Below are 226125 nucleotides of genomic sequence, written 5' to 3'. Positions count from 1 at the left end.
TTCAACGCGTTCTCACTTGAGTAAAAGTAAAAAGTGTCGTCCAGGAAATTACTTGAGGAAAGAAGTCTTTGGTAAAAAGTCTGATCAAAACTTCTTTTAATATTTAAACATTACATTGTCAAATGAAGCAAAATGTAAAGTTGTATGGACAATTTGGTATTTTATAGATGAAAATGAAAATAATTCATATAAATAATGACTACAAGATGTCTAAAAAGAAAGCAAAAGAAACATTTTTCCAAATAAATTTCTTTCAATATGAAACTGCAATATGAAGCTTTAACCAAAAAATGCAGGTGTGTGTTTGTGATTTTTTGGTTGTGATCAGCTTCTTCTTCTTTCTTCTTTCAGTACCCACAATTTATCCTCTAGAACGAGTAAAAATACTTCATAATAATAAAATTAGTGAAGTAAAAATGAAAAGTACAGCATAGTAAAAATAAGTTTTGGGTTTGTTTTTTTTTTCCAAAAAGTTACTCCAGGAAATGTATCTGAGTTTTGATCAGTTACTCAGTACTTTATCAGACTTTTCACCAAATACTCTTTTACTCTTAGTGGAGTAAAACCGTTTTTATTTTTACTTGAGTTGTAAGTCAAATTTCTTTTTCTCTAACTCGAAAAGTAAATTTTGAATCAGTGGCATCAGATTAGACAACTTTGTATTGACCTAAAACACAAATGGATTATTCAATATACAAGACTAAATAAAGAAAAATGTTTAGTGAGTGTAAAGGCTTTTGCAAGGCACTGTATTAATGACTGAAGGCCCAGGTTGTTTTCACCTCAGGAACAAAGTCTTGATTCCTGCAAGTCCTTCATTCATGAGGAGGTTATTCTTGTCTCACTGGGAACCTCCAGGACTCAGACTGGATCTACTTTGAGTCACAGCGCCCCGTCCCATACCTGTTAAGTGTTGGACATGAGAATACGGGAAATATTTATCTGTCTGAGGTGGATGGGTGGAGGACGGGGTATGTGGGGTATCATAAGCCATGAAGGAGGTGCGTGGGGATTATGGGAAGAAGACTACCTTAAGAAAGGATGGGGAGAAAACTACCAACTACCGTAAGAACGTGGGGTGGATTGTGACGTAATTACTCTACTACGGGACATTTAGGGGAGAAATCCAGTAGAGGGCAGAGAAGTAAAATACGGTAGTTTCCAAGCCAAAAGGGGAGACTTGTCAGGTGTCCTAATAACCAAATATATACAACTTGTGAAGCAGAATGATGTTGTTTCTCCTCTCTTACAACTTCTGCTCGATGTGCCCAGGAATTAATAAGGAAAAAGACCCTGAATCCTCGGATAAAGCCAGTGGCCATCCTGGACCCGGCCAGTGGAAAGTGCTGGCTTCACTGACACCTGAGTAGTGGGAGTGGACAGCGCCTTCACGAAGCCACAGCCAAAATAACATTCATCCTTAGCTGCACTTTAAGGGCTCAGTTGTAGTGCTTTGAACGCGGCGACGTCTGCAATACAAGCGGCCTCAGTGTTTCTCATGGCAGAGGAGAACAGATTGACTGCAAAATGAGATCGGAGATCAGGTGAAGTTCCACGAAAAAAAGCACCAGCGTTGGATTAAAAGTACATTCAAGTCTTTCTTGATTTCGCTTTTTCCCACATAAAGTAAATGACTCAAGCTTTAGACACTGTGGCCCAGTTATAGACTATAAACTCCTGTGATCTAATTATAACTAGCTGTTTTCAATTGCAGTCATTTCATAATGCTGTATATAAGACACCACAGTTGTAGGCTAAACAATGACTCCAAGAATAGCATGGGGTGAGGGGCGCGCTCATCAGTGCAACAAACGCAGGACGGATGGCTTGAATTAATGTGCTGTAGCTCTAAACCTGCTATGAGGAAAACAAAAACCCTCTCGCTGATTTTTGTCAAACAAAAGAGGAGGACAGAAAGTCAAATATCAAGTTTCTGGACTCGGTGTCACCTGCTGCTTGTGTGTTAGCATATAGCACGCGGCAAAAGGTCTGGGTCAATGCAGCCACGACAGGTCAAGACTGTATCCACGGAAACGTCCAATAACAAACAAGTGCGGACATGTGACTCTAAATTCAGCCAGAGCAAATGTGAAGAGCGCATTTGTTTAAAAATGTAATTCCTCCACTTTAGGAAGCGTTCACCAGTGAAGCCTCCGGCGCTGTTTGTTGGACACGAGTGTGCTGCTTCCTCTGTCATCGCATCGCATAAAGGATAATAGCGACGTGGAGGGATGAAGGGGGGACTGAGCCGTGTGGCAGAATGTCCTAATGAAGCCTGAGGGAGGCGCGGCTTCACGCTGGCAGGACGAGCGACTGCTGACAGTGAGGAACCTCCCATCGTTATTAATGGCCCAACCTGTGAAGGCAGGAGACCCCCTCTGGGATAAAATACTGTGAAGTCACTCATCTTGCATGTCATTTTCGTTGGCAAAGATAAACTACTAAAACAGCTACATAAAATGGAGACATTTTTTGCTGACTGGTGTTGTGGGATTTAGCATCATTAATCGGTTCTTCTTAAAATTAAAGGCGTCTTTGGCGTCTTGTCTTTGTCTTTTTCTCACCACCAGAGCCAGATGTACAAGGATGTGAGTCCCTGGGCTGAAGCAAGTCTTAGTGTCCCATCCACTAAGGAAAAGTTACTTTATTATGCAACTTTACTTTAATAGTCAGTCCGAACTTCAGCAGACTTGAACCGATGCATTGCAGGTTTAAGAGCCAACAATCCTCTGTTCATGTTGTTGCCCAAGAAATTGAGTTTATAGTCATAAAAATCCTAAAATATTGCAATTCACATGAATTGTTTGCAAAATGAAGAAGAGAAAAATCTTTGCCCGACCTATTGCCCCAGTACGACCCCAGCACACCGCCTTGTTTTTCAAAACTTTATCAACACAATACAATCTGATTTACTCAACAAACACAAAGTAGTGCATAGTTATATATAAACATCTGGAAGGTAGGGAATGAATTTGTGTACGTTTGTGATGTCAATGAACAAAAAATATCATTAAAATCAATATAAGGGATAAAAGTGAAGACGAAGGTTAAAGCAAGGTACCCGAATCCCAAACTTTGAACTTTTCATCCAACTCATGGAAATAAACAACGGTGAGAAATGATGACAAACTAAATAAAAAACAATGCTTAAAAACAAAAACCTGTTACCTTCCAGCAGCAGCTCAACCCTAAACACACTTTAGGATCTATTTTTATCTAAGCGATGAAGTAGTGGCACTGTGGCCTGGTTTGGATGAAAGGTTATTCATTTGCCACAAAAGGCCCAGTCAAAGTCCAGAAACCAAATTTAATTGAAAATTTGTGACCGCAGACGGACATTGCTGTCAACAAACCCTCCCCATCTCACCTGATTGAACCTGAATTTATCTGAAACGAAAAATGATCCAAAATAATTAGTCTCTGCATGCAAAGCTATTTGGGATGTAGAGCAAATGAAATATTGCACAACTTCTGGGAAATAAAATCTGAGTAAATTACCATTAAACACTGCAGTCATAAAGTAACAAAATATGAAAAAGAAATAGGCAGTACAAATACTTTTGCAAGGCTACACAGTATTATTTATTAGCACAGCATTATTCATTATGCCGTCTTTTAAAGCTTCTCTTTGTCTAAATATACTGAGGATGGGTTTCCTTTCAAAGCCATGACAGACGTGAGGTAATCACAGTAGCTGCTTGTGTCAGCGGCTCTTCTTAGCTTCCTGAACCCGAGGCCAACTATTTGAACTGAGTGTCTGCATGGACGCATGAGTGGTAAGTGAATACAGGTGCATATCATGTTTGACTGTGAAAGACTCTAATAAATTGAAAGAGAAGTTTTTAGATGGGCGGTAGTAGCACTCAAAATGTTTTAGGGTAATCCACTCTGCTCAAATTAAAATAAAGAAACAGTTGCCTGTGTGTGTGTGATGACAATGTCTGTTCAGGCTTTATGGCAGTCAGAGAACAAATAATTGTTAGCATTTCAATCCATATTGCTTTCACGTAGCAAATTTCAGATACGTTTTTAATAACTGCCATTCGTTGAAACGTGGAATAAATATATCAGTTTTGTTAAAGGAGACACATTTTTGAAATTGTTGAAATGGTGCACAGCAACAGAGTCAGTAAAAATACAGGTTGCTTATTTATTCATTTTCAACTTTCAGTTTTACTGGTTTCTTAGTTGAAAGTTACTTGTCCATTGTCTAAACTGTGCAGACCACGTTATGCAACTTTCTTGCACTTTAGATGTTCCTTTTCTAGAAATGACCCAATAGCTGTGAAAACTTTAGCCTTATTTTTCTACACCTTCCAGAGCGTCTTACAGAACTTGTTTTGCAGTTTGCAGAACTTTACCAGACCTTTCAGATTACATTCCTAGAACTCAAGGTACTAAAAAATACTCTCAGAAATTTTGACTTTACTGTATGTGGACCGACTGTGTAACTGCCTGGACTCTTTTGGACGTTACTAGGTCCTTTCCTGCAAGCCACTGTTTTCTTTCCATGAAGTTACAGGGTGCTTTCATAAAACTATGAGTATTTTTCAGAACTTGCTGCTTCAAAAACTTTGCCTGACTTCATAGATTTCCCAAATTCTTGAGTTGTTGTAGATGGTAATGGCTGTAGCAGTCTGTCGCACAGCGAATCTGAAGGAGCCTCTGACTGAAGACAGTCTGCTGTTTTGTGAATCTGGTATGATTAAGATCCCTTATTGGCACAATCATCTTCAGTGCTTCCAGAACAATTCCCAGAACCAAACCAGAACTTTTCAAGCCACAGCTGATGGTGGAAAAGATTCAGCTCTCCAGATTATACATCTTGCTGCAAAGTGAAGCATAATTTTTTCTGTCTGTTCTTGCAGACAACCAGTTGGGTCTCCTGTCCTATTCTGTTGTCCAGGTGAACAACAAGGTCCATTTCACCACCATCTCCATTTCTTCTAGTGCTACCAAGTAAATAAACGTTATTACTTTAACAATCTGTGTTGGAAAGCAATACAATAATGAGCTACATCACAGTTTTCCAAATAGTGAAAGACTCATTTTCATTTTTCATTTTACATTGATGGGAAAAAAAAAAAACTTCCCTTCACATTGTATGTGAGGAGTTGCATCATGATTGGAAACAAATTGCAATTACAACCACAATCTTATGCAAAAGACGTTTTAAGTCAATATGCCACTGATGTAACTCTGTGGGAAGTAGAAACACTTCTTTCTACGCATTGAATGTCCAGAAATGTCTTTTTTTTAGTGTTTCAGGTTTTCAAGTTCTTGTCTTCAGTTATCCGAAATACTGTGGGAAATTGGGTATTTTGTAGCCAAAGCTTCCTGTATAGATATTATCCAAAGTAGCTAAAAGTCCAGTAGTTTCATGTCTTTTGTGTCATACAGTGAATCCGTAAGGTAAGACGGTACTGGTACCTCAAAAAACATCAGTCTTACCAGAGAGGTAACATAGATCAAATAAATATCGGTCCATCTTCGGTCTAAGAGAAGTGAAAGGAACGAAGGTAGCTAAGTGAGTTGGTCTTTTTGCCACTAAAATAGTGCAAACAGTCAATGAAAGGGTCACCAGTCTGACGGCTCCAACGAAACAGAAACATTGATCTCAGTTTATGACACAAAGTGACCGATAAAGGGAACTGTCTGTAAGAAATGTTTCTCAATGCCCCCCCACATATTCCCACCAACGTTCATCGTTGGACCAAGGATTGATATTTTATTTGCATGGCATATTTCAGCAGTGAGGCTGTTCAGAATGCAACACAAAAATACAAAGCCAAATAAGACACCACCCAGAAAACAAGTCAAAGTTGCGTTTTGTCAAGTGCCACCATTACGCATTAGTGTCGGTCAATGTTTCATTTATTATGGTTCGGACTTTTGTTAATTAAAGAGAAGTTATGCGTTTTCTCCCTCCGTGTTGCCCAGTTCTGATGAAGTTACGCTATTATTAGTCAGAACGTGATAGGGCGTCAATGATGCAAAGTTGTGGATACTACATGTTATCCAGACTCATCAGCCTGATCACCTGGCAACGATCTGAGGGCAGCACAGCTGCCTCTAATTATTAGTGTGTAAGTTTCGGCCCCAGTGAGCCTCCGCTATGTTTATACTGTCCTCATTACCCATACTTCAACTTAGATCCATCAAAGTAAAGTGCTCAAACCAAGGGCTTCCACAAGGGAAAGTGGACACCCTGGCCAAGCTCCTTGCCAGTCCCTGTGTTTTGATAGCCACCAAATTTAGCCCGGTGTCATCTGAAGTTGATGTTCATGTTTTTTGCTGATCGGCGATGAGGCACGCAGCAAGACATGACACCAGATATCTCGGATCCGGAGGGATGGGCTCCTTTGAGTTACCTTGGCATGGGCGGGTCTCACTCCTCGCTTAGATTATTGTTTCACTCCTTGATCAAATTTTTCCCTTTTTTAGCAGACCGAGCTGCCCAGCATTCAGGCGCGGATCAGTTCACAGGAGGACCACACATGGGTTGTTAATCAAGGGGACTTCAAAGGTCTCTCAGGAAAATTTTTATTGGTGACTTTGTTTTGCTATCGCTTTACTCTAAGACTCCTCTGACTTTAGCAGACAGAGTCTTCTGCTTGAGCTCCTGTTGACTTCCTTAGACATTAAATATTTCTGTCTGACTGATGAATATTCCCTTTGGAGAAAAAAAGTATCATACACTGCAGTTTTGCTCAGATTTGATTTTTCTAGGTAATTCTAGTAGGCAAAACAAGAACTTATTACCCAGAGATGCTCTCCAGCTTTTATTTTCCAGCACAAGTCTTGAGTCAATCAGCAGACGGATCCCTTCTGGTATCCTCCACTGTATTTCTGCTGGTCACTCCTTTAGCAGCTATTTTATAGTGAATTCTAATTTGACACAAAATTATTTGGCATTTCTCTCTCAAAAGGAATACAACAGCCTAAAAAACAAACATGTTTCCTACATGCACAATAATTAGAGTTAGCATTGTCATAGAGGACAACAGATAAAGAGTTTTCCTTTGGTGCTAAGATGTGTCTCCACCATTAGCATAGCTGCAGCATGTACACAAGCATTACTCGCATTCCCCAATCTGATGTGTTTGTTTTGAAAGTACACTGAAATGACAATGAAATTTGGTACAACCTTACTGAATTGAACAATGCAGACAGCAACTTGCCCTTTAAATTTTATTCTCAGAAATCCACAAGAAAACATAAGACGCTCCAGCAGCAGTTGCTACATATTTCTTGTCATTTGGGCAGTAAAATGCAGTGAATGTTGCATGGTTTCCTCTGCAAGGCCGGTGGGACGTTGACCCCCACGCAAAGTTGCTTCTAGTTTATTTATTGTGGCAACAAAAACAATCCACTGGATGCTGAACAGAAGTGTGTTCAGAAACAAATCTTAGCCTAAAGCTGTTTTTAATCATCAAATGATTAAAACTTTCTGCCTGTACAAATAATTGCAGGAGCTATGTGAAGCAAGCGCAGATTTTTCTCCTCCTGATTATTTATTTTGTAGGAAGTGCCACATTTACGCTGGCGCTTACAAGGCCTCACTTGTTCTGAAGTCCAGTTTGCTCAGTGTTAACTCCAGCGTTTTCCATTTTTTGCACTTCACCTGTCATGTACCTACATATTACAGCAAGCCTTACAATGTCAACAAACGCCTGGACTGCAGCGTTGGGTCACGCTGGTCCTGCGGGCTTCAGGTTAAAGCCCTGTGATTGAACACACTGCAAGGAAATCCTTTAGCTTTGAAATAAGCCTTAAGAATCCATATGGATCAGTTAAAGTGAAGAGCTTTTTTTTCCACTCGGTTTCATAGCGCATAAATTCTACTGTTGGATTTGCTTCTGAGGAAACTTGCTGCCTGGTTTTGGGACGATAGAAGCATCTGGAGAGTTGTTCACTCAGCGGAAACGCAGTATTTCTGCTCGCAGTGTCTTGGAGGAAAGGTTCAAATATCATAAACCTTTCTACGTTTCGCCACATGACAACTAAAAGTATCTTCTTATTGTCACTGTATGTGATTGGAATACACAAAATAGTGCGTGATACCAATGTAAACGCAATAAAGATGTTCCTTTCGTAGCCTATGATGAGGGGTTTTTTGGGATTGCCCTGCATTTACCGACTTATTTAAGAAAAAAACAAAACTGTGATTTTATTTCTACTCCACAATCAAACAGTACTTTGTGTTGGCCTTGTGTTAATCTTCCAAAATCTCAATAAAACACGGACGTCTGTAATTTCAACGCTCTGCATCACAGCTCCGTCGCAGTGTAAATCCATATGAAGTATTACATGTTCTCAGAACCATCTCCCTGTAGCTTCGTATCAATAATTTAAAGCCCAGCTTGTGTCAGTATAGATGCAGTATTTTTGTCGCTCGCCAGAGCTGTAACTGAATCTATCTCTAAAGTGCAAGCCCTGTGGTGGAACCTTAGAGACGCCTATAAATAAACAGCCAGCTCTCCTTCAACACTCGCCTGTTCGCCACATGGAATGATTAGCTCATGGCAGGAGCTATCTGATCTTACAGTGTGTTGCCGCAACTATTTTCTGTCAGCTATGTACGTTGGTTAACTCATGGAGCGTGTTGAGAATGCAGTCTCTCAGGAATTCAAATGATGTGGTCGGGCTGCAGCATCTTTTGGCCTTTAGTGTCTCTTCCAGTGAATCTTGGTTTATGATCATGTTGGTGAAGTAATTTTCATCTCTTTGCAAGGGAAGCAGCAGCTCATCAATGCAGTGGTGTAGAAGTTATTTATAGGCTGCTGTTGGTGGTGAAGACTCAACCAGAGTTAATAGATTTTTTTTTTTAAATGCCGATGAACTGGAGATTTAGATTTGCCTGCTCGTTAAACATATATGTTGATCAAGGTAATTCTAGATAGTGTTTCCATTAACACTGAATAAGAAGATTCCCTTCTCACACAACTATCATTTATTGATCGAGTGTAAAGATGTGAATTATTTTTCTGTTTTGATTTTATTGTTTTTTGAATCAATCCAAAAAAACAGATCCTCAAATTTAAATGGCTTTCAGCAAAATCAGTAAAGAGTGTTGCAAAAATAGATCTTTAAACTTAAATTTGGGGGGGTTGATGTTTGTGGGGTTTTGCTATATTATATAGTGGTTCTACATAATAAAAGAACTGTTTTCTATTGCTATATTATATGGTGCTTCTGTATAATATAGCAACACTTGACCGTGTGGAGTCGAGCACAGAAATAAAAACCAAACAAACAAAATCCCGTGAAAATTGTACTTGAAAATTGTCAAAGTCTAAAGACAAACTGTTGTCTCAAAGACAGTACAACAACCTAAGTTATCAAGACAACTTAGATGTCAAGAACCTTTGGCTGATTGTAATCACTACTTTCCAAATGTGGGTTGACCTGCAGGTTTTTTGTTCAACTGAATGTCCAACACCAAGAGTCACAGCTGGTGCTCAAAATGTTTGGTGAGGACAAGACATTGGTTACTGAGGATTAAACATGATAACAGCATTAGTCATAGGGGGAGTCCAACTGCGTTACTTCAAACTTGGAAAAAAGACTTTGCTGTGAGAACACAAAATCCAAATTACATGTTGAGAAGGAGAATTCAATCCATGTCACAAAACAAATTTGACTAAAATACTGGGAAATGGTGGTAGGAGTCTGTCCTGTAACCAGTGGGCAGCCAGTTCAAACGCTATTCATCTGCACTATTGTGTCTTTGGATAAGACAATTCACCCGCCTCGACTGCTGGTGATGTCCAGACTGACCCCTCTAGCAGAGTTTTCTTACAAACCTTTGTCGCTATTCTGCTTATGTCAAAAAAACTAACAAAAAAACACAATTTCGCAATTGCTGTGATTTGAAATAAAATTAAAATCACATGTGAATAAGCGTGTTCACGTGATAAGTCATTCAAAATCCTGACAGTGACAGATGTAAATACTCAAATAGTTATATTCATAGTTTAGCTGCGACGCTAACGTCCCTCATCTCTCAGCCAACAGAGGAGACGCCCGCGTCTCATTCAGGCATCGAAGCAAAAGAGCCTTCTACTTGGGAGCGATTTGGGGAAATTGCAGTCGGCTATTTTACAGAAAAGCTCTGGATTCAACACTTTCAAATGACACACAACTTCTGGTGAAGTGTGAGATGCTGTGGGAGCTCCAGCGGAGCCGGCGGCACGTTGTCTGAAAACAAAATGAAAACCAACCATCGTCCTCCTACTACTGTCGTCTTCTTCATTGTTTCCGGATGCAGATCACGTAACTCATGTGATGCAAAAAAAACCTCTCTCCATTGCAGTTTCAATGCGGCCGATCGATAAACCTCAAAAATGTTTTATCAAGTAACATGAGAATTTCCGAAATTGACTTGTTTCCATTAACCAAATTTATTTTTGCATGTTTAACTCTCCCCGTTCAGTGGTCAATGAAACTACCACAATGCTACTGGGAGAGTGACTGAACGCTCTGGACTCGATGAAATGCTTTACAAGGACAAGTCGTTTTTCAAAGAAAGTTTCAAAATAAGCTTGGAGCACATCTGCAGCATTCAATTGTAGCATTTAAAATTCAAAAACACCATCAATGTTAAGAAATCTCCTAAATTTGTTGGGTGTGGCATCAAGTCGTAGGGTGTTGAAAATAGCTCGTGTGATGACTCTATTAAAACAGAGAGGCTGCAGCCCAGCCTGCGGTTTTACCTTTCTCTTTTTGTAGCCTCACACTTCAGGATCATGAGGCTCACATTTAATGGCCGTCCTTTACAGAGGCAGCAGATCCCACTGAGTGATTTATTGCCGTTTGGTAGAATAGCTGTCGTGTGAACAGATATCGGCATCACTGCTGGGGGTAAATTTATCAGTTTGTCCTGGTATGTATTACCGTTTGATAGCAAGCAGGCAGAAATAGCTCCCATTCTCTGCCTGAACAGGGTTGTAATGTAACTGTCTTAATTAAAACAGTCATCAAGATTATTGTATTTACATATGGCCTAAAGAGGACAATTATTTTAAAGTGAACATCAGATATAGAGTCTGACACATTGCTTGGCTACTCAATAAATGCCTTTAATTACAGTAGGACAACATTACACTGAAGAAAAAAGAAAAAGCCAAACCTTAATTTATTCAGTGGGAGAAAAGTCCCAAAGGAAATAACAAATTCCTGGTGCCACAATAATTGTCACTTTTAACGTGTTTAAGATAAATTTCTCTGATGATTTAATTTTTGACTGATCAAAGTTTGTTGGAATTTCATAAGTTACAACTTTCTGTTATAAATATGCAAATATCTCCAAATCTTGTTTTGGAGGCACGTCAGGTAAACACCTTTTTCTGTCCTACCACCACAAACATAAACACGTAGAGTTTGATAAATTCTACTAGCGCTTTTACAAGCTCCACACTTCAGGATCGTGAGGCTCACATTTACTGGCTGTCCTTTACAGAGGCAGCAGATCCCACTGAGGAATTTATTGCCGTTTGGTAGAATAGTTGTCGTGTGAACAGATATCGGCTTGTCTTGTCTCAACAAAGAGCTCCGTGCTCTTTGTTGTATTTTCAGCAACTAAACCTGCAGGCCGGGTTGGTGTGAAATTCATACTTGACTGAGAAGACCTCATCTTCTCAGTCAAGTATGGTGGAGGGTCTGTGATGCTGTGGGCCTGTTTTTTATGCAAACGTCCTGGGAAATTTGCTAGAATGAGTTGCATCATGAACATTTAGAAATACCAGGACAGTTTAAGCTAAATCTGGTGACAGAAAACTGAAAATGGGTCTCAACTGGGTCCTTTTAACAGAATAATGTACTAAAGCACAGACATGTTTCATCTGACACTGAACAAAGACCTGAATAAAAAAATAAATAAATAAAAAAAGACCTGCAGATTTAGCTGAAGAGAAGAGCGTGCAGGAGAAGACCCAGGACTCTGGACTACTATTAAGAATTGTTGTGAAATGTTGAAGCAAAAAGCTGAGTGTCGTCCTGTTGACAAAAGGGAGAAATGCAAAGTGTTGACAATAATATCAAATTAAGCCACTCTAATAAAAGATGAACAGGGATGCCTATAAAAGGAACCAGCAATATATTTTCCCTGTCATAGGCATCGTAAGATTCAGCAATAAGAGCTGATTCAGAAAATAAGAGCAAGGCATCATAATGCATGCCATGTTGTTGAAAACTCAGGGCAGAGCACTGTTTATAAAAAGCAAAATGGAACAACATTCACTAAGGAGTTATGAGAAGTCATCTGATGTGAAACAAATGTAACTCGATGTCCATCATTGTCCTCCTATCTTTACCCAAAGCTTCACATCCAAAACTTTAGGAGTTTTTTTTTTGCACCACATCCAGTCTTCAAACCACCCTCTCGTTGTTGATTTATTTTTAAAAAAATTTCTGATAATAATAGCAGCTTCTGAAACCATATTACAAACCAGAAAACATGAACATGAACACAACCCTGGAGCGACACGTGTCTGCCATCAGAAGCTGTCCGTGGTGACGCTGGTGACCTGCGGCTGCACTCTGTTCCTGCTGCAGCTGAAGAGCCAGGCTGCCCTCCTGTGGTGGTAGCGTTTGGACAGCAGCACGTAGAGCACCGGGTTGATGCTGGGGTGCAGGTACTGCAGCATGGTGCAAATGAAGTAGAACGTCTCCCAAGCCTGTCCGTGGCGGTACAGTCCCAGGTACACACACAGCTCCAGCACATATCCAGGCAGCCAGCATACGGAGAAAGTAGCAGCGGCCAAAAACACCAAGACAGAGGCTCTACGGGTGTTCCTGGCACTGGACACCGACATTACGGGGCTCTTGTGGAGAAAGAGCGCCAGGCGAACGTAGTTGAAGGCGATGACCAGCATTGGAATAAAGTAATAAAGCACGAACTGGCTTAGGACCACTTGGTAGTGGTGCTCATGAATGGTTGGAAGACAGAAGCTGAAGTTTGCCAGGCTCGGGTTCAGACTTTCCTTGGTGGCAAACATTCGCAGAGGCAGGCTGATGAAGAAACTCAGGGCCCAGACCAAGACAAACATGAGGATAACCAGGTCCATGGTGGGAGGCTGGTACGGGTTGGTGATGATCATGGCTCGAGTCATGGAAACGGCACACAGAGAGTATGTGCTCGCCGCCAGGCTGAACGCCAGCAGGAACTGGTAGACCTTGCAAGAGATGTCGCCCAGAGGCCAAGAGTGACTTACAGCGGAGTGCAGAGTGAAGGGGATGAGGAGGAGGGTTAGGAAATCAGCCAGAGTCATGCTGAGAAGAAGGATGTCCAGGCGATTCTTACGCAGTGTGTTTTTCTTGGCAAACAGGGAGAAAGCCAGCAGGTTGGCACAGAAACCAATGCCCAGGATGACTCCGCAGACACAAGCAAAGATCACCCCATACGTGTTGGGATAGGCCATGTTAGCACTTGTTGGTCACCTGAAAAAAGAAAAAAAAATGTCTTCTGTTACTTTCCAAACTTCTGCGTTTTGTTTCTCAAGCTTTATATCATGTTCTTCCTCTAAATGAGTCAGCGTGCTGCGGAAGTTTTTGTACGTTTAGAGCTTTCCATACATGTCGTTGCATTACAACCACCTATTACACCTATTGCATACATTGTGTGAAATCCAGTAAAAACAATGTTTGAATTTGTCAAAGGGAAAATTAAATGTTACTGTCATTCTGTTGGCAGCATCCCTGAAAACATTCATATGCTTCCTGATGATGCTCATTTGTCAAAAGTACCTTTTGAAAATAACAACCTGTAACAAGGTACTAAACAAGTTTTTCATCAGCCCAGATTTTATTGGTCTGTTTGATATTCAAGATGTCACATCAGACCACTAATAGCTGTCAGCAAAAATCATCACAATTAGCAAAAACAATGGCTTGAAAACATCAATCTGTCTGTAATTAATCAAAATAATTAGTTTCACTTAGTTTAAGTGAGTTACTTAAATAAATGTACTTCACAGATATACTGATCTGGTCTGTAGTTTTTGCACATAGAACTAATGCTTTGTAAAGATCTGTATAAAGATAACTATTAATTTAAGTGTTTATTTCCACAACAATTTTATAGCAAAAGCCAAAAAAACATTCAGAAATATTCTGAAAACAAACTAACTCTTGTTTTTTAACTTGTGTCATTGTTCTTGGTGATATCTTCATGTATAAGAAAATTCATAAACATGAGCAAAGCGAGCCTGTTTGAAATTCACTAATACCAATAACAGCACAATAAAGGAGGAATAATCACAGTTGCACCCACCATTGTTGTTCCTCAGCTGGCTCTTCTCTGCTGCATCTGTAAATGAAAGTGCCGCATGCCACGTGGGGAATAACTTGTTTGTGTTGCTGATTTTTGTCTCGTTGAAACGGTCCAACCGGGACAGACCGTCAGCCTCTTTGGACTCATGACAAAATGTGGCAGCGAGAGGTGAGCGCGTGAACGGCAAACATCACTTGAACCAAATTGATTCTAGTCGACTGGGTTTAAAGAGAAACGCTCTCCGCTGCTGAGAGAGAGAGCAGTAACATGTTCCATATGCCTGGCAGGTTGGCGGTGAAACGTCCACACTTAATCACTTTTATGTGCTCAGCTGCAGCTGCAAACAAATATATGGAGCATTTCAAAGGCTTTTTAATGTTTACAAGCGGCAATAACATCCATGTCGTGTTGTTTCACTGTAGAAGACGTCTGAGGTTGCTTAGCTTGATACATGACAAATGTTCCCAGAGCTTTTCCAGGCTTCTGCTCAATTTCAGTTTGTTTTTTAATGCTGCAGATGCATTGATCCAGCTATAGTCTTGATTAAAAATGACCCAATTATGCAAAGTGTTTTCTTTTTTAAATGTCAGTCACACTATGATACTTTGAGCCACTTCAGCGCAGAGATATCAATGTTTCTCCGTGTTGCTCTGATTGATTTCTCCTGTGCGACCTGCAGGCCTTTAACAGTGGCTTTATCAGGCTTTCCACAGCATTTATGGCTCCGTGTCAGCTAATGGCCTGCGGTGTACGCTGCTGCTGTTAGCACAGGATATAGCTGACATTGATGCATTCGGTTACCACACCATTACCAGTATCTGTGTCTTTTCTATCGGTGGTTGTTAAAAAAAAAAAAAAAAAAATCCACAGGTTCCTCCAGTGGGACATTAACAGCTTGGTTGTGTGCTGCATGAGCCAAAAAGTCAACATAAGCATCGATATGTTTTTTGCATTTCCACACCAACCTCTAAGGTAAGTTTTAACTCATAAATTACTCTGAATCGCAGCCTAATTACACTCCGTCACACACGCATGATGTCATTGTGTTAGGAAAAAATGCCTAACCTGCAGTTTAATTCGCTCTACATTGCAGCAGTGTTCACATTTAGTCGGCGGAATATACATATATACTTTTTTTTAAAAAAGAAGTTGAAAATACTTCCTAATTTAGATCAATATTTATTTTTAGTCTTTCCAGGGAGCTGCAGCATCATAAAAATACTAACTTCTGCTGGATTTGCCTTGTTGTTTAAGATCAACTAATGAATTTATTTTGATGACATGCAAAGATGAACAGAACTACAAAGTGGCTTTTTTAAATGGAAATGTCATCTATTAAGGGAAAGGAGTTGTCCCGTTTTAGGCCGTGAATTAACTGTGACTAACCACGTCTTTTAAAAAAGCTGACGTCAGCTTTATCAAGCCACACCCGAGCCTGACCAAGAACTTCTAAAATCACTTGAACAGACCCTGTCTGGCAACATGAATCGGTGCATATCTGGCAACGAGGTCAATAAAGACAACGCGAATCGAAAGGTACCTAAAAGCTACTTTTTTAATGTTTGATTAACTGGAAACATGTACAGCATTCCCTCAGTGCAAGTCCAGAACAACGAAACTGGGTTGAGCTTTGGCTTATTCATTCTAAGCAAAACAAACAAACTGCAACGTAATTCAACAGAAGCGTTTTTCTGACGATGCCTCTGATAAGTCATGAGTCCATAAGGGATTTGAGGTGAGGAAGGAAAGCAGTACCATCAACAACAGTCGCTACGCTAACATTCGACCACAATGTATGTAACTAAAGTGCATAATGGAATCAAATCAGCAGCACCGTGATACATTCACAAAATAAATATAGACTTTCAACGTGAAATAAATTATGGCTGAACCATTTGAACAGAGGTACAGTCAGGCAAAAAGAAAGTTAACCCTCTGCTTGATTGAATGACCGTCGGCAGGTGTAAGATCTTTGTTACCGTAGCATCAGGGAGAAAAACCTGCAGGTGATGCCTCTTGGTCTACGTTGAGTTGTTTATTTCTCAGTGAACAATATTTAAGACAGTTGACAATCTTCCCAGGAGAGGACCTCCCGCCAATGTGCAATGCTCAAATAAATGGCAAAGAATCCATAAAGATGCATCTCATACACTACACGCCTGCAAATGTAGAAGTTTATGACAGTACAAGCAGAAAAGGACATAGAAGTGTGAGCTTGTTAATGAGGTTTGCCGGAAGAGCGCTCTTACGTCACAAAACGCTCTCAAGGTTTGCAATGACGCATCTGTGTGAACCTCGAGACTTAAAACTTGACTTGACCAGGTCTGGTGAGAGACAAAACCATCGCCTCAACGCATCAGCCCCACTTCCAGACACGGCGGTGGAGGACTGATGATCTGGGCTTGCTTGGCAACCAGAGGACCCGGACTCACCTTTGAGTCAAGCATGAGCTGGTCTAAATGTTTTCATGAGGCTGTTCTGAAGCCATATGACTGACGTTGAACAAATCTAGAATCACATTGAAACAACGAAACAACGCTGCACAGAAGGGAGAAAAGCGATCCACACTGATGTGCGTGACTCCGTCCAGCTAATGGTGGCTCAGCAAATTATTGAGTCACAGGCTGTAATGACTTTCAGCCATATTGACTTCACCTTTGTTTAATGATTAATGACATGCTGAAATCTGTTGAGGGTTTTTATGCACCTGAGGCTGGAGAGAAGTACTTTTAACAGCCTATTAAGCTCAGAGCGTTACTTTACGACATTGGAAGAGGGTGTACTTTCTTTTTACCGTGACCGTATGACCTGAGCAGTTTGTCAGACTTTTTGTTCCTTTTAGGTTCTCACGCGAAAGGAAAATAAGTATTTCCTCGTCTGCTCGGCCTGTGTACACGTTTGGTTATAGATTATAATGTATACAAAAAAAGACGTCCCAGGGACGACCAAGTTACAGAGGTGGGACGATCTTCCTAATAAATATGAACCTAAGATTTCATGTTGAAACTCCAGGAAGTATGCAAAGTACAAACAGTTTATCATATAAGCACAACCCTGACTCCAGAAACAGTCTGTCAGGGGTCAGTCTGTGTCAGTGTCTTAGTGCAGCACCATTAAATAGATGGGGTCCTTTGTCTCTTCACGGCCCCTTCCCAATGGCGGAGCGGGCTCTTCTCCTCTTCTTTTCGTTCTCTCTGCGTCGCCCTAACCGGACCTTTTTTTTCCTCTTGGTGGCAACTTTAAGGTCGTGCTCCTTATAGGCCGCGGCTTTGTTGGTCTCCTGGGTGAGGTGGGGAACCGCCCCGTCCAGGTTCACCCTCTCTAGGAGATCCTTGCTGGCCCCCTGGGGCTTCTGCTGTAGGCTGCTCCCACTGAACACTTGGCTCTGGGTCCGGCTCTGCACAGGTGGAGCGTGCTCCCCGGCCGTGTGCACCTCCTCCAGCAGCTCCTGCAGCCACGTGCGGCGCCTGTACTCCTGGATGGAGCGGCTCTTGTCGTGCAACAGCTGGGCGTGGCTCACTGACCTTCTCCTGACAGAAGCAGAAAAGAGGGTTTGTTAAAAACTGAGAGAAAGTGTTCATTCTGATGATTGAGGCTTCAGTATAATCTACTGACAATATGTGCTATATATATATATATTTTTAGTCTTTTTTGACATTCTTATGAATATCAAATGTTTTTTTTTTGCTACATCTCAAATATTTAGAACAACAATTCTTAGATTTTCTTGTGGGTTTTTTCACTCCGCAGCGTTGAGTTTATGCGAGGCAGCTAAAATTTATGGTCAGGATTCAGGAAACCTCAGTACAGTAGGTGGCAGCACAAACATGCCTGAGACCTGTCACTACTCTGACTTTAAGACCAGCCTAAGAGAAAGAACCCCCCTCACACACACACACACACACACACACACACCACACACACACACACACACACACACACACATATGTTTCTTACTTTATCATGTCCATGTCAAACAGTTCTGCACTTTCTAAATAGAATTAGTTGACTTTTTTTAATGTATTTCAGCACAAGGGCATTTTTATCTAAATCCTAAAGTTCATGCATTCAGTCGTAAACTGTAAAATATAACTTACGTTCTGTTAATGAGCACATCAGCTGTTCTCCCTTCGAAAGTCACTGGGAAGCTGAGCAAAAACACGGCCAGAGTCCACTGGTGAAGCAGCACTAAAGCAAACATGCTGGATCCAAAAAGATCTGAAGAACAAAATCACATTATGAGTAACTGCGTAAATACATAAAACAGATTTTATTGCGCATATTTCGTTTTTAGATTTTAAGATTTACTGCTATCTACCGATTTCTGATGTTTAATAAAACAAATAAATGAATAGATTTAAAAAAAAAAAACTGAACTTACACAACCTTTCCAGTTAGATTCCACAAAAAAAAAAAAAAAAAAAACGCCAAAGGTTAAGAAATTAAACTCCAGAGAAAAATATGTTGGAAAACATTTGAAATGATCCTGCCATATGCATTTTTTGGTCCATCTAGAATCTCTTAAGGTGTAACGTCAGCCTCGGGAAATTCCCCACGAGTCTCCTCCATTCATTTGCCTCCCAACAGTGTGTGTGGAGCTATTTATTTCTCCCCAGTGTCCAAATTAAAAGAGGGACAAAGATAGAAAGAGCAGCAGCAGCAGCAGCCCCATTAGCTGCGGCGTTGCAACGCTACCCTGTTCTCCAGCAAGCTCTATGAAGAGTTACTCTGAAGCAGCAGCAGCATCATCATCTCTGGTGGCCCGAGCCGAGAAAGCAAACATCTCAGTCCTGCGCAGTGAGGGAGCCTGTGTGTGTGAGAGGAGCTGAGTGAAAGTTAAACTCTGCTTTAGGTGAAGATGCAGCCACCTCAGCCTCGATCCAGTCTGTGCACCCTCCCCAACCTTCCAACCCCTCACCTCTGTCCCTCCCCCCTTACCCTCCACACACACACACACACACACACACACACACACACACAAACACACCACACACACACACCTGCTGTGACATGGAAAGACGCCCGAAGGACCACCACACACAGAGAAAGAAAGAGAAACTCTTTGGCAAATGTTATTTTAATAATATCAGACACTTTTACACGCACCCAAACAAGAAAAGGCCACAAATAAAGCATGCAGCGGTGAATCTTTTGCAGAAAAACATTAGTGTATAGGGGTAACCATACGCTAACCAAGTGGAGAGTGAACGGTTGAAGGCGAGGGGCAGGGTTCCTCCAAGGTAAACACCTCGGCCTAACCACTCTCCCAGGGGAGAATGACCATAACCTCAAAGAAATCCAACCCACAGCCTCTCGCTGCAGACCGTTCAGTTCACCGCCGTCCTGCCTCGGCAAACCATCTCACCACCGAATGGTCACAGTGGCTTCTGATGGGGGGGTTCACACATTCACCTAATGCAGAGAGAAGAGTGCCTCGTTTTACGGCGGCTCTGTTTACTCCCAGATTTGCTGTTTGGATAGGGAATCAAGTCTTGTAAAAATAATGAACTCTGTGACAAAGTGAGGTGAAAATGCTACAAAGGTTAGAGTTGGAGCTGCCCATGGGAAGAAATGTTCAAGTGCTGCAGTGCAATGTGAGATGTTACACGGCTTTACATTCATTAAACTTTTTAGGAAAAACTACAGCGTGGATCAAAAAATGAGGGACTTTCCACTGATGTTTGCAAGGTCAGTGGCACAGTTGTGTCATGAGCTGTTGCTCATTTTGTGCGTGGTTATAATTCTTGGTCTAAAATGTGTAACCCTTAAAGGCTTAAATGAAAATCTCCACTGGTCTCCTCTAGCGTTGTAGACGTGTTGTTTTCTTTTTCCGTTGGTTCCTTTCAGTGACTAATTGTTACTGCTGTTTATTGGTAGGGTTAGAATGATTGATTTTAAGTCTTACAGGTTAATCTCAACCTCAGTCTCATGCCATAAAGTCAAGTCAGGACACCTTCCCCACAGCATGATGGTGATACCACCATGCGTCGCCATGGGGATGGTACTTTTAGGGTGGTTTGAAGTGTCCTTTCTGAGTTTTTTTTTTTTCTTTTTCTGTTGGAACATGTATCATCTTGTATAGATATAAATGATGTCCTAAACTGAACAAAGCCTTTTCCTTTTTGTTAGCTTTGTCCTCTTTGTGGTCAACTGTAAACTGGATGTTTTACATTTTTCTTTTGACGATGGCTTTTTTTTGGTCACATTTCCATAAAACCTGGACTTTCGGACAAGCCGACGTACATTTGTTTTTGTTTTTTGGGGAGTTTTCCCACCTTGGCTTGTGACAATCTGCAGCTTGAAATCACCACGAACCTCTGCGCTGTTTCTCTTGTCTGATTCTCACCGCGCCCCGCCTGTCTGATTCTGTGATCGGTCTTCGTAAGTTTGCAGTTGTGCCTTACTATTTCTATTTTCAGATGACGGATTGAAGAGAGCTCCAGGAGATACTCAAAGCTTTGGATATTGTTTTACAACCTAACCCTGCTTCATACTTCTAGATATATTTATGCCTGACCTTTTGGTGTGTTTCTAGGCCTTCGTGATGCTGTTTGCTCACCACTGTTCCCAAAAAAACCTTCTGAGGACGTCAAAGAACGGCTGTAATTGTTCTGAGATTAAGTTAGACACACCTGGTGATTTCTGAAGGCAACTGTAGTTGCAATGGGGTCAAAACACTTTTCAAGACAGTGTTTCAAAAAGAGCAAAATGAAGAGTTGAACAACAGTTGTCTACTTCTTGTTTTGCATTTCCTGGACAAAACAGAGCTATAGATACCACAAAATTACATTTTCACAAAGATTTTACTGCATTCCTATGTTCTTTTTCTTCATCATCACGCAGCTGGCAGGCTTGGTCCCATAAATTCTTATTTGGTACAGTTTGTTCTGCAGTTTCTTCAAGCTTTCAAAGTAATTATTGCATACTGTAATTGGAAACAAATGAAAGTTAACAGTGAAGATCGGCTTTAGTGTGGGTGTGCGCAGAATTACCAGGAGTCCTTCGCTGTTGCTTCGATTCAGTTTATGTCTGGTGCAATCCGTTTAAACGTTGCCATGAATCTTTCCTGGGTTTTGACCAGTTCTCCTTGGGCAACAGAACGTACCGTGTTAAAACCTAGAGATTTCAGTGATCCTTTTATGTTTCCGTTAACGTCTCTATGGTTCATAAAGATGTTGCAAGGATTACATGGTTTTTATGTGACTGTTCCTTCGTCGGTGGAAACCTGCGTTCTTGGTGAACTGAGATAACGTTGGTGGTCCGTTTTCCTTTCATCACACTTTGACTAAAATGATTATTTTAGTCAATATTTTGACTTAAGAAGATGGTTTAAAACCACATTTAAAAAAAAGAAAAGAACGTTTGGGACCAAATCTCAATTTAATAAAATAGTTATGTGAAAAAAAGGTTGAAATTTGCAGAATAACGTTGTTTGAAACACTTTTTGTCGAAGGGTAATGAAGCAAGCTGAGAGATGGCCAAGGCTGAGGCACGAGGCGTGACACGGTTCGTGCCTCACCTATGACAAATTACTCAAGCAGGGACCAAGATCTGGTTCATAAAGGCGACCAAGCGTGACGTTTCCCAGATAATAAAACTGGGTGTCTTATTTTGCTTTTATACGAACTCTGTCAGTACAATATGATCGTGCATGTCCACAAATGACTTTATCTTTTTTAAATTCAATAAATTACTACTCTTTCGAAGCACTTCTTTAAGCCCACAATATTTCGCTGCAGTGGGGATTTATTTTTCACCATGTCTGTGTGAAATAGTCGGCAATCTGAGCACCACTGGGGTGACTTCCAAAGTCTAGCTCTGCATTATATAAGCTCGAAGGAGACTGCCATGATTAATGAACAGATAAGGAAACATAAGGCCAATATATGCTCCTCAGGAACACTGACTTTGTTTCTTTATCTGAGAGTTAAAGAACAAAATTACATAATTTTGCCTTGGTTGGTTTGGACTTTGCAGCTGGTTCTTGATTTTTTTTTTTTTTTCGTGTTTTATCCAACAAATTTGCAATTAGTAAGAAATTTTGATTGCATGGTTGCCAGAAAGAAAAACTTTCTAGCAAACTCAAGCGAAAGAGGAACTTTTGGCAACCCATCTCATGTGTTCAGCCGTTAAAGCTGCGGTAACTTTTATTACTTTTTTTTTTTTTCAAATTTGTTGAAATCATACTATATTTTGACAGTATGAGACATCTGTGAAAAAACTCTAACTCCTCCGCCTTATCCCAGAGCTAACTAGAAACAACCAATCAGAGACAGGAGGCGGGCCTTAGCGCTGTCAGTCACTCTCTGTGTGGTTCTGGTTATTCCTCCCTCGCACTTTCCCTCTTTGCTCTATACGCTGCAGCTAGCACTGCCTGTTTTGAACACTCAGGCTAGTTAGCACGGCCACTAACAAATGGTTTTCCAGTAACACTAAGTCGGTTCTCCACCATTAGCACATTGCGTGCATGAGGATGATTGACAGCGCCAAGACCCTCCTCCTTGGCTATGATTGGTTGTTTTTGGTGCATTTCTTTAGATGGAAATTATAATTCAGGGAGAAGATGGAAGAGAGGAAGAGACTAATCCTGTCACAAATGATCTATCTCATATTACAATGTCTTCACATAATATCAAGTTTAAGCAAACATGTAAAAAAAGAAACTTTTTTTTTTTTGTAAAAGTTGATAATTGCTGCTTTAACCACAGATTGGCAAAAACTTGTTTTTCTTAAGCTTTTCATTTTTGTGAACTTGTCAATATTTTGTAACAACTTTACTTTTGCAATATCCTGCATAGGTTCTGTGATGTCCGCTCTCAGTACTTTTTATTTTGTGATTTTTTAAACTTTTTTTTATGCCCAGAACAGGACTGATGCCCACATTCCTGCTACATTTTTTGAAGCCTCATGATTAAAACAGGCACTGATTATGTGTAGAAAACTTTCAACTGTTTTAATCAACCACTGCACCGATCACAAATACATTTCATTCGTGGGTGGAAATTTTATGCAGAGTTTGTCCTTATTTTTCACCTTATGAGGCAACAATAGATGTGGAGATTTGAAAAATTGGGGGGAAAAAGTTGGAGAAAGTTATGATATATGTCCTTTAATGTATACGATGTAACTCTGGCAAACAGAAGAAATAATTAAATTTAGTTTTTTAGTTATTACTTTTATGATGTAACGACTATGAACCCAATCAATCTAGTTCAAATCCTGTTGTGTGCAGAAACTGTTGGGATTTATTTACCTTCCTGACTAGAATCTGTAAAATATCTCTTTGTGTGGCGATGATTAGTTGCATAGTTGGGGAAGTCGGGTTGGTGGTATTTAATAGAAAACTGAATGTTTTACAAGCAGTAATCATTCAGTTCAGCCCTAAGTCCAGGAAGGTTTTGGAGCTGTGGGACCCCCACAGCTCTCTCCAAAATCAAACTTTCTTCTGTTTCCAGAGAGTCAGCCCCAACACTTTACCATTTCGTGGGGGGAAAAAAATACCTCATCTGATTCCTTTCTGCAAAGACTTTACCTGCAAGAAAAAAAAATAAAAAATCCCATTTCCTGGCAGACTGAAGCCTGTGGAAAAGGAGCCAGGAAAGCTGCTTTTGATTCATGCTAAATTGCACTCTCAACACAGAACAGTATTCCTGTTCGTTTTTCATCCCTCTCTTGCGCCGCACCGACTCCACGTTCACACGTCCAACACTCGAAGCACGCCCACCCACCCAGGTAGGTTTCTAAGCATTTGCGCCCTTGTTCTCCAAACAACAGGCCCATGCACTCGGCATCAAGAGAAACATTTATTTCATGTAGAGCGTTTCAAACCTATTTTTAGAGGTGTTGTCCTCGTTCCCTGAAAAGACCCACCCTATTATGTCATAAACTCTGGCTTAGGCAACTGCAACAGTTCCTACTTCTGTTACATTTATTCACCATGTGATTTATGTATGCATGATGTATTGGTAAAAAAAAATTCTCTTTCCTAGTGACGTTATTACACAACAACAATAAGCGCTAGGTTTTCACTTTAACCTAATCCGAGACATCTTAAAGCAGGTAGAGTGTGGTAGCATTTCAAACTGAGACAACTAAATGTCTTGCTTCTTTCTTTTTTTCAAATATTTGAGGTTTTAAAGTATATTTTGTCCCTTTTATGGTGCGCTCATGGCTTTGAATTGCTCATATGAGAACCTAAAGTTTGTTATCCTGGAAAACCTCACTTGAAACATTACATTTGCAGAGCTGCTTTTCCCTCTTAATGGCTTCTTAACACGCGTTACTGTACGGACCATTTCAGATAGTTCATTTGAAGCACGCTTTGAAATGTTTTATTGTGAGCATTTTTTTTGGAGAGTCTTCTGCAGCTCATTCACGCCTACTAATCATAACTGTCATGTGAGGAAAGCTCTTTAGCCTCCCTCACCTCTTCCAGGTTTGGCTGTTTTCAGCAGCTCTGCTTCTGAGACTGGGCTTCTTTCAAATAAATGTTCACCAGACCAGAGCGTTGAATTGATCCAACTGGTTTTCTTTTGAGTCAGTGGTTTCTTGGTCATTTTTTATGGCCAGGTTTCATGCAGTCCATAAAAAGACAGTTTTACATTTTAAGGCTGGGGTTAGGTTTGTGGGTGGTTTTCAACCACAGCATAATAACTTACGGTTGCTTTTAAGTGACAGAAAAATGACAAAGTTTGTTAATCCTACCCTCGAGTGAAGAGGTCAAAATGAGGTCATCGATCATTGTTCAGCTCAGCAGGATTATGTTGTTTAAGCAATGCAAATTTCTAACTAATATGAGATTAAACTTTTTTTTCTATTTCAAGCCAGTTGGCTTAAAAACTAATGTGGAAACTGGAACTGCTTTAAAACAGTAAAAGTCCACTCAGACGAGCTGTTCGCTTCAGCTTCAGGAACCATTTAGTCTGGATTCAAATAAAGTGACGACAAGACTGCACATGAGATATGAACTCCTGGTTACTTCTTCATACAAACTCACTGAAAATTTTCTGAAAATGTTCTGATCCATCCCTTTCATTTTTTTGTTTTTTTTTTCTTAGGCCTGCAAATGAGCTGCAAACCTCATAGGAAATCACATGGGTGGCAGTGAAATCTAAATTAATATAGTTTCCATAGAAACTAATTGAGTAATTAAGATTAAAAATGCCATTGTGCCAATAAAACCGAAGAAATATTGCTGGTACTCCTCTGAAAATACAATCAAATAAAACATTTTGTCCTAAAAAGAGAATTTTGACCCAAACCATGACTTCAACAACGTTACACGTTAAACTACTGCACAGTCGTTGCTTGCATTGCACACTTCGGTGTAAAAACTCCAACTCGAAATGCACATTTTTAGGTTTTGTCCGACAATGCACAATGGAGTGTTTAGTCAGAGTGTCAGAGAAGGGTTGCCACTTCACCACTTAAAGAGGCATACATCCTGAACATTACCTAACTCCTGCTCAGGGTTAACCAAACATGGCCTCCCGTGCCGCACATTTATTTGATCCGAACGGAGCTGTAAGATTTGTCTGTTTCTGTTTCAGCTGCTTGATATATGGTAATCCTCCTCAGGTAGTGCTTAGCAGGGCTGATTTCATATTTACAACTACATATTGTTTTTATGTTCGCCATAAATGTCAGGCTCCTGGAGACAGCGAGTCGGGGAGGTCCTGCAAGGACAAAAGCGTGTTGTCCGGACTCAGTCTAGAGTGCAGGTACATTAAATCATTATTTTTCAGACAGGAAATATTTGCCACTGGACGGTTTGCCTGTAAAATGTATTTCTAAGATGAAATGATTCCTCCCTGGCACAGCGAGGCTCATCTGACCTGTGGTGCTTTTTACACTTGAGCTTTTCCAAGTAAAAGCTGAATAGTTTTTGTGCTTGTAATTTTAAAAAAGGAAAGAAAAAATAAGGTGTCCTAGAAAGTATTTCTGATTGATTCCAAATGCACAAAATAAGTCAACAGCTTCAGTCTTTGACCTGGCCTCGGAAGGTGCCCAGCGCATTAGCATTTCTCTCTTGGCAGCTGCAGTGGTGCAGGCGGGGGTGACGGGTTGGAGGGGTGCAGGTCTTGACTCTCTGCAGTGGGCCCTGTGCTCCAGGCTTAATGGAAGAAGGGAGCGGGAGGTAGGACTCTTACCCCACACTTGTCCCGCAAACCTAAACCACAAGCTGCCCAATGTCTAAGCCCCCCTCAACCCTCCAGCCTCGCACAAACACACTGACCTCAGAAGCGACTCGTAGGCCAGCTGGACGCGGCCTGACACCCCACACAGCCATCAACAGTGACCACCACCCTCATGCCCCTGACCTATCACCCAAACCATTACCATAAACTTCGGCCCGGCTGCCAAGCAACATACAGGGCAACGCTCACAGTCAGAGCTCGTCCATGTAAAGATAGCTCTGTCTCGGGGCAGAAAACGGAGCCGGCGGAGAGGGGGCGAACGCCCTAAGTTATGATGGCGTTTTACACACAACATAAAACGCACTGTGGTGTTTTATGTTTTGTGGCTTTGAGTGATGCGGTGGGGCCGGCTGTGGCGCTGCAGCGGCTACTGCAACCGGTGTAAAATCTGAATACGATGCCCACTGCTGTTTGAAACGCTTTGTGGCGACCGTTGGAGACTTTCCTGTCCTTTCCTCGGCTGACAAATCGTGTTAATTTACGCAAAAGCAAAACAAAAAAAAAAACAAACAAAAAAAACTAAACTGAATAATCAATAGAGGTCTGACTGAGAAGACCACACGCATGTGGCATTACAGTAATGATGGCTGACTCTGTTTGTTTGCATAAGTGAAGAGCGGGCTCAAATCGTTAATGAGTGCTTTGCGTCCAGCGTGTAACCACAGCTAAGCTAGTGGGTCAACAAGTTTGGCCAGGCAAACCACTGGGTGTGTGTGTGTGAGGGTAAGAGAGAGATTACCCATGTAAGAATCCTGATGTCAGAATTTGTCATCCTTTCAAGCACGTGTGTATGTCACTTTGTTCCCCATCATTTATAAGAGTCTTTTCTTTTTCCTTATTATTGACAGCAAGCTATATTTACCTGCTCTGGCATACCCAGGCAGTCAGGATTTGGTTGTGAAAAAATACAAGCCATCTCAGTGTGAATATTTCAATGCGAGAAACTATGCTTCACTTGAAAATTTCCAAATCGTTATAATGCACAGCCGCGGCCAAGTGCACTTCTCAGACTCTAAGCTGATCCATTTACAGTAAATGAGCTTGTCTCTGTTGGTTTCCTGGCCAATTACGGCACAGTGAACTTTGGTCTTGTATTTATTTATCCGTAGGTTATTTTAAATGGACCGCACTCAATGCAGAGGCCTTGTTGAGCAGTCTTGTCCTCCCGGCCAGCCCTGGGACACGCTAACAGTGGTTGGCAGACAGACGCGGATGCTGAAGGCAGCCTCTGGACAGCTTTATCCTGTGTCGAACGAGGCCACCCGCTTCGTTCTCACCAGGGCACAGTGACTGGCACGGCACTCCCAGGCCTCAGTTTTCACCTCTCAGTTTTCTGCCTCTCCGAGAGAACTGGAGAACGTGGCACTCATTTTAGAGTTTGGACAACCCAAGAGGACATTAATGTAGAAACCAGAGAGTAGGAAGTCTCAAAGTACTAGAAAATATAACTGGAGAAATTTCAGTGGATGAATTTTTAGATTTTTATTTTAAGGTTTGATGCCGTGCCTCGCAAAAGTATTTCTAGTATTTCCCTTGAATCTTGTCTCAGTCTAAACTTGTTTAACGAAGAGCATCTGTGAACGGTCACTTTAAATTCTCCCCCCAGATTTTCACTTAGTTTTAAGTCTGAACTTTGATAAAATAATTTCAAATTATGGATATCCTTCAGCCTGACTGCATGTTTACGGTTGTTTTCCTGCTGGAATGTGAGCAATAAGGAATAGCAATGATCTGAGCTTCAAATTTTATTAAGACATTTTAAGGATTTTATTGCCATAAAGGTGACAAGTGATGATAAAATGTATTTAAAGAAAAAAAAACAACTCATTGCTTCCTTTTTCAATAGATCAACCCCTGTATAAACTGAAACGTACCCAAAATCAGAAGAGTTTCTCCCTTTGGCAATCTGTGTTAAGCAGCAAGTACTGCCAAACAAAAACATTTAAAAACTTTAAATATTTTTATTTTTATCAAGGTTCATCTGAAACCAATAATGAAAAAAAACCCAAGCTAACACAATACCCATCAAAAACGAACATGCAACGACCCAGCTGTAACTAAAACTAAACGTCGTTTGCTTTTTTTCTGATCTGCCATTTATTTAATCAAGAACTGTTTGAAAACATCACAACATAAATATGGATATATTACAAATATGTTGTAAATTGTGACAACTGTTGTGACTGTTTGATCTTGCTGAGGTCTTGCTTTCGTCTTTTTTTTTTTTTTTTTTTTTTTTTACAGAAGATTTGTACAATTTCCCAGTGGCCACCCAGTGTGCGGAAACCTCAAAAATAGCATTTTCTTATGTTACAACAAGGTTCTGATTATGTAAATGCACAGAAATGTAAATCTGCTAATGAACAGTGAGTCTATTAAACATTCAATTGCACTCTCTGGGCAGGAGATAAATCAACACCAAGTGTAATTCAAACACGGACCCTGGCCAGACATCTTGTTTTCTGTCGGAATGTGGTTTTCCAGCAGTCTAAATCCATGAGGCGAATTTGCTCACAACAGCCAATGCGTCTCTTCAATCTGCATCCCCTTGTAAAGCAAGGAAGGAAGTCAGAGCTCACAACTGTTTATTTAATGCTGCCAATGCTCTCCCAGCCCTTGTAACATAACGCCCGGCTTTCATTGCGTCTCCGCTGCATGAGTAAAAGGGAATTAGCTTTTTAAAGTTTGTTTTGTAAGAATCGTAAATAAAGCAGCACTTATTCAGACTGAGATCCTCTTTCTCTCTCTCAGATGGGGTATGGCTTGCATGGGTGGCATTGGAAATACTGAGGCAAGCTGAACATGTTTATATTACCGTGCCCCCAGGGAGAGCACAGCTTTGTGGTGCAGATGGATTACAGGGGAAAGGAGCTGTTGTAGCTGCTTAAAGTTTGGTGTTAATGGTGGGAGAGAAGTGGCTGTGTAGGTGTGATATGTTCGTTTTGCAGGTCAGTCATTTCTGTTCACGTCAGCGGGGGACTGGGGAATTCCCATGCCAGCTACCGAGCATAAAGACCACTTTGACACTTTAAATAATGCTCTATTGTCAAGGAAGTGGTTATAAGTTAAGCGATTCTGTAGAAAATCAGGGACGGAAAAAAATACTAAAACGTTTTTTTATTTTATTTTTTTATTAAGATTAGAGTTGAACCATATCTATAGTTTTGCATAGAGTACTTCTAAATCAAAATATATGAATATGAATGTTTTTCACAATTCCAAAAAAAGATCCAGTAAAACTTTAGTTGCTTTTTCTGTTTCCTATATTGACATGTATGTTGAAGATTTAAAAAATCCAATGAGAGTCAGTGAAATTTTGTAGAACATTAAAGGGGCAGTATGAAACTTTCACAGAAATCAGTTTATTTATATAGATATATAAATATATATATCGTTTATCTGCCGTCATTGATGGCCTGAGCGTTCATTCAGGCTATGTTGTGGTGAACTAGCTGCAGCATAGCACAGAGTAAGGTGGAACAACATGAGTAATACATGCTTATGCATGATTGTCAGCGCTAAAACCCTCCTCCTGGCTACGATTGGTCATTTCTGATCAGGAGTGGGGCATTTCTGCAGATGGCAGTAGGACCACTGAGAGGAGCCATATGAGCTTACTTTTTTTCCTAGATTATCTGTCTCAAGTTATACTGTCTGGATGTCGTGACAATAATGCTTTGGATCTGAACAAAGTAAAAACTGCTGTGTGGTCGACACAGACACTTTGCTGACATCTAAGCACAACTGAATAAGTAACACGTAATACCACACAGTCACAGCCAACGCACTGTAAAAGTCATCGTAAGGGCTTTAAGCAACATCTAGAATTTTAGGGAAAATCCACATTTATTAGATCATCAAAATATTGCTCAAAAGCAGTGATGCAGTTTTTCCAGATGTGTATTTAAGAAACATAGCTGCGCAAAACTGGGCTGTACGGCTCGCCAGCTAACACTGTGGATGAAACTGACGTCAAATCCATAAATCTGAGTTTAGTTTGGATAGGACACTCTGGTGTATAAGAGGACAACCCTTACTCTATTTGTTCAATAGTCCCACCAGTGCCAAGTGGGTAAAAATATAAAAATTTTAAATATCTTACTGCAATAAAATCTAAGAAAAAAAAAAATCACCTAGGAGAAACGCCCCAGATGTTTTTAGATTTATTTTAACACCTTTGCAGCTGTTCATCTCGGGACCCAATCAGGCCTCTTCATGTAACGGCACACCAGCTCTCCCGTTCGGTAACGAACCACAGTGAGAGCAGGCGTGTGCTGTTTGGATGGGATCCTGTTTGTGTGTGTGCGGGTGCGCGAGCAGGCATAACTGAGGTTGCTGAGCCCTGGCCTTCTCAAAATTAATAAGGACTTCCTTCCTGCCAGACAGTCAAACACCTGATCATTTACCAAGGAGAACGAAGCCCACGCATCCGTCAGAGCTGGCAGCCTCGAGCCTTCAATAAGGATCGGCCTGTGTTCTGCAGCTGCCCATCAATCAAAGTGTTCACATGCCGGACATCCATGCACAAATCATGTTTTCTCTTTATGCTCCACCCCGACTGTGGGAGAGAATGTTTGTGTGTAAATTTACACTCGGAGAATCCTGGGTGGCGACTGCGTCCAGCACAAATTCAAAATAGTTTCTCCACTAAGCTTGCTTTAAAAATGTTTGAGCCAAAATAAACCAGGTGAAATGTGCATTTTATGATGTGCCTAACCTCTTACTTCTCCTACTTGAATATCAGGTTATGACATTTTTTTTTCTTTTTTCCAAAAATGAATTAGAATGGTTGGACATAAGTACAAAACAAACCCCAAATTGTTAGCTTGCTGCCAAGATCTTGAGTTTATGTCTGAAAACAACTCAAGGCTCCAGAGGTAAAATCCCCTTTTCACAGCATCAAGTGTCGTCCTTTCTCAGCAACAACTTCATGCTGTTCACTTTTTAAGGACCAATATTCTCTTAATTACTAATCAACCATGTTTATTTGTGTTTTGCCCATTAAGGATGACGTCTCTCTACAGAATCCAATTCCATCGGAGCATAAATATTCCGTTTCTTCAAAGTTGGTATCTGACATGAACTAAATAGTTTAACACCAAAACTCCAACTTAGGTTTTCCACTTCATAGGTCATATTTGTTTTAGTTTTTGACCAACAAACAGAGATACGTTGGTAACAAAAATGTGACGCATTTTTGTTCTGCAATTATACGTTTATCTAATAGCATAAAATTACAGCCTGATATGGCAACAACGGGTTCCACTCACCAGCAATGTTTTTGTTACCTGACTCACGAAGGAAGTAAAATGATAGGATCTATTAAGACGAAATGAACCAAGACATTTTTCACTAAAAACAGAGCCGCTGTTGCTCTGGGCAGCGGCAACAAAAAGCAAAAAAACAAAAAACATGGGAAAGGTCTGGAAATCTCCTCAAACAGTTTGGAATGCAAAACTTTATTAAAGATCATTTATCTAAAAGGGGCTGTACCTTCACTCTGCTTTTTTAAAATGGACTGGCATTTTATTTGTAATTCTCTCTCTGCTTATTCGGCTCTCCGAAAGCGACACGGTGATTCTGTGCTTACTTGCGTCTCTTTCCGGGTCAAAGCTATTGACAGAACTGCTCCTGTAGTTGATTTGTTAATCTGTTCCATGGCAATTATTATTGACTCTGATAGAAACATTCCTTCCCATAAAAACTCACCCTGGACCAACACGTCTCTGTTTTTTCTGACTCCAGTCTGACCTCTCGACCCCCTGGTGAGTTGCAGCAGATGGCCGTAAATACGGAGAAGTAATTCCTCTCCACTGCCACCATGTGCTTTATTTAGAGTTTGTTTTAAAAGAAAGAGATGTCCATTAAAATGTACCCGGGGTATTGTACTTCTTGTACTCAGTCAATGACACATTTACTAGCAATAATCATGTTGAAAGTCGTTTTCAATAAATTACAAAACGTTGTTTATGTCAGCAACACATTATCTCGAGTAGATGAATTGCACACAGATGGTTGTTTTCAAGATTTTATTTCTGTTCATTTTGATGTTTTCTTGTTAAAAGCAGAATTTGACGTCTGACCAGTCGAGAATAAGACAGAAATGTGGCGTGTTTAATTAAAAGAATGCTTAATGAGGGTTGCTATTTTCAAAAGGTCATGTTAGTCTGACTAACAGGCCTCTTTGGAAGGCACTTTCTATTTTACCGAATATGACTCTATAGCCTCCGTAATGACATGAAAAGCCAGGTGATGGTTATTTGCTTGTGTGGCAAATTGCAGCCAGGTCACGTAGCAAAACATTGGGCAAATTCAACAGTTTTTCTCTGACTTGCAGACAAAAACATAGTTAAGGGTGTGAGGTCATTCCTAACGCTGAAGGTAAATGTGGTGCAACATTAAGCCTCCGTAATGAGAGTAATGGTCTCAGTCTGGCCATTTTGCGCTCGTACTACACAGTGTTTTTCTAGTTTTATAATCTTTTATCGTCTTTTTAGTCTGTGAAATACGATGCTATTTCTTTACTTGCACCCACGTCACTGTTTATCACACTGATGTGAATCTGATTTTCTTCTTTAGTTGTGGTAGTAAAAAGTCAAATTGTGTTGAAACATTGGACCCAGCGATGTTTTTACTAATGAGTACGCAGTCATAGTAACACCGGAGGATTTTGACTACAACTAAACCACACACCACAGATTCACACCGACTGATGTGTTTTTAATTAATGTACTTTAGTTTGTTTGAAGAGTTGATGAAACAAGCAAGGCATTTCAAGGACACGGGTATCAGGTAGGTAGGTGTTTCAAGACAAGAAGAAAATGTTTGGAGGAGATCAGAAGAGTGTCTTGAAATTTACTTTGTAGAGTCAAACATGGAGATGCAACATTTAGTTTGATCGGAACAAGAATGCAGAGAAACTCCTGCTTGTTTATCTACTGGTTTAGATTATTATCCAGAGAAACTCCTTGTAGCTTATGAATTATATAGTACTTAAAATTATATAGTAAACCAAAACAGGAGCATCTAGTTTATGCACTTCACTCAATCTGAAAAAGGAATTAGAACCAACTCAGGAGCCAGAGAAAATTCCTATTAGTTTTTCTAGAGAAACTACTCATTACCTTAGATCAACATTTAGCATTGAACTTTTAAGAGCTGGAGAAACTCCTGTTAGTTTACAAGTCTATAACAAACTCAGAAAGTACCAGAAAAACTCTTAAACATGGGGAACTAACTTGTAGTTTTATACTTTTTTGCTCTTTCCTTTGGTTTGTAGTTTTGCTGCATTTCCATCTAATTCATGTGAAGCACTTTGAACTTTTCACATCTTTGTTGGTGAAAATGTGCTGCATAAATAAAATGATCTTACCTTACCCCACCTGTTGGTAAGGATCACCGCACCAACGCGTTTGAAAAAAGATTGTCTTTTACCATAATATATATAGACGTATCCACGGAACCAGTTTGAGAACCGATTTAACTCTTGTAGGAGATGCGAATCTTGTTTTTCCATCCCAATAAGTCCAACTCAAGCCACAGGAACATCCAATCATACACAATCAGGCACAAGTGCTCACTGAGCTGTTGTTTTATTAATTCTCCTTGAATGCAGGTTTTCCACAGCAACAGCCTGGCCAAATTTAAGCCCAGCTATTCTACAGGGCCACGATCCTCGGCTCTGTTTGATTAGAGCGAAGTACTGGAGGTCCAGTGCTGGGCTGTTTTCTTTACCTGGGCCCATAACTCTGAAAAACACACAAACACTTGGGTTGTAAATGACCTGTTCATCACACAGCGACAGGAGAGGTGATTCTGGACCCTTGGTGGGCCAGGTGTGGAGATGAGGACAGCTGCGGCGTGCCAAGACCCGTTGGCGTGGCAACGCAGGTCGGTGGAAAGTTCTGGAATCTGTCGCCGCCGGCGGAGCCGAGCTCCTGAGTGCGACCGGTGTTGGCTTTGCCTCCAGCTGTTTCTTTACAGACATGCCGAACGCCAGCAGCAGCCAGGGGCCAAGATCAGCCCGTCGAGTCTGGCCACACACAAGCCACTTAAGCGCACACGCACACAGACAGACGGCCACAGTTACTGCGAGCTCACGCAGATGAAAACAGGCACGCTTCTGGCAACAGCAGCAACCAAACTCACCAAAGCAGTGAGAGGTTTTCTCACATTTGGTATAACTTCAACTTTATTAGTGTATTTGTGTCAGGATAGGTCAAGAATTATTTATTCATCAACATGGCCTCGATAAAACCTTACAGAAGGGCAATCTGTGGTAGACTTAGTATTTTATGTACTGTGTATTTCACAATGATGCTTTTTCTATTTTCAACATTTTTGTTTTCTTGACATTTACACTGAATAGACTAAATTTGCTTGGTTGTGCGTAAAGCTGTATTTTTTTGTGCAGAACTCTACAGTAAATGTTGCATTTTAGTTCTTAAAAACATACTTTCATTGTCTTCTTAAATATAACTAACTGTAGTTTCGGCTGATTATTGACTTTACTTGACTGTTTGCTTTATACATCATTTTAGTCAGTTTTCCTGCAATAACATTCTTCCAGCACTAATATTGAGCAAATGTAAGTTTTTCCTGTGTCAAAATATATAAAACATGCCTCCATTTTTTTTTTATTAATAATAATGTGACAATGCATTACAGAGTACTCTGTCTTTGATTGAAGAACCTTTGATGGTGGTGTCAGTGAATAATTGCTGTGTTGAAACGGCCCACCGCAGCAAAATAAACTCACCATCCTTTGTTTTTCTTGTGTGGTCGACAGTAATTCATTGAGCAAAGAGTAATGGGAGGGAATTCTTTTGAGGCCCTTGTTTGCTAATTCATTACCTTCTCAAGACCAGGAAAAGTGGCTGCGGAAATTAAAATTTATTGAAATCTATTTCAGTGGTAAAGCTGGCAGTGTTTCTTGGAGAGTCAATTCCTCTTTGAAACTTTCACAGTGAGTTTTGGTCAACGGAGGAGGTGAGCCGCCTCTGCGGTCGGACCCAGAAGAGGAATGTGTAGGTTTTGCGGCCGATGGAAGCCTGGACTTAGAGGAACTTGTAGATTGGCGTGCTGAAAACAAAATATAAGCTGATCAGCAGTCTTTTATGTTTAAACTGAAAACTGTTTTTGTTGTTTTTTTTTTTTTTACTTAGTTTCCTGCAGGTGAGTGGCCAGGAAAGTGTCATGTCAGCACTAATGTTTCAGCGTTCCTGCAGAAAGGGAACGGTCAGGAAAGGTTGCTGGCTGTTTGACTATCTACAAGCTTGGACAAAATGTGCAACGGTTCATAAACGTTGGTGAAGAATGTGAGAAAGGGCAGAGTATTATGTTCACCTTCCAGATATCTTTATTTTGGACTGATGATCAATGAATTTTATGAGTTTCATAGACCCACAAATCTGGAGCTCACCCTCTCTTGGCTGGAGAACAAAACAAAAATCCACCTCAGAAGTCAATCACAGACAGGAGGTTTACTGTAATACATGTCTGAAGTTGGGTTTTACCACCCCGGTGCTCTTTGAACTCATTAAAGTGTTGACTTTCTTAGAGTTGCCATTCTGTTTCCATCACTCGACAGCTCTTCAGCAGAAACCAACAGTGAAAATGGCAGTCGATGCAAGAAGGCACTTAAGGAAATGTCAGAAAATACTAAAACAAAGTCGACCAGACAGCTTAAAGGGTTTGCAGTTTGTCATCTGGCGGCCATAAGTGAATAAAGGTAAGTGTAGATGGTAGAGCCAAATTTTAGTGGTCTGATCTCAGTGAGTTTGTAAAAGGTTTAACATATTTGACCGGTTGCTTAAGCCCTTGGTATGGACAGGGAATATTCCTGCAGCACTGGCAATGTTATTGCCAAAAGCACCATCAAATCGTTTCACCAAAGGAAAAAAATGTCTTTAAATGATTTTTTTTATTTATGTTCTCACAGTGTAAAGCCCTTCGTACTCTGAAAGTTTTCAAAGTGACCCACAAACTTCAATGCATTTTATTAGGATATGTTACAGGCTAACACAAACTGGTACATTTAGCAAGTTTTTTTTTGTTTGTTTGTTGCATGTAGATTCAGAAGTTTAGTTTTAGTCTCACATTACCAGAGTTTTCTTTCTTCTACATGTTCACTGTATTTTCTGTCAAACTTTGAATGAGGCTTCTTAAAAACGACTCTCTTCTCCACACCTTTCTGTTGTTTTTAGTTAGCCTTCATAATACAGTTGAGTGTTTTTCTCAAAAACCAAATCTATGAGGCTCCGTCAAAGCTTTACAGATTCCTACAATGAATTAGAATATAATCGAAAACTGCATTTATTTCAGGAACTTTATCACTAAGTGAAACACTTTATATCACATATGTCAAACTCGAAGCCCGGGGGCCAAATCTGGCCCACCGTAGCTTTTTCTTTGGCCCTCTGGACTCTAAATGTAATCAATGAGTCCTTCCAGTTTTTTAGAAATGCAAAATTTATGTGCAAAATTTACACAAAATCAACAAATCTTTTTGTTCTTATTTTACTGCATATTTCTCTCAAAATTCTCTCAAAGACATTGAGATTAAGTGACTGCTTTCTCAGCTGTACTTGATGTTAAGTTATAGTCATGGTGAGTTATGGTGAGTTATTAAAAAACCACATTCAACATCAGACAGTTGAGCAAAAATTGCACAAATTATGCAATTTTGATTGCAAAAAACCACTAAACCCAGAACAAAATCCTGGAGGAAAAGCTATTTATGGATATTCTAACAGTTTAATTGGTTTCCTCAATACAGTCTGGCACAGCCAGCACTTAAAGAACATGTAGATTTTTGATGTGGCCCAAAATGAAAATGAGTTTGACTCCCCTGCTTTTTATGAATGAATTACACACATATGGATGTTTGAAAGTCTTCATTTCTGTCAATTGTGGTGATTTTTCACTTGCAGTTATTGAAACATATTTAAAATAAGAATATTACATCAGACCAATGAAAAAAATTTTTATATATGCAGAAACAAAGCTTTAAGTATATTTAATACCTGCTTAAATGTTGCTCTAAATTAGAATAGTCATATTCCAATTTGTTGAACTTTTATTTCTACTAACATTAAAATACACATATGGACTTCATAAATAGGTTGGACTGAATTTTTGGAGTTTTAATACAATAGTCACTCCATACTTTTCAGTTTATTATTTGTGAAATAATATCAAGTTTTATTTTCCTTTCACTTCTCAATTAAGCTCCAAGTTGTGCTGGCCTATTTTATAAAAGTCCCATTAAAATACATGGAATATTGTGGTTGCAGGCTGACATGTGAAACAGTTTAAGGAGCATAAATACTTTTGCAGGGCGCAATATGAAGTTTTTCCATTACTACTTGTCATCTTTGTACTGCATCACTCTGTCTGTTATTGGACAATTATTTCAAAGTCTCCTTGGATTAATTATGACGCGACTGACTGAAAGTCTTCCTCTCCTGCGTCCCCTCTCGCTGGGTGCAGAGTTGGTGGATACGGTTGGCTGCAGTCATAACAAGCATTTTTCAAAGTAAGCTTGATTTGATGACAAGCTCGAACATATTGAATGCCCTGCACTGTTTCCAGGCCAAGTCTGAACGCCGTCCAATGGGGACCAATGAAAGAGAGAGGAGAAACGGGACAAATAGAAGGAGATGCTCTTAGACAAAGCATTAATAAACATAAAAAGAAACAAAACTACTTTCTAAGAACCAACAGGGGAAGGTGTGGTTTCCTTTGGCTTTTACAACGATTTTTACTGAATTTGCCTCAAATTGTTATGTTAAATTTCAGTCTAGCAGATGGTTGTGTTTATTTGCGGTTGCTGTGCACTTACTGCTTTGCCAAAGTGTGTCCATCGCTAATAAACTTCTATTCTTTCTATTTATTTTATTTTCCTCTGCCCCTGCTGATGTTCTTAGAGGATCTTCTGTTTCCACACGCACGCCGGCTAGCAGCCCTCTCTCTCACTTCGACAGCCCAAGCTTCCACCTCATCTGCAGGGGTAAAAGCTGTAGGAAGGTGACAACAGTTTTCCTCCCTAGTTTGCCTCTCTGCACCACACTGAGCCTGACAAGCTGCTGAAAAATAGGGCCAGGTTGCATTTCAGCCTCAGAAGAATGTGCAGCGGCTGTGAGTAACCCTGTGGTCTGCCCTGGCATGTTTGGGCTGGCTCCTCGAAATTTCATGTAGAGTGCCACTGAAGACAGAGGGCATGAAACACCAAAGGAAAGTGTTGAGGGCGTTCCTACTTTTGACCATTATTAATGCCAAGGCCTAATAGTAGCACCTTAATTAGTCTCCCTAATATTAGCACTGAGTATTTTTCCCACTGGCTGGTACTTGGTAAGTTAGGATTAGTAAGTTGCCATGGCTGTGTAAAGAACTTCATCTGACCAACAGTGTCGTTCAAAAGTTTACTTACCCTTTGTGGAACCAACTTTTGCTGCAATTGTAGCTGCAAAGTCTATTGGGGGTTTTCTTTGCTATTTTTCCACCGTTCTTCTTCATCTCAGTCAGATTGATTGAATTAGATCTGAAAACATCTGTTTGAGGTGTCAAACCTAAATCACTGACACTAAGTGTCAGTGATTTAGGTTTGGACTTTGACTGACCCACTCTAAATACACTTTCCCATTACAGTTTTGGCTGCATGTTTAGGGTGGTGTCCTCCCCAAAATGGGAACTTCCGTCCCAGGCTTAATCACGTTTTCTGTCTGTGGTGAAGAAAAGAATCCCCTCACTGGCACAACTTTGTACTGCCCTTCTTAGTCTAATGCAGGAAATATATACAAAATGTATAGAAATTTGTGGTTATAATTTAACAAAATATGAACAATTTCAAGGGATGTGAAGGCACCATATGCGGTGCTTCTGTTAACCTGAGCATAACACACAAGAAAATCCCATAAACTACTCCCAAAACATTCTTATGTCGACTTTTATTCTTCTTAACAGGAAAGTTTGCACGGTTGAGTTATTTTTTTTCCTCTCCACATCAGATATATTAACATCTTGAGCTATTGAAGCCATGTGGTTTTCTCATTAAATAGTATTCAGGAAATTTCCCATAGCTGGTTCCTCTATTATCAGAACCAGAATCACTCAGGGCTTATGGGGGACTCAAATAAGTTGCAGCTGCATGGAGAAAGGATCTATTAGGAATGGATATCAACTAATAGATAACTTGGTCAATTTACCTGAAACAGTGGCCGATATTCAATAATGCCCCCACTGACTACATTTCTTCCAATGCACGGTTGCGCTCTCTTGTTACACCTGTGCTGACTCTGCAGGAAAACCTATATCCTCACTCAGAGGAGCGTGTAAGAGAAGCGTGTAAATTAGACCGGAAGCCGATCTCTGGTCAATCAAGCCACCCAGCATGTACGCTCACTGTAAATTAGGATTAAAGCTGATATCCCCAGCAAGGCCAATATTTTTTCTGCTTCACCACTAAATGTCGGCGATTTATCATTCAAACATCCTCAGGTTTTGTGTAGATACTTTTGGACCTCGGGTTCAGTGGGTTTGATCCTCAGCCAGACACAATATCAATTCCCGGCCAAATGTCCAAGCTGTGAACGCTTGTCTGAGAGTTACCGTAAATCCTTTTGCTCCCACCGCTAAGAAGCTCAGAAAGCCACAGCCCCCACTATTTGCCACCCCTGTGGTCCTCTCAGGTAGCCATTGATACTCCCTAAATTATGATCTTCGTGTATAGGAGAGCAATGCAAGAACAGAGCTGAATGGATAAAGGCTTACCTGTTGCCTCTTATTTTCCTCAGTGGACAAGGACTGGGGTGCTCAGTTGTCCTCTGTTTTGATTAATCTGAGTCTTTATTGGGAATGATAGTGATGATTAATGGCCCATTACCCTGCCTCTGTCATAGAAATGCTCAGATTTCATACATTTCCTGATCAGACTTGAGGTTTCTTTCATTACTCTCTCTCTCTCTCTCTCTCTCTCTCTCTCTCTCTCTCTCTCTGTATATATATATATATATATATATATATATATATATATATATATATATATATATATATATATATATATATATATATATATATATATATATATATATATGAGAAGTATAATAACCCATTTACAAATTTCTCTATGGATATCAAGTTGTTGTTCCCATGCTCTCTCGGTTAGCTTAAACCTAGCATAGAAAATTTAATACATTTATTCTGCCAAGGCTCCTTATTTGAAATCATTCCAAGAAGTACATTACGATGGTTGATAAAGTTTAACTTTCTTGTTAGACTTTAATAACCCTGCTACTCAAAATTAACAAACACTAATATATATATATAACATTTTCTTTAGATGTTTATTTAGAGGAGTCCAACACTCCCCCCACACCACCACCAGGTTCCCAGCAGGTTTCTGGGATCAAACATCAAGGTCTGTCTCTGGTCCTCGACCCCTGCCCAGGCCCCTGTGATGGGCAGGGCCGAGACTGAGAGGGCTAGCAGAGACGACACACCAAAGCTGTGTGTATCTGCACAGAGAGGCCTTTCGCTCGTTGCCATGTTGTTGCTCACCGCAGGACTGCAGTGTTTACTTTAGAGCCAGTGCATAAGAGAAAGGCGGACCACCGGCACTCGCCACCCGCTGGGCGCGGGGCTGGACCTGGGGCTCATCTTTGTTGAAAATGGCTCTGGAACATGTCGCCGCCCACCAGGTGGTCTATATTTAGCAACAAACTGAAAAACCTCTTCATTCTTAAAAAGCTGTTTAGATTTCCACAGAGAAGGTGGTTCAGAGGAGAACGGGTGCTGATGCTGAGCTGCTGTGGTTTGAGAAGCACTTGTCTTTATTCCTGGCTCATCTGGACAAGATATTTATGAATTAAAAACTGCTTTTTTAACCATTTTTTTGTTGTTGTTTTTTTGTTAGATTTTCTTTTTTTTTTTTTTTCTTTTTTCAATTAAAATCAATTGAGACACAACAGTGTCAAATGAATCCTCTCATCAATCCATGAGATGTTGGGCATCATGGGCATGGAGTAAAGATGGAGCCTTGCCTCTAATAGTTCAATGTAAAATCAACTTTTTTTAGATTTACATCATGTTTTGATATTATTCTCTTATCAAAAACATACCTGGGATGTTGCTTTAATTCTGTCATGCATGTTTGAGAAATCTGTGAAATCTCCCATGGCAATCATTGAGGTTGTTAAAACGCTTTGGGGAACTCTCCCACTCAGCTCCTGCAGACTAGCCAGCAGCAATTAGCAAACACTTGGTAGAATGCCATCTGCTGAGCTCATCATACGAGCCTTTGTTTCTATAGCTCAAGGCGTTAAATCGCAAAGTCACATTTTTTTTAAGTCATGTTTGATATATACAGCATTTTTATAGTTTTAGTTTCTAACAACTAAGGCGACAGAATTTCTTGATTGTGCTATAAAATGGTACTAATGCTGCCCCTTTCAGGATGTTTGTGAATGTTGAGAGGAAACATGAGTGCAGACAATCCTGACAAAAATTCTTCCCCTCAAACCAATGCAACAGCATAAAATACATTGTTTTGTGTTGAATCCTTACATCGAACAGAAGCAGCAGGAGTTTCGTGCAATTATATATTACAAACAATTTTAGAAAGACAATATTGCTGTATTTTGTTTTTCAGGGTAACTGTACTCAATCTGTAATCTAATCAACCAATAAAATGCTGATTTTTCTCTTTTTCTTCTAACACCTCTCAACATCTCATTGGAATTGAAAGGAAAGCAAATCCATGACAGAACGTGCATATTACTTTTTTGGCTCTCGTGTGCCTGAATGTGAAACAATCCCCCTTTTCATGACCATAGTCTCATTCAGTGGGTGGTGAGAGCCCCACTGTGATTGGGGATGAGGGGGCTTAGTGATTTTTTTTTTCTTCTTCGTCTTTTTCTTTCCAAGGTGAGCACCTCATAGGAGATGAATGTTTGCTGCCATTAGTAGAAGTGTAGGAGTGTCAGTTAACCCGACACTGGCACCAGCAATACTTAATACCAGATGGAGGGAGCTGTCCTTGAAGTCTTAACAAGCAGGCACTGAGAAACAAGCCTTTATTCAGTGCGAGAGAACATAGAAAAAAAACGATAACCTAGCAAGGTTACCACAAAGTGTACGTTAAATCCCACATAGGAAAGGGAGGAATAAAGGGAATTGGAAGGGGTGGGAAGGGGCAGAGGTCCAAAGTGGATAAAAACACAGTTTAGATGTTGCTGACTGTAATTTTTTTATTGCGTTCAAAATAGGCAGGAATATAAAACAAAGCAGCGGTTGTCACGCTAACGGGTCCAACTGCTTAAAAGGTGTCAAATTATTGTACCTCAGCTGGATACATCTGTGTTGGACGTCAGGGGGTGTGAAAAGAGCCAAACCCACCAGACTTGGCACATTTGTCCTTCACCGCTGGCACCGAGCTGTGAGGCTTCGGAGCACTGATAGAACCCTGAAATTTTACTACCGAAAACTATGAGCTGATACAACATTGTCGCCTTCAAGAGCCACTTCAAGAGTGGTAAACATGACAGCGAATGCTTTTTTTCCCCCCCAACATGCTGATGAGCTCTGCTGAATGGGGCCAGTCTGGGAGCAGTTCATACCAGCAGCGAGACACGGAGGCCCAAACGTTTCCATTTTCAAGATTAAACAGATAAGATTGTATCAGCTGAAGTACCAGGTTTGTCTTGGCTGTTGTAGATACAGAGTTGAGGGCTATTACTTAGAATAACTTGACACCGAAAAAACCCCCACATTGACCAGTGAGGAAATCACAAGCACATTTAACTTAGTCTACAGAGGCACCTCACACAAAGATCCCTAAAGAGGTAAGTTGTTGGCAGCTTTGATAAAATCCACTTCGTTTTCTTTTCAGGAACTTTATTGGAAATTGAGCTCTAAACCTGCCAACCTTTGCAGGAAAAAAAAAATTAAAAAAATGTTGGAACAACTGAGCTGCTGGCATGTTCGCTGATCTGGCACTTGCACCAACAAGTGCTGTTAAGTTTCAGATATTTATCCACTTCTCATTCACAAGTCTAGCTTAAAGATGAGATAAAACGACTCAATTAAGAAAGAGGTCACTGGACTTGAAACATCCACCAAGGATATAAAACAGTCAAAGGGAACAGCAGTGGGATGTCAAGCCTTCTCAGAGCACTTTGGCTCTTCCACAACTGGTCCAGTACCAGTGTTCAACCATGCAGACAGAAAAACTAACCAGAGGCGAGCCTGTTAAGAGTCAGCCAAGTTAAGCACGGAAATAGCTCTTTCCTGTCAACCCAAGAGTCTGGCAGTCACCTTTGTGAGGTCGCCCTCTCATTTCAGGCTTGAACCATCTGCCGAACTGTTCAGCCTCGTCAGGCATGTTTCAAAAAGGCTCACCTGCTGGTGGACCTTGATTCGTTTTTTTTAGACTTGAAGTTGCAATAAGATCTTTCGCAATAGTAAGAGAAAAGAATAGACTAATGTATTAATCAGCCAGTGCTGAGGACTCAAGTCTATAAATGATGAGATAAATTTGACCTTGCCTCAACAGTTCTGCTTACCTATTATAGGCCATTCACACATTTCTTACCCAACTTACCCACTAAGTAGAGGTATTCAAGTCTCTTGAACTGACTTTGTATTTTTCGTCATATTGCAACCACAAAGCAATAAACAGATCTCTACCACAGATGACTGTGCCTTTATTGGCACAAAGACACAACTTCAGTGGAGTAGTTACAATAGGTTGCATTGTTCAATAATTCAAATGCCTGCCTTATGAACAGATCAATCTGGCACCGTCAGCCATCGAGAAAGTATAGCAAAAGCTGAAAAGAACATGAGGAAGCCCAAACTGTCTTCCATGTATCTGGGTTGATTTAATTTCCCACCATGTCACACAAGTAGACAGCATGTTTAAGTTGTTGCTTTAAATTGCATTCACAAGTGTGCCTCTAATGAGCTCAAATGTTTTGAAATACATCATCGTCTGGGCTTGCCCAAATTGTTTGAAATAGTAATGTTGGGGTATGTAAACCTCTGAGCTGGCATTCCAGCTAATAGAAATAGTCGTGGTAATCCTAACTAAGTCACAACGGGGAAAATTTTGCTGTTTTATTGTTAGACAATAAGAAAAAACATTTTGTGTTTTTTTTCTCTAGTCTATATATCTAAGTTCAAATTGTACACATCTATTTGACATGAACAATAAGGTTTCCAACAAATGATCCGACGAGATGTCCCATGGCGTCCTCAGCGTGGCTGTCTTCACTCCCTTCACAACCAATGTTTGCCTTAAGTTCAGTGAGGACACGAGCAAGTGTGTCTTTGTATTAAAGTGCCAAATAAAATGGGAGAAGCCCAAAAAAATAATAGTAATACAAATAAATGGAGTAGTACCTTTGATAAAAACAGGCAGGCAGCCAACTGGGCATCAACAAGGCCAGAGAAGCAGTCTCATTTTTCCTTTTGACAGAAATGTAAGTAAGTAAGTGTGTGTCCTTAAAGTAGAGTTTAGATTGTCAACAGATGAAAATATACTGCGTTAGCATTTCTACATGGCTGTTCAGAGGCCAGGAGACACAAATCCCTACTCTGTTGAAATACACTGGCCCTGCGGCCCACATCCCACCCTCATTTTTGTTCAGGAAACTGCAAAGAAGCTAAACTTAATTGGTTTGGCATTTAGCTTTAGAATCATTTGGCGATACGAGATTGTGGTGACAGATTAGTCGAGACAAACAAAAAAGTTATGGTGGTGCATGATTATGCAAAATTTTGGGATTATTTAAATCAGTATGGTGTAAATTTGGAAACAAAAAATAAATCTGGACTGAGCAGCAGATGAGCAGCCATAGAAGAGCCATATTGTGTTATACACATGGGTGATATAAACAGTGTAGTGCAAACCAATGCTTTGTTGCGTCAGTGGAATTCAATCAGATATTCCCTGGATGGGAAGGGCTGACTTTTCCAACACTTCTGTTGTTGGCTTCTCTCATTGGAAACCCCATTTCTGAACTTGGGTTCAGAGATGGTCGTGAATCCATGGAGTCTGTGTTCAACATATTTCTCAACAATCAAAAATCCTCTATTAGAACATTTCCGATGGATGCTGGCCTTCACTTGACATGCACCATCGTTTCCAAATACCACACAGCATTTCATAATTAATTTTCCTATTTGGCTTTATGTGACTGCTGACTATTTTTTTTATTTCCAAATCAATTAGGAAAGTCTGTCTGTGACCAGTTGTTTCATTTGTTCATCGGGTTCAGTAAAGAATGATTTGTCAAGAAATGCTGTCAAATATTCTCTCTGGTTGACATCAGGTGGGGCGGTCCGTTTTAGATGATCTCATTCTGAAAATATGAATGTTGACGATTAAATAGTAGGCTTTGATAATTTCTCAGAGGCCATGACTGTTATGCTTTTAGAGTCTCTCTGTATGATTCTTGGCCACGGCCTTGTTTTCTGTGTAAATTACACACAAAGAAAGCTTAAGAGGTGTTTCTCAAGGACTCAACAGTTTTTATGCTTTCACTCCACTGGCAAATCTGCTGTGGAAAAGTTGAACTGTACTTGAAAAGCTGTGTTCTCTGTGGTTTGGGAGCTGAGGCGGGCATCGATCGCTCGAGTCCTGCAGCAGCATCCCAGAAAGTCCCCCAGAGGAGCAAGTAAGAAGGACAGGTGGGGAACCACTTCAATGTCACTTGCAAGCAATGCCCTCTAGGGCTAGTGGTGTTAAGAGACCCTTTCAAGACGGCTGGAACATATGTTCAAACAATGCCATATCCTTCTAGATAGGTCTCGTATTGAAACGAATGTGCTTTCGATCTATTCGGTTTGAGAAAATCCTGGAAAGATGTCCACATTCCAGGTCTCCTAAAAGCCAGCTTTATAATTCCTTTGAAGAATACCCTGTGAAGGGTCAGAGGTTAGTTGAAAAAATGTATCTCTTTTTTGTTCCTTTAATTCCAGGACTCTGCTTTTTTTAAGTTCAATGAAAGTGAACAGAAACGTTACAACGTTATTTTATTTTGCGTATTGACTTACAAAAAAAATCCCTCTTTATAATTCAGAAGTACATGGATACGCTGCCCCCTTGTGGTACATGAGGGATGGTTAAATCTAAACCGCTTAATATTTGCATTATGTAATGTTGTTATTATTAAAATTGGCTGATTATAGGCTGGGAAGCTGAAAAATCCTTGCTATAAGACGGCTAAAATTAGTTGGAAACGAATAAACTCATTAAATGGTCGGTGCTATTAAGTTAAAAGAAAATTTATTTACATTAATAACTTAAACTATCTTTCTAAGCTTTCCATGGTATCAAACCCCACATAGCACGTATATTCAAACCTAACATTACATTTAGTCGCCAGTATTGACGCAAAGCTATCGAGTATAACACAAACACAGACGGATAGTCCGGTTCCTTTGTGGCGGCTTCTTGCCACAGTGCCATTCATAGCGGGCCAATCAAATCAAAGCTCACAGCAGCGTGTCGTCCAATAGCGACACGGTTTCTTGTGTGGCCCTATTGCAGCCGCGGACAGACAGAAGCAAGTGGACCGGTTGGAAGCTAAGCTAACTATTTCAATTGAAAGCCCGTTAATGCCGGATTTTGAGTGGGTTTCTGTCCCAGTATAAGCGTAGATCCGTTTCCAAAAATTCCAAGCTACATGGGAGTATTTTTGTTCCTAGGCTAACAAGCAGAAGAGGACGTTTATTTTGATAAAGCGCTTTGGCGGTGCTAGTTGAGCAGGCAGCGGGTAGGCGCCACTTCTGTTTGACAACAGCGCTATTCGCTCACGTTTCTGCTGTTGTTGTTTTTGGAGCAGCTTACTGGAGTAGATAATTCCTCTCAGCTGCGAGCAGGAAAGGAAGAGACCTCGTTCTGAAGCGGTTCCAAGGCTACCCCTAAATATAAGTTAGTATGGCAGAATTTCTCGAAGATCCGTCGGTTCTCACGAAAGACAAGCTAAAGAACGAGCTCACGGCGCACAATGTCCCGCTTCCGAGCGGAGACCAGAAGAAGGAGGTTTATGTGCAGCTCTACCTAAAGAACTTGACCATACAGAACAACAAGAAGAGTCCTCCTTTAGACACGTTCTCCAGCGACGAAGAGCTGCCCACCCCGGTTGTTTCCAACAGGAGCCGCTCTGGAAGAGTGAGTTTGATTGTGAGGCTGTCTGCAAGGGCTGTCGTCTGATTTTTAAAAGTTGCGCTTTTGTTTGTGTTAGCTCCTTCCTGGCAATCCCCGTTGCTCTGATTGAAATGCTGCTCTTTGTGGATTCTTTTCTAACCAGAAAGCAACGAAAAAGACGGATAAGCCGCGCACAGAGGAGGTGGAGGTGACGGAGCTCACGGATGAAGATTTGAAACAACAGCTGGCAAAGCATGGCGTGGACACTGGACCTATTGTTGGTGAGTTTCCTCAGGTCCACGCACGTGTTGTCAAAATGTAAACTCTCCCTTTTGAATGTTTAATCGGGTTCATTTCTGAAGAACAAATCTGTTAGCATGCACATTGTACGTTATTTTAAATTAAATGAATTAATTTCACTTAAATGAGCCATAAAGCAGGTGAATAAATTCCAAAATTAAACCCTTGCAAGCTTCAGAACTTAAAATATGTTGTAGTATGTAAAATAAAGCTTGTTTATTTTACATATTTCATGTAAAATTGTACCTATTTTAGGTCAAATAGTCGTTTTTTTAACCTTAACGATCTGCATGGTTAGGGTTAGAGCTGTAGTGTGACTTAAGTTTAGGATTAGGAATGTATGTGTAAAGTTTACTAATTGAGTTTTAAAATGGAATGGAAGTCAATAAAAAGTACTACAACAAATAGAAATCCATCTGTCCACTTTTAAATTTAAAGACTTAAATTTAAAACAATGTAAAAGTCTTTAGAAGGATGTCAAGAGGTCTTTCAGGAATAAAAAAATCGATAAATGTACCAGTAGAGTTAAAATTATTTAATAAATAAAATAGGGTAATACAACTAAAATATAGGTGTAAAAAATACAAAACGCGTCAGTCATAATATCGTGTTAAGTTACAGTAATTTTGTGATAAGCTTCACTAAAATGATGCATAAAAATGTGATCTGTGTAAAATGAAAGCTGTTTACAATTGAAAAAATGTCCTTAGTTTGTCTTTAGAAATTTGAATAAAGTTGTCTCAATCTAACGGTTCTGGTTCAATAATAGAAGATTGTAAAAGCTATTTTACAATCCTACTATTGTCACATAAAATAGCTGTCTGCACTTCTTGCGTCTTTACAGTCAACCTGGATAGAGTTAATGACAGATACGTCTTCAAATTCTGTATTCAAATCTGACAGAAAATGAAAAAGAAACTGAAATTCAAAAGAATAGTGATGACGGATCAGCCGGTTTTGACGAAACACACTTGCAGCTGAAGCAGAACATCATGCGTCATTCCAATTGTCCGCTTTGGAGAAAAAGCATTTCTCCGTCTTCTCAGCTTCGACCCGTAAGGTGTACGAGAAGAAGCTGCAGAAGCTTCTGGATGAGCATGCGGCTGAACCTGCAGCTCCTACAGACGTCACAACTCTCCCCAAAGCAGACAGCAACCAGAACGGCAACACAAACTCTGACCACTACAGTGACAAAGAAGATGGTGAGCACTGATCACTTCCTTTGCAATATACATATGTATAGATATGAATAGGTTTGTTGGGGCAAAATAGCCAGTAGCACACATTTAGTAGTCTTTTATAGACCTTTTAATAAGTGTGTGGTTTGTTTCCTTCTTATTCAGAAGAGATCATTCCCCCTGAACCAGAACCGGTTCCGGTGGTTGACAAGCCTGTAAGGAGCAGAGGAAAAACTCCTGTCACAGTCAGAACCAGCAGCAGACGACAAACCAAGGCGAATTGCGCTTTTCCATTTAGCTAATGTGAATGGTCGCATGTTGGTGTGAGTTTGTTTGAGAATGTTTGATGCTACACCTGCAGGTTGTGGAAGAGGTCATCACTGAAGAGACTCCAAAGAAAGCCAGCAAGAGTGTGGTTGAAGATATCCTTGCCAATGAAATAAACACACCCACAGGCATCAGGTAACTACTGAGGTTACGTTTTATGTTATAGGTTTACTTTTGCTGTTCAGTTTCAGTTATATTTGTACAGCGTCGTCTCAAGACACTTTACCAATTCTATCACACATGCATTCCAGTTCATCCTAGTTGTGAAACTGTGCAGGAAATTCAGCTATTCATTCAAAGTAGTTGAAAAAGTTTTGAACCAAGGAAACCCAGCAGATTACAGTGAGCCGGTGATTTTCAGCTTTCAGTCCTCATGGACAAGCACGTGGCGACAATCGCTTGCGTTGTCTTTGACTTTATAGCAGTCCCTCATGCCGAGCACGTAGCAACAGCGGAAAGGAGAAAATTCCACTTTAACAGGAAGAAATGTGCAGCAGAACCAGAACCTGGCTGAGTACAACTGGGGACTTAAGAAGACAGAAAGAAATGGATGAACTGATGATGTAGGAGAACTTTCCATGTCCATGAAGATAAAAAGTAAATAGGAGGAGAGGAGAACAATTAGTTGATAGCAGTGTTATCTCAGCTGTTGCTCCTCTCCAGGAAGGAATCACAGCCAAACATAACGCCAGACCAGACGTAGCGTCTATGGAAAGAAAGACAACTAAGAGAAAACATAAAGTTAACTGTTGAAACAACAGCAAATTATGCAAATTGGAGAGTAGTAGTAGAAGTTCTGAAAACGTGGTCAGTAGTCTCAGAGCTGTCAGTTGCAGGTCACTCATCTTTTTTTGCCATTAAACCAACCAATTAGTATTTCAATTAATCAGATAATTAAAGGTTTTTTGGTGTATTTATTTTGGCTGCAGTGCAACCTGCAGGCGTCCAATCAGAGGGGCAGCCGGTCGGCCATTAAAACCCAGCGATTACTGGCTGGACGAGTCCCGTGTGCAGCGCACTGTTCTCACAGAGAGCCGCAGCTACACCGAGATGTATTCTCAACCAATCGGCTCCGCCTCCTCCAGCAAAGCTCCGCCCAGACGAGGTTTCCTCTCCCTGCTGATCAAACTCCTGCTCCTCGTTGTGGTGGTTGGTTCTCTATACTATGCGTACCAGAACCTCAGTTCGGATCAGATTGACGTCCTGAAAGGCCTCCTAGACGCCGTCGTCGTCCCGGTCCAAAGTGCTGTAGAGACAGCAGCCAACTACCTTGGCATCGGCGGCAGCACCGCCGCCGCCATCAGCAGCCCCGACAACTAAAGGACCGTCAGCAGCTCGCCACCATGCCCGGATCACCTCCCTTGCCACAGCGCGCCACAACTCCGCCAGCAGGCCACGCCTCCTTTTCCCATCACGTTTGGACAAAAAGGCAAAGTTTTAATTGGAACGACAGACTTCATTTTACCAGACTCTCAACTTTTCTCCCGCCACAGCAGGGAGGACGGTTCCTCAAAACAGTAGCTTCTGAATAACGCTGTTGCACAACAGTCAGAAGAGACGACTTAAATGTTTATTTTAATCTGTGAATCGTTTGTGTCTTTGTGTGCATCTAACCCGTATATGTGGAAACGAGTGTGGAGCGGAGCGGCCAGTTTTATCCGTGCATGATTGTAGGTTTTTTGTTTGTTTTTGTTTTGTTTGGGTTTTTTTTTTTTTTTTCCTTTGACTGTCATACTGTAGTTTTGATCCGACGCGTTGTGCCAGGTGTTTTTCTGACTGCGAAGTGCCTGGACACTTGTTAGCACTTAGTGCCCCTCCCCTTCTTTTATTACTTTCACTCCTCTTTTTCTTTTTTTTTGTTTTCCACACACAAAGCAGCGCTTCTATTGATACCATATTGTTCTCATGTTTCTGTACGAATTAAAACAGAATTGGCTTTGTAGCAGTAGAGGTGTAGATAGTTATTTTTATGTCTGTGGTGCTCAGGTTGGTTCATTTCAGACGTTTTGTTGTGGTGGTGGGAGGAGGAGAGACAGGCGGTGCCAGCAGGTCACCAAATAAGTAAAATCAGCCGGTTAATGTTTTCCTGTCTTTTCCAGGGGCTTTCAGTCGTGATGAGTAAAATCTAAACTCTATTGGAATCATGATTAACTGACTATGAACTGAATACTTTTTTTTTATTAGCATTGTGAATTTACAAAGAGAAAATCCAAATTTAGTGTATTTTTTATTTGTATTAACTGCCATATATTTGACTCAAAGGAGAACTCCAAAATGTCATTCTCATATTCCATCCTTACCTATAAGCCCATATGAGTTTATATCCGCCGAATCGTGTTCTCAGTTACGTCTCTTTTTATTTTAACCATTGTTTATGAGATTTTTGATCCTTCAGTCCATTATACAGGGCTGGCTGTTGCAGTGCACCCACATAGCCCGCCTCAAACGGCCGCAAAGACGACGCCTGGAGGACGGTTTAACCCAGACTTAAATTAGTCAGTGCTAAACTAAAAGCAAGGTTAAAAGCTTGGACTTTGGTTCGTTTTCTCAACAGAAGTGAGGACTCGTTCACTTTGAGGCGACGTTTGGAGTGGCACAGATTTTTGCAGGGGTTTTGTTTCTATTTTGATATTTTTCTAAAGTGGCATGCTTTTTATAGACATTTTAAGGTAACGATTTCAAGCAATATGTTAGCGACACGAGTGAAACTGTACAGTAAATCTGAACCTTGCTAAATTACAACAAATGATTCATCTTCAGGCAGCTCTCCAACAATGGACACCAACGACTGGGGTTATGTGGGTAAGGATTTTTAATCTTGTTTATTTATGATGATGTAGGCTGTGTGTCAAAAAAATAAATTCGGTTGTCACCACATTTTCTTTTTGTCCACTTTCAGCTTTTTATCAATGTAAAGTCCTTGCTTATACAGTTTTTTTTGTGTGTGTGTCAAATACAGTCTTTGATAATATGGACTTTGCTGTCTGTTTCTTTGGATAAGTATGGTGAAATGTTCAATAGCCTTATAATGCTGAATAAATGCAGTAGTTTTCCCATTGTTTTTTTATTTTATTTTTATTGACTTGCCACGTTTTGTCTTTGATTTACCTATCGGCAAATAGAGTTAGACGTAGTAACCACGCTGAAAGATAATCCATATAGAGCCGGTCTACTTTAGGTGGAACACGACCAACAATCCTTATGCTGGCTCCAAAATGCCAAGAAAGTAAAATAGAAAATTTTAAGAAACTGTTAGAAACACAACGAAGGACTCAAAATGCACAAGCTATTTTAAAGACCCAATATTTAGTCTATGAAACCAGTTCAAGAAAAGTGTTTAGATGCCACAAAAGTAGTAAAACAACAAGATACCGGAAGTTAACTTCAACATTGTTTCATTACTGGTTGGTCCAAAAGTTAATAGCGCTTTTTACTGTTCAAGAAGGCTAAAGGGTAACGCTGTGCATCTAACATCTCGAATGTCTTACAATATGAGGGTGAAAAAGCAGTATGTATGTAAAAGTGAGTTTTTGTAGTGGGACATGTGGACCAGAGATGCTTCATCTTGTAGTGCTGAATCAGTCTTGTGGCTGTGAAATCCTCCACGGATGTCAGCTACCAATATTGGCTGAAGTTCAAAGCTCAAACGAGACATAATGTCTACAATAAGCTGACTTTGGTTACAAGTACGCTACATTAATCATTTGTCTACAAGCTCTCTTGTGATCCCTGGCTGTTAAGATTTTTTTCATATGCAAATAAAAATGTCTAAGTACACCTCCCTAAAATGATTAGAATCTTTTTATGTGAACCATCTGGCTTGTAAATGCTGATAAAATCGGACCTGTGTTACAAACACAAAACTGGAATTGTGGGTTTGTAAATGAATTTCCTGAAAGTTTGCGTCAGTGAACCGTCAGTCTGTGCCACTGTTTTACATTGTAACCACAAGATCCGATGTAAAGCTTACTTTCCCAACCAGAGGAATTATTCTTATTATATATTTTTTTTCTATTTTCCAAACCTGTGCATCCACTATTAAGGCTCAACATCGCACAAATAAACAAAAAAGGCAACAGGTCCTCAATCTCCCCCAGAGGAAGTGACTCACAGTTAAGTTATGGAGTGAACATGACAAGCATCCACAAGTCATCAGTCATCAATGGTTGAACTGCAGAGAAGGAGAAGTCGTTCACTATTGTCTGAGTTCACCTTGTGAAGGCTCTCTTTTAGGGGCAATGAGGACAATTTGCACCCATAGTAACTAAGACACATTATAATAAAATTGAAAGTAGGGAGTTAAAAGTTTTCACTATGTCCAAAACCTCTGCTGCAAAGCAAATATCTGAATGGGAGATAAAGTAAAGAAACATTGTTTCCGTGCGTCTGGATGTTTATCTCTGCTCTCTTCAACTCCTTCAAGCAGAGCAAGCGGTAACAGTAACCCCAAAAATCGTGAAAAAATAAATGTACAATAATGTTTTTGACTGACCAAGAGTTGCCAATCACTTGTGATAACTGTTGTGAATTGTTTACATTTTCGACCTTGTTTCTTTGAAGTGTTTTTGGAGGAAGGACTCTGTGCATGTCGGTCTGTGTAGCCGAGGCGACCCGCTGGAGACAGAGAGGCTTAGTGAAATAAATCCAGGAGGTCGACAGCAGACGGGTAGAGCGGCACGTCTGCAGCGGATCCTCTGGTTCTGGAGAAAAGGCGAGCAGCTTCAGCTAACATACACAGTATCTCAAGGCAAAAGGTAAAAAATTATTATTTTCATGCTAAAGTGACTTGAACAATCCAGTCAACAACTGTAGCCTGATATTATTTGCTGCTTTTTATTTATTTGAAAGCAGAAAAAGATGGACTCTTTGATCTAGAAAGGCAACTTAAGTCCATTTGGACAATATTTCATGATGTCCATTTGGACATCATGAGGTTTTCAGGTAGTATTCATGTGTAGTTTTACTTCGCATAATTCCTTATCTGCAAAATGTCTTAATAGGTCCAAAAGTAGTGAAGAATGTTCTAAAAAAAATGCATTAAATTCTTAAAACAGCAGTTCAACACAATTTTGCATTATGATTCAGAATTTCTTTGCTTTCTGCCTTTAGTTTTACATCATTTGTAAGAAGATGCCTGCAGTATGTTTATTTTTTTTTCCATGCATGGTCTTTCAAGTTAATATATGAATATACCTAGTTAGCATTTCAAATCACATTTCCTCCATCACCACTGTATGACTGACCTTACACGTTTATGAGACAAATGTCTGATATTGTTGTAAATGAAAGCATGCTTTTATTGTGAAGACACAGAACTGCTGTCCCTTCTTCCTGACCTTGGTGCTAAGCCATGTAAATACCTCCTCATGTTTATATGCTTGGAGTGCACAGCACTCTTCCTAGGTGATCCAGTGTCACTCAGTTATATTGAATGGACAAATTCACATTTTTTACAGTAAGCGGTCAGAAACATCTGTCTGCGTTTAAAGATTTAACCAGATATTTGTATATAAAAGCATAATTTTTCTCTCAGTCTGACATAAAATCAGACTAAACTCTTCCTGTTGGTAGAGGTGTTATTACTGCCTAAATTAGGTTTGTCTGTTGATAGTTTTTAATATCACTTCTCCGAGGTCAATAAGCTTACTAGTTTTAATTGCTATGATTCATATGGGTTTACTCCTTTGCCAACTGGAAAAATTATTGTAACGTCAAAAATTATTTCAAATTATTTCTGACATTAAAAATTGACAAAAACAAAACATGAAAAACTAATCATTTAAAATAATGATCTCAAAGCTGCTGTTAAACTGTTAGAAAACTGTTGCTTTCTGCCACAGTTTTTTCTTCCACTGAACCTTCCATTTTAAAGCTTGGATACATCATTCTGTGAACAAAAATGTTGTAACTAGACCACTTACAAGCATCAACATAACCATTCTGAATGAAAAATAATGTTTTTATTAGTTATCAAATGGTTTGAAAGTAAAATTAGTGTTTTTATTTTGTTGTCAGTCCTTTCAAAGCTGGACTCCTGTTTATTTTTTCAGTTTTTCCTTCCACTCAACTTACCATGAATATGCAAAAGTTTAAAATTCTTTGTTTTAAGCTGTAAGCTATAATTATTGAAATTGCATTAAGATGTGAAATGTGTCACTCTGTAGATTTGCATGTAGAATTTTGCATGTAGAATTTTTGCCATTTTTCAGATTTATGTGCATAAAAGTTGCATTATTGAACTAAACTATGAATTCCTGAATAAAGCTGGCAGTGGGAAGTGTCAGCTACCTCTTTACCCCTTTGTGAGGTGGAATAAATTGTATGCGGCTAGTGGGTCAAAGTTCACCCATTAGCCATGAAACACAAAACTGTTAAATCCTACACTGCGCTGAACTGCAAGGGCCGCCTGACACCTGGTGGCTTTAATTCAGATTCTCATTTTCATACTATGTGTTAGACAATCAAAACTAAAACTATGTATATCTTTAAGAGCCAATGATGCAGGTAAATGTATTCCATAAATAAATGTTCTTAATGTACAAATTTCATTTAAAGCAAACAGGAAGAAGTTTCACTTCATGAGAGTATCACTCGAGGGAAGGTTGAGGTTCTTGGGTAGTGCAGGTGCAGCAGATGGAAGCAGTGTTAAGGGATTACAGTAACTCCTTTAGCAGTGTGCAGTCAGTGAGATTATAGTGTCCCGTCCTCCATGAGGGGAGGATGGCTCAGGGAGAGGAGGAGAGAGGAGATCTGTGCAGCTCGCAGCTCCTCCATCCGGTCCTGAGTCACATGTCCTCATCGCTGCTACCGCTGCTGCTACTGCTACTGCAGTCCAGATTTCCTGGACTGCACAGCCACCACTGTGGGAAGTGTCGTTGATGCAGCTCTAAGGGAAGTACACCTTAGGTATCCCCACCAGTCTGCCATGCTGATTACATGGTGGTATTTATACCTAGCAGCTCGGAGCGTCGCCGAACAAAGCAAGTATTGCTGCTCTTTCTGTGTCTGACTGTGTGTCGTTTCAAGGTGAACTCTGCTGACAAATCATGTGTGGGCCAGAGCTCAGGAAGTGTGGTTTCTAGTGGCGGATTAGGGGATTTGGATAAACAAAAAGAAAGGGGGAAATGATGCCGTGATAACTGCCACGTTTAATTCTTGATCCTGCTGCACTTTGACAGGCCGCAGTATTTATGAAGTGTAGACATGCGGGGCAGCTCGCAGAGCACGTTGCGTCTCTTCGAACGTTTGGCTATTGTTTGACCGTAAAATGTTTCATTAACACGTTTCAGCACTGAGGATGGCTTCAGTCCTGCAAAAGCTGATCACCCCACTGTTCACCGGTACTCCCGAGCCCCCCAGGAACAAAGTGACAGTCGTGGGTGTGGGTCAGGTCGGCATGGCCTGTGCTGTCAGTATCCTGCTGAGGGTAAGATTCCCACTGTTTCTGCCTTTCGCACAACATTCCTTCCCCACCTGCTTCGGCCAGGATAATTCCCTGGATTCTCCTGGATTGACAACAGATTACTGATCTCTTGGCCTCTGATCTTGATCTTATCCCCTCTGTTTCCAATTGTCATGAAAGGAGGTGGCTCACACGCACTTTCTACTCACACGCACTTTCTACCATGTCAGACTGTTTTTGCAATGTCTAAAATAGGACAGTTACATCCTATATATAGCGGGTAGAGCAATAACTGTGACCCCGAAATGAAATGTTTCAATATAATTGATTTCTCATGATAGTTTTGGAAGCTGAGTCTGAGGAAGCTTTGTCTAAAGCATCTAGATTCAAGGAAGTAGTTGAGTATTATATTTCTATTATCAAAAAATGCAGTGGTTTACCAAAGGATTCAAGCATGATTGAATCAAGCTTAATAAATCTCTCTCTGTCGCTCCACTTCCTTTCTCACTTTATTTCTAGCCTCTGACGGATTTTCTTCCAGAATTGCCCTCTATGTAGCTGCTCCTATCATCCCCTCAGTTTTGGTTATAATTTGGAGAAAAAGCATCTCCTCAGCATGACAGTTACACCACCATGCTTCACAGTGAACATGGTACATTCTGTGTTGTACCAGTTATAGCATAAAATAATGTAATTTTTCATCCAGGTTTTCTTTGGTTTTCTTTAAATACTAGCTTTCTTTATGTTACTCTTAAGTGGAGACTTAGAGTTTTGTTGGCTGTACTGAGTGTTTTAATTTGAGCTTTCAGAATAATGAGGGTCAAATACAAGTGCACAATACACTTCTGTTCCTGTTCCAAGTTATGCACTATTTTCTGTTTTTCTATCATAAAATCCAAATAAAACACGATGAACTTTGTGGCTGGAATGTGACAAAACCTGCGAGGGATACAGCATGAACAGTTGCATGTTGCTATCTATTCATGCTACAGGAGAACACTAAGTGTTGGAGCTTTGAAATAAATTGCTTGAACGCGGTGTGTCGCAGGAGCTGGCTGATGAGCTGGCCCTGGTGGATGTGGTGGAGGACAAGCTGAAGGGAGAGATGATGGACCTGCAGCACGGCAGCCTTTTCCTCAAGACCCCCAAAATAGTCGCAGACAAAGGTAAAGCTATTTTTCAAAACAGTTAGAAGATGTTCAACTTGCTGCTGCTGCTGATGTTGATGATGGTGACGGTTATTCTTAGCAATGAATTATTTCACATTAGTTGTGGGCACATACAAGTCAGCCTCCTACCTCTTGCACAAACTCTCCCCACCTTCACTTCAGTATTAAACTCGGTTTTAAACTGGGAAAAGGAGATCCTCAGGGATGTGTGCTCAGTCCTTTGCTCTTCACTCTGTTGACAGCAACATTTAGCCCAAAGCAGCTCATTAGGTTTGTTGATCATTTCCACAAGACTCATTAAGACAATTAAACATTTGAACAGTGGAGAGAGAGAGGTGAAGCAGTTACTGAACAGACGTGAGAAGTCACTGTTTGTTTTGTAACGTCAACAAGACTGCACTTCAGAGAAATTGCCACCTATTGTTTGTCTAAATGTAGACTGGCATCAAACTGCAAAGTTTTGTTTTTTTTTTCATCACAACTTATTGACTGCCCTTTTTTCTTTTCAGATTACTCAGTTACAGCAAACTCTCGCATCGTTGTCGTCACAGCCGGAGTCCGTCAGCAGGAGGGGGAGAGTAGGCTGAACCTCGTACAGAGAAACGTCAACATATTCAAGCACATCATCCCTCAGATTGTACGATACAGCCCCGACTGCATCATCATTGTTGTTTCCAACCCGGGCATGTCCAACCCTTCCTTTATATGAAACACTGCTTTTCCTCTTCCACATAAAGATTGCAATATTTATTTTAAATACCGCTGAAATGGTTTTAACAGTCGACGTTCTGACCTACGTGACCTGGAAACTGAGCGGCCTTCCGAAGCACCGCGTCATCGGCAGCGGCACCAACTTGGACTCGGCCCGCTTCCGCTTCCTGATGGCGGACAAGCTTGGTATCCACTCCAGTAGCTTCAACGGGTGGATCCTGGGAGAACACGGAGACACCAGTGGTGAGGAATTGGTTTGCTTTCACTTAGATACTGTACGTGTTGGCACTTTGAACTCGCTGCCTCGTAACCACCTCACAATGTGCATGATAGTGCCTGTATGGAGCGGGACGAATGTGGCCGGAGTCAACCTGCAGACACTGAACCCCAACATCGGCACAGACTTTGATGAAGAGAACTGGAAAGAAACTCATAAGATGGTGGTGGATAGGTAAGCGTCAGGTCAAATTGGGGAGTCTCTACCTTTTTTCTAGAGGCCCTTTGTTATGGTCGCTCCATCTGTCATTTGGTTTTACATTAAGATATTCTTAAGAGTAACATATTGTTCTGATGATTCACACAGGAGGGGGATAAATACAAATGTGTAGAGATTTTAGTCCATTACCTTATTTAGTTGTCGAAATGTGGCTGTTTTCTTTCTCAGTCTTACATAAAGACACATCTGAATCGCCAGAGTGCCATGTTCTCCCATCTTTCCAGTTTTTAAGAATACGCCTGTATTCCCCTGAAAAACAGAAAGTGTTATAATTTATTAAAGGATTGTAGACACAATCATGGCAGCAGTCATTTTGAGAGCATTAATATTTGTGTCATTGTTGCTTTTTAGCTGTTTAATCTTTGGGGCAACACCCAGAACCCAGAAATTGCCGCTTATGGAACCATTTTCTCTGTTTCACACTAAAAATGTGCTTTACATGGAGTTTGTTTTATAATTGGACATTCACTTTAGCTAAATTTAAAGTCTCAGCAGATTTAGGTCCAGCCATTATTTAGTGAAATCTTTAATTGCGTGTAAAGTTGTGTATTTCTGTGTCTTTAAGCGCGTATGAGGTGATCAAGCTGAAGGGTTACACCAACTGGGCCATCGGTCTGAGTGTGGCCGACTTGACCGAGAGCCTCATGAGGAACATGAACAGAATCCATCCGGTCTCCACCATGGTGCAGGTAAAGGATATATGCAGTCATTCTATCTATCTATCTATCTATCTATCTATCTATCTATCTATCTATCTATCTATCTATCTATCTATCTATCTATCTATCTATCTATCTATCTATCTATCTATCTATCTATCTATCTATCTATCTATCTATCTATCTATCTATCTATCTATCTATCTATCTATTTATCTATCTATCTATCTATCTATCTATCTATCTATCTATCTATCTATCTATCTATCTATCTATCTATCTATCTATCTATCTATCTATCTGTCTATCTGTCTATCTGTCTATCTGTCTTGTCTGTTTATTAATCCACCTATTAATCTAATCTATTTAGCTACCTAGTATTCTTATTTTGTGGTTGTAAAGTAAAACTTTTCTTTCATGTTCAAGTGATGTGAAAGCACCATATTAATCTGAATGTTTTTATTTTTTTGTTTTTGATTGATTGATTTTTCTAATTCTGAACATCACTGCAAGTGGATGGAGTCAGGAGTCCTTGCGACTTGGTTTTTGGCTTTAAAGTTTCTGCCTTCGCAGGGCATGTACGGGATCAGCGACGAGGTGTACCTGAGTCTGCCCTGCGTGCTGAACAGCGGCGGTGTGGCCAGTGTGGTCAACATGACCCTGACAGATGAAGAGGTGGCCCAGCTGCAGGCCAGCGCCAACACGCTGTGGGACATCCAGAGGGACCTGCGGGACATCTAACCCACCACGAGGGGGCGATGCAGAGACATCTCCTCGGTTGCTCTTCACTCTGCAGTCACTGAAAACCATTCAGTTCCACTCGCTGCGCCTCACTCACTGCTTTCCTGTAGATCCGTATCATATTTAGCCATAGGTGTCATTTTGAGCATTGTTAAATGTTCGTGCGGAGATCGAAGGTGGTAAAAACGCAGGGAAATGTTTTGACACACAAAGTGTTGCTTTGATACAAAATAAAGGTTTACTGGGGCGTGGCTTCACTTATTCACTGGCACACATTAAATATACTCTGTTATGGTCATAGTGCTGCAGAAACACATCACTGTGTCTTAATGTGAGCTAAAAGCATCATGTCTGACCCCCACATGGCACCTTCAGTGATGACAGGGTGGTGATGTTCGACTGCAAGCTGGTCTCAGCGTCCTAACAGCTGACGGCTTTAACTGACAGGATAGGAATGAAGGAAGGAAACAAAAAAGGAAGGAAGGACATGACATGAAAAGAATAAAGTTTGAAAAGCTAAATTTGTTTCAAATGTTCCTTTCCCAACTTAACCATAGCAAGAGCATCCTGAAAACTATTTCTAAACCTTTACAATAGGAACCCATTTGCTTAAAAAGCACAATGAAAGAGGAAACGAACTAAATGTTCTGCCAGCAAAACACATCACAGCACATGAGAATTTAGTCAGTCATAACCAGTTTACATTTTTAGAAGAATGAAGTTTATTTAAGAGTTCCTTGCTGCAGATTATCCAGTCATACCAACAACGACATTTTAGAGTTCAAATATCCAACAGCAGGTACGACGACCGGATCGGGCGAAAAGCAATCAGGGATGTTTCCAGCTCGAGTCTCGGTAAACATGTCCGCCCCCACCTGAAGAAGGACGAAGAGATTTTAACCTCTACGCAGGTCATAGGGCATGTAAATGAAGCGCAGGTTCACCTTCTTCTGCGGCTTGTTGCAGGAGCTCGATGGAAGCTGAAGACAATCCCAGCCCATCGTTGATCTGACTGAAGTTCACTTAAGAGGAACAAAACAGAAACGTTTGGAAAATTTGAAAAATCTTGAGCACAATAAATCGATGTTTTTCGATGCCCCTCTGGCCTTGGACGCATAATTTTTTTTTTTTTATGCACGAGTTTAGAAGTTTTGAAACATATTGATGAATCAAAACATTTATTAATGTATTTGTATTAGTATGTGAACTTGGTATGACCTTTGAGTCATACCAAGATCACATATTTCAATCAAGATTTTCAGTAATTTAACATTTCAAAGAGGTTAAAGGAGCCTGTTCTAACACACATCGAGTGCATTTGCAGCACTTGGAAATATGAATTTAAAGATCTCATTTTTTTATGATTATAAATTTAGCTTGGTTTCCAAACTAAATTTCAAGTAACGCGCCATACACACTGCCCTCCTGAAATACTTGCTTTTGGTGTCAGCGTAGAAATTGCAAGATTAACGGCGTAAAGAAAAAGATGAATGAATAAATAAATGTGAGACACACCTAATTGTGAAGCTTCCCCTTCGTCTCTGCTGCTGCGCTCCAGGGTTGAGCGGTGTCCCTCTGCAACGTGTCAACATTTTTTCCTCAGCCACAAAACAGCTTCAAACCGGCAACATTTCTCTCTCTCTTTTTTTTTTTTTTTTTTTTTCTGCTATAAATGTTTGCCTTACGTGCGCCTTTAAGATACAATATTGCCTGAGGAGTCCAGTTTCTCCTCTGGAAGAAAAAAAAAATCAAATAATTCAAAGATTTGATTTGATTTGATTTGCAATATTATGTCTAGACATAAAAATACCTCTATCAAAAATCAGCCTGTACTTACATAAGGAGAGGAGCAGCACTGAGAAACCAACGACATCACAAGGAAAGTGACCTTTAGAGACATTTTTGAAGCCTGCAAAGGAAAATAACTTATTGACCAGCAAACTGTCAGCTCCGCATCTGCAAATTGTTCCTCATATTTCTAATGCTGTACATGGTGTCTCTTACTTATGTGGTAACATGTGCACTGCGTACATCCTGTTACCAATTACCCCCAATGTTTTGCCAGAATTATGTAATTGACATAGCAGACTCTTAAGTGGAGTATCACGTTTCCTAACACTCAGTTAGCAAAGACACATAAATGGTCAATCTGAAAGTTATAAATCTTGTCATAAGATGGCATTAAATGGAAGCAAAGTTAAACCACTGGTAGATAGATGGCAGCATGAACACTGCTGCTTAAAATCTGACTTTGGAATTTCAGACATGTGAATAAATATTTAAAACATTTTGAAAGACGAGCATCCGACTCCATGCAATAAATTTGAATTCCATCCAAATGTACACCCTATGATATCACCAATGATAGCCATTTGTTGCAATAACAATAATAAGGCATTCTTACTGTTCTTGAGTTTTTTGTTCTGCAGGCTGTAGCTTGTGTAAGCGTTTGAATCGACGTTTCCTTCTGCCTTTCAAGACGCATATTAAGTAAACCAGCTCGTTATGTGACATCAGCGATGAGGCTGACAGGTAATTTAACGACGTCACACCTAACACTCCGGCTGGGATGGAGTGGAAGGTGCTGCTGAGGCTGTCTCTTCTTGTTACTAACATGCGCTGGGGAGAAGTTTGAACTTTGAGGCCTCCAATCAACAGAGGATCTGGTCGCACGACACGGAGTTTGACTTATGAATGAGCCGCATGAGATGACGGCGTGATCTCAGCATAGAGGGGGTGAAAGACCCCACCACCAGGAGGCCTGAAGCTGTAAATCAGTGTGAGCTTAATTTCATTAGAGCTGCACATTCAGGTTCAGAGACATGTCTTTGTACTTTTGCAGAAGATTTATTGTGTTCCCACAGGAGACTCCCCAACACTCAACATCAGAGTTCATATTTTAATACAGCCGGCTGGTCGCCCCAGAAATCAACTGCTATGTATTGAAAGATCCGTTCTGTAACATTCAGAAAGGATTGTTGAGTTCATATTGAGTTCATGTTGAGTTCATACTGGGACTACTGGGAGTAGTCCCAGCTGCTCAAGTGCACTGATGTTCGTTTTTATCAGAGACTTAAAGTGAAATCAGCGGAAAAAATGTCAACAGTCAATCAGTCCAAAGTCACACATTTGATCTGGGAATGAAAGAATAAATGTGTTTTATTCTTTTCTTTTTGCATACTTTTAAATATGTCAATCTGAAACATTAGTGTATTAATACAGCTTCTGTAATAAAATAAAAAATAATTTACTGTTAGAATTATTTTCACTCTGCTGTCAGTAGCAAAGTTGACATACTGTAATTATTTTTTTTTTCTGGAAAAAAGTAAGTAAAACATGTAGTTTAAAGTTTGACAATGACAATGGCACTCACTTATAAATAATACATACAAAAATAAAAACAAGATTTTTGTTTCTTGTCTTGAAACGTTAAATGTACATTAAATTATGGGAACATGTAAATATGTTCTTTAATAAAACGCCATCCAGAGGTGAACAGTAACATTTCCAAGGTGGAGTTTGTTCCATTCAATTTTGCCTCCTTGCCGAGAAAGTAAGATTTTATTTCTGACGTCCGAAACTTTTAAAAAGTTGTTTAACCGACCGAATAACTCAAACATTGTTTAATTCCATTATCCAATAAAAGCTATACAATTTTTTTTATTGCATCAGGGAATTTTCACAACTGTTAACATGAAAAATCTACTTGTGACAAATTATTAAATTCGCTCAAAGAAGTGGGTGCAGCTTCTTTTAATTGGCACCTTAAATATTTACTTCTGTGCACTGACCTTGTTTACAGTAATGTATTGGTGACTGCAGTTGTGTGGTGATTCACTTAACTGCAAATACTGAAGGATTTTACACTGGAGTTGAATCACATAAAAGCCAGTACAGCAGATATCTAAATGTTGACTGTGTTGCAGTTCTTTTGTTTTACGTTGTGTTAATACCATGATATTATAAAACTAAGATATTTCAGTTTGTCACATGGTCAAAACCTCAACCTGAACAGTGCTTAATGTACTTCAATTTAAAAAAAAATTAAAATACAGGGAAATTTCAGGGAACATAAAACTCATCTGTCATTTAGGAAAAAAAACAAACAAAAAAAAAAACATACACATTTTAAAAAAGGACTATTTATTCCAGGTATACATTTAGAAAAATTACTGTAAAAATTACAGTACAAACATCTCAAAACATCTTTTTACAGAAACGCACTTTTCTGTAACAATTACAACCATCTTTTTCATTCACAATCCATTATCAATAATCCATTTACATGTCATATAGGATTGCTTCCAGGCACTGACTTTCCTCTGAGATAGTCCAGTGTTGCCAAGTGTTTAGTCCATAAATATTCCAAGAAATGGTACAAAGAGTTAGAAAAAAAAGAAAAAAAAGACAACAAAGGCAAACATTTGCGCTGTTGTTCAGTCTCAGTCGGATAGTCCTGGTGTCCAGACGAGGGGAACGGAGGCTGTCAGAGGAATGTTTACAGACACATTTGTGTGTTTTCTGCACAAAAACGTGTGAATGAACTTTTCTGGAGCGGCGAGGACTGGAACGTAGAGTCACGATGAAAATCCATGATAAATAGTGGAAAAAGTCCCCCGCTGCGTCAACAGCACAATGTTATACCATAGCGTTGCTCTCGCCGATTTTGTCCACCAACTGAAAGACAACAAGCAATAAAATGACAGCTGAAAATCTCCACCAGCCTCGAGTCGTACCAGTTTCTCCCATGTGACACTTACCGGCCTAATTCCTGGTAAACTGAGCAAAGAGCCGAGGACAGGCACTCGCCTGATGAATCCGACCGCCACCGGGAAGAATCCCCTGCAAACGCGAAGCACGGGCAACGTTGAGCCGCGGAAAGGTTGTGTGCGAGCGCGAGGCGTTTTATCGCCCTCTGACCTGACCTGAACAAGAGGAAGAAACCGTAGATTTCCAGGACGACGCCGATGATCGGCCAGCCGGTCAGGACCACAAAAATGCCTCCCAGGAAGAAGCTGGTGGCTTTCGCTTTGTGTCTCTGGAAGAAGAACCTGAAGGTGCGCTCGAGGCCGATGACAAACGAAAGGCCTGCCACGAAGAGAATCTGCATGCAGATGCGAAACATTAGAAGGTTTAGAGGTACCGTACAGTGGTGCGTTTCTTTTTTTCTTATAAAAAAGAAAAAAAAAAAGGAGGAAGACGCTGTCCGTTTCCTCATATCGTGCTGAAAACATGCTCACTCAGACATTTGTTGTTGAAAACATTTTTTTTTCATGCTGTAGTCAATTTGCCAGAAGGAAATGCTAAATAAATTGGCAATCTAAAGCAAATTTGATTGATTTCACAGAAAATTCTGCAAAGCAGCAACTCAAATGCTCCAAAATGCTTCTGCCTATGCAACTAGTCTGCTGCAAGATGTAGCCTCCTACTGAGAGCTTTACTCCTGTGATGTCACTGACCAAAGCAACCAAACAGCATGAAAACTTTGAATATTGTGCAGTGGGTCTGGAAGTGTGTTTGAAGAACTCACATTTCCTATCGCCAACAGAGCTTTATCAAAAAACAGCATCATCCCAAAGAAGAGGAAAAACACGCCAAAGCCCGTCAGCCCCATCCCAATTTCTGCGGAGTTTAGGGAACAAGAGACTTGATCAGGATCAATCACTGCTGTTCACATGTGGGCAATAAAAGGAAGAGTGCGCCATGAAAACAGTTAGAATATAAGCATAAAGGAGGGCGTGGGTTTGATGAAGTAGCTGCTGATTTAAATGTTTGCACTTTCCCACATAATACAGTAAATTGTAAATGTCTAAATAAGAAATAAACCCTCCACAGTGACGTAATGATGCTCTCAACCAATCGTTTTTTTCGCTCTTAGCCTCGTACATTTGGCTAAACCCGGACAGTTACCGACAAAGAACGGCAAAGAAACACAACTCTTACTTTGTGAATCCGTGAGTGAAATCATTTTGAAAGCTTCCGGAGATTTAACCAAACCAAACGACGACCGCTGCTCCTAAAATCTGTCACTGTTAAAGACCAGAAGCTAATTCAATTGTCGCTACGACGGCTGCAGTGCCACAAACACGGGCAAAGCCAGCGGTATGTTACGCCACCACGTCAAATGGAGCCACGTACGCACTGACGCAATGTAACAGAGATCGTCTATATTGACATCACACACAAACATCAGACTCTTGAGCTTCTTTTGGGATTATAAGAGAACTTTTAATCAATTTGTAATTCTTGACAGATCTTCAAGTAAATAAAAAACGACAATAAACGAGAAATGTTCCTAATGAAAGATGAAAGAATATGTTGTTAGAATAGAATAGAATTATACTTTATTGTCCCACAGTGAGGAAATTCAGGTGCAGCAGGTTCACACAAAGATTTGCTTATTTAACTTGAATATGTATAAATTATAAATCGGTAAATTTTGAATATTTTTATTTTAATGTATAATATCAGAACTGATATACTGAAAAGGAAAACATTTCTACATAACAAATGAAACAGTCACATTTTAAAAAGAAAGCGTGTTCTCGAACACAGAAATTCAAGCAGAGTGATAGCTCTTTATATTTCAACTCATGCTGAGTTCAGTACGTTGTGGCGCCGCCCAGCTGCCACGCGGAAATGGGCGAAAATGGGTGTCCATTTCCGCCTTTTAAAATAAACGACAACTCCCATGAGTCTCCCGAACCGGAAGAGCGAAATGTCACATTTCGACGTGTTCAAATAGCACCGGAGTTTGCGGAGAAAGAAGACCTCCTCTGAAACACAACCAGCGGCTGATGTCAAAGCATGCTCCTCTCGCTTATTCGCACCAATAAGTGAGCCGTATTATTTATTTTTTCGTGCTTTTTTTTTTTTTTTTTTTTTTTTTTTTTTTTGCCATCATGGGGACCGCGTTAGCTGTGGTCCTTGTTTTTGTCGGCTGCTGCAGCAATGTGGTGTCTCTGGAGCTGCTGGTCAGGTCAGTCACAAACTTTCAGCCGAGAGCCTTTAAAGTTCAGGTTGACGAGCGGAAAACATTTCCGGCTGGAGTTCAGCGGAAGCGGGGATGTTCATTGTGTCACATCAGCAGACGACAGGGATTTATTTCCTTTGGGACTCCTCAGCAAAGTAGAAACGCGGTTGTAAGTGAATGTGTAGTTTCTATGTGTGCAGAAGTAGATAGTATTATACGACAAAAAAAAAAAAAAAAGAAAGAAACGTTTATTAGAATCAGACAAGAGAGAAGAGCAATAGTAAAACCTAACCTGAGCAGTAAATATCCATGAGTCGTTCATTTAGATCCAGACTTTGACTGGGCCGTTTTAACACAGGAGTGTGGTTTGATGCAGACCACTGCAGCTCTGCTTCTGTGTTTGCATCTGTTTTCTTCCAGCATCCTGTCCTCATTGTTGCTTTTTTATTCCTCTCTCTACCCATCTATTTTATGTATTTAGTTAACTATACGAATCAAATGTGAACTGGTTCTCATTTAGAACAAATGGCAAGAAAATTTGGTTTGTCTCAATGATGCTGTTTGCTCATCAGCAACACCTGAAGCCTTCAGAGAATTCATACTGAGATTTTATCACATATTTACTATTTACCAATTCAGGGTTTTTTGTTTGTTTTGGGGTTTTTGGGCCAATTGCTTCGATTAACAATACGGGATTTCACAGATTAAAATTTGATATAATACAAATCAAACTTTTGCAGATTTTTACTAGCAAAATCAATCTTGAAAACTTTTTCTGCTCATTCGTTTTCACAATTTTTCCCCACTTTACGTAGGTAGATCACAAAGGAATCTAATCACAATACATTGAAATTTATGGCTGTGACTATTCTAAATGTGGAAAGGTTGGAGGGGCTTCAATACTTTTGCGTGACACTGTATCCATAAACCTGCTCTTCTCTTACTCAAAATTCCTTTTTTTCTTTTATTCAGATGTTTTTTTGCCTCCGTTTAAAGCGGCGTTTCTGTTTTTCAGAGAGTTTCCAGGATGTGGCAACATAGTCACCTTTGCTCAGTTCCTCTTTATTGCCTTAGAAGGTTTCATTTTTGAAACTAAATTTGGGAGAAAAAAACCAGCTATTCCTATCAGGTAATAAACAGTTTATTAAACTTAAACGAGAGGCTGCAGGTACAACCAATTGCTGATACTGAAAGAAATTCTTTTTTTTTTTCAGTAACTATTTTATTATGGTGACTATGTTCTTCACTGTCAGTGTGATCAACAACTATGCTCTTAACTTTAACATCGCCATGCCATTACACATGATCTTCAGATCAGTAAGTGTCGCATTTTGTCATCTTTTAAGCTCCTCCTGTTCTCCTCCGTTGCTTTTGTTTAAGCTTCTCCTCTTTTCCACCCAGGGATCGCTAATAGCCAACATGATCCTGGGAATAATCATCCTGAAGAAGAGGTGATTCTTCCTCCGCTTTTCCTTCTGCTTTGTTCAATGTCTTCCCGCGGATTCAGTGCCTCTCACCTTCTCTACCTGCAGGTACTCAGCCAGCAAATACCTCTCTATTGTTCTAGTTTCCACCGGTATCTTCATATGCACCATCATGTCAGCCAAACAAGTGGTGAGTCCTCTGCAGACATCTTGTCTTTTCCAGTTCAACCACTGTCACGCCCCAGTAATACTCCAGAGCATCTACTGGTTTGTTTCAGCATGAGGTGTCCGGTGATGGATCGGAGGAGCAAGGGATTTATGCCTTTATGCACTGGCTTATTGGTGAGTGTTGGTTAAAAAAAGAGCAAGAAATACAGGAGAAAAATCTCTCAATTCTGTGGCAAAAAGTATTTGGGCCTTTACTGATTTCTCCGTTGTTTTATAATGATTTAATTGAGGATAACTGTGATATTTGGATAGTTAAGTTCAGTTTGACGAAACAAAAAAAAGAAAACAATCTCTCACACACAACCTGTGTATATGCAGGCTGCAGTTCGTTCATAAGCTAAAAGGGTTAAGCAGCAGGACATTATTAGCTTGCCTTTCCGTAGCTACCTTAACCCGCGTGGCTTTATCTTCAATCAGGCATCGCCATGTTGACCTTTGCCCTGCTGATGTCTGCGAGGATGGGCATTTTCCAGGAGACGCTCTACAAGCAGTACGGGAAGCACTCCAAGGAGGCGCTCTTCTATAACGTAAGACTCAAGACAGCCATAGAATGAAGGGAAAACGCCAGAGTTGGTTCATTTCGATTTAACGTCTCCTCGTGTCTTCAGCACTGCCTGCCTCTGCCCGGTTTCCTGCTTCTGGCCTCCAACATCTACAACCACTGCATCCTCTTTAATCAGAGCAGTGAGTTTGAACAGATTAATAATTCAATTCACAGAAGGGAAATTGACGTGCGAAGCTACAGTTATTCAGGAACACACACGTCTGCGTATGGGGTGAACTGATTCTTTTTACTGTTATTGTTTTGTTGCAGCTCCCGTTCTTGTTCCTGTGGTCGGCCTGACCATGCCGACAATGTGGCTCTACCTGCTGATCAATGTCGTCACACAGTATCCTGTTGTTTTTCAGTTTTTCTTCCCTACACCTACAATTTTTTTCCAGTAAAGAAACTAAAGTTAGAGTAATGTCGGAAATTTTCCTTTATTTTAGATTTGGTTTTGAGCTAATGCACACTAGAGTTAGTTTTCAGGTGCAGAGATTTTTTGTCCCGTTTTGCTTTTCTCCTCTTCATCAAACAACAGAACTGCATCATCTGCTGATTAGCCTGTTTTAATGACCGCTTTTTCAGTCTTGTTGCAGACCTTAACCCTGTTTCCAGGTATGTGTGCATCCGTGGCGTCTTTATCCTGACCACAGAGTGCACTTCGCTGACCGTCACCCTGGTGGTGACCCTCAGAAAGTTCATCAGCCTCATCTTCTCCATCCTTTACTTCCAAAACCCCTTCACCGCCTGGCACTGGGTGGGCACAGCTGTGGTTTTCATTGGCACCCTGCTGTACACGGAGGTTTGGAGCAGCGTGCAGGCGGCTCTGTGGGGGGCTGGAGTCAAGGAGAAGAAGGCAGAGTGACGAAGGAGAGACTGTCGGCAGATTGTAAAGGAGAAGAAAGAAAGAAAAAAAATCTGCCCTCTTGGGCAAATTTGAAATGTTTTTAAATCTCCTGTGGTAGTTTTATACAAATACGGTCATTTTGTTGTCGTACTTGATCCTACATGTTTTACCGACTGCAGTTTAAGGGAGGTGCTGATGATGATCTGCTTTTCAGTGATTAAATGTCATGAAAAGACCAAAAATGGTGGACGCCAAATCTTTTGCAACCCCATCAGCGTCCACTGATGGGGTTGCAGACGTCATGAATCGTCAATTGCTTTTATGACGCTTCCTTAGCCACATTTTGCCACCTGAGCTGCTCTGTTGGAATGAGATCTGGAGACTGGAAACCGCTGAAGTACACCAAACTCAATTTCATGTTTGTAAGAAGCCAGTGTGGGATGATCTGCGCTTTGTGACGTGGTGCATCGTCCTGTTTGAAGCAGCCATCAGAAGAGAGGTACACTCTGGTCATAAAGGGACAGATGTGATCACCAGCCATAATCACGTTGGCTGTTTTAAACAATGCTCAGTTTGCAGTCAGAGGTTCATGACACCACCGTCATCAGTCTGAGCGGTTGTGCTGGTTGGATGCGTATTGTCACGATACTGATGCAGGATTCTGACCCCACTGTCTGAATGTCGCAGCTGGCTTTGGTCGCTTTTGTTCGCTCTGCGCTAATTTTAGCCTCGGTTTCTTGTTGTTAGTTGGCAGAAGCGGCGCACGGTGTGGTCCTCTGCTGCTGTAGCCCATCTGTTTAAAGTTTTATATGCTGTAGCACTGATAGCTGAGTTTACTGGACGCACTTATGCATAACCAGCGTCTCCTTTCACAGTAACAAGACCACCAAAGTTTTGACTTTCTTCCCTATGCTCATGCTCATTTTGAACTTCAGTGCCATCATTCGTGCCAGCAAGCTGTTGCACTCAAAAGCACAGAGGTTTTGTCGACATAGCTAGAGAGCTTGGGAAGAAGCGATGGTTATTTAGTTCATTCAGATCCGGATCTGACCTCTTCAGCTCGCCATCACCGCTCAGAACATGCAGGTTGTAAGCTACTTACAACCTTTGAATGGCCTAGTTAAAGTCTCTAATGCAGCTCCAGTAGACAAGGGAGACCAACGAATGGTTTTTAAACTGCATAACAGTTTAGCCTTGCACTTTCAAGTTTTGCTCCTTCTGTTCCAGAAACCTTCATGTTAGTAGCACTCCTCAGTACACTGCATTCTTGCCCTATAAGTGTTTAGACATGACTTTTTTTTTTTATGTAGCAGATTATTGCGATTTGACATCCTCCTACAGAGGATGTCCTGCATACACTAGGATGCGTTTCGTCTGCCCAAGCGAGAAGCCAATGTTGAGCTCACGAACACATTGGCTCCGACGAAACATGAATCCAACATTTTGGTCTTTTCATAATGTTTTTGTTTTTTTTTTTTTTTGCCAAAAAACACAACTGTCACCAAATCTACCTTTTTGTTTTAGCATTTGTACCTCAGTAGCATCCATTGACCGGCGGTGCAATTTCTTTGTCTTGTCTGTAATGATGCTGTTTAGAGTTTTTTGTTATTGTTTTGTTTTTGAAAGTGTGAGGTTAACCTGACAACCCTTGCATAATGAATCATGAGGATGCAGGTTGTGGGTATGGCTCCTTGCTCTTTAGACCATGTTGTCTCGGGTGTGTTGGTCCAGAGTCAACATCCTCTACACTCCACATTAAACTGATTTGAATAAATCGCCGGCTCTTGTGGCTTTATTAAATTAAATATGCAACATGAGGGGTTTTTTTCACCCCCTTCTCTCCTCCAGTGCTGGAACAGGCAGTTCTCTCACGCCTCGCTGATTTCTTTAAAAGCCCTCGGACCAATCCACGCAGCTGTAGGTTCAGCTCCATCCAATGGCGGCGCAGGTTGTTCCCGACGAAGAGGTGGGAGAGGCCCGACTTGGAGCAGCTGCGTGAAGATTTGATGCGCTTCTCTGGATTCGTTCGTGTTGGTGACTGAACCGCGATCCAGCAGAACCGGATGGGGGGAAACGCTGCGAGCCGCTTCCCCGCGGAGGATGAAGGAGGGGTAGCTTTTGTGAAGGGCATCCGGGTGAGTGGAAACCAGTGCGGCTCAGCGCACGCTGTTGCTGGAATGACGCGTCCAGGTCGGAGGGGGACCGTGCGTCAGAGCTGAGTTTTTTTTTTTTTTAACTTTGGAGCGACGTTCACGGTCGGTGACCTGGTGGTGTCATTTGAACACGACAGAACCTGAGCTCACTGAGTTTGTTGTCGCTGTGTTTCCTCCTGCAAGCCCCTGTGATAAATTTAGACGGAGCACAGCTGGCTGTCACTCGCATTCAGGGCAGAAATAAGACGCGCGACGCGTTTCTTTTGTAACTTCACTGTTTGGTTTGTTTGTTTTTGTTTTTAAAGTAGCCTACTCCTCTTACATGACATTTTGTCACCTTTATGCTGGTGTTTCAGCATGTGTATTTACCAGCTTTGGACATTTACAGACTGACATTTTTGCCCATTAGTCCTATAAGGGCGTTATTTGCTTTACATAGAGACGCTGATTTCTAGTCAGCATTTTCCGTTTTTAACAACTATTGGTGTGTGTGTGGGTGTGTGTGTGTGTGTGTGTGTGTGTGTGTGTGTGTGTGTGTGTGTGTGTGTGTGTGTGTGTGAGATGTGATCTATAACTTGAGGCAGGAAGTTGACCACCCTCTGTACACGTGGCTTTCTGTTTTTTTGTTTTGTTTTTACGGAATCTCAATAACAAAACTCTGTGTAGACTTTAACTAGGCCATTCAAAAACCATCCCTCCGTATCTTTGTAGGCTATATTTAGGTTTTTTTGAATAAACATCACGATAAATAATAGGATTGGGAAATAAATCAATATATTGCTGATGGACACTAGATGAACACCCTATGTAAATGCCAGTCCAGACCTGCACAGCATTCTGGGGGATGCAGGCAAAGGAGAGGCTTTAGCCGCTGCCTCTCACAGTTAAGCAAGGCATCGATTAACACTCTCACTCTTTGATTACCTAGCAACAGCCTGTTGTGTAACTTGTTCGCCTGCGTGGAAATAAATGCAATAGCTCAAGAGGAAATTGTGAATGAAACATGTAATGCCACGTCACCAAGGCTAAATTTCAGAAACAAGGAAGTAGTCGATTATCGATATTGACTGATTTGAAATCCTTAAATCGTGACACGTTTTTACGCCGTATCGCTCAACCCTCAATGGCTCCTAGCGGATGGTGATCCCATTAATTAATGAAGGATGTGTGTGTTTTTGTTTTCCCTCAGCTGTCGGACAGAGTCATCAGCCGGATGAAAAATTCGACAAAGACCAGCTGTTCTCACTTCTCAGCTGATCCACCAACTCAGGTTGCAGCTCCCGTTCCGGCCCCATCTGGCGACCCGTTGTTGCCTCTCCACGCTCCTCCCTCACCTCAGCTCATCCCCACTCCTCCCATTCCTCCCACACAGGAAGCCGTGACCACGTCTCCGTCAGTGGAAGCTGCTGCTCCTCCTGTCAAACCCGTCCCTCCTCTCCGCGAGAAGCTCCCCTCCCTCCCTCCTCCATCTCCAGAGCCAGAAACTCCACCTGCCATTTCTTCAAGGGCCGCAAACCCCGAAGTGCCTCAATCTCTAACTCCACCTTCTGCTCGGGGACCACCTGAACCCAAAGAGCCAGAAACACAGACTACGCCTCAAATAGAACAAGCGAAGGAACCACCGCCTTCTGAACCAGCTGCTTCTGGGCCTCTCGAGTCTGCTGCCACCCCAGATCAGCCAGTACTCTCACCTCTTGCTTCTGCTTCAGCCCAACCTGGAGCTTCACAGGAAGCCTCTCCGTCGTGGCGACGTGAAGCGCCCACTCTGGTCCCGGCTCCGCCACATCTGGAAGCGCCGCCTCCTAAAGAGCTGCCGGCGACAACATTTCTGCCTCCTGTTGTGGAAGACGAAGAGCCTTCCTTACCACCACCACCACCTGCAGAAGGTTGAGATTTCATTTCTTTATAATCAAAAGTCTTGACGTACACGTGCTGCTTGAAGGGGTATGGTTAATTACTATTCCAATATTTGCAGCTTTAAGTTCTTCCTGAGATGCAAACATTTTAGCCTTAGTTTCCTCTTTACCTCCTATGAAAGTTTGTCACCGATGCACATCTATAGAGCAAGAACCAACCAAAGGTGCTGCAGTTTCATTTTAGCGATTGAGGAGACTTCCCTTAGCATCTTGCAGCCCGTTTTCAAAGTGGAGTCACCTGGGCGATCGGACCGGGCATGCCGACAGTCGTTTTGAACGTCCTGCACTTGTAGACTCTCTCTGGAAAGATGGTGATTTCTGATTCTTGTGAAACTTCTTCAAGTCGCTTTCCAGACTCATCAGATGCCGCATCTTCTCTCTGAAGGCGTCAGGCAGCTGTTCTTGTCCCACTTCGACCTCCAACTAAACCCCTGACATTGACGAGTTCACCCTGGCAGGGCAGTGAGGAGGCTGCTTCAGTAATCCAACATAGTATCTGAAAATATGTTTTCAGATTTTTATGGTATTTTTCCCAGTTAAAAAAAAATGCTATTGTGTACAAAATGAGTATGTCTACTGATATTTTATTGCAAAAAAAAAGTAAGGTTTGGAATGTAATGCTTCCACAAAACAAATGTGATTTTGTCGGCACAATTTTTGTTACATTTCAACACCAGTAAGAAAATTTGACTTATTTTTGTTTGTTTATTTGGTTTTGTTTTATTTTTTATTTTCTTGCAAAAATAAATATAACATTTTTTTTTTTCATTTTTGGTATGATCCACGTCCTCTGAAGTGATGGAGGAGGAGCTGAGGGAGAAAATCAGAGCAGAGATACAGAAAAGTCTGGAGGAGGAGATCAGCCAGAAGAGACGGGAGCTGCAGCGACAGTAAGAAAACGAGACTGTCGCACTTCCTGTCACGATTTCATGTTTCTGTTTAATTCAGTGCTTCTCAAATAGTGGGGCGGGCCCCCTTTGGGGGGCGCGGTGCGATACCTGGGGGGGCGTGTGATCCTGGGGAACAGGCTTTTTTTTGGCCGAACTAGTATAAAGTGTAATTGGCACAGTAGGCGGCAGTGGCGCTCTCATTGTTACTTCTGTCACGTTTGCGACAGTGCAACATTTCATGACTTACAAGACAACAGGTTTGCCTTGGTTAGCAGTGTTAATCAACAAAAGCTCCGACTGCGTTCTGTCTATGGCCTCCGTTATTCAACAACCCCCCAACATGAAAAAGTTTTTCACAGGGATGAAAAGAAAAGCGGAGAGAGACAAAGATAATGAGACAACAGAAAGTCAACCGAAAGCTAAGAAGAGGAAATACGACGAAGCGTATTTAGCGCTTGGCTTCACTGTGACTACAGTTGGAGAAGAGGAAAGACCGGTGTGTTTGCTGTGTCTAAAAATGCTCGCGGCGGACAGCATGAAGCCAAATAAATTAGCGCGTCACTTAAATACGTTACATCCCAATCACGCCGATAAGCCGCTAGAGTTTTTTCAGCGAAAAAATGTTATGCAGAGATGGATAGTCACGGTGGGGAATGGGGGGCGCGAATAGTTTTCTTCTTGCTAGGGGGGCGTAACGGAAAATAATTGAGAAGCACTGGTTTAATTGAAGAGTAATAGAGCTTTTATTAAATTGTCATTGTCCGGTTTCATAATACACAAGTAAATCACAGTGAACCAAAGCAGATCAGAGAGTAAATATAGGAGCAACCATGATTTCTCAAAAGATGCAAATCAGCCTAAAAGTGAGTAAATTAAGAACAATGTTATCTTTCTTTTTTTTTAATTGAAGATATAGATTTTAGAAGTAAAGATATTTGATATATAATGGATCAGTTGTGTTTAATCATGCAATACAAAGCCCTCATGTTTTAGTTGAAAACACCAGGAATTGTTCCTTTATTAGTTAAATAACTCTTTTTTTTTTTTTTTTTCTAATGGGCTAAAATGTCTGTGGTTTGTTTGCGAAGGCTGGATGAGATCCAGGTTCTGCGGCGGGCCGAAGCGGAGGCGGCGGCTCGGGCCGAGGCGGAGCAGCGGGTGAAAACGACTCTGGAGGCCGAGAGGGCGATGCACACGGAGAAGCTGACGGAGAGAGAGAAGACGATGGCGGAGCACGAGACGCTCATGGCACAGCTTTATGTGAGCAGAGAACACAGTCTGGATCCTGTTTTTTTTTTTTTTTTTTTTTAATGCAACAGGATCTTTGTCTTTCAACACAAACGTTCATCGACTTACCGTGTCTCTTTCTTGTCCTGGTGTTTCAGTGGATGGAGCTGAAGGTAGGGCAGGCGCAACCTGATATCTGCATGCTTGTTCTGGTCACACCTCAAAACTTACGCGGTCATTTTCTATACTAAAAGAAGACATATCTTTTATTTAATTCGGCTCCTTCCCTACTAATATCTATAACATAAATTAAAAATAATACAAATGCAATACATCAATAAAAAATAAAAAAAAGATTTTATGCTACTTTGTGTTGGTCTGTCTCAAAAAAATCCCAACAACGTATGTTGGACTTTGTGTTCAGGCTGCATGCAAGGTTTTTTTTTTTTTTTTTTTTTTTTTTAAACGTTATGCTGATACTGATGTTGAACTGATGCAGGCTCGTCAGCTGGAGGAGAGAGAGAAAGAGATGAAGAAGCGCAACGAACTCTACAAGGAGCACGTTTCCAAACTTGAAGCAAAGGTGAGCTAAAACTGAAGAAGCTCGTCACGCGTTCAGGATGGTTGACGGAGATACTGCGCTATAATTTTAATTAAAAATACGTGCAAATGTATTTTGTTCAATGGGTGTTTTGAGTCTGGTGCAGTAAAAAAAAAATGCAGTTGGAAAAACTTTCGCTTGTTGCTTTGGTATTTCCCTCCAGAGACGATGAACCATTTAATGCAGGGACAATGTTGGTATTTAGGTTTGAAGTCCGTTCTATTTATTTATTTATTTTTTATGCTTATGAAAGCAAATGCAAGGCAAGAGGTTTTTACTATATCGCTTAAAACTTAATTTTTTCTAATATTCACAAATTGATGAAGCATTAAGTAATAAAATGAAGATGATTTTGTGCAAGTCTCAACACACCCTCTCTTCTTTTAGCTTTAATATTGGCACACACATAATTTTTTTTCATGCAGGTTTGCAAAATGATGCTTTTTTTTCAGTTGTGATTTAGCAGTAAGAAAAGAACGTCTGCATCTGTTTTTGTAGCCGTCATTGGCCACTAAGAGGCAGCAAGACTCAATTTTCCGCTGACCTGCTGGAAGTGACTCCTTTATTTGCTCCATCCTCAGCATTCTTTTGCTGAACATGCGTCTGTTCTCCTCACAGTGCGCGGAGTTTTACAAAGTTTCAGCGGAAAGTTTCCAGAAAGGCGAAGAGGAGACTCACAAGCGTTTTGCGTAAGTTTTACTCTGTATTTTTCTTTTTTTGGAAATTCCATCAAAATAAGTAGCATGCAAAACTGACAGGAACTTGTGTTACTGCTAATATTCCTAAAGAAGAAGAATTTTTTTTTCTTCTTCTTTTACAAGGATCACGCTTATGGGCACTAATGTATCAAACACGTGCAGTTGAAAAAGTAGAGTATATGATCGTTTTCACATTCAGTTTGGGAAGTATTTTGGTCTGGTCTCTTTTTTTATTGTTATTATTATCATTAATGTTAGTCCATAAAAGTACGAAATTATGCCTAGCAATGTAAGATTTCAAGGATTATGCTTATTTTGAGTAACATTTAGGTCTTTTATCGTTTTACTTGCTAAAACATCATTTCAAAAACTTCTAACTTTAACAACAGGAAATATATTTAGAAACATATCACTGAGCTCTGGATTTTGTATTCTACTGTCTGAATCTGTACTGTGTATGAGATTAATTTGTCTTTTTGCACAAAACCTTTAAAAAAAAAAACCTAACGTCTTTGATACAGATCTATTGTGCATAAGTGTCAATGGATCCAGACCCGTTTCCACGTCCCAGATATTATTATTATAATTTTTTATTTTTTTGGTCTTCCAAAGCATGGATAACACACATTAGGAAATGGGTCACTATAGCAACGCGCTGCTACAGCCGAGACTGCTTTGGATCAGCTGGTGGATCAGAAAGTGTGTGTGTGTGTGTGTGTGTGTGTGTGTGTGTGTGTGTGTGTGTGTGTGTGTGTGTGTGTGTGTGTGTGTGTGTGTGTGTGTGTGTGTGTGTGTGTGTGTGTGTGTGTGGTGGTGTGCATGTGTGTCATCATTGCATTTCTGCACAAACTCAGGTCTAATTAGCATCTTTGCAGTTTGATGAACTGATGAGAGTCTAAATTGGCTCTCAGAAACATCCAGCCCTTCTCAAATTCATATTTTGCGCATAGGTTACAGAAATGAACTTTGGCGTTCCTTCTTTGTGCTCTTACCCCTTCAGACGTTTTAACATCCAGCCCCTGTGCGGAGACCTTCAGGGTCAGATCCTGAAATGCTACAAGGAAAACCCAGGAAGAACTCTGACCTGCTCAGGTATTGCATCGGCCTACATGCAGTGTGTGGACAACGCCAAGAAAGTAAGAACTAAAATGTAAACTATGCTGAACCTTAGAGCTCCCTTTAATTTCTCACCACCTTCTAACTTTGTTTCCTCTTCTTCTGCAGGATAAACTAACCACTGGCGGTTAAAGGGGAAACTGGGACATTTGCAGCTGCAACAAGATAAAAATAAACTCAAATCGAGACGCCGAGAAGTGAAAACGTTCAAATTCAGCCGCTTTAAATGTCGAAATATTTTTCCACAAAACTGCCCACGGCGTAGCAACCCAATGTCTTTTGTCACGTGCACAAGCCAGTTTACCTTTAAATGAATTACATTTGATATCGTTGTGTAGAACCAACCTTGCCACGTCAGTAGCAAACAGGATTTATAGGAGCAAACAAGATAAAGATGTGCATCACTGGTTAGTTTAATCATTATGTACGAGTGCCTTGATTTCAGGAAAGCAGATGCAAAGTATAGAAAAAAAAAACTATGCAAGGAGGTGAGTGTTTATGCAGGGCAAAACCAACAACCAAATGCATTGGAGAAGCTTATAAATAATGGGGTTCAATGTCAAAGGGAAATCAGGCTAAATAAAGCACCACCAAACAAAAACAACTGACCCACTGGAAGCTTTATTCTGTTGTTATAAACCAACAACCTGGTTGACTGAAACCTGTGCTGCTGCGATAGGTTTTCTTGCCATTTACATTCTTTACCTCGTTCTTTTTCCAACACATGCATGATGCCCTTTGTAATAGTCAGCTTTAATCAAAAGCAAAGTATTGGCTATAAAACCAGATTCTCCTGATAGGCCTGAGATTAGCTTTAGCAGGAAACCATCGAAGCACCACATGAGTCTAAATTATATCTTCCCCACTGAATGCCTCACATGTCGGGAGACATGCGTCTTTTTTAATTGGCGGGGGGAGGGCATATAAAATAAACTCAAATTGAGACGCCGAGAAGGAATATCTTTGTGATATACAAACAATGGCTTCCAGAGATTCAAAGCGTGTGAAAAATGTTGGAAATTCACAGTCACCGTGACTCGGCACCTCACACTTCCGGACTGAAGCCCAGATGGAGTTGGATCGGTGCCATGTGAAGCTGAACAAAAAAGGATTCTGCAGGTCGGGCAAAGATCAGACTCCAGCTGTTTGACGAAAGGAAACCAGGCACAGTTCATCACTTACACTATACCAAACTGTCCGAAAGGTCATGTGGTGCCAGCGATATGATGTGGGGTTGTTTTTGGTTTTGGGGGTTTCTTATAGCTGCTTCTACCCATATTATTTTAACACATTTATTCCTGCAGGGTCTGACAATTGAGATTCCTGTTACGTTTTGGCTGTGCACTTGCAAATATGTAAAATATAAACAGCAAGATTTTAGTATATTTCTAACAAGGCAAACTAAAATGAAAATGGAAAAAACACAGGATTTTTGTGGCTAGAGAAGAAGAATCCCAGCCCATCCATACGTCTCTGAAGTCGTTTTTTGTCATCAGGCCATTTTTACCATCCGGCTCCAGATGCCATCATGTGTTTTTGACATGTCTCTTTGTCCAAACTTACCAAACTATCCGATTTGTGCCCATTTGATTTGCTTTCTTCATTTGTGTTGTTTTGTGGCAAAAAAAAAATTAAAATAACTGGGAGGAAAAAAAGAAGTGTAACTCAAAAAATAAAATGTCAGTTCCAAGTTCACCACGGCCACGTGTTCAGTGACTCATAAGTGTGTTTCATATGTCCCTTCTTGGTCACATATATGTCCCATCAGGTGGAAAAAGAAGCCTTCTCTATATGACTAAATGTAGATGTATGTGCTATATCTACGATCCTTTGATGCATCAAATGCCTCACCACCGCAGGTTGCTACGGCAAATACTGCTTTATCAACTTCTGACTAAGCTCTCTGACTAATACCTGCGTTACCTTTTTACCTCTTGCTACTCTGCTGGTCTGCAGTTGAAGAAATGCTAACTTACCCGTCGCATCGTCTCGAATGAGTCACACTGACAGGGAAGATCGTTTCACAGCAAACCACAAAATAACCGATCAGAGAGATGACAATCAGCATCAAAGTGAATAAGAGATCATTGTTGTGCAGAATAACTGCTTCCAACTCTTGGCTCGTTATTATGACACATAAATATGTTGCTGAAACACTGTCTCTGATGAAAGTCACACCGAGCGTCAACTGTCTTGAATACCGAAAAACATAACCGACGTCTCTCAAAATGACAATTTCACAATGACCAGACACTGAGCTGAGGAGCTGAAACTCAGACTGCAGGATCAAAATGAAACCGGTGTGATTTCCTCTAAAATGCCTTGCAAGGAAATGAGTGGGATGCATCAAAGGCAGGATCTTATAAAGTCCACCTCAGTCATTGTTGTGAAACGCTGATCGTCATTTTAGCCAAGTGTGGTGAATCTGACTTGGACCAAAATTCAACACTCTTAAGAGTGTTTTCTTATGTCAAACCTTACATTTAGGACGATTTACCTCTTTAACTTCCAGCTATTTGGAGTTTGTTAAAGCTCTTCGTCATTCTCATCAACATTGTTCAGATTGCGCTCCATACTTATTCGCTCAAACCGAACCTCCCCTCAGCACATTACATGTCTCGATGCAGAGGAAGAGTTTCTCTCATCCTCGGGCAATACTCGGATAACAAAAACCAGAAGAGACTAAACCATAAAAGGAAGCTGTGGTCTCCATACCAGAACTGACGTCTGGGTCAGCCACAGAGGAAGCAGCGCTCACCTCATCGCAATCTATCCAGGACTTAATGTTTGCCTGAGCAATAACTTAGCTGAATGAAACGACTCGGGAAGGTTTGGAGAAATATTTTTTCTGTATCTGCTTGTTTTTGTGTTCGTCTTTCTTTCCTGGAATTAACTGCACTTCATTTTATGATCTGTTATCTGAACCTCTGCTGTGTTGAATCCGTGTGACCTTTAAGTTCAGCGATGAAATAAAAACACGTATTGTTTCCAGCGTCCCTCAAAAATGTCTGACCATTTCACCGGACAAGAATGTACCTGTTCACTTGCTTTCTTTATGACATTTCTTGAAAAAAAAAAAGAAGAAGAAGAGTGTTGCATACTACTGCTCTTTGCTGAGCTTTGGTCTTAAAAGAAAGGCAATAAAACATTTATATTAGAAGGACACAAGTCTTTTCAGCTGGAAGGTGAATTTCAAAGAACTGACTCATTAAAAGCAGCAGTGTTTTCATGAGCAAAATGACAAAAACACAACGCAGAGAGTATTTGTGGCTGCATGCATGTTGGTATTTCAGAAATCCAGTTGTAAAGTGTCACTTTACAACTGGATAACAACTGCTGGTGTGATTCACATCTCATATATAAAGGGGGGATGTTATGTAAAAGTGACATTTCTGAGCCTAATCTTATGCCAAAAATATAAACGTAGTTGCTTTGATTTGTTGCTTGAGAAATCGTTGAGACTGGAAGCCCTTCTTGCCATCGACCAAACCTAAAACCCTCACCGCACATTCAAGTTAGGGCACTTCTTCCAAAAGAAAAAAGTTGGTAAGAGTTAAAGATCCCTTTAAACCTCAGCTTGCCAAGGGTGTGAGGATCGGTACGTCTGACTGTAAAATTAGTTTGGCCACCTGAAACATTTAGCAAATGGAAGAAGAAATCTGTGAGGGAAAAATAGTTTTTCTCCTGAACAGGACAAAGAGCCACAATGTAAACTTAGCGATAAATGAGTTGCAAAGTCACTGAGTTTGTCGTTACGCCAGCCAGCCATTTCTGCAACGGTGCCATTGCGACCGTTACTGAGGATGGTACTTCAATGAAATTGTCGCATAAAGTAGCTGTTGTACCGTATCTGTGTTTTCCCTTTATGTTTCATTCAGTGAGGAGTATAATATGTTACACCAACAATAAAGCTGGGCAGATGGAGTTTGGACAGAGCAGGTGCAAGAAAGTCTTTTATAGTCTTTAGTATCATTATACTGACGGAGAGGTCAGTATGCAGTCTGCCTCTTTATGTATTAATGGTAACAGTAATAGTCAACAGACAGCAAGTGACACTTGTTTTAATGTTGGGTTTGGTATCTTGCACTTCACTTTCCATTAAAATAAAACATAAGATTGACTTTTTGTGCTACATTTACATTCATAATTGTTTCCAGTCTTCTTCTTTTAGACAAAAAGAATCACATCCAATTTGAGTTTAGACTTTATGTAAGCAAAATAGTTTTCTAAAGCAACTTCCCCAGCAGGTTCCCAGGCTCCCGACACCTGGAGTACAACACAGAAAATAGCAGTCGCTTGTATGCATCGTGGGTATCGTTCCATTTTTAATAACCCGTGGTATTTATTAGGCTGGACTCACTTCATATCAGACAGATCTCGCATAAAACATTTTTTATCAAAGCGCTTTCAATTAACTTCAAACAGAACAAGGTCAGTGTTTCCATTCCTTTCATGTTAAGCAATGAGGCTTCTCCTAAAGCCGTTATGAATAGCATTTTATGTGAAATATAAAAAAGGACGAAGCTGCAGGAACAGGTCCAACATTCTCAGAGCTGACTGAATAGTTACATGGCTTTTACATTTTACATTTATGCCACGTTTCAAAAATGAAATACATTCGCCGTTTGCCAGACGTATGTGTTTAAAAATGTCACATAAAGGCAAAAATGTCACTTTGTGTCTCCACATGTGACCTAGCTGTCCGTTTTACAAATGTGAAATGATAGCATGGTGTCACTCGATGTTTTTTGAAAAAGCTGTGCGGCTGAGCTAAAATGAGTTAAATAAACAGAAAATAGAATTCCGGACAAAAAAAATTAAAATCGTAAAATCTGTTGGATTCTTGTTTCAGGCCTAAACATTTTGCAGAAACAGCCACAAAATAATCCTTAGAACAGGTTACAGGTTTTTGGTAAAGAATAGCAGCTCTGCATTCCATGACCAATACAAAAAAAAGTTTATACACATTATACATATTATTTCTTGTTTCTACTCTATTATAGTAGTATAAAGTAAATCCACTTTCCTATGTTCATTAGCCGGTGTCCCACAAGACTGTATATTTTGTCTAATTCTCTTTTATATGATTATCAATGACTTACCCTCTTTATGTGGATGCAATGTGTTACGGATATGAGTTGCCTCACAATGTAAGAATTTTTTAAAAAGATGCAAGAATAGTTGCTGACAGACAGGATTCTGCGTGAATTTACTGTTCCAAAATGTGTGCTGCTTAAAGAAATCTGCAGAGAATAGAGGTGATGGAGAGGACAGGGGGGTGTGAACTGGGTCTGAGAGCGGGTCATTCTTAACTCGGCCACTCAAAACTCAGCTTACAGTCACCAACAGAACCACATCATCTGCAAAACGGAAAACTAAAGCCAGACCCCTTCCTCTCCAGGACTCCACCCAGAGATCCACAAAGACGATTGGCGATGGAGGACGTTTTGGATCAGTCGGACCCGACGCTGTGCCAAAAAAAGGCTTACGCATACAAAAGCAAAAAAGAAAACCTGCATCTGCGTCACAGTGCTACACAAGTGTCAAGTTCAACCGAACTCTGCTGACCCTCTTCGCAACTCTGCGAAAGTGAAGATTTGACTCACTCTTTCACAGAATGAAGAAAATCCCTGCTGCACCTCATCAAGTTGAGGTTCAGTAGCTGGTTGGAACCTCTTTTTTTTTTTTTTACATCACTGGAAAGAAAACGTCCTGTTAATAGTCCTGCTTTAATCAACTGCACATGCTGGATGCCTTCAACTTGAGACGCATGAACTAAAACCATCCTCTTGACTCCATTAAATGAAACAATTTACCACTAGCTGGTGGACACGAGGGTGAATCAGCACGCTGCAGACTCTTTCCTTTCTAATACACAGAGAGAAGGAGTCAAGGAGAGGAGCACATGTTGTGTCTGAATGACAAGTGGAGGAATATGCTCTCGGCCTCTCCTTTCCTCACGTCAAACGAGTTAAAAGGAACCGAGCCACATGGAATCCATACATCGATTTTTAGCTTGCGAGGAGAAGCGAAAGAGAAAACAGCAGCGTGGAGCTTATGTCAAATGCATCGAGGTCTGTTCCTTGGAACCAGGCCGAGGAAGAGGAGGGGCTCTGCGAAGCAATCAGGGTGAGAAGTATACATGACTCAGCCTTCTTCCTGTTCAGTGTTGGACAGATGAGAAGAGGAGTCATCGTTTGGTCAGCTGACTCACCGGATTTCTGAGGAAAAAAAACAAAAAAAAAAACACGTGGTTTTGATGGTGTGGAAGTGGGAGGGCCAGGGTGGGCTTGTGCATGCTTCCCTTTGGTCCTCAGCAGCGAGGTGCAATCATTCAGTCCCCCCCCCCCCCCTCGTCACTCTGCAGGAATGCAGGCTGGGATTCCTGCGCTGTGACTCGTGACCTTTCACCTGCCATCCCCGTAGGGATACTATTTCATCCTTCCTTTCTCTCTTGGCCAGGGAAGTTCCCAGATTGTGGTGGTTTGTGGTTTGGCTCTCGGGGAAGAAGTTATACAGCATAGCATTGTTACTTTAGTTTATTTTATTATTTTTTTTTTCAGTTTTATTAAAGCTTTTTTAAATAATAATAAAGTACTTATCAGAGCACGCAAAGCAATTGTGGTCCAAACAAATCACACGTGTGGCGTTAATGAAGCAGCTCAGAGATGCCTCGTCATGATGGGTGAGTGAAACGGTGAAGCTGGGCGGTTTCACAGAGAGAGAGAGAGAGAGAGAGAGAACGTCAACCTCGCGCGCTGACTGTTGACATCTCCCCGCAACTGACACGAACGCGGCGCTCAGCGTCCTGCGCGCGCGTGTTTACCTCGAAGCCCACGGTGACGCAGAGCTCCGACAACGACTGTGTGGGATGAGAGGCTCGCTCATGACTGCCGACGGCGGGCAGAAGCAGGAGTGATGGGGGGCCGAGCGCCTCGGAACCTCCGCGCCGCTCGTTGGGTCCAAACGCGTCCTGGTCTGAGCCGCAAGCTGTGAACGTCCACGACCAGGAGCTTCCGGCTTGAGCTGCAGGTCCGACCGGCGAGGGGATGCTTCACCCGCAACAGGTTCGTGTTTTATAGTCCTTGATCCGTTTTGTTTTTTGTTGTTGTTGTTGTTGTTGTTTTTTTCTGTATGTCTCTAAATGCCACAGTTTGACTTTAGATCATGTTTTGAACAGTCACTTTGAAACGCAGTGAGTCAGAAAGCTTTAGCTTGAAGTTTAAACTGTGTTTAAGTGATTCTGATCCTAACAAGAATGTTGACATTAATAACTCTATCAGTGATCTGTCTGCTCTGAAGACAGCAAGAAAGACATTACTACTGAAATTAAAAGGTTTCTTTTCTCTCAACTGCTATTATAATATTTTTTATTTATTTTTACTGATGACCTTTGTGTTTCATGTCTGTCCAAACACTGCATGCATAAGTAGCTTGAAAAAAGCCCATAATGTCATTTAAGCCCATGTGAGATCAAATCTTTCACTTTGCCTCACTGCTTGATTTCAGACAAGGTGATAAGGCTCCGGACTATTAAATGACTTACTGGTACTTGAACTCCCCTTGTTACTCATCTTGCAGCATCAAATTAAGTGGCATTTCTACTTCCTGGCACAACTAATCCCATTACTTTGTCTCTGTTTGCACAACGACTGGTAAGTGATCCTGTGAGTCACTTGTCAAAAAGGGGGGGGGGGGGGAAACCCCCAAAAAACCCTGATTGTCAAGGAAATCAAGGAATAAGAGCTGTTTTATTGGTACCGGTAAATGACACACATTCTAATTAACACTGTATCAAGTGCGTGTCGATCTTTTGTTACTGACTAGGTGTGTAATCCCTGTGACTTGGACCAAAACCAGACATTCCTGACATTTAGTAACTATTGAGGCAAGAGTCCTGAGATCTTTGTAGACTTGTTAAAATAACCAGGCACCTCGAGTCGGAGCAGAGAGATGTTGAGGCTGCCTTTCAAAAACTGGAATTATGACTAGACCACACAGCTTTCCCCTGGAGGGTCTTTCAGCTTAATGGCTCAACTGGCAAGTTTTTCAAAGCATCAGGCAACGATGGGTATTGAATACAGTCAGCACTTCTTGTCATTGTACTCCGTCGTGCTTCTAGGTCACTTCCGCGTCCCTCACCGGAAACAAATGAGCCAGAAGTTTAACCTGGAAAGCTGAAGCTCCGTCCTTCAGAGAGACAACGCCTCTGGTCAAACCCTCTTGACCTAATGTGTTGCTTTTTTTTTAGAGCCGTATGCTAGCCGCTGCAGGCAAACCAATCCAACACTGTAGAATCGAAACCATATTTCTCAGATCGACTTTAGTCAGTTTATAAAGGTTCCGGTCTTGAGGTTAGCTGCCTCTCTTTCTCTCTCATCCACATTTTGCTCTAATGGAGTGCAGAGTAGAGGCCAACCGCTTTCAGGAAGAACTTCATACTCATCTCCATCTGCATGAGTGTGGCCTCTGCTCTTTCTGTCTGCATGATGACGACCAGCTGACTCACTCCTGCCTTCAATTGTCAGGTGTCTGATGACACCAAGGGAAATTTGTTGGACAGAGAGAAGGCAAAGCTGACGTCCATCCGTGCTATGACTCCCATCTGGTCCCATGACTCTCGTTTACAGTTGGCTTTTCCTTTTTTTCCTTTTTTTTTTTCTTGAGCATTAATTAATTCCTAGGAGGTAAAATTAAATTTCATCCAGATGCCATATGATGCAGCACTCATACTAGTCCTTTCTTTGGATGAAAATGGAGATGATATGCGAGTCTCTGCTTTTGGATTGAATTCTTCAGTAAGCAGTGAAAGGAGAAAATCAAAGGATGATGATGGGATGACAAAGAGTTTGTCGCAAGAAAACCCTTCACCCATTTTCAATTCCCATTTAAGTAAGACCTTTGGGGAAATGACTAACTCCGAGTTTAAATTGTACTTGAATGTCTTCATTTCCAAGTTCCACGTCTGAAGAATAAAATAGCTTTCCTCAAAGTTGTAATTCTGATGGAAGTTCACAGCTAAACAGCTGCAATGAAGTTTCGATTGTCTTTAACAACATCTTCACACTTTTATTGGGCTGTGACTCATATCAGTTGTAGCACAAATGCATGTGTAATATATCTATCAATCTTCACTATAACCGCCACCTCGGGTAGAATCTGCAAAAAAAAAGTCAAATAAATGCATTTAAATTGTAGTTTCATCACCTCATAATAAAAATGTAAAAAAAAATACATATAGCCTCTAGTTTTAGTACATTTATGTTTTAGAAAAATATGTGAAAAATACAAAAAAATCAAAATCAATTAAACTAATTTGTACATATATGTGTGCTGCTTGAGACATTTTTTGTTGTTGTTGTTCATTTTGTGTTTTTGTAGACACGGGTTGGTCCAGGGAAGTGGAACATTTTGGACTTCCGCCACAACTCTGCTGAGGCCAGCCGTCCAACTTGTAGAAGTCTGCTGTTGGATTTCAGACACTGACAATTGGCTCTGGTTTGGCTGCTTGTCGATTTAGCACTCCCCCTGGTGTCCATCCGCAGGATGAGCCACTCGCAGAAAGAAGAGCCTTTCAGCTTTGCTGTGCATCTGGATCCAGAATTTCCTTCTCTCTGTATAATTTTGCATGAAGCCAAAAGATTTAAATATTTTCATCCAACAATCTGCCCCCAGGAGCTGATTTCATTTGGGAGCATAGATGTTCTGTACCCAGTTTCTAGCACCACATGAAATCAGTGTTCTGGGAGGCGGACTGCCCGCATGTGCATCACTAAACGTCAAGTCATTTTCATCTTTATCAAGATCGTAGGTCCTCAAATGACCGGTTGTGGAAGAATGTATGGATATAACAAACTGTTATTAAGTGGCTGCATTAGCACTTCTTAAAATTAAATAATATTAAACATATTTTCACATTCATGTAATTTAGTACTACACAGATGAAACCTGGTTTTATCAAACCGTTATCTTGAAGTTGCATTTATGTGGTTCTCTAGGCTTGGGATTTGTGACTTCTTCTCTGACTTGCATATGTTAGTACAGAACTCATTTCACTGCGGACAGTAACACTTTATCAGCTTCTGTCAGCATCTATACACAAGATTTTTTGGTGTCAAGTCGCAGAACCCATTTTCTTTTTGCATGGTATGATGGCTGAACATTTCCACTTGACTTTAGGTGTTTTATTTTCTTAGACACTGAGAAAAACATGTCTATCTGGATTTAAATAGTGTAAACAAACGCATGGCTTCAAGATTAAACATAGAACAGTAGAATGTTTACATTTATATCCTCATTGTGGAACAATAAAATATATTGCTATTCAATTATGTTCTATACTAATTTTTATAGGGATTTCTCTGGCAGAAAGTCACAATATGGAAATGGTACACTACGCTTTACTTTTCAAAACGCCAAACGTTGACGTGATATATTATTTGAGTTGGTTTTGATACTTTTTAAGGGTTTCTGGAAATGCTTTCATGTTTGTCTCTGACCAACATTTGCTGTTGTTTTAATCATGTATTTCCACATGTTTTATTTGATCAAGACTGCAAGATTTAAAAACAAAGTACAAACATGGATGAGAGAAGAAAAAGTAATTTAAAAATAAAAAAATATATAGTAGATAAACTCCATCTACAGTGTGAGAAAACTTAACAAAGATCACCTACCAGAAGACCAGACATAACAAAAAATAGTTATTCGCTCATTTATTTTTGTTTTTATGATGCAAACCTTTCTTGTAATATTTTAAAGTAGTTCTAATACTTATTTTGGGTGCTTTTATTCACCATTAAACCCAAACGGGGTTATATTGTACATTTATTGATTTATTTTTTGCATAAATAAGGTGATTCACCTTATTTGACATGTAGTAGTATCTATGTTGGTGTTAGGGCAATGTAATAATAGTAGTTAGAAAAATACTTGAGATATGCACTACATTTAAATTACACATATCAGAAATAAGTTCGTTTTTTGTAGGACAGATAGCTGCAGCCATTTCTCGTCGGTTTTTGTTCATTCTAGTGCTACCAGACTCTGATTATAATTATCATCTGGCAACGTTCAATATTGGCTCCGCCCCCTCAGCGGAAGATGGGAGGAGCAAATGTTCTGCGCTTTCTCCTGATTGGTCCATTTCCAATAATCCGCCATATTCAAACTTCCGCCGTCCAGTGTGTGTTGTCATTGATTCCATGTTTTCTTTGTATAGATAAAGCAACTTTTTAGACACTCGGACTTAGTTTTTGATCATTTACTCATTCATACACATTGGTATAGGATATTTGACAACTAACTAACTCAAAAAATGGAAGAAAACGAGGAAGTTCAAGGAAGGACGGTGGGAAACCAGAAACAGAAACTGCGGAGGAGTTCATCGAGGACGTCGACTACGAGTATTATCAGCGCTGCAGAGCCGTCGCCCCCGCGAAGACTGCGGAGAAACAACTCGAAGAAGTACGTAGCTGCAAAAACAAAACGAACAAAAACACCAGCTCATCATTTGATAGCACTAAGTAGTAAAATACCCAGGTAAAAATAGGTTTATTCCGAGATAACAGCCCCACTTCGTCGACTGAGGCGGGCAGGGCTGACATTAACTGGCAAATGATGCCTTCAGGTGCGCCTCGTAGATTCCTCTGATGTGCCACTTAATAAGTGTTTGTAGACATTTCTAGTGAATAAAAAAACATTAATAATTACAATAATTCCTCGTCATAGCTTAAGCAACGAAGATAGAATCAATTTAATTATCGAATGATTAGTTATTAAGATATCTTATAAATTCTTAATTATAGGGTTTAGTTACAAGAAGTTGTTTTGGTCAGAAAATATCACAAAATTGCTAATTTTATTTCGAGCAATAGAATTTACTAACATTAATCAGCCCAACTGACTATCAAATTGTAAAATATATCAAATCTGTGGTTATTAAAGATTCTCTTGGTAATTGACAGGGAAAATTTTTAAAAATCTAATTTTATTTTTTTATTTATTTTTTTTCATTTAACTGTCAAAACTAAAAACTATGCCTCAACCAGAAATATTTTTGATGCACTTATCTGAGATTAATGAAATCAGATAAAGGTAATGGAACATGCTGTGATGAATAAGCAGAAATAATTTAGCGAGTAATCAATTTCTTGTTGAATTTAAAATGTTTGATATCTTACAGTCGACAGGACATGAAAACAGTTTGAATCAGTGAAAACAAGCAGGTCAAAGAAAAGTGAAATACGCATCAGCCTTTTCAGTGTATCTTCAAATAACAGAGTAAGTGGAATCATATTTTAACTGATCAACAGTTTGATCATTTCTGCAGCTGAACTATTACACTGTAGTAAGTGATAAACTATGTCATGCATTCAAATTGTCTTTGTATTTGTCAACTTTAATAAATGCAAGTGGTATAAGGAATTAGATAAGGAGTTTTCTTCAGCCGGATCACTGCATTCCAATTTGTACAAACTACAAATGTTCAGCAATTTTATGTCAAGTCATCAATAAAGTGTTACACAAAGTATAAACTCATTTATACTCATTTATAAAATACGAAGAATATTAAAATAATTGGGGGCAGTGGGGATAAATAACTGGATAAAAGTAGCTAAAAATATATATATAATAAGAAACAAATTTAAAAATTGCACAATGAAAGCAAACCTAGTATGCTAAACTAGAGCAAAAATCCGGTGAATATCTCTATAAAATGTGGTCATGTGATTAGCACAAGCATAAGACTGGGTCAGTTTGTACAGCCGGCTGTACAACTGGCTCCCTCTGAGAGTCATGACACTTTGTAGCTTCACTGTTTGGTCAACATAACGGATCGTTTTCTTTGACATGATCAGGCCAAACGTGACGAATGTCAATGGGAAATATCTTGGAAATGACATCCTTTCTACTATAGCTGCAGTAAAGCCCAGGAGAGTTTGGAAATAGGGTGTGTCACTCTCTGTTTTTGAGATAAATTTGACTTGCCAAATTTATAAGAGTTTAGAAGCTCACAATCAGCTGCAGATGGCATTCACTTGTTTCCACAGTGAAATGTTTGCAGAACATTTGTGTCTTTTCCTGCAGAATGTCACTGCAGAGAGGCAGCTCGTTCACCTTCCTCACTCCAGGGACGCCCTGGGACTTCAGTCTGGTGAGTTCACTTGTCAGTGCTGCTGCTTTTATTTACTAATGACTTATATGATGAGATTACCAGATAAATGTAAATAGTTATCTATCAATTACATCTTTTTTGTATCCTTTTCACCTAGAAGTTAATGAGTTGAACTGTTTGTACCATCTCTTTCCACTTACAGATGATGGATATGTACTTTGGCAAGACGCTGAAGTTTTACATGAAATTTGTTCTGTTTATCTTTAATCGTGTGTCTGAAAATAAACAGCAACCTTTGGTTTTGCTCCTATAGAAAAGAAAGCGCAAAGAAAAGGAGGATGACACCCTCAGCCTTTCCAGCTTTGACCTCAAGGTGAGCGATCATCCTCTGTATTCAATGCAGACCTTCTACTGAAAGAATCCAGACAGCACATTATAATCCATCTGCGTGACTCAGATCTCACATACAATGGGTTCAGACTTAGCCTGCTAAAACTTTGTGCACTCTGTCTAAGCAAAATATAAAGAGAAAACCTTAAACGTGCCATTCCTAAGCACAGTCAGTCTCTCAGGGCTATTTTTGCTTCGCTATTGCTGCAATCCATACAGTTATTCAGTCTGCATTCATAAACGGATGCATCTAAATGAGTGGTTAAACTTTTGAAGAGTCTGTGTGACACGATCAGTATTGTTTTAACAGGAAAGTACTATTGAGTCTATTTCCTGTTTTGTGGGGCTGCAGGAACTGCTGCACTTGTCCTGACCTGCAAATGGTCTAAACACATAAACCGAACCTTATTACAAGCACCAAGTCATTCAAATTCAGGCCCAGAATTTTATGTTAAAGGCTAAAAAAAACAGTTAAGTTGAATCTTTTTCTTACATTGTGGGCAATAGGCATTTCCATGCCTAAAAAATTTCAAATATCATCCTAATTTAATGATGTGGAATAAAACCTAAAGGTGGATGATGATTGATGATTTTACACATTCATTCAGTGGAGCTAATGTGAGGTGACATTTTCCAGGAGCCCAGTAATAAGCGAGTGCGAACACTGGCTAAAGTTTCATCTCTCGTCAACCTGATATCTCCGTCGAAAAACGGAGCAGTGCGACGCTTCGGCCAGTCCATTCAGGTAATCGTTGACCCGTTCGCACATTCATACCACGAAATAAAATGTAATTGTCTTTTCTACAAAGGTGTGAATTTGTTTTTCCTCTTCTCTCCCCAGTCCATGTCATCACGTAACGATGGGAAGTCGCCAGGGACGACTCTCAAAGCTCCCAGCAAGGCCCCGGCGCCGACTCCCACCAAACGCAGGAACAGCACGCTGTGGTCAGAGACGCTGGACGTCCATCAGAAGAGCGCCTTCTCTGCCAAGGAAATCAAAAGACAAGAGGTAGTGTGAGTCAACATTTTCGAGATGGAACAAGGAAACAGGAAGGTTAATACATTATATTTATCCTCCAGGCAATTTATGAGCTTTTCAGGGGTGAGCAGGACCTCATTGAGGATCTGCAACTGGCACGAAAGGTTGGAAAAACGTCCTGCAAATTAAATGAAACATCTCGTATTAAATGTTTTCACAAACCTATATGGCGCTTCCTGCATTTAGGCCTACCACGACCCCATGCTCAAGCTCTCCATCATGACCCAGGAGGAACTAGCTCACATTTTTGGTGACCTGGATGCATACATCCCCCTCCATGAGGGTGAGCTGCTGCTGACCAGCCTGTCCCTTAAAGCCCAATTTCTTCCGTGTAACTGCTCGTGATTGGGTGGTCTTTGTTTTTTTTTTTTGTTTTTTGTTTTTTGCAGACTTAACAATGAAGCTCACAGAGGGAACAGGCCCTGATGGAACAGTAGATCAGATCGGCCAGATAGTGATAGACTGGGTAAGTATGCAAGCATGAAGGCGTAATGTGACATATTGTATTATTTCAGTGCACTAAAAAGTAAAATATCCTTTTAGCTGCCTGGCCTGAACGCTTACAAAAACTACTGTAGCAACCAGCTTGCAGCCAAAGCACTGCTGGACCAGAAGAAACAGGACAAGCGGGTGCAGGACTTCCTGCAGCGCTGCCTGGAGTCGCCTTTCAGCAGGAAGTTGGATTTGTGGAGCTTCCTGGACATCCCGCGCTCACGCCTGGTGAAGTACCCTCTGCTGCTAAAGGAGATCCTCAGACACACTCCTCCTAGTCACCCGGATGTAACCAGTCTGGAGAGAGCGGTAGGTTCTCATGTCTAATGTGACACGTGGTGATTTCACACACACTTTGATTTACAGTTGTGGTTTTGTCGGACCTGAGCCTTCAGAGACACGCAAAGATAGTTACAAAGTCGATCTCCTGTCGTCTGAAGAACATTTTCAGGCTTAAAAGACTTATGCCCCTGCAAGATCTAGAGAAAGTCATCCATGCGTTTATCGATTGTCTCGTGGATTTCTATAACAGTGTCTTCACAGACCTGCCTGAAATAAAATCAGTCATCCAGCTGCAGCTGATCCAGTTCGCTGAAGATGGAGTACATCATATTAAATTTGAGAAACCCTTGAACTGTGCTTAATTCAAATCGGTTCAATTCAACTCAAGTCACATGAGAAACAAATAGACTCAAAAGTGGTAGCTCAGACAATCACTAAAATTCACACATACCTGCAGATATATTTAACATTTTTATGATTGTGTGCATTGTGAAGTAATTATGTAACCCAAGTGCATCAGTGAAGCGAGACTTCATAAAAAATCTGTAAGAGTTGTTAAAATTATGCCAGAAGCTTCATGTTGACTACATGTAACATGTAGCTTTTATGCAAAGTCTTGAAAGACATTTCTTCAATTATTGGATGCATGTAAATATTGAATTTTTCTTCTTTTTATAACTCATTAGAGTTGTATTGCCACTCTACACCACAACAACAATCATTCACATAATTCACTAAAAGCTCCAAATGAGTGAAACATTTGATGAGTGTATGTAAACCTTTGACTGGAACTGTGTTTCACTCGTTGCCACTTTTCCAAATCGTTCTTCCATTTGGCCTCCAGATCACAATAATTCAGGACATTTTGTCTGACATCAACGTGACGAAAGGGGAGTCGGAGTGCCAGTATTACATAGACAAACTGGAGTTCCTGGATGACAAGCAGTGGGACCCTCTCATACAGGAGTGTAAAACCCTGCTGTGTCACGGCGAGCTTCGGACCAAGAGCGGTTCGGTGAGAACGGCGGCTGCCCCCTCTCGTCACCTCACCTTTCTCTGGAACTGTAATCTGAACGATTTAAGCTCATTTCTCCATTGAAATGGCGTTCCAGAGGCTCCACGTGTTCCTCTTCTCCGAACTGCTGGTTCTGACCCGACCGGTGACGCGTAACGACAGGAGCTGCTTCCAGGTGTACCGGCAGCCCATCCCAGTGAGAGGCCTGGTTCTGGAGGACCTCCAGGACGGAGAGGTCCGCTTAGGCGGGTCATTCAGGGGGGCGTTCACAAATGGAGAGAAAGGTAAGTAAAGCCGTGCTCTGCAGTGACGCTGCAGGGGGTTATGTGGCTTTCCAACTTCTTCCTTCAGGTCCGCTGTTCTTTAGTCCTGCTTCGTATACAACGGTTTTCCGCTAGGGGTGAAACGATTAATCGTGATTAATTTATGATTGAAATAATCATCAACTAATTTAGTAATCAATTATTTTTATTTTAAAAATTTATAAAAAAAATAATCTAAAAAAAGTGAAGCTAAGTAGCTGATTCTTTTATGATTGGTCAAAGAATGGTGTGTGTGTTTTTGTTCTTTGTTTTATTTGATCAAAATAACATTATTTTTCTGACTGCTTCCCCTCTCTTCTCTTCCTGTGCCTCTGCAGCTAAGAACGTTTTCCGAGTGAGCTCCACGGACCCGTCCCACGGCCAGTCGCACACGCTGCACGTCAGCGACGTTTACCACAAACAGCAGTGGCTCAACTGTCTGCGCACCGCAATCACCCAACAGCAGGGGGCTCCAGCCAGAGCCCAGCCCGTCCTCTCCTCTCCTGCCTGCCATGAGAAGACAGACGAGAACTGCCCGCCTCCTCCCGGCCCGAAGCTCCGACGTCAGACGCTGTCCAAAAACAGGCTGGAGCAGAAGTTGCAGGGATCACAAAGGAGGAAAGAAACCGGAGTGTAGACAGAGCCAATCAGGGGCCTCTCTCTCGGACAGACATATCCTCAGCATGTGTCCTGTCAGTCAAGTTTGTCTCGTTGCTCTTATCATGCTCGTCTTTTTAGCTGCACTGAAACTCCCTTTCCTCTCCCCCGTCCAAAATGTGCTTTTTGTGTTTTCTAAAACATGTATTTAGTTTACAAAAAAAGGGAAAAAGCTGATCCATTTCACTCGACCGAGTTAAATGTTTTCCGCCACTTGTTGCTCTCCAGTTTCATTCTGTGGTCGATGTGTTTGACGTGCGTTAAGCCGTACGTTGAGTTATCTGGACCGAGATAAAGGGTTGATGTAACCAAGGTGACATCTGAGCTTTACACAGGTCTGAAAGTGTTTGCTGCAAGATAGCAAGTGAGATATAGCTATGTTCAATGAAAACTGAAAAAGATGTATATAAATGTAATCTGTGAAAACCTGTGAGCTGGATGGCAAAAATAAGTAAAACGTGTTTGATTGTTTCTCTTTGTACTGCGTTTTATTTGTTTGCTCTGCATTCACTTTTCAGTCGTACTTTGACCCCTTTAGCCACTTCCTGGTACTGATGGGTTTTCTAAAACACAATGTCACTGCATTTCTTTACAAAACTTTCTTTTATAAAAAAGAAACACAGCTTAGAGTTGTACAAGTGTTAAAAGATAATGTTCTGAACTGAAATTTGGGCTTTTTTTTCTGTTTCGTGTAGTCGACTGGTTAAAAAAAAAGTCTGATGCAGGTTTAGTTCCTTTTTCTCTGCTACTGCAATGGCTGACAGCATCTTGTTAACACTTCAATTGAGTTAGGAGTTGTTTTTTTTTTGCTTGAAAGAGGAAATCAGTCAGAAAAATGATTTCAACCTGACTAAACCCTCAAAACATTTTCATATATGTCAATTGTAGCTAAATTGATCAGTCATTAACTTGACAGTGATCAGTTTTTGAAAATGATGTCATACTCAACCTTATTTGCATTGAAACAGTAAGATAAGTCTGCTTCTTACCGTTGGCAAATATAAGCTAACCGACATGAAGGAAAAGCAGCCGACTGCCTAAATGAGAAACAGACATGAAGTTGACTTCCCCCCTTTGCTCGCCTTCATCTAAGAGGAAACGAGATTAGTTCTGCAGATGGACTACTTCATCGCTGTGACCAGACAATATCTCTAAACTTCGACTTCTATGACATTCAGAAACCTTCAAGTCCTACAAGATATGCTGCCCTTTTCTCTCTTTTTTTAAAAAAACTGTTTCTCAATAATCCCATTTCCTCCTGAACACTGATAAGAGCTTTCAAACTGCTCGACGTGCAGATAGTGGCTTCAGCTGTAAATGATCAATCGCAGTCTGACTGAAAACCCTTTCTCGAAGCTCACTTGGCCGTGAATGGACGTGCCGTTCGCAGGCGACGGTCTGCTCAGCGTGTTCGGATCGGTTACATGGTCGACAGAGGAGGTGGTGGTTTGCCATTGGTTTTCGTCTCTGTCATCCTGTTCCTCTCTGCAGTGAAGAGCACTTGACCCCTCCTGACCCCCCCCCCCGTGTCATAAACAGCTTGGGCTTAAAGTAGCATCAAATGACCGACTCAGACTTCAGGAAGTGAAGCAAGACTTCTGAATAGTTTGACTTTTTGACTCACTTTGCAGTCAGTTGAAAAGCTCTTGATTCATTGATTTTTTTTTTTTTCTAATCGTACGTGGATAATGGATTATTGAAAACTGGGCATAGCTCTTTAAAAGTACTTCCACGTTGTGATATTTCTCCTAGTTTGGTTCTTTCTCTGAGATTTCTTCAGGATGTTTTTGGAAAAGTTTGGAATTAAGCTGAAGTCTGGATAAGAGCATTTTCGAATTTAAACATTTTTCTGTTTTCCCCAACCTCTACCAGGATGCATTTATTGATTCGTCCATCCATTTATTCTCTAATCAATTTGTAAATCGTCCATCCTATCAGTTCGTTCGTTGATCATTTTTTCTATTTACCCATCCATTTCTCAAACTAATATGGATTCATTAGTTTGTCAGGTTTTTTTCCGCCATAAATGTAGCAATCAGATTTTTGTAGTTCTGTACCAGTGAACCTTTGACCACAGTATAAATGTCTGCTTGAGAACATTGGAAATTTGACATAAAACAGGAACCCTACTGAATTTATTTCATAACATTTTACCAGATTTTTCTGGGAAACATAGGACATTAATTGACCCGTTCAGGACTGTGGTTAATGATTTCTATTTTCAAAGCAGAGTCTCTCAGGGTGTGGATCAGCTTCTCTTGTTACTTTTACCCAAACAATGACTCGCCTCATTCCTAGTCTATGCACAACCCCACAGTCAGGTAACACTTCTGTAACGAATCCTGTTGAGATTCCTCTGGTCAAATCGTATGAATAAAATATGTGTTCAGGCCGTCATATCCGATTCTTGAGTTTTTATGTGAAACACCGACTTCAGACGCTCACGTTGTCATTTAGCAGACCAGTAACATTGAAATCAGTGTGAATTTTTTGGGCTGTTTCAACAAAAAAAAAAAAGCCAAATGCTCAGACTGTAGCATTTAAGTGTTTGCTACAGTGTGAGCTGATTAATTGTTTTTCATGTTCAGTCATGCTGCAGTGCAACTCAGACAGAATGAATGCATAAATAAAGGGAGTGCACCTTGGGTAGGTTTTGTGGGGCCTGAAGTTCATTTCTGCCTGACTGTCGTTGATTTTATCTAATCTTGAGCTTTTTTTTCTCTTTCTGCTTCTAGTGACCTGGACCTATTCAAGCGTTTCGAAAAGAGCAGCATGGTTCATTGTCGTTTCTCTACCAACAATATCTTCCGTTACAGATTTATTTACTCATGAGTAAAACTGTAATCTTGATAGTCATATTCGCCAGATACAAGTACCTTCTGAATATAGCATTTAAGCTGGTATTAAGCTGGATTTTTTATTTTTATTGATTTGATGTAATTCTAGTCTGAAATCTCATGTTTTCATCAGGTTTAAGAGGAAAATGATCATATTTAATAGCATTAAAGGTGAGTTTAACGATGAAATGAGTTACTGAATAAATGTACTTTTCACTTTATATTACAGCGAGGTGGAGTTGAACACAGATTAATTTTCCTTTTAAAGCACATAGTTGATGCTTATTTTCTCTGAGGTTTTACTGACTTAATCAGATAACCTGATTAATGTAATATTAGAATGTTAGATTTTAATGTTTTTTTTTTACAAACTGTACACTATTTGTATTTCAGTGTTTCTAGTTAAATGTTTTTAAAATGTTTCCCACACTATTGCACTTGAACTTGTAGCAACACTCATTGCCGTTTTCCCACCAGGAATCACCTCCACAAATCATGACAACGTAGTCAAAGAAAAATTTAAGACTTATTAGGATTTGTTCAGAATTCATTTTCAAGATTTTCACATTTTCTCCAACTGAAATATATTGTCCCTTTCAGTTTAAAGATAGTTTGTATGAAAATCAAAACCAAGCCCCTTCAGACCGATTCAAAATTATATTCCTGTAGCAAGAAAATATTGAAGTAAAAAGTTTAGAAATATGATGTATATCAAACAAAAGATGTAAAGCAATTCTTAATATACCAATTTTGTTTTCTTTTTATTTCCATGAACTTCATAGAGGTATAACCATCTGTAATATTTACATATTTACATAAAAAATAAATATAGTTACAGAATATGTACAAGTACATACAATTATACAGTGCTAATGATGCAACAAAACTTCTGGAACTTTCAAAAACTTCTGGAAAAAAAAAAAAAAAAAGAAGCTACGCATGTATTCCACCGTATTAAAACCTCGTCTTTTTGTTGTTTGTGGACTGGAATATATGTTGAATAAAGTGAACAAAGTGGAAAACACACAATGTTTGCCTCTACATAAGACTCTCTATAGAGAGTTTCCTAGAAATCAGCACAGTACGCTATGATCCCCAAGCTAATATATTTCTGATTCACCAGAGAAGTGGACACAGATTTCACCCCACCTACATGAGCGCTGCTGGTGCTCCAAAGTCCGTGCTGCCGTGACTCAAACTAATCGTTTCAGTTCCAGGAAACATGAAAAACCAGATTCCAGGTGACAGCAACAGCTGTAACGTTGGAAGGAAGGTGGCCTGTAGTTACTAGTGCACAGACTTCTTCTGTAATTTCATACACATTGCTAAAGAAAAAGGTCTGAGCTGGCCAACACAACGGAAAGCTTTGTTTCATACTGCTTTGATAAGGAGATGTACTTTTTATTAGACAAAGCAATTGAGTGTTTGGGCTCTAGATTCAATCAGCCTGCCTGTTTTTAAAACATCTGGCTAATTTTATAGTCCAGATTTTTTCTTTATTATTTTCTTTTGCTCTCTCAACAGCCTGCCACATTACATCCGCCACAGATTTACGCTCAAGTCAGTCAAATGGGGTCATATTTCAATGGCAAGAGGCTTCATGTAGGAGAGGAACCTTATGATGCTCTTGGGCAAGAGCAGCTCCGAAATGACTTTGCGCGCTCTCGTGCCGAGAATCCTCCTCAAAGCCACTCTGCTGAGCTGCTGCAGGCTCAGGGGAGTATCTGAGGAGGGAGGAAGCAAACACCAGACGTTTGATATTTTCCGAAGCTCTCGCCCTGTAAAAGGAGCGGTCAGTTCAAGTGAGAACACGTACTTTCGTAGAACTCGAGGCAGAGGTAGGAGGGAGAGCCCACGCTGGTGTAGTGGATTGGCTTCTTGTTCAGGTTGTCTCGAACGAAAACGCTCCCCCCGAACTCCACAAGCAGCTCTATCAGGTCGGTGTTCTTGGTCTTGGCGGCATGGTGAAGGGCCGTCTCGTGGAGCTTGGAAGCGTTCACGTTTGCTCCTGGGAGACATAAGGAAATCAAATTGTTCCTGGATGAGGCATTTACGTTTGTGTGCTGCTCGTGCAGTACTCATACCAACTTAACTTTTCCACACTTTCTAGTAATTTGATGCATTTTCCTGGGATTTCGTGCGACGCACCAACACAAAGCAGCACATGACTGTAGGCTAAAAGTAAAACGGATTATTTCCAAATGTTTTACTGGTACAATTGTGAAAGGTGTGGCATACATTTGCGTTCATATTTTCTGTTAGAAGCTGCAAAAAAAATAAAAATAAATAAAAATACCAACAATTTTGGGGGTCCCTGTTTTAGCTAGACACAAACTCCGCCCGTATCGTCAGAGGCGGTGGAGGTGCTACTATGTATTGGTTGGATCTCATTTAACTCCAACACTGACGTTTGTGATTGTAATGAAAGCAACATGGTAACCAGCCCGCTTGGAGGCGTCGGCTCAGTTACCTGCGAGGAGCAGCACTTTGGCGCAGTCGAAGTGTTGCCTGGCACACGCTACATGAAGCGGCGTTCCATAGTGACAGTCGTGAGCCTCCATGAAGGCGCCTCGATCGATCATCAGCTGAACGCAGTCCGAGTTACCTGATATGAAAGGCAAGGTGTCTTCATTGGAGGCATGGAAACAGCGGGTCGCTCTCTGACTTCAAAAGTCAAAAAGCGAATGTTTGGGCTTTTGCTGCTGTGGCTTTGTAATCAGATACTAACACAGTTACTTCCCATATCATCCTCTTCACACAGCATGGCGGGAAAATAAACTTCAACCCTTGTTCAGATGTTTTCATCACATCTCTACTTTTAAAGAACGTGAATATTTCTCAAACTGTTGAAATGGGAAAGTTTAGGATACTTTTTTTTTCCCCAGCTGCCATTTCCTGACGTACTGACAGGTCTTAATAAAAGCGCATTTCATTTCGTGTTTTTGATCGTGGGAGGCTTAATGCTCCTTTTAGGGAGATGTCAGTGTTTTCCTAGCAGACTTCTGTTCATATATAAATATTTTAAAGTTGACTACAAATATGAAAGAACTCACATTGCTGCATTTTCAAAGTTTGTTTTTGATTGAGCCTGATTGACAAGAATCACATTGTGCCAATAAATACCAGTTGACAAAATAAGGTCTTTGAGTTCAATTATATTCCTACCCAAGAGAAACAGGAAGTTGTTGTTTGCAAAATGTAAACATTTCTAGATAATCTATTTAAGCAGAAAGGAAAAAGTACAATGCGCACATGAAAAAAGGACACATAAATAAATAAACTGACAATTTAAAAAATTAATTAATTAGATATTTTTGTACATCTATATCAGCTCTTTGTGAGCAATATCTAAAACAGAGAACACAACGGTGATTTTCTTGTTTTTAGCAAAACCGAAGAGAGCGAAAAGAGGAAACGTCCAATCCAGCTAAGTCCTTTTCAACTTTTCAACAACACATCTGTGTAAATTAAAACACCAGAAAAAAGCTTAAGAAGGCTTTTAGCCACCCACTATAAAGAAAAGACATCATCCAGAATCAACTAAATGCCTTGAAAGCTCTGAGAGGATTTGCAGAAGAAGCCCCAGGAAATGTGAGCATGATAACCTATCTGCAGATTCCATCAAATTGCATATCATGCCGACTTGCAATGCCGTCTGCGTGAGCCTGTACCTCCCATGCACGCCTCGTGAAGAGGGGAAAAGGTGAAGAGCGGAGGATTGACGGTTGCTCCATACTCCAACAGCAGCTTGACACAGTCCAAGCTCCCGGCTGCGCAGGCGTCGCACAGCGGGGTGCTTCCGTCGATGTTCCGAGCATCCACCTGCAGGACAGCCGCGTAATGGCGTGTGAACGCATTAGGCGAGCCACTTTCATGTCTACAACCCCATCCGGATCACCTCACCTGTGCCCCAGCGGCCAGCAGCAGCCTGACGCACTGGGTTTGACCCTGTATGCAGGCCTCGTGCAGCGGCGTGATGGAGTCCACGGCAACGATGTTTACGGCAGCGCCCGCCTCAATTAGCTGCTGCAGCTGGAGGGCTCGGCCCTGCGCGGCGGCCTCGTGCACCGCTGACCGGTCCGTCCAGAATCCGAGGCCATGAGCTGCAGACACGAAGAAGCAAAACAAGTCTGAGCGCTCCTGCTCACGTCTGAGGCGTGGAGCTGTGATCGATCTTCGGCTGTCCAGCTTGATCTTTCAGACACATACGTCCGCTGTCCTCTCTGCGCCTATTGGTACCTCTTATCGTAAATGTGCAAAAATATTTAAGATAATTTCGCCTTTTTATGAAGTGCACAGGTATTGCAGAATTTTATACAAAATACCACATTTCCATCCAATCTCATAAGGTTCCCACGGCATCACAGAGCCTCCACTATGCTTAGTAATAGGGAAGGGAATTGCTAACACTTATCGTTTTGATTCCTTATTGATTCTCCTTTCGATTCTCATTGAGTTTTGAAGTAAAGTTTTCAACCCAAAAAATGCACCATGTTGTATTTGATTCACGCTAAATTAAAGTCGGCTTAAAAAAATAATAATCCCTCTGGCAAATGAACGTTTCAAGATGAAATGTCTGCACAAGGAACAATCTTTCAAGACTCAGGGCGCATCCAGCTCTGGAAAACAGCCGTTCAGATGTTGTTTATTTTCGCCGCCGTCATTTTAGTCGTCCCTCCGTCAATAACAACATGTGGCTAGAAGCGTACAGGAGCTTACGTATGAGCGAGCGTCACTCCCTCCGGCAGTTCTCATCAACTACAGTCATCTTGAACAACACGACATTTTAGATTAGAATATTGCATCAGACCAATAAGAAAACACTCTTAATGCAGAAATGTGGGTCGAATGAAAAACTTGCTTAAATGTTCTTTTCTAAATGTGTTTTCAATGTGACAAAAGAACCCAAATCCAAATTTACCGAATAGGACTGTACATGTTAACATGACATGCAGGTAATTCATGCAGGATGGCGCTAACATTGGTACAATAACGTGACCTGGGACATTCATGGCAGGTGTCTCCCCTCCTCCCCAAAGGTCACCGCTGTCACTAAGCAACGTATCAAACACTTTTTCTGCCGCGACGCCATCTTGGATACTTATATTATCATCACGCAAGTACGCCGCACGACAAGCGAAACCTCTAGGAAGGCTTAAAGCTCCGTTTAGGGAGATGTCAGTGTTTTCCTAGCAGACTTCTATTCATATATAAATACTTTAAAGTTGACTACAAATATGAAAGAACTCACATTGCTGCATTTTCAAAGTTTGATTTTGATTGATCGTGATTGACAAGAATCACATTGTGCCATTAATTATTAGTTACTAGAATATTGTTTATGTTCTTGCTGATGTCAGTTTATGTGTTCTGTTTAGTTTGTAACCATGGAGCCTGTCTAGCGATATGGGAGAAAATCATGTGGGCTGTGGGCTTGACTTAATACCTCGTGGTCACAACTTTATTATTATCATTGTTGATGATAATAATGGACAAATCCGATTTTATTTCAATGTGGGTTTACGGATGGACATAAAGTACAGCTTGCAATCATCCTACACTGCAAAAACACAAACACAACAGAGACTTTGATTCTCTGTCATTGCACCACTTTGAGCATTTCGCCTCTTCATCGAACAGTTGTGTTACATGGCAGCCATCTCACAACTGGACTGATAGTCATTTAGCCACGTAATGTTTGCAGGAAAGTTCCTATCGAAATCTATTTTTACACTACAGAGACAAGAGTCTGTGGGTTGCTAGATGGAGTACTCAAGACACTCTGATAAAGGTCAAGCGGCAGATATTTATTTTTAATACATTCAGTTTATTCTATGTGTTAAAAACAACTCACACAACAGCTGCAAGCATGAGGCACATACAGGGTCACAGCCAAGTACTTTCTGAGGTGTTTTTACAGAATATAATATAATATAATATAATATAATATAATATAATATTTCTCCCCCTGAGGGTTTTTAATATACAATCATCTGCCAGATACAGACTAGAAATATTTATTCCATCAGTTTTGGTGCCTGACGCATCACAACCACGGTTTGTGCCACTGCACACATACTCCCCAAATTGAGTGCAAATGTTTAAAAGCAATAGAAAAACACTCAATCTGTCCAATCGGACAAACAAGTGGCACCTTTTAAATCTCGTGGCCCATGCTTTCTCACGTCCCCCTGGGCGACCGCCCTCCTGGACGATGCCCAACACTTTCCTCCTTCCTGGCGTCGAGCTCGAGGCTGCCAGGCTCTGCGTTCACCACCACTTTCAGGGACCAACAAACGAAAGCTCCCGCAAAACCCGCATCTGCCAGGCTCCCATTACCATTGGCCAAATCTTTTTATAAACCGGTCTCTGAGGTTTAGTCACACGCTGTAAGCTACTTACCGATTTCTCCATACAGCGACGGTCTGGCCCGGGTTATCTCCATCTCATGTTCCCGTTCTGCTCCTTCGTCGCTTCAGCCGAATGTGTGCTTCATCTTGAAGGGGAGAATGAAGGATGCACGCAAGCAACGCGTGACAATATAATGTGACAGCTGGCAGTCGAGTAGCAGAGTCCGGTTCAGAGAGAGCAGCTGGTGCTGCAGGCTGAAGAAACAGCGTCAGAGGATTCTGGGATATGTAGGCGGGGGGCGGGGTCATGGACGTTACATAAAACATAAGCGCTGCGCAAACGTCATTATTGTTATTTTTGTTTTCTAGCGCTTGAAATCAATCAATCAATCAATCAATCAATCAAATTTTATTTGTATAGCACATTTCAGCAGTAAGTCATTTCAAAGTGCTTTACATCATAAACACAAAAACACAACGTCATGAAACATATAATAGACAATACATTGTTACATATTACATTTCAAATGCAATTCTAAACAGGTGTGTTTTTAGTTGAGGTTTAAAGGAAGTCAGGGTTTCTGCTGTTTTACAGTTTTCTGGAAGTTTGTTCCAAATTTTTGGTGCATAGATGCTGAAAGCTGCTTCTCCTCTCTTGGTTCTGGTTCTGGGGATGAAGAGCAGACCAGAACCAGAAGATCTGAGGGTTCTGGAAGGTTGATACAACAGCAGATCTTTGATGTATTGTGGTGCTAAACCGTTCAGTGATTTGTAAACTAACAACAAATGAGCTGCACTCAGAAAAATTTGACCAATGGTTACTCAAAAAAATTGAGGCAACAAAGTGACACGTAATATAATTGAGTAGATTTTATGTTCTACAATAATGAGTAAAAAGTATTGAATATTTTAACTTAACTTAACTTAAAAAAATCAAGTACATCTTAATAAAATCAACAGCTGAAATGTCTTGGATTTAGTAATATCAAGCCAAATGATAAGTTATATTGACAAAAAATATTTAGTAAATCCAACTCAATTTTACAAGGAAAAATTATTTCTATTTACTAAGTTTCTGAGAAAAGATTATTTAGATTTACGAAATATCTGTGGGAAATTGATTCATATTTACTGTTAATCTAGGTGAAATTAATTTTATATTTATTAATTAAATGGCTGAAATTGATTTGGATTTACTAAAGATCAGCATAAAAATTATTTGGATTAAGTAAATAATATAAATGATATCAACTCATATTTTAGCACATTATTGATTGATTCAACACATTAACACTGTTGTTCTTAGTCATTTGTAGCTAAAATAATTGATAAATTCTAAGTTATTATTTGTGTCATAGGACTTTAAATCTATTCAATAATATTGAGTGTCACTTTGTTGCCATAATTTTTTTAAGCCTAATTTACACAATATACTGACCAAACTTGAGTGGCATCAAAAAACAACAAATTAAACAGCAGCAGCATTTCTTTGTGAAACTTTATAAAACGTGATTATCCAGCACCCAACAAGTGCAAAATTCCAAAATACAACAATAAAACAGAGAAGGGGCAATATACAATATATCAGTATCAAGTCAACACATAGTGCCACTCTGCTCAAAGTATAGTTAACATGATTTTTTAGAGCCATCACATCAACAAAAATCAACTTGGACTCAGTTAAGCTTGCTTCAACAATTTATCAATCACATAAACATAGTTAACTTTATGTTTAAGAGGCATGCAGAGCACAACACAAGTATAAATCTTACCTGGGGAAAACACATGACAATATGTGAAAGATGGGCGAGACCTTTGAGGCATAAAAACTTCCATTTTCTTGTTTTGCATGTTCATGCTACATCTTGTCACTGTGTTGGGGCTGTTGGCTCCGTGACACTTACTTTCCTTTTCGAAAAATAAGTTGAAAGACAGAACTGAACAAAAACATATTATATAAAGTGCAAATGAAACACAACAGCATTTTGCAGCCTGCAGATCATCACCCTTCAGTGGTGAAGCCTGCATGGACTCTCCAAAAAGGCAATAGTGGATTCTCTATGCTGTATAAAGGGACAAGGATTCATGTGACAGACCTGAACAGATCCAAAGCCATATAACAGGCCGCACTACCACATATGAGAACAAGGGGTCAGTCCTTAGAAAGGCTAGTTAACTGTAATGTACTGCAAGAAAAAATACACATGCAGAAATCCACTGAACTGAAAATTACCCAAATTTTAACTAACTTCACAGAGCATGTCACAAAGTTTTGCATGTTGGTTTTGACAGTGGCTTGTCTATTCCCTTTTGTTTAGTAAGGGTCCGTTTTCTTAAGCCATTAGTTTATTCCTGAGGCTGTTCACTTTTGTGGAGAGCTTTGAACTATCCAGTCCGAGGAGAAGTTTCTGAAACACTTCAAACGTGTATCTGAGCTTCTTTGGATAGGCAAGACTCATAGCATACACCAATCCAACAAGCAGGGAGCAAGCCCTTGGAAAGTTACCCAGAGCAGTTAGAATTTCACTGGTCCACCACGATACCGATGTCTGGATCCTCTGACGTGTTAGCTTTGATGTTGTAGATCTTCAGGCTTTGAACAGCAAGGTCCTGTGACACACTGTCTTCATCAGCATCCTGTAATAGCAAGAACATTGTGCATATTAGACAGTACAGCTAAAGGAGAAGGTTCTATTTCCCAAATTGCTTACAACTGTTTGGACAAGAAAATCTGGAGTTTGTCAGCCGTTCTTGTAATGCACTCTATTTGTCAGTGTTTTAGACAAATATGAGATAACACTAAAAATTTCCAACGAATACCAATTAGAAGAGATGAGATAAATCACCTACTTTATATTTTAATATCTACTTAAACTTACATCATACTCTTGTAAGAGTTGATCTGTAGATTCCCCAAGGTACATCATCAAACATCAAATGGTAACATCTCTGGTCATGTTGATGTCAGGATTGCTTGGAGTCTGAAACGAAAAAAATAAACACCTGGTGATTTATATTACTGTTAATAAGCTCAAGGATCCTTCCTGTGCCATCTTGAGGACCAGTGTAATAAAACACTACTGAAACACATTTTCATGCGATTATTTCATATTCCATTGATAAAGAGAATCACAGACTAACCTCCAGTAAATTTAAGTAATGATATTCCAGAAGTTTAAAAACAAAATTTTGAGAATGAAATATTAGCAACCATAATGCTCAATGAAGGATACCTCGAGTAGGATAGCCTGCAACCTCAACTCCATGGTTCCGCCCTTGGAGTGGAAGAGGTTCAGAAGTCGAGGAGTATATTCATCCAGTTTGGACATGATCTTTGATTCAAGATGCACCATTGTGATTCTGTGAAACTCATCCTGGATCTGAAAGATAAATCATGAAACCAGTTTTAAAGCCTCAAATATTACAAACATACATACTGTTCTTACGACATTTTTCAAAAGCAAGAAGATGGATCAAATTTGATCTATAAAATAGATGACAGTAACGCAACACATTTTGTATCAAATAGCTAAATGCAGAATCACAAATGCAATCCTTCACATTGACTAGGAATATTTCTGATTAGCATGCACTTATAACTCACGTGAGACGGCTCAAATAGAGCGGGCCATCTGGCTTTAATTTTCTCTATACTGGGTGATTGGTTAATGATTTCGTTTCTTCTGTGTGCAAATGTTTTGGCCATTTTTTCTTTTATCAATGCGTTGTTGTCCTCTTTCTTTACTTCAGTAAACAACTGAATCCTCTCTTGTTCTTGACTTTCTTCATCCTCTCCCTTTATGGTGCCTTTGTGTTTGATAAGATCACTGTTGTGAAGAGTAAAATAATCTTCAAATTCCACATCAAAATACTGAAGACTGAACTCAGTAGAAATCCCAAAGGTCTCCTTCACAATATTATGCAGCTCCTCCACAGTGGGCGGGATGCCTGATGGGAGGACCAACTTCTCAATTCGGTCGTCAATTATTACTCTGAGTTTTTGCCTCCATCTCTGCCATCCAGACAAGAATAGAAAAAAGTTAAATATATTGTTATACAGTACATAAAAAAAACCTGTATAAAAAAAACCATTTATAAATAAAATCTGTACTTATTTAAGTGGAACACCACACTTATAATCGTAACATTAAATGCGTGTGCCATAATTATGATTATTAAATTGCTAAAATGTCAACAAAAAAGGATCCTGTTGTTATATTTCCAGAACAATGGTTTTAAAAACAGATGTTATGAGATGTAAAGGTTAACATAATTTATCAAAATTACCTAAAACAAACAACAGATGTGACGTTTTAGTGTGACCAAGCGTTTTCCTCCCACACTGTATGCAGCCATGTACACTGTACATCACCAAGTTTCTGCTGCTCAACAAGAGCCATTTTGCCAGTGTTCTCTAGTTGAAAAGATCTAAGATGCTCTTCATGCCATGCTTGTAGTAACTTTACAATGAAATGTGCACGGTTGTTTAAAATGGCTATCTGAATAATCTCAGCAAAGTCAGGAAGTCCCCCAGTAGAGCCATGAGGCAAGCTCATCCTAACAGTGTACTTAGCTCCATAGCAAGTGACAGTGTTAGCAAACTGCACGGAAGACAGAAGCGGTAATGTTTCTCTTAAAGCTTCCTGTCTGTCTAAATGCAGCACATCTAAAGGCACCACAGATATATGCACATCAACAAATGCCAAACAATAAATATTAAAGTCAAAGATGCCCAAAACGGACTAACGAAGCATTTCTCTCAGTCTCTCTGTGGCAGCAGTCAGTACGAAGCTCTACGTACTGATTTCAACCCAACATTCACAGACGCATCTCACTGTTTATCTGTCAGTGTGAGCTGCAACCACAGTTTTGAAAGCAAAACGTTTTTCCGAGAAAACAGGAAAAAACGAGAAAGCCGTTTGTGCCATCTGAATGTAACTAACGTAACGTTAATGGAGAACCTCAGTGAGAGCCGGTGAACTTGGGTTCAGCAAAACACCAGCCACTGTGCTCAAAACACAATAACAGACGTTCCATGAGAAAGAAGAAACAGCGCACTTTGTCTCAAAATGTAAAACGGCTGATTTTTCTTCCGAAATGTGTAACGTTATAAAAACTGATTAGAAATCAGCTTTTAACATGCTATTTGAGTAAAAATGCTACTTGAGTATATTTTAATAGTAAAAACTAAATGCAGTAACTTTAAACGAAACTCTTAACTTGATTAGCCTCTCACCGTTGAAAACAACGTCTGTTCCTCCATTATGGAGCCCAAACATGCTAGCTAGCTTGTTAAGGTGGGGAGGGGGAGCTTGAGCTGAGGCCAAAAAACTACATTAAATAAAAGAGTAGCTTGTATTCTACGGCCACTATATATCGTATTACGTTAGTCACATTAAATTGTGACATTGAGACTACTTTTTCAATCATTGCGATGTATTTAGTCAAATCAAAGATGACTGACTTCAAATCCTTCACACTATAACTTTAAAGTTGCCATGTTTGGTCATTTGCAGTAACTTAAGACAACGTTTAACTGCTACAGACACTTGAATTATTTTAACTAAGAACAATTAAAACATGTCTTACCTTTAAGCAAACGGTAGTCCATGAAATGCCAAGCAGACTGGATGTTCAAATGCTTTGGGGCGGGAAAAATAAAGGCCTCCCAATGAGTAAAATTTATCAATTTTCTGCACTTTTGACTTTACCTATGAAAATAAATAAATTCTACTTATTGTTTTTCTGCTGATTTTATTGAAATAAAAACCGAGTAGAATGCAATTAAAATATATTCAAAATTTTGTTAATTCAACTCAGTGAGATTCAAAACTGCACAAAGTCTTTTTTATTATGTATAGTTTGCTCTTATTTATTTAGTAAATATTACTTAACCCTGATCACACTTTTTTCAGTGTGCTGAAAAAGCCATTATTTGTCCTACTTTGAAAAATGAGTCTTCAACACAGACCAAACTGCATTCAGTCAAGTTTTGTGACTATATAAATTCATATGGGGGGGGGAAAAAAGTGTTTAAAAATGGTCTGGTTGATCTTTATTTTTTTTGGTTGTAATAATACTTAATGGCAATAAGTGTTGTGCCATCAAAGTCACGAGATTTTTGTTCAATGCCGTGACAATGTCAAACTGTCTGGAAACCAGTGTTTCCAAACAGACAGTTTTAACCTTTAAAGTACAGACGTGTTCAAAAAGTAAGAATGATTTCCCGGTGAGGCTGGTTTCTCAGATAAAGAAAGTACTTTTTGAAAAGAGCGAGACATAAAGCGTACTTTTCGTTAAGCCCACATTCGTGTATCAACAGTGTTTTTATTGTCTTGTTGTAATATTCTAATCTCAAGTGACGTCTTCTTATTAGCCGTAATTGGAAAATAATCTCAAATAACAAAGGCTTCAGTCTGTGCACAATTCATCTACATAATGTGTTTCGCTGGGATGATTAACAAATAAATTAATTCTTTAATTATTGTCTGATTAATTGAAAATAACTTTATTTAAATCGGTCTGACATGAATAAGAGCATTTTCAATCTTTATATAAGGTTTGTTTCCACTCAGCCGTATTTATGATTGAGTTTTTGATGGTAGTGGATGCCACAAAGCTTTAGACAGGAAACTGAGGTTTGACTAAAGGGAGCCATTTCAGAAAGTCATGGCATGGAAACATTTACGGCATGTCAAAGGCCTCATTGCAACGTCATTAAATTGAATACTTACAAATATGTTTACAAACATATTTTGTTTGTAAAATCCAAAATATATTTATGTGTTTTTTCTTTCTTTACATTAAGTGAAAACAAATGTATACTTTTATATATCGCGATTGAATTATGAACACTTTGAATGCTGATAGCAAGACATTTTTGGTTTCACTGTAATCGTTTGCAAATACCCTTTCATATGATATCTAATATAAAACATTTTCTTTCTGAGAAAATTCAATCCAAAACCCCAATTCACACCCACCAGAATCCACAACTAAATGTCAGCGAGGATGTCTGATTTTGAACTGTGTGAGTCCATAGGTTATTTAATGTCACTTCCTAAAACCATCTCGTTGGTTGAAAAGAGGCGAGTGTGTGCTGTTGTGGCATGGGAAGTTGGAGTGGTTTTCTTACAATTCATGAACAAAATTCAGAGAAGGAATAAGGATATGTGACAGGGATGTGGTGAGACCAAGGGTAACGTTACTATAGTTGTGGTTTAGGGTTGAGTCCAAGAATGCTGAATATCTTCTTGAGATAAAGGGCTAAACACAAGTTCAGCTCAGAATTGGTGTTCAGGTTTCCGAAACTTTGGTCAGTAAGGGATCTTATAAAATAAGATACTTCCTTTTATCAGCTTTTAAGCCACAACCAACAGATTCTGACTTTGGGATCAATACAAGACGGAACCTGTTTTCTCAAAAGTTGATGTAGATAATCCATTCCTTTGCCATTTGGACTTTAGTGGATGAGTGTGAATACTCTAAAACGAATTCTAAAATTCATGTGCACAGATAAAGAGTGAGACAAAACCAGGCTGCAACGACAACATAAATTTCCTAAGCTTTAATAATTGTTTTAATCATGTATGATCATTATTTTTTTTTATAATTTTGCTTCATTGTCTTACTTGTAAAACAACTAACAACATCTGTCAATTTTTAATTACTTCTTAATTGATCACAAAACTGGTCCATCTTTCTTATCCTCTTTTCTTTGGTTCTTTTTGATCCCAAAAGCTAAAGTTAGCTCTGTCACATCAGTGTTGATATCGTTACGGTTTCATTGTGTTCTTCGGCAATTCAAGCCTGAAAGAGAAGACAAAAACAACCAGTCACATGTTCCTTTACAGACAGTGAAAATTGTCATTTTCCAAAGATGTTTTCTTTCTAACCAATGTGGAGCTTAATTTTTTTGTTGTTGTTTTTTTCTGATAGCTAAAATCAATCACCAACAGAATGCCTTGTCAACAGATGCTTGATCAAATCCTTACCAGGCAAGAAGTTCATTTTCAAAAGCAACGAGTACCTTCAGCTATTTTTCACCACAAATATGTTCTACTGCTTTCAGTTTCAAGTTGGCTTAATCTGATTTGAAACTGCTCCTGTAGGAAAATGCAATTTTAAAGTCGGACTGACCGTATCAGGTTCTGGTATCCTATTCACCATTTATAAAGAACTTAGTTAAACAAACAGGAAACTGTTTTAGATTATATGCTGGTTATAATCTACTGCTCTAAGCAGGTATACATCAGCTCAACCTTGGATTCCAGTTTTTGTTGCTTGTTTGTTTTACTTTAAATATCACTTCCTGTTGGTAACTGGGACCATCTACAGCACGTGTCAAACTCAAGGCCCAGGAGCCAAATCCGGCCCACCGTAGCTTTTTATGAGGCCCTTCACAGACTAGACTAAACACTAAGTGTGATTAAATATTATATTATCAATCGTATCAATGCAGTTTTTATCTGTTTACTGCCAATTTATATCAATCAATCCCTCCAGTTTCTTGAGAATTTAGTTGATGTATCTCTATAGTCCATAATTTATACAGCGAGTAAATAAACTGTCACATTTATTATTAGTATTATTTAGTTCAATAATATAATGTAATTTTAAGAATTCATTGACATATTAACAGTTTGTGAACAGATTTCATCAACACATTCTGTCACAACTGGCCCTTTAAGAGCCTTAATGATCTTGATTTGGCCCAAAACGAAAATTAGTTTGACACATCTGATCTACAGGCTGATATACCAGCTTCAACGGTATTACTGTGTTTTCTCATTTCCAAAACGATGCATTGCCGAAGTTAAGCCGGTTGCTTACTTAAAGATTGTATACTTTGAAAGTACGATTAAGGGAAATACACAAACTGCTCCAGAACAGATAGCCTACTTGCTTCCTCATTCTGCTCAGAATAGTTACAATAAGCCCCACTAAACCGAGCTCTGTCATACGCTTTCGAGAAAGCTCCAACACCTACGCGCCTCATCGCCAGAGTGGTTATATATTATATTTTCCCCAAAGGCCAAAACCAGACGGACAAGACGTGAACCGCAGGCGCAAACTAGCTTCGCCACGCCATCGCTCCAGCAGCAGTAGTTTGGTCTACACTTTCAAGATGGACGCTTCAAGCTCGATAGGTTTCTGTTTCTTTTTCGTCGCGTAGCGCCCATATGTTGGTTGCCCACAACAGGAACCTCGTGGGGGACCTGTGCGGCATCGCAGCAAAGCGGCTATACCATTTGGAAAGCGGAAGAAGTGATTTTAACGTGGACATTTCTGCCCCTTCGTGTTTGGACAGAGGGGTATTTTGTAACTTCCTGGTTGTCGCGTGAACATGTCAGTTGGAAGTGAGGCGTCAGCGCGAGGGACTCTGAAAGCGTCGGGCATTTCGGGATTAATGGGATTTTATCGGTCGTTTGTGATGTTCAGAAGCGGGGACAATTGTTTAAAACGACAAGGGAAGGGAGAAGGACAGATTTCATAAGCAATGGAAAGTCGAAATGGAGGAGCCTCAAGTGAAGGTGACGAGCTTCAGTATTTTTTTTGTATGACTTCTCTTTCATGGGTATTAATTGGAAATATCCATTTGTAATATTTTAACCCATTTGAAGCACATTAAAGGAATATACACCTAAATGCTAGGTGTTGGTTCTCACGTCAGGCTGTCCCAGGGTTGTGAAATACCTTCTCTCCCCCCCTGCTCACTAACTGCAGTTTTCTGTAATTTTCCAGCTCTTTGTATATGCTTCGCTCATGGCCATATTTTCTGTTTACGGCAGGTTTTTTAGTACCTGTGTCGGAATCTTCGGACGTCTTTCACAGAAACATATTGGCTCCACTTCAAAGTGCTTACTTGTACGACGAATCAAAGCAGTTTTTCAGATATAAGTCTGCAGTGCTGGTCGAGAATCCTGCTCTGGAGAACAAGGTCGGCTCAGTCTTTTCCTCCTCACCAAACAGCCTCTGTTCAACACTAATCACAACTCAAAGGAAGTTCATATTACACCGCATTGTACATCTGCTCATTTAAATCACCCTTCCACTGTTTGTTTCTGAAAAATATATAACTTTAATATCGACTATGTCGAAGTAGAACGTTCTCTCGACTGTGTCAGCTCTCGGATTGATTTCTGAATGTCCTCTTCACATTAGTACAACGCATTTCGAGCAAGGAAAGCAAAGGCAGGGTACTCAGAAGACGATCTCAAAGAAACCTACGGCTTCTTGTTGTTTGACGACGGCAGCAAGGTACATTTCGCTCGGAGAATATTCATTTAAGCAAATGTTGCTGCTGGTCATGTTGAAAAGAAAAACTGTTTTAATATGTTTTAAGGCTAATGCACTTGGACAGACTGGCGTAATCTCTGGAAACAGCACATGTACAACTTTGGGAGATCCAGCAAAAGGTAAACCTCTTATTTCCTATGTACAGCATGTACACACCCTGAAGTCTGATGCAGCCAGCTGAATATAAGTGTATATATATATATATATATATATATATATATATATATATATATATATATGAGATGAACTTACCGTTAAAAGTCATTTTTGAAAAGCAAGTCTTCATCCGTCTTCCCAGTGGGAAGACACTGTTGTCTGTCCCGCAGTGCAGTCGTCCCTTTGAAAGTGAAAGCAACAGTTCAGAGCTCCTCTAATGTATATAACTGAAAGTGAAAAAAATCAAATCCTAAATTGAAAGTGAAACTATAAATCATTGCGTATATGTACATGACTGAACTGTATTTACTTTAGAAGTAGAATCACTGTAGCAATCTTGATTGCTTTTCTCAGATTCCTCTATATTAATATATAGTTGAAGTGTTATCTGTTTTGATGTTTTGTTTCTTAGAAATCCTTTTTAGTGATGCGAGGAATAAAAGACCAATGGAAGAGCACAAGCAAATAGAAGCTTCATTGTTTCAGATGTAACTCTTTATAGTTGTGCTGTGAACTTCACTTTTCTGGTTAGTTAGTTAGTTAGTTAGTTAATTAGTTTTGATCCAGTTGTTGTGTGATATAGATTGTGAAGGCAGCTGCAGCAGATTGTCCATTTCTCTCTCATTCAAACCAGCTTTTATTTTCAGGACTCTGTTTCTATAAAGAACCCACCTGACAGGTCTTTGACTGCTCATGTTTCCCACTAAAACCAGATTTGCGACTTGCTCTTTTTTCCAACCTACAAAACTTTCAGTGACTTTTACCCTTTTTCTATTGATATTTTTCATATACGATAAATTATTCTTTTTTTATTAAATTTGTTGTAGCAAAAAACAAATGATAGCTTTGTTAATTTGGGGCAAAGTTATGTCCCTTCTGTACTTGTTTTTTTGCATGTTTTAGCAGCAGAGGCATGATGATAAATGTTGGGATTATGGTGACTTGTGAACTCAATGAGATCATTCACATTTCTTCTCCTGCATAAGGTGTGTCTCTCACAGCCTTTCTGCAGGGTGTGGTTGTTCTGCTCAGGGTGTGTCAGGTTTCTGGGAACCTGTTTCCCATCAAACATTAAAGTATTCATTTTATGAGTAAATGTCGCTGTTTCTACTTTATTCTGAAAACATGTTTTAAAGTGAATGCTTTTTTTTTTTTGCTTTAAGGCGTTTACATATCGATGTACTCTGATTGTTTGGATATAAACCGTTGGTACCATGGGAAATCTGGATACATTGCCATCATCAGGCTGACAAAGGTACTGAAAAACAAAATGGTGGAACATCCATTTGGAAGAAATACCGCTGATCATTAATTACTGTTTTGTTGTCCTGGCAAAGGGTAAAGTTAAAAAGGTCGCAGAGAACTACACACAGAATTTCACAGAGCCCACTGTGGGCTGTGACTGTCATGTGTCGGACCAGTTGCCCTCTGTGTCTTCCAAAACCAGCTCCTTTCTCGCTTTTGAAAGAACTCAGGTAAAGATTTCAGTCTTTAGAAGCGCTTCTGTTGTCACAACCGTGTCAGATATGTTACTATAGTTTGCTACAAACGCCGCGGGCATCTAGAATTTATTTTATCTCTTTCAGTTTTACATTTATGAGCTGCTACATGATGGAAGCAGTGAAACATCTCAGTGTCCCAGCGCTGCATGTCCATTTGCTATTGTGTCATTTTCATATATGGATACAAAAGCATCAGCTGTTACACTAGAGAAAAGGTATTATTGAATGCAGCATGTTTGTTTTAGTTACATATATTTAATATTAGTTTTAAACTCATTTTAATTATGTCCCAATTTCTCTTTTTAGTGAGGTGCAAAAACAGGGTGAGTACAATTTGAACAGTAGCAAAAACCTTTTTTCAAACATGCACATTTTCCTGTAATTGCCTTTAGTAGTTTGTGTACATTTGCAAGTACTTCTAACATAATAAAGGAAGAAATATTGCCTGAGAAACACATTTATTTACAAATACTCCATCTCCTTTAAACTCCCCAATGTTTTATTTCTACATATATGTGGCTTCCGAATGTAGAATCACTCAACAGAGTTCATTCAGTATAGTCTCAAATCACAATACCAAAACACACAAATCCTAAATGAAAAGGCTTCCCTAAGGAGTGCAATAATTGGCACATCTTATCTCACCACCCAGTGTGTCTGAAAGAGAAGCTCTGAAGCTGTAAATCACAACACACCAAATCACAGTTGCTCAAAGGTTTGTCTTCAAAAATCTTCTCAACCTTTAAAGCCTGTTGCAGGAAATAATAGTCACAACATTCTTTTAAAATGATTTTATTTGCCTTTTTTACTCCTTGCACATACTGATATAGCTATAAATAAACCAACCAACTCTTCACAGATATTGTTCTAACTTGTGATTATAGATTAATTGTTAATTGTTGCTGTATTTTTTTTCAGTTCATCGCTACTTACCTTGGAGGGGTCAGCTTCAGATACAGAACCAGACTTACCATATTGACCTCAGGTCCACTGCTGTGGCCTTTATTCCTGTACAACTGTAAGTTAAATCTGCATTTTAACATCTCATAAAATTCTTTAAATTTGTACAATGTATCCTAATATTTGTTTCTCCATTTCTGTTACAGACCATCAGTGATCAAGGTTGACCAAGCCATTCACATGTCAGTTCTGAGAAGCCTGTTGCCAAGAAGTGTTTTTGAAACGAGCTACACAGAGGAAGGTGTGTTTTGATCCTATTCGTAAAAGAAAGTTCAAGCATTTTTATTTTTTTCCACATTCAATCCAGGACTTTTGGAAGAGTCAATTCAACCACACATCAATGTTTTTTTTTCTGGTCTTTTTCAGTCTTTTTGGACGGCTTTTACTGCGACTTGTGTGAGTTTGTATCCTCTGAAGCAAACGAAGCCAGCTCATTTGCTCTGCTTCTCTCAGAGATCAAGGAGAAAGATTTTGTGAGTCTGTAGAGCCTATTTACCGTTTTACACAAAATGACTAACAAAATCTGTTATTAATTTAAAGCAATATAGATCACATCCAAATCTCAGCACTATGTTTATGCACCAAAGTTGTAAAATTCTTATTGGATTGTTGTTTTACTTTTTGAAAGAATCAACATAATAACATGCAATTTTAATTCCTGCAATGTTTCATTTTGCATGCAGCACCAGTTTGCTTTTGATTTTGTGGTTACATTTATTTATTTTTTATCTCTAATCTAAAAAAAACAAACATTGATTGCATTTGCACAGGCTCTCATCATTCCTCTGATTGATGGAGGATTTCTTATCTTAATGCACTCATCGCACTTCCTGAGATATGATGGTAAGCTATGAAAATGAGATTGTATGCAGGCTGTCAGTTGCGCCTCCAATTCTGTCTCTGAGACAGATGCATCACTTTGCACATTTTTGCTCTTCCAGATGCGGAGTCTGCTTCGGCAGAGATTGTGAAAGGCCTCTTTGTGTTTCCTGACTCACGGGTTGTAAGGACAGGTGATTAATGCATTATTTATTTAATTTTTTTTAACATTTTGACATTTACGTTGCTCGTGTGACTTAATATGCAACTCTAGTTTTATCTGGATGTCCTTTGCAAATGCAAATTAGATTGAACCACCTAAGGTTTTCAAACTTTTTGTCTTACAAATAAAAAAAAATATAAGAATCTAAAATGCCTAGCATGCATTATTTCAGTTTATTATTCTACGCTTATTCCTACACTAAATTAAATCCAGTGCAACCAATTGCCCCAATAAATTGGTGAATAGTCAATATGTGGGTTATTTAAATGTGGGCCAGGAATAAAGTTGTGGAGAGGTTCAAATCAAAGTTTGACTTGAAGAAACAAACTCTGATTTATTGCTTCAAATCAAAGTTTGAAGTAACAAATCAAAATTTGATTTGTCACTTCAACAAAGCTTTGAGATGTTAAAGCATATTAATGCTTTAACAGAAGCTGTATGAATATTCAGGTGGGAGGTGAAACTGTTGTCAGGACTACTTAACAAAACTGGCCTCTGTGGTAGATCGGCAAAAAGAAACTCAATGTTCCAGAAAAACCATAACAATTAAAATCAATAGTTTGCCGCAACCCATGGCGGACAAAGAAGGGCGCGCTCATCCAGTGAGCCAAAATTTGATGATTTTAACATAATGTGAAGTGCTGCGTAGCTGGAAACTAATACTACATATTTTCCTCAAGACACTATCCCCACCATTGAGCTTTGTAGTGGCAGCTGTGGGTGTCATGCTTTTTCTTAGCAGGGAAATGGAGAGCTAAATACAGGAGTATCCAATAAAGAAACATGTCAAGAGGATGCAGAACATTTTAGACAAGACTGCAGGTTCAAAATCTTTTAGTCATTGTATGGCGTAGCTTGAACTTTTCAGTGAAGAGGAATAGGCAAAGACTTTTGTCTCAGGCTCTCTAAACTACTCGACTAATTACAATTGTTTTTCTGTCATAAAAGTTTACAAAACTAAACACAAAAATGTGTTTGTTTTTTTTATTTGTCGCAGACACAAAATTTCAAGAGAAAACCTGTCCCCTGTCATCTGAAATTCTACGTATTCTACCAGTGCTAAGCTACGCTGAGGGCGAAGCTGAAAAAACACCCATGGATCCAAAGGATGAACTTTGTGAAGTCTTGACTGATCACATGCAAAGCTATGCCACTTTAATAAATCCAGGATTTTCTTCAAGTCCTTCAAGACCTTCAAGGGAACTAGGGATGTTTCCAGATCATTATGACGTGCCTGAAGCGCACAGACATCTCTATTTGTCTCCTGAATGGAATAACAGAACATGGGAAACCTTTAAATCATACCTGACAAAACCAGACTCCTTCCAACTTCCAATAGCTAAGGTTTCAGAGATATTGGCATCAGGAGAAGAGGAGCAAAGAGAGGAGCTTGATGATGATGTCTACATCTGTCTGTCATCACCAGAAGAGGCGCCAAGTAGCCCAGTTTGCATGGAAGCAGAAGACCAGTCTTCGGATGAGCAATCGCTTCGTAAAACTGGAGTTTCTATGGATAGTGATTTTCCAAGTCCTGCTTTTCAAATTGCTACAATACCCATGTCTCAGGATATTGTGTCAGACAATTTGCAGAGTGACATTGTTACCAAAGATGATCCAATATGCGCTCACCTCACTGATCAACCTAACAAAGCTGATGATCCAGGAGCTCAAGACCCACTAATTCCTCCAACATCAGAGGATCTTCCTGCAGAACTCATTGTCAGCATAACCTCAGCAGAGCGAAAAGTTCCAGATGAAGTATCGACATCCAAGCACACTGACTTTAATTTTTCTGATCTTTCAACCATGGCTAAGTTACAAACAGCAGAAGTAAACTCTGTCATTGATGAGTCTGACAAAGCAAAAAAGTGTTTGGATTTCCCTCAGGTCACCAAACACCAAAAGAGTACAAAAAGAAAGAAACGACGAAGAATATATTCTGTGGTGAAAAAGAAGGTTTCTAGGACTTCTGTCAAGGCTTGTACTCTAAAGACTGATGTCTCCTCGGTTAAGGTTGAACATTTAAACCGCGAGACACAGGAGCACAATGAGGAATCAAATCTTCCTCAGCTGAGAAGTTCTTTAAAACCGAAGTGGAAAAAACTTCATCGACGGAAATGCAGATTTGGTAAATTATCATCAAAAAATAACAAACTTGGATCTGCTGTTGATTCAGGCAAAACTGAAGAGACGAAACCAGATGTTGGACTGGCGAGTTTCCAAGGGGATAGTTTCTTACCTCTAAGAAAGAAAATGGAGCGCTGGGACTTGAAGCCTGTCTTGAGTGAATGTGGGAGGATTTTGCTTCCTTTTGGCTCTGTAGATTTTGTTGTGCAAGCCAAGTCTGTGCAGTGTGCAAAAAAAGACGAGTGCCCTGAAAAGGTCTTGCACGATGTTCCTGTGACTCTTCCTGACCCAGTCACAATGGATAAGCAACTTGGCTCAGCTTCAGAGACAACAGTTGCTGAAGCCACATCCACAAGCACTGTCGATGATGAAAACCGTCAGCCTGATCATAAAGACATTTTAACACCGCCCACTGATGATAGTGGGCGAGTACTATTGACTCCTAACTTTCGTTCTGTTTCTCCAAGAAATGATGACCCAAATAATTTATCAAAAACGATTGAAACCAAACAGCTTGAAATCTTTCCTCCAGTCAAGCTTTCACCTAAAGGGGAATTCCTTCTTAGCAAACTAAAGTCGGTTCTTTCAAGACGAAAAAGAAAGTTAGATTTCCCGACAAAACCACAAAAGAGGGAACATGTTGACCAAGAAAGTGACTTTTGTTTTAAGAAAAGCAAAGTGGACTCTGACACTGAGATGCCCAAGGGTAATAATGCAACTCCTCAAAGTGTCAATGTTTCAAAAGTGGCATCAGTTGACCCTCTTTTTGCATATTGCTTAGGCTTGACTCCTAAAGAGAATCTAGAAAATGTTCAAAAAAATAAGAAGGTGGATACTCTGCTGAGGAAAGTTTCTACAGAGAAAGAGGAACATACCCCCTTTGACAAAAAGCCACAAATAATTCAAAGGCCTCTATCAATTTTCCCAAGGAGAAGTAGAATTAAGACTCTGAAAAGGCATCAGGGCATCTCTGCTGAAAACGTTAAAAAGAAATGTAAGTCATGTCTTTCAATTATTTAGATCCAGATACTCTTGGGCTGTGATGCAAATGTCTGACATTGATACCAGCTTGCTCTTTCATTGGCTCTGTCAACTCTGTAACTATCCCAGGCATGCTGTTGCTACTCTTTGCTGTCTTTATGCACTTTAAAATGTTGTTTTTCTTTGCTAATGCAACACTTTTGCTTGTTATGTCAGAGCATGCCACGGTTGACAAAATAAAGCTTACACCTCCTTTGTGAAACATTGACAATATCTGTTGGTGACAAATTTATCGTTAAACAAAGGTGTATTTTATGTGCTTTCAATGTGCTACTTTTTACCTTCATGCATTTTCTCTTTTTCTCTTCTGTTTTGTCTTCACAGGGTGGTTGCATTTTCAAACTCCAGCTTGTTTTACATCTGAAAAAAAATACAATGACTGTACTAGTGATAAAACTGTCAGGAAGACTGTTAAAGAAAAAATGAAAAGTACTTGCACATCTACAGATGCTTTGAACTTACTTGCTGACTTGGCACTCGGTAATGACAAAATCCCTCCACAGCTGAGTCAGACACTTGAAAGAACGCCTGAAGACAGTGCGAAGAAATGTGACCTTTCAAAAAGTCTTTCCAGTGCTGATCAAGAGTCAGTTCTCCACGCTCTGCTTAAAAATCCTGCCGCTAGAGCCCTTCAGTCTCTCGAGTCCCCTTCAAAATGCTCCCTTGTGACAGAAAATAATTTGGTTTCTCTGATATCTACAGATCATGCTTACTCACTGCCCCCATCTTCTCTACTGTTGGATTTGTCAGGTACAACCTTCCAGGTACCACCTTTAAGTGGTTCGACCAGACTGCTGAACCATCACCAGTCAATGTATGGCGATGGAGCTAAAACACTACACCCTTCTGTCAGTACGGGAGACATAAATGAACACAGCAAGACTCCAGAAAACCTGCAGAAGCACCGGCGAAAGTTAAAACACTCTCGCACCTTTGTAATGAAGGAGAAATCCATTCAAGTCACAAGAAAATGGGAAGAAAACTACAACTTCAATCTAGACAGCAGGTTTACTAGTGATGCAAAGGACAAAGTCATCATTCGAGCTTTGCACGGGTAGGTTTAATTTCATATTTGGGTAGTTAATGAAGGATAATTTTATGTTTTGCTAAACATTTCCTGGTGATGTATAATATTTGTTACATTTTCAATAGGCCTTGGGATTTCTCCATCCAAGACACTGCTGAAGAAGTGCGACTCATCTTCCACATGTGGATAGGTTTGTTTTACAGCCGGTCAACATCCAGGTTCTTTCAAGTGGATCCAACTTTGATGCAGCAATGTTCAGAGAAGAGTGGATCTGTGGATATGGCCAGTGGAACGTCATCAGGCCGAACTAAGCATGAGCCTGAGATGTGTTCACCTGTGGATCTTTCAAGAATAACAGAGACTCCGGACGTAGAGGCTTCAAAACTGTTGGACCTCAGCAAAAAAGACAATGCTGTCTCAGAACCAGAATCTGGAATTTTGGATTTGTCAGTGAAAAACTTGGAAGTGAAACGGGTTTCAGTGGAGCAACAACCCAGCAAGAAAGTGACTCTTGTGCCCAACAAGCCCTTAAACGCATTGAGTGCTATGAAGCCATCACCTGGCCTGCAGGAGAAAGAAGCATTTCAGGTTTGGCTTTCTTATTATTATTATCATAAAAAAATTATTGAGATTACCTTTTTGATGTAGACCTAATAAATGGCCACTCTGAGTCTGTTTGCCTGGAGTTGAAAACACTTGCACAGTCTCCTAAAGAAAAAACTACTTATTGCTGTAGTTAAAATGACCATCATTGGTTTACATAAATTTGAAAGCATTCTTATTATCCTGCTTATAAAAATAGCATTGTTTTAACTGTATCAAATAGAATATATTTGCTGTTGAATTGAGCAATACAATTTTAAAATAACGTTTATAAACATCAGAGGTTTAGGGGTGGCTTATGCTGTCCACACAGAAAAGAGGTTTTCCTACAAAGACCTATAAAGAGTCAAATTTATTATTTAAAGCCATGATGTGTTTGGCTAAGGAAAGCATGGAACCAAGTTCAGCAAATCAGTTTAGACAAAACTAGAGCTCTTTAAAGGTCTTTTCTGGGTTTTGAGAAATAAGGATGAAGTCGATAGCTGAAAGAAAACCAGTCCTGCAGTAAAACATTGTTGAGCCCTAAGTGCGAAGGGAACCCAGAACTCGTCAACTTGGAAGGCACTGTGAAGAAAGAAGGATGTGTGAAAATCCTTTTCTAAAACCTGAGATACAGATCATCAAACCTGGGTCTGAAAAGTCCAAAAATACACATCACTGCTGGTATAGAACCACATTTAGAAGACCACACTAATTATTTACTGACTTGCACAAAGCCTTCACTTGAATCCAATTGAAACTTGAGCTAAAGATGGAAAGTCCCGGCCACAAGGCCATTGAATCTGAACAAACTTGAAAGACCTGCCCAAAAAGAATGTGAGGGGGTGTAATACCTCATGAGATGTCAGAGACTCGTTTAACTAGAAGGGACAACTGCAAGTCGTTAAGCAATAAGGGCAAATGAATTATTAACAACATCTGGAGAATACTTAACAAAAATATGCATTCTCATTCATTGGGTAGTTGGCATTCACATGTTAGGCTGGTGTTTGGTGACATACCAGTAAAATTGAAATAAATGGTTAGTATAGCCATTTGTGAAGGTACAATCTTCAAATCTTGCCTAAGAGACTGACTGTTTTGAGGTGACCCAATCAGTGAAACAGGTTTGATGTTGATTACCCATTGTTGTTTCTCTGAACAGCCAGGCCAGAAGAGATAATAACAAATGTGAGTTAACAAGAAAGTGTTAAGGGTGTGCATTGTTGTTAGCTTCAGTGACTGTTTTATAATTATCAGTCAGTATGGCAGCCATTTTAAGTGATTACCTATTTATTTGGTCCACTTAGACATGCTATCAGGCAAGACAAGGCAACTTTATTTATATAACACCTTTCAGCCAAAGACAATTCAAAGTGCTTGTACAAGAAAAATAAGGACTACATACTGTTAGATGAGAAAAAAAAATAATTATAAATGATAAAAGGACAAGCAGATAAAAAATAGACAAAGTAAACAACAGGAACAACAGTCTCCTTGACTCTTGATTGTGATTCTGTCTTGTTAAAACAATAATGTTTGAACCACTTATGAGAAACTCATAATAGTCCTAGGATTAACCAACAATACATTTTCACATTAAGTCGTACATTTTCTAAAATTTCTGTGTCTACACATTTCAACACAATTTATACCTAGTTATTGTGTTTTTATGAACTGTGTTGTTGGTAATCTTTTGAATATATTGTAAAACATCTGCATTTTTAAATGGTAATTTTTTAAATCACAGAGGCGGTACTAATTTTTAAATGTAATTTTTTTTTCTTTCTTTCCCACATTCTTTTACAGCTCGACAAAGAGATGGTGCATTTCAGAGATATTTCCAGTGAGGTCAAAGATGATGAAAAAATCAAGAATAAAACAGCTGAAACTGAAAACAAAGTATTACATTTTGATCACAATGAAGCACCTTCTTCTAAGTGTGACAACATATTTTGTCAATCAGAGGTGATGAGGAATTTACCCTTTGAGCCTCAATCTGACGGAGCTACACTTGGAACTGAACCTGTGCTTCACGAAAGCAGCAAAGACATCAGCGTCAAGAAAGTTGGCATTGAAAATGAAGCGTGTACAGTAAGGAACTTGCCCCTCCAAGATGCATTGTGCTCACTCACATCTGTTATGGACAAGGAAGAAAACAGTGGAGCAGAATGCAATGTAATTCATACAGGCGTGGGACTACAGGAGAAGGAAATCTGCCAGGATGGCGGTAGAGGTTCTTCTCCGGATCTGACGAAGAGAAATGATGAATTTGTGAACAAAGAATCTGATATTGTTTGTAATGGAAATTATGTACATGAAAAGCTGCCAGGTGAGGAAAGTCTAGACAAGACTGACAATCAAGAAGGAAATATGGACTGTTGCACAACAGCTACAGTGAAAGATTTTAAAAATGAGGATGTTTGTGTGAAAAAAGATGGTGATAAAAACAAAAGCTGGATTTCTAATGCTGACATTGATAGGGACTTGAGAAATGAGTCATTACCCAAACTGTGTGGAGGTCTTTCACAGCAGGGTTACATTTCAGAGAATAGTCAAGTAGATGAACAGCTGCCATTGTCAGTCAGCATGGAAGACTCTTCACTGTATGTAAATCCCAGTGTGTCCAAACATGAAAGTCCCTCCTTTGAAACTGTTAGCTCTCCATCAGAAATGGCACCTGAACTTAAAGACACTGCATCACAGGAAGACTTGGATATAAACAATACAGACTGTCAGAAGGTGGTATTACCCATCTCATGTGAGGGTAGCTATGACTCTCCCACAGCTCCATGTTTCCCTCAGGAAAAGGACAGTGTTGAATCCCCAAACAAATCGGAAACATCAGACGAAAGTTTAGAATCCAATTCTGAATGTGAAGAGAAAAATCTTGAGCAAACTCTACTAGAAGTACCGGAGTCTCCATCCAAATGTGAAGGCAATAATGTGTGTGAGGTTGATGAACAGCTTACTGACGAGACTGATTCAAAAACAGATGAAACAAGTAGCGGGTTGAGCAAAAGTTTGAATTTGGTTCTAAATCCAACTCACCCAACCAAAGATGTGGATCAGGTATATGTGCCCCCTGAAGACCAGGTAAAAAACGTTGTTCAAGATCAGAAACCAATACCCTTAATTAGTGATGTTACTAAACCTATAGCTGAACTACCTGACCAAATGTCTGTCCCATCAAATATTAGCACTGAGGGAGAACTATCCCTTTGCAAATCATCACTTATTGATGAAACCTACACGCCAGAAATGTTTAGGGAAGAATTTGATAGCAGGTCCCCAACGCCTACGATTGACGAAAAACCTCATGATTCAAACTCATGTTCAAGCCCCAGCAGAAGCACTGGTGATCTCACTGATTTTGAAGACGACCACAATGTGACTGAAAACTCAACACCTACAGATGATCTTCCTTTTAATAAAAAACTCCAAACTTCTACGGTTAATACTAATCCAAATGCCCCTGTTGGCCTTTGTCCTGACATCAAAATAAGAACGCTACGGGTTTTACAAAGTTTAAACGAATTAATTGCGATTCCTAACCACCAGAAGACACTAGCAGACCCAGATTTTCCTCCCCACAAATCTTTTGTCTCAGGGCAAGTTTTGCAAAAGGAGGAAAGAAATTTAAGTAATGAATGCCGCCCATATTCTCAGCGTCCTATCATGGCAGTAAAACCATCTAAAAGTGAGGAAAGTCAGGCGCATTGGCAGTCAAAAGACATAGATCCCAAAACTACCTCCCAGTGTAAAGAAGCTAGTGGCAATTCTGTCAAATACTTATCACCAAATTCCATGATTTTGAAGGAGACAAAGCAGTTTTTTAAAGAAAAGTCTGATGGACTTGATAGTGATCGCAGTGTCTGTGAGCCTTCTTCCAAAACCCTTTGTTTGGCAAACACTATCTCTGGTGAATCTGACACAGAGGAGGACACAGATTCACTATCAAATTCTCATCATCAGAACTACAAAAGAACCATGTCAAAGCTCAACCAAATTTCATCATCACCTTCATCATCTGTGCGATGCTTTAAATCTGAAGAACATTTCCCTGAATTGGGGGACCAAGACCCCAAGTTTATGGAATACACCGTCAATGGGATAGCTGAGGATATAATCATACATGTTACTCAGAGAGACGGCTCAGACAAGTTGCTAACTTGCCACAAATATGATACTATAAGTGACGACGGTCCTCAAAGTTCACTCAAATGCACAGTCTTTAATTCTGGTCAGAAGAGGCCCTACTCTTTTCTGGAGCAGCTCTCTCAAAGGTGCCTTCAGAATGACCTCACTCGGGCATCAATGGAGCAAGAGTGCCTCATCTTTTCAGAACAGATGAAAAATCTTTTGAAAAGAAGCAAAAAGGAACCCCTCTCTCAACCGGATACTCAGAACAGTTCAGCGTCTTGCACCAGTCCTCTGACTATCAGCTTTTCCAAACTTGAGGAGAAAGAGGATTCAATGGAGTTTTTGGACACCCCTCTTGTTAGACAAAAGATACAGGTGGATATGTCAAACAGTAAGGACCAGACGGCTTTCACAGAGGATCGAAAGGTTATCCATGCTCTGTCTCTGGAAAACAGCAACCCAATGGAGCAACCTGGGATTTCTGCAATGACTGCAGAATGTGCTAGACTCTACAATGCAAGGATGCATGAAGTTTGCTCTGCCAAAAAAGCCCCAGCCAGATCTAAAGGCGGAAAAGGTCATCGGAGTGACACAAGAACTGTCAAAAGTAACCATTTTGACTTCTGTGATCAAATAAAGAAAGAGCTAGATGAGACCTTCCAGAGTAATCTGAATGCAGTTGTGAAGAAATCCTGTAAAACAAAGTACAGATTTTTCATAATGGTGACATCTGATGACGTCTTCTTCAAAGAAACAAAGGTAAAATGAATTTCAAGTAGCTTGGTTTTAATACTTTGTGTTGTGGCAATGTCTTGGAATAAAGGTATAAATGGTGTATATTCTCAATCCGCAAGCTGCCATGTATCTTGAGACTCAATAGGCGGGTCGGTGGTCCCTCTTTTGATAGGGGGTAACCAGAGGACGTTTTCTATTCATAGTATGCATAGAATAATACATCTCTGTTTCACCGGTTAAGTAATCACTATGGTGCTGGAGATCAGACTCCAGGTGACGGTCAAGCCTCATATTGAAGAGCAGCGATTTGGCTTTCTATCGAATCAAGGGACCACTGGACCAGCTCTTTCCACTTGCCAGGATATATGAGAGTGCAGGATGTTTATTTATTCAGTCATAAAGTTGTTGATTCGACGAATGCTTTCTACCGTTTACTTAAGTGACTGTTCTGGGTAACCCATTCACTGAATTATCTTCCACCAAATGAATAATAATGGGGAGTTTATTTATTTATCCATGTATGGTTTTTGAAACCAAATTAGAAAAAAAAGACTAAATAAAATAAGACCACCTTTTTTGATAGTCAGAGCAAAGCCACATTTTGTTGGTGCACAATTTCAGAAATGATGGCCTGAACTTCATTCTCCAAAGAAGGGCAAGCAACATTTTGTTTTCACTCAGCCTTATAGAAACTACCGAAGTCTGACCATCAACGACAGCAGATTCATTTTTGATGTGAGATTGCCATGGAGCTGCTTTGTCACCTTTCGTACGCACCTTACATATTAGGTGCACATGCTCAATTTTGTAAAATTGATGTGTGTAATTTTAGTCACATCATCAACTCACTGTCTTACTTTTGAAAATAGAAATTATTTATGCAATGAACTGTAATGAGTCGGCTATGAAGGCACTCTATTTCCACCGAGAGGAGTAGATGGTATTTCTGTGTTTATCAGCCGTAAACGGTTTTATTAGAGAAAAAAAAAACATTCTCTGTCTGCTCACTTCTTCCTGTCATATCAGCTACTTTCCTATCTTAATTTCATAACAAGGTGAAGCAAAGTTGGGAAATTTAACACTAGAACAGCCACATAGGTGTCAATTTGACCGCTACATTTAAACCTTAATCCAGTCACCTTATTGATGTGCAATTGGTGTATTGGTAGATCTTGGTTATCGGATATAGATATGTACCCAAATTTTCATGTCTATTCAGGCCTGAAGATGCACAAGCTTCCTTTTAATGTTTATGCCAAACCAGTATAAAATTTGCTTTTGGAAACGGTTTATTCATAAGTTTTGTCTTTTTTTGATTTGTTTCCGACTTTTTTTATAGGCTCAGCTGGAAACAGAGGGCCACACTGCTGTGCAGCCATCTGAATTCTTCCTTGGCGAGGACGGTTCTTCATCGCTACTCATTATCCTCAGAAACGAAGATATTGCAGAGCACGTTTGTAAGGTAAAGGAATAAGCGGGTGAAACAAATCAACATCTGGTAGGACATAGGGTCAGGAGTTAATGACCGCTCTCTGCTTTTCAGATCCCACATTTGCTCAAGCTCAAGATGAGTCCAGGTGTGCTGTTTGCCGGGATCGATGAACCAGATGACGTCATCAATCTCACCCACCAAGAGCTCTTCATCCGGGGTGGCTTTGTAATGTTTGACAGAGCAGTGCTGGAGCCCCTCAGCGTTGGTATGTTTATCTCACTGAATCCTTTCCAGCGGTTCCTTCTCCTAGTTTAACTAACCGTATCAACGTTGTGTGAATTTGCAGGCAACATGAAAAAGATCTCCAAAGTGTTGCAAGAGCTCAGCAGGATGGGGAAGTGGAAATGGATGCTGCACTACAGAGACAGCCGTCGCCTGAAAGAGAGCGCAAGGTTGGTTTGATTTCTTTTTTTTAAAAAGCTACTTTTTTTTCTCGTCACAATTGTTAGACAAGCATTAATTTTTGCTCATTTTATTTATTTTGTTTTACAGAAAAGTTTTCCTTAAGTGCAGACACATACCAAAAAAAATTTTTTTGTATCTTTAAAAGGTTGTGTTTTTTTTGTTGTTTTTTTTAATGAAGTGAAAACCGTATGTCATTTAAATTCATGACAGATAGTGAAATACTTAATCTATTATATGTTGTAATTTGATGACTACTCCTAGTAGATTATCTGTCTCCATAATTTTAGAATATTGTGAAAAAATTACGCTTTGGAATCTCATGGTGTCGCATCACGAACACTTAATTAACGCAAAACACCTGCTAAGGTTTTCTGAGCCATTAAATGGTTTCTCAGTCCAGGTCAGCAGGACACACAGTCCTGGGGACGACTGCTGACTTGACAAATGTTCAGAAAGCACTGAGATTCTTCAAAAGTAGGGCAAGCCACAAAAGGTCAGTGCTAAAGAAGCTGGCTGTTCACCAAGTGCTATATGCAAGCATAATTAGAGTGTTGAGTGGAAGGAAAAAGTGTGAAAAGTTGCATCGGTTACAGCGATAACCTGAGGTTTGAGACAAAAGTGAAGCCAAATTCATTCAAGAATTTTGGGGAGCTTGTGTAGGACTGAGAGTGGAGTGAGCGCATCAAGAGCCACCGATCGATCACGCCGTATTTGGGTATTCGGAGATTGGCCAATGCATGTTAAACCGATCTTGCCCGCTGATAGACCATGCACTTAATTATCCACCGAGTGTTTCCATTTTGCACCATTTTCCTTTTGCACCACAAGGAAACTTAGGACACTTCTTTGGTGGTTTACTTTGTTTTGTCAATTTGTCGTCATCTGACCTCAAACCTTGTGATTTTATAAAGGCAAAGTACTGCTGAGCACGTTATTTTAGCTAGAGGCTCACAACAGCTCTGCAGTCTGACCTGTTGTGCAACTTTTGTTTGTTGTTGAAATGTGAATACCGAAAGGATAAAGGAACAGGGTTTTGTTTTAGTAGCTTTGGACAACAATTCTCTAAGTTTCATTGCTTTGTTTCATGGGCAATGAAACAGAACAATCATGTGTCAGCATTAACACGCCAAATGACGTGTCAATTGGTCCTATTGTGAATATTTGTGAATGTGACTTTAAAACCTCAATATGACTCACTTCAACTTTGTTTTTCTTTATGTTTTGCAACAGTTATCTGTTTAAATGCCAGACAGACTGTCTTAAAGATAGTCTTATGTTAACCTTTTACCTTTCCGAACATTTAATCCAGGTTGAGTGAAGAAGCAAACGAGAAGAAGCTGCTGATGTACTGGTGCCAAGATGCTGGTATAACGGATGTCTTGCCTTACCATGAGTGTGACCAGATGACTAGAGATCAACCAGATTACCTGGCATGTCTGCTCCGACTGCAAGCCCAACACGTATCGTCTCGTTTTCTTGTTTTTATAACTGGTGAGAAACTATGTCTGACACTTTTTGTTGGTTTTAGATGTCTTGTAATTTGAATGTAGCCAACCCAAACAAAACTTTCCCTGTTTTAAGTTAGGTTGGATCACCAAAGTTTTAAGACCCACACATCTTTTCAGTTTATTTTTATTTCTATTTTCAATCATACTGAGATTGGGACTAAGTGACGGTAGCTCAAAAATCTTAACTTTGTTGTCCTCAAGCCACTTTGAAACCAGTTTTGCAGAAGTTGTAACTCCCATCACACCATGTTGTCCCTCCTCCACGTCACTGTTGGGAAGTGTTTGCAGACTTCCCGGCTTTCCTCCAAATATAAAGATGACTGTTGAAATCAACTCAACAATTTTAGTTCTGTCAGACAACAGGACCTGTCTCCAAAGATTAAACCTCTGAATTAGAATAAATCATTTTGGTCTTGACCTGAAACGGTCTGATTTAAGGTCTTGAACTTGTTTTTGAACCAGGTGCTTCAATGTGTCCAGAAAGCAGAAGGTATTGAGAAACGTTGCTTTAAGAGTGGCATCCAAAAGCAACTATTCACAGTCCGTTTTACTTGAAATCCAGTAAATTATGGAGTTTGGGTTTTCTTTCTCTTGAGGCCATGTTCTCTTGCTACTCTCTGCAAAAGCTCTAATATGGCTTCCTTCTTTTTCCAGATGCAACGACAGAGAGTGCCTTTGAGAAGAATGGGATTTTGACAATGACTTTGAACACTTTTCTGACAAAGTCTTCAGCAGAAATATTCAGAGTTTGACTGAAAACGCTCGAACTGATGATCAGGTTCACTCTCTGAAACACGAGGCAATCGAAAGCTCTTTGTACTTGTGTATTGAAAAGCCACCAGTCATGGTTATTTAAAATATGAGTAGCTAATCTTTTAACTTAACTGTTGAGTTTCTTTTGTAGGTAACAGTTGTCAGTTTATCTTTCAACAGGCTGTTCCGCTCATGTTTCTGTATAGCCTCTGTAATGATTCAGTTATTGGATAGATTGGCTGTATTTGCCAAGACGCTGGCAGCTGTGCTGTTTAAATGCAGTTTGTATTGTAACTTAATTCAGCATTGTACATTGTAAAGTAAATCCACTTACAAATGATTTTCATGTTGTTCATAATTGTTTTTCAAGCAAGAAAGCTAAATTTTGTCCTTTTTTATTAGCATTACATATTTAAAGATGACACTTGTACAGTATTTTCTGACTTTATTTAGAGCACCACCTGCTAATATCTAAAGTTTTTATGTTGGGTTTCATGTGTTTAAACCGGTTTAAAACCCCGGTTTTGTATCTAGAATGACTTCTATTTTCTTAATGTTCGACAACTATTTTTCTTCGAAATATACATTTTTCAGAAACTTGAAGAAACCCATTTGTATCAAGCATTTAAAGTTCAGTTTTAGAGTTTATGTGCAGGACCTGGGCTTTACACCCGGTCGTTGCACCTGCGGAAAACTTGAAAGGCACCACACCAAAAGATAATGTGGGGTTCCTGCACAGTCCGGAAATGTATTTTTCAGCACCGGGTAAGTTTATAAAACATGTAAAGACGACTTTAAGAAAGAGCTTTCATTTCCAACTCGTGTCACTTTGCTTGATTAAAAATGATTTCTGAAACAAATCGCTCTATTTTGTGCTTTGTGCGACACTTGTGTAGCGCCTTGAGGAAGCATTGAAATACCCCAAGTTATTATGACAGTGTTCTTTTTTGGGAAAGACCATAACTAAGCAGAGCATGATAGTAAAGAAGGAAAATGATAAATGGTTAAATGTTCTTTTACAAATATAAATCTCAAAATTGTGCTGTTTGTATCCATCAAATTATACTCTGAAACTTGGATAGTCCACCATGGCTGCAATTTCATTTTAACTCCAGGTGTTCTCTAAAGGTATCAGTGACATTTTAGAGAATATTGGTGAACAAACAGCATCATATAAAAAGCATTAGAACAAGGACAGGTCAGGAGTGATGTTTTGAAGAAGAGACACATTCCAAAGACCTACAGAAATTGCGGCACAAGTTGTATTGGAGTCAGGAGGGATAAACACAAATCCACACCATTAATCCATTCATTTTCCCTCATAGAAAATCCCTTGCATTTTTCTTCCGTTTTACATTTATGCGCTGCGTCTTGGTTCATTACATAAAATCCTAACAGAATATATTAAGTTTGAGGTCATAATCGGGCTAAAGAAGGTTCAATATTCAACTGAATATTTACCATAATGTCAGCTTTTCTTGCTTGATTTATGTCTTCAGGCATCTTGGGCATGTCTCGGTTTTATGGTGACTGATTGATAAACGGCAGATGCAGAAATGCTATAAACATATTCAAAGTATTGATGGCGTCAGGGTTGAGCAATGTCTAGCCATCGTTTAAACCCCTTCTATATGCAGGGTTGCTATCAATTCAGATAATTTTTTTTCCCTTGACTACTTTTATTCTGTATGTATTAATGCTAATCCTGAAAATTGGGAATTGTGGGAATGGGAGGATTTGAAGTGTTTTAGATGTAATTCTTGGTTATTCTTTGACCTCCTAAATGAGTTCACAATGTACTGGAGTAATTTTAGTATTTGAATCACTGCTGGGAAGGTTTGCCGCAGTTTTGTGTTTTTTTTTTCCATTTCTAGATTATCGCTTTTACTGTCGTCTGTTGGTTACCATTTTCAGACAGATGGAATGAATCTGTGATTTTTTTTTTCTCATCTGCTTTTCAATTTTCTTGGATCTGGGCACAATGCTTTTTGAAGTATTTTATCCCACTTGATATTAGTACCATTCAAGTGTTCAATTCATCATTTGAAAACCGCAGTTTAATATTTGTCTTTGTCTAACAGTAAAATTGTTTGATGATCTGAAACATGTAGGTGTTGCTAAATGGAAGCATTTAATGTCGGTTTTAATGTCACTACAAATCACTGGGCCTTATTTTTCAGAATAATCCAGCACCACCTTGTGGAAGACTATAGAAGGTGCAAAAACGGTGTGCTGTTCGGGACTGAGCCGACTGGATTGGTCGGTTCGTGTCCGAGACCGATGACCATTTTTTTTCACACGTGACATTAATATTAATCACACACTAATGAAGGATAGCCAGTTGTCACTCTGCCTTAAGCTCCGTGTCTCACTCGCCTATCATAAGGAGTTAAAGCTCATTATAAAAAAAGAAAAAAAATAACAAAGGAAGTGCAGTGTTACACTGTGTGATCATTGCGTACTGTGATGATAAAATCAATCAATCTGGGATAAAAAAAAATGGAGTGAGTTAAAAAATTACTGAAGCCAAGATGAGGATCACCAGGATGAATCAAGGTGAGGAATCATTTATAGACAGCATATTTGATGGAAAGAGACATATATGTTATAGATTGTTGTTTGTTTTGTGGGTGTGTGTGTGACATCCTGAAGTGTATACGGAGACTGTCCATATATGCAACAGTCTACCTAAACTAAAGGCAAATTAAATAAAATCAGACCTAATTAGAAAAAAACCCGAAACATTCATCTGGCTTTGCTGACTTTAGCCAAAAGGTTCGGATCTCTTCGAATCTACCCAATTCCCATCCCTGACTAACCATCACTTTTGCGCATGTGCAGACTAGACCTCCGGGATGGAATCAAGATGGCGGCTCTGGCGATAGCGCCAATATATCTACTAAAGTAAATGTCCCAAACTAACCGAGATAGTGGGTTTCGCTTGGTCCGTTGGGGGTTAGGTGAAACATGAAGACCGGGGGCATGTCTTTCAAACGGAACTGAGGGGTATTGATCACCGTAGCGAAGCCAGCGAGATGTGCGAGAACTATGCCCGCTCGCTGCTGCGTGTTTCGGTGGCGCAGATCTGCCAGGCTCTGGGCTGGGATGCGGTGCAGCTCACAGCCTGCGATCTGCTGTCCGATGTGCTACACAGGTACATCCAGCAGCTGGAAAGGGTTTGCCATCGCTACTCTGAGCTGTGTAAGTTCTCTGTTTCATACTCTGATGACTTTCTTTTGCTCCAATAAACCAGAAGTTGTCGATCACGTTGTTGTTGACTTGTTCCCTTCAGTAGCGCCCCCTAGCGGAGGTTGATGTGTCAAAAAGTACAGCAACTGAATCCCTGACCGGCTTCCACGCACCTCAGTGGTCACTATGCTTACTTTACAGTTATTTTCACTAACAACAAGAGTAACACGCTTTTGGTTTGTGTAATTTCTCTGAAGTGTTCATTTAGGTCACTCTAAAACGTGTTGATCATCTCCAGCTTCTGCTTTCAGTCAGATTATCCAACCCTAAATTGACAGATTAAAGGTTTACCTTCTTGTTTTGATCCCGTGTCTGTAGACGGAAGAACGGATCCGGTTCTGGACGATCTCAGCCAGGCCTTCAGACTGATGGGGGTCAACCTGAGCGAACTGGAAGACTACGTCAACCTGGAGGCCGTGGCGTTCACCCATCAGACGCCGCTCTTTCCTCTCAACAAGAACAACGTCCTGCAGTTTCCTCAGCCTGGAGTCAGAGATGCAGAGGAGAGAAAGGATTATATCCCAGAGCACATGCCGCCTCTGGTCTCCTTACAAGAAGGTCAGCATGCTTGGTGACTGCAATACTGTGAAAAAAGAGTCATTCTCCCTTCCAGATTTCTTCTGTTTCAAATGTTTCTGAACACAGTGCAAGTTTTTACAACAAAGATAATGAGACCAACTACAATGTTGATTTTCTGATGACTTGTTTTCATTTATAAAGGAAATAATCTGTCCAACCAAGATGGACTGTTATTACAGTGTAACCATCACCCAATAACTGGTTGCTTCACCCTTGATGGCGATAGCTGCCATCAAATGATTGAAAGTGAGCCTGAAGCTCAATAATTATTTTCAATTCTGCAGATTATTTTCTTGAAGGTTAATTTTGTTTGTAGAAACTTCATAATCCATTTTATTTCTGGTTTCCATTGTAAGTTGTTTTTATTTATTATTCTTGGTTATCATGATTAGTTTGGATATTTAAAGTTCCCGTGTTAAGGGCTTTTTCTAAAATTAACATGTATTGGTCTTTTTCTCCAAATATATCTGAGGCCCAGCTGACCCAGCATCTTTACCATCACTGTGTTGATTTATTAAATGGGAATCTTTAAGGAGGTGCATCCGCCAACAGGGTTCCCAATAGGTGCGGCTTGTTAAGGTCTGCAACACTCTGCTCCAAGTTTGCAAATTAAACTTGTGCTGGTATTTGTTTTAGGAATCCAATTTAAAGGGTGAGTCCGTCATTTTTTCTTTGGAGTAAATTTGACTGTCTTTGCTGCCTTCTGTGCTCTGAGTGTTTCAGGGTTTTTATAACCGTGCAGTGAACAAAAGCTCTTTCACATCATAAAGGCTCATCTTATACTGCTATACATGCCCAGTTAGTCTAATGGTGTTGATTCAGAAAATGAATTCTCTAAGCTGCATGTTGCACAACTCAAAGTGACATAGATTGGGTTTTAAAATGAGTGAACATGCTGATGTTTTTCTTTAATGCTCTCAAAAGCCCTGTTGTCACCTGTGCATTTTCTGACAAGATGTTCACAAATTTACACACCAACCTTTCCAGGGTTAGAAATGGGTTTTAAGGTTGCTAGAGTTGCTTATTTGGTTTGTTTTGTCTTTTCTCAGCAGAAGAGGAGGAGGAAGAGGTTCCTCCTGACATGGGGACCTCGGCTGAGGCCATGCAGGTGGCCTTGGAAGAAGACGAGGATGAAATAGACGAAGACGAAATGGTCAACGACGAAAACCACCCGCTGAAGAGACACCTGGACAGTCCCGACGCGGCCCTGGCATGATGCCCACCTCCAAGAGGCCACGGATGTACCCTGGTCTCAGCCCAGAGTGGGGCGTGGAGCCCAGGGAGCCCCTGACCTCCCTCAACACTCAGCGCGTCCCGCCAGGCATTTTGCCTTCCCACGACAGCCTCGACCCCCTTTCGCCTGAAACCCCATCCGGGCCCCTGCCTCCTTTCAGGCCTCTGCCGGTCCTACCCAAACACTCGGACCAGAAGGCGCTCGCCGTCCCGGTTAGAAAGCCTAAGGTCTCGTCCCCGGCAGGCAACGAACTAAGTCCCCGAAAGGGGCGCTTCCTGTTGCGGTCGCAGGCAGTCCCATACACTCTCCAAAACCTTCTAAGGAGCGGAAAAAGTCCCCGGGCAGGACCAAGAGTCCGAAAAGCCCAAAGAGCCCGAAGATGGGCTCGCTTAAAGCGCCTCCAGCTCAGATCAAAGCGGAAGCTCTGCACAAGCTGTCCGCTCTGAGCGAGAGGATGGGGAAGGATATCGTCCACCAGCGTCCGGTCGACGACGACCCCCAGTTCCCCGAAGTCTCGTTCAAGAAGCTGGAGCCTGACAACACGGCCATCGACGACTCTATCGACGCCGTGATAGCCAGAGCGTGCGCCGAGCGCGAGCCCGACCCCTTTGCCTTCTCCTCTGGCTCTGACTCAGACAGCAACGGCTTCTCCAGCCCCAGGAGGCTGACCATCATGGAGCCGTCCACGCCCAAGATTCCCGCCGCCATCGCCGCTTTCATGAAGGACACTTCGACGCCGCTTCACCCACACGCCCACGTCGGCCTCGGGAACTGGACTTTGGACGATTCGATCAACGAAGTTGTCCGCAAAGCCAACCAGGGCGGTCCGTCGGCCCCACATCCTCCTCTTCCTCCCCTTCCTCCCCCCATCCCAGCCGAGTATGTGTCGTCGGGATCGGCGTCTCCGCCCACCCCAGAGCCGCTGCTCAAGGTGTTCGAGGAGAAGAGCAAGATCACGCTGCCACCGCCTGATGTGAAGAAGAAGCTAAAGAAGGACCTCAAGACCAAGATGAAGAAGAAGGAGAAAGACAAGCCGAAGGACAAAGATCGGGAAAAGGACAAGAGCAAGGTGAAGGAGAAGAACAAGGAGAAAAACAGGGACAAGAACAAGGAGTTCGCCAAGGAGCTCAAGATGCCTTGGAAGGATGTCAAGGGTGACGACCTCTTCATGCCGCGAGAGTTCACCCTGCCGGAGGTCCCCGTCAAAATAAAATCAAGAGACGGAGAGGGCACCAAGAAGGAGAAGGATAAACACAAAGACAAGAAGAAGGACAAAGAGAAAAGCAAGAAGGACAAAGACAAAAAGGAGAAGAATAAAGACAGGAACAAGGAGGACAAGCAGAAACAGTCGGCGCTGTCGACCTTTTCCCTCAGCGACCTCCCGCCGCTGTTCAGCCCCTCGACCTGCCTGCGGTTGCCCCCATGCTGCCGTCATTAGCGCCCATCCTGCACGACAAGGAGGTGAAGAGCAAGGAGAAGGAGAAGAAAAGAGACAAGAAGGAGAAGAAGAAGAAGAAAGACAAGGACAAGGAGCGAGACAAGGCCAAGGAGAAGGAGAGGGAGAAGGAGGAGAAAAGGAAGGAAAAGGAGAGAGAAAAGGAGAAACGGGAGAAGGAAAAAGAGAAGGAGAAGATTCGTCTAGAGAAGGTAACCGTTGGCTTGTGTTTGTTTGTTTGTTGTTGTTTGTGCGGCGGCTGCTAACGGTAACGCTGCTGGTGCCATCCCAGGTGAAGATGGAGACTCCAGTCGTCTTGCCGTCTCCAGTCATTCCCCGGCTGACCCTCAGGGTGGGAGCAGGTCAGGACAAAATGTAAGTCTGCCGACGTTTCCCACAATCCCCAATTCCATCCAGAAACCCGTAGTCTCTTGGATTACCTGTATATCACAGGCGAATCTCAATAAATCAAATTGTTGAATAGTTCAATTGAAGTCAGGTTATTCAATTCAAGTGTGGAAATGAATTGTCGCATCGATTCATTACACAGTACCTCACACATAAAGATACCTGCAGCCTCTGCTCTTTTTTTTTTCTACCACACTTTTTCCCTCCACTAACTTTCTATGAATTTTTTACAAACTTGTCTGCAATTTAAATATTTTCACCTTTTCTTTTCTGGAATTAAAGTAGATTTTAGGTTGTTTTGATATATTTACCAAAACTCATCTCTGGTGGTAGAGTTCAGTTTTTTAAATGAACTTTGTGACAAAGTCAAGCACAACTATAAAAATATAATACAGTAACCAATTATGAAACAGCAATAAACATTGAATTTTGTCAAATGCCACCATCAAAATCATCAAGCAAATATATATGAAAAATATGGATCAATGTTCCAGTTATTATCACCTGAGTTTTCAGCTCATTGTTTCAGCAGTTTTGCAGTTTTCCTGAAGTTTGTTCCACTTTAATGGAGCGTAGAAACCGAATGCTGCTCCTCCATGTTTGGTTCTGGTTGAGTGGATGCAGAGCAGCCCAGAACCGTCACACAAAGATGTCCGGCGGTTCACGCTAACCTGGGTTTGTTTCTCCAGCGTCATCAGCAAAGTGGTTCCAAACTCGGAGCCCAAGACCCCAGGAACCAAGACTCCTGCTGCCAAGTCGGCCCCCGGGAACCGTCCCCGGACGCCGCCTCCTCCGCCGGTTCTCCCCCCAGTGGTTCCCATTCTGCCGCCCGCCTCCCCGCTGCAGCCCGCTCCTGCCCCACCAGCGTCTCTGCTGCCTCTGCCCTCTATGCTGCCCCCTGCAGCCTCCGTCAAGCCACCGGTCCGCAGCGTCGTAACCGAGACCGTCAGTACTTACGTGGTGGGTTTCCATACCGTATTTTACCGCAGTGTTGTTTGGAGAACTATGAATTATTGTACCTTAAAAATAATTAATCGTTTTGCGTGAATCTAATAAATCTGCATAATAGCTGTTAAGTTGAACCCCTTGGGAATCCTCTGTGGTGTCCGTTTGTGTCCCAGATCCGGGATGAATGGGGAAATCAAATCTGGATTTGTCCTGGATGTAACAAACCGGATGACGGCAGCCCAATGATTGGATGTGACGATTGTGACGACTGGTACCACTGGTGAGAGACGCGCTAATTAACCTTTTTAATTTCAATTATTGAAGTAATCGAGATTACTTCAATAATGATTAACCAATTAATCATTAACACGAGTACACAGACTCAAAAAGAGTCTGCGATTTGCGAAACAAATCAACACATTTAGAACAGAAATTAAGCCAAATATGTAGAAAAAATATATGGATTTCACATTTGAAATCCATATATTTCCTCTTTGTCTGTTGATATGTTTCACCCAAAACTCCTCAAGAGGCATTTTTTAAATATTCACCTGGTTCAAATTCATTGTTGTTGCTTTTTAGGCAATAAAATGTTTGTTTCTTATTTTAAAAAGGAATTTAATCATTTTCTAATTTCTGTCTTGTTATGCAGTTCTAATATTTTCATAGAAAAAGCTAATATCATAGTTTAATTTTTAAAAAGATCTGCACAATATGCCGACTTTTCTTATCCGACTAATTGATTAATCATCAGAATAATCGACAGATTAATAAAATAATCGTTATTTGCAGCCCAACTCTTAATTAACTAACGCTAATGAACACTAAACTGAACTAATTTTCTCCAGTCAGTGTATTCAAAATAGTACATATATTCTTGGTTAGGCTATTATAATTAAAGATGAACTACTTCTACACTTTTGGACCTTTTGGACCTTCATGGTCCAAAAGTGAGACGTTTCTGACTCATTCAGAACTTTACTGGTTAAATCTGAATTGGTTCGTTAGGACAGCCAAACGTTTCCACGTCGCATCAACCCGAATGCAGACCAACCCTCACTGTGTGAACTCCTGTCTCCTCGTTTCCGCTCAGGCCTTGTGTCGGGATCCTGACGCCGCCCCCGGAGGACCAGCCGTGGTTCTGCGTAAAATGTTCCAGCAAGAAGAAGGACAAAAAACACAAGAAGAAGAAACACAAACCCCACTGAGACTATGCAAAGAAAAAAACTAACGGACAGATTTGGGACTTTCTCAACTATAAAGCCATTATTGATCGCTGGCGGCACTGCTGTAAAAAAAGAAAAACAAAACGAAAGAATAATCCGCGGCTGACGGTAACTTTTGGGGGTTGTTTTTTTTAAAAAGAGGTCAGCCGCTATGCATCGTGAGTCGGGGAGAGATTGGAGGAATCGGCTCCAACCAGCACATACTCAGCCTTACTCCTGCTGCGAGGCTGTTCTTCCTTTATCAGCTCTGAAAGTTTGCCGATTATTATTATTTTTTCGGAGAGATGTTTCTGTTTCCTTCCAGTCTTCTGCAGGACGGCCGGGCCTCACCGCCGGACCCTTCTGCGGCTTCCTGCAGTACCATTGAAATGTCATGTATATAAAGATGATTGCGCCAGGCATGTATAAATATGTAAATACCACCTTGGAAGCAAAGTGCGTTTTCTTCTTAGGATCGTCTCGTTTGAACCACTTTCACTTAGCGGTTTTTAAAATCCAACCGTTTTTTCCTTGTAATTTCTGTACATTTTTTTAAATTTGAACTTTGTATTTTTATTTTTTTTTTCTTCACATGGATTCTTGGAGTCATATACTGTAGCTGTGCTCGTAATGTAAATCATTTTTGCTGATATTTCAATATTAAAGGTGAACAGTCTGTGCGTCCACAGACTCAGAAGGAAAGTGTCACATCTGCATCATTTTTACATCTACGCCTGCTTGCTAACACTTTTCTTTTTTTTAAAGAATTAGTTTGAACTTACTTTGCAGAAACAAATTTAGAAATAGTAGAACATAATGTGTGCATTAAATGCAATTTTAAAAATAATGCCCCTTCTGCCATTTGTAGTTAAAATGCTCCCGTCTCTTCCATAAATGACCACACGGTGTCACTCTTGAGGCGCATTACCGGCTCCTGTATTATTGTGAAACTGTTTTCCACCTTTAAAAAAGCATGAAGATAAGCTAAGAAAACACAATTAGGTCATTTCTTTGTCTTTATTATTATTCTCATCTATTCACTGTTCATTTTGTTCAAAGATCTGCAGCTGAACTGCCTTTTGATTTGAGGGAAGATGTGACCAGATGAATTTTTTAAAGCTTATATAATGTTTATTAATATTCATCAACTTTTTCTAAATCTTCTTTTGTTAAATTAAACTTTGGTTACCCTTATGTCACTATTTCTGCTAAAAACAGAACGAAACTAAACCTTTTAGTATGAGATTATAATGCTGCAACGAGAAATGAATTATATAAGAGTTTTTATTTGCCTTCATAATTGAAACAATGGCAACTAAAATCTCTTTATTGGATACAAATAAATAAACGGAGCACACATTTGAACAACATTCACTGAAAGAGAGGATGGAGGATTTGGAAAAAGTGGAAGGAAGTTTGTCAAACTCACTTTATTAACATTTTCTAAGTTTGACAACTTAATAAACCAACTCAGATAAACCTAATTTATCTAATTTACGTCACCTTCCGTCTTCGCCTGTTTTTTTTTATTTGATTACTCGTGACCGTTTAACTCAGTGAAGTGAAGTTGGATCACTCCAATTTCTCTTCAGAAATGACGGCTCCAGAAACCGTTTGAGGGGCAGAAGAGGAAACGAGGTCAGCTGATGGATTCAAAGCACAGCTTCGAGTCAGGCCGTCTCCGAAAGACTGTGTGGCCTGAACGTCTCTGGGGTCAAAGAGACGCCGTCGAGCAGGACAGGACGCACCCGCTCTGCAGACTAAAGGCCTTGAAAGTCTGAGGGGAAGACGATGCTCCTCTTTCAACAACTTTTGGGAGGCTGTTGTTTATCTGTCCCACCGATTGTGAGAAGGTTAGTGTGGGTTGGAAAAAATGTTATTATTTCTTGCTGTTTCTAATGTTTATACCTCTTCATAACTATGAAAATTGTTCTCTTTAGAAACAGCCATTTTGAGATCCTGATGTGCTCAATAGCGGCTCGCTGCTTCCTTTCACTTTCAGCAGGAAACGCCCGTCACACGTTAAGCGAGTCACAAGATACGCGACTATTGCTGCATACAGCAGTTGTTAAAAATGTCTTGATGAAAGCCCAGTTTATGTCGGAAACAGTATTTCCCCATCTACAGATTTTCTCCTCCTTTTTAAAGCCTAGTCGCCTTTAGATCGACAAACAACATAATCACAAGGAGGAGTTTTTATGTAAGACAATTTCAACACACTTGGGTGTGCAGCAGAACAACAACCACCTCTGGACAGCTCCAAGGAAGCCAAATGAAGGTTCTGGAGTGGCCCAGTCGATGTCTGCAGGTGGAATCTCGTGGGTCCGCTCACGTTCTAAGGATTCCTCAAACTTCCTCCAGAGCGACGCGAGACACTCCCCGCCAGCATCAGACTTGACGACTGATGTTGCTGCCAACCAGTTTGAGGGGTGATTGCTTTTCTCAAACTGGGTCTGGTTTGTTTTCATGTTGCCATTTGAAAACTGACTTTGTATTTTTTGGGGGTTTGGTTATCTGTCCCTAATGTTGAAAATCTGGTTGATCTGAAATGAGTAAGTGTGACAAGAGGCCAACATCACACTGTACACCTTTTGTCTTCGCCTGATTTTTTTTTTGTTTGTTTTTAGCCCTCTTTTTTTTGTTGTCTTTCTTTCTTCTTTACTGCTTCACTTTCAACTTGACACTGGTCCGTGCTCAGGCTGAGGGTTTGCCCTCTGGATGTCTGACGCAGCAGAAAGGACCCATTACATCTGCTTATAATTACACGTTTGCTTACTGGAGCCTTTCTAGTGAAACGAGTAAATATTACTTTTCTAGTATTCACGTCCATATTTGGCCTTAAACTCCTATTTTTCCAGCTAAAGTGAGCTGATCCCGTCAGACGGTGCAGTGCAGCCGTTCCTTTCTGCAGGAAGCTATGCACGGGTTTTTAACGGCCCTGAGAAGATCAGCTCCCCCCTCTGCCCCCCCACTCAAAGGATTTTGCACAGAGTGTTGCTGTTTCCTGCACTCTGTGCAAAATAGCAACATATTTTACGATCCCTCAGCAGCCTTTTAAAAGGCCGGCCTTTAAAGGACGAAACGAAACAAAACAAAACAAAAAAAGGCACTGTAAAACAGGATTCCCTGAGTTATCAGACAACATTTAATGATGTGGGGTCTACATGTGTGATCTCACTCTTTCCATTCTTTGAAGCGAAGCGCAGAAATGAACCGCCTGCAGGAGGAAGAGAAGCCAGATCTTTCATGTGCAACAGGAGCTTTCATTAGTAGTCATCGACTGACTCTACTTCATCTTCTTCATCATCTTCTTCTTCTGTGGCTGTGGCTCTGTGGAAGTGCAACGTCAAGGCCAGGCTGGTGTTTGGTGTTTTGCTTCCACAGGGCCACTGGGAACATGGAAAATTCCCTGCAACTGTGGGGTTTCAACAGAATATTGTGCCATATATCCACTCAGGGAAACACTGATATTTACCAAGAACCTTATTTAATGATTTTAAAGCTTGTCCTGAAGTGATATCTTGTGTTTTAGATTGTATTTTGTGCACTTTACAATCGTAAATAAATGTTTTGCTAAAATAAACAAACAAAAAAATAAAATCTTGTTCTTATTTACTTTTCTGCGGCGTGAATCTCTGGCTGAAAGGGGAAGTTTACATGTTGAAATCACACCCTAGCGGCCATAAAATATAATAAAATCTAGATAAATTACTTGCGGTCAACGCAACTAAGGTAAATGCCTAGGCTAGTTTTAATATATCTAATATTCAGTGTCAGGTTGAGCTCTTGGTGCAGGATCAGACTCACTCTGCCTGCTGTTCAGCACCAGGAGCAAATGTAACTTAAGCTAAACGTGCCACACCCAATGATTCAAGAAGCTGTTACAAATCATTATTATTATTATTATTATTTTCCTCAAGCATTCACTTTTAAAGTTTTGCTGAACAAAAGAACAATTAAAAAATAAAATCTTTCACTTAACTTCTCTGTCTCTCTTTGTGCAGATGGCCTCGGTGGAAATCCACTCGGTGTCATCTGATGAAAGAGAATCGAGGAGGAAGTGGGGGGAAAAAAATTGATGTGCGACCAAAAGAAAGGGGGAAGTGAAAGGACTCGCCTGCCCATGCAAAAGCGAGGCAGTCAATCGCCACAGACGAGGGTTTGACAAACACACACACACACACACAGTCAGGCACTCAGGAATGAAACGATTAAGCTTTGAAATTATTTGCAGCTACGTTCAGGATGAAACCTTCCTCTGTCTCTCTCTCTCTCTCTCTTCGCTCACGGCTGAAAGTGTCAGCTTTCCCTCCGGGTCACACGACCCGGTGTCAGGTCTCATACAGTCAAAGCTTGTGGCTTGCATCTGTTGGATCATAAATTTCACTGTACGTCGCCTCGGAAGATAGAGCTGTGAGACGTCTGACAGAAACAAAACTATATATATATATATAAAAAAAAACATCTTCATTTCTTTTAAGGTCAACTGAGCTCTTCCCCTCCATCAAGATACACATTAAATACACAACTCTCATGTGTTTTGTTGACACTTTTTTAAGGTGGAAAGAGTTTCAAGTACTTTATTAAACCCCCTGTTTTCAGCCTGACACTCCAAAATCACATCCAATGCAGATATTTCCCAAGGACCGGGCGATGAAAGCAAATATATCCCGAAACCTTTAGACGCGTGTCCCAGAGAACGGTTCAATCCATCAGGCAGAAAATAGAACAAGTATGCAGCGTGCTTAAACTGACCGGCTGAGCAAGGAGAGCATTAATAGCTCAGCTCAGAAACATGCTGATATGCTTACTCTGGAGGGGCTGCAAGGCCCACAGCTCGGGTGGGAGAAGCTCCGATAAGATTAGATTTAAAGAGAAAGAAAAAAAAATCTAACTATTTGGCCTAAAAATGCCACAAATCAAACACTGCAACCACTCTGGATGCATAATCCCAAACGCCGCAGCTTTCCAGTTTGACCCGGATTGAGTCGTTCTGCAAAGAAAGTGGGATCGAAACCAATAAACGCAACGCGGCTTTCCAGATGAAACCGGTGTGCTGCTTTAGCCGTGCGTTGAGCTATCGAGTAAAAAAAAAAAAAAACCCCGATAGTAAAACAGACGTGTCGCTGGGGGGGAAGAGCCAAAACGTCACAACCGTCAAACAAAAACGTTTCAGAGGCACTTCGAGGCCCTCCACCTGCGACACGCCGCCATGCTGATGCTGTGCGGGATGCGCACCCATTACCGACCTGTGCTGATTAGTTTTAATTCCTTATCGGCGGAGCTCACAAAACCTTGTTTGTCTTCTGCACGCTCCGCAGAGCAGAATGCTCGCCGAGCCGAGACGGTTTCGGTTCTAAACCGCAGAAACACAGACGGTGTTTGTCTGCTCGAAACGGTCCCCAGAGGAGCCGAGGACTGGTGAAAAAGGGAAAGCTTTCGCTCATCCCGAGGCCACCTGCAGCGCCCTAAACATGTTGCTGCAGTAATTCGACTTGTTACGCTGCAGACTCGAGTGCTTTATTTTGTGTGTGTTTTTCAGCCGCAGCAGCAGCAGCAGCAGCACACACACACACACACACACACACACACACACACACACACACACACACACACACACACACACACACACACACACACACACACGGGAGCCCCAGCAACACTCCCTTTCACATTCGCAGTGAATGCAAGCAGGATGTGGCCACTTCTTGCACACACACACACACACACACACCTCAGATGCGTTCGGTTTTCACATGGTTTCTTGTGCCTCGGATGCTCTTTTTTAAAAAGGAACAATATGAAGAAGGAAAACTCATCAAGCTCCTGCGCTATTATTTCATCTCTGCAGGGTGTTCTTAGCTGTGAAGGATTAGCAGCACACATGACATCAGGAAGGCTCTCATGTGCTGGTGGATCAGAGCTGCAGCAGAGACTGTCAGTGTGTGCAGAGTGGTAGTCTGTGGCTCTGACAGTAATTCTTAGCAGCATCACATGAAGAAGAAGAAGCAGAACAAGGAGAAGAAGCAAAAGAAGACGGGGGGGAAAAAAATAAATAAATAAATGAAGTCAAAGTGGATTTCAGCTTCGCCGCCTGAAATATTCATGCTGGCAAAAAAGACCAGAGTTAAAACGGAGAGGATTTCTGCGGCATGCCAAAGAGGAACTAGATCCACCTTCCTTCAAACTGGTTCTTGGTTCTGAAACCAAGCGTGCGCACACACACACACACGCACACACACACACACACACACACACACACACACACACACACACACACACACACACACACACACACACACACACACACACTGACCCTGTTCAGATGACTTTACTGTTTAATGTCACATTACAAACAGTGGGGACCCAATACCTGTGGGAGACCGAGACCTACATTCAGCTCCTCTTGGGATTGTTTTTTATTTTTGTGAAAGTAACGTTGTAATAAACGGCTTCCAGGTTTTTAATCTGAAGGCGCACGCCTGCAGAGTCTTCACAGCGTTAGTCATGTGAGGAAAATGCTTTTTTTTCTTCTTCTTTTTCTTTTTTTTTTTTTTTGGCAGCTTCAAAGGCGGCTTTGTCTTCCTCGCACTCCTACCTACACGGCTCAGAACACAGTCAAATGAGCTTTGTCTAATGCAAATTAAGGCGTTGGGCTCTTTTGAGTCGTTCCAACGTGCTGCTGAATCCTGCCATCAGATAGTTCCCCCTCTCTCTTCCTCATTCACCCCTGGTTGATATTCAGATGTAATATAAATTCATCCTGCTGCAGAAATGTATGCAGGCATGTGTAGGTCATACTTTGGGACTGGTGGAGCTGCCTGCAACGGCTGTCCAAGCTATAAATGACCTTTGACCCCCCCCAACAGCGCCGGACCACATGTAGGCTGTGTGTAGGCCGGAGCGGCGAACGTGTCTGCTGCTTTTTCGTCCTGCTCTGCCTGCAGCCTTTTCTGGGTTCCCAAAAAACTCTTTTGTTGTCGGTATTTACTGACGTGAGGCTGACAGGAATAGTACACCAGCATTTCACTTTTTCAAATTGCACCCACACGTTTAGGTGAACTGTAGAGGGATTCCATTTTGCAGAACGACACAAAGTCGCTCGCGAAGGCCAACGAAAATGATCGGCGGTTTTTAAAATGTCTCACAAATAAAAACTGGTAATGTGTATTTTGGCCTTCGTCCGTCCGTCCATCCGTCCGTTCGTCCATCCATCCGTCCATCCGTCCGTTCGTCCATCCATCCATCCATCCATCCATCCATCCAAGCTGGAGAGAGCTTTTTCAGGGGATGTCTCGGTTTTGGCACAAAATGCTCTTTCTTTACACCGACACCTCTGAATGACATCCGTCGGAACCAGCTGTATGTCGCTGGCCGGTCCGAGCAGAAGAAGAAGGCGAACAGAACGGTCATGTAAGTGAGTGGGTGACCTTAAGTGGAAAAAAAAAAAGTTCGCTACAAGCAAACTCGTGGAAGACGGCGCTCTGATCAGACAAGACCGCAGTGGGACTGTAGGGTCTACATGCAAAACGTAACTCCGTTACAAGAATCGAACCCACAATTTTTTAAATCTTGCAACGTCGACTGAGCGTATTCAGAGAAAAATGACAAGTCTGAAAAATAACACTAAAGTGCAAAGCACTTCTGCTTACAGTCAGCAGACTGACGAGAAGAGTTGGACTCGAAGTCTCTCGTCGAACATTGTTGTGAGCATACAGACAAACTGAGTGGCACGTTCAGTCATGAGATGCCAAGATGCGCATTTACAAGCAGAATGATGGAATCAGATATTACAAGAAAGTTTGCAGGATACAGTTGTTCTGCTTTGGGCCACCATTGGGAGCACCGTTTCAACTTCATGCCAGCATCCACAGAAATGTGTCACAGACCCAGCAACGGGCCCAGGATGAGATCTTCTGGCATCTCAGGTGACGTTTCCTCATATCCCCCTCTTCCCTCTCTTTCTCTCTCTCTCAGCTGACAGTGGGAATTCATCGCCCGTTGTCAATGTTCTGAAGTTTTCCCAAATATGACTTTCTATTAGTACACGAGTGCTGCCATGGACACGGCTCCACAGCCTGCGAGCCGGGCTGCCGCGGGCGGCACAATGCATTAGCACACGATGAGCTGTCAGAGAGGATTATTTCAGCCACCACAGTCAGCGAAGGGGGTGGGAGCTGCTCTGCTGCACCGAAGCAAGGAGAAAGAGTGGGTGGGAGGCAGATAAAGGAAAGAGGAATCACACAGATAGAGGGAAGAGCGGAACTAGTCAAACAAAAACAAACAAACCAAAAAAAAAAAACCCCAACAACAACAAAAAAAAGTGTCCATTGCATCAGTTGGATTTGTCTTTTCCAGAGCAGCGATGTTGGAGCACTCCTCTGAGCTGGCCCTGGTGCAGAGTCTGTATGCCAACAGCATGCGCTGCCCCCCCTCTGCGGCCGGGATCTCTGTCAGGAATGAGGACCTGTCTATGAGGTACGTTTCTGGGGCTGGCCCCCTCATTCGGTTTTGGATAAGCTTTCGTGGAGCAGCCCCGTATTTGGACTGCCTCTTTGTCTGGACTGGATTTTGTCACAGGATGTATTGTTTCCAGTTGAGCGTTCTCCCATGCTGCGCCTGTAGGCAGGATGGTCTCTGTGTGGCGTGTCCATAAGTGTGTGTGTATTTCTGCATGTGTGTGTGTGTGTGTGTGTGTGTGTGCGCGCGTGTGTCATCTCTCCGACTGGGTTTAGCTTTTAAATCAACTAATTATTGCACGGGAGAAAGAGGAAGATGGGCACGAGTCTGTTTTGCTTTAACTTAGATCTCACCCTCGGAGCATTTGGTTTCAAGTTCTTCAACAGTTTCTGGAAATGTGAATAAAAGAGAAGAGGATGATGGAAACAAACTCAGAGACGAGACGTCAACAAAAGGCACCTGGATGTTCAGAGTTCTGTCGAAAACAGCTAAAAATATCAATTGTCATGCAAATATGGAGAAGCCTTTCTGTGCAAATTTGCAGAAGTGAAGCGACGAGGCAAAACCGTGCTCAATCGGTCTTATCTGGACCGGGGCAGATTTCCTTCACACACACAGCTTGATAAGATGTAGTTCACTCTCTCCATTTTGAGAACACTTCAGCTGCTCCTCAAATCATTCTATGACCAAATATATATATATATATAATAATAATAATAATAAATCCAGAGTTGAGAAATAAAAAGTGTGCTCTTAGGAGCTGATCTCATTTGAAGCTGACCTATTTTTACGCCCTGCAGTTTGAGATGAAGTGGAGCGAATTTCAATTTAAAAGCACGGGGGGGGGGGGGGGGGGGGGGGGGGGGTTGTTGATGATGTTGAGGGTGATGATGTGACTTCTTATTTATTTATCTTTTAAGTCTGCTGCATGAGGAGGATGTGTTTGATGTAAACAACAAAAGCATGGCGGCATGGGGAAGATTAAAATGGGATTACAGTGGAAGTAATCTGAGATTAAGAATCAAGCATTAGGAGGTGCCGGCAACTCAACACCGGCGGCCTGTGACTTCAACTCAAAACGGACATCTGATAGGAAAAGCAAATGCATACCAGAAATAATTTTTAAAAAAATATGTGCATGCTGAATGCATCCTTCACCTCCATGAACTAATTAAACCTAAGGTAATATGTGTTCAGACGGGTTTACATTATTATTGTGTTTAGCCTCCATCTTGATGAAACCTGATTCTCCAGAAAGGTTTCGCACAACCTTTTTATAGCAGCCCCCCTCCAGCTCAATGGCAGCTCCCGCAGGATCGCGGGCTTCTCTGTGCATACCGCAGAGCAGCTTGCATTATCACGTCACGCACACCAGCCTCTTCATAAACACTATTTATTTAATGGAGCGTGCTGAACGCCGGTGCCAGGTCGCCTTGAAATTGCTATGGATACGAGGATTAAGTCAGCTTTCATAAACGGGCTGTTTCTTAACGCTCGCTATGAATAATATGTCAGGACTGCGCAGCTGCCGGGGCCAATAATGAACGGTTCGATAATTAGGCTAAAAACCCCTCCTGTCTCTCGCTGCACTTGACAACGACCCCGCATCGACCCCCCCTCTCCCCGTCGGCCCCCACTCTCTTTCCCGACTCGCCCCCCCCCCGAGCGCGAGGTGGGCCTCGCCCTGCAAATCCGGCTCAACAAAGGAGGATAGGCTCCCCCTCCCCCAGAGAAACAACAGCTCAGCACCGGCACAAAGGGGGATGTGACCTGTGACACTGGCACGGGGGGGGGGGGGGGGGGGACAAGAAAAAACGCATTTCAGCTTTTTCACTTTTTGGCTTTTCTGCAATGTAAACTATGGAACGAGCTGGAACATCAGGGTGACTAACCTAATGATCTTTTAAAATGAATAGTAGAAAAAAAAAAACAGCAGTAAAGATAAATGGAAGAGCGACTGAGGCAAAATGTAAACACTTTCAGTGCTCTGATAAAATCTGCACTCTTACTTCAAACCGCTGATTTAAATTCAGATTCAATGGAGCTCAGAGCTTTCCGCATTTTGCGTTTCTTGCTTTCAAAATCTTGTTCCAACAAGAACAAATATTCAGACGGGACGTTTCGGGTCAGCCCGAGATTCATGGTCCAGTCTCACCCAGGCGTGCGGCGGTAACAGCACTCAGGTGGTTCACACACTCTGGTACAGTAATGCTCTTCCATCTTTGTCTGAACACCTCCATTTTTCAGCTTGCAGTCACTCATTCCATTACGTGAGCATCTTTCACTCTCTGTGTCCACTGACCAATGGGAGGCGGCGGTTTCGCACACTTCCAAGCCTTTTTCATCATTGTTTTTTTTTTTAATCAGTGAGAATATTTGAAAACTGTGAATGTAGGTTGTATTCCAAGGTGCCCAGCAAAAGCATCGATCAAATCCTTTTACTTCCTGTCATGCAAGCACAAGCTTCCAGAGGAATGAAACGACTCGATGCTTTGTGGAACCACCTTCATCCGCAACGACAGCAGAAACGCACAATCTGGAGATGGAAATTTCTTCTTTGCGAAACAGGCCAAGCTTGGTCAGATTGCGTAGGAAGCTCCTGTGAGTGGGAGTTTTCAAGTCTTGCAAGAATTCTCAACTGGAATCAGGTCTGGGCTTTGACTGGGCCGTTCCAACTCACAAATCTGCTTTGGTCCGGGCGATTTAGTTTTCGCAGATTTTCTGTCTTGCCTCCCTAATTTTACCTGCATCTATCTCCCCGTCGACTCTAACCGGCGTCCGTCGCCCCGCCGGAGGAAACCCGACCCACATGTTGTTGCCGAGATGATTTGAGATGCAGATGATGTGTTCGCAAGGATGCACGGTGTTTCTTTCACATATGGCGCTTTCTATGACAGCTTAGTTTTGGTCTTGTGTGACCAGAGACCCGACCTCTTTCACATGTTTGCTGTGCTCTGTGGATGATGGTTGGCTTTCTTCTTGCAACTCTGCCACATAAAGGCAAGATTTGTGGTGTGCACCACTAATAGTCGTCCTGTCGACAGACTTTCCCATCTGATCTGTAAATCTTTGCAGTTACCATGCCTTCTTTGGTTAATTCACGACGTAATGCTTACCCATTTAGGTCTCTTTCGGTTTTTGGATGCTGTATTGAACAGTTCTCTGTAAGATATTTAATGACTGGGTTGTGGTTTTTACAACCAACTCCGTTTTAAACTTCTACCCAACTTTACTCCTGACTTGCCTGCCTGCTGTGTTCTTTGGTCTTCACGATAATGTTTGCTCTGCGACCGCAATGATTTATGTTTTTAACAAACCGTCCGGGCCTTTTCAGAGCACTTCCTGTCCTGTACTTGAAGGTGACTTCACACTGGATTTTATCTTGGGGTGACTGTGTAAATGGGGCTGAGTACAAATAAATGCCACATTTTGCTGTCCTTTCTTCACATTTGTGCTGGACTCAGTGTCCATAAGAGAAATCAAAACCTACAAGAGGGTTGACAAGAGGTGGAAATGTCCAAGGGGTATTCAAACTGCGAAACGCTATTCGAGGAAAGAAGCAAATATATATATATATATATATATATATATATATATATATATATATATATATATATATATATATATATATATATATATATATATATATATATATATATATATATATATATATAATAATATTTTTCCTCCACGTCTGCTATTTCTTTTCAAACTGCTGTTATCGCTCCAAAACTCCCTCCTCAAAAATAGCTTTGCCCCTTATCAGCGACTGTAATATCCGCAGGAATATGAATCAAGCAGAACCATTTCTAAATAGGACCGCAGAGAGAGAGAACCTTCCAACATAGAAGCACAGCAACCATTCTGCTGCCAGTAATAGATAATAAAGTCTCCACGGAGCACCAAGTGGGGCACAGATTAATTTTATATGGGGGTCAGAGATGCTTGCTGCTGCTGCTGCTGGCGGCGTGGTTTCAGACTTCTCTGGCTCTGGCCACGCCTCTGCTGTGCTGCAGTTCGGTGAGCAGAGACAGAAAGCGGCTCGCCTTGCCTGAGCTTATTCCATTCGGAAGACCAGGGAGAACCAAGGCGGACGCTGGTTGCCCCCCTCCTCTCTCTCTCTCGCTCGCTCGCTCCCATGCAGCTTTGAAGAAGAAGACGCCCCCTCCCTGCACCTGCTCCGCTTCGTCTTCTCGTCTCGCAGGAGTTCAGCCTCTCGCTCTGTGCGGGCGTCGCTTCTCTCATTGTTCGACGCTGTTTCTGAGCATGACTTCGACGTACAACCTAGATTTCCTGCCCCTCTCCGAAAGTCGGTTAATGACTTCGAGCGACACAATGTAAGTAGCTCGGGAATCAATTTCTGTCGTGTTGCCGTTTCACTTCTTCAGGCTCGAAAAGCCCCGTGAGTGTTTTTTTTTTTGAGGGGGAGGGAAAAAAAACAACACAGTTAAGGCTAGCGCTAGCTTCCTGGTATGCTAACATTGCTAACAGCGGTGACGGGATCCGCTCACCTGGAGTTCAACTCCGTCGTTTAAAGTTTGAAGACTGCCAACAAGGGGAGCTGCCGTGTTTCAGTTTGGACAATTAACTCGTCTCTAAGAGCGAGGCCTGGCGCTGTTCGGGAGTTAAAACCGTGAGGGTTTTTGTGTTTTTTTTTTGTGTCGAGGAATAAACGCGGTTAGCTGCGCGGGGCGCAGCACAGTCGACTGACATGTGCTTCCGGAGATCACACGTTTCAGTATCGGTCCAGAAAAACAACCCTGTGGCAGCTTGTCCAAACACCGAGCTCTTATCTGTTTGTGCTTCTGTAACTGAACAAACGCAGCACCTCCTTCGTGTTCGGAGCCCTGACGTTGCACGAGCGAACAGGTTCTGAGAGCCCAGGCGACACGGAAGGTGTTTAATGTCGCTTTAAGGCTGAGCTCCCTCGACCACTTCAGCTCGTTGTTTGCCGAATATTGACAGGCTCCGTCGGCATTTGTTTCCCCAGCAGTTACACAAGCGGAGGCTTGTCCGAGGCCCCCTTTTAGTGTCGATAACAGACGTCGTTGTCAACGTCCATGTTGAAACGCGACTGCTTAACGGCAGAAAACACGCGGTTTGCGACATTATTGAGCCGTTAATGGAGGTCTTGTGACAGAGTATGTAAACAAGACAGAGGGCTGGGGGTGCTCACCAGCGCTGCTCTCATCGCATTACCTTGTTTTATGTGGGAAACAAGATGGAAGTTGAGCAATGTAGTGCAGAAAAAAAAATGTAGCAGGTCAATGACACGTCAAACTTGGATGTTGTCTTTTTTTTCTCAATTTTAATCTCTGAATTTTCCCCTCCTCATATGCCTTGGGGGAAAAAAGCAAAGACAGATCATCTAGTTTTAGTTTTTTTTTTTCTCCATTTCAATTATTTATTGGTGTGATTTATCTCTCTCTTTCTACCAAAAACTAGACGATAAAAGTCTCTAGTTTGGTGCTTTAGTCTTGACTATTTTTTACTTAGAAGGACAGTTTTGTTCACAAAAACCTAAATTCATTTTATTTGTAACTGTCCATAAAGACTTGAATTCATTTTATTTTTTAGTTTTTGTTTATTTATTTTGGATATTTAAAATGTCTTCCAGCTCCAGTGTCAAATGTTCATGAGAACTTGAAGGTTATTGGCCTTTTAGAATGTTGCTCTTGCATTATTATTTTATCATTATATTCCTTGAAAATGGTCTCAAAACAACAATATTATTGTGCATCGCGATAACGTCTGGAACAATTTATTGTCCAGCACAATTTGTTATCGCGGCAGGCCTAAATGCTAGCACTGAATCAGGGGTGATGAAGCAAAGGCACATCTAAAACATGTAGGACAGTGGACCCTGAGGACTGGGGTGAAAAACACTTCCAGAGAACTGAACCAAGTGACCCGGGTTTATGTAGTTCTTTTAGTCGGCTCGGTGAGAGGAGACCACGGCGTTCTTCTCTTGTGTGCAACACGGCCGTTTACAAATATTTCTCGTTTTAAGAAGCAATCATAAATGTGGAAATTGGAGCAGTAACCTTCGCTCGCGTTGAAGCAATGGTTTTACAATAGCTCTGAGCTATAAATGGCACCTCTGTTGCAGGAAGAAAAAAAGGATAATCTGTGCAATAAGCACAATATTTGCAAACCTTGTACATTTTGTGCTTAAGCTTAAATCTATGTATAGAAATTAAATGGGAGATTAATAATTATCCACTGGATTATGACTGTAATAAGTGTGCAGGAGTAGAAATAATTGTTTCCTTTCTGTTTTACTAAACTCTGGTTTTACAGAACATTATGAGAATGTCATACTAACCAATGCCGAGTGGTATTAATTGTTCATTTTCGGTTTCATTATAATGTAAGATGCTTTTTTTTTTTTCCCTGCCAAGAGGAGGTGTAAAACTGGAGCGGCTGTTTTTAATGTAAGAATCACTGAAGGCGGCAACTTTTGGCTGAACTTGCATAACCTTGTAACATTTTGTTTTATCTGGAGCACTGAATTAAAATTTTAAATAGGCACGGATTGGGATGAGATCATTGCTGTATAATGATGGGTAATAGTACCATGGTGTAAAGGGTAATGGCATCTACAACAATTTTAAAAATGTTTCTAATTATGAAGATTTTAATGCATAAAAATGCAAGTGGAAATATTCAAGACAATTTTGTGTTTGCTCTAGACAAGGAGTAAGCGTAGTATCATTTTTATTGTATTTTTTTTTAATTTTATGCTGCTGACTGGAAGTGCACAGCAACAAGTGGCAGAGGGAAAAAACTATGGTTATTGACTTTGCGAAGGCGCTGGTGGGCTGACATGGCTGATAACACGGGACATGGGGGACTGAAGCTGACGATCAGAGCAGAAACGTAGGAAGCCGAAGCAACTAACCCTGCTGCTGTGGTTGATCTGCAACAGAAATATTATGAAAAAGGACCAGAAAGAGACAAACAGCACAGAGCTACTGGTGAATACATTTTCATGAACAAGATTCTTTCGTACAATGTAGAAATGTTTTGGATGCACCGGAGCCAGTGTTTTTGCAACACTGTTTCAGTCTAGAATGATTCTGTTCCTCTGTATTATCATTATTTTTGTATTAAAAAGACATTGACGGGGAAAAGGAAGCGATTATAGCAAAATAAATAATTGCATAACTTCAGTTAAAAATATATTAGTAGACAACGTGGTAGTATATTTGATGATTGTTGTTTTTGTTTTGCAGGTTTGTACATTTAATCCTGAAAATGTTCATATCCCTGGAATTTAGTGCTGCTAGTTATTCAAACTACTACAAATGACTTCATGCGTCCTTCTTCAGCTGAATATTGTTCATATTACTTTACTAAACGTACACTAGTTGATGCTGGAGGCTGCGTCAATCACCCTGGTCAGCTGTGACTCGTCAGTTTGTTCTTAGTCGACCAAGAACGGAGTAAACTTTCTGGATTTTGTTTCACGGCGTCTTCTATGAAATGGCTTCAAATATAATGCCTTCCTGGGCTTTTTCAGGTCTAGTAGTGCCTTGAAAATGATCTGGTCAGGCTCACAGTCAGCTGCTCTGCTCTGAGGGATTCTTCTCTACAAACCCACAGCGTTAACACCTTTCTTCTGCAATTACAGGACTCTCACAGATGACTCGTGGGAAAATCTATGTTATCCCTTTAAGAGTGTAGCTTTTTTCCTACAAAGACATCTTGGAAGTAAGCATATAATGGCCATCATTGTGTTTTACGAGGTAAATCATCCAACTGGTTGTCCAGACATTCTGTTTTTTAGTGTTTAAAGCTAGTGAAAGTACGAGTTCCTTTTAGTACAAATGTTGTTCCACTACATAATGTTTTGTTCACGCTTTCATTCCAGAGTGTCTTATTGACAGGACTTGTGGTGGCGATTACATGTTGATGAAGTTGCATTTGATTGATTTATCTGCCTGGTTGTTGACAGTATGGGTGGATATCAGGGCTTAGATGTGATCCCTTGGCAGCCAGCAGTCATAATGCTATGCCAGTGAGCTAAGTGACACTGTAATCCTTTTTCTTGTGGTTGGCGAACTGTTGATCAGTTTGCAGCGGGAGATCTTTGGCACGGCAACAGGGAGCCGCTCGGGCTAGCTGATCTTTTTCTTCTCCGTTTTGGGATGCTTAAGGACAGCTGTTATCAAAGCGGACACGGAGAGCCAGGAAATAAGTAGTGCTCAGATCTGGTTCGTCACCTGTTTTTTCTGCTTCTGATTGTTTTTTTGAAGTTGTAATTACAAGACTGGAGCCACATGAACAGCTTTGAAATGCTCATACTCATGTCTGCCGTGTCCAGCAGGGGGTTGTTTTAATCAAAGGTTGACCAAATTCTTCCGCAAGCAAAAAATATGGAGGAAAATGCTTAATATTTTTACTGTTGCATACACGTCTGGATCAGAGATTTTTTTTCATCTGAAGTTTGTGTGTAAAGCAAAGCGTTGCAACTTATTCAAAGTTTTAAAAAGGTTTCTGTGGCTGCGATCGAGAGGTGAGTATCTGTTGCTCGCATCAAGTTTTTAATTTGTATAAAAAAAAAAAAAAGTAGTGCAAAGGAAAAGATTGCAACCTAACGTTTGAGAAATAAAGCTGTGCAATTGCATCATGTGCCTGAGCCAGCAAACCAAATTTAGGCCATTCTTGAAACGTGATGGATGGCCTCTCCTCAGCTTAGTTTTAGGGGCCGCAAATGGCCCAGTGGACACCCCAGATCTAAAAGCATTGAATCGCCTATTTCTTTTCAGTCTCTTCTGACATTGAGGCATATCTGCTCACAAGAAGAATTGTTTTTTTAAAGGATGTGCTCAATTTGTAGTCTAGATTTTCAAAATGAAGCAGCTCTTTACTACTCTTCAGAAATGAGTACAGAAAAAAAAGACATTTTGAAATGGAAATCATTGGGTTAGTGTATTTTAAATCGTTAAAGTTTTCCAACTTACAAATATCTGTTAAAAGGCAGCTCTACTTTTAGGAGAAACTGGAGAATAAAGTAGGTTTGGCTAAAACTGTCTTCAAATCAAATGTAGTTGCTTTTGTCTCCCTAGAGTTGCATTGCTGAAGTTCCAGCTGAAGACTTAAATAAATTTCTTGTTGTTCGTCTGCTTGGCTATTGGCTAACAAAAGCTTTTTATTGGCCGACGTCATCGATAACCGCCAGGGACACTTAGTGCGATTATGTAGCTAATGGGCCTGGCCTTGTCATCAGATGCTGGCCGTCTGTTAACACGCAGTCTGTTCAGAGGCTGATTGAACACGTCTGTCTTCATCAGGGGAAATGCAACAATGGAATTGGGCCATTTCGAGCTGAATTGGAGTTGATGCTAGAAGGAAAACGTCTTAATTTCTCATCGGAACCACAAAGTGCTGATTAGCTCAAGCACTTGGTATGGAAATCAAATGGCATTATCCCTCCTTTTGCTTTAGCGCCTGAAGCGACATCCATTCTTGGTGGTTTGTTTTGCAAAACATATGTCAGAGCAATTCTGCATCAAAGGATTTTCAAGTGCTTTGTAAATCCTGCCCCTTCCTATTGAGAAGTTGCAGCTCTAAGTCTGTGGGAGTGATTATTTTTAATCACTCCATGATTATAAAACAAAATGTTGTCAAAGATCCTTAAACAATCTTCTTGTGTGACACAGAAAATTTGAACTGCTTTCAAATAAAACCTGTTTTTGTGCTATTGACTTAACTGATTTGGACAATATTCTCTTAGAAAACTGTTTTTTTAAGATGTTGAGCAATTGGATTTTCAAAAATGTTTCCCGTCATGCTTGACTAGTAAATCCACCACAGGCAAATAGGCTCTCAGCTTCAGTTTTTCTAACATGCACTAAACAACAACAGCAAATGTCTGATCAATAATAATTAAAGCAGCACTATCAAATACTGTCACATTTATAGATTGCAGTAATACCAGGTTAATAGTCTTGGAGTCTGAGATTTGAGTCTTTTTAAGTCTTGGTAAGTCAGTGAAAAAAAATGTCTGTATTTAAAAAAAAAAGTTTCAAAACTTGATTCCCTTTTTCTAGAAGATCTCATTATTTCCAGAGATGTATTAAAACTCAGTAAAAATAAATAAAACGTTAATCTACCCTTCCAATAATTTTTTTTTTATCCTTTTCTTGTTTAAGTCCTGCACAAATATAACAATGGAATCAAAGATCGCAACCATAAATTTTATTCGCGTTGGACAATCAACTAGTAGAAACAGATGATTGAAGGTTTAGGTGCAAAGAAGGTTTTAACCTTCTGACAATTTTGAATGAAACTGTTATTTTATGGTTTGTGTGACAGAAAACCCTGTTACTAAACATAAAATTGTCAAAAACCAAGACGTTTTTTTAGAAATGAAAATTTTCCCTGTTGCTGTCCACTAATATTGCAACTTTTCTAAACTAGAACAGGAAGCCGAGAGATTGCTTTCCATCATTGTCTGTGGAAACACCCACGGTATTGTGACATGGTTTAGCCATGAGTAATGTCCAAACACATGTGCTGAGCTTTTAAAATAATGTGCAGAATCAGGCAAAACGGCTCTTTGTGTGATGGGCACAGTAGAGGTGTCCATGGCATCAAAGCTCACCCCCCCAAAACACACACACCCACACACAAACACACACACGGTCCAGATAAATCACCTGCAACAGTAGACATCCGTCGGTCCGGACTCCGGCTTTGGGTGACGGGTCAGCTGCCGTAGGCCGTCTCCGAGCTTGTCGAACTGTCGCTTGACAAGATTGTTGATGGACGAGCCGCACAAAGTCTCCATCGCTCCGTGACAGTTAAAGTTGAGATGTCTATATTAAGTAAACCATCTCGCCTTGACAGCAGAGTATTTCAGATTTTTTTCTACCTTCCAGAGTATTGCATGAACGATGGGTAAACTTTTATTAAGAAATCATTTTTGTAGTAATAATCAGCTCTACTTTCAATGATGAATATTGATTGCAGTTCAGGCTGCTGCAGCCTGAACTGCAAATAAGCAATCAGATGGTGAGTAATCTAAAGATTATTGAACGACATTCTTTGCCTGGAGCTGATTTATTGGTGAGTGAATAACTTAGTTGCGTGGCAACGCAATTTCTTAATGACTACCAAAATCTCTTAACACGCTTTTGAAACAATTTCTATTACTTAAAACAACAAGCGATACATTCTGGCTGTACAACACATGACTGCGCTTTATTGATGTAATTAACTTTTTCCCTGTCCAATCAGTTCTTGCACACATACTGGTGATGATAAATTTGCAATATAGTCAGACTTGCAGTTTGTAGATGTTTACCTAAAACCTACAGTTGACTATTTTACAGACAGGGTGACTCGGTGTCACTGTAAAAAAGCGGTTATCACATCACTGGTTGAAAACAATCTCTTCTGGATTTCATGTCCGGTTCATTTTCTATGTTCTGCTGCAGAAAATGGCTTGCAGTGCTGACAAGTAGGGAAGAGGCAGCACCAATCTGAGTCATGAGTTTGAAGAGCAGGACTGACGCAACACTGAATTTCGGTGGTTTGGAAACGTTACCTTCAAGGCGGTGTTGTATCATAAACCTGCAGCTAACCGCTACGCAACAGAAAGTAGATTCTTCACACATAATTGTGTCATAACATTTGTGTGTGAAGTCTCTGGTTTCATTTTAGACATTTTTTGTGTTCCCTTTAAGCTTGAAAGCTTTAAATTACCGTACTATCTTGGTCAACTTGCTCTTAATACAACATTGATGTATTTTTATAAAACAACTTAAAAAAAAATCTATATGTGTGTGTACCATTGTCGCTCCATTTCCTAGTGAAGCACTTCAGGTCATGGATTTTCTTCTATGGCTATTAGTTTTACCTGAAGTGATTATTATTATTTTCCTTTAATCTCTATTTTTCCCCTTTTTTTTTCTTTATTCCTCTGTTGGGAGGATTTACAACTGATATAAATCACTTGGCTCAAAATGGCTTGAACATGTCATAAAAAACTGTTTCGCAACACAAGGGTTGTCATTTTAACGGTTAGTCTGGTCATTATGATCATCTGTGTGGTAAAGCAGTAGTTGAATACTTCAAATCCTCAGTTTCAATGTGGTAAATTTGCTATCAGTAGCGTAATGAGATTAAAGCTTTAAACATGTTTTATAGACATCAAGTGAAGTTTCAGGACATTACTGGGCATTAAAGCCACTCTGTAACAGAGGCAGTATAAATGCTTTAATACAGATGCAGTTTGAGATGTTTGCTCTCTGTACACGTAGGGTTTGATCAAAAGCCCCTCAGTAAAATGGTGTGAAAGACCTTTTTGCAACGCTGAATAGTGTTACACACCAGGGCTGCGGCCTGCACAGACGAAACCCTCGACGTGTTGCAAAGCATCCCTCTGACTCGGCCCATTGTGCTGCAGAGGAACGGTGAATAGTGTTCTCCAGCATGGGGTAACAATCACATATTGTTCGCCTGCTGTGGCTAAGAAGCTGTAGGTTACTCTGTACCATCGCCAGAGCGCCTGAAGAGAAGATGCACTGCAAAATCTCTGCCTGCTAACCAGCGATTTGTTGAGGTTCAGACCTCTGCAGTGCTGTTTTCTTGTAGCTGTTACAAGCTGCTGGAAGGAGGGGGCCGCTCACCCCTTTCTTCTTTTTTGGAGGAGAGTGGCATTTGTTTCACCACAGCTTTGCTCTGTCATGATTTGAAAATATCGACGGGCTCCAGGAGAAAACGAAGAAGTCTTCCGAGGCAGGGAGTGGGATTCGTAGACGGACAGGAACCAATCCACGATTTGTGAATTTCTTAGCATGTCGTTGAGGTCCCTCAAGGAGTTTGGCGTTTCAGCAGAGCGGCTGGGCTCGATTTATAAAAGATGGATGGCTCGTGTCCAGAGGTCTGTGTGTACCTGTGTTCTGGTTAAACATTTTTTTTAACCCTGTAGTTGTTGATGTTGGGAGTTTCGTGTCCTGATTACCATTGTTTCTGAATGAACTCTTATATTTCGTTTTTCACCAAGGAGTTTGTACCCAATACCCATAATACTTGATATTTGACATAATTTAACATTTTTGTTCATTTTTTTTTTTTTGGTGGTTTGTCCCAGTCAGATTATTTTGGCTAATGCGTATAACAATGCTGCTACAAGTTGTATGATGGCGGTCGTCTTGAATCCAGTAGAAAATGGAGAAATTACAGCAGTCCCCATCACTGTTCCTCTTTTAAATGAGTTCTTAAATGATTAATGCATGTGTTGTGCAAAAATGGTGGCATTTCATGGTCTTGACACTTTCATGAATAAGGAGAAAATATTTTCCATCATGATAAAATGTCATGGTTATTGTGCAAGTTAACTGCTTCTTGCAGCAGCGAAACAAAGCAAGCTCCCTCACAAAATATGAAGATGTTGCTTCTATTTAAATCCAAATGTGATTGAGTTATGAAACTTTTTTTCTAATTCTTTTTATTCTGAACTACCTCTAAACCTAGAAATGTTTCAGATTTGTTTTTGGTGTGGTGAGCCTGTTTGTTGAAAGTGGCCGTTTTGTGCATCATCACTGGGACCATTACCATTGAAAATGATAAACTAAAGTAACACTTTGAAGCAGATAATAGTCCTTGGGCTTCCTGAGAGGCAGGAAACTTTAAGCTGGGAGGAAATGGATGCTCTTGTGCAAACTCAAGATGAAGTTGTTGTCTGTGGCAGCCCTTCCATGAAGTCATTGGAAATGCGTCATGTTTCAGTTTCTTCGTAGTATTTGCGATCCGAAGCTGGAGAGCAAAACATTTTGTGGCAACTGAGAATAGCAACTGAAACTTTGTGAGTTTTGCATAGAGCCCAGTCTAACGTTGACACTTGTTTTGTCACTCCTAGCAACGGCAACGGGAGCAAGATGAACGGGTCACTGGAGCACATGGACCAGCCCGACCCCGACGCAATCAAAATGTTTGTGGGACAGATTCCCCGGTCCTGGACGGAAACAGAACTAAAAGAACTTTTTGAGCCGTTTGGACCCGTGTACCAGATCAACATCCTCCGTGACCGGACTCAGAATCCTCCTCAGAGTAAAGGTATGACCACACGTGTGTTTATTTTGGGTTGCATCGTTAGCCAGTCACAGTAAGACAGTACATTAAAATCTCGATAAATTAACTTGTGGTATTAGGGCTTGTTTTCTGTATTCAGCCAACTGACAGAGGCCAATACCTAGAGCATGCAGGGATGATCTTTAGGTTTTAAGCACCAAAGGAGGTTGCATTAAATAAATGTGGTCTTCTAATACCGTCCTTTTGTCAGTGTCTGTCTTCCTGCAAACGGTTGACCTTTGATCAACCGATTACAACTAGTGGTGTCTGCCTGGAGTCATTTGTTCAGCTTCATTTGAGGTTTTCGTTCTGCGTCTTACTTAGCCATGACCTGCTTTTAGACTTAAGTCTAAAAGCTAAAGTCTAGAATCATTTTTTATTTTTCCTATACAACTTTTAATTATCCAGCTTCAATAATTATCGTCCGGTCACTTTGAGCTATAAAATAACACCAAATGTTGCAGGGTTAGCTGCAGAGGAACTCAATCGTTTCTGCTGCCGATTGGCGGTCGGATGTTTCCAAACTTCTCAAAACCTCCAAACCTAATTTGCTTACACGCATAATTTTTTACAAGTACACAAACCTGAATAACCAATGCAAATTGTTTCCAAGGAACTTTCTTTTTCTCAATTTAAATACATTTAAATACATTTATTTGCATTTTGTTTAAGTACTAATAAACATTGTCCATATTTACCATAGCCATGCTTTTTTTCCTAGAAGTTTTTTTGTGATTGCATTACAGTGACTTAATGGTTAGTGCACTTTACTTTCAACCTTGGAGGAAAAAATAACAAGGCCTTTAGCTGAAACCTGGTCACATAGACAGTGGTGGTCATTGTATAAGTTTAACAACCCTTTTTGGACAGTCATAATTGTCCCTTTGATTTTGACTTTATATTAAAGGACTTTATATTATTTACAATAAACAGAAACACCAGTGGTCACCTGAATTTGTTTTACCTTGTTTGGTCGGCTAGTCGCTGTGGATGAAAGAAAAAATTAATCATTTAGTGTAAAGTGTGGGAAGCTTGAGATTCAAGATCTAACATTTCCGATTATGAATTATGATCTTCTGCAATTTTCTTCTCCTTCGACGACGACAGGTTTTTTTTCTTATATATATTGCATATCTTCCGTGTCTCTGTGATTCATTTGCATGATGCAAATTTTTTACACCTTTCCAAATTTACTGGTGGTGCCAGTGAAACCCCACGGAGCTCGTTTTTCTCCTTGAACGTGAAAACATAGAGTCTTCAGTGCTGTTCATCAGAAGAGTTCAAAGACCTCCTTTTAAGATTGGCCCCTCCCTTACTCTGTCAGCTGTGATAGTCTATTGACATGGTAATGACATGTAAATTTATTCTGATAGATAATCTGGCCTGATTGTAGCTGCCTTTGGCTCACCTAAACTGTGAGATAAATTTCCTCCAGTGACAAAACTGCACACAAACACTCCTTGTACTCTTGTGTAAAGCCATAACAATTTGAACCAAATAATAATGGCTGAATGTCATCTGCCATTATGCATGAAAAGCTATAAGCTCAACCACTCGTTTTTTTTTTACCTTGTCATATTTTCTCCTAATTGATTATTTTTCACTAAATTACTGCCCCTGAGACATTTTTATATCTTGTCATATTACAACTACAAATTTTAGTGAATTTTATTCAAACCAGAGACCATCTGATAGGGTTTAAACCCCTGGTTTAGATCAAATTATTTTAGATTAGCCTTGTCAATGCCCCATTCTGCATCCAGTTGAGGAATCTGTCAATTTGTCTCTACAAAAAACCCATCAGATTCATTACTTATCATTGGTCTATCACTTAAAATCCCAGTAAAAAACCACAGTTTGCATCGTGACAAAATACGAACAGATTCTGCAGATGAACTACTTAAGCAACCAGCGTAGATTCTGTTTGTTTACTGATCTATCGAGGGCCTTCAAGTTGCCGATGGGTTTTAGGTCACATTGTGCACAGGTCATGAAAAATCATCTGACTCTCATGCCTTTCTGGGAGGTTTATTTAGCTCCGACAAATTGGAGTCCAGGCTAAGCAGAAGAGAAAGGGAGCTCTCAGCTGGTTGTGAAAGAGTGCAGCTTGATGCATATTAGAGTTCAACAGCCCTCCCCACAGCCAGGGAGCTCCAGTAACAGAATAATACACACTATGTAGGTCAGAGACGCTGCAGTGCTCCACTTCCCCAACCCAGTGAAACTGACAGGCTGGAACGCCACTGGCGGTCTACTGGGACGGAAGGATGAGAGGCTTTTTTTTCCTTCTTATTTCTCACCCCGCTCTTCATTTTTTTTTTATGCCCCTCCCCCATCATCTATCTTCTTGCTCATTTTCTTTTTGGGTTCTTTGTGCTCTTTTCATGCCTCGTGCACACTTCTTGGATTCGATTCTTGCAGAACGCTGAAATACTCGGACAAACATGTTGGTTGTTCTGCTCCATCTTGCCGGCGCTACATGTCAGTCCTATCTAACTTGTTTTGCCCGGTGTCACTGTTGTTACCGACAACTTTGCATCACATTATAAGCCTGGAGGCCGAATCACAGATGGTGATTTCCTGTTAAGCCAGTTCATAGATATATTTTAACCAACAACACTGACGGTATTAATTTTGATTTGTGAGCTCTCTATCTCAATGATGTTGATTATTTCCTCAAAAACTGGCTGAATCCAATCCTGTATTTGTTTATCCTCTGGTGGAGAATCTAGGTACTGCAGATGACTCGTGTCCAAGATGGCTGCATCTAGACCAAATGACGGACAGTTATTATTTAGAAGTTTCAGCATGAATAAATGAGGGGAAATTGCAATTCCTTTAATAGGAATTTAATATTATTAATATTTAATATTATTACTATTAAATTGAATGACAATTTAAACAGAAGTCATTCAATGTTTTATATAAAATCAGATGAAAATATATTGTTATGAAGCTTATGGCCACTTTTGCAGCCATATTTATTGGCTTAGTGCAGAAGTTCAGGTGAATAATTGATTTAATTTATATTTTAGATACCAACATTAAACTGGCTATGAATGTATATCTTTTTTAGACCTGAGGTAATTTGACAAAATCTTACTAGATGATTGAAAAGTTTGTGAACTCTGAGATTTCCCATATCCAGCTATTCAACGACCAATATTCAAAAATGTAAAACTAATCTTCCTGTTGTCTGCTAAACATTTTATTCTCACAGCCTTAATGAATCACGGACATGTCATGTAAACCGTAGTTTCTTTTCAAACATAAAAATGTTTCCTTTTTTCTTTTTTTTTTTTTTTACATCTCACTGACTGAATATGGCTAACTCTGGTGATCTTACTGTAGCCTGGTTATGTTTGGGTGTGGTACTTTGACTTTTATAAGGAGACTGGATTTTTTTAGTTCCAGCTATCCCACTCCAGGTTGGGGCTGATTCAGCCAAATGTTTGCAGATTTCTGTCACCATCCTTTTCTGTGTGCATTATATTTTACAGCATGCTTTGTCTCATTTAATATATTGTTTTGTGGTTTGTTTTTTCCCCCCTGCATTTTAACGTTGTTTCTGTCTTCTCCATTCTCATTGTTTGCCCCTCTTGTTTTTTTCCACTCTGCAGGATGCTGTTTTGTAACTTTTTATACAAGAAAAGCTGCACTGGAGGCCCAGAATGCACTGCACAACATAAAGACCTTAAGTGGGGTGAGTAAGCACAGCATGGGATGCTTTTAGCTGCCTGAGCCCCCACCCCACACCCATGTCCCTGGTGCAGGCTGGGAGCTGGCCAGTAATGAGCTCTCGGTTCACTGAAAGCCTGCCTGGCCCTGGAAAAATATCAAGCCCCTCTATCAGTAACATTGAAACGAGGGCTGTCCTGAACTTCAATACACTTGAACCGATGAGTTAATCGGAGACGCTGTTGATTCTTCAGCCAGACGTATTGTTTGATTTCCATGAAATAAAGTTCATGGTGTCTAGGCATCCTTAAGAAGTCCTAAATTCAATCAAATAATGTAAGTTGACCTTAAACACATTGATCACAGGCTTTAATTTTGTTGTGGCAGGACTATTCAACCTTATATGTGTATTTGTTTTTTTTCTTGTAGGATTTTTTGTCAGGTGAACATTTTTAGTTGTGCGCTGACATCTTCATTGCGTTCTGTGTTTTGAAGTTGGCCACTGCTAACTAGCAGCTATTATACCTTTGCTCAGTAACTAGCTAGTTCTTTGTGTCCGTCAGTGAGTGATAGGCTTGACACACGGGGACAAGTAAAAGTCGTTGCCACTCGGGATGCAAAAGCGTCAATATTGACAGTTCAAAAAATTTTCAAACTTGCATGTGCACGTCTATGAGTACAGGCTCAAAATTTCACAAGAAATTAATGGAGAGGGACTGATGTCGTATCTTGTGTGTCGAGCCTTTTTTAGGTGCAAATGTATTTTTATTTTCGCCACTGGCTCACTTTTGTTGCTACACACACACACACACACATATATATATATATATATAGTTTTCTATTAAATTTCATTCATGGTGCCATTGAAAATGTCTTCATGAAAGTCTTAAATTTGACTTGCAGAAACCTGCAGATACCCTGAAGTTATTAAAGGCATGACTTTATGAATCATTGATGTCTGTGTACATTTTTAACTCCGAGTTGAAGCCTTAAAAGTATATAGCAGCTAGGCTGAGTGGTGCCATATTTCATCCGATTTGTCTGGCGAGATCGCAGCGCGCTCAACTGCAGTAAGGGCTTGTTAAAGCTACAAATCTGTCACGCCTCCTGGTCGCTCTAAACGACGCCTTCCAGTCAATTAAATCCATACCAGACAATCCAGACAAGTCCAGGTGTCGATTAAAACCGTAGCTCAGCCTGTTTGAGGGGAGCCACTTTTCAGTGAGCTTATAGCCGCGTATTGAACCGGGGTGATGAATGAGCGTCGAGGCCCAGTGTATAGCGGTGGCTCTCTTCCCTGGAAGACCATCCATCAGCACGACATTTCAAATGGTGCGCTTCAAATGCCAATCCCTGGTCCTACTGTTACTGGCATTTCTGCAGGTGTGACTGAGTTAGCTTTGTGTCACGCTGGAAAGGCTCGTATCAGTTTCTCTGTTATCTCTCCCCTCCGCTGCTGCTCTCTGCTTGGTCGTCGGTCCCCACACTGAGCGGGCCATCTGCCGCTTCCCTTGTCAAAAACAAACCCGCTATTTCTCAAGTACAACAAGCTCGGGTGTCTCTGGGTTGCAACTGCCTTCTTTCATGTTTTGTGGTATGTAGACAATCTATAGGCTTATTGGGTTAATGTATCCTGCTTCCACTTTTTCTTTTTATGACAAGATTGAGAATGAGCAGCGTGTTCAGAGATGTCGTTCTGGCTAAAATTAGTTTGCTCACATCCAGGATTTGCCACTCCTTGTTCGACAGGATCAGATGGTGTGAAGGAAGTATTTTAGGATCAAAAAGTTATTAAATGAATGCTAAAGTTAGCCAGCTTGTCAACATCTCTAAATAGTTCTGAAGAAGAAGGAAGTGGGGAGGAAGAATCAATATGTTCCAGCCTGAAGTGAAATTTTATACTGGAGATTTGATATCCACCAGCAGCTTAGACACCTGCCCAGGATCTCAAACTGGTATATTATGGTCTTAAAGTGACAGAACAAAATGAGATGCTGGATTGAAGGTGTGTGAAGTTAATAGACTAATGTGATGAGATGGCAACATGGCTTATGTTGACGACTGGCTGAGTCCTAATCATTTCTCTTTGTTTCCCACAGATGCATCATCCTATCCAGATGAAACCTGCTGACAGTGAGAAAACAAGTGGTAGGTGGCTGCTTTTGAAACAAAACCCACAGGATTTGACAAAGGGGCATATTTTGACTTTTAAAACAGAGGAAAGGACTCATGGTTCAGTGGTTGGAGCGGGTGCACCGTGTCAGTCTGCAGTGCCAGCTGTCCTGGGTGTGAATCGCTTCCCCCTTCTCGTTCCTGTCTGGAAACTGTAAAGTGAAACCAACTAATGCCTTCAGAATTAGAGGAAAAGATGCCACATTTTCAGGAAATGATGGAGGAAAAAAAGTGAGAAATTTGACATTTTCAGTTTCAAAATAAACTATATGGTCACCTTATGGCATATGCCTTTTATGAAAGGAAAAATTGTGTCATTCAATATGTAGTTTCTTCTAATTATGCCCACTGCTGTTGTCAACACAGACACAGAATGGAGGGAAAAAGGGACATCCAGTCATGCCTTGAATTTTGCTCCTTTATAAATTTTTATATTTTTTTAATTTACTAGTTGCTGTAAATGGAAAAAATTGTAAACTAAAATTGAAACAAAGCTGTTTAGCAGATTAGAATGAGTTCAGTCTGAGGTTGGGTTGTTTTTTCATTGTGGTTGTGATTCTCATGTCAATCGTTGCCAACAAAGCGTTTAAACTGTCTGTTTTTCACTCATGCAATAAAGCAAAGTTCTGAAACTCGAGTCCTCAATTTCCACCTTACCGCCATTTTTGGACGCATCCCTGCTCCAACACACGTCAGTCAAAAGGCTGAATTGCCTCCTCAGCATGTTTTGCAAAAGGCCTCTTCATTCCCCATTCATTTGATTCAGGTGTACTGGAGCAGGGGGGCATTCAAAAGTTGCAGGACATTAATACCTGAGGACTGCAGTTACAGTAAAGGTTTCCAAAATCTGAAACTGTCAGTTTAGATTCAGTTTGGGATTTAGATGTGTTGATGTTGAATCGAGATTGCTGGTGAAATTTCTAGCGTTGTAGCTGTCATGTTGTACACTAGCGGTTTTTTTTGTTGTTTTTTTTTTCTTTTTTTATAGTGCTGACAAATTAAACAAAAAAAAATCTCTTTTTTTTTTTTAGAAATCCAGAATTTGATTTCCGAATCAATAAAAAAAAAACATTTATTGAAAGCAAATATCTAAAACAGGCTTTTATTTAATTAATTCCTTCTGTTATTTGACTTGAATTCCAAGTTAAATAAATGACTATTAAACGCGCTTGAAAAAAAAAAAGATGGTGGTTCTTGGGTGAGCTGACGTCTCTCTGGAAAACTTAATCTTCAAAACCAGAAAATCCGATGAATTTATAAAATCGATTTGTCGTCCAGCGCTATGTCAAAGATTAACTGCTTGACTTTCTAAAGAATGTTGATAAATTCAGACTGTACTTTGGTACCGGTCCGGGAGACGAGATGTAGCTTCAGCACAGTGATGCCACTGCACCTCAGTGATGAACTGTGTATCATTTCAAGGCAGTGTGAGCGAAAGAAACATCAGAGAGGTGATACTGTCATAAAGCAATTTATTCAGTTTAAGAAGGGCGGATCTCACCAGCTTTATGATGAACTATCCATGTTGGTTTTTAAAATAGCTGCAGTGGCTGAAAGGCTTTGTGTAAATTATCTGTTTGCACTGAACCAAACATCCCTGTGTCAAAAGCTTTGCCAAACAAAAGTACTGTCACCTTATGATGCTGTAATTAATAGCACATTACTACTGAGTGTTGGTTATTATCAAAACTTGTTTCCTGTAACTGAATTGGTCATTTTTAGTCTTTTCTGAAAACACCCATATCTGGACTAAACTCATAAAACACAACAGTGTGCATTTTCTGTTTGTTGTGAGGAAGAGCTTTGAAAAAGGATAAGTATAGATAATTGGCTTAAAACTCATGGAGGGAAAACAGTGCTGTGAAGTTGGCACTTTGAGTGAAAGACAGAACGTGCTAGAAATGACAGTGAGTGAAGGTTCAGGCGGAGCGGTGCAACGACGACCGTTTCTTTTCACTGCTCCTCTGTTGTCCAGGAATAATCGCTCTCCTTTATCCCATCTGCAGCAGTGGAAGACAGAAAACTGTTTGTGGGAATGGTTTCGAAGAAATACGGCGAGAACGAGGTCAGAATGATGTTCTCGTCTTTCGGACAGATCGAAGAATGCCGAATTCTCCGGGGACCGGACGGTCAGAGCAGAGGTAAGTGCGCTTTTAGCATCCAGGCACTCAGCTCTGAGCATTACAGTCGCCACCCCTCTGAACAGCCAAGAAGATATTCTCATTAAGAATTCATGGCGCTCCTTCCGAATTTAATTTAAACCCCCACAATCCACAAATCGAGAGCTTTAAAAAAAAAAAAAAAAAATATATATATATATATATATATATATATCTTCAGTAGAGTCCTTCCTGTCCTCCCCGTCGCTGTGACTCCGAGCCTCCACATGTCACGGTGAAGGGCTGCTGCACTCGCTGCCCGGCACAATGGCCCGTCTCCTTGGCAACTGCTGGCGGCTGGTGTTCATTGGCTCAGCTGGCAGACACCTCAGCTCAGCTGCTCCTTTGCCACCTCCTTAATCATACACTGCAAAGGCTGGAATTACCTCGTATCTTCTGCGTAGCTTTCTGTTGCATAAGGACTCGGATTGCAGTGAAATTGAGTGAACGTATACACTTCAGCCTCTATTTAACGCAGTTGGCTTCAACTTCCAGCTTTTTCTAGCTATATATATGCAGTGTAGCTAGTTATAAATGAGCTTTATTTTTATTTTTTTGTTGTTGTTTCCAGGCCTGAATTATTTCAGCCAATCACTGTGTGTATGTGTGCATTTGTTTTGATACAATCACGTCGACCGTCTTCCCCTTGACACCACATAGTCGAGCCTCTTGGTGGCAACTTAATCTGTTGATCATTGTGCTCATGTGACCAGTGTTTACTGTTCTCCTCGTTGTGTTCTTTCTCCGTGTGCTAACCAGTGAGGGTGGTTCTGTGTGCTTGGGAGTTGCCATTTTCTGTACTGTAATGTCTGTTTTTTGGGGTTCATAACGAGTTGTCCAAACCTTTTTTTGTCTTGTTTTTGTTTCTTCTTGTCCCTCCCTCCCCCCCTTTCCTATTGTTATCCCCCCTACAGGCTGTGCGTTTGTCACATTTGCTACCAGGGCAATGGCACAGAATGCAATCAAAACCATGCATCACTCTCAAACTATGGAGGTACTGTACCCCTTAGCACCTATTTCTCATTTTCCCCCTTTTTTCCCCCTTCGTACATTTTTGCTGCCCCCTTGTGTTGGAAATATGAAGAGCTTGTTCTATCAGAAATAATTCAATAGGGCATGAGGTGTATCTAAAGCAACTGCTTATTACAATATCAAATAGTTGGCAGAGTAATTGAATAAAAGTAAAAACATTGCTAGTTATAGTTCATAAAAATGCCTGTCCTGAAATAAACATACCTTTATTCGGATAGGGATCAAATGGTGTTTTTTTTTTTTTCCTTTTTCCCCGTCACGGTGAAAATAACCCACTCAAATCAAATTTAGGTGAAAATGGAGATAGCCCACCCTTTCCCACATCTTGGAAGAACTGGGGCTGTACTCTCATATTAGCCGGTGGAGTCTTTGTGGAAGTAGAGCAGCAGTAATTTGACAGCTAGGTCAGAGGCTCCCCAGTGAAGTGTTGGACCCAGTCTAATTAGGAGCTAAACCAAACAGAACGCTCCTCCTACTAGATTAAATTTAAGCCCCAATGGGGGTCACCACTTCCTACCCTCCTCTCCCTTCCTCCCTATATCATTTCCTCCCCGATTTTCTTAGCTGCCATGGGAGGTGCTGCTGGTGCAGAAGCCATTTTCCCTATCCAGCCTGGTCCCTGTCTGGCGCTCAACTCTGGAAAAAAATACTTTTGCACCGCATGCCTTGTCCATGCGTCTGTCTGAACAATATGTGACTGTATGTTTGCGAGGTTCTGTGTAATATATTGCATTTTTCCCGTTACGTCCGCTGACATCCATGTTTGAGTGTTTTTTTTTTCTATCATTTTCTTCTTTTCATTTATTTTTTGTTTCAAACGTTGTGTCCATATGTTGTGTGATATCTGTGGACTGAGTTTAACTCTGCAGAGTGCTAAAATTATTCACCGTCTGCACCATCGTCCCACACGCCCTTTTTTTGGAATGTAGCCTGGCTCAGCAATGCATGGCAGATGTCCTCTCTGTTAGCTTTGATATGCATGTGTGCAATGCATATCAAGGCTAATTCCTTTGCCACCATGTGACTGTGCATTGGTAAATAAAAGGTTAATGTCTTTGTGTGTGTGTGTGTCTGCGCTTTGGAACCAGTTTGACGTCTCTTACCTTTTTTTACTGCTTCAGGGTTGTTCTTCACCTTTGGTTGTAAAGTTTGCTGATACCCAGAGGGACAAGGAGCAGCGGCGCCTGCAGCAGCAGCTCGTGCAGCAAATTCAGCAGCTTAACAACGCCTCCACCTGGGGAAACCTGGCAGGGCTGGGAACCCTGACACCGCAGTATCTAGCGGTGAGTGTCAACGAACAAACTGTCTCCACCTCTACGGCAATTATAACTTGCAAAAATTGATGCACACCTTGAATTTTTTCATTCTGCAACCGCAAATGGTTGCAACCATGTAATTATAAAGAAATATGGTTAACAAAACCTAAAAAGTTTAGGTTTTGTTATGTAGAATCTACATATCATGCATTTGTAATTTATAGAGTTTATTTCTGAGTGATTTAATATCTAAGCCTCGTGTCAAACCCAAGGGCCACTATTTATGTTTCCCCCTCGACTCTAGAGCAGCAGTGTCTCATCCATTTCCATTTTGAGCCATATTAGGATGATGAATGTCCCTAAAGACCCGGTTGTGACAGAAAATATAAATTAAAACCCATTAAAGAATTGCTACAACATATTAATAAATAGCTGACTTCTTAAAATTAAATACTGAACATATTTCCACATTATAATTTGGCACTATAAAAATGAAATTGCTTTTATTTGGTTGATAAAATATTTAAGTGCACAACTGTTGCCTTGAATTTTAGAGTGCGGTGGGCCACATAAAAAGCTGTGGCGGACCGGTTTTGGCCCTCTGGTCTCGATTTTGACACACATGATCATACATTGCCACATATACAGAACTTCAAAATCACATCAGTCGATTCAAATCAGTTTTTATTTGCACAGTGACAGTCGGTGTGAAAGGACATTAAATATTAAACTTTAATGAATCATTTTTTATTGAATCTGGTATTTTAACAGTTTAATAGATATTTTTCTCAATACATTCTGCCAAAACTGACTCTTTGAGGAAAATTTAGGATCTTCATGCGACCTGAAATGAAAATGATTTTGGCAACTTGGTCTCAAACATGCATAACTACAGTTGACGCACCCAAAACTAATTAGTTCATGTAAGAACAAATGGTAAATATTAGTTTTTAGATGAGAAGAGCCAAAATACATGAAGACCTTCTTGACTTTTTTTCATTTTTTTTTATATTAAATATGGCTCGTTTTTTATAAATCTTTTTTCCTCTTCTACATTATTCTGCTTTGTCATATATGATCCCAATTGAATATATGTTTGTGGTTTTAAAAAGAGAAAAGTGATAAAGGAGTATAAATCCTTCTGCAAACTCCATACAGTTTGATGAAACAAAGGGCAACTGATGTATTGTCTTCAGTGGTGACGGTTTGTTCTGTAGAGCTTCATAGATCCAGAAACTTGAAATCGTGCGACGATTAAGTCTGATCTATACACCCATTTTCTTGGCTCAGACTAGGAAACATCTTCACTCCCAGTTTGTGTCCTGGCTAACGAGGAAAGGCACGTGACTCGCATGAGTGTTCTGTAACGCTGAGCCAAACACCATGTGACTCGAACATGAACAGACGAGCCGTTTGGTTTCTGCCAAGAAAACGAGGACAAAAACCTGGCAGGCTGCTATTTCGTCAATCTGAAATATACGTTTTAAATAGGACGGCAAAAATCCTCAGTAAATATTTTAAAACATACAGAATTCATGCTGAAATGTGTCCAGTGGTTTCTATTTATAAAGATTTTAAATAATTTAGAGTTTAAGAGAGTGCTCTAATGTCTGATCTGTTTTTTGTATTCATTTTTTCTGCTTCCAGTTACTCCAGCAGGCGACATCAACCACTAATCAAAGCAGTTTCAATGGCATTCAGAGGCTAGGAGGTGAGTTTCACTATCAGATGTTAAAAACCATTTATCTCATTATTCGGACTGTTAAAGGGAAGTTTCTATGTCACCAATCCTACCATGTGGTTCAAGTCTAATAAATCGCTTTGCTGCCTTACGTTGGGGGGACATGGCCTGGAGCTATTGTAATACTGCAAGGCCTTCGTATTGACAGCACTTTTCCATTAGTCGAGCTAATGTAGTGCAGCTGTTGGTATTAAAAAAACGATTTGAAGTCCAGTGTTATATCTAAGGCAGTTTTTTTTTTCTGCTGGAGCAGTAATTTATCAATTAAAAATGTGCAGTTGTGTGACGGTACATTTAACTGCTTAAAAGAACGTTTTCTTTTAATGATAAAATCATGGAAATGTGTTAAAGTAAAAGCTGTGGGGGTTGTTTTGCGGTTTCTGTCCATCAGAATACTAAAAACTTTTTTTTTTTATAAGTTAAAGCGTTGTTTGGATCTTTGCAATGTGGAAAGAAATTGTCATAATCATGGTGATGAAAACAGAGGCAGGTTTTCAAATCCACATTTTATTGTGGATCGGTAAGGCTCTGGGTCGTCCTGCTGCTTTTCAATTTAGATTTTACACCTTCTTATAAAACCTGTGTAGCTGTAGTTTATGACAATTTAGTTATCATGATTAGAGAAGTCAGAATCCTCAAATTTCATCTACATTTTAAGAATAGAACATATTAAATGTGCCTCAGTTTTCCAACATGGATATTGAATATTCTATTCCCCCCCATTAATTTATTTTTGTCTCATTTCATGGGTTGTAGTTTTGTTGGGATAATTATATTACTCTAAATCTTGTGTTGTTTTTTTTTTTTTTTTTTACATGACAAACAAGGACTCCAGTAGTTGTCATAAAACCCTTCATGAATAACATGCGACAGTTCTCTGCGGGTCACTTGAGTGAAAAAAAGTGAAAATTCAAAAATAAGTTGAGTTATAGTTAAGAACCCTCTGCGAAACTAATTTGGCACGTTGCACTATTGCAAAAGTAAATGACAGAAATATTTGGTGTACATACAAATATTTGTACAAATTTTTACTTTTTATTTCCGCTGATGTTCTATATCTATGTCGTCTGTATGTGGTGTCAGATTCCTTGTTTGCGCAAATACTTGACTAATGAAGCTTATTCTGATGCTGAAGGTTATCAAATTGGGTTTTCAGCACCCATATAGCTCTTAAGTTTAAAACCTAATGGTATTAAAGGTCAACAAGTCATAAATTTAACAGACTGAAGCTCTCTGTCTGCAGACTGCTAAAATAATTTGGTTTAATGTTGGATTCATCAAAGGCAGTAGAGAGAATATATTGTTTTCTGCTTTATTGTGGGCAGAAAATTGCGCTGCAAGAGAATTTGAAAAGGCTCATGCCTGCAGGAACCGGAGCTTAAACATGGCCGTCATCCGTAATTAACCTCTGCTGCTTTGTATTTTCAGCAGGTGTGAATCCTCTTCAGCTGCAAAACCTGGCCACGTTGGCTGCGGCCGCAGCTGCAGCCCAGAGCTCTGCCAGCCCGACTTCAACCAACGCTCTGTCAACCAGCAGCGCAGCCCTGGGGGCCCTCGCCAGTCCAGGTGAGTTAAAATCAATCATAGGCTCAGATTAATACCCCCCAATTCATCATTGAGTTTACAGCAGTGAAGACGCAGGTCCAAACCCTCAGAATTAGTCGAGCCTTATTTGCAGGATTCAGATCAAAGTTAGCCCTCTGGCCCTACTTACTTTACCAACCTGCATATTTGTGGTCTTCAGTTTATGTATGTTTTTAAATGAGACATGAACAAACTTAGCCACGTGTGATTTTAATTGAGTTTATGTAATGAAAGCGTCACAATGGTGAAATCGTGTTTTTCAACATTACAGGAATACCGACAAAGTTTTCCCCACATTTCTAATGGAAACTCAGCTACTGTCTTCCTCCACCTGGTTCAACCGTACTTCAATAATTGACCACTTTTCCTCATGAAGCTCATTATCTATGTATATATTTTTTCAAAATCTGCCTGCAGGTTCAACAGCAGGGTCCAGTGCTGGTGCTGCCATGAACACCCTGGCCTCTCTGGGCACACTGCAGAGTCTTACTGGCACCTCTGTGGGCCTCAACAACCTTAATGCCCTCACTAGTGGTGTCAGTGGTGAGTCTCCTCTTCGTACGCCTCAGAAAATGCCAAAGAAGAAATGCAACCCGCTAAATACGAAGTGTTTAGCGGGTTGCACCATGCCTGTTTGCTTTGCTGTTCCAGGTATGGGGGCCATGAACGGAGGCCTGGGAGCCTCCATGGCCAACGGCTCGGCTGCAAGTTCCATGGATGCACTGACACAGGCCTACTCAGGGATGCAGCAGTACACGGCCTCCGCCCTGCCCTCCCTCTACAGCCAGTCTCTGCTGCAGCAGAGCGTGGCTGGCAGTCAGAAGGAAGGTGAATACATCCTCAACGAACACACAACACTTTCCACACTCGCAGCGCATGAAGAACTTGCCGAACTGGACATGAGTAATTACTGTTGAATGCTTCCAAGGTCGTATGTAACTTTAGTTCCTGGTTTCTTACTAAATGGAGTAGGGCCAGAGGGCGCCAACCTGTTCATCTACCACCTGCCGCAAGAGTTCGGGGACCAGGATCTTCTGCAGATGTTCATGCCTTTTGGAAACGTGGTCTCTGCCAAAGTCTTTATTGACAAACAGACCAATCTGAGCAAATGCTTTGGTAAGTGAATATAGATTTGTTGTGTAATTGGGGAATAGGTGTGGGGTAATGGGTAAGCTTAAATTACCACAGGGTCTGATTGAGGTATCTTAAAAAGTAGTTTGTTTTGAAACAGTATGAATTATTTTTGTGTAAAGATCAGTTTGTGTAAAGATCAGTTTTATTACTCTGGGTAGCTGAGTAAATACTTTGAAATCATGTTTTACATTTGAAAGGATCCATTTCCTAAAGATGGGGGACTGGATATTGGTGCAGTTTTAGATTAACATCTAGATTTTGCACTTTTGCAGCTTGACTTAGATGTGATTTGTTCATTAGGAACTTGGGTCAAACCCTGAGTAAATCAAAAATTTTTTTGATGTAACGCTAAATAAAAGCTGGACGTGATTTACTCAGAGGTGGTCGACTAAGAACATGTTTTCATTTTATTGCTGATTCAACACCTAGGAGTTTCTCCTCAGTATGTTCAGGTTCTGCAGGAACCTATAAACTATCTATTAATTAGTTCTCCTCTTGAGAACTACAGCTAGTCATCCTGGATCTATAACATTTTATTGCATATTTATACTCAAAGACTTCTCCTTGTGCATTTCAGTTTAAGTAAATTCTTATTGTATAGCATTTTGAACAACAATTTTGTGAAATGCCAATAAAGAATTACAAGTGAGACAAGTTGTCAGCAGCTCAGCTAATTAGCTGAGCTACCTGCTCAGGTACCTCTGCTATCAACCACTTAAGTGTTGGAAAATCTGAAATATTTGAATGTAATTTATAAGGTGATGTTCCCTCATAATATTGATGGTTCTACTTTATTTTGTAAGACTGGTTTTCAAAGCTCAAAATGTTTCAAAAATGTTATTTTTGCATCAAGTCAGAATGTTGAAGCCTTTCTACAGGCATGGGGTTGGTTTTAGGGTGGATGGAGTGCAGTACGTCTCCATGTTGCTCCCAGCTTGAGAGAGATCATTCACAAGACTGCTTCAGTCACACATACTTTTATATTTCTTAGTTAGTTTACACCACATAAACTATTCTCTTGCTAGTTTATGTGGTGTAACCCCCCCCCCAAACATATGCATATTGTTGAGCTGGATTTCAGAAAGAATCCAAGGAAAGCCAAATCTGAAACTGAATCCAGGATGCATGGGAATTTTGATGAATTTGAAAATATGTTTTAGATCCACTTTCAGTCCAAATGTCCATCCTCTTTAAACCAATTCAGAAACTTGATCAACACAAGCAGATACTGCAGTACCTTGTCATTTAACTGATGAGACTGCCCCCAACTGGTGACTAAATGTTACAACAATTAACTCTAAAGCAGGGGTGCACAAAGTCGCTCCTGGAGGGCCGGCATCCTCCATGTTTTAGTTCTCTCCCTGGTGGCAGTAACATCCTTCCCAGCATGTAAATGTTCTTCTTAGGTCTTCTAAAGAGCCATCATTTTATCCAGGTGTGTTAAACCAGGGAGAGAACTAAAACATGCAGGACGCCGGCCCTCAAGAACCGACTTTGGGCACCACAGACTCGAGTAAATGTATCCAAGCATCCAGACTGTCTGATTAAACCAGCCGAGTGTTTTGGGCTATGCTGTCAAGCACAGAGGGTCTTTCATGCTGTCTGTGGCATTGGTGCGTTGCACAAAGTATTTTTAGGAATGGATGAGGCAAGCTGACAATAAGCTTGTGTCTTGACCCCTGACCTCCACTCTATTAATGCTTAAAAGCTGCAGCTAAGGCAGGAAACCAGCCAGTTTAATCCTACTCAGAACAACGTTACGGTTCAGTTCCCGTTTTATAGATGCCAAACAGCTCTGTGTTCAGTGAGCACATGAGATTTTAACGCATGTTTGTTTGTTTTTTGTTTTTTTTTAAGGGTTCGTCAGCTATGACAATCCTGTCTCCGCGCAGGCTGCCATTCAGGCCATGAACGGTTTCCAGATCGGCATGAAGAGGCTGAAGGTTCAGCTGAAGCGCTCCAAGAACGACAGCAAACCCTACTGATCCTTGCCTGGGGCCTCCCCCCCAGCCCTCTCCCCAGCTCAGTTCTAGCACTGCTAGGGTAAGTTCACCCTCCTGCCAAGGTCACCACAGCAGAGACTCAGGGGGGGTCAAAGGGGACAGGAGCCCACCACGGGAGGAAGACTCACCCTTTTCCTTAAACTAAAGAAAAACAAAAAAAAAAAAAAAGGTTGCTAAGATCTCTCCACGTTTTTGCTGTATTTCATTCCTGCGGTTTTCATTATGTACTTTTGAGTCTGAAATATTTTAATGTATATGATTATTTATGACTATCACTGGAGTCAGTGTTTGCTGGAGGTATTTTGTGTCACTGTATTTAGTGGAGAGCATCAGATGTGTTTCCATTGCCACTTCATTGCCTTCAGGTCAAGTGAGCCAGGTTGACTAAGGATCAGTTGTTGTTGAAGGGCTGAAGCGAGGCCACACAGAACCTGAGCCAGAGCTTCAACCTGCTTTTCACTTCTCATCTGTAGTCTGTCTCATGTTGTCGTCGTTGTCGTGAATATCTAGCAGTCTTTTCCATTTCCTCTCTTCTTTTTTTTTTGTCTGTTTACATTCATTGCCCAAGCCATTTTAAGCTAGGCTACCTCTTTTTTTCTCTATTAACAATTTCCTCCAGTCATTCCATCCATCCTCCAAGTCTCCCACAAGGGACTGGGCTCTAGATGGATCTCTTTCGGTGCCAAGTATAAAAGTATGTGCATGTCGGAGTCTGCCATAAGTCCTAGTGGTGTCACTTCTGTAAATCGGTGTGTTGTTTTTGTGTGTCGGGAGAGAGGGGGCGGACGTGTTTACCCTGCTGTCCTTGCTGTTACGTGGTGACTTGCATTATTTTTTTTTGTTGTTGTTTATTGTGCCTCATGGCTTGAAAAAATTTTTTCTTGTGCTGTGCCCCTAACTTTCTCTTCTCTCCTCTTTGTCCTGTCTCTCCTCTCTCTCTCTCTCTCTCTCTCTTCGTGTTTTTGTTCCTTTTAGAACAAATCTCCATGCCTGTTTGCTCATCATTAGCCTAGCATGTCTTCATGATGTTGAAAGCCAAGCCAAACCCCTTCTCCCTGGCCTCATCATCCCACCATTGTCTGTGATGTCTCTCTAAGCTCGCCTGACCAATACCCGGCCACCCACTGACCCTGACCTTAGCTCAACCTGATTTTTCTGCATGTATGATCATGTTTTTTTTTTTTTTTGTTTTTGGGTTTTTTGTTAGGTTTTTTTTTCCTTTTTTTTTCGCTTTTTGTTTTTTCTATAAGTAAATGTGACGGGCAGGAGAGAGGTCAAGCATATTAATGTGAAAACTTAGCTGCAATGATTTCATTGAAGAGACGTTTTTTGTTTTTCTGTTAATGTTTTTAAAAACCTGTGGGATTTTTAATTTAGCTATGTATTTTCTTTTTACCTCTCTCAGTAATAGTTCACTTGAAAGTTGAATACAGGGATTGGCACACATCTGTGCTATTTGGTGCCATTAGCAATATTTTGGCTTCTTAAAGGAAAAAAAAAAAGATCCTACAGACCACTTTTCCAACATTTTTTCAGTCTGACCAGTAAAAGTCGCTCTCGGCGATCTGTTTTGATCTCTACATTATGTGGGCAGTGTGACGATTTACATCAAGGCTATTTAAAATATTTTCTTTTTTCATTTACAAAAATGAGTGTATTTACCTTTTTATTAAACTATCAATGGCACAATAAAAGGTACATTTGCTCTGCTGAGAGAAATGACTACCTACATGAGTCAACTTTTTTAGAACTGATTCACAAATAGACAATCTGTGGTTTAAATGCACACTTAGATTACCTATATTTTGTACCATTGAATCTATAGAGGTTTAACTAACAACCCAGGCACAACTTTGGGTTTTTTTGTAGATTTTTGTTGTATTGTCATCTATGTTGGGGAGCGGGAGGGGGGAGTGTTTTCAGTTTATTAGTCTTTTTTTTTTTCTTTAAAAAAAAAAGGACTAAAGTTTGAGTTTGGTGACCATTTGTGGGTCATTTGTAATAAATTTAGTAACATTCTGGTTTAATTAAAAATGACATCTGGTTTAAGAATTTTAAGGGTCAAATTTTGAGGCTACTTTTTATTTTAATCTTTTTTCCTGTTATATAAAATGTTCGACTTCAAAGGTACGTCTTGTTGACTCTGAATTAGTTTTTTTTTTTTTTTCATTACTAACTTAATCGATGGATGTTTCACTTTGGTTTAGCTTGGATTGCCTCATGTTTGAAAAATTATTTACAATGTCTGTTAATCATCCATGGACAATGTTGTTTTCATTTTTTTTTTTCCTTTTGTTTTTTTTTTTTGGTTGTTGGAAGTGCCCATGTGTCAAACTCTTGTTTTTGAATACACAACTTTTTTGGGGGTTTATTTGCTGTAATATCTAGTTTTTCTTTACACACACACACACACACGCAATACTTAATGTGGTTGCATCAGTGGGAGCCCCTGAAGAGGAGATCACTTGGACAAAAAACACAACCTGTGGGTCTCTGCACATTTTAGACACACGTTTGCTTTTTACCTCACCTGTTTGCTGTTTTCTGATTTTGTTTCTGGCATGGCACATTTGAAAAGCTCCACCACTTTAGTGTTGGGATACAAATACATTCCATTATTCTGCACCAAGTTTACACTTTTTTATCAGGGTGAAATTTTCTCTCTTGTGCTACACATTGTTAAAACAACCCTGCTAAAAAAAAAATTAAAAAAAACACCTCACCCACCCTCCACCACTTAAAAAAATAAAAAATAAAATAAAAAAACAACAAAAAAACCAAAAGAAAAAAAGGGTTCCTAAACTGCTTACCTGGTGGCGCTAAAGAGTTGTCAACTCAGGGGTTTTTATGTGTTTAAAACTTCAACAAGCAGGATTATGACACAAAATGCACACTTTTCTCACCATTTTTAATCTTTTTCAGTTGGGATTTTTTTTTTTTTGTTTTGTTTTATTATAACCCAAAAATATATATATTAAAAAATACCAAATTTGCAACAGCGCTCAAGAAAAGTGTTCTAGTTTTGTAAGGAAATGTGAAGCACAATTGTGGGAGCTAAACACTGACAGAATGTGGTGAGTGTGTGTGATTTTGATCCAAAATTTTCAAGGTACCACTGATTTCTCTTTTAATATGGGCATGTGCTTTTTACAGTGTTTTTTCTATCCAAATGCAATACAATATTCAAAGTGCCATATATAAATATGTCTAGAAACTGCCTACACTTGTTATTAGGCCTTGGTTTACAAGTTGCTGCAGTTTGCCTTTTTTCCATTTAATTTGTTTTTTTGTTTTTTTGTTTTTTCTGGTCTGTTAATGCCAGTGTCATAAAGCTCTTTGTTACCTGCTAATATCCCCACTTTCCCCCCCTTCTCTCTCCCTCTTTCTCTGTGCTGCGTTATTGGTAAATGTGTTTTGTGATGTACTCGATTTGAACAGTTGGTTTTTAAAAAAGAAAATGTAGATAAACAATAAACTTCCCAATACATTTGAAGGTTAAGCGTCTCAGTGCGTATTGAAACACTTGGTGATGCCAACTGTGTTGTGATCTGCTGTTTTTTTCTTTGGTTTTGTTTCGTTTTTCCCGGGGGGGGGGAGGTTGAAGTTGAAAAGCGAGCTCGAGAATGAAAGTGAGCCGAGAGGGGTTAAGATAATTAGATCGCAGGTGTTTCGCAAAGTACTTCATGGTGTATTACATTTTTAAAAAATCAATAAAAACAAGTAAATAATAATAAAAAAAAGCACAATGTATAGTCAGAGCCGTCCCATCAGGAACTGGACTCACTTCAGGGGCTTCCATCTCAAATCTCCATCAGCTCTAACAATCACTTTGACTCTTGTTGTTTCTCATTTTGAAGTGCTTTTCTTTCTTTTTTTTCTTTTCGTGTAGGTAGCATTGCGTGTTCATCGGGGAAAAACAAGTTAAAGAAGAAAAAAAAAACAACTTATTTTCTTGTCTATTAATCAGTAGGACTTTATTCATGTTCCACCAATAATTTAATAGATGTTTCGTCTTGTCTCGAGGAAAGCCAAAGTGAGTGCATCTTGATGTGAGCTGTATTATACACACAGTAGAGTTTATTTCTGTCCAAACTTTTGGAAAGAGGGTGGGATTTAAACAACAAAAAAACAAAAAAACTAAAGACGTATACAGGCTGTCCCAATTTCTACAACTGGTTGTTCATATGTATTTTGTACCAGTGAAGCTTTTTATATTGGAAATTAAAGGAAAAGGACAAAAAAACAGAACATCTATATCGAAAAGAATAAAAAACTAAATAAATGTCCGGCCTCTCAATGTGGCCTTGCCTTGACCAGGTCTGGAGTTTGGCCTTTGGTCTAGCTTTGATTTTGATTTTTTTTTTTTAAATTTTTTTCCTGCTTTAGCCTCTAAAAGATGCCTGAGTTTGAGTTTTACTCTGATCGCTACACGGTCCTCACTTCGTTAGTCAATTTCGGGGGAGGGTTGGGATCCTCTAATCGTGGTAAGTTTCATGTTAGTGATTGTGTTTTCCACATAATTTAATGGTCAGGATTTTTTGACAACTTGTGTGGATAATTGTCTTAGTTAAAAAGTCGCGTGTTTAGTTCAAAGCTTTGCTTTTTACTTGTAGTTTTTTTTTTTTCTTTCCAACCATAGCGGAGTGTGTAGCTGGAAGATTTAATTTTTTTCTTTTTTTCGTTTTGATCAGTGTTCGTTTGTGTGGTGTGTTTCTTTGCCTCTGTCTCGAAATTAAACCATTTCCCCTAATATGGACTGTGTGTCTTTGTCTGTTTTGTGCTCGTCCGGTGTTGTACAGACATTTTATGGACCACCCTTCCCTCTCCCAGTGTGTCGTGTCTCTCTTGTGCTTCTCTTTGCTGTAGCCTTTTTAAAGTGAATCGAGCTTTTGCAGATCTGATGTCGCCTTTGGCGCGAATTAAAAACAAATGTAGTCCATTTCCAATATGAGGTAGACATAACGTTGGAGCAGAAATCCCTAAAGCGGAATACAAGTTTTTTTTTTTTTGGTTCTACTTTATCAATTTACCTTAGTCTTGACCTTAAACACACTTTCTTAGTTTTTAGGAAGTGTCGACCGCCAGTTTTCTGGTGGTTGACCAGAAATGGAGGCGATGTTTTGACAGGATCACTAATAGTTGCACGTTTCATTTTCAATCTGGCCTTTGAAAGTGGAGGAAAGCTCACTACAACCCACTGAGAAGATTTAAAACTCCACCGCTTGCTTCTTACTTCCTGAGCAAATTACTCATCATCTTTGTGGATAGCTAACATGTCGGGAGATGAACGCTGGTTGTGTGGGGCTAAATGACAACCAAACATGCCAAAGAGCCTCACCCTTAAGCCACAAATGTGTTTTACAACATTACAAACAATTCAACATAAAAATGTGGTTGGAGGGCCGACTGCCATATTGCTGTTCACACTCCAATGTTTCAGTGCATCAGCGTCTTTACCTAATGCATTTAAAACAAGGTATAACATCAAGGAAAGTCGAAAATCATTGCTGCACAGCAGCGCCACCCAGTGGTAAGAAATCAAGTAAAATTCAATGTTTAAATCAGAATTTTGCACCATGACAAAAGTCTTGACAGAGCTTTTTATTTAATATCCATTATCACTTCTTAATCCATGTGAGAATTGCCTATTAACAAAAGGTCTTGTAGGTATCCAGGTCTTCTGGGTGTTTAGAAAAGCACTATTCTGTCACCATTCTGGGATCATGGGGCTTTTATATAGATGCCTGTATTCTGTAGGACATGTACATTTTTACATAGGAGAGTGGTGTAATATGAAAAGGGTCACTGGTAGGTTTGTCCATTGGTTGCACAACAGACCTATGTTGACTGCCGACATAGCTCTGATGTAGGGTAACTTTTCCTGCCACTGTGTTTTGAAGTGTTTTTCTTAGTGGACCATCCACTTGAGAAACAATGACCCAGATTGGTTGCATGTAGCCAACCCACTCTGGTGCCATGGTAACTCATTAAAATCATGCCCATCCAACCTGATCAAAACCTTGAGGCCTATATGCTGGGCAGTTGTTTGTTACGCCACAAACAATATTTCATTTGGATTTTAAACGGCCAACACAAAGCAGTATGCAATATCTTCTAAGATTAAATCTGAAAAGTTTGTCCTGTATACAGACCCTAACCCTAAGACTGTTTTGTGGTTACTCATGCGGCTCTTTAGCGCCGCCCTAGTGGCTCCCTGGAGCTTTTTCAAAAGTGTTTGAAAATTGAAAAAGATGGGGGTGGGAAATGTGTGTTTTAATATGGTTTCTGTAGGAGGACAACGCGACACAGATTCTTAACGTTTTCCAATGCTATGAAAATGAATATAATGAATGAATTAATATAAAATTTCAATGTGGAAGGATCAGCTGAATGTTTGCTCTGTAGCGAAAAGTTGTCAAATGACAAAAAGACCATACTTTCTGGACTATGGAGCGCACCTTAATGTAAGTCGTACCTACCATTTTTTCTTTTCTTTCTTTAAAAAAAAACAAACAAACAAAAAATAAACAAATAAATAAAAACTGGAAATGTACATGTAAAAGCCGCACCGGGACATATGCCGCATGGTTCAAAGCATGGGGAGGAAAAGTAGCGGCTGATAGTCCGAAAAATAATGTGGAAAGACATTTCCAGGGAAGGTTTACGTCAAGATTAAGTGAACATAAGTCTCACAAAACTGCCACAGGCACATATTTAGTAACAAACTGGTCGTTTTAATAAATTGATGAGTGATTTTTGTCAGTTTATATTTAGAATGACACTCAGCGATATTATTGTGTTTAAATTGCTCAGGATGGCCGGTTGTGCGTCAACAGAGAAGAGGATGCTGCTGTGTTTTACCATCGCACTGAGAGACCGGAGCTGCATTGCACAGAAATCAAACTTAAACTGTATTACTTTAATTTGATATATTTTATCTTTTCAAAAAGGCTGCTTCTTTTCCTTTTTTTTTATTACACGCTTAAAGTGATTCTTTACAAAGAGCGATTGTTGTCATGCAAACTGCATTTGAGAGCAGAGTATTGGAGTTACAAAAGGAAAAATAACTTTCTGTCGATCGATTACTATATATATATATATATATAGATATATATATATATATAATATATATATATATATATATATATATAATATATATATATATATATATATATATATATAATATAGGGGAAGAGAGTGGTAATGAAATTTCAAGTGGCCCCTGAACGCATCAGCCGAACGTTAACTCAGGTAGTCGCATCAAATATCAGCGTCTCTTATAAGCTGAAACACGACAGCGTCGGCCCGGTTCCAGATGTAACTTTTGTCTTGAATACTAGAATAAAAACACGGACTCAGAGTCACGGTGAGTTGTTGTGAACGTGTTCAAGCCTTTCGGCCAATCGGTGGCCGGTGCAGCATCTCCTCCCAGCTCGACGGCAGCAGCATGGCCGCCGCCTTGTAGCCCTGCGGCGTCAGGAGAGCCACTGTCCCGCCGGGGGATTAAAGATTTACTCCTCGAAACATGTCGGCCGTGTTCTTCCTGAAAAAGACTCTGAGCAGACTCCCACCAGGGAGGCTGTTCTCCTGCCACTACCACACCGAGAGAGGAGTTTACGGGTACCGACCGAAGCAGCTCGCCGGGGACCGGTCACTGAGGACCGCGTCGCTGCTCCGAACCAGGGTCGGTACGGGCGAAAGTACAACACGGAGAGCTGATGACGATGTGGAGGGGATAAACGGAGGCTACAGTAATACGTCACCCAAATGATTTGCCTTTGGGTGATGTATTAATCTGAGCATCACCCGCTGGAGCTAACTAAATGTGCTAGCTGCACCTGTGTTTATCAGGAAGAGTCGAGTTTCTTCTTCAGAGCAGAGGCGACACCAAGGGGGGCTGAGGGGGGCACCATGACCATCTTCACTAGACTTTAGAGTCATTTCATTTTTATTCCCCACAAATTCAGTTCAAATGTAAAACCTGTGTAGGTTCATTAGGCACAGACTGATGGGAGAAGAAAAATAGTCGTATTAAACCAAGTATGAGCGTAACATAAACACTTCTATTAAAACAGGTTTTTAGTGCAATTTGACTTTCAGGGAAAATTAATTTTGATTCATTCATGAATTCAAACTTCATTGTGGTTGTCAAATTCAGCAGAAATAAATGCTTTAAAATAAGTATTTAAAGCATTTACAGTATTTAAATGCTTTAAATACTATAAGCTTTTTAACTGAATAACTGAAAAGCTTTTTGAGAAGCATGCTTATGTGTCATATTTTTCTGCAATTATGTTGAGATCAAATTACATTTATTTGTTCATGCTAGGTTCAGTATTTATTTCTAACCATAGCAACATACTTTATGAACATCATTATATTCTGGCATATCCTCCACCCTGCCCAAACCGTTCTGGCTTCACCCTCATGTTTTTTGTCCTTTGCTCAGATCACGGTCTCGCCCGCCTGGTGGAGGCATACAGAACACATGGACACAAGGCTGCTAAAATTAACCCCCTACTTCCTCAGCAGCCCGTTGTGGACCATGTTCCAGAGATAGACATGCTGGCCGGTGCCGTCACAGGAACGCGCAACACCTCAGGTAAGTTTCAGAGAGATATACAGAAGTCAGGGTCGTGTCGGACACACATTCAGGAAAGTGATATTTCAGGCTCTGTAGCTGTTTGTGTCTTGCTTCACTTCTGAAAATCAAATGTTGGACTTCATGGAAATGTTGAGGAAGAACCGGCGGTTGAATGACAGCGTGTGTCTTCACCGCCTGCATGGACAATAATTTACTGTATTTACGATCAGCCAGGAGTTTCAGGTAGGATTTGATGTCACACATTCCTGGTGTCTTTAGTGCCACATTTCTATTTTCCCTCTTTTTCTGTCTACTTTTTAGATTAAGGAAGTTTCAGTGTTATCTAAGTTCTTGTGTTGACAAGGATGAGCAACCAATCACAAAAGATTGAATCCCTGCACCTTAGGAAAGGATTAACTCACCAACCCGTTCCAGAAAGTACCAGCCCGGACTTGCTTCACTTTATTTCTACTGCTAGATGTAGATAAGTAACTATTTAAAAAACGTTTAACAAAACATAATTTCTGATTTATTTCTATAGGTCAGGATATAGAAATAAATTAAAAATGAATGGAAATTAATGCAAAGTCCTTGTGAAGATAGAAAGACACACCTGTGTGGTTGTGATGAAGGATTTCAGGAACTATTTGTTGGTTCTTAAGTGCAACCAAATAACTTGTGTAAACCTGTTGCAGAGTGAAGCGAACTGATCCAGGCTTAATTTACAAAGTCATCAAAGATAGTTTGAAATACCTGTTTAGTGAAGTAATAATAGATTTTTTAACATATATATATATATATTCAAGTAAATGAAGTGAATATTTCCTGAAACTTAATTTATCTTAAAATAAACATGATAATATAACACTGGTTGTTTTCTCTTGAATTGTATTTAGTTTTGAGAGCGATGTCTTCATATTTAAATATTAAATAAAAAATGTTCTCCCAAAACATTTTGCACCACTAAGCCCAAAGTTCCAACTTACTAAAACCAATTGAAAAGCTGTTTAAAGCTTTTCAATCTTTAAGGTTTTATTAACCTTTTCTCTAATTATGCGCAGACCCAGCCTTCAGGTAAACGGTGTGTGTTCTTCCTCGCTAAGGCCTGCGTCACTTTGGGAAGGCTCAGGCCTCGGCGGAGGAGGTCCAGAGCTACCTGGAGCAGGTCTACTGCGGCCACCTGTCCGTGGAGATCGGCCAGCTGAGCAGTCTGGAGGAGAGGGAGTGGTTCGCCGACCGCTTCGAGGAGCTCAAGAGGGAAGGCTTCTCTCCAGAGGAGAAGAAGCACCTGGCTAAGCTAATGCTGGAGTCTCAGGTAGATCTAAGAGGAGGTGTGCAGGTATCGCCCGCATCCAGTCTGGTGGGGAAATGTTTAGTTTTTTTCTCCCCCCTTTATGTAGGAGTTCGACCACTTCCTGGCCACTAAGTTTGCTACTGTGAAGCGCTACGGAGGAGAAGGAGCAGAGAGCATGATGGGATGTTTCTATGAGCTCTTCCACCAGTCGGCCCACAGCGGCGTGACAGACGTCGTCATCGGGATGCCCCACAGAGGCCGCCTCAACCTCCTGACTGGCCTGCTGAAGTTCCCTCCAGAGGTCAGAGAGATGTGAATAAAGAAAACATTGTTGCTGCAGGGCAACCATGATGACGCTCAGGCTGCTAAGCTACAATAAAGTCAGTTTGCTTCGACGCTGGAAGCCATAATCGCGCTAAAGCAGGTTGTTCTCGTTGCTGCCCCCTGCAGCTCATGTTCCGCAAGATGCGCGGACTCAGCGAGTTCCCCGACACCTCCCCCGCTATCGGCGACGTTCTCTCTCATCTCACCTCCTCGGTGGAGTTGGACATGGGAGCGGGGCACCCTCTTCACGTCACGATGCTGCCCAACCCATCTCACCTGGAGGCCATCAACCCGGTGGCCCAGGGCAAAACGAGAGCCAGGCAGCAGCTGAGGAAAGAGGGAGACTATTCGCCGGAGGAGGGCGCCTACCCTGGGGACCAGGTCATCTGCCTGCAGGTACTTGCAGCACGCATTTAAGCACAGACTGCAACAGTCCTGAATATCTGCTGCTGATTAGTTAAAAATTCATAGCTGGAAAATCAAGATTTTATGATTGGCAAAAAATCTTCAACACATTTCAGAACTTTTGTTGAGAGAAAAATAAAACTCTAGAAGAAAGAAACCTCAAAATATTGTGTAAAATCTCCAACATGAGACACTATTTAGCCCTTGAGTTGCAATCGACAGATTGATACTTCAGGCCGACAGGCTTATTTATCGGCAAGAAATCGCTACCAAATAGTTTCGTCGCACTTTTTCTCCTTTCTTCAATACTTTGGTAAAGAGAATTTGCTACAGTAATAAAAGCAGAGCTTATTTTAAGGCTTTTTGCACATCTTCACTATGGTGTTGAATGCTGAAATGACTAAAGTATTTAGTCACTAAATGACTAAAGTATTTAGTCACGTTAGCATACAGAAAGTTACAAAAATGTCATTTTGTTCAATCTTCCTGGGAGTTTTTATATTTGTTTATTTCCAGGTTCACGGTGACGGGTCATTTACCGGCCAGGGAATCGTTCCAGAAACGCTGACCCTTTCAAACCTACCTCACTACAGAGTGGGCGGCAGCATTCACCTCATAGTGAACAACCAGGTGGGGTACACCACTCCGTCAGACAGAGGAAGATCCTCCCTGTACTGCAGCGACGTTGGTGAGTCAAACTCTGCAGAGCAAGTAGTTGGTTTAAAAATGAGCTCTGCAGCTATCGGTTATTTTAGTTTTCATTATTATTCTGACGACTAATCAAATAAAAAATATCATATTTTGTTGGCTTTTTTTGTTTTGTTTAAGTCTTTTTATAAAATATTTACAATGCATTGAAATATGCAAAGAAATAAGTAATTTTAGTTCCTTTTTGAATAAGAAAATAAAAATGTCTTGCCTAAAAAGCGATAACAGAATTTCTTCATGTGGTTTTTTGAGTCTGTATATTCAGGTAAGGATTAACTGATTACTAAATTAGTTGACGGTTATTTCCTTAATCGATTCATGACGATTAAGCTGATTAATCGTTTCAGCCTCTTTCAAAATAAAAAAATCCAGGTGTTTTTCTTTGGAAGGTAAGATGGTGAACTGTGCTGTGATTCATGTGAACGGCGACGATGCAGAGGAAGTCCTGCGAGCCGCCAGGCTGGCTGTGGACTACCAGCGACAGTTCAGGAGGGACGTCATCCTGGACCTGATCTGCTACCGTCAGTGGGGCCACAACGAGCTGGACGAGCCGTTCTTCACCAACCCGGCCATGTACAAGATCATTAGGTCGGTCCATTGTTACCTCACGGGTCAAAGGTTGAGGAAGTCTGTCTCAATAAGACATACATAAGATCAAATACGATGAGCTCGACAATTTGCAGCTGGATCATCGGAGATGCTCTCTGTTGTTTATTATTGCCACAGTTTTGAAAAAGAGCCCAGAACAAAATAGTTTGCACCTAATTTTTAATTTTTTAAGCTATAAATGTCATTTGCCTGTTTTGTCTATTAAGGGTTCATATTTTCTGAGACATTTAGACTTTATAACACATTATCATTATTGTTGTTTCAGAATTTAATCTGTTTTGGACATTTAACATGTTTTCCAGCTCCAACATGAAATGTTCTTTAGAAATATATTTTTTTATCTTTGAGAGGGTTCACTTGCTTTAACATGTCATTATTATTATTATTATTATTATTATTATTATTATTATTATATTAGTCAAAAATGGCCTCAAAATGACAGTATTACCATTAAACGTTGGGACAATTTATCGTCCATCACCGCGACAGACACGCCTACGATTGAGATGAATTCACTGTCTGGAAATTTCTTCTTCATGTCTCTTTTCCTCCTCTCAGATCGCGTCAGAGCGTCCCCGACTCCTACTCGGACCAGCTGATATCTGAGGGTCTGATGACGGAGGCAGAGCGAGCAGAGATCAAGTCCAGCTACTACGGCACGCTCAACGACAAGCTGTCCGGCATGACCCTGTACAGCCCCCCGCCCACCAACCTGCAGGGCCGCTGGGGGGACCTGGTGGAGCCCCAGGCCAGAGTGACCACCTGGGACACGGGCGTCCCCGCCCAGCTGCTGCAGTTTGTCGGAGCGAAGTCCGTAGACATCCCAGAACAACTCAGCTTGCACAACCACCTCCTAAAGACCCACGTACAGGTACAGCAGTGGTCTCGGCCGGAGGGTCCGGTTCTGCCATCGCAGGCTGAGCGCTGTCGTCTTGCTTTCTCTCTGAACTCAGGCTCGGCTGCAAAAGTTGGAGGAGGGCACCAAGCTGGACTGGTCGACAGCGGAGGCCCTGGCTTTCGGCTCTTTGCTCTGCCAGGGTGTGTGTGCGCCTTCACAACGTTTCCCTTTTGAGTGTTTGTGTTTTGCTTACACTGCAGAAATCTAAATCTCACTAATTATTTCTGTCTAATTCCCATTACCAATAGCTTAGTATAATTGAAATAAGAGAAAACAAACTTTTCAGCAACTTTTCACTTGTAAGTCAATAATTTAAAAGTATTTTTCTTGTTTTAAATAAAAAACTCTCCCAGTAGAAATGGTATTTTTTGTATCTGTATTCAAGAATTATCAACTTGAAACATACTTGTATGTCTTGTTCTTTTTGTCTTAATTTAAGTGTGCTGACATATTTGCACTAGAAACCAGACAAAACTTCTTGGTCGTATTTTCTCTTCGGCGTAAATATGGATTTTATAACTGTTTGCAGGTTTTCACATCCGAATAAGCGGCCCAGGACGTCGGGCGAGCACGTTCAGCCAGCGACACGCCATGCTGTGTGTCAAGATACCAACGACAACCTTCATTCCTCTGAACCACATCAGCTCCCAGCAGACGGGATTCCTCGAGGTAACAACAGTAAAAGTCAATCACAGTTTGGAGACGAGTCAGGACGCGTTTTGGAAAAGGATCTTGTGCGTTCAGGTGTGCAACAGCCCGCTGTCGGAGGAGGCGGTGCTCGGGTTCGAGTACGGCATGAGCATCGCCCAGCCCAAGCTGCTGCCCGTCTGGGAGGCGCAGTTCGGGGATTTCTTCAACGGGGCTCAGATCATCTTTGATACTTTCATCTCAGGAGGTCGGCCTGGGTTAAATTACTCCCACTAAGGTGAAGTGAAACGGGGCTGATTGAGCCGTTTGGGTTGCAGGCGAAGCCAAGTGGCAGCTCCAGAGTGGGATGGTGATCCTGCTGCCTCACGGCTACGACGGAGCCGGACCCGAACACTCGTCCTGCCGCATGGAGCGATTCCTCCAGGTGCAGCGCTGCGTTCATGTCACGCTTTTAAATGCAGACATTAAAAGACACATTTTACAGATTTTACAAAATTGTGCTCAACCAAAATGAGCAGAATCACGTAAGTGTAATGGTGCTACTATAAAGTGATCAATTAATGGCATGATTAATGAAAACAAGCTGAATAATTTTCATTCCATTATAGTTTCTCTCTTTCTACAAAACTGGACGACTAAGTCTTCAGTCTGGTGCTTTGGTCCATTTTTGAGGGACAATTTTGCTGACAGAGACTTCATAATTTATTTTATTTGTGGTTTCTTTTGTTGATTTATTTTGGATAGAATTAGAATGTGATGTTACAATTATTGTTATGTGACTTGAAAATAGTCTGAAAACAACAAGGTCAGGTCTAGCTACTTTGTGCTAGCTGCTGCTGCGTCTTTAGCTGAGCATCCAACAAAAATAAATCATTGATGGTCCGCAATTCAAACAGTAAATAATATTCAATAATATTTTACCTACTGTTTGAACTTTGACCTGAGCTCTGATTGGCTGATATGCTTGTAAAAAGTGACAGAAATAAGAATTCGGAGCCGGAAGCAGCCGGCTCTGACAAAACGATCAACCTGTTTGTCAAACATAATTGTGTTTACCACAGGAGAATTGGTAACACTTTATTTGACAGTGTGTGCATAAGTTTGACATAATACTGTCATAAAAATGATACAACACCTGTAATGGAAATGAAGGAGTCTTCATGATTTTGCATGGCTGTTGGAATGAAGTGGTAAAAAAAATAACACCTTGATGCTCAGTTGACACTTTTATTGGACTCTTAATGCAAGTTTTAGTATAACTTTGCAATAAAAGTGTCATTATTTACTAGAGATGCAGCGTTTGCAGTTTTCTGGCCCATCGCCGATTACTGATCTCTTCAATTTCTTTGATCTGAAATGTTGCTCAATGTAGCAAGAAGGTTGTTGAGCTGACAGCAGCGGGCTGACTATTGTTAGTTGTAAATGTGCTGACTTAACTTGGTGGGCCGGTCTGTCAGTCATACCTTCCTCACTGGAGAGCAAAAGAGGACAGCGGTTGATTCTTAGACCTTTGCCAAGCTGGATGAGATTAGTGGATATGATCGGCTTTCCTATGATTCACTGAATGACACTAAGGACATTCAGTCCTAAACATTCATAAGGCTTCATAACAGGTCTAATGCCATGTTTATGACTGAGTGATGTCTGTCGTACTTTCAGATTAAGTGATCCCGGAAAATCTAACTGGATGTTTTCCGTTCTTCTTCGCAGAATCAGTAAATGCATTGTCTTCTTATTGTGGACCTGGAATTTAAGCATGACCCATACATTTCTATTAGATTTGAGGGTTTTCTCTATTTCTCTATACTGTGTTGTTGAAAGACCCATTTATGCCCAATTTCAGCCCTCTGACCTAAACTGTCATTTTCAGATAGAATAAATTTGTTTGGCTTCCAGGAACCTGCAAGTCGATCACAAAGACAGTGGAAAACCTGCCAAGAAGAGGGAACAAATTTCCATCCAGGTTTATGACCGAGGCAAAATGAAAGTGGTGTCCCTGCAACATGCTAAGGGACATTTATCCAAAACATCATTGCTACATATTTAATCCCAAAATTGATTTATAGATTATGAATAAATTTACAAACGTTTGTCTGATTAATTGTCCCTGGAAAAAAAAAAACATTTTGGCAATTTGCTAAAAAATCACAATAATGACAGTCATTCTTGTGATCAATGTATTCAGATGTATCTCGTATATCAGTGTAAAGGAGATACGGCCAATATGTTGCTCTCTTCAGGGTTAATGTATAAGACATCCTCCAGAGATTAGGATGTGGTAGCTTAGATGTGGTTTCAGGTTGAAGCTGAGTGTGTTTCAGCTTTACTCTGCACCAGATTTTAGATCACGTAAAATTCTGACTTAAAACCTTTGAGCATCAGGCTTTTTGATTTCCTGTCATCTTTGGATGGAAATCAGGGTTGGCTCGTTTGCTTTTATCTGTCAGATGTGCGACAGTAACGAAGAGGGTGTGGACGGCGACACCGTCAACATGGCGGTGGTCAACCCCACCACTCCGGCCCAGTACTTCCACCTCCTCAGGAGACAGATGATCCGAAACTTCCGGAAACCTCTCATTGTGGTCGGGCCCAAAACGCTGCTCAGGTTTTCCGTAAGAGGACGCTTTTCTTTCTAGAGTACAATTTGTTTCTTTTTCCTCCAGTGTTTCCATGAGAAGTAATCAGAGATGTTTGTTTATTCCAGGGAGCGGTGTCCAGTCTGAGTGAACTGGCCCCGGGAACGTCCTTCAGGCCGGTGTTGGGGGATGCTTCTGTCTCCGCAGAAAGGTACACACAACCTGACCTTTAACCGGGGAAAACCGAGTATTTCATTTTGTGTCTGATTTTGGATCTCGACTTTTAGGTTTTGTCAAGACCTAAGTCTCCTTGTCTATGTCCTAGAAGACGTTGCTGATCTCAGCTCTGAAATTTCTAAAAGATGTCCAACATTTCCAAATTCAGAATATCAGACGATAGACGGATGTTGAAATCTCATACAGATGATATAGAGAAACCTTCCAGTGTTTCTCTGAATGTCAGTGGCAAGTTTATTTATGTGGCACTTTGAAAAACAGACCAGCAACAAACTGCTGTGAAAAATGTAAAATCAGAATAGAATAAAATGATAAGAAAAGAAAACTATAACATCACAATGAAAAGTGCCAGACCTACATCTCTCGCTTTGATTGAGAGAAAAAAAAGTGTTTTATTAAAAAGCATCTTACGTCTCTGTACTTCCTCTGGTCTAATTTCTCACACTTCAGTGAAGCTGACATTGTGAGTCATCCAGAGGGAGGGAGAGTTTTTCTAGCTAGCTCTTATTATCAGTGATGCGTTCACTGGTGGAGGAAAATCAGATTTTTCAGTCATCAGCCAGAATAGAACAAGCTGAACTCTGTTTTCATCAAGTTTAACTGAGTTTAAAACTGCTTTTGAAACTACTAAAAAAATCTAAAAACTGCAAGTTGAGGACGAAATCATTTCCTTTGTCCATCTGTGTAGAATAAAAAAATGTTTTTTAAAATTCCATTTTTCAAGAATCACATATTTTTAATGAACCCACGTTTGTCTACAGCAACTTAGACAGCTGTAAAGTTGTTTATGCGTGATTTTGGTCATGATTTTAAGGAAATGTTAACAGATATATAAATATGCATTGAAGAAATCTCGAAACTTACATGATCTGTTCTTCCAAGAGCTCTTACCTTTTCTGTCCTCTTTTTTTTCTCTGCTCTCTGAAAAATATCTGCTTCATTCTCATTAGCGTCCAGAAGGTGGTGCTGTGCTCTGGAAAGCATTACTACGCCCTGCTGAAGCAGAGGGAGACGTCAGCAGCCGGCCAGAAGGTGGCGCTGGTCCGTGTGGAGGAGCTGTGTCCGTTTCCTGTCGAGCCTCTGCAGCAGGAGCTCAGAAAGTATCCGAACGCTAAAGGTAGAGAGAGCCACTGCGCGCTGACACACACACACACACACACACACACACACACACACACACACACACACACACACACACACACACACACACGCACCATAGACTCGTAACACACTCTTTAAAGATGAGGTTTTCGTTTATTTACACATGCGAGTCGAATTGTACCATGTTTTTGATTTACTGTGCAACTAAAACCTGAACATTTACAAGTTCCTTTTTCCAAATCTCAATCATGTGGATACATTCCCACTTCTCTTCAGTTTTGTTTTGCATTTTTGGTTTATTTATAGCCTGAAGCTATAAACAAGCCAATCAGATTTTGTCTGATTATTAGGATGAATTAAAACAAAGCGGGGTTTATTTTCCAGCCCAAATTCACATGCATATCCGTGTTGAGCAGCATTACCTGCTCTTACATCAGCAGAAGGAAGCGTTCCTGTTTCTCGTCTCACTTAAATTCTCGCTGTTGTCGGCTGTCGAGCTGCTGCTTTGACTCAAGACTCTGCAGTCGGGTTGTTGGATCTTCTGCACACGCACCACGTCTGCGGCGCGCCCTCACACCATCATGACAGCAAAGCAAATCTAGAGCCTCTTTCTTAATTTAATTCAAGGCAGCATTAAAACGGTCTTAAATTTGATTTGTTGAAACCTGCAGCTTTCTGAGGCCAGCAAACACCGAAGTCAGGCAGCTTGATTTTAAAAGGAGAAAAGAGAAGCAGCAGAAATTCACCATGAGACAGTGAGCTTGTTTCCTCTTCCCAGAGTTCATTTGGAGTCAGGAGGAACCTCAGAACATGGGCCCCTGGTCTTTCGTGGCGCCCAGGTTCGAGAAGCAGCTGGCCTGCAAGGTAAACTGGCGTGAAGTAGCTTTCAACGAGAACATCCTGCCGTTTCACAAACGACTCATTCTCGTCTGCACATCAGCTCCGGTTGGCGAGTCGCCCTGCTCTTCCCGCCCCCGCCGTCGGCATCGGGACCCTTCATCAGCAGCAGCAGGAGGCCGTCCTCACAGCCACGTTCTCCTGAAGCGAAGCTGGAAACCAAACTCAGCAGAACTCGGGCAGCAGGTCTACACTACAGGGTCAGTGGTGATGATGCAATCAACGAATGTCTTCAAGAGAATAACGCTCATAATTTGAGTCGCTGCTGTGTAGTTTAGCGTGTTAATTTGAATCATTTGAAAGCATTGTCTTAAATCTTATATTTTACAGCAGTTTTTTTGTGTTTGGAGTTAGATTTGTCTGAATCAAGGCCTTAGAGATCATGTTTACATGACGATTCTGTTTTTATGATCGGAGGGATGCATTTGCATAAATAAAGCCTGTGCAGGTTCTCTTCTTCAGGAATCCAAACCCATCTGATCATGTCGCACACAAAGACGTCCATGTTTGTGCTGCTGAAAGCAGAAAGTGGTCGGTTTAAGTTGTTACACTTACAGCATTAATCTTGAAGTGTGGCGTTGTGCAAAACAACCGTAGCTCAGACAGAGATGAAGCATTTTGTGATTAAACGGTGAAAACTGTTGCAGTTGTAATTCTGCACGCAGAAGATGATCTGAGATGATCTCATCCTTGTTTACACGAAGGCTGAAACTGAAACAAAATACTGACAACAGGAACAGCTCCTGTAAATACAACAAAACTTTTTAAATAAATCTATTTTCACGGTTTGTTTTTTGGTCGTGTTTCTTTCAATTCAACTGAGAGTCGAGGGTCAAAATAAGAGTTCACTGCTTTGAATGCGTTTTCCCTTCACAATAAAATACCTGGGAAATGTATAGCAGTTCAACCTCCACGTCTCACTGCTGTATAATCCCTGCTGTCAGGATTGTGTATTTATGGTAAAATGTTAAAAAAATAAAATAAAATCAATGTTTTTAAATTGAACTACTCACTTATCTCTTCTGTGATTAAAACATAACTTTAAACCAATAAATAGTTTTGTTCATACAATTGATTTACATTTAAATTATCTTTAGATGTTTTACAGTAACAAACCAATATATAAAAAACAGAAATTTACCAACACTGGACAAGCTGGGATGGTACTAAGAATTTACTTGGCCCTAATAGATTTATTAGTCAGTGTAGATGTTAGGTTATACAGCTCATATTCAAGTGACTCAAAACAAAGCAGTTGGACATGCTTTCCAGGTTTTCAAAAACATTTCTCCCGATTCAAACAAGCTCTCTTGAGGATCTGTCTGATAAGAAGATTAAAGTTAAAAGGAAAGAAAGCAATCCTTTGGAAGAAGTGTTTTCAAGAACCGAGACAGGACGCCCTGCTGCCTACGAACTGAGAGCTCATCTTCAGGGTGCATTGTTTTAGTCTTACAGTTCCACTGCCCCACTTGATGTAAACACTGACACAAAAACATATCTATGATACTAGAGTTTTCTGTTTCACAGATATACAAATTACTTTGCACCAAGTACACTGGAAAAAACAGAAACAAAAAAAATTGACAGAAACAATAAAAAATATATACATAAAAAAAACATTACTGGCACCATACAATGTAGGAGTGATTCAAGAGGATGCGGAAAAAATGGTGAAACAAACATTTAAATAACCAACATGCAGAGGAAGGTAGATTATTGTGATTCCTGATTTCCATTTGAAAAACTTCAGTTGTAATTGAAGACAAAGTGGATCTTAGACTAAAAATAAATGATGTAACATTAATTCTTGTCAAAACTCCCAAGGTGCTTGCTTCATGAAAACAAAAGGAAGAAAAACTTTTAACTTACACAAACAGTAAGTTCATTCACAATAAAGCTTATCTGAATTTAGAGCAAAACTATCTCTAAAGTGAGTGTGAGCTTACAACCCACTTTCTGCTGAATAATCCTGACAACACCGCTTTACAATTTATGACCTAAATTGTTGAAGCAATTTAGGTCATAAATTATCTTATGATGCAGTGCAGTCCGTGTAAGTGGTCACCATGTTTCCTCTGCGCTGGGTTACAGTTCTGCAGTGCTGCTTCGTTGTACCGTGAAACCTGCCGTCAGTCTGTTTGGCATGTCTGTCGAAAGTGAACATTCTGTCCATGTCGTCAAACATGTCGTCGAGGATCCCTGCCCCGAAGCCGCCCTGAAAGTGTCTCCTGCGTCTGCTGTGGGGCTCTTTGTGGGATTTGGAGTGTTCGTCGAAGTGCCGCCTGTGGCGAGAATGTCTGTTCTGGCTGTAGATGTTGAAGTCCTTAAACATGTCATCAAAGTTGAAGGTGAAAGGCTGGTGGGTGCCTGCTCTTTGCGTCTCCCCTGTGTACATGTGGTCGCCGAACTGATCGTACTCTCTTCTTCTGCTCTCGTCGGACAAAACTTCATAAGCTGCACCGAACAAAGTGACAAATAATTCAGCCAACAAGGTTGAGAAACCAACAAAGGTTACAATTACAGGATTCCGTTATATCAACGGAAAGAAAAAAAGGGCGTCGGGCACATTTTATATCAACCCACAAAGATGCTTCTCTATGTTTTTTAACAGTGCCTTGCAAAAAGTATTCATGCTCCTTGATTATCATATTTCAAACACAAATGTCAAGTGGCACATGATTGTGAAAAGAAACATAGTTTTCAAAATTATTGTTCATACACAGAAATGATGGACAAGCATTTCGTGTTCAACTCCTGCTGCCAACAATATAGGATCCAATTTTTTCTCTTGGGAAACATTTAATACTGGATTAAACAACTAGTGTCACCAAACATTGCAAACATGCAAACCCTGAATGCATGGAAGTTAAATAATTTGCTAACATTTATTGCAGTCCAGGTGAGTCCTTACAATATGGATATTGCATTGACATTAAAATCACAGTATATTGTGCAGCCCAACTAGAAAATCCACTAAGGTTGGAGAACATGTGAGCAGGATTGATAACAATCCTGTTATTAATTTTACACACACGCATACATTTATACATGTGTCTATATGTCAGGCTTCAGAAACTGCTTACCTTCAGCGATTTCTCTGAATCTTAGTTCAGCATCTGGACTCTTGTTCTTGTCGGGGTGAAATTTCATTGCAAGTCTGTGGAAAGCCTTCTTTATCTGGCGTTCAGTGGCACCTTTGGGCACTCCCAGGATATCATAGTAGTCCTTCTTGGCGAGAATCAGCTCTGTTATCACGAGGACGCACACTGCAAACATCAGGACAGACTGTACAGCTGCCATGGCGTCACTGTGCCCTGCATTCAAGAAAAAAAAAAAAAAATAATAATAGATATTTTGTCATTTTGAACTAGATAGTGCAATTATTGTGGTTAATGAGAAACTGACAACTTTATTTTTCGAAGTTGGTCCAAGTGAAAATAGGACCAACGTGAAAAAAAACATCCCAAATGATTTTCTCTTGGTGATGTAATACAAACTCTCCTAGCATAACCTGCTAACATTAGCTACTGTTCTCACGGACTCCTTCAGGTTAGGCTCACCTCACTCACTTTTGTGAAAGCCAAGCGGCGTCCTCTTTCACAGAATCTTTAGATATCTACCCAAAACATAATGATTATGTAATGGTATTAGTGAACACTATTGACGGAGAGCATTCAAAACCCGGTTAGTTCCTTCTCTTCTTCGCTGGTTTTCTATTCCTCACATCTGTTTTGCGACTCCTAGTGGTCATTGCTATCATTACTTCCAGCTCTACTGTTGAAAATATTACCTTCGCGTATCATCAAATTATTCAAAAAACTACGCACTATGATGACTACTTGTCTTTACGATAAGAAGTTCATTTTATGGGTAGAGGACGCAAAGGCATATCATCTGAGATTAATCACCAAAACTTCATTCCTTATACTGTCACTAAGGTTTTAGCCCCTGTACCCTCCGCCTCTGACCACTAAATAATGTGGGACAATTTTCTCAACCAATCAGTGAGTTCCTTTTATGGGCCAAGTTTTATACAGCCAATAGAAAAGGAGACAGAGCGTCACGTGAGCGTTGTTTTTCTTTTGACGGTCACCCCTATCGTCAGTCAAGAAATTGTCCGGTTAAATAACGTCCAATGCATTCGGACGGTGGTTATGTTTTAGTTTTTAGGGCTAAACAAACGAGGGCGAGACAAAGAAATAATTCTGGGATGTTGGGACGACAACATAAGAGAACAGGTATGAGTTGTTATGGCTCGAATGGCCTTTTTGAAACTAGCAAGTTGCGCTAAGCTAGTATCTGATCTGCAGTTGATTTCTGTTAGATTTAATCTGTTTCTCCCGGTAAAGGCGACAAATTCTCGAACACTAATTTCATTATCTTACCGTTTCGTCATTTCTGTTTTGGGTTTGTGCTTTTTTTCTATCTGTGCTTCTTTGTTGTTCATTTTTGCAGGTTAATGACAGTGCGTGTAGATCTAATATTTCATCGGAAGGTGTCTGTCTTCTTCCTCTGACACAATATGAATCATAGATGGGGCCCAAATATCTGGGTGAAAATAGACAGGGCGTCTTCTATATGCCAGACTGATTCTCGCAGGTCAGCGGCTTTACTGCTCTTGTTTGGCACCTCCTCCTGTAGGATCCATGTGCATCAACCTGTTGGCTACCTCAGCTTGAGGCACTTCCATCATCTGAAGGCCAGAGGCAGGAAGGCATGGATTTTTAAAGCCAGCCAGGTTAGGCAGCGACTTGGACTTCACACCAGCTCCCTGTGTTTGAATACTTCAGCTTCCAGGTGGCCTCCAGGTCTGAGCCAGCACATGTCGCGGGTCAGGAGTACTTTGGACACAGTTTCAAAGGCTGTAAGTGGGAGGCATACACAGCTTCTGTCCAAAATCTCTCGCCTGAAACCAAAGGAAGAGACACAGTTCCTGGCCAGTGTTGAATCTACAGCAAAACCTGAGGAAAAGGCAATCACCCCCACTCCTGCTCCCACTGTATCCACTACACCCAGTTCTTCTGCACGCGCTGCATTTGATGGGAAGAGCACTGCTTCCACTACTCACGCTGGTTCTGCTCAAGTGACTGTCACCCCTGTGATTGTCACTGTGCGTGACGTTGGTAATAAAAAGCTGAGACAAGTTTCTCCCACTGTCAAAGCTACAAATAAACAGCATGATGAGGATCTTCCTGCACCTCAGAGTAACAATGGGAACAAAACCACTACTTCCAAAGAAACTCCAGGACTTTTCCATCCTAGCGCATTTTCAGCCAACCTAGATGAGACCTACAGCTACTTGTCTCATCACATCAACTCTTACTTTGGCAGCGGAGCAAAGACTCAGGACAAGAAAGGCGACAATGCCAACAACAGCCCACCTGCCTCTCAGCCTCAGCAACCCTCCGACCTCATACCTGTGTCCGATAAGGCCGACCCTGCCGCTTCGGTCACCCCGCCGTCCTCCAAGAAGAGTTTGGGACAGTACCTGTCCTATTCCGCTCCCACTGTGCAGGCGTTTGTTGGGAACTACATTGCTCCTCTTGTCCCTAAATTCAGAGAGTCTAAAAGCACCACAGAGGAGAAGAAGAAACCTGAGGCTGTGACGGTGAAACCGACTGAAAGCCCGATTAGCAGAGAGCAGACTGCTGCAGAGGAGAAGGCCAAGAAACTTCTGCTCCAACGGGAGAAGGTAGATCAGCAACAAACGTGTGTTTTAAGTACAGACTGTTACTCAAGCAGTGTTCTTATGTTAAACTTTTGTGTGTTTGGAGTCAAGGATGAGATGCTATGTGTGTGTTAGGTTGGGTATTTACCTATAGTTAAGTAGAATATGGTGCCCATGCATGATGGTTGTGAGTATATTATTGCTGTTTACGCTGTGTCTCCACCCTCCACCCCCTCCCATCACTCTGTATGTCAGCTGATGGTGGGCTTACATCGTCTCCCAGTTCTGAGAATCTGTTTTCAAAAATAACCCCTCCCAGACATTCTGTACATAAGCTGTAGATGTGAAAACACCTACAACTTCACTTTTCTATGACTAGTCATAGCAAAGTGAAGTTAATAAGCTATGAATAGATGAAATGATTCACATGTTCTTCATATATTAATTAAGAGGTTTTCTGCTGAAAAGAAAAACCAAACTTCTCATAAACAATAAAAAAAAGTCATTTTATTACAGGAAACAATTTCAATTAATGTGTTGTGACATTGATATTACACACCACAAAGTCGGAACAGTTTTTCTCCCGCCTAACAGATCATAGCCAGGGTGAGTGTGGACAACCGCACCCGGGCTCTGGTCCAGGCTCTCCACAGAGCATCAGACGTCAGGGTCTACATCAGCAGGGTGGAGGACTTAAGTTACCATCTGCTGGAGTTTCCAGAGACCCGTGGTGTAGCGGTCAAGGTGAGGGATCAACAGTCCGTCTCCTCTTCCCCTTGTTAAGGCCTGTTGTTGTTTGTCTATCAAAGATTAGTCTGATTTGCTTTTAGGCTTAGTGAATGAACTCACTCATTCAGTGTAATATGACATTTATCTGTTCATCTTTTGGATATTATGACCATTCAATATAACTTTTTTGTATTAAACACAGATTTAATCTATTTTAATGTTAGTCTTGAAACACAATAAGAAACGCCCAACTGATTTAAAATTGCATTGATTTAAAAAAAAAAAGGCTGACATGAATTCTATTTTTAAATTATTTTTTCTTCTATCTGCACCGCTGGATGAGCAGTATTTTATGCTGGCTGTTTCTGTTATTATTCAGCAGCTATGTAAAGAGTTCCACTTGTTTTGATTCATTTCATTGCTTTGTGTTGTTTGCTGAACTACAGTGTGTCAAAACAAGTTCACTGTCATTTTATATGTATACGATAATCATTAATGTTATCAGTTGTTAGTTCAGGATATCATTGTGTGAATATGAGAGACTGTCTATGGATATTGTGATCTGCCATTGTAATTTAAATGGAATCTATGGGTGTACGGCAGGCTGTACTAACATAAAATTGGCTTCACCACACTTTCTTGAACTGTAATTACAGATGTAGGGACATTTCAAATGATAAATCGAGTGACACCATTTGAGATATGTAGCAGATTTATTTTGTTAAAATGGCCTGCCAAAACTAGCACACACTGCTACTGTATTTGTTTGGCCTTTAGAAGTGACTCAATTCTTCCTGGAGTAGATTTAACAAGGCGTCAACATTTTACTCTATATTTACGTGATAGGACAGATCTGAGGTCATCATGATGTGGTTGTCATGTTCCTCCACCTGTTCCTTCTTCTGGACATCTCTATATTTGATTTTGTATAGCTTGTCCATCCATTTCTGTTCCCATAGTTGATGAACAGCATATTTTTGCTCTCTTTTGTTCTCCGCTTTCATATTTGCCAGGAGAAGGTCATTCCTTGTCTGCTGCGTTTAGAGCAGGCCAACGACCCGGGCTTAAGGGCTGCAGTCAGAGAAGCTCTTGCCTTGGTTGGCTATAATAAACCTGTAAAAGGCCGTGGGATACGAATCCTGTCCATAGACGGAGGAGGTTTACGGTACAGATTTAGCTCTTTTTCTCCTTCTCTTTGCTGCTGAATATGTGTCACGCATCAAATAGTGTCCTGAGTGACTAAATATTCAACTGTCTAGTCAGTGCTTTCTGTTTCAATAGACCTTGTTCTCCTTCCTGTGTGTCTGACATTATTCCTTCAGGGGAGTTCTTGCCCTTCAGACCTTGCAGAAGCTGGAAGCCCTGACTGGCAAACCCATCTATGAACTATTTGACTATATTTGTGGTGTCAGCACAGGTATGTTGTCCTTCTGCCCTATTTCACAGTGTGCAGACTGAAAGCATGTTGGTGGATTATGGAAGCAGAGTTCGACACTAAGAAGGGTACTGGCTGAACTGGCAGTGCAGATCGCTAAGTGACCCATTTGTGGCTCGGCTTTTGTTTAGACCTAAGTTTCCCTGACAGCAGTGACCTCGATGTTTAAATGTGTTCAAAACATTACGTAAAGCAGTGAAGTGATGCTTTGCCACACAGTTGGATGTTTGGCCAGCATCAGCATTATCTTGTCTGATGAATTGTTGTTCACACAGATAATTTGACAGGCATAAATTCTGTGAGCAAATCTCCAGAATGTTATTAAAATTTACTGGAAAGATTAAAATCGTAAAATGTTGAAACCACTTTTAAATTGATCTACTATTGAGATAGTTTTACTGCACTTTAGTAACTGAAAATGCCACAAGAGGGCGATGTGGACCTTTTTCAGACTTCTTCTATGCCATGCAGCAGATTGAACACAAGCATTTTATAAGCTGAGCTCTGTTTTTTAAGGTTCAGCCTTAATCTCCAACAGTTGGAGGAGTTGTTGTACTCGAAGTTTTAATGCTTGTTGACAGATAATAATGCGGTCTGTGTGCCAGATAAACTATGCTCATTTAAAGCTCATCTCTACCACATCTGCCCAGTTTGATTCCCCACATTATTCTCGTAGATCTAAATCTCTTCTCTCACAGTTACAATGTGAAATTTTAACTGTGTAAGTGAAGATTTTGCTCGGCTGTTGTTCTTTATTCAGGATTAAATGCAGAAGCTCTTTTAAATTCTTATTATATACCGATCCAGCATCATATTTCAGTGTAGTCCTCCCTTTTTTTAATGGTTTTATGTGTTTTTACCTCAGGAGCTGTCATAGGGTTCATGCTGGGCGTGATCCAAATCCCTGTGAAAGAGTGCGATGATCTGTACCGGAGGCTGGGTTCAGACGTTTTCAAGCAGAACGTGATTTTAGGCACCGTGAAGATGGGCTGGAGCCACGCTTTCTATGACAGCGAAGCGTGGGAGAACATCCTCAAGTCAGTTTCACTGCTGTTGTGCATCGTTGAGTAAATATTATTAGTTATTTAGAGTTAAAACCGGACGGCAAATAATTTTGTTTTCTTCTAAATCTTTGCAAGTCTTATTGATTGACACTGAAGAGCTGTGTTATTATTTATTGGCCATAAAATAAAATAAAAATGGTGAGATGATGAGTCACCATAAAATCAGGTCTATAAGCCAGTAAAAAATATCTTAATTCTAATTGAATTAAGAATTCTTATATATTGGCTGATATATGGACCCACAGCTCTAGAACCCTGAAATATTAGGGCTTTAGAACATTTTCTTTGTTTCCTTCTTTCTTTCTTTCCTTCTTTCTTTCTGACAAAATTAAGAATTTGTAAATCAGAGTATGGTGTGTTGCTTTTTGAAATATTTGTTAGCCTTCTTTATGTTCTCATAACATGAGGGATTTCTAAATTCAATCGTTTTTAGATTTGACAAGGGAGGCAATTACTTGTCCACATGGTTTGGTTTGAACACCTCTTTTCCTTTATTATATGAAGTCATATATGAAACAATCATTTGAAAACCACATTTCCTATTTACATTTCAGTGTGGAGAAAAAAGAAAAAGAAAAAAAAACAAAAAATCTATAATATATTTTTGTATGTAACAAGCTGAATCAGGAAAATTGACATGCTGTTATCCATCTGTAGGGAGAAAGTGGGCTCCCACATCTTAGTGGAGACGTCAAGAAATCCTGATTGCCCCAAGGTGAGCTTTAGATCTTTTTATTTTTCTCTCCTGTTAGTCCTGCCTTCTTTTATTAGCTTTACACTCAAAGAGCCATATCTGTTGATGTTTTCTAAACCTACAGGTGGCAGCTGTGAGTACCATTGTGAACCAGGGGCTTCCTCTGAAGGCGCACGTCTTCAGGAACTACAACCTGCTGCCCGGGGTGCGCTCCCACTACCTGGGGGGCTGCCAGTACCAGCTATGGCAGGCCATCCGTGCCACGTCAGCAGCCCCCGGATACTTCCAGGAGTTCAAACTGGGAAATGATCTCCACCAGGTCAGACACATTAGCTAGCAGAGCAAATACTGGGTATTTATCTGTCGTGTTCCTTCCAAGAAATCTACGATTATAGACATTTAGTTCTTTAGTACCTGCACATTTGAGATGATTTCACACTTAATTGGCTCTGCATTCACTCGGCGTGCATACATTTAGTGGTCCCAGACAATTTTAGCTGCTCGTAGTTAGAAACAACATATTTCATCTTGAAAAACCACTTGTGCTGCTTTTTATGCAAAGCAAATAATTATAGAAGCTGTTAAAAATGTGCATGCATTTAAGGCAGAGACGTCGCTTTCCTAACTGTGCACCACATCTTCTGCCGGCTGACCTTTTCTTGGTTTCTTCCACTTCTTGTTCCTGTGAAGGTTCAATTTTAGCAATCCTTCATTTCAAATTCATCCTGTATACAGTATTTTTCATGTGAGCGACAACGCAGCAGCAGTCCTCTGTTACACACTACAGAATTTATTGTTGGGCTGCCGAATTAAAATGCTTTGAGCATTCACGGCTGAGGATGAAGAAATGGAAGGATTTCAAGCAGCCTAATGAGAAAAATCCTCTGCACAGTAAGAGGGAAGCAGGAACTCTTTTTTTTTTTTTTTCCAACAGTGTTTATTTCCAGTCAGCTACATTTGTACTGGAGAGTGAGGCAGCAGAGCTGTGGTGAGGAACACTTAAATCCATCATCTGCAGTAAAGTGGGATGCATTAGCCAACAGAAACCTAACGAAGCACCTTTCTACTTTATCAACCTTTCTACTTTAGCATTTTACTGATCAATATGCGCTCCTCCTTCACTCTGAGCACAGGCATGATGTTTGTAAAAAAAAAAAAAACCCCAGAAAGGACAAGTAAAGCTACTACCTTAATGTGTTCAAAATTGAACTCATAAGACACCTTATCTGACTGTCATTCACAATATAGATGTAATTGTTGCATCAAAGGCCATAACGAGCTTCAGCAAGCTTCGACACTTCTAATTGGAAGCTGGGTTCACCGAAAATGTGAATTGGCAAGTGCAGGGTGAGAGAATGAAAGAGACTCGTTGATGAAAACCCACCTATAGAGGGAGATTTTCCCAGCACGCCATCTTCCAGGTTTTCCTCCACTTTGAGCTGCATAATTTATCCCGACCGCTGCGTCCCCCCGCTCACACACCAGCAATTTGCCTGCTGCCTTTGCTTTGTTGGAACGAATTGACAGACTGTCTAATTATGGAATTGCTTTTACAAACTCTGTTCGCTTATAGATCCCAAGAAACCTCACACTGAGTGAGGTTGAGGTGGTGTCGGCTGTTTAGACCATGTGCAACAAATCCGACATGTAAAATTAGTTTATTGGTTGTCACTCAGACGTTAATCCAATAAATCATAAGAAAATATATTAAAGTTCTAATTCACATTCTCTTTGTGTAGGTTTGTAATTGAAGCATATGCTATTTTATTTCGGCTTTGTCCTTGTTTTACTTTAATGCTTTTTCAGTGACGCACTATTGGGTCAACAAAATTGGTCAACTTTTTCAAAATGGATACCTTTGCGATTTGCAAATGTCTGTCCATTGAGCATTTTTTAAAATCAGGTTTTTAAAAGAAAAATCAGATCAAGATTAAGGTAGAGATACATTAAGAAACAGCTGTGAGTGATTGCTGACTTCATGGGCTGACTTTTTGTTCAGTCAATGCAGCCATAGTAAGAACTCCCTCAGCTCAGCCTGTAAACACATCAATCAACTGCATATACACTACTGCTCTTTTTGGGGTGGTGTTGTATAAAATGTCCCCCAAAAATGAGAGAAAATTAGAAAATTAGAGTCAGTTCCTGATGTATTATGGCAGGTAAATTTTCTCAGAAGTACTGTCTCTATCAAACAACTATTTTTCAATTGGATTCTAAGGATTAGACCAATAAGACGGTTGTAAATCGGTATTGGCGAGGAAAAGTCCGATTGATACGCCTCCAGGTTCAGGACGTGTCCTGTGATGAATAAGTAGGGACGGATTCAAAACTAGTTCATCTTGTTATTTGTTTGTGAATGTTTGTAGAATTCATAATTAAAAGATAATTTACACATAATAGTGTTTCGGTGTTGTAGTCCACACCAGACATTTGACCTTAAAGTGCTCTTAAGACTTTGTATTTTTGTGTGTTTTTTATTTATTTATTTTTATGTAAAGCACTTTGAACTGTCTTGTTGCTGAAATATGCTATGCAAATAAGCTCGATACATTGATTGAAAGAAAACCAGAAAGAGGCATGGACACTTTTGTAAGGCACTTGACATGAGTGCTAATCTGATGCAAGAGCTACAGAGGCTTAGAGATTTGTAAAATGGCTTTCTCATTAATGCTGTGATTGTTTTTGATGAGTAAAAAGGGGTTTATCTTGGACCCCCCATACAAAAACAAATTTTGTTCATGAAAGCAAAGAAGCCAAGAGAGGGTTTCACTGCAGATAAGATAAAATGTAATTTTCTTTTAACAGCACACAGCCTTGAAACTATAAACCACCTCCTTAAATTTTTGATTTAATACTAGTTAGAGAATAACGTTCTCAGAATAAAATACATTTGGAGTTCTATCAATGGTTTCCACAGTTCAGTATCCATATTCATGTCTGTCCAGCTTTAAATGCCATCCAGTCGGATGACTTTATTTACTGGCTACTTGAAGCCATTGACGAACACAACATGCTTTCAGTATGATGTCAGGATTCCCTAGAGAGACAGTCATCTCAGTCTTTCCCATTACCACCCACAGACTTTTTCTTCTAATTCAAGCCCCAAACAATCACCCCGTTGTGCAGGCGAGCGCTGGAGTCGGTATGCCGTGTGCAGACGACCAACCCTTGGAAAATCTCGCCTTGCATCCGAAGCGAGTCAAAGGCCTGTCGGCGTCTCTGTGAGCCTGCAGGCTCGTATGTAAATCTGACGGCGCCTCAGCCGTAGTTTCCGATCGGTGACGTTGGAGAAATTGTGACTTGGGGCGAGACTTTTGAAGCAGAGCAGCTGCGGCTTTATCAAAGCCTCACCCTCGGATGCCGTTTCTTTAGAAGGGATGCTTTCTGTCGCGATAAGGACAAAAAAAGAGTGATGAAAACGAGGTGATGAAAGGAAGGTTTCACATCAAGTCTTTCCGTTATTGCAGCCCTAAATAACACAGAAGTACAAGACCTCAGGCGCTTCACAAAGGATGCTACGGCATGCGTGGAATGGCGAGAAGGACCCCGTCATTCCGCCTAGTTACCATGGTATCCGTTGAGGCGATGGAAAGGAATGGGGGAAGATTGTTTTGTGCCCATCTTTGCCAGCATTTGGCAAAAAAGCCATTAAACAAGTGACCACTGACACCCCCCAGTGCGACCTGATGAGAGCCCCAGCAGGCCACCAACCTCAGCAGAAAGACTTTACTCAGCTTTAGACGGACTAGGTCACATCGCCGCTCTCATTTTTTTCCACTAATGAAGAGCAAATTTTAAACATTAGCTCAAGAACACATTAAATCTGGCTGCTTGGAGCAGAAAGAAGAGAGTGTTACATAATCAACGTTTCTAAAAGGCCAGCTGAAGAAATCGCAACCTTTTTGGAGCTCGGTTTTCACTTTTCTCTCTCTCTTTCACTTTCTTTCTCTCTCTGTCTCTCTATCTCTCTATTAAAGGCCTTTCAGTGCGAATCTTTTGTTAATAAATTGCACATTCAGTCCCACGGTGAAGAGAGCAGGGATGTAAAATTCAGGAACAGTAATACGGGATCCTTCTGGAAGCTGTTATGTCTTAACAGTCCTTCTGTAATAATCTTTAAAAGCTTGGCTTTGAGGATAGAGCCCTGCTGCAGAGAACTTTCTCTTCATGTTTGTGCCCACAGGAAAAAAAAAACAGACTTACAGAAAAAGCTATAGGAAATTTTAATGCTATCAAGCAGACCTTTATCTGATTAAATTTCACAGAGTGCTTTCGGATTATGTTGTTAATTACAGATGAATCTTTGGTATATGTGGAGTGAATGCACAGTGCATTGCACAAATATTTCCAGCCCTTAAATCCTGTTGCATTTAAACTACAAGCTTCTTTGTGTTTTATTTGTTAGATCAATATAGTGTTAGATCGATTTATGGCCCAAGTCTGACCCAAAATTTGGGCTGGGGTGGACCAACATAATTTGTTTTGATGATTGGGTCGGGCCTCTGTGGCCCGTTTAATAAGACTACAATACGTACAGCACAGAGAAGCTAAACGAGAATATAGAAATGAAAATATAAAGATGGAAACATGGGCTTTAATAATTTCAACTAATAATCTAAAAGGTGTGCCACGCATGTGTATGTATTCAGATACCTTCAATTAAAGTTCAGTGCAAACAATTGCCTTCAGAAAGCACTATTGGTAAATAGTGTGTAATTAGATCTCAGTTTAAATCCCCATGTTTTCTAATGCTTGCTGAGGTTTGCTGGAGCACATCAGTGATCAGACAGCATCACGAAGATCAATCAGATGTTCTGGGTAAATTGGTGGGGAATTGGTTTGGTTATGAAACAATATTTCAAACTTTTACCGTCTCCTGGAGTGCGGCTCACAGTGTGGCGTAAACTGAAATCTGCCAAGTCATGATTGTGCACAGAAACTGACAGGCTGGACAAGGAGATATGTACACCTCAGGTCAATTATATAACTGCGAGCTGTGCTCTACAGATCTGGCTACAATGGAAGAGTGGATATAAATGCATGCGGATGTTTTTGCTTGTGTTTAGACACGTTTGCAGATTAGACTGGTGGGCTGATGATGCAGACCCTCTGCTGTTTAATAGCTCTCGCAAATCTTCCCAAATCTTCTATTCTGACAGTACATCAAGCAATGAGGAGAGAGATTTTTTTACTTTTTTACAGCTGCTCTCCGGATGTAATTCTCCAGGATAGTCCACAGCTTTAAATCTTCGATTTGAAGTTTATTGAGATCCAAGTCTGTGCTCAATATGAGAAAAGCATGGAATTAAATTCATATTGTAAAGTAAGCAATCATTACATGCGCTCCATGCTGCTACGCAGCGAGGACATAAAGGAGTAACTGAGCCCAATCAATCTGAATCACTCCGCAGATTTTCAGTTCAAGCTGAACGAGCACAGCCAGAAAATCTGATTAATTGTTTAATCAGAAGGTGTTTGTGAATTCAGAGTATGACTAGGAAAGAGCCTGTCTCACTTATTGTGTCTCCCTGAGGCAAAGTTGAAACATCTACAAATGGATTCCTCCTCTGTCTAGAGCTTGAGAGAATGATTTGAACCTTAGCATGACCTTTGGCATCCGTGAAGCTAAAGGCCAAATGGAGAACTGGTTGGCATAATTATGTAATATGGCATGAAGACCTCTCACTTGACCTGTCCACCACATTGGAATGACACTCTCATCGATTCTGCTCTCATTTTTGGTTTTCACAATGGAGTCTTTCATTGTGGTTCGGATTCCACTTGACGAGGGGAATTTCCTAAAGTCTCATTTTTTTTTTCTGATTACATACAAATGCACCAGGATTGGGAATCTTAAGAAACCCTATGGTTCCCTATGACTCAGAGCATTGCTTTCGTCAGCCTACGGAGGTCAGTTACAGACCGGACTGTGGTGGTCATTTTGTCATCTTGTTCAATCTTAGCAGGGCTCCTGAAGGCTGAGGGTAAGCAGAGTGTCACTGGAAATAAAATGATGAAAGGTAAAGGGTCAGTTCACATTGAAACAACTATTTTATTACTAAGCCACATGTAAGGACATTGACGATTTATTGCACAATAAAGTGCAATAGAGACTATTTTGAACACTTAATTGTCTGCTATGAAATGTGTGCACAACAGTCAGGTTGTGAAAGATATCAGTGGATGTCCGAGGCTTATGTAAGGCTTCCCTAATAATCCCCTAATTAACTATGAAAAAGAACTCTCATTTGCGGAGCTTCTTTGTAAATCATGGCAGAGCTCAGTGCCCTGTCCTGTCCCTGTCAAAGAAGCCCAGAGGAGGAAGTATAATGACCACAGTCACTTTAGTGGAGCTGTGACAGGAATGCCACACCAGACGCACAATGTAGTTTCACTTCATTAAGGCTTAAACAAAAGGTGTCTTCATCTTTCTCTTTTGGCTGCTAAGACATGAGTTTACCCACACTTTAGAGTGAGCAAGATATTGAGAAATAGAAGCTGAGTGGAGAGGATAAAGTTTTCTGTCCCAGTTAATGTGAGTTGACATACTCTGGGGCATGAAATTACTTTTTCTGATCCTGAAGATAGCACCTCTTTCCCATTCAGCTCAGGCCTTCAACGCCGAGGCAGCTTAAACAGGCACAATGAAGATAAGCTGCCCAAAATTAATGAGAACTGATAGATGTTTAACAGGAGTGAATGCGACATCATGCAAATGTTCAGGCACTGCTCGCGGACGTCTTAGCAGGGCAGGGCTTCAGATTTAACTGAGCTGATGACGAAATGATCTCCAAAACGCATAAAGCTCCAAACGAAACATTATTTTCACAAACTGACTAATATCTGTGAATTATTGAACTGGCCTTGCTGATGTTTGTGTTCCCATAGTCACTTTGTCTCTTTATTAGATTGCAAGGACTACAGCTTTCACACAGTCACAGCAAGAAAAGATGATAAAATGCACATTTCTAGGTTTTATGAATTATCTTAAAACCTTATTTCAACATTCAACAGCCATTAGCTTCTCTAAAAAGAAATAATAATACTGGAAAAAAATTAGACATTTAAAATGATAAATGGTACGTTGTACGATAAATGCCCCCCCTCTGCCTTGAGAAGGACTCAGGACAATCCCAGGCTTGCTTTGATCCTCTTGAGCAATAACTGCCAACTTCCTACAAAAAGCAAGATATGCAATCAAAACAAAGCACTGGGTGTTTCAAGAAGTTGCATTTCAAAGTTGGAATTTCTCTCGATTTGATAGAAATCGAACCTCAAAGGGGCAACACATCCATCAGAGAGCAACATCTGACAGGAATGAACCTTCTGAGGACTTCTGTCTTGTGACACATGGCAAATTGCAGTTTGAGCAGCTTTAGTCCCGCAAATCCGTAAAAATGGAAGCAAGCTCTGCCTCGCGTCACGTTGCGGCTTTGACAGGCAGCTGGAGTTTGAGAATTTGCCATGCACGGCTCATCTGCAGATCACTGTGATAAAATGCGTTGTTTCTAAATTCAATGCAGCAAATCCAGCGAACAGATTTTTCTGCACCTCCCATGGTGGTTTGGTATCCTTAAAGCTGACTTGTTACTTCATGCTACAGTTTTTTTTTTTTTTAATGCAAGATTTGAATCTATGTGTAATCGATAAGTCGGGGGGGGAATGTATGCCCTGAATTGTTCAAGCAGGTGTTTTGTAATGGAGGCAACATTCGACCATGAATGCTGTAATGTTGCTTGCCTTGTGAAATGAGTCACTGTTCCTCTGAAACTGCCCTCTGGCCATTAGCACGGAGAGGCCATAACTGGACCCGGGCTGCTGCCTTAATTGACGCAGAGTTCAGAAAATGGAGCCTCACACAGCGCGAGTCAGTGATAAGAAAACTGCACAGTTGTTTTGTTTCCAGCTGGGTTTGCCTGGTGCCCACTGCAGTAAGTCACGCTTTAGTCTCCATCAGGAGCATTTCCAATCCAAGCATTTTCCCCCTTTTCTCCAATTTCTTTCTGTCTTTCTTTGCCAGGCGAGCTGCCGCTGCTGCATAATGATGTGCTTTGGACAAATGTCCACCTCAGCAGTTCTGCTGTGCTATGTGACAGAGTTAAGCCCTCTTTGTGGGACTTTTCTATATCAGCCTGTTAGACCGATTCTCTGTCACACTGGTGTGCTTTAGAAGTATTAACTAATGTGTAGGTTTATTCAGAAATGACTCATGCAGTATGTTTTGAAAGGAATGATTTCCATCAACTTCGACGTTAGATGATGCAATTTAAAATTCTGAAAAAGGAAACATACTCATCCTTAGTCTATGTTTGAAAGTCTTTTATGTGCAAAGACCAGAATATTCTGAAACTAAGCAAAATGCAATGCGTAGGTTACATTTGAAGAAAAAGAAGCACATTTTGATTCGCATAGGGACTGAAATACATACAGATTCCATTGTCCTTTGTATTTATTTGCATCCCTGGCGAATATGTTAGGTCCTTAAAAATAAATTAATTTTTATGGCATAATCAGCATAATCTCACACTAACAAATTTACTGCAGGCACACAACCTCACTAATTTTCCTCCTCATTGTGCATGGCGGCAAGATTTTACGTGACCCTAATCACTTCCCAACTTCTGAAGATCAGCATCTACTTTGCTTTATTAGCATTCTCTTTTGTCTTTCCCATCTTAAGGCGTAAAAATTGGCCGATGTGGAACACGTTTAGACCAAGGGAAATGCGAAGTTTTGCGAATCATTTCCTATTACAAGATTAGATTTTTTTTAATGTTGGCTCAATGTAATATCACAACACTGTAATATAGAAGAAGATGCTCCATCATTACAAATTTAAAGACCAGATCGCTGCAGCATTTATAAGTGATGCTACTGACATAATACTAATGTTTTGTGTTTAAATAAATCTTTACAAGGAGTGGCAATAACAGCAGAGTGAGCTCTAAAGGTATTTTCATTTTTTTATATTGATTGGCTAAATGCAGGGTTTTGAATTTACACTATAAATCAAAGCAGACATTATTATGATGCATTATCTGTAATCATTATGAAAATGTTAACATGCAAACAGTAGCAAATAATCCAAGACCCTTGTGTCTGGGACATGTTGACTATCCCCCATCTGCTATGCTGCTGCATGTGTATTTGATACTGAGTCCAGCCTTAATGTTATTTGTGGTGTTTTCCTGATATTTCTATCAATACAAGTGTCTTTTCAGCCAGTTCAAATATTCTTTTCTACTTTTTATCTTCCCTCAAATTTTCTGTAGATGTGTAAGTGTGGTTTTGTTAGACCTTTAAATGACCTATGTTGACACACACACATTATTATACACATCGACTGAAAGCAAGAACGCTCTTTCGATCAAATTCTTTGATCGAAAGAGCGTATTCCCAGTCACATGAGCAAGCACTCTTCCCTTTGCTGTGTCCCAAGACAGCAGGGGGCCCCTGCGGCTCCCCACTGCCCCCCCGCCGGGCCTCTTTAATGACGACTGGCCCCGGTGTGTTTGATCCCGCTTCCAGCTCGCAGCCCTGTGGCCCCATCAGCCTCATGCCTATTCAACAATCCCCACAGCCTCTACAGTGATTCCCCCACTGCCTTGGGTACAGTATGGATCCAAAGCAAAAGCTCTCCTGGGCGCCTGCTTTATATCAAAGCTAGCTGAGATGAAAATATGGAGAAGGGTTGGAAAAAAAAAGAAAAAACTCAACAGTTTAGCTCTTCTTTGTAGAAGCAGCTCCTCGGCTGTACTTTGGTGCTTTTTTTTTTAAGTGGTTAAATAAAAACAAGTCTCTTGACTTCAAGAATCTGTTCAGGCTTTTGGATTTTTACCACTGATTAATTGGGTTTTGCTTCTGATCGTCTTGTGATATCCGGTCTCAAACACAGGACTTCTTGTGTTTTTGCTTAGGATGGGGGTCTGCTGATGAACAACCCAACAGCGCTCGCAATCCACGAGTCAAAGTGTTTGTGGCCCGACACGCCGCTGGAGTGTGTCGTTTCGCTCGGCACCGGGCGCATCGAAACCGCCGGCAAGACCAGCGTCACTTACACAAGCCTCAAAACGAAACTCACAAACGTCATCAGCAGTGCCACGGACACCGAGGGTAGGTGACACAAAATGTCAGAAAAACAAATCTCAAGTCGGACAAAAATTCAAATGTACCGTAGCTTTAAACCAAAATATTAAAGATCATAAAAGCTTTAAAGGGAACCTATTGCCACACTACTGTTTTACATTATATTTATGTATTGACTTGGGGGGAGGTGAGCTGAAAATCAATTTTGAACACTGTATATTTTCCCCTCCACATTTCAAATATGCACTTCTCTGCTCTTTCCTGTTGCAGACATGTCAAGCTGAAGGGTCCTAAGAAGCATCTGGCCCATGATACAATTTCATAAATAGATTATTAATGGCTCACCTGAAGCTTTGCAGCGTTTACACCAGTCAAACTACATATCCCATTATTCACCACAACAGTTGCTCACAGCTTAAGGTGCACCTGACGTGTCAGACGGCACTTTCCCGCGTCGCCAAATCGTGTCAAACCAAGTCAGCCTTGCGAGGTTCCCAAGTGCACATCTTGCTGATGAGGAGTTTACTGAGTTTGCACTTTAATACACAACCTGAAATTGTTGTGCAGTGGGTTTTATAGAACTGCAGTGCAACAAGGTAAAGTGAGACTCTACCTAGCTTTAACCCTTTATGCCCCAGTCGATACCTCATATCCATATTCACTCCACAGCTCAGAAGCTTGACATGTTTGGCAGCATGATATGCCTCTGAGAGCAACTATTCTCTGTAAGGAAGGCGAAGCAGATGTGCACTTTCAATGTATTCTAAGAGATTCCACACCACGACATAAAAAAAAAATGATGCCAAGCATGCTTCTTGGAGGAAGCAAAATGTCTCTGTGTTGAGACGTTGTGGCATTGTTGTGTTTTTTGTCAGGTTTTTCCCAGATTTTTCATAGATTAAATATATATGGCACTTGCTTGAATCGATCTATGTGTGGGGCATTTCTCCCATCTGCTCAGATTGAATTATTCTTGTTAAAACAAATTTATTTAACATTTTTTGAGTGAATGTTAATCCTGTTTGACCAGGACACAGCCCATGTTTAATGTTTTCTTCGCTCCTTTAACAGATTTTTATTTTTTTTGGTATAGCCCATAAAACCTCAAAAAATAGATTGAAGTTTGAGGTTGAATCGGGACAAAAAGGGAAAACATTCAAGAGGCCTGAATCCTTTTGTAGCATACTACGTTTTATGTGCAGCGTCTAAAGTTAAAGTTAGAAGACCTTTAAGGCATTTGTACAAAACTCTTATTCCCCTACAAATTTTGGTTTCTGTGAGTTTGTTGCTGAAAAAGGGTCTGCAGTTTATCTTTGTCCAAGATGGATCCCGCTGTGGCCTTGTGAGGCTGCAGCCTCTTAATGTCCTTATCACCTCTCGACATGGGCACTTCTGCCGTGCCTAAATTTGGCTCACCTCGTCCCTGTTGATGCCGTGGTGCAGTCTGTGACCCAGTTGCTTCGTTGCACTTTTTTTTTTCTTCCTCTATAAGAAATTACAACTTCATCTTGTCAGCTGGCTCATTTTTTTTGCCCTGAAACCAGCCAATAAGTTATAAAATATATAATCTGTCACAGATTTTTATATATTTCTCTTTTTTTTTTAAGGTTTGTCTTTAAGGCCCCTGCTTAGTTCAGGTCAGATAAAACTAAACCTGGCCTGACTACAGTCTTTTATGGAGCAGATTTTAACTTAATGGAAAGCACAGTTCTGAGTGCAGTGTGGCATCGCTCTGAATGTTAAACATGTCTTGGAAAGCTGACATTGGGTCAGATTTCTCCTGAGACCACTGGCCACTCTTAGCCCTTTGCACATTCTTTGTTGTGGTACTGGGAAGTGAAGGTAGGCTGTTTGTGAACACATTAGGATGCTCAGAGTGTCCTCAACTCTGCATAAAGAATCCTGGCTTGGCGCCAGGTGTAATGTTAATAGAAACTCTTTGTGTTTTGTGACCGATGCGTTTGTTAAAAACGTGCCATCATTTATAGCAGCTCCTGCTGTTTCTTAGAGGTCCCAGTGCTTGACTGCAGATGAAAATGTATTCTTTTTATAGCAAGTGGATGTGTGTTTATGCATTAAATAATATGCCACAGTGCTTACCTTTTAGTGTTTTCTGCTGATGGGAAACCCTGGTTGCTGTGTACTGTTCCACACAGCACTGTGTGATAAAATGTCAGCTTTAGTCTCATCTGCTCAGAGCACGTTTTTTCACACCTCTGTTGTGTCACCTACACGGCTTGTGGTAAACTGCACACAAGATTTCTCCTGACTCATTTCAATGACGGTATTCTCCTTGACACTTCCCATAACGACCAGCTTTGTGGACTGCACAACCCCAAACCTGTCTGTTACCAATACCCTTCCTTGTGCCCTTATTTCTTTCCCCATTTGTCTTTGTTTTCTCCCCATCTTTGTATCCTATCTTTGTATCCTATCACCATTCCTCTCTACCCAGCTTGTGTCAGTTTCTCCCTTTCCTATCTTTACTTTCCATCGTCTCCTTTCCTTTCTTGTCCTTCCCTTTTCATTCTCTTTGTCCTCGTGTTCTTCCTTGTATCCTTCCTTTGTTCGTTCTTTCCTTCCTGCCTTCCTGAAAAGATTTGTATTTGGTCAGCTTTAATTTTGCTAGAGATTTCGGAGAGTCTGTTGATGCTTAGGATCGATGGACCCCCAACTCAACCTCACAATTGCAGATCCATTCATGATTAAAGATTCTGTTTAAGGGTGTCGATAATCACACAGTGTGAACCCGACTTAAGAGCCGCTAATCCTTATAATATATCGGTATCCATTTGAACCTTTTGATGATTGTTCTTGTTGATATGTTCCAAGCTGTCAGTGTAAGATACTAATCAGTTCAAACTGATATACTTTGACCTAGCAAAGTATATCAGTTTGACAACTAAAATAAAGTCAAGAGAACTTTCCGCATGTTTTCCCAATAAAATGCTCAACTTTTGCAAAGCCTCGGAGGAGAGCGGTTTTGATAATGGTTTCCTGACATTTGGGGGGAAACGTACAGAAACACGACCACAAATCTTTCTGGATCCATTAGGAGTATTTACACAGTTTTTTTTTCGCCCCCGCTGCTTGTCTGCTTGAACTGAAAAGCTGTTGATTTTAAAACCAGTCATGCGGTGCAGATGGAGACAGCTATGGCAGATAAGTCGAGCATTTTCTCTTGGACCTACCTCAAGGCTTTCAGCTCCAAGCGCTCACTCAGTGACACATCTAATTCTGTCCCAGTCCTGACAGGCAGAATTTGGCTTCGCTTGCACTTTTCGCACCAAACACAGCTGCTGAATGTTTGAACATACTGAAGCTATTACCAGGTTAATTAGTGTGCGCTTACTAGCCCGTTAACTTAAGAGGCCTCACTCTGTGTGCTTCCGTCCCCCAGAGGTTCACGCCATGCTGGACGCCTTCCTCCCTCCCGACACCTACTTCCGCTTCAACCCCTTCGTGAACGAAGAAGTCCCCATGGACGAAAGCCGGCTTGAGAAGCTCAACCTGCTGCAGGCCGAGGGCCTCCGTTACCTGGAGCGGAATGAGGAAAAGCTGAGGAAGGTCGCGCGCATCCTCACCCGAGAGAAAAGCTCCATCCAGAGGGCGACCGAGTGGGCCAGGCTCAGGGCTCACATGTACAGCGGCCTGTCCTCAAAGCTGTAGAATCAAAGGGAAGTGACTTTTCCCAGCCCAAATCCTCCACGCAATCTACATTTAACATCACGTCATGTTACCGTGGTTACTGGAGTGTAGTTAATGTCTTTTTTTTTTTTTTTTTGACCAGTAGCTGCAAAAAAAAAAAAGAGTGTGAGATGCATATAAAATGCCAAACGCCTTCTGTACTCACCAATACTTTGACAGATATTTTTACTGTTGATGTGCCAACAGCTCTAGCACGTCCCACATAGGCACTTTTTACTGCCAACAACTTTGGCAGGGAGCATTTATCTGGTTACTACGTGTGTATCACTGATTAAGCGTGATTTTTAAATAAAAAATTGGAAGTTTGAGGAAATCCTCAAATACAAATCAGAGCAACACTTCCAATAGGTTTTAGAGGCGCTGCGCCTGTTGACTTCCGTCCTTAAATTAGCGTAAGTGATATGAAGCCAAGGCCACCAGAGAATTGGCTTCAATTAAAATAAAAACTTGATTACATTTAAAGCATAGAAATTACAAAGCTTGATAGTTTTATGCCTTTTGGGTGTCGTTGCTAAATTACACTAATATCCCTTGTTGCAAATTTTGCAAAAGAATAATTAAGCTACTTCTGCACAGTCTCATCTTACAGTTGAATAAAGCATCTAAAGCACATGTTTATATTAACAGCGTCATATAATTTTAGCAGTATTTTACATGAGCACTTTTTAATTATTGGCTTTCTTTTGAAATGTCCTGTTTATTAAAAGTAACCTGCCAATACTGATTTTTAGCTCACTCCAATTTCTCTTCCAATAGCTTAATTACCACCGTTCAAAATACTTTTTTAGGCTTCCAGCATTGAGCAGTTATTAAATATTGATATTTCAGCAGCAGAGGTTTTTATTTAAAGTATACAAGCTGAAGAGCAGTTGCTATAAAGTAGGATCATACTAATTTAAAACAACATTGTTTTAGGTTGTCAAATGTTGGTTAGCATTGTTTATTAGTGACTGCCATGGTATTCATTAGTAAACCAGCACTTGCTGTGTCTACTTCCTTTAAAAATATATATATGGTTACTTTAAAGTTTACAAAAGGCTGCTAACATTTCCAAATGCATGTTCCATGCATTTGACAGGCCGAGAGCTCAAAGGTATCAAACCAAGCTTCTCCTTTGGTTGAGCACAACTAACCAACATCAACCGTCGTAGCATCCTCCCCAGAAACTTTCCTCTCCGTCTGAACACCTTTTGTGCTTCATATGACTTAATTGTTCCCTCTATAACAACCTCAACACAGAAGAGTGTTGCCGGTGGTGCAAATTAGCAGCATGTGGTGCCATTCGCTGCTCAGAAAAACATTGGAATTTTGATTCTCTTGACTGAAATGGGCCATTTCTGGTAACTAGCCAATTTCCTGGTGCAGCTGTATTTCAGATAATCCTTTATGAAGGTAAATACACAAACCTGTGTTGGTGATCACTCAGAATGTTTTGTGTGATGTTTTATGTGTCAAGAAATGGCTCGTTTCGTTATAACTGTAACTACCTTTCATTTTTGTGAAAGACAGTCAGGGTCAAGCTGAGGTCCTATGCTGCAGGTGACATTTCCCAGTTGAAGTCACAAAAATTTGCACAATGCAGCTATGGGTAAATCGTGTGTGTGACACAAATAGTAGACGAGGGTCAACCTCAGGCATTACAAGTATTACAAAGGTGTTTCTAATATAAATAAGACGCTGTATAGAGAATATAAATCACAGATATGTTATTTAACAGAGATCCAAAGCAAGTCTAACTGTCCTATTGTTGTCATGTTGTTTTAACTTTAGAGTATTTAAAGTTGTTTCATTCACTTTTCTATTGACCGGGTGTTTGGTTCTGCTTACATGTTGTGCTGTCTTCAACTTGCCCTTTTTTCTTTGATGCCTCTCTCGCTTCTCATCGAGCTTTGTCGCAGTTTCTTCTCTCCCGTACTGTAACGTTTTCTGAAATGATGCAGCTTGTATTTGAAGGATTGTATTAAAACAGATGTTGTTTTTTTTTGTTCTGCTGTTATTGATTTGACACAGAAGAAAAATGGGACTCTTCTGTTTGCCGCTGTATAAACAGCAGTCGTCCATTTCCAGACCCAACCAGTTCAAGCACTGTGTAACCGACGGGAGTCACTCCCTGAGGGACCCTGAAGTAAGATGGCTACTGATACCGTCCTAATTGTTTTAATTTTACCGTCCATCTCGTGTTGGTCCACTGTAAATACTGTTTGAGAATATAATTAAAACACATCATTGAACCATAATGCATCCCGCCTCCTCTAATTATTTGAAGATAAGCCGATTATGATCTGAGTAAAGCTGCAGTTTCACCCTCAGCTCGTGGATCATCTCAGGAGAAATTTATGTACTAAGACCGTAATGTAGGTTCATAACGGCCTGATTGCTGGAGTGATACACCATCGCCCTTTTGACTCAAATTTCAATGCACTTCTGATTTGTCCAATTGACACCCCAGTTTGCACCCTGGTCCAAACAGTAGTTTTTTTTTTCCTGCCTCAAGTTAAATGTGTGTTGTAGAGGCACGGGTGTGTTTGTCAGGGGAATGTAATTTCACTGCTCATCCCTGAGCTACCTGTCATAAAAAGGAGAAAGGTGAGGCGCGTTGTCTGCCAGGCTTTGCTCAGGCAACTGGATAAC

The 226125-nt window shown here is 40.5% G+C and overlaps 16 protein-coding genes across 35 annotated transcripts; 10 read left to right on the top strand and 6 right to left on the bottom strand.

The window, feature by feature from the left end:
• Positions 1-12497: 12497 nt before the first annotated feature.
• On the bottom strand, positions 12498-13421 carry LOC129364702 (galanin receptor 2a). The gene has a single exon (XM_055037908.1). The coding sequence runs from the start codon at positions 13419-13421 to the stop codon at positions 12498-12500; it is 924 nt and encodes a 307-aa protein (XP_054893883.1).
• A 2873-nt stretch (positions 13422-16294) lies between these two features.
• Positions 16295-18484, bottom strand: pthlhb (parathyroid hormone-like hormone b). Its single transcript, XM_055034902.1, has 2 exons — positions 18370-18484; positions 16295-17802 (listed from the first exon to the last, which is right to left on the bottom strand). The coding sequence occupies exons 1-2, from the start codon at positions 18471-18473 to the stop codon at positions 17412-17414; spliced, it is 495 nt and encodes a 164-aa protein (XP_054890877.1). The 5' UTR covers positions 18474-18484; the 3' UTR covers positions 16295-17411.
• A 28539-nt stretch (positions 18485-47023) lies between these two features.
• tmpob (thymopoietin b) lies at positions 47024-52480 on the top strand. The gene is made up of 6 exons (XM_055039735.1): positions 47024-47641; positions 47781-47898; positions 48964-49119; positions 49261-49370; positions 49457-49557; positions 50352-52480. Exons 1-6 carry the CDS (start codon positions 47408-47410, stop codon positions 50740-50742), a joined length of 1110 nt encoding a protein of 369 aa, XP_054895710.1. The 5' UTR covers positions 47024-47407; the 3' UTR covers positions 50743-52480.
• A 1570-nt stretch (positions 52481-54050) lies between these two features.
• Positions 54051-60847, top strand: ldhbb (lactate dehydrogenase Bb). Of its 3 annotated transcripts, none has more exons than XM_055039642.1 (8): positions 54051-54176; positions 56712-56848; positions 57873-57990; positions 58503-58676; positions 58774-58947; positions 59038-59155; positions 59766-59889; positions 60433-60847. In XM_055039642.1, exons 2-8 carry the CDS (start codon positions 56720-56722, stop codon positions 60598-60600), a joined length of 1005 nt encoding a protein of 334 aa, XP_054895617.1. In that variant the 5' UTR covers positions 54051-54176; positions 56712-56719; the 3' UTR covers positions 60601-60847. The 3 variants fall into 3 exon arrangements, with proteins under 3 accessions (XP_054895617.1, XP_054895611.1, XP_054895606.1); XM_055039636.1 differs by lacking the exon at positions 54051-54176 and adding an exon at positions 56131-56402 and having other exon boundaries at positions 58503-58630; positions 58731-58947; XM_055039631.1 differs by lacking the exon at positions 54051-54176 and adding an exon at positions 56137-56402.
• Positions 60848-60992: 145 nt separating this feature from the next.
• Positions 60993-63155, bottom strand: LOC129366061 (spexin prohormone 1-like). Its single transcript, XM_055039651.1, has 6 exons — positions 63005-63155; positions 62438-62509; positions 62286-62331; positions 62116-62175; positions 61545-61622; positions 60993-61475 (listed from the first exon to the last, which is right to left on the bottom strand). Exons 1-6 carry the CDS (start codon positions 63083-63085, stop codon positions 61429-61431), a joined length of 384 nt encoding a protein of 127 aa, XP_054895626.1. The 5' UTR covers positions 63086-63155; the 3' UTR covers positions 60993-61428.
• A 1569-nt stretch (positions 63156-64724) lies between these two features.
• On the bottom strand, positions 64725-66705 carry golt1bb (golgi transport 1Bb). The gene is made up of 5 exons (XM_055033331.1): positions 66544-66705; positions 66131-66222; positions 65526-65704; positions 65361-65442; positions 64725-65277 (listed from the first exon to the last, which is right to left on the bottom strand). The coding sequence occupies exons 1-5, from the start codon at positions 66566-66568 to the stop codon at positions 65239-65241; spliced, it is 417 nt and encodes a 138-aa protein (XP_054889306.1). The 5' UTR covers positions 66569-66705; the 3' UTR covers positions 64725-65238.
• A 608-nt stretch (positions 66706-67313) lies between these two features.
• On the top strand, positions 67314-72390 carry slc35b4 (solute carrier family 35 member B4). Its single transcript, XM_055032093.1, has 10 exons — positions 67314-67579; positions 68589-68702; positions 68788-68890; positions 68975-69024; positions 69106-69187; positions 69276-69339; positions 69643-69752; positions 69834-69909; positions 70040-70115; positions 70385-72390. Exons 1-10 carry the CDS (start codon positions 67503-67505, stop codon positions 70632-70634), a joined length of 1002 nt encoding a protein of 333 aa, XP_054888068.1. The 5' UTR covers positions 67314-67502; the 3' UTR covers positions 70635-72390.
• Positions 72391-72554: 164 nt separating this feature from the next.
• Positions 72555-80912, top strand: LOC129361297 (MICOS complex subunit Mic25-like). Of its 3 annotated transcripts, XM_055032081.1 has the most exons (10): positions 72556-72751; positions 73959-74039; positions 74142-74655; positions 75482-75575; positions 76664-76835; positions 76961-76975; positions 77302-77385; positions 78022-78092; positions 79102-79237; positions 79326-80912. In XM_055032081.1, exons 1-10 carry the CDS (start codon positions 72680-72682, stop codon positions 79347-79349), a joined length of 1263 nt encoding a protein of 420 aa, XP_054888056.1. In that variant the 5' UTR covers positions 72556-72679; the 3' UTR covers positions 79350-80912. The 3 variants fall into 3 exon arrangements, with proteins under 3 accessions (XP_054888047.1, XP_054888056.1, XP_054888039.1); XM_055032064.1 differs by having other exon boundaries at positions 73959-74655; XM_055032072.1 differs by lacking the exon at positions 76961-76975 and having other exon boundaries at positions 72555-72751; positions 73959-74655.
• Positions 80913-90396: 9484 nt separating this feature from the next.
• On the top strand, positions 90397-96982 carry LOC129366917 (neuroepithelial cell-transforming gene 1 protein-like). The gene is made up of 12 exons (XM_055041023.1): positions 90397-90683; positions 92307-92373; positions 92648-92707; positions 93362-93469; positions 93566-93733; positions 93805-93867; positions 93950-94046; positions 94153-94229; positions 94307-94564; positions 95382-95552; positions 95650-95836; positions 96193-96982. The coding sequence occupies exons 1-12, from the start codon at positions 90535-90537 to the stop codon at positions 96489-96491; spliced, it is 1704 nt and encodes a 567-aa protein (XP_054896998.1). The 5' UTR covers positions 90397-90534; the 3' UTR covers positions 96492-96982.
• A 3096-nt stretch (positions 96983-100078) lies between these two features.
• asb13b (ankyrin repeat and SOCS box containing 13b) lies at positions 100079-137092 on the bottom strand. Of its 3 annotated transcripts, XM_055041035.1 has the most exons (11): positions 137011-137092; positions 123288-123353; positions 123107-123185; positions 116250-116334; positions 113369-113507; positions 105751-105953; positions 103252-103451; positions 103020-103170; positions 101819-101953; positions 101165-101356; positions 100079-101072 (listed from the first exon to the last, which is right to left on the bottom strand). In XM_055041035.1, the coding sequence occupies exons 6-11, from the start codon at positions 105791-105793 to the stop codon at positions 100924-100926; spliced, it is 870 nt and encodes a 289-aa protein (XP_054897010.1). In that variant the 5' UTR covers positions 105794-105953; positions 113369-113507; positions 116250-116334; positions 123107-123185; positions 123288-123353; positions 137011-137092; the 3' UTR covers positions 100079-100923. The 3 variants fall into 3 exon arrangements, with proteins under 3 accessions (XP_054897010.1, XP_054897019.1, XP_054897029.1); XM_055041044.1 differs by lacking the exons at positions 116250-116334; positions 123107-123185; positions 123288-123353; positions 137011-137092 and adding an exon at positions 115564-115874; XM_055041054.1 differs by lacking the exons at positions 105751-105953; positions 113369-113507; positions 116250-116334; ... (1 more) ...; positions 123288-123353; positions 137011-137092 and adding an exon at positions 104600-105058.
• Positions 114683-134330, top strand: tasor2 (transcription activation suppressor family member 2). Of its 5 annotated transcripts, none has more exons than XM_055040973.1 (22): positions 114683-115231; positions 115490-115638; positions 115863-115958; positions 116044-116116; positions 117317-117408; positions 117491-117628; positions 117740-117870; positions 117962-117978; positions 118574-118673; positions 118762-118856; positions 118982-119088; positions 119386-119458; positions 119557-119628; positions 120655-122778; positions 123150-123879; positions 123978-124440; positions 126244-129336; positions 130652-130774; positions 130856-131009; positions 131091-131196; positions 132519-132700; positions 133372-134330. In XM_055040973.1, the coding sequence occupies exons 1-22, from the start codon at positions 115198-115200 to the stop codon at positions 133467-133469; spliced, it is 8250 nt and encodes a 2749-aa protein (XP_054896948.1). In that variant the 5' UTR covers positions 114683-115197; the 3' UTR covers positions 133470-134330. The 5 variants fall into 5 exon arrangements, with proteins under 5 accessions (XP_054896948.1, XP_054896954.1, XP_054896962.1 ...); XM_055040979.1 differs by lacking the exon at positions 114683-115231 and having other exon boundaries at positions 115448-115638; positions 120655-122490; positions 122566-122778; XM_055040987.1 differs by lacking the exon at positions 114683-115231 and having other exon boundaries at positions 115448-115638; positions 123576-123879.
• LOC129366910 (transcription initiation factor TFIID subunit 3-like) lies at positions 136332-143230 on the top strand. Its single transcript, XM_055041009.1, is given in 10 exon segments — positions 136332-136671; positions 137038-137277; positions 138351-138508; positions 138511-138774; positions 138777-139950; positions 139953-140179; positions 140260-140342; positions 141065-141335; positions 141497-141603; positions 142417-143230. Coding segments are annotated over 10 exon segments (2805 nt in total). The 5' UTR covers positions 136332-136505; the 3' UTR covers positions 142532-143230.
• A 7558-nt stretch (positions 143231-150788) lies between these two features.
• Positions 150789-186585, top strand: LOC129379246 (CUGBP Elav-like family member 2). 8 transcript variants are annotated; one of them, XR_008608161.1, is made up of 13 exons: positions 150790-151006; positions 164859-165055; positions 168691-168773; positions 170848-170896; positions 172927-173061; positions 173994-174073; positions 175233-175394; positions 177015-177078; positions 178540-178674; positions 179110-179520; positions 179665-179808; positions 181684-181869; positions 182805-186585. XR_008608161.1 is itself a non-coding variant. In XM_055060379.1 (13 exons), exons 1-13 carry the CDS (start codon positions 150894-150896, stop codon positions 181809-181811), a joined length of 1593 nt encoding a protein of 530 aa, XP_054916354.1. In that variant the 5' UTR covers positions 150795-150893; the 3' UTR covers positions 181812-186585. The 8 variants fall into 8 exon arrangements, 7 of the variants coding, with proteins under 7 accessions (XP_054915948.1, XP_054916354.1, XP_054916205.1 ...); XM_055060379.1 differs by having other exon boundaries at positions 150795-151006; positions 179110-179235; positions 179344-179520; positions 181684-186585; XM_055060230.1 differs by having other exon boundaries at positions 150795-151006; positions 179110-179235; positions 179344-179520; positions 179662-179808; positions 181684-186585.
• Positions 186586-189072: 2487 nt separating this feature from the next.
• LOC129365200 (2-oxoadipate dehydrogenase complex component E1-like) lies at positions 189073-200898 on the top strand. The gene is given in 18 exon segments (XM_055038231.1): positions 189073-189481; positions 189484-189513; positions 190279-190431; positions 191517-191728; positions 191814-192008; positions 192158-192427; positions 192953-193124; positions 193534-193732; positions 194312-194624; positions 194707-194791; positions 195181-195320; positions 195396-195546; positions 195617-195723; positions 197747-197911; positions 198004-198086; positions 199063-199229; positions 199992-200077; positions 200154-200898. Coding segments are annotated over 18 exon segments (2757 nt in total). The 5' UTR covers positions 189073-189354; the 3' UTR covers positions 200256-200898.
• A 371-nt stretch (positions 200899-201269) lies between these two features.
• On the bottom strand, positions 201270-203812 carry LOC129362001 (dnaJ homolog subfamily B member 9-like). 2 transcript variants are annotated; one of them, XM_055033308.1, is made up of 3 exons: positions 203671-203812; positions 203194-203424; positions 201270-202564 (listed from the first exon to the last, which is right to left on the bottom strand). In XM_055033308.1, the coding sequence occupies exons 2-3, from the start codon at positions 203408-203410 to the stop codon at positions 202143-202145; spliced, it is 639 nt and encodes a 212-aa protein (XP_054889283.1). In that variant the 5' UTR covers positions 203411-203424; positions 203671-203812; the 3' UTR covers positions 201270-202142. The 2 variants fall into 2 exon arrangements, with proteins under 2 accessions (XP_054889283.1, XP_054889275.1); XM_055033300.1 differs by having other exon boundaries at positions 203680-203812.
• Positions 203813-204186: 374 nt separating this feature from the next.
• On the top strand, positions 204187-225731 carry LOC129361831 (calcium-independent phospholipase A2-gamma-like). Of its 2 annotated transcripts, none has more exons than XM_055032988.1 (10): positions 204187-204348; positions 204752-205802; positions 206373-206522; positions 207521-207672; positions 207830-207924; positions 208808-208979; positions 209664-209721; positions 209825-210019; positions 219618-219813; positions 223187-225731. In XM_055032988.1, exons 2-10 carry the CDS (start codon positions 204933-204935, stop codon positions 223453-223455), a joined length of 2157 nt encoding a protein of 718 aa, XP_054888963.1. In that variant the 5' UTR covers positions 204187-204348; positions 204752-204932; the 3' UTR covers positions 223456-225731. The 2 variants fall into 2 exon arrangements, with proteins under 2 accessions (XP_054888963.1, XP_054888955.1); XM_055032980.1 differs by having other exon boundaries at positions 204566-205802.
• The last annotated feature ends 394 nt before the right edge of the window (positions 225732-226125 follow it).

Source organism: Poeciliopsis prolifica, unplaced genomic scaffold (genome assembly GCF_027474105.1).
Source record: "Poeciliopsis prolifica strain line A6 unplaced genomic scaffold, Auburn_PproV2 SCAFFOLD001, whole genome shotgun sequence".
In the NCBI taxonomy this organism is placed as follows: Eukaryota; Metazoa; Chordata; class Actinopteri; order Cyprinodontiformes; family Poeciliidae; genus Poeciliopsis; species Poeciliopsis prolifica.
Note: the sequence above shows the minus strand (reverse complement) of the source record. Positions and strands in the feature narration are given on the sequence as shown.

Bases quoted from the DNA above. Each gene is read 5' to 3' on its own strand.
- LOC129364702 (XM_055037908.1), bottom strand. From the start codon at position 13,421: ATGGCCTATCCCAACACGTATGGGGTGATCTTTGCTTGTGTCTGCGGA.
- pthlhb (XM_055034902.1), bottom strand. From the start codon at position 18,473: ATGTTTGCTTTAGTGCTGCTTCACCAGTGGACTCTGGCCGTGTTTTTG. The intron at 17,803-18,369 runs GTAAGTTATATT...TGCTTCTGTCAG, and splicing joins GATGTGCTCATTAACAGAAC to GAGAAGGTCAGTGAGCCACG.
- tmpob (XM_055039735.1), top strand. From the start codon at position 47,408: ATGGCAGAATTTCTCGAAGATCCGTCGGTTCTCACGAAAGACAAGCTA. The intron at 47,899-48,963 runs GTGAGTTTCCTC...CCGTCTTCTCAG, and splicing joins GGACACTGGACCTATTGTTG to CTTCGACCCGTAAGGTGTAC. The intron at 49,371-49,456 runs GCGAATTGCGCT...CTACACCTGCAG, and splicing joins GCAGCAGACGACAAACCAAG to GTTGTGGAAGAGGTCATCAC.
- ldhbb (XM_055039631.1), top strand. From the start codon at position 56,348: ATGCTGATTACATGGTGGTATTTATACCTAGCAGCTCGGAGCGTCGCC. The intron at 56,403-56,711 runs GCAAGTATTGCT...AACACGTTTCAG, and splicing joins TCGGAGCGTCGCCGAACAAA to CACTGAGGATGGCTTCAGTC. The intron at 59,156-59,765 runs GTAAGCGTCAGG...TGTGTCTTTAAG, and splicing joins CATAAGATGGTGGTGGATAG to CGCGTATGAGGTGATCAAGC.
- LOC129366061 (XM_055039651.1), bottom strand. From the start codon at position 63,085: ATGCGTCTTGAAAGGCAGAAGGAAACGTCGATTCAAACGCTTACACAA. The intron at 62,510-63,004 runs GTAAGAATGCCT...TTTCCTTTGCAG, and splicing joins GAACAAAAAACTCAAGAACA to GCTTCAAAAATGTCTCTAAA. The intron at 61,476-61,544 runs GTGAACCTGCGC...GTCCTTCTTCAG, and splicing joins GCAACAAGCCGCAGAAGAAG to GTGGGGGCGGACATGTTTAC.
- golt1bb (XM_055033331.1), bottom strand. From the start codon at position 66,568: ATGATTTCACTCACGGATTCACAAA. The intron at 65,705-66,130 runs GTGAGTTCTTCA...ATCTGCATGCAG, and splicing joins CTCTGTTGGCGATAGGAAAT to ATTCTCTTCGTGGCAGGCCT. The intron at 65,443-65,525 runs GTCAGGTCAGAG...TCGCGTTTGCAG, and splicing joins GGTTTCTTCCTCTTGTTCAG to GGGATTCTTCCCGGTGGCGG.
- slc35b4 (XM_055032093.1), top strand. From the start codon at position 67,503: ATGGGGACCGCGTTAGCTGTGGTCCTTGTTTTTGTCGGCTGCTGCAGC. The intron at 69,025-69,105 runs GTGATTCTTCCT...CTCTACCTGCAG, and splicing joins ATAATCATCCTGAAGAAGAG to GTACTCAGCCAGCAAATACC. The intron at 69,910-70,039 runs GTGAGTTTGAAC...GTTTTGTTGCAG, and splicing joins CATCCTCTTTAATCAGAGCA to CTCCCGTTCTTGTTCCTGTG.
- LOC129361297 (XM_055032064.1), top strand. From the start codon at position 72,680: ATGGGGGGAAACGCTGCGAGCCGCTTCCCCGCGGAGGATGAAGGAGGG. The intron at 75,576-76,663 runs GTAAGAAAACGA...TTGTTTGCGAAG, and splicing joins AGACGGGAGCTGCAGCGACA to GCTGGATGAGATCCAGGTTC. The intron at 78,093-79,101 runs GTAAGTTTTACT...TTACCCCTTCAG, and splicing joins GAGACTCACAAGCGTTTTGC to ACGTTTTAACATCCAGCCCC.
- LOC129366917 (XM_055041023.1), top strand. From the start codon at position 90,535: ATGGAAGAAAACGAGGAAGTTCAAGGAAGGACGGTGGGAAACCAGAAA. The intron at 94,230-94,306 runs GTAAGTATGCAA...ATATCCTTTTAG, and splicing joins GCCAGATAGTGATAGACTGG to CTGCCTGGCCTGAACGCTTA. The intron at 95,553-95,649 runs GTGAGAACGGCG...ATGGCGTTCCAG, and splicing joins TTCGGACCAAGAGCGGTTCG to AGGCTCCACGTGTTCCTCTT.
- asb13b (XM_055041035.1), bottom strand. From the start codon at position 105,793: ATGGAGATAACCCGGGCCAGACCGTCGCTGTATGGAGAAATCG. The intron at 103,452-105,750 runs GTAAGTAGCTTA...TCGTGTCTGCAG, and splicing joins GTCGCTGTATGGAGAAATCG to CTCATGGCCTCGGATTCTGG. The intron at 101,073-101,164 runs GTACGTGTTCTC...CTCCCTCCTCAG, and splicing joins CTGCCTCGAGTTCTACGAAA to ATACTCCCCTGAGCCTGCAG.
- tasor2 (XM_055040967.1), top strand. From the start codon at position 115,453: ATGCTTCGCTCATGGCCATATTTTCTGTTTACGGCAGGTTTTTTAGTA. The intron at 117,629-117,739 runs GTAAAGATTTCA...TATCTCTTTCAG, and splicing joins TCGCTTTTGAAAGAACTCAG to TTTTACATTTATGAGCTGCT. The intron at 132,701-133,371 runs GTGAGAAACTAT...TTCTTTTTCCAG, and splicing joins TTTTCTTGTTTTTATAACTG to ATGCAACGACAGAGAGTGCC.
- LOC129379246 (XM_055059973.1), top strand. From the start codon at position 150,894: ATGTTGGAGCACTCCTCTGAGCTGGCCCTGGTGCAGAGTCTGTATGCC. The intron at 170,897-172,926 runs GTAGGTGGCTGC...TCCCATCTGCAG, and splicing joins TGACAGTGAGAAAACAAGTG to CAGTGGAAGACAGAAAACTG. The intron at 179,809-181,683 runs GTAAGTGAATAT...TTTTTTTTTAAG, and splicing joins CAATCTGAGCAAATGCTTTG to GGTTCGTCAGCTATGACAAT.
- LOC129362001 (XM_055033308.1), bottom strand. From the start codon at position 203,410: ATGGCAGCTGTACAGTCTGTCCTGATGTTTGCAGTGTGCGTCCTCGTG. The intron at 202,565-203,193 runs GTAAGCAGTTTC...TGTTCGGTGCAG, and splicing joins ATTCAGAGAAATCGCTGAAG to CTTATGAAGTTTTGTCCGAC.
- LOC129361831 (XM_055032980.1), top strand. From the start codon at position 204,633: ATGAATCATAGATGGGGCCCAAATATCTGGGTGAAAATAGACAGGGCG. The intron at 206,523-207,520 runs GTGAGGGATCAA...CATATTTGCCAG, and splicing joins CCCGTGGTGTAGCGGTCAAG to GAGAAGGTCATTCCTTGTCT. The intron at 210,020-219,617 runs GTCAGACACATT...GTTTTTGCTTAG, and splicing joins TGGGAAATGATCTCCACCAG to GATGGGGGTCTGCTGATGAA.